The 256,423-nt window shown below is 44.9% G+C and overlaps 1 protein-coding gene across 3 annotated transcripts; it reads right to left on the reverse strand.

The window, feature by feature from the left end:
* Positions 1 to 22,197: 22,197 nt before the first annotated feature.
* On the reverse strand, positions 22,198 to 238,198 carry FGF12 (fibroblast growth factor 12). Of its 3 annotated transcripts, XM_056498946.1 has the most exons (6): positions 238,107 to 238,198; positions 237,859 to 237,999; positions 97,451 to 97,561; positions 90,629 to 90,732; positions 31,286 to 31,484; positions 22,198 to 22,724 (listed from the first exon to the last, which is right to left on the reverse strand). In XM_056498946.1, exons 2-6 carry the CDS (start codon positions 237,869 to 237,871, stop codon positions 22,606 to 22,608), a joined length of 546 nt encoding a protein of 181 aa, XP_056354921.1. In that variant the 5' UTR covers positions 237,872 to 237,999; positions 238,107 to 238,198; the 3' UTR covers positions 22,198 to 22,605. The 3 variants fall into 3 exon arrangements, with proteins under 3 accessions (XP_056354921.1, XP_056354920.1, XP_056354918.1); XM_056498945.1 differs by lacking the exons at positions 237,859 to 237,999; positions 238,107 to 238,198 and adding an exon at positions 159,204 to 159,478; XM_056498943.1 differs by lacking the exons at positions 237,859 to 237,999; positions 238,107 to 238,198 and adding an exon at positions 118,352 to 119,267.
* Between the last annotated feature and the right edge of the window lie 18,225 nt (positions 238,199 to 256,423).

Below are 256,423 nucleotides of genomic sequence, written 5' to 3' on the forward strand. Positions count from 1 at the left end.
AAAAAACACAATTTTTTCCTGTCAATGCCTTGGATTAAAAATGACTAAACAAGCATTTGTGGCAGGTTAATTGCTCCTCGGGTACTTGCAAGCCCTGCAGAGTGGGTGTGAATATTAACTTTCCTCCCAGGGAGCTGCATTAGCCAGACTGGATGGTCCCCAGAAGGCTCCTACCCAGACGGCGTGTGCAGCACAAGGTCAGCTCGACCTTCCTCCCCTGCTTCCTTATTATTGCAGCTACTCCTTGGCTGGATCAAGAAATCTGGCATTACAGAGCTCCCAAAGCAGAGCAGCCACACTGAGATGGAGGGAGGGGAGGACAAGGGGCTTGGAGGAAAACTATTATTCTTTGAAGGGTTCATAGTGTGAATCCTACCTGTAAAACTATGGCACAAAAATGTTCAGTCAGTGTTTCAAACCCACCTGTCTGTCACACAGGCACACACACACAGCTTCTCTTTTCTCCAAAGACCTATATTCATATTAAAGTAAATAAATGGTGCACTAACATTTGGATTCACCTCAGATTAGTTGGAGTGGCATGTACTTACACTTGGGTATTGTCAGGATAATACACAATCAAAGCAAGAATTGTGTTTTTATGACTGCATATAAATATGTGTCCTAGGGCTTTGTTTTCTCTTGGTATTTTGTTCTGCTCAGATCTCCAGCTGAGTGTGTGCAGCCCTGGAAATGTGGGGAAGCACTGTAAGAGAGGTGACAGCAGTACCAAAGAGTGGGCAGGGCTGGTCCCTCCACTCAGGTTTTGAGGTTTTTCAGAGGAGGCTGCCTTGTCACCTCTCCAGAGGCTGTCAGCATGAGTGGCACTGAGATTGTCAGGTTACTTGGTCTGATCAGGGCTGTAACATTAGAAATTGAATGTGCAGTAATCTTTCATATTCACCCAGCCTCTCATTGCTTCTGTGCCTAATACAACTGTTCATGCTTTAATTCCTGCAGTGCTGTCTTGGAGCAGGGTGGTTCTGTGGTCCTTCTTTTGCAGAGTCACCTGGAGAAAGTCAGGCAGGAAACTGCAGGCAGGAAGGGGAGCAGGACAGCTCCCTTAAAACCTCAGAGACACCCCTGCCCTTGAGGCTGATCCTGGGGGGAATGAGGACTGGGCAGGCACACAGGTGTGGAGTGACTCACTGTCACCTTCCCAGTGCCCTATGCTCCCTCTGTGTCAGCCACAGGTAACAGTGGAACCAGCTGCATTCTTGGGATGTGCATTGGTGACACTTGGTCCTGAATTTGGGCGTCCAGGATAAGGACAAAGCCTGCTTTGGGAAGGGGCTAGGGAGACAGCCCCAAGATGCATCTAATCAGCTGTGATATTTTCAGTGGTGTGTTATCATTGCTTTGTACCCTGTCATATGGCTCTCACACATAAATTCCTGCTTTGATTTCAGTTTTCTTTGCTGTCCCCAAAGAATAATGCAGCCCATTTTGTGGATCCAGCTGGACATGGGGCACTGGAGGGAGATCATGGCCTGAGACTAAGTTTCGATCTTGACCTCATCCCTAATTTTAATTTTGTGAACAGAATGGAAATCAAGTATAAATGTATGGACTTTGAGTCTGTCCCAACTTTCTGACATACCTTAATAGTGACATTTTTCTTGACACTGCAACATGAAGAATTCTGCAACAATTAATTTTGTATCTGGATATAACTTTGGCTTTTATCTGGATTTAGCACCATGGACCAGACCCATCTGCTTTTGTGGGTGAAGAGAGATGCAGATGTCTCAAAAAGCAGCTACAGAGCCAAGTTCTTTTGCAGTGGCTGGTCAATACTTGGTGTGAATAACTAACTGCAGTGACCCAGCAGCAGTGCCCAAGTTTGTTATCTCAGTTGGCCCACTGGAGGGCATGAGGGCTGCAGCCAGGGCTGTTTCCAGGGCCATCCTGCTGCCCTGCAGTTAATTTTTGCAAAGATGGCAGATCAGGTATGTGAGTGTGATAGCACCTACTGAAAGACATCAATTATATTCCTTTGCAGTCTTTTCTTTTTCCTTTTCCTCCTGTGCTATTTTTACTCTGGTTTGAACCAGTGTTTAATTTGCCTCTTTTCACTTCTTGCCTCTTATAACAACTCTCCCTCTCATCTCACTGCTTTGCCTGATCATTTTTCCTCCTTCTTTGTTAGATGTCTGGTTTCTCATGTTCTCCTTTCTTCTCTCCCTGTCTTGCACACTCCTCACATACATTCCCATGTATTGTTTATCTGCACAGCTCCCCAGAGCAGGTTCAGTGGGTGTCTTAACAGGCAGGGGAGAGGGTCTCAACCCTTCCAGGTACTTAGACATGCACACAGAGCCATTTCCACGAGGGAGGCAGGATAATGTCTGCCAAGGAAAGGCAGCTTTGGTAGCCCAGCAGTGCTGAGCAGGCAGTGCATTGAGCCTGCTGCCTCTTGATGCAAAATGTTCCCCTTTAACCATTACCTTGTCCCCCTGTTTGCCCTGTTGTTCTGTTTCCATTTCAGCAGTGCTTTGACGGCATTTTCTAAGAGGATTCTCTTGTGAAGGCTCCATGAGAGCAGTTAGCAAACTGCATCCCTACATTTAGTGAAGAGCTAAAGATGTGAACTGGCAGCCTGGAGGAAAAGGCTCTTTGCAAACCCACCAGTTCCATGGCACACGAGGGTCTGGGTCCAGGTCACTGGACTCACTGCACCCCTGCTTTCCTTTTGATGAAGCTGGTGCAGTGGTGCCACACCTTTTTACTGGACTTCAGCTGACCTCACCCCCTGAACCTGCTCCCTTGCTAGGGTGCTTCAGACTTGTAGAAAAGTGTAAAGCATTAGGAGTGCCTGCATGGCAGCTGGAATTCATGTGCTATAGTTTCCTCTGGACTAGTTTGCCACAGCTGACTGGTCTCTTAAGGGAAAAACTCTGAATGTTGATTGTTGTCCATCCCAGTGTCCCGTTTCTGACATCTCTGCAGGGTGTCCCCTGCTGGAAGGATTTTTGTGGTCTCTCATACCCTAAGAGTTATTTTCAGTCTTACCTGCCTGTCAAACATATTTGATTATAGCACAGCACTGGCTTCAACAAAATGGTACAAAATTTCAGCTGGATTGCCAAAATGGTGTTTTCCCCATGAAAAGGGCAGCCAGGCTTGCCACAGGACTGGTTTTCTGTCTTTCTGCCTTTTATCCCTCGGGCAACAAGCACTTGTAATTAAACACAGAGGGGACCTTCAGCCTCCTGTGTTTGTCTTCACCTGTGGCACCTCCCAGTCCTGTTTAGCTCCTGATGGCAGCAGGTTCCTTCAGACAAGTGGGGCTGTGGGAGCATCCCCAGGCAGTTCCCTGTTCCCTGGGGCTCTCCTCAGCCCATGCAGGGCTCCAAGGCAGCAGGATTCAGTGGAGGGCAGAAGTAAGAGTACAAACAAGGATACTGCCGGGTGACTCCACACACAGCTGGGATTTATCTCCCATCTAGCCAGCTCATGCATGCACACATGTATTTTGGGTTTTCAAAGAGTGGGAGTAGTCTGGTCAAGTTTTCCTTTTGCATTTTCAATTTCTTTCTCTCCACCCCCACGAAATATCTCTTTCTAGCAGAAAAAGACCAGGAGAGTAGCGTGCCTAAGATCTGCCAGATGAGTGGCAGATAACCTACAGATAACCACAGACCTGTTTAGTTATTCTTGTGTTGTTAAAAGGAGCTGAGAGCTTGTCTCAGAAGTAGTGATTTAGTGCTCCTTCAGCCCTCAACAGTGCCAGACCCACCCTGAAGGAGTTTCAGAGCCATTCCCGGGGTGTTGGGCCAGCCCTCAGTGACTTTGTGTCCTGGGTCAGCACAGGGAGGTGCAGGACAAGCCCACAGCCTCCTCCCCTGTGGGAGCTCAGCCTCCTGCCGGACGGTCCCATCTCCTTGGATGGAGGTGGCTGCTGCCACCACTGATGAGAAGGTTTGGGTCTGACAGCCACGAGCTGGAGCAGACACAGTTGTTGTCCAGATGGTTAAGTAAGACTGGTTTTTATCCCATTTCTGTGGGAGTTCTGAAGAATTTGTAAACTGTTTTCTTGCTTGCTGTTTTGGAACAAAAATTAAAATCTCAAATGGTTGACGGCAGAGCTGTAAAGGAAACAAGAAGTCTGGATAAACTTAATATTTCATCTTTGATTTTGACTTCCTAACGTTTTATTTACTTCTTCAGAAGCCAAGAAATCAGTTCACATAAAGAATAAAAGCATTTATTAAAGGCAGAAAGGAAGGAAAGTTTTTTCCATGTTCTTTTTATCACAAAAGATCTAAACTTACAGCAAAGAAACATTGAAAAATAAAAGAAAGAAACTGATGGGTGAGAGAAATAGCTGATGACTGAAGGGGGTATAGGGAATGTGCTCTTTGTGTATCTGCCATATCATGAGCCAAAGCTGAGAGTCAAGCTGAAAGACATCCGATTAGTTAACAACCTCTCCATTTAAGTGCATTCAAAAAAGTCAAATTATAGCAGGAAGAATCTGGGCTCGCCTCCGTCTCTGCCCCAAAATATCATTGTCATTCTCACAGCCTGGCCAGAGGCCAGCTGCTTCCAGGCTTTTAGCCACAGGGTGTATTTAAAAGCCATTCTGTGCTCCTGTTTTCCTGTCAGCCCAAGTGAAATCACTGTAAACAACCATTTTCAAGTGTGCCCATGTCCAAGCAGAGGCTGTTGCTGGGTTCTCTGGGGCTGGTGGGGGCAGAAAGGATGAGGAGCTCCAGAGCAGAGCTCTCCAGCCTCTCCAAGTCTCCTGCAAACATCTGCTCAAGCCTCAGAGGGGGTTTTTCCAGCCAGGATCAGGCTCTTCAATAAACCATGGGGAGTTTGAGCTCTGCACATAACACCAAAGGAAATCTGGTCAGAGCAATCCCTTGATGGTGGCAGTCCAGCTGTGGGCTGGATGGAACTCCAAGGAAAAGACAAAGCTATTGCACAGAACTGTCAAAACCCCCAAACAAAACAGGTGAGGGAGGCAAAACCCCAAGGAAAGCCTCCAGCTGAGAGTATGTTTGGCCATTGTTTTTCCTGTGGATCTAGGCATGGCTTTGTGAGCTCCCCAGCCAGCCTGACTGCTGTAAGACAACACAGTGAAAGTCCTCTCCTATTTCTCTTAAATTACCTCTGCAAGAAAACTAATGAAAAACAAACAAAACCCTTTCTCCCCCCCATTTCGATCACACAGGAATAGTTGTTTGGGTTTTGGGGTTTTCTGTATTTTTTATAGACATGAACATCGTCCTTTGAAAATAAGCGAAGAAAGCCAGCAAGCAGTAGAAAGCCAGCTCTGATTAAATCCTAAGCCTCTCAGCTGTTGTGTGCATTTCCTTTGCCCTATTTGCCTCCCCTTCAGCCTAAAACATCTCCACTGTGCAGGGCCCTTTGGCCAGGGTGGGGGTGGGATGGCAGTGGTGCTGAGGATTGCTAAAGCACTGTGACTCACAGCCCCTGCACTGCTCCACTCCAGCATTTACCTCTATTTACCATCATTTTCGTGGCACTTCTGGGGAGCTGGTACTGCCACACCCACTGCTGTATTTCATCAGGGGGAAAACAGGTACTGATCCCTATTCTGCTTTTGTGGCAATTCTTCTGAGCTGGGGTGGAGGACCCCTCAGAGCACACGAGGGGCAGTCAGAAGGACCCTTTTCATTCCCTCCAGCCTGGCTGTGCCCTGCAGGGTTTGTGTGCTCAGTGCCTCATTCCCCCACAGGCAGGACCTGGTCCCGGAACAGAACCATTCCAGACTTATTTCTGTCCTCTCATGTGAGAGCTAGGGGCTGGTTTGATCATGTCTCAGTACTCAGATATATATATATATATATATATATATATATCATTGTTAGGATGTCTCCATCTCTGCCTGGGACTGTGTTTGCTCACACACATGCACTCGCACAAACTGTAGGTGGCACTTTGAGAATTAGCAAAGATGCTGCTGTGCCCTGTGCCTGGGCATGGTTCTGTGCACCAGCCAGGGGGAAGGAGGAATAAAAAATGGATCAGTTACCAGGGAGAAAGGCAGAGAGTGAGCAGAGCTTCCCTGGGAACAAAAAACCAAAAAGCCAAAACCCCGCTCGCTCCTGGCTGGGATGCGGCGCTCAGCTGTTACAGCCTGTGAGAGAGGTGTGCCAATAGCCTGTACTTTTCTCTACAGCATGTTTTATTTATCTGCCTCAGAGGAGGAGGTGTGCTGCAGTTATCACCCCAGGAGTTCAGCTGGATACCAATGTTAACCAACTGGAGGGAAGCAGCTTGCTCCGAAGGCTTTATCGGTGTTTAGGACACAGAGAGCGAGTGCCAGGTGCAGATTATGCATTTACAGAGCTCTGGCCCTCTCCTGCCTCAATTGTCAGGAGAGAAATTCAAACCACACTGATCAATTCGCTGTCTGTCAGCAGATGGGAACTGAAGGGCAGCCCTGGATCGATCCATTCTTGGAGGACTGTCCTCATTTCAGGGATTACATGGTTTCCTCTGTGCTGTATTAACACTTTAGGTGCTGGGTGCTGAGTGAGCTCTGCATGTGGTTATCACTTTTGCATGGTATGCTAGAGAGTGCATGCATATTCAGTATATGAAATATAGTGAATATATCTTCCCAAAGCTTGCTCTGTGGATGCTCAGTGTTGCTCTATATGAGATGGAGGCTGGCCTCTTTGATTGACAGGGAGTCCCTTCTTTCATTCAGCATAAACCTAGATTTTGGGAATTATTCTGTGCTTTTCATGAAGCTCTGAATGCCTCTGGAATGCACATCCTGGTATAATACTAAAGATGATAATGGAGAGAAGTTTGCTGCAGTTCACATGCTGAGAAGCCAAGAAATGCTTCTCAGCCTGCTGAAGTGGCATCACATGAAAACTTGCAAAGTTTCTGGCCTTTCTGGCATTGGGAGAGGATATATGAATGTCATCATTCATTTTAAAAACAACTAAGAGCTTAGAGGTCTGTAAGAGTGGGGCCATGTGTGAAGAGCTCCAATCCTTTGTGTTTTGGAAATTGTTGCTGTCTCAGCCCTTGGAGATGAGTGTGTCTCAGAGCTGCTCTCAGCTGGGATTGGAGCCCAGCAGCACCTGAGAACCAAATGGGAGGGAAGGGCCATTTCATGGGCATGTGCTGTGTTCTCAGCTGCTTGCAACAAAACTTAGCAGCCAAAAGGTAGAAGTGGACTGGGACCATGTCCCTGTAAGGCACTGGCAGGGGCTCTCTGAGCTCTGCCTCGTTAGGTAAGCAAGGCCTGGGGAAGAGATCATCTTCAGCTGCTGGTCCTGCCTAACCAGTGCTTGTTCTCACCATCTGGGGACTGAGTTAGGCTCCAGTGTCAGTCCCAGCTGTTATTGGCAAATTATTTCCATTCCTCTTTTCTACTTGAGCACCTTTGTGCACTGATTGCTGCAAGTTTGGATGGAGCTGGGTGAGCAAATGGATTTCTTTTTGCCAAAGGGCTTGGCCCTTATTTATCATCCACTCTGGTGCTGGTGAGTGTGGAGTTGTCTGCTTAGGCAAATGAGCTGGAAATGTGTATAATATGGGCTCTACAGTAGGCTTTTCTTTCTTATTCTTTACATTTTGCTTCAGGTGGATGCAGTGAAGATGCTACTGTGTTAATCATGGTGTTAAGGTGGAAGATTGCATCCTGCCTGTATCATCACAAGTGACTGGATTTGCAAGACTGTCCAGGACTTTTTATGAGCACAGCTGCAGGTAAATCTGCATTCATAATCCAAGGTATACCTAGAAATATTTGTCTAAGAAGTCTGCATTTCAGAAAGATATCAAGACTAATAAACCCCCAGAATCACAGCATCATACCACCCTATCAATACTTCTCTGAAGCTTTCTAATGATAAAAACAGCCTTGTAAAACTCACAGCTTTTTGTTTTGTTTTGTTTTCTCCCCCTCTCCCCTGCCATACTCTCTCAGGTATGGCATCATCCTGAGCCCTGCTCATTTGGATCCTCAGCCTTCAGTGCCAGATGACAAAGGAGCCAGTGGGGCATGCTTTGTTGACTTTGATTATGTTCAGTGTGGTGTAGCCAACAGCTGGAATTATTGAGATGATCTCCCAGCTTGTGGGGAGGGCAGTGATGCTGATGGAGAGGGGGAAGTGACAGTGAAGGAGAGCTGGCAGCACAGGAGCAAGAGTGCTGCAGAACAGGGGCATTTCAGCAGCCAGCAGGTTTCAGCAGCTCTTTGGGGTGTTTGTACCCAGTGGGTCTGGTCCAGCACCTGGGGGGTGCAGTGGAAGGTGCATCATCACAGGCTGTGTTTGCCTGAGACTCATCTATCCCTGTGTAACAGGGACCACTGGTTTTGGCTGCTTGTGAGGCACAAACTGCAGTGCAAATCTCTGGTCACTTTTTACACTGAATATTCACAAGGTCCTTTAAAACAAATTCTGCCCCAAGTTTTGTTCGTGGAGTTAATGGAGGGTCACAGTGATGGCAGCTGTGAGCAGCCACTCCTTGAAGCTGGCAGAGAAACCACTCCTGAGAAGCACAGTGAGATCTCAGTGTGTACACAGGGACCTGCAGGAGCACTCTGCAGGAGCAGCCTTCTTAAGGATTTGTACTGATTTATCTTAATCAGAAACATTTACCTGAGTTTGGAAGAAGTTGAAGCGTGCCCAGGTTTACTCTGCTTTGGATGCAAAGACTGTTTGTAAAATCAGCCAGGAAACAGTGGATCCTCCTCTTAGCTTAAGTTTGCAGTGCATGCAGTCCTTCCAGCACCAAACATGTGAGGCTATTTTGAGATTTACAGGATAGAAAGCAGTGAATAAAAATGTCATAACCATAATAGTTGTGAAATCAGAGGTGATACATATTCTCCAGGTAAGTGTTATCCTAGCTTTCAGTTCCACCTAACCTGGAATGAGGATTTCCTGAAGGTAACTAGCCTGTTTGCAGCAGTTCCATCCCATTTTCAGCATTTGTCACCAGCCCCTAAAGCAGAGATACAATTTGCCTTTTTGATCTTTATAGGTCTCTTCCAACCCAAACAGTTCTGTGATTTCACTTTTCCTCTCCATCACTCTGCTGTCCTTTCTTTCTCTACCAGAAGTGATACAGCTATTTCTGCAGGTATCTACAGTTCCAAACAGTCTCTGGACCTCAGGTAACTCTCAGGTAATCACATAATGCTTAAAGCAAAACCATCAATCTTAAAAGTAAGCTAAGGAGGCTGTTTTGGATGCTACATGTATATAACTATAACAAAACCCCTAACATGCCACAGTAAACTTTACTTAACAGATTGCTTAATCTCTACAAATGTTAACCTCCAGGTTTTTATTTACTGAGCTGGTGTTTTATGATGCCATTGTCTAATTGAAATGTGTTCATTCCTTCTCCAAGTGCCACTGCTAAGCAATTTGCTGATATATTGCAGGAGGACTGGATGGGATTTTCTTTGTTTCAGAGTAAACTTGGGAGACAGATGGTGTTCAGACAGTACAGATGTGACAGCTTCCATTGCTTTCTTTATGGAGCCTTTCTTGCCAGCTTAGCACTTTTGTTTTCAAATGACAACACTGTAATTTCCAGAGGCGCCATAGAGAACGGGCAGGAGTACAGGAGGAAGGAGATTTAGATTTGTGCCTCTTTGGCAATGTGGAAATTTGCTTCCAACACCAGAGCTGGAGGTTGCTGGAGCCCAGTTCTCATCAGCTCTTGAGCTCAGAGCATTGCACAGACAGGAGCAGCTTGGACAGTCTCAGTATCTCACTCTCTCCTGTTGTGCTGCTGGTCTGGAGCTTTCAAAAACAAACCTGTGGCTCACTCTTTTGTACAGAAAGGGAGATTGAGGCTCACAGAAGGGATCTGAGCAGCACAGCATCGGGAAGGAGAGGGAGGAGGGCTGGGAGCAGAGACCAGTGACCTTGATCTGGGGCCAAGACAGGGAGAAAGAGCCACGGTGCATTGCACACAGGGAGGATTGCTGGCTCTTTTCTTTTTATAGCAAAGGTAAAGAGCTCAGCAGAAGAGGTGTAGCTCCATTCCTTTCCTATAAAGCCTCTTATGGGCACCTTACTGCAATGTTGTTGTGCAGCTCAGCCAGGGGCTGGGCTGGAGCTTCTCCCTCTGACAGTCCTTGGGACTCTGCTGCTGCTGTGGATTCTTTTCACCACCAGCTACCTGCCTGCTATTCACACCAAAACACCAGGAGACAGTGATAAGGAAGGCCAGGTCTATCTCCAGCCCATTTCTTAGAAGTTGTCCACCTTTCCTAAGCCAGTGATTTCGGCAGTGTGTGCTAGAGAATGAAATCTGAACTGCTCTGAAACCCACGGGACTTGTGCCAGCTGGGCTGGAGTTTCAGCCTGGAACAAAGACTAGAGCTCTCTGAAACACTGCAAAATGTGACATTTTGGCCATAAGCCTCTCTCACTTCTGAATTAAGACCTGTATTTATTTATTTATTTTTGCAAGGGGCTCTAGAAGCCAATTTTCCTTGAAGACAGCTGAGTCTGTGCTGCCTGGTTTGGATACTCAGGGCCACTCTCTGGACAGAATTTATTCCCTGCTCTGGCACCAACCTGGCAGGAGAGATGTGGCTGGAACAAGATCCCTGGTGAACCCAGAACAGAGCTGGGCACAGCTGGCAGCTCAGCATAGCTCTGCTATGAAATTCAGGCAGGCTGTCAGCAGCTGCTGCTGTGCATTTCTGTCTGCACACTGCCTGTGGACAGGAGATCTGGGCTCTGCCATACATTTCTGTCTGCACACTGCCTGGGGACAGTGATCTGGGCTCTGCCATGCATTTCTGTCTGCACACTGCCTGTGGCCAGGAGATCTGGGCTCTGCCATGCATTTCTGTCTGCACACTGCCTGGGGACAGGAGATCTGGGCTCTGCCATGCATTTCTGTCTGCACACTGCCTGTGGACAGGTGATCTGGGCTCTGCCATGCATTTCTGTCTGCACACTGCCTGGGGACAGGAGATCTGGGCTCTGCCATGCATTTCTGTCTGCACACTGCCTGGGGACAGTGATCTGGGCTCTGCCATGCATTTCTGTCTGCACACTGCCTGGGGACACAAGGCTGGGGAATCTCGGACAGTCCTGGCTCTCTAATAGGATTAGTTAGCAGCAGTGCTAGAAATATTCAGAGCAGCCATCTGTGGAGAGATGACCCTGTCTCTGTGTGTTTATAGCAGCTGCACAGCTGTAATGTCTCTCTGTTCATGGGCTGTTGTTAATTTTCATTAATTTCATACCCTTCAGTGGAGAAAGTAAAGTCTCTGGTTGGGAGCAAAAGCCACCCAGGACTGTGAGGCTCTCATTAATCTGACAGTGGCAAGAAATCTTCCAGTCAGGAGGCTGTGAGGAGGGATGCTACTGCTCTGTCTGCAGTGAGGGCAGCAGGCACTGAGGACATGCATGAGCAGGAGCTGGGACAGCCCCAGCCAAACTGGCAGCAGCCAAATTTCCTCACCAGCTCCACTCAGTCTGACACAAACTCTTCTCTGCTTGTGGACCAACCCACCTTCAAACCCTTGGGTGGCTAGTGCAAGGATACTCCATGAATTTGGTCTTTGGTTTCAAAAGGGGTGAACTGTCTGCAGGAAATCTGCTGGGTTTGGCTTCTTCTCTTCCTGATGGTGCCATCTCTGTTGCAAATTGCTGTGGGAGGGCTGTGGTTTCAATTCATACAGCTTCTAACTTATTTTTGTGTTTATCAGTTTATGCAAGGGGCCCATTGCTGTGCTGTCTGACTAGAGTGCCAATCTAAGTGCCAACAGCCCTGAGAGTGCAGTGCTCACACTCCCAGGGCCAATTCCCTCTGCCTCATGTAGATATTCAGTGTCAAACCAGGTAAGTGGGGAAATACGAAAAATTTAGCAACTTAGCACAAGTGCAAACGTGCCAAATGGCAAGAGCAATAAGATGAAACATTTTGAGTTACAGAACAAAATGTCTGTGCTGGGGTACTGAAATACCTGTCTTTAATGTGCTGTTACTGAGGTTTAGTGGCAAACCAGAATGAAAGCTATTTCAAAAAATCTTTGTACCATGTAAGGTTGCTGTAGTCCACAATATTGCCCAGCATATCATGAAAGACAATATTATCCAGCTTTTGAATTGGCTCAATACCAATTACTTTTCTGCTTCAAATATCAAGCACTTTCCAAAAAAAAAAAAAAAAAAAAAAAAACAAAACAAAAAAAAAAAAAAACCAAAAGAAAACCTGGTTTTGCTTAGATGTTAGAGAAAATAAAATTACCAGATTTCAGAACTCTATCTTGGGAAATTTGCTGCAAAGCAGGTACAAGTATAACAAAAGTAATTGCAAGTGAGTGTGATAATTTATTTACTGGGATAGTGCCATTGTTAGAGATGTCAAAATCCTTTCTTTATCTGTGTCTGCACGAGTTGGTTTTTTGAATGGGTTTCCAAGCTTCCAGCAGTAGGAGACTCCAAGTTTCTAATGAGGCTGTAAGAAGTAAAGGACTATTTCATGGGAGCAGAAAACTGAGTCATGTTGGATTTTGGAGTGGAGCAGTCCCCATTTGAGCTTGGCCAGAGGCTCCAAGTCAAACTGGGCTGCATCACATGGGGTGACCATGGAGGGTTTAGTTCATTAAGTGACTTTTATAAAAATAACTCTTGTGGAGGATTCAAGGGAAATACAACAGATGTGATGTTCAGCCAAGGACAGGCTCCTCTCTGAGGGTCACTGTGCAGCTCCTGCCTCTGGAGACCCCTTATTCCAGCAGGGAGCTGTACTGCATCCCAAAGCAACAAAGTACAAATGCACTCAACAAACCCAAGCTCAGCTCCTTTTGCAAACCAAAATAAATTGTTTCCATGCCTGCCCGGATTCTAAATTAGCAGAACAAACAGTCATTTAAAATGAATGATTTCAAGTCAGAGGAATACAAATCAGAGGCTGTGTTTTTTGTCTTTGGAAAAATACTGTTCCACCAAAAAATATTACAAAGATTTTTAATCTTCTACAGATGGGATGGAAGATTATAAGGTGGTCAACAGACAATATAACACATCTGGCTCCACATCTGACATATTCAGATATTGACAAATCTTTCTTTTTGGTACTGTTACACATAGGAAGGGTTATGAAGAATCCCACTTTTATTTGGCCTATGTGGCCCTGCACCCAGAAAGATTTCACCCCAGCATCCACCAATATGAGCAGTTTCTGTGATCTGTTGTGCTCTGTAGGAATCCCAGAAGCTCTGACAAATACAGCATTCATGTTTTGCTGGAGGAGAATGGGGGTGCAGGAGAAAGGGAGGAAGGAGTGTCTGTGGGGTCCTGTTTGAAGGGGAAATAAAATAGAGGGATAAGGCAGCATTAACTGGGGCTTCACACAAAGTTATTTGGCGTCCTTTCTACAGCTCTGCCTCAACTGCTCCTAACTCCTGAGCTTTGGTTCTGTCTCTGCCATCCTCACCAGCCACACCTTCTTTCATCTCAGCCAAGAAATCAGTTTTGCATGGAAGGAGGTCAGTAGGTGATCCTAGTTCTGAGGTCTTCTGAGTCAGTGTCAGTCCAGGCAGGAAAGCTGTTTGGAACAAGTTATGAGAGGCTACCCTGGGGCAAGTAAAGATGTGTGATGAGCACATTACTCCAAAGGGAGCTCATAATTTGATACAGACCTCTGGAAACTACCACATTCCAATTGTGCATATTAAAACTCTGAATGCTTCAGGTCTGATTTAGGCTGCTGCAAAGTCAACAGGAGCCTCTCAGTGCCTCCAGTGGGCTTTTAATGTGATCCTTATTGAATAAATAATCAAGAAGTAAACCTGCATAGAATCTGATTACCTGGTCTGCAGCCTCTGAATGAACTCTCTGCTGCATTGTGGAATTACAACACTGGCTTTGAGATTCCAGTGAACTAAGAGCAGAATTTCCATTGCCCTGCTGGGTACCTCTGGTCAGGCTAATCTCTGACTTCTGTTCTGAAATCACCAGTCTGTGTTACACAAGAGGTCAGACTCTCTGATTTACAGCTGTCCTTTCTGCCTTTAATAATCTGTGATGAAATCTTTTTTACATGAACTCCAAGCAGCTGCAAGTGCCTGCACCAGCTGGCAAACCTGCCCCACGACCACTCACCCTTTGTGCAAGTCACTGTGGCTCCAGGGCTGCCAAGAGGGTGCTCTGAGATGATCCAAAGGATCTCTTTCATTTAGCACCACAGCTGTTTGTTATTCTGTCCAGGAGCAGTAAAGCTATCAATTGCACAGAAGGACTACATTTTAAAGCACACTAAACAGCAAATAATCCTCTGCTCAGGATATTAAAATATCACAAACCACAAATTTCTCAGTGTTATTATTTTGTAGCAGACATTTGGCAGCCAGTCTCTAGAGTGAGGAGGTGATGTGCTCATACCAAGTCTGGGTTAAAAGGGGATGCCCAGATAGCCTTGTGCAGTCTGCTTCTAGTCAGGAATTGCTTTTGCAGGCCCTGTATCTCTGATCTGTTGTCTTACAGGCACTGCCACGATTGAATGGCATGTTCTGTTCCCATGATGAGCTGGAGGTACCAGGTGCAGCCTGGCAGACCACCTTGTGAGGGAGAGGGTGCCTGCAGCCAATCCTGTAGGCATCTTTTGACCCACCTACTGTTTTTGGGAATAATTGATCTAATTGCTTGCCCACATGAGGTCTTTGCCCTCAAGTTCTCAAAAGCAGTTTTTAAGGGGCTGACCAAGGCTGGCTGCTCTGCTGTCATCAGAGGTTCCTGCAGGTTCCAGACATCCATGTGCTGACACAGAGGGGGTCACTGAGGAGGGAAGGGGTACAGGACTACAGGCACAGATAGACAGATGGATAGACCCACTTCCCCTCCAAAACCAAAAACTTACAGTTTGTTCTTCTTAGTCCTTCGACCAGCAGAAAAATGCTGGTCACACAGCTGGATAAAACCTGCAGAATGTGGGAAAGAGTGACTTCCCTGAAGCTAAGAGAGTGTCAGCTGGCATTAAGTGTGAGATTTCGGAGACAAAGGAGGACAGATTCCTGCAGTGTACTCTGGAAGGATACTGGATACGATTTTGGGAGACTCAGGAGAGGTGGCACATAGTAAATACAAGGTCTGGATTTTAACACCAAGAGTCTTCATCTTATTTCCTGTGATCCTCTGACACTGTGCAATCATTTTTTAGCCCTGAAAATGATGGTCAAGGTTTGATAAAAGGTACAACTCATCAGTATGTGCAGAAGCCTCTGCAAAATCCAGATGGGAAAATGACCTTGATTCCTGCAGTTAAAGAGAAAATGAGGCTTGGGCCAGATTAATTCCCAGGGTTGCACATTGATTTCATTGGAGTTGTCCTGGGGGTGAGTTTGATTCTCAACTCCTTGAAGTTTCCAAAACAAAGCAGGATTCAGGTGGGCAGCAGTATGGAATTGATGGGGGATTTCATTTGGGTTTTGGGTTTGTTTTGTTTTTCTTTTTGGTCAGCTACAAGTGATATAAAATTTATTCCTGCAGATCTGTAGGAGCAGGCAACTACTTGACAAAGAAAAGATAAAGCCTTCACCTGGAACCAGCTCATGCTGATTTTGGAAAGATATCTTTTTATTGATGAACATGTCTTTCTGTTTAAAGTACCCCCAGCTTTGACTCTCAGGACTGCATCCATTCTGTCTCTCTCTGAAGTCACCCCCTGCTGATGTGTTTGCAGTAGCTTGTCCAGAAGAACATATTTCTGAACAGAAAACTGGCTTTACTGAATTAATATTAAGTGGGATCAAACTGCAGATGTTGAAGTTAAATTTCTACATGGGTGTGGATTCTACATTTGGGCATGTCTAGAGCTAGATTATTGTGTTCCTTGGCCATTAAATTAAATATTGACAGTTAAATATTGTCAATACAGAGTGTTTTTCTTATTTTAAATGCTACCAATTTATTCGAGGCTTATTCAATCCTACAGATAGAATAAAATTCTGAAATAGTCTGGTGTTTGAATTTGGAGATTCAAGAATGTAGAGCTGAGTACAGAATTTAGAAGCTGAGTTTGGTTTTACAGGGACAAATATGAAAGTGGAATCCAAAGATGGTAATTTGAACTGGACCCTTTTCCATGGCAAATTCAGGTCTCTGTGTACCCATAGGGAGCTTTCCCTGGGAAGGTCTGGTTCCACACCTGAATGCACAGTTTGAATTCAGATCCCACCTGGCAGCCCATTGACCTTGCTGGGAGGATCATATGAAATTGCTGGTGAAGTCTCACAGTGCCCCAACTGGGACCTTGTGAAAATTCATTATATTCTCATGTGAAAACTCCTCTTCTGAAACCCAGAGGAGCTGAGCTGGGAGTCACCAGAGTATCCCATCTGTTTGTGAGATAATGTTTTCTGCTCCCACAGCTGGAGTCAGTGTTTTCCCTATTAGTTCTGCTTTCTGTGCTGTCTGATAGCAGGAGGAAACAAACGCAGTGAAAATTAAAAATAGAAGATAATGCAAAGTTAAACACACCTCTTTTTGATCTTCAAACTGAGTTGATGTCAAGTAAAGCTTGTTCCCTGAGCATTGGCTTGTTTCTTTGTTTAATGGTGAATTGAGTGAAACTATTTGATTTGCCAGCTTGTGCAGTAAGTTGGAAAATAAAATTAATAAGTGGCAGTGTCAGAGTCACAGTGTGTAAGTGACCCCTGTGAGGCACAGTCGAACTGGGAGCTCTTCCCCTTTGCAGTGTCCCTTTATCCCCAAGGGGATCTGAGCTCTGAGACCTCTGAGAAAGGAAAGCATTACTCTGTCCAGGAGACAAGCCAGGAGCTGGATACAGAGCCTTAAATGTCACCAAAGTTCTTGTTTAGGGACTGGCACCAAGATGGATCCACTGGGTGCTTTTCTCCCTGCGATTTTTTTAGAGCTCAAGGAATTAAAATTCACCAAAGCCTTAATTTCTGAAAATTATTAAGTCTGACAGAATTTTTCCTTTACAATGTCATTTAGTTGGACTGACCAACATGTTCCTCCTGCCCAGTGCTGCCCCTTTATTCCTTTATCAGGCTGTGAGAAAGAGGGTCCTAACCAGCTCCCTAAGATGCAGATTGCACACAAGGCAAGCACAGCAGAACCATCCTGCTTTCTTCTACCAGCTCTGCTCAGTATTTAAACAGAGTTATTTAGTTCCCACGGGGAAAATTGTACTAGAATAGAGAAAGGCACAGCACGCAGCTATTATTGGGGCAGTGATTGTAATGAGCATGGAAAATGGAACAATATATAACCTTTTCTTAATAGACTCTGGAGAGGGTTATCCCTTACTATTCCTCAGATCCCATACCCAGACTTTTTAAAAAATATATATATATAATTGATAGTGCCTTGTTTTTTTCCATTTGTATTGCTCAATAAACACTAGTGGCAATTTCCCAAAGATGGATTATCCCTGTACCTGCACCAGGGTATTTTGAATAAAACAAACCCCTTTCTTTCTTTTCAAGCAATTGCTTGATGAGAGATCCTGTCCTTTCTAGAAAGAACATTTGACCATGGAAGGTCAAAATTTTCTGCACTGAAACTCCAGTTGTCTCAGCTGGGAATGCTCTGGAGTCTGTGTGAGCTCCCTGTGCCATCCTCACAATTCCTGGTGAATGCTGTTCCTGGTGAGATGGAGCCATGCTGGCCTGGGCCCCCTTTAGCACAGAGAAGGTGCCTGAAGTCCAAGAGGGAGGCAGGCTGGGAAGATGTCCAATTGCTGTGCATGCAGCAGCTCATTATGCAACTATCATGAACAGAAATCCTCTCTCCCAAAATGGGAATTATTGAGCTTTAACTTCATGGCCACAAATGTATTAGCAGTTTTGAGATGTTCATGCTCTTAAACATGGTGCTAAAAATGTATCAGCCTGGCTATGGAGTTATTTGGGGGATTTTTTGCCCTTAATAAAGGTGTGTAAGAAGGATATGGGGAAATTGAAGGATGCCCATGACTGTAGCTGAGCAGCTGAAGCAGAGCAGTCAAGCTTAACTGGGTGCAGGTGAGGAGGATGTGAGCCTTAGTGCCTTCTGCTCCATGGAAACAGCCTTCCATCGCCTTGGTGGTGGGAGAGGGAAAATGTGAGTGCCATGGAAACATCTCTGCTTCACTAAGGAAGTGCAGTGCTGGTTTTTTTAATTTTACTCCTAGGTGTGTGCAGTGGGTCATCCCACAGCAGCAACTAAACATTTTGTTTCAGTTTTGGGAGAGAAGTCACAAAAGTGACTCACTTGTGTCTTTTCCTGTTTTTAATTTCCTTGATGCAGTGACACAGGAACTGATCCTTGCTGTCTAGGGCCAGAGCTACACTATGCCTCAATGAATAGAGTTTTAGTACTGGACATGTTTTGGGGCCAGCATCTCCCCTCTGTAAAAAGCAGTGTATTTTAATGCATGCCCAGTCAAAGCTGGGTTTGTGTGCTTTAACTGATGAGAATTCTCTGCCTTTGTTTTAGGAAGTATCATCCTCATGAAGATGTCTTTTCATGCCCATCATGCATCCAGGCTGCAGTCCTGCTGACGTGGGACCAGGAAGGATAGCACACTTGATTCCTGCTAGCTCTGCTCAGCCTCGGGTGCTTACACATCTCCTCAGCACTGCTCAGGGTACCTTTCTGGGGCAGGAGCTCTCCTGGGGCACACTAGAGCAGTTTGGGATACAATGGTGCAAAGTGAAGCCCGTGACAGCTTGAGGGATTGCGTGGGCCTTTATCAGCCAGAACCTCTCTGAGCACAAACACAAAAATGTTGTTGACAGACAACTCTCATAAATTGCTTTGTTGAGTGTCAGCTTCACTTTACAGCACATTGTCACATGCCAGTGCTGACACTTGTGGCAGAACTTGCTGGCTCAGTATGGCATGATTGTCTGTAGCTTTTTCTGCATTTTCTTCCTAGGAAAATCTTATGGTCCAAACTGGAGCCATTTTATCAGGTTTTGTCCTTGATGCAAAGGTGAAAGGGGATGTTTTGCACAGAACATATAGCCAGAACCATGCCAATCACAATTAAAAACAGGGTGAAGCAAAATAAATGCTTTAAATGTAAGTACTCATATTTCTGTGACATGTTTTCCGCTGCTGGATTTCTAATGCTCAAAATCTTTTACAGCAGCATCTGTTACTCAGAGAGCAAAGGTTTGCTGCAGCCTTACCAGAGTTAACAGTAGCTATGGGTGAGCTTAGACAAAAACATCCTTCTTTTTTATCATTTACTTTTCTGTGCTAGGTGTTTCCCCAATGCCATGCCATCATAGCAAGGAAATTTGTCCTGCTAGTATTCCTAGCCAGACAAGGGTTGTGGTCACTATAATGTTAAACTGAGTGACAAAGCTTCCTAAATGGTTGCTGTATGAGAGGCTAAAGAAAGAAAAAAAAAGAAATATCATTCATCAAGACTTCAACACCAAGAAAGAAGAGTGAGAAGCAATGAAGAGACTGTAGGAACTTCAAAGTAAGGAAAAAAACTCTCTGTGGATTCCCTTTTTCCCTGAAAATTGGGAAGCAGCAGATGGCTAATCAACAAAACCTACATCACCTCCTTGAGATAAAGCCTGAGGACAGAGCTTGCAAGGAACTTGTGTTAAAAAAAATGCATGAAGCTCTACATGGTATCTACATAGCTGTGGATCCCCTGGATTTTTCCAGGCATCTGGAGATATTGGGGCACCTGGAGCCAAGCAGCTCGCAGTCAGCAGCTGGTGCAGGTGGACACTGTGCAGCTGGGCTGTGCAGCCTCACTGGTTTTTGGGTATCTGATGTCAGGAGTCCCTGCATTACACCACAAGATGACTTTTGCAGCTTCCTAGAGGTCAGGAAAAAGCCCAGTACTTCCTCAGGGTTTTTATTGTGGTTTGTGGCTCATGGTTAAGAAGAGAGCAATGATTTGGCCAAAGACTATTAACAAGGCAAAAGCCCAGTGGGGGAAGTGGTAAGTGAGTCCCACAATGGAAAATTAGCAGATGGGAGGACTGGGTCTGCTGTTGCCCACAGCTTTCTGGGGCTTAGGCAAAGGGCATCCTGCACATTGGACCACAGCAGTTTTTAGTGTCTCATGCTGGAGCTGCTCTAGATGGCATCAATGCCCTTGGCAAGCTGCCCATGGCTGGGTCCAGAAGAGGCTTGTGGTATCAAGGTGTGCTGGGGATGTTCTATTCTGTGCTGGGTGCTGAGCTTTCCCTCCACTAGGGCAGCTGGAAAAGCTGTGGCTCAGTGCCTATACCATGGCCTGGTGAGTGGTGATAGCTCAGGAACCTGATACCTCAACATATTGGCCTTGAGACTCCATTTCATTGCGTGTACTTGTCTCCAGTGATGCTTTAATTTGGGGTGCTCCCTAGTGTGTGAGGGAGCTGAAATATAGACAGTGAATGACATCAGATGGGGCTGGGTGTGTGCTCCCCAGCTGAACATGTGTTAGTGACCTTGCTCCAGTGCTGTGGGGCTGCAGGGCAGCAGTGTCACTCTGACATGATGTGTAGCATGGGGGGGCTGCCTGCTGTAGGTGCAGCACTGGGCAGCAGAGCCATGGCAAGAGGCTCATTATTTCAAGGTTTCAGCTTTTCCAAAACACAAAAGGACATGCTTGAAATTCATTTCTTCACACTGATCCTGGGAGTCTTCCATAACCTTGAGATTTGGCTGTCTCTGCTCCCATACAGAGCTGCTCACCGAGCCCTGACGCGCCCCAGCACCGCCCGTGTCTGGGGAGGAGCCACTGGGGCAGAAGTGGCTTTGCAGGAGCATCCTGGCCAGCCTGGCACAGCCCTAGCAGTCCCCTGTCCCTGGCACTCCCAGCAGCAGCTGTGCCTGTGTGGCTGCCAGCCAGCTGAGCCTTGGCAGGGATGGCACAGGAGCCCCCACAATTAAGGTGTGTTTAAGGTGTTTGCTATGAGCAATGCAAACGCCCACCCAGCCTGTAACTGCAAGGCTTTAGGCTGGTTCCCTGTGTATGAAGAACTGTTCTGTCCCCTCTCCAGGCCCTTGGGGGATTGCTTCTCCTTGGATCTGTGCCCATGGTGGAGCAGCAAGGCTTCCCAGGCCCCTGAGCCAGGGCAGTGCCTGTTTCTGTCACAGCAGCTCCATCAGTGCTGCTGCTCATGCCTGCTGAAAGCAGTCAGAGGAGTTTGTGTGTGGTCTGTGATGGGGCACCAGCCCATACTGCCCTGCTGCAGTCCCCCCAGCAGCGAGGGTTCACTGCTCACCCAACCCATAGGGAGAGAAAGTGTCAGACAGGGAGAGCTTTGCCAGTCCCCTCTAAAGCCCTGGTTGCTGCAGGTGGGCTCAGCACTGGGCATCCCTCACCCCACTGCCTCCCTCCTGGCCCTTCCCCATTAGGAATTTGTTATTTCTGAAGTGCTGCTCCAGCATCTGCAGCCCTGGCACTAGCAAGACTCGTGCCCACGCCCACATCCAGGCTGCTGCAGCATCTCAGGGGCCTCAGACCATCCCTGAGGTAAGGCTGGGGATTGGAGGGGTTTGCAGCCTCTGCTTTGAACATGTGTGGTATGTGTGGACCCAGAACATTTAGGCAATGCTGCTAGAAAGAAATGTCCTCACCTTGGCACAACTGGACAGGCACAACCACCCATGTTCCCCTACTGCTGCTGCCTGCTAGGCACACCCCATCCCCACATCCCTCTTTCCATTGCTAAAATCCTGTTACCCTCTCAAACAGCACATGCCTTACCATTTCCATCTGACAGCAAGATTTCAGCAGCATTTCTTGATCTGTTTCATATTTTAAAGCAAGCAGCTATCCCTCCTGCCCTTTATCTCCTAACTCTACCCTAATAAATATGATCGCTTCATCCTGTGAGACCTGAAAACCCATTTCTGAAATTCCCTTGGAAACTAATGCAGTAAAACAAGCCTATAAATATAAATAATTATGATAAAAAGGCATGAAATGCCAGTCTTGGGTCAAACATACTCATGGAGTGACATTAGCAACAAATAACTACGCAGGGTTTGAATGTAGATGGAAAATAAAGAGTAGCTACTTCATTGCCCATAACTGTCAGGCTCCTAATTTGGGCAGGCTATATTTTACTGATAGCAGAGCAAACAGAATCATAATGCACCCCTACCTTTCCTGCTTTGTAAAAAAATCCCATTCATTCCCAGGGAAGCAAGGATGTTAAAAACAGTGGTGTGAACTGAGGTGAAAGGATAAGACAGAAAGCACAGTCACAGGATGCAATTCCCTTGTGTTTGTTGCACATCATATGCTAAGTTCAATTTTCCAAAAGCTTTGTTTTATTTTTAAAGGTAACATCTTTATTATTATTATTATTATTATATTTATTAGTTATTATTATTATTATAATTATGCAGAGATGAGATTTTCCCCCTTTGATCACAGAGCAAACAGTTTGCTTTTGAAAATGTTAATGGAGTCCAGATTTAAAACATTTTTTCTTCACTTTTTTTTTTGTTGTTGTTGTTGTTTTTTAAAACGTTGCAACAGGCAGGATCTGGGTTTCCTCGTCCTACACAAAGAAAGATTCTGGAGTTCACACTCCAAGCCACTACCGGCAGGTCCTGCCTTGCTCAGCTGTCATCGTCTCAGTGTGGTTTCGCCAGGTGGGGTGGGTAGGTGGGTGGGAGGGGAGGAGTTGGAAGAAGGGAGGGTATTTGTCAGCTATGTCGAGTCTTGGTTAACAACTTTGCCTCCATTCATGGTTGGTGTCCCTGAACTTTTCCTTGAGCGTCCTTGTTTTTCTCCAATTTCATGCAGCGATGGCTCTCTGTACATGCACACTGCAAACAGAAGAGACACCCGTTAACAGCCCTGAAGCCACAGACACTCATGACCATAACAAATTATTTCTTTGTGTATGATGCTGAATTCCAGCCCCATTACAAACACACACACGTACCCACGCTTACAAAACCTCTATTGACCCAGCAGCAGATCGTGTTACCAAGCAGGATCTGTTTACCTGCCCTTGCTGCCACTTGCTCCTGTCTCTGTATTCTTTCAAAGGCAGAGAGAAACAGCAGGTTGACTGCTCACAGATAAAGCTTTCTAGGTTTTATGTGCTTTACAGTTTTTTCATGATATATTCATATATATAAAATAAATATTTTAGCTCACAGAACCATGTGCTACTTTGAGACGCTGATTATCAACTAACAGCAGGTCCAAGAATGACTTGCTTCCCAGCCTTTGACCTGCAACAAAAGCCCTTCAGAGACCTGAATCAAAACTACACCTGTGTCTGAGCCATGCAAGCGTTCTGGGTGTTGAGCTGTGGATCTGAAGTGGTGACTCAAGCCCATTTGGCTCCATCAGCCAAAAGCCAAGGTCTGCTCTCGGCACTTCCTATTTATTCCTCTGTAAATCAAGCCAGCCAGCCAAGGTCAGGGCTGTGAGCAGACACATGGGATGTGTTCAGTGATAGCAAATCAGGAGCTGTCCCAGCTTTCTGTGGTTGTCTGGCAGCACCTGAGAACAGGGTGACTGGAGGGCACCTTCTCTCCAGACCCTGGCTATGCTGTGTGTGTCCTATAAAAATGTACTTGCTGGAGCCCAGACAGCAGGAGAAGGCAATGTCTGCCCAAGGCATGGCTCACCCCACATCCTGGGCAGGACAAAGCATTTACCCAGCTCAACACGTGGACTGAGTCCTCACAGCTGTCCTTGTGCCATGTGGGGTGTGCCAGAGCAGGGGCATGGGCTGCTCACACCAAGGAGAGCAACTCTGATGAGCTCACTGCAAATGTGGCAGGGTGCAAATGTGAGTGTAGGAGTGAGGCGTCTCAAGGGCAGGCACAGTGGAGTTGAGAACACAAGGCAGGTCCAGACTGCAAATGTCATGTCCAGATCTTTGCAAAAAATTAGGAAATGAAGAAATGATTGTGTACTGCTTCATTTCGTGAAAGTGTCACATCACAAACGGCACAGAGCTCCTATCAGGGTTTGGTTCTGGGTAATCAACGGGACAAAACTTTAAAAATTATCTGAAGAAATGAAAAGAAACACCCCATGTATGAAAAGGCAATGTAATGCTTGTATCTATAATGTCCCTTGATTTGAAAATAAATCCCAGCAATTAGAGGCAGGCTGAAAATGACATTATTGCTCTGCACTTTTACTCCTGACTAGATAAACAGTTACAGCACTGTGCAACAATACAGGACAGAGATAAAGTGCAGTCAACTGTGTATTAGTAGGAGGGATATTGAATTGAATATATAAGCAGAGAAAAAATATTACTTTTCCCACGGAGTAGTTTTCATGCAAGTCTTTCAAAGCAGTTTAAATACATATACACACTGGGCCTTCCAGCAAGGCTGAAAGGAGGTACTGCTCTGCAAACTGTTATTGCTACTGGAGCCATCTTTTTCGTGAAAATTAGAAAAAAAGAGAAAATAAAGGAGTTGTCCCATGGGTCTGGGCCAGGATGAGCTGTGCCAGGACTGCCCATGAGGTCCAGACAATGGATGCTGTCTGCATGCTGCAAGGAAAATGTGTAGCATGGCAACAACAGATGGAAAAGGGGTCTCACATCCCTTTTACTCCTGAGCTGCCCCTAGACCTTGGAGAGTGTCACTCAACAACTCAATGGTGAATTTGCCTGCTGTTGCAAAGTACCCAATAAAGCCCTATTGCAAGGTACCCAATAAAGCCCTAAAGAAAGTATGAAATGGTTAACAACTGAGGAAAACCTGTGCCCTTGTGATTTCTTACCCTGAGGTGCAGAGCCTTTTGTACACTGAGGATGTGCTCGTGTTGTCCCAGTGCCCCTGACATTCCATACACAAAGTTTTGTCTATTGTCACTATTGCCTTCATCCTGACTTCTCTGGTCCCAAGCTGGAGCTGCAGGGATCTCCATCAGTTCTTCCCCCAGACAGCTGCATGTACCACGCTCATCTCACCCCCACCCATCCCAAATAACCCATCAGGCTGGGCCAGATGCTTAAAGGACTGAGCATGGGTGAATGCTGTAGCAGCACCATGGCATGCTGCCTTTCCTCAACTCACTGCCTCTCACCTTGAGCTGCTAACAAGGTCCACAGAGTAAATACAAACCAGGCTACTGAAGTAAACAACATTTGCAGCTACAAATGAAGGAAACCCTGTACCTGGCAAGCAAATAGGGCAGGAATTCTAAGTTTATCTTCCAGTCTAGTGCATGATATGAATGCTGGTGTGGGGCATGGCTGGAGACTCACATTGAGCTTTTCAGACAAAGTTGTCAAAGCCTCTGTAGGAGACAGGCTGTGCCAACAGCCCATGCCAGAAAATCTGTAGCAGTATAGGACAAGCATATTTTCAGTATTTAGATACACCTACAGGATCAGTGTATGCAGTTCTTACATGGCATCATGCACAAGAGATGCCTGGATATTCTCCTGCTCAAGAGGCTTGTGCACACGTGCTGAGCTGTGGCCATGGCTCAGCAGGGGCTGTAAACCCACACAGAGGTACACAGGTGTGTACACCTACATCTGCACAGGCAAAGGGCTTCAAGGACAGCCCAACATGTTGTGCAACAGAGGCTCCTGGACTGCAGCTTGTTCCTCTTTGTACTGAGGAAGTCTGAGCGTGACTCACGCAGGGAGATGTTAGTCATGGACTGGGGAGGGGGTGTTTGCAAATGGACTGTTGTGAGTGCCCAGATCTTCCCAGCTTTGAGAGTACATCTTTGGGGTCCAGGACTTGCAGCACTCCCTGGCAGGTCTCTTTGGGATCTCTCTGTGTGTATGTGTGTGTAGACACAGTTCCCTGTCACCTGCACCGAGGTAAAGCAGCAGCAGCAGTGTGACAGTCACGCCTGGACGCCTGGGAGGTCTGCTGGAGCACACAGCACAAGGAGCTTTGGAAGCATGAGCAATTCAGCTAGAACAAGAGTTCCCTCCCTGCTTTGCCTTGCTTCTCCCACCCACCTACACCCACACACCAAGCCAAATACAGCCCTTAATGTCTGGAAACCAAGCTAATGCTTCGGAGTTTCAATCAGATAATCAGCTCCTATGCCCCAGATTCCAATCAACACATCCATATTCATGCTTTAATTGGAAAGTGCTGTTAGCTTGATCTGCTGAAGAGCTGCAAGCATTAATGGAAGAGGGTGAACACAGTGGAGCTGTGCCCATGTCTGCTCTTGTGGCTTTCGATTCCCTGCTCCCCTGCGAACCAGCAGTGCCTGCCACTCACAGGCACAAGGGAAAAATTTGCACAAAGAACAAACTCACCAATTAGGAAGGAGACTGAGGGTACAAGTGAGGAGGAAGGGGGTGGCAGGGACCATACTTCCTGAAGGCAAAGGTGTGGAAGGGGCTGCCTATCACCCAGAAACAGCTCAAACTCTTGCCCACATGCTGGCACAGGATCCCACTCTCATTTCTGCTTCCCAGACACGGCCCTGGCACACCACCCACATGATGACACTGAAACCACCCTGGGCATCAGGGACTGCCTGAGTTTGGGAAGCATCATTTCGTGTCCTGACCCTAGCATTTCTCACTTGGCAAGTGAGAAAGTTTCAGGGGATGCAACAAACTCCATTTCCTTTCTCTAGAATATGGCAAAAAGCTTATTAAGCACATTAAATATTTCCCATCTATCCATCTCCACTCTGTGTCTTTCCTTGCCCCAGACCCTTGAAAGTCAGTAGGAACCACAGCTTTCCTAAGCTGCCATTCAGCAGGTGGGTAGCCCTGCAGGATCATCATGTGCCCGATGTGCCTGGCTGGATCTGGGCAAGGCTGGAAGCACATCCTCTGGTAGCAGCACAGAGAATGCTCCTTGCCTTGATAGATACCACAGCTCTGTGTGCTGGTATCAGCCTGAGTGCCTCTATTTACCAGTGCTTTGGTGCAGGGAGTTAATTGCCTGAGTAGCAGCACTCAGGGGCACCAGGGAGTGGGTGATTAGGCACCCTCATTTTCTGCCTCTAATTACTGTGTTCTAAATCCCAGCAGATGCATTTCAGAGGCATGTGAGCTTGTGTCTATCTGGTGGTAAAATGTGAAGGATGCTGCCAGGTGGAATCACACTGTGTTCAGATAAGAAAGGCAGCACAGAATGGCAAAAAGCCAAGCAAAATCATGGTTAAAATACATCATGTTTGCCATCTTATAAGATGATCAAGAGTCTGATAGATAACAAGTGAGTTAGTGTGGGATAGAAAACATACCAAAGCTTGCCCACCTGGAAGACAGACCCAAGAGAGGAGCTGTGTTAGTGAAGACTCATAGAGTGTGGAGACTTTGAGATTTGATTTTTTAAGACTATTTTTTAGGATGTTGGGAAAGTGACATTTTACATGGGCAGGTAGTAATTGAACAAGGGAGAACATTTTTAAACTGAAAAAGGAGAGATTTGGGTTAGACATTAGGAAGAAATTCTTCTTTGTGAGGGCAGTGAGGCACTGGCAGAGATTGCCCAGAGAAGCTGTAGATGCTCCATCCCTGGAAGTGTCCAAGGCAAGGCTGGATGAGGTCCTGAAGAGCCTGATCTGGGGAGGGTGACATCCCTCTCCATGGCAGGGGCTGGGATTAGATGCTGTTTAAGGTTCCTCCCAGCCCAAGACTTCCTATGACTCTATGCTTTATGTATTAAGGTGATACCTTTGAAGCATTTTCACAAAACCTACTGCATTTTCCTACTTAACAATGTCTTGTACTTTATAACATCTGAGGACTCTGCCTTAACAAAACTTGGATGTTATTTCCCTGAGGAATGAGACTGGGAAAGATCTGGCTGCTTGGATACTCATCAGTGATAATAAATGGATTCAGACTAGCCATTAACAGATCACCTTTGTATCTGAGACAAGTTCACATCATGAGGGCTGAAGCACCATAAATTCAGAGTTAAGGGCTGCTCTGTTGACTCGGAGGAAGTTTTTTCTGTAGCCAGATTTGCCACCCTAAATGTTTTCTAGTTTGGGCCAGGAGAGAGAAGAAACGTAACTCTTTGAGAGAGTTACATTTGAAAATTATGTCTTCAAGGAGAAGGAAATACAAATAAGAGAGCACATCCACAGTAAGCATCTGATAATATTCCTATTTAAATGACTGGAAATGTCTCACATTGAGATGGATTTGGATATTTAGAAGAACAAAAGGCACTGTGGATGGTAGGGTTGTTCCAGCACTAATCATTACAGACACTTAGAGAGACTAAATTTCTCTAAAAGATTGCTTGTTGTCCAAGTGACAATTATACTCAAGCTCATTTCTTGTGCAGTCTAGTTCAATCTTGATGTCTTCCCTTTAGGGCTCACTTAGCTCGAATAATCAGTGATCAGAAATAAAAATATCAGAAGAAAAGTGTTGCATATGTGTGTTTTGAAGCAAAGCTGGTAGCACACAGAACATCAACTGCTGCCAGGCTGTTTGCCTTGGCTTTGCCTGTGCACAGATGGGAGAGGAACTTAACGTCTCCCCTGTTATTACTTACCAAATTTTTTGTGCTTTCATATTGATTAAGCTTAATCTCATTTCCAAAAACAAACAAATCCTACCTACACTAAACTAAAAAAACCTCCTACCGACCAAAATCCAAAACTTTTCCAGTTGATATCTACTGAATTTTGTACAAAATACCTCCAGCATCCTGCCAATCTATGTGAGTCAAAGCACTCTGAGTGTTTAGCACAGCAGAAGCTGTAGCTGATAAAAGCCACAGATAACACACATCCATACACAGATACCATTGTGTATGTATGCATATGTGCTCCTGTGAGTACTTAGAAATTATCTCTGAGGATATTTCTTATTTATGTATTAGTTTGCCATCCATTTGCTATTTCAAGGAGACTTCTGAATTCAGAGAGCAGAATGAAGCAACAAGAATCAAACGAGCTTGGGGAGCAATCTGGGCTTTTTTCTGTTTCCCTTCCCTGTGAACGCTCTCTCACTAAACTGCTGCATAATTTTAGTGTATGTCAGAAACAACTGGGAAGTTTCATCTCAGAGATAACTGCCACTGAGTGGTAGGTGAAGTGATTCCTAGCAATGGATGTGGCACCTCTCCTTCCCAGGGGGAGCAGATTCCTCCATGCACACATTCCTGTGTCAGCCATCACGTGGCAGGGCAATGCTGGTGGTGGTACCCAGCAACAGGAAACCTGGGGGTGTGACTGTGGATGGAAGCTGTGTCCAGAATAAGCAGCAAAGCCCACACACTGGGGCAAGCCACAGCATTCTGCAGAACCGACATCCAAATACAGCAGGAGAGAGCTTTGAGAATTTCCTTGGAGTCATAACAAAGAGAAAGAAACTGTTATAACAGGGCAGGAATTGCCCCTTTTCTGTAACATCTCTGCTTGCAAGCTCTGCTCACGGGGACTTTGAGGGATGTGGTGCAGAGCAGTCACGAGGAGATGAGCGCGTTTTACTCCAACCCTCCCCGCCAGCCTCTGCTGCCTACAATGATCTCGGGCTGGGAACAGAGCCCTCCGTCTGGAGCCACAGTCCCAGACAGCTGAATGCTTGGGGAAGCTGACACGTGCCTTGGCTTGGGAGGCTGCCAGCTCTTTGATGCAGCAGCGCTCACAAAGCCTGACTGCAAAGCGTGTGGAGGAGGGAAGAAGTGGAGGAGCCCTTAATTTGGCTGCCAACTTGCAAAGCGCTCGCTCGCTCGGGAGGTTATGTGACAGCTGTGATTGAAGCGAGTGTGGGAGGAGGCAACTGCGGGAAAGGGAAGCTCTAGGGCTGGGCTGGGTTATTCAAAATGAAAGCCACAGTGGCGTTTGCTGAAATGAGATCTCTGCTGTGGGTCAGGCAGCTCTGTTAAGGCAAGGCTTTCCACGAGGAGGGTCACAGGAATGGCCTAGTTTAATGCATGCAGAAGGGAACCATTGAGCTGTTCAGCAGGCACCATGCATGATAGATTAAAAAAGAAGCCTGGATTCAAAGGATCCCACTGATCAGTGTCAATGCCCAGCCAGGCAGCAAAGGAAGAGGAGGTGGAAACCCAGCTCTGAAAGCTGGTTCTTGTAAAAGACTCTCCTCATGGTCAAGGCAAGAGAGAAGCTGGTGACCAACCCCATGGCTGAAGCAGGCCCTGTTCCTTAGCAAAACGCAAGGGCTTAGGGTACCAATCCTACTAATGCCTCAGATAAACAACAAAAGGCTCCTGGCTGCAGAGAAGCTCTTGAAAACAAGCACAGGACAAGCAGCTCCAGGCCATTCTCTGCTCTTTCAACATTTCCCTTTCCTGTGCAAAGGCCACAGATACTCTGGGAATGCTGCACTGAATTTCTCTCGTGCTTTTCCTCCCACTCACAACTGCCTGCCCCTGAGCTGGGAAGCTTTTAAAAAGGTCACTGCTGTGTGCAGTGAGCTGTGGCCTCCACCACTTGTGAGTGGTACCTGTTAGGAGAGCATCAGGCCAAACCTTCTCCCACAGCCAGCACGGGGTGGTGAGAGGGAGCACAGGGCTGTGCAGCCAAGGCCAGCCCCAGGCTACTGTGTCCCTGAAGGGGGCAAAGGGCAGGACTAAGATGGGGTCAGAAAGGCATAGCTAGTTTGGGGATCAAAAAGTGGTGCTTTTCCCAAGCATGAGATAAGAAGCGCTGTTTCCAGAATCAAGTTAGCACCTGTTAAGTACTAGGCTTATCACACTATCTCTCCATTTATCAGGTGCTAACCCACAAAAAGTAAAATATCCTGGCAGGAGCCTGAGGCACACTTCAGAGTGTACAGGCATCAGCAGGAGGGCAGAACTTCAACTCCATGACTTTCACTGAAGCCTCACACTGTGATGAAAACATATGGCATGACAGCATCCCATCTAACTTTGGACAACAACTCTACCCCTCAGTGACTAACTAGGATGTCTTTACATATGAGGAAAACCAGATTTAAGTTCTCTCAGGGTAGACATATAAAGAACATTCACAGCTGTGCTGGTAGGACCCATTTTTCTTCTGTTACTGTGAGCAGAGTGCCAAAGTCTAAAATCAGGTGAGATAAATCCTGCCTCTGCTGACTCTGTATGGGACTGGAAACCTACTGAAATATATCAGCAAAATCCTCTGAGAAGACAACATTATGATTGCTGCTGCATCACATTCCTTTGGAACTGCTAGCTGCTTTCTTTACCAGTAATTTCTTGTGTTGCTGGGCTTTTAAATTCATCCTTTATCACCCCAAAGCCAAGAAACCCCTTTGAGATTGGAAGGAAAGCAGAGGAAATGCTAACAGTGCAGCCCAGCACTTCTCTGAAGTGCTACAAACATTTCTTCTCCTTGCTTTCTGCTCTCGAAGCCCAACACCCCCACAAACAGGAAACCCCAACTCTGAAGTTGTTAACTCCCCCAACCCAACCCCACTGAGGGAGAAAGTGGGCAGATTCCATACCTTCAATGGGTTTGGGTACAAAATGTGATGAGGGTTTGGTTTTTTTCACTCGGTTTCCCTTCATAATTTGACCTTCTTTATTGAGTCCCAGGAACCACGCTCGTCCGGATTCTTGCTGCCGGTACAGCGTGGAAGAATAAATAACGTAGTAGTTTTCAAAGACAGATTCTTTAAATTTGCACTCTGGTGTGAAAACATCCTGCAGTAAGAGAAAGAGAGAAGAAGAAAATACAATGGGAGAATTAATCACTGATCTTTTAAATTTGGCATCACTGAGTTATACACACATTGCAGTTAACAACAGAAAACAAGAGGCAGCAGCAATGCCAGCTCCCAGCAGTAACACCCATGTAGACAACCCCTGAAAGGCTGAAAGGCAAGGCTCTCCTTCCCTGGCACAGCTGTGCTTTGCAAAACAGCCTACAGTGAACAGGCATGAAAAACACGCAGGAAAATCAGAAATTTCCCAGGATTTAGACTGAAATACTAAGCAAAAGAAAGAAAAAGAGACCTGAGAAGCAGAGACAGCCTTGCTGTTCCTGATGCCCTCCCCTGGCTTTGTGAATACCTTCCCTGTGATGGGCAAATGTACAATGCTTGACTAAAATATTGAGGGTTCTTCAAATTCTTAGAGGCAAAGGACAGTTTATTGAGCCATTTAAGAGGATTCAAAGAAATGAGAGTACAAAAGCAAGTAAACCATTTAATTTCAAAAGCGGTGTGAGGAAATGCTGGCACAAAGCCTGGAAATCTTTCAGTAAAGAGAAAGAAGTAATTTTAAAGACTTCTGGCTTAAGCATTTCTGCAGGTACCTAGAAGCATTTCCACACCTGCCCTGGAGCAGAGCACATATGGATCTGTCCAGGACATCCCCTGAGCCTGTGATGGCTGTGGGAGAAGCTGTGCCTTTGCCACTTTGCTGGCTTTGCATGAAGTCTCCAGGATGAAACTACACTGAGCTATGGACTAGTACTTGTTATGTCCCAGTATTCAAGATTTTCACAACAGAGAAACATTAAACCTCTTAAAAGATCTGGCTGGCCAGAAGATTCTGTGACAGTGGCTCCCAAACCTTCAGTGAGTTGTATGTGGTTGTTAGTGGGTTGGGTTTTGTTCCCAGATTTTGATATTTGGCAGAAAATTTATCCGGCCAAACAAATTCTCCCACTAATTTTCTAAAAACTATCCTTGCAAAAAAATTTCAAGCCATAATGTAAATTCATTTTCTGAAGCAAAGCTGTTCCAGCAAAAAAAAAATCCCTTTTTACAGGTCCCAGATATTTCTGAGGCCTGTGAGTGAAGGCAGATGCTTCTACAGGAAAGTGGGGCTCCCTCCCAAACCTTCACCACTGCCAAGTCATGGGAGCTTCTCCAGCCCTGCCAATGGAAAACCCATGACCAACATCTGAGCACAGCATCTGGAGTAATGCCACATATTTACTGCAGATCTTATTTAAGAGCAAACATTCTGAACATTCAGCAACACTCAGGAACGTGTTCCCAAGAGACCTGGGGGTTATATGAAGTGCTGCTGGTGTGACAATAAATCCAGTGTGCAACAGACCCGCAGAGACTGGCAGCCTTGAAGCTACAGAAGATAAAGCACAGCAGAAAGCACAGAGCTGTGCTGCACACCTGAATTTTGCATCAATCATTAGCACCACACAGGTAAAAACACCATCAGCAAGACAGGCCATTTTGCCTTATCTAAGGGATTCCTTCTTGCTGGAGAAATAAATATTTTTAAAAGAGAGTAAAGCAAGTTAAGAGAGATCTAGATGACTTAGAGCTCTATAAAATGGTGTTTGAAGTAGCTTCCCAAAAGAACAGTGTTTAAGTGTTCCTTAAATCTGCCCTTTATCTCCAGGCTTTGCCTTGCCTGGGAAGGCACACAGCTCACCTGGGAGCTGGGTTTGCAGGAGCTGCCTCTCGACTCCTGGCTCAGGGGCACTCCCTGGCACCAGGCCCAGCCAGGCAGCAGCTCTCAAACCAAACTGGACAACTCAATCCCCTTCCCCATGCCTTCATTACTCCATCAGTGAAAACTTATCACAAAAATTTCCTTTAGAGGGACTAAAAAGTTGTCAGGCTGTGAAAGATAGCTCCCAACTTGACCTAAACATGGAACTAAGACTATTTTCAATGAAGAAGAAATATAAAAGCTAATGCATTTTGAAAATGTAGTTTCGCAAAGAAAAAAAAAAAAAAAGAGAGATTTTAATTAAAAGTTATTGCAAATTAAGTTTTCAGCTCAATATTGGTTTTAAAATTACTGCAGTATAATATTTTATGACAAGCAGCAGCAGTTCATAAAAGCAGATGCTGTATTGTATACCCTCTTGTACCAATAAACCAACAAAATTCTTACATTATTTTAAGCAAATGCATGTAAAGACATCAAAGTAATGAACATTTTAAAAAAATAAAGAAAAATCTATTGATTTCCTTTAAATGTTTATGTTCCCCCTGCAGCAAACAAAAGCATCCCATTCCTTTGGTGAGTTGGCTGGTTGATTCCTCGTCTCCATAATTCAATTGAAACAGCACTTCAGGATATGAACCATGGCAACACTACTAGAGAACACCCCAGCTCTGTCCATTCAGCAGCTTAGAAAACCCACAGGTTTGACAGCTAATTCTAGTTAAATAATACTGGGTTTATCCACTATTACCCTTCTTCTTACATCCACCATCTCACCAGCACCAACTGTGCCATGTGGAGACAGACACCCATGGGACACTGCTCATCCTGCCACCAAACTGACGTGTCCCAGCGTCCTCACAGGTCTGAGCAGCAGAAATCTCTGAGGACTTGACACAGAGAGCAAGAGGATGAAGAAAGGAGCAGATAACCAGAGAGGAGACAGGGCAGAGGAACAGGACACAGGCCACTCTGCCAAGCACTGAGGATTTTTAGAGCGTCCTCTAAATCTCATTAACATGCAAACCCTTATGTTTTTCTTCATTAATGTCTTCTTGGTGCCCCATGGCCAGCCTTCAGCTACACTGCATCATTTAGTTTCATTACAAGCCTTTGGCTGTCAGCTTTGGGCTACCAATAACAAAAGGCTGTTGGGATATTAATGGCAGAAACTCTCCACAAGCTTCACTGTCAAAATTAATTGTGCAATTATGCTGAATCAGGTGGGAACTGCTGTTCCAGTTGTCTTAGGCTGAGATGAGCTCAGAAGAAAGACAGAAGTGCAGGTGAGCATAACAGGCTTCATAATAACAAAGCAGTTTGTAGCAGGCACTGCTGCACAGCCAGAAATCTGAGATAACAGAAGGTATTTAAAAAAATCGCTGATCTACTGACCAGACCTCTGGGGCATGCACAATTTAGGGCTCTTTTTTATTTGTTTGATTTTGTTTATAAGATCAATTCACTGCTGATGAAATGTGCTAGATGGGCACACCAGGTGTCCAATACTTTATCTTTGTCTCAGATAAAGAGTGGCTAAACACAGCAAAGGGATCCTCAGGCTGTGCCCCCCACGTGCTTCTGACAGCACATAAGGACATCCTGCCCCAGAGGCAATGCTATGGGGAAGCCCTGGGCTCATGAGCACCACTGCACTTCCCCACTTCCTGCAGGGATCTTTGGAAAGAAGGTTATAACAAGTCCCACTCAATTATTTTTCTAACTCTCTCCTTGATTGACCATGTACAAGACAGTGAGAGGACAGATGGCTCCTATCTTTTAATCACCAGTCTTTTTTCAGTCTTTAAACAAAGAAATAAACAGTGGCTCTATTTTCTGCCCAAAGCCCACAGAAGTCTCCTGTCAGGACTGTCATGAACTCAGCTCATTCAGAAAGCCCATCAGTTCTTCTTATTAAAGATTATGCTTGTAATCTGTAGGAAAAAAAAAAATTCTCTCAATTTAACTCAATGTGAAATACCACGACTGAATTATTTTTGCATACAAAGTAAATAAATAAATGTATTTGTTTACCATTTGGAGCCTGAGGTATTTTGTTTAGTGTCTAAAGATATTACTGAAAGTGGCTTGGAAAAGCAGTTCATTTTTTAATTGTTTAACTAAAAACCTGTATGAAATATTTGCAAAAGAAACATTAGTAATTTACATGAAAAATGATTAACATCTGCTTGCAACTTGTTTTTTGCATCTCAATCCAATCCCTTGAACAAAAGCAATTGTATTAAGAAGAATAATTAGATTTGCTCTGAAAAAACAAAAAATAGGTCTAGTTTGTGCTAACTGTAGTTTTACTGGAAATTTCCCAGTCTTTAAAAAAACCAAAAAAAAAAACCTAACACAGAATCTATCACACAGAAAAAAAAAAAAAAAAAAAAAAAAAAAAAAAGGGAGATCACATTCAATGACCCTTGGAACCAAAAGGAGCTAAATGGATGCCTCTGCCTTTGGGAGGCATTCAGTGTGCCAGACCTGCTCAGGCAAGGTATAACACCACAGATTGCCCCAGAAGTTATTTCTGGGCTAGAAAACCAAGATGTTTCATTTATCCTCGATCCCAGTAGTGTCTCCTGCCATCTGCAGATGGAAATATGGATGTGAATTCCAGGCACAAGCCAACCTCTGCATCACTCGAGCTAGTTTGGTTCTTCTGGGAGATGCTGGGAGTGTCTGGGCCCATCTGTCCCTCACCACAACACCACTGGTGGTGGTTTGTGAGAGGGCAGATTTTTTTCCTAATCCACCTCAGCTTTCACCTGGCCTGGTCAGGTAGATCTAACCCAACCTCTTTGAACACAGCAAGTTTGACTGGACTGTCCTTTGCATTTCTGTAAAGCTGGAGAAGTTCCACAGACATTGGTGCAGAGGCACTGCTGTCAAACTGTGGGCATGAAGCTGCAGGGCATTCAGTGATGCACTGACACCCTTGGAGATCTCAGCTCCTACAAAAAGTGCCAACCCAACAGTGCTGTAACCCTGGTGCAGTTACAGTGCTGCCAGGGCAGTGGACAGTCCTGGTGCTGCTCAAGGAAACAGTGACAGCCCCTGCCATACCAGCCTGGGAGCATCCCTGCCACGGAGCATCCTCAGCCAGGAGGTACAAAAAAAAGGGTCCCAGTAAGCAACAGCATGGTGCTTCTAAATTCTGATCATGAGAGCCAGCAATCTGCTCCCCAGAAGCCCCTGATGTCCTCAAATCATGGCAGAAATGTGACAGGTTTCCATGAGCAATGCTCAGAGAAAGCCAGCAGGCAACTGTCACAGGCTGCTGTTGTATTCAAACCCAGCTGCTCACTCAGTGTTCCCCCAGACTGGGCAGCTTTGTTCATATTGCTCACCATTTCTCTACAAACATTCCCAAAATTGCCAGATAAATAAAGTTGGGTTTTTTTTGTTTTTTTTTTTTTTTTTCCCCAAGATCTCCTTTTATTATAACCCAAAGGAGAACAGCAAATACACACATCCACAAGCAAACCTAATGACTTAATAAATTTAGTCACTGAAACTAGAGGCAATAAAAGAAAAAACCCATTCTGCAAGTAGTTTGTGCCACAGTTTAGGAAAGGGATGTTAATTATGAGTGTTGAAATATCTAACACACTCCCAGAGTAACAGTTTTCCTTTGTTTACAGCACTTATGGGTTTCTCTTTTACATTCTGCACAATTACTGAGCCAGATCTTCAGATGGGATAAAAGCTAAACTGCACCATAGTCTATGGCATGGCAAGGCTTCCCTCCCAGAGAATCTGGCTCAGGATACTTACTGATGTTAGTGTTAATACTTAAGAGTTCATCAACTCATTTAAAACATATTAAGTAGGAATCATAAATACCAGCACAGCTATCAGCAGTGGCATTTCACTGTTGCTGTGGAGGCAGAGCATGGAATGATTGGATTGTGTTCACTTGTCTGTATAAGCACTGCTCCATCCTGGGGAAAAGGATGGCATTATAGAAGAGCATCTGTTTTATGGTGCTCTTTACCCAGTAAAGCCCGTTCTACATTCCCCACTGACCTCATTTAGGGCAGGGTTTCATCAACACTCCTCTGATGCTAACAGCACTGAGAAATTCAGCATTGAAATCAATATGGATGTGCAAGACACCGGATTCTTGAAAACATTTGGGCTTCCAGATGAAATGCAAATGCCCAACTCCCACTTAGACCCCTGAAAGCTCAGAGACTGTTTTTGAATATCTGGGAATTTGTGACCACAAACCTCATATGACAGCACTTGATCCTGGCATACTCTTATTCCCAGGACAGGGCTTTAACCAGCGGTTCCATTTGCAGGACAAGCCCTGTGCATTCCTCAGCAGCACTGCCACGGCAGAGATGCCTTGCACAGAGTCCAATGCAGTTCAGTGCCCACCTGCCTCAGTGTGGCTTCTCCCCTGACCTAGGGTTGCATCTGTCTGGAAATGCTTTAAAATAATTGTAGCTGAGCTCTCTCTTGGCATGTGATCAAGAACCGCAAATGTGCATCCAAACTTTACATCTCATCCCATCTTTGTCCAGATGGCAGGTGATATTCTACTCTTCACACTCCACTCTTCCTCCCCCTTCTAGCTCTGTAAGAGATTGGTGACAAGTCTTCTTGGTGGCCTTTTAGAAGTAGGAGAGAGCAGATACATTTTAAAATAACAAGCTGCTACATGGGAGTGTACAGTGAGGCAATATGGTATCTGAAAGCATTCTGACTCCGCCTGGACCATCTGTGGGCTGGAAGGAACATATTTTCAAATAAATCATCATCCATGCAGGTCTGTTCTCCAGCTCTGGGAGCTGGGAAGCAGCATTAGCAAGTCACCTAACTTACTGCCTCTCAAAATTTAACTAGAGGGCTATCTGCCCTCACTTTTGTGGGAACTCTCTGTACTCAAGGTAAATAATTGTTCAGCTGGCCTCCCTTTAAAACACCCCTGCAAGAAGTGGAGTGCAGATCTGCAAAGTCTTGTGAGTTGACCCAATATTCCTAGACAGGCAAAAAAAACCCCAAGTGCTGGACAAGCCTCTGTAATGAGGCTGTGGATCTTTATACACAGACAAAGGTTGTCCTAAAGCACCTTTTTATGTTCAAGGACTGATTAAATTATTCACGTCACCATTGCTGAGGAGCGCTGGAGACAAAGGTGTGACTGCAGCATGGACATGCCCAAGGTGTCCTGCAGCAGCAAGGACATCTGCCCAGCACACAGCAGAGTATTGACCAAAACCCACGGTAGGTTCTGCAAGACACTGAGCCCTGTTTCACCCCAGACAAACCAGTTACCTCCATCACTGAGCACACACAGATCCACACAAGCCACAGTCTGCCTCTGGCTACAAACCAAATGCGTTTTGGGGATCCTAAATCAGACCTGTCCACCCCACCACAGCTAGTATTGTGTTCTTTTGCTTTCAGCTCTTGGCCTGCTCACTGTGCACATTGTCACCAAGTACTTCATAAAGTGCCCAAATTCACTGCACTGGCCTTTGGTGAGCTGCTCATGCAATCCTCACAGGAACACAGCTCTTGGCTTAATGATTGCTGAACATAACTGGGGATGACTCTTCCAGCCAGGCTGCTCACTCCCATACCTCCCTGGAGAGCTCAGGGGACTGGATGAGAGAACAGGCCCTGTCAGTAAGGTCTGGGTACCACCGACTGCCCAGCTCTGTGGGCAGTGTGACCTGTTAGAAGCCAGCACATCATGAGCTGCTCACTCATGTGGCACATTGAGCAAGGCACATATTTTGCCCTTTGCTTCACTTTTTTTTAATGATGGACCCAAAATTCAAATTCATGGTTGGACATAGTAAATTTTCATCCCTTCTTTTTAAAATATAATTTACTTGATTGATTTGGTTTTTAATTTTGGATCCTATTTCAAGTTGGAATTTTAAAGCCTCTGAAAGTTTGTATTGCTATGAACTGCAGTAGTGATCTCAGCACAGCTCACTCATGTGGCACTTGGCCCATCTAGTGCAGTACTGCTCTTCCAGAAGGCAACTGCTTCCCACAAAAGGGGTTTTTCCTGACACCATTGTCTCTGGAATTTCATTTCTGGCAGCCTGGGGATCTGGTGAAACCCCAGAATAATTTCTAACCTGGGAATTCCAATTCATCTATTGTCTTCTCTACATTCTGTTTTCCTGACAAAGTGTCTGAAATTGCTAACAATGTTATCAACTCTGCTTACTCCAAAACACCATCCAGAAATACATTTTTGCTTTCAGACATAATGATCATGAGACAAGATGGCACTAGATGAAGATATGTTAGCTGCATACAAGAAAAACAGATTTCCTAAATTAGCATCGTACTGCCTCATCTGCTAAAGCCTGAAATAACTATAAAGAAAAATAATAATGTAAGAACCCAAGAAACACAGCCAGATGGGATGCACTGAACCTCTGATCTCTGTTTCTTGGCATCAATCTGAGTTTGAGCACAGGGCAGAATAAATTGATTTGTTGCTTTTGGTTATGTTTGAGGTCCTGCTATTTTTATTATTGTTGATAATAATTACAATGTATAAACTAAAGTAACTTATAAACATGAGATTATTTTCTTCTGACAGTCAAAAGAAACCTTTTAGTGGAAAATAAGCAGTCAATATTGGGTTTATCATGTTATTATTTATATGAAAATCATCCTCAAAGGCTCAAACCAGAGTACAAATGCCTTGGGCATGTAATAAAATGCCCTCACAATGACAGGAGGAAGGGTAGACTTCATAATTTCTACATTTTTGTGCTGAGGTCTTGAGCACTGAAAGACCAGATGGCTGGCTAGGTGCTCTGCAAACAGGAGGTGCCAGTGAGTGGAGAAACAAATTTCAACCAAGTTCCAGTTCAGTTTCTTAGGCAAACACCCCCTTTTTCTGACATAAATTAAATAATGCAATTACAACAATGTCAGCAAGAAAACGATTGAGAATGAGCCCCAGCCCTTGTAAAGAATAGTCTTACAAGTGTTTTATGGTTTTTAACACACAGAAAAAACTGTCCTGTTCTCACCCAACAGAGTGCAGATCTGAGGGAAGAAAATGGCCTCAACTCAATTTTCTGTGTAGCTCATTTTTTCTGTGTAATTCATCATCACATGGGCAGAAGATAAGGGGACTTGCCAAGGAGCTCACCAGGCCTCTTACAGCCCTGGGATGCTGATGTGCTGAGATAGCCTCTCTGCTTTGACTCTTTAAATTCAAACTGTGAGACTCACTGGAAACACACCCTATCTTTAATGCTGGAATCATCTCTCCTGCATTAAACCAATTTCAGAGTTGTCATAACCAGGGCTGGAAATTCAATTTCTTTGCTGTTGAAATGTCCATTTTGAAAATGAGTGGTGCTAGATTATTAATATTTTGACAGCTTACTGACAGATTGGCTAGAACTGGGCAACTAACACAGTCCTGTGGACTAGAGCATCAACTGAGGCTGGGGTGAGCTGGTGTTGGACCAGCAGGTTCTTCCAATCAAGATGAAATGTTACGAAGTGTGACAATTTCTGTGGCTTTTCTGACACCCCTGTGCCCACTGCTGCAGTGCCTACACAAGGAAAGGTTCACAGAATATTCTTGGGAAGAGGCCAGGTCTGCTGCCCACTGGCAGAGCCAAAGGGAACCCTCTGAGATCTGTGCCTCAAAGCCTGGACCCCAGCAGCATTTCTGCTGACAAAACCAGCAAGAAGGTCCATGGTGCTCCCTTAATACCTGCCAGGGTGACACTCAGGTGACACTTCACATCCCTCTGCTCATCATCCCAGCCCCCAGTGAAGGTAGGTAGGTAGGTGCTATAAAAGAAGACTGTGGGGGGTGTGCAGGCACATTTCTGTGGCTTTTAGACATTTATTCACTGGTTTTCTGAGAATTAAAAAAAAACCAACCAACTCTTCTGTGACAGGATTTCCATCCACATACTGATCACAGTGTTTATGCATAGCTCGAATGAGCTGACAAATCTCACAGTCCAAAACAACTTCACGGACAATGCTGGGCTTATTAATACCTTGAATGGATTTCCATGGTATGTATGTGCTGACAACCTGACTTGTTCTCTTTCTGTTAGTTTCCTTTTGATGTGGAATAACCCATGGACAATGCACAAACATTTTGAATGGACGCAAACTATGCCACAGCTCAGGTCTGATGGTTCCAGCCAACTGACCCATTGTAGCGATGCTCTGCTTCCCAGGAATCACACAGATGGAAATATATCATAAGGGATTTTGCAGCAGTGGCTATAGTGAAATTTTTCACTCTGTTGCACACTTTGCTAGAGAACACAGATTAGCTTTGGCATCTGATCCTGTTCAGAAGCCAACTAATGACTTCAACCTCCCAACTAAGATAATACAGTCACTCTAGAGAGAGTAATATAACACGCTAACTCTATTTGGCAGAATGCACAGTAAAGCAGGAGACCATTTTATTGTGGGACTAGTATACAGAAGACTGTGCAAATGTCTTTAAATTATATGACCCAAAATCAACAGAGCAACCCAGAGTTAAAAATTACTGCTTTCACTTTGTAGCTACTTATTGCAGCATGCAGGCTCAGTGAGATCCAGGGTTTACAATCAGATCTGAAAGCATTTGATTATTTTACATGGACTGTGTTTACACTGCAGTACCAAATGCACAGAGTGAAACTGTTGGTGGCAAGGGCTGGATGCTGGTGCTGTAGACATTTCAGGATGGGTTCAGTCTGGTGTGACTGCTACCTGGTCCCATGATCTGACTATCTAGTATCTTAGGGCCACTTTCAGAGAGAACCCTTCAGTTTAGCTTCACCGAGAAGTGAAGCTAGTTTGCACAGCCTGAATCACTCTGCAGTGCAAACCAAAGAGCTGCATGTGAAGGTGACTGGAGGGATTTTTCAAGAAGTGCAATCCTGGTCTGACTAAAGTACTAATGCCAGAGATAGCTGGGATAGCTGGCTGGTTGCACTGGGGTATTATAAAGCAGGCATGTGATGATGTGAAATGTCAGTGCTCTTAAAAGAGGCCAAAGGCCCTGTGTGCCCTCTAGAAAGCAGGGGCTGCTGTAACCTGGGTGGGGACTGTACACAAGGTCCTCTTCTGCCATGTGCAGTTTACATTTCAGATTGTTCCTTTATGATCTCAAATGCCTCAGCCACACTGGATGTAGTAACACAAAGTCTTCCAAAGAGCACTTACCACCAACATCCACAAACAGCTACTCTGGCCATAGTAACAACACAACAGAGCTAAGCCTACCTATTTGAAATCAGTACCTGGCTTGCAGAAAGCCTGGAGTTTACTACATATCACAGCTGAATTCTTCTGAGGTTTGAAAATATTTTCCTTAGGATGATAAATTTTAAAGAAATCTGATTTATATGTTCCAGCAAACACTCCGAGGGGGACGGAAATCTCAGAGCTGTCCTGTATATATCATTGGAAAATAAACATGCCATTCCTGCTTTCTTCTGTGCTATTACAAAACTAGGGGAGGGAAAAAAGCCCCACTGAACCAAAAATGCCCCACAAAAGACAAACTATTTATTCATGGGCATATAAAGTCCTTTCTTACCATTTGCAATATTTCTTAGTTTCCATCTGTTTTCATCAATACCAAGTCCTGAATCATTAATGCAGCAACATGAGCACAATTGGATCCTCTAAGAATCACTAAAGCTGGACTAAACATTCTGTTCTAGGAATAAGCACTGATTCATGAATGTTTGTATTAAAATTGATATGATCACTTCCATAACAACGGAGAGAAAGAGAAGATGACAAGTCCTGTGAAAACATAAGTTGTGGTGCTGGGAGAAACCCACAAAGATAACCTGTGTCAAAGTGTCTGATTTAACTCAGCCAAAGGCAGGGACTTCATGCAAGCAGAATGATCTGGCAAAGCTGTGGTGATCTGTTCATACTAATGGACCTGAACAGTCACTTCTGCCCCTACAATCTGTGGCACTGGGGTCAGCAACAGGCAAGGTGCCCCAGCCCATCCTGTCACAAACAGTGCAGCTATGAACAGCCATCACCATATAGCACAACACAAAAGTATCTGGAAGGTGAAAACCTCAGAAGCAAAAATTCAATCAGGCAAGTGATAAAATGCTTATCAAATCACTGGGTTTTGTTTACTAGTTCCACAGTACTGTGTCTCAACTGACCTAGGCAAAGCACATTAGCAAACTGCTAATTCAGAAATACATGTAACTGCACTTAGAGGAGCACACAGAAAGTAAGAGCACCATGGGGATCATTTTACTTAGAAGAGGGCAGTGAAAAAGATGAGGAAAGTGAGACAGAAAAGAAGAATAATGAGAGTTGTGAGATTTTGCTTTTTAAGCTGGTCATTAAAAAAATAAACTTTCAAGTGACAAGGATGCTCTAAAAAGTCTGCTTTCTAAATTTAGCTTTGCTATTGAAAAGTCTTGGGTTTTGTTCTTTTGTTTTTTTGTTAGCGTACATTTGATAAAAAACAGAGGCCTGATAATCCTGGCACTACACATTTTCAAAAGCCATTCTTTAGCTGCAGCCTCTTCAGAGGGTGCAGATAACATTTGCATGGATACAAAGCCCTTGCAGAAAGAATGTTCCTTAAGGGCAGAACTGGCTGTAGGGTTTAATATTGTAGGAACTGACACTCAAAATTAGCAGCATTCACATTAATAGCCATGAAATTATTTATTCATATCAGGCTCTGGAAGGCAGTGGATAGACTAGGTTGTTCTGAAAGGCTCTACTCCCATAAACTTTGTTGCATGACTTATTTTCAGTTGCCTTTTTCTGGAACATACATTCATTGTTACAAATCTTGGCACACATTAATGCCTTTGGTTCCTTCTTTCCCTGATTTTTGTGAATGGGAAGACAAATCTGTACACCAAGTAATGTCCACAGCCAGGAGGCAGATGCCATAGTGCAGCACAATCCATGCTCCAGTGCAGCAGGACAGAGGGCACAGTGTGGAAGAGGCTCCCTGAATTGTTTCTGTCCTTACTGCAAAACAACAGTTCTCAACAAAGCAACAAAGCTCCATCTATAACCTTCTGATTTCTTTCCCCCACAAATTATATGATCCAAAAAATACTACAAAGCTGTTTTGAATTACACTTGCTTCAACAGTTGTCACTTTCTGTTTTCCAGCCAGAATCTAGCACAAAGGACACAGGCATCAGGTTCAGGGGTCAGAGGTCTTGAGGGACTCCTGTGGAAAAGCTCTGCCAGGAAGGCAAGGGGGCTCTTCAAATGATCCAAGCACCTGCACCCCTCCAGCCAGCCACAACCACAGGAAAAGCCATTTGAAAAGCATCACATGCATCTTGTGAGGCCAGAGGGACAAGTATCAGGGCCACAAAAACACTGACCTGAGCTGCTGAAGTTGCCAGCAAGGTGGGACTCTGCACTAAAGTTCTCTGCCTTTTTTCACCCCCACCCATGTCCTGAGCCCTACTGCCTGACCTTGATCAATTTAATATATCCATAACCAAATTACACTGTAGCAGAATGCAATTATGCAATCAAATAATGAGCTATGGTTTCACTCTTGGTCTTGTATGCAAAGCCACCTTTGAAGAGAGTGATGAAAGAAGGGATTACTGTAAAAGGACAGCACAGCCCCACGTACTAACTACTGGTCAGGATGCAGGGGACAGTGTCTGCTGGCAACATTGATCCATCAGCTGCTTTTAATGGGCAGCTGAAAACCTTCTGTGCTGCAGCCTCACAGCCAGAGCCATGGGTTTCATCCCAACACCAGACATATGCTCACGACAGGCATGCTGTGTGATGGGCCTCCACACCTCTCCAGCCAGCAGCCTCTTTCAAACACACTTATTAAAACTGACTAAAGAACTGCTGCACTGCTGGCCACTGCCAGATTGGCAGTCTGGCAATAGCTCCAAGGGAAAGGTGTAAGAACAGATAAAATGCAGTGAAAGCTCCTCCTTGCTGTTGGCAGTGGGGAGCTTGTGCCTGCTGGGGCCAGCAAGAGTGTCCTGGTGCTTAGGCAAAGCACCAGCCTCCTGTGGGACTGCACAAGAGTGGCAGGCACTCTGTGCTCAGAGCTGAGTGTGAGAGCTGATGTAGATCCCCAAGGAGAGACAAGAAGGGCCTGAGCCAGGAGAGGCTTCAGTGAAGCATTACAGGATGGAGGATTTCTGGTGGGGCTCAGATTGGAAAAGCAGCTCCAGGATTACACTTTGCTGCCCATCAGGTCTCAGTCCATGGAGAATTCACTGTTGTTGAGATTTCAAGGTGTTTTGGAGGAAATGGCAAAAGAAAACCTGATATTTTATGGAGATAAGAAACTGCCAAAACCTATTCTGACCATCATACTTGTATGTGTCATGCCATACTCACATTTACACAGGCAGCTCACAGAAGTAGGATCAAATCCCTAATGCTACAAGCAAGGGTGGAGGTCTGTCCCTGTAGGTAAACAAATGGTGCCTACCAGCAGAGCAATCAAATATTTCCATTTATCACACTCATATAAGGATCCAACAAGAAAGTCCCACCGTGGTGAGGAGATAATGGACTAAGAAAAATGAGGTCAGTTGCATAAGATCCTTGAAAAGGCTGTGTCAGAGTCAGGATCTGGATTTCTGAATTTCAGCTTTCATTGTAAAAGCTTTTCTCTACTGCATTCAAGAAAGAACAGGAAGATACTGCTGTGCCAGGCAGAGCAGCATCCAGTCCCCAAAAGCTCCATTCCACATCACCTTTCAGCCCAAGATCCCTGGCACTGAGGCACAACGTTGCTGTGCCCCATCATTTTTCTCTCTCTAGCAGGAGCAGCAGCATGTTTGGGAAAGTGAAAGTCACTCAGCAGTGATGCCGAGCACACGCACATCGAAAATCCCCGAAAGGTCGATGGAAATGAATTCCCTATCGTCAGCAGCAGCTTCTCCCTTTGCAAAGATAAACAGCTTTTTATGCAGGCAGTATGTGTGCTAGCATGTACTCTGCAGCTGACAACATTCAGCCTCTAGTGTAGCTTGTCAAAGCCTGATATGCTTTCCCTTTATCAATGTGGCAAACTCCTGAACACCGTGTGCTCCAGGCTGCTGTCCCTGCAGGCAACACAATGAAGCACACCGTCATTCTTGCTGCTGCTCTCTGACACATGCATCTCCTGGTGATCAAAAGCCAAAACACAGGCAGATGCAGCTCACAGCTTCCCAGAACAACCCCTCTAACCTGTGGATACCCAAAAGGCCCTGAGATGGGGTGCTGTGACATGCACTGACCAGAAAAAGTGATGACAGGTGAGGTGGCCACAGTGCTTCAAGGGCCTCTTCCTGTCAAGAGTTCTAATTGTGCAATCTCCTGCTGTTCATTCTGAACTAAATAGGATTAGGGCCATCCCAACACGAATCATTCATGAAGCAAATTCCCCCAGTATTAAGCTGTTCCTTACCCCTTTGCACTGCTGCGACAAAGGACAAATCTGTGTAGATAGCGACTAGAATACTGTGGGATTAGGAAAATTTGTGGCCATATACTCAGAAACTGCTGAAACCCAACAATTGATGTAAATCTGATGACCAGGGAGAAGATGGGGATTCCTGAAGTGTATCAGGCAATCCCTCAGCTCCAGAAGACACTTGAAAGCTGAAGGTGTGCACTCAGGTGAGCACTGGGGAGATGTGTTGGCATTCACAGGCCATGCAGAACAACTGCACTGACTGCACTTTTGAGAGAAATATGCTGGGAACAGCAGGGAAGCACAGTGACTTAATCTTGATCATATCTGACAACAGCCCTTTCAGGAATGACCCCGCAAAGTGTTTCTTAGGACAGTCTGGACTGGGAAAGGGATGAGCTCTCTCCCATGCTTTTCAAGATGCCAGTTTACTCTAAAATCCCCAAACAATGTGTCTCTTTTAGTGCCACAATATGGTCAATGCCACATCATACCTATTCTTCCTTTTCTTTTAATTAATAATTTAAAGTATTTTTCTTCCTCTTCCCATTCTTCTTTATTCTCCCATGTTTTATTTCACCACAGTAAGCTTCTGTTTCTGAGACAGTTTTGAGATAATCTAAAAATTCAGCTAATCTGATGTGTCCTTCAGGCACAACTCACAGGCACTATGTCCTATAACACTCTCTTCCTCCATTTCCATGTTGACTACAAGAAGCAGCCTCTCTTTAGCAATTTCCAGCATAGAGAAAAGTGAGGCAGGACTAGAGTTTTTCAAGCATAAGGAGAAAGATTTTTCTCCCATGGGAAATATTGCTGGCATGATAGAGCAAGAACCTAACAGCACCAAGGCCTCTGTCAGCATCTCAACCCAACACAGAGAGCCTGAGCCCAGCAGTCAGCAAGCCATCTTGAAATACTGCACACTTGAAATTCAAGTTCCATGCAACTGATTTCAGCACATGGACTGCCCTCTCTCTGCTGCAATCCTGAATCCTGCACAGAGCAATGGCAGATAAAGGCTCTTTGGTTGGCAAAGGGGTCTCCCACCCCTCCCTTGCTCTCACATCTGCAGTTCATGATACATAACCAGACCTTATCACCTCCCCTTAGTGATAATAGCAAAAATTTGAGAAAGAGCCTCTGCAGAAAGAGATATTCAGGCTCTGCTCTTCTCAAGCCACCTTGAGAGCCAGCAGGGATCCTCCTGGGGATCTTCCACAGCCCTGATCCCCCTGCAGGCAAGCAGGGTGTCCCTGCAGCGATGCCATCCTGGCTGCCCTGCAGGACGTGGGAGTGCTTGTCACACTGTGCTAAGGCTCATCCATTCCTGTCACTCCCCCATGGGAAACAGGAACACACAGCAGGCACAGATACTCAGCGTGCCCCAGTGCATCAGAACTGTACAGGTGCTGCAGAAAAAGGCTCGATGAGCTGAACACATGCTGTATTTTAAATATTCTAAGCTGATTTGTGTATATTGTGCTGCCTACACATGGGCAGCTGCTGCTTGCGTGGGATTTCTGCTACCCTGAACGAAACCTCAGCATTGGCCAAACCTCTCTCCTTCTAACTGGGAGAAATTTTAGTGCAGAAAAGGAGTGTCCTGTCCTGCTGCCTTAGTTCTGCAGACAAGAACCTCTAGGTCTACCCCTCAACTTTTCCAAACCTGTATGCAACCCTTGCAGCAGCTGGGAAGTGGTGCAGGGATGTGGCTCTTGCCCAAACACATGACAATTTATTGCTGTTGCTGTCAACTCACTCTTGAAACAACAACAGTGAGCAACCTTGGCCAAACAGGTTAATTTCCATGAAAAAGCTGTTTCCAAGGAAGGAGTAGAGGCAGCATGCAGTGACTGATGGCTGGGAGCAGCTGTAGGCAGAAATTCATCCCCCCAGTGTGTCAGCAGGACTGAGAGGGGTTTGCACAGAACAGCCCCAGGGCAAGGAGCTGTTGCTGCTGTGAGGAGAAAAGGAAAGAGGGGAGCAGAGCTCACAGAGCTTGGCCTGGCCACTCTCCTTTGCAGCGTGCACTGATGGCAATCCTGGAGCTGGGAGACACTGTGGGCAGTTTGATGCTCACAAGAATACAATCAGAAATTAAACAAACCTCCCTTCCCCTCAAGCCTCCCTTCCCCTAGCAGATAATCCCTCTGGTTTGACCATGTGGAATTGCATACACTACCCCTCAGCACCTGTACACAGGGAGTAGCAAAAGCATTTTTTTCTCTTAGTAGGAAACTGCTGTCATATAATCACTCCCTCAGCCACTGGGTTTATGGTGTCTTTAGCCTAAAAGTGCAACAACAGATACACAAAATGTGCTTGAAACACTCTAAGCAGCAGAGGTATCTCATCACTTCTGTTTCTCTCTCCCATTTAAAAATAGGTCACCAGAGAATTCCAGTAACTTCTGCTCATCAATCCCCACCTTACCCAAACAGCAGTCTTCACAAGACAACCACACTGAGACTAGACCTTGGCCTCAGCAATGACAATATTGCCATTGTTGAAAGAAAGGAAGAGAAAGAAAAAAAAGAAAGAAAACCCCTAAGATTGGGGTTTTGCAGAAATGCAGAAAATGCATTCAGATTCCTATTCTCTCTTTATTGAAACAGATATAGCCATCTAGCCAAAAAAAAAAAAAAAAAAAAAAAAAAAAAATCCTGTCAGGGCCTGGAAGACTCAACAGAAGAAGGAGTTTTGGTAGAGAGACAGCCTGGTGTCCTGTCACAGCAGGGTGGCTCTGTGACAAAACAGGGGCCCTGACAGCTCAGGGAGAAAGGCATGTTTTTAAAATAGACTGTCTGCACAGACAGCAATTTGGTGTCAGTGGGTTACATGGTTTGTGCTTTCTAGGTTTGATTTTGTCCAAATTCCAAATCCATTTACTCATTGAGAGGACTAAAGTGCTGCTGCAGCTTGTTCTGCCTGCGAGGGTTTCACTGCTGTGTGCTTGGCTCCTCGTCACTCGGAGGCTCGAAAACCAGGGACCAGACTCTCCAGGGAATTCATGATGTCAGTCATCCCCCCTGTACGGAAGGGAGTATTTAAGGCAGTGATTCCCAGAGTCTGAATATTTTACTGGTGCTATGAAGACTGGAAAAAACATTGGTGTGCATTGTCTCCATCTTGGAAGGGCCATTGGGGACCTCATGGGATTTGGAATGTTCACCTTGGTCTGATGGTGCCTATGCAAAGTTGCAGCCTCTTTGGTGTTGGATGAAGATACCAGAGGTTGTTCTCAGAAGGCTTTCACTTCTGCCAGGGAGAGGACAGGGAGTGACTGGCTGTGCCTGGCAGCACGATTTCCCTGCTGTTCTGTCAAGACAGATATAATATTAACTGCAATTTTCTGTGTCTTCAAAGACAAATACACCACCAGAGATGGCTAAAACTTTTCTGATCTCCTCTGACCTTTAAGATCCCCTGATGAAACTTTCCTCTGTATTTTAAATGCTGCTTTTATATTATTGATGAACCCTTCAGTTCTGCCTAGTGAAAATCCTTTAGACACTCAGAGGATCTGAGATCGGCTGTTTGGACAGGTGACAAGCCCATTTCTGCTAAGCCAATATCTTTCAAACTGAGAGTCACCAAGCAATGGCAGTAAGAGTGAAACAAGATGAGAGCTGGAGATACCAGCCTGGCTCCCAGCTGATTTCCTGAATGTCCTGCCAGCCTGAATGTGCTCTGGTGCTTGATTAATTTCAATTGGGAGTTTCTGAAAACAAAAGGTGTCACACTCAGCTTCTAATCAGAGCACAAAGGTCCCATCAGTGCTCAGCAGGCAGTGAACTTCCAGCTGCACTGCAAGATCTTCGTTCTTCCAGGATCTTTTGCCAGTAACAATATTTTCACTGCGTGGCTTTTTAAACTGAGACAAATAACCTCAACAGCGGGGCAAAAAAACCTCTCACAAGTGTGGCTGTGAAGTGATTCCTCCAGGGACCTTTGTGCTGTGACAGCCCCAGTCAGGCACAGCCCTTGCAGCTGGTTTCTCTGGAGGGATGGAGCCTGGCACTGCCTGTCTGAGTATCTGACTTTCCAGGGTACCTTTACCTCTCTGAGTTTTTCTTCCATTTCTACTTCTCTGAGTTTCAGCCATATTTGGGAAGATGAACTTTATCCTGCATGTTCCTGGCCCCAGGCTATCCAGCTACCATGAAAATACAAACCAGTGGCTAACAGAAATGGTTATTACTAAAAGGCTTCTTGCTACATTACTTTTTCTACAGACTCTCATTCTACATTGAAACAGCCAACTTTCCAATGCATGCATGCATACTCAGTAAGCTATGAAAGTACAACTTTATTACCATGGATTTATCTCAAAGGGCAGAACTGAGCCAAAAATCAATTCAGGTTTGCTGACAAAAAGCAAAATGCTAATACTAGTGTTAGGGAATCAAAATGTCACTCCTTAGCACCTGCATGAATATTAGTAATTTCATTTTTTACATAACATTTTTGTTTCTTTTGCTTCAGAGCTACTTTGCAGAGCAGCTTTAACCTTTCTAAGGTTGGCCTCAAACCAATTCATGCCCTTTTCTGTGCCAGATGTGCTTTCAGGTTTGAGGGTCAGACATCTTTTAATTAAGATTAATTGACTTTGAGTGGCTCATTTAATTTTGTCATCAGCTCAGCAATAACCCTGAGGTTTAATGGTTTCAGACCTGTATGTGTCATACCACAGTGGATGGTCACGAGTGGAAACTTGGCCCTGCATTTTTAAACCTAAAATCATCAGTCTTTTGTATTTTAATTGCTATCACAGCCAGACTGCACCAGAGCACAGTACATGCTTGGATGCCCATCACCCAAGGTAGATACTTAGCAGTTTCAACATGCACTTCATTCACTTGCTCAGGATATGAAACAGCTCTGGCACCTTAGCTCCAGCTGAGCATCAAAAGGGAATTAGGCACCTAAGTCATTTAAGCATGTCTGTAAATCCTACAAAGCTTCTCTAAGCATCTTTCCCCATCCAAATACTATTGGAAATCTGTGTTGTATTGTAGATGCAAAGTAGAAGATGCACAAAGATCTATAAGTACTCTAACTATTAGTGCTATTAAAGACTTACAAGTGGCCATGCTGTTCTGTACTCAGGGCTCATTAATAACAACAGGATGTGGGATGAGGCTGGAGTTCTAATGCAACAAAAAACCTACAGCAAACAAATTTCTGTGTGCAAAACTGGATTGTAATTATTATCCTGGCCCAAACCACAGGAAAATCTTCAGCCTCATCTGACAAACCAACGAGACTCCAGGAGAGCCAGCTCAGGGAAGCACTAAACATTTGCAGGTTTTTTTTGCCTGGTCCTGATGGCCCTGCAGTGAGAGCTGGGAGCACATCATCTCTGCAGTGGAGGCATTAAACTTGGCTGTGCTCACCCTCACCATTTGAACTCTTTCAAGGGGAAATGTGCTGCTGTGATTAACTGGGGTTATTAACAGTGCTCAATGACTTGTAATGCCATTGGTAATCAAACAGGTCTCAGAAAGTGGAAGAAGAGGAATTGAACAGAATTAAAATACACAGAGTGCCTAGAGCCTGCCATCCCAGGTCAGTGATGTGCCTGTGCCTACAGCCTGCTATGTATATATAGAAATTAATTCACTGACTGCAGATGCACAAGATGAGGATGGAATACAACTCCAAATGTCTTTGCTTAGAAGACACTCAAACAGTTAAGCATCATTTTTATGTGGAAATACTGCTGTTGTATAAATCACTGACTTTAAGGCCAGGAGTATTTCTAGAGATCTCAAATCTCTTGATCTGCTCTGAAGAAGCAGCAAAAATACCAAAACAAATCCTTAAAGATACTTTCCTGACATGGTTTTGATGCCTCTGTGCTATTTAACCTTCTCTCTTCTACAAAAAAAACCAAAGTAAATGCACTCCATCATCTCAGTATTTTATACTTTCTCCCTCTACAATATTGTTTTCCTCCTATCTCTTTTTTCCTCCTAGCCTTTTTTTCTTTTTCCAAGCTTTCCTGTCATTTTTTAGGTACAGTACCCAGAACTGGCTCCAGTCCTTCACCTGAGGAGCAGAATAACAACCCTTCCTCTCAATGACATCCATTCAGAGCAGGACTGAAAAGTGCTTTTTTTATAAAAAGATTCCCATGCAATCTTGACTAGTGTTCAATTTGTGGTGCACTGTAAGTTTGTGTTTCTTTCCTGCAGTGTTGTGCCTTCCATTTTTTCATACTTTATCTGTGCATTAAAGTCTTCTTTTTAGAGCATAACTCACAAGAAACTTGTCTTTACTGAATTCTGCTTTATTGATTTTGAGTACTTCTCCAATGTATCAAGATGATACTTTAATTCAGGCTATATCCTTCAAAGTGAATCCCAATTTGGCACAGACCACATATTTTTTCTAGGAGTATGGTCTCCTATCACATATACCATTAATGAAAATGTTGGCTTAAATCAAAGTCAACACAAACTGCTCAAGACTCCTCAGTCTGTTCCCATTTAACTGCAACACACTTCTATGCAGAGTGACTTTTTAAATTATGTGTTGTCCTACCTTATGTTAAATTAATCCAGCCTCCTTCATCCAGGGGTAAGAGGGGTAGGAGTTCCCTGTGGAGAATTCTCACAAGGTTCACTGATACCACAGTTCATCACATTCCCATTCCTTCACTCTGGCCTGTTAGTCAGACAGCTGCCCTGGCTCAGAAGGTAGGTTTGAAATGAAATGCTGTAGCATTTCCCATGCTTTACATTAATGCAAGACCACAGTTGTGGAAGAAGCAAGCAGAGCTCATCACCCTGCATCCTGATGGCAGTCACTGCATAGATGCAGTGGGTCCAGGAGAGCCTACGGCTTGGGTTTTTCAAACTTACATGCTTTTCAGATATATAGCTCCTTTCTGTTCAGAAATACAGGTCTAGGCAGTTAATAGTGGTAACTAGAGTGTGAAAAAAGCAGGGTAAGTCTATAAAAATTGGATGGACTTTCATGCAGCTAATTCTTTATACAGTGCTTTTTTCCTCTGCTCTTCAGCTGCTTAATAACTATTTCCCCTTGGAACAGCCCCTCCATGTCCTTGCTTTCTCTTGTTTTTTTTTCTAGCCCATCTTCAGTTAAATCTTCCCAATTCAGCTCTCCTTTGAGAGAGGGTTTGAAAGCTGCCTAGCTAAGTGATTTGCTCAAAGTGCTCTGTTTGACAGAGGTGGGCTATGAGAGCTGGGAGGAAGGGCAAGCCCCGAGGGGAAGCAGCAAGCAGGTCCTTGGAACCAATTCAGATTTTGTTAATGAGCCTGGCAGGTAAATGGAAGGAGCCAAGAGCCTATTTGGCTTATGAGCAAGAACCCTTTCTAACCTCTACTTAATTAGCTCCTATTGATTTTTCAGGATAAGAAAAATTTCTATGAGATTCTGAGCAATTTTAAGGGACATGCTGGACTGATAAGAAATTTGGATTCTTCCCCACCCATCACCTAAGATTCCTCTATTTGCATTTTTTTTCTTTCCTTGACTCAAGTTTCACCTTTTTCCAGGGTTGAAGGCACAGGTGGCAAGCAGAAGGACTGGAGACAGCAGAGAGAGACCATGTTCTTGAGAGCTGTGTAAGAGGAATGTGGGTGAGTTTGGAGCACATGCAACAGGCAGGACGCCCCTGTGCCCAGTCCATCCAGGTCTGCAGGTGGACTCGTGTCCAAATTTCTGTAGCCAAGTCAGGCTGCTGAGCCTGCAGAGCCCCTGGCCTGGGCTGTGAGAGCTGCTCCTGTGGCTCTGTCACATCATCACAATTAGCTGTGTGTGTTTCTTCAGCTCAAGGTCCTTGAAATAACTTGAGTGTCATGGTGAAGCCCAGTGGTGATGGCTTTAGAGCATGGGATCAAGCACTGCCTGCCCTGGGTTACAGATCAGCAGGATGTAAGAGGATACAAGACCTGCCAGGATAATTTTGGGGGACTGCACAAGGATTGAAAGAAACCACACCTGTCTTGCTCTTTCCTCTGTTCTGCCTCCTGGAGAGCTGTCACTACCCCAACAACCTCAGGGGAATCAGATTGTTGACTCCAGAAAATAGCCTGGGAGTATGTTACCATGCATCCAGTGCAAACAGCTGGGGAAATTGGGACAGGAACACCACAGAGTGCAAAATTATCCAACAACACAAAAGGGAAGGGTTGGCAGATTACCTCAATCCTATCTGCTGCAGAGTACTCTTTTGTCTACTCTGAATGGACAAGCTACAAGATGAGATGGGAATACTGGGAGTTGACCCAGTCTGGTAGTTGCTGTGCTTTGGTTTTTCACTAACAGAAGAAAGCCGATTCTTGCTGTGTTTGCCATACTAATGATGAGAGAGGCACCACAAATGACTGAGTTTTGTGAACTCCAAAGCAAAGATTGATATACAGTAACAAAAAATAAAAAGACAAAAGCTGACAAGACATGCTCTGTTCATTTACTTGACACGAGTAGTTTGGTTTTTAATTATGCATGCCACTGCCTCACAGGGTGCTGGGGACCATTTCACCACAGCTTATTCTGGAAAGTAATTTAATTCTCAGTATCAGGAATCCTCACTGCTTCTCTGCCACGGCTGCTAAACCCTCATTTTGAGACTGAAACAGGAACTATCACTGGCATACCAATGGACTGGCTCTGTGGAAGTCAGGGAAACACACACAGTTACTCACATGTGCTACATGGGCACTCACACAGTGAGCAACCTATTACTCACAAGGGCTGTAAATCAAATTAACCGATCAAACCAACTTCAGTCACTAAAAATTCCCCTTTTAAAGTGCACTAAAACATGTATTTGCACAGGCAAACACACATTATAATGTCTCTTTTCAACAAAAGTCTTGCAGACTTAAGTAGTAGATGAATTATACTGATAAACCTAAGATGGCAGAGCAGCACCTGGAGGGCCCTGCAGTCAGAGAGGGGAGCAGGAATCCTGCTTCTCATCCTCCACCAATCTGAGTCTTCAGCTGGGCCAACAGTGCCTGATACCAGGCACTCACTGTCTGGGCAGAACAGAAGGAAAAGCATGCTCTTTGAGTCTTTGATGATTTTTATCATTATCTGCAAACTAATATTTGGGTTCTGTTGAGACCAAGAGGATATTGATTACTGTATCAAGGGCAGGAGAGGAAAGGAAAAGTAATTTCAAAAATCTAGTGACATGATCATTTCAAATCACTTCCACTGGGTGCTGTGCTAATGAAAGATGGTGCAAGCAGCTCTGCAGAGCTCAGCTCAGTATTGATCCTGACAGATCAGAAGATCCTTTTCATGTCTAAAAGGGCACAAACTGTCAAAACCATCAAGGACTTCTTCAGACTGTATTTCTCTATTTTTATTTGCCATCAGAGAGTTCCAGTTAATATCTGTGTTGGAAACAGACAAGTCCAGACACAGATTATTTTTTTGCATGCAAGTTCTTTTACTGCACATAGGAGTTGCCACATCAGATATGACCAGGAGGGTTTCCAATAAAACCTCCCCTCTCAGAGCAGCACAAGCTGCTTCAGAGGGTGTCTAAGTGCTCCCACCAAAGCATTAAAGGTGTAACTTGCCTCGATGAAAATTTCCTATATAGCCTCAAAATTTAAAGGTTGGATTAAATAAAAAGTCACTGAATCAATTTATCTCCTGGGGAAGCCAAATCCACAGCCATAGCATTTTTGAGCCTCCATGTCCTACCACAAAGTAGTTCATTGCAGAAAAGGAGATTGAACTGATGCATAAAAAGGTAATAGATTTTTAAGTAATAGAAGGGAAGATAATGTGGCCTATAAAGGGCCATCATAAAAAATGTCACACACTGACCAAGGATGCAAAATGACACTGGCACGTTTGCCCTGATATATTGCAGCTGCAAGGACAAAATACAAAAAAAAAAGTGAAGAAATGCTACCACTCCATCAGACCCTGCCATTTGTATCCATGGGACCATGACATGGCTCCATGTGAATACCCCCAGTTCAAGGCAGCCCTGACCCTGCAAAACACGAGGCTGTGTCTGGGAGGTTTCCTGAGCAGGAGTGGGATGGCTGGATTAACCTCGAGCAGCACGTTTGATGTGCATGGAAACCCTGCCAAGACTGCCTGTCACTTATTAAGAACATTTGTCAAGGTTGTTAAACAACCTTGACAACAAACCCAGAGGCAGCAGCAGCAGAAGGGGGCCTGTGACTCTCCCTGAATCTGCTTTATTAAATGTAGCCTCATTTGATTCAAACATCAAATGAACTGGCTGTGATCTCTCCCATCTGAGGGCTGACAGGAAGGGTTTCAGAATCACAGCCTGCACAGGTGGCTGGATGTCTCCCATGGGAAATCTTCCCAAATCCTCCCTGGAAAACACCTACACATACTAGCAGGGCACTGTGTTTATTCACAGCGCCTTCAATTCTCTCCCTTTGGCCTCCCATGAGTCACAGAGGGGCTTTTCAGCCTTTCCATCAGCAGGTGAGGACAGGCCAAGGGCAGGTCCCCAGATGTGCTCTCCAGGTTGGACACAGCCAGGATGGATTAACTTGGCAAGGAGAGAGGTCATATGTGCAAAGCCTGAAGTGCATTCTCCATGACTGTGCACCCACTCTCCTGTCCCAACCCTCACCATGGCTACAGCCAGCTCTATCTGCCTGAGAAAGGAGGGTTTGTGTCTGACTTGAGGATCTCCACAGTACATTCACACCTCATGTTCTCAAATAGGTCTTTGGTGAATCCAAAGAAGGATAAATAAGCAAAGCCTGGCATTGCCTAAAAAATATAATTTCAAAGCTTAAAAGAAAATTCTACCATTGAGAAGTGCTTCATGAAAATGAAAGTATCTGTGCATTGTACAGGGTTCCAGTGGGATGTCTGTGGTGTGGGTCTGGGCCTCCATGCTCTCCCCAGGTTTGGGTTCTCTAGCAGAGACCAGGGACCCCAATCTCACCAGCTGTCCCAAAACTCTCATGCTCATGTGACACTAAGAGCTCCATGGAACAGAATGATTTTCCAGCCACCCCTAATCACTCTGCTATTTGAAGTCTGGAAATCAGCTCCATGGCAGCCAGGACAACCCCACACAGGGAGGAGACTGAGGAGATGCACTGGGAAAAATCTGACCTACTGTCTGGAAAATGGGGAGAGAAGAATGGGAGATGAAAACAGTCCTGACCATGAGAGTAACTGGATATCAGTCCCAAAGGATAGTCCTAGTGCATCACACAGCTCCTCCTCAACACAGATTGTTAATTGAGATGATATTTGGGTTATTTTTCCTTATTTTTTTCTACCTAACAAACAGCTGATGGCAGCACCTATTAAGAGGCTTTCCCCAGCTTTACCTACCCTTTCACATTCTATTCATCAACCTGTTGCCAGTAAATAAGGAATGGTTACCTGCCCACTGACACTCAGGAAGAGCAGAACTTAAAACATATGCATTATAGAATAGATGAAGTAATCATTTCCCTCCAGCAATATAGAGTAGGATGAGAGTTAATTAATTCACAATTCATAAAATTGTTTGCAGTATCTGGATGCATTCAGCTATTTTTTTATTAGGGATTAATAAATATTGTAACAACAGGAGGCTGTCATTGGTTTAGTTAGCATTGGTATTGTGCTGGTCCACACACACACAGCTGAGCTGTACTTCTACAAAATTCCAGGCATTAGTGTGGATTATGGCTCACTATATGAGCTCAGTTCTGTTCACTTGCATATGCCTGTCCTTGCTTCTCCTCTCAAATACAGCCTGAATGGAACCATTTTCATCAACTACAGACAATGAAATCAGTGTAACATAGAACGCATGGGAATGATGACTGAGGAATTGTATATTTTATGAACAGAAGAGGCAGATGTATTTTTCTAGATAAAGGATCTGTCTGTGTTTGGAACATGCTGTTTGGGAGAAAACAAGAGCAACTAAATAATATTCAGTCAAAATGTTCTGAGTTTTGGTTTGCATTCATATAAAAATATTGTTTCTTTATGCAAAGTTTGAACGTGATGTCTCATTTCTGTCCTTTGTAGTCATAAAATTAACACTGTTATTGTGGCCTTTGGCATCTTCTATTATGTCCTTTAAATTTGATCTTTCACAGAAACATTCTGTGGGATTCTGAGTGGATATTCTGTGAATCTGTATCTAATAAAAGTTAATGACATAGCTATTTGTAATCATGAAAAGGAGACATGAAGAACATGGTGTGTACCCTAACCCACCATTTGTTACCAGGACACTTTCATGCCTCTTTAGAGGTGAGATCAAAGCACCTTATGTCTGTATTCCCCACTCTGAGACACATCCCTTCTTTCAATCCCTTACTCATTTCTGCCCAGTTAAACCTTGGATTTGTGGCTATCATTCTTGAAGACTTCATGCATGCCAAGTTTCACCCTGCCAGGGAAAACCAACACCTGTGTGCAGATAGGTGCAGATCCACCACAGAGCAGAAAAGGCCTCTAGGAGAAGTGGGACAGAAATCACAACCTTCAATCAAGCTTAACAGGCAGCCTGTTACAGAAAAACCTGCAGGACCCTTCTCACAATGCAGATAGGGCTAAAAATAAGAGAGATTATGGACTTCTGAGGGCTTTTCCATCCCCAGCTACTCTGAAGATCAAAGTCTGAGCTATCTCCACCCTGGGCAGGAAGAGGAACAATGTTCATGTCAGTGATGAATCAGCCATGAAAAGAGATATTGTTCTGTTTTGCTGACCTTTATTATGTATGTATGAGGGGAAAATGCACGATGAAAAATTATTCTTCTTGATATACAACAAATAAATATCTCTGTGTTTAAGAAGCTTTTGTTTTCTTTATGCCTTTAAGCTTGGACAATTTAAAACTAGCCAGAGTGTATCAGGACTGGAAAATGTTCCTGCAATGTGTATTAATCTAAAACAACATTGTGCATGTCAAATTGTCAGAATTTTGGGGGTGGCTGCAAAAGAGATCTGCATAAACAAGTGCTACACAACTGGGTCAAAGTGTTGCAGAAATCTTGAGGTTCAGTATATGGGGAGTCCACATTCACATACTACAAATGAGAACTACACAAATTCTGGATAGCAGCAGCTCTGCAGAACCACAACATCTCTCTCAGTTTACACTTGATCACTCTCACTATGATGGAATAGCAACTCTTGAAACAGCCTTTACATTCTCCAAGAACTCAGATGTCACTCCTGTCCGCTCACTTCTCCCTTATATTTCAAATCCAGGAGCATGAACTGAGCACAGATGGATGTGTGCAAGCCAGCTGCTCCAGTTCTGAGGGCTGTTGAAGGGTGACCCAGTGAAATGTGCATTTCCATCTCAGCAGTGCAAGCGAAGCTCACATCGAAGGGAGAAGCAGGAGAGCCCTTCCCATCTGACCACAGTAGCTCCACAGGAGGCCCCACCCCATTGTGCTGGGGGACAGAGAGGATGTGAAGGACACGTGGAGTCAGGTCCAGCACGAGCAGAGACATAACCAGGATAAGTAGTGGTTCCTTACTAAGACTATTTGGGGTAAGATTTTGCCCACATATTAAGTGAAACAAGCTCTTCACACCTCTTCATCCAAAAGTCCACAGAACTTTTGATACACTCCTTGTGCTCTGAACATCTCCTTAAACAAGGAGACTCTATATCCAATGGCTGGATTGAGCCTCAGGAAGAGAACTGAATCACTGATCATCCAAAGTAATTTTTTTTACCCATTTGAAGTCATTAAAGCTTTTTTCTCTTCCATTTTGTCCATTCACTTGAATGTTTTATATAACTCTAATTTTCACCAAGTGGGAATTCTAAGCTCTTTATGACTTCTTTTTAATCTTGTATTTTAAATAGGAAAGTAGTTTTAATGGAGAACTGGGATTCTTGGCTAGCAGTAGATGAGAAGGAATAGAGCACCCAGAGGGGCTGTAAGATGGCAATGCAGGGAGCAAACACACGTCCCATCCCAAAGGATCAGTCACTGGCAGTAATTCTGGGCACTTCCAGGAGCACTAAAACATCACCTGAGACCTCTATGAAAATTACAGGAATCTCCTGTTATTTGGGCAGTGGCATTAACATGTATGGCATTATACACATGTACAAAGAGACACAAGACCCAAACTACAGTTTATCCTGCCCCAAGGTGGGCAGGGGAGCTGGCTGCCTCCAGGCTCAGCTAAAGGGACTGATGGGGTGGTGTAGACCCTAGCTACACTTGTTGTGTGCCAAAGGCATGGCCAGCCCACCACACCAGACCATGGAAAGTATCCTGCTGCTGGAACAGCACTTCACTCTGCCACATGTTTAACCCTGGGGGCAGAGGGAGCCCCATGTTGAAGAGAGAAAAGTCTATTGCAAGAGCTTCTGCAGTAAAGAAAGGTAATTTCAAATAATAAATAACTTCTGCAAATTGTGTGCCACTACAGTGATGCTCTGCTTGGTAATTTATATCAGGTACTGCTCACAGGGTGATGAAAGATTAACAGCTCCAATTTATTGAGGCCAGTCCTCAGGATGTGTCTATTTGCCTCTCCAGGCACCAGCAGTGGCCACATCTGAATATGACACTGTTCCTTCACAACAGTCAACATGTTTTTGTTTTTCAGTGTTTCCATCTCAGCCTTTAGACTCTCACAGTGCACAACACTGTCCCCTCCCAACACCATCTGACAACTGGATCCATGGATAAAACTACCTATCTTTTTGCTATGGGTGCAAAGAAAATACTAGAAGTTCCCTGTATTCTTGAATTTTCATGGGGGAAAAAAAAAGTCTTGAAATAGCCAAGGATGAGTTGCTAAGGGAAGAAAAGGAAAGTAATCCCAAAGAGTATTCCAAACTGCATTGTTTAAACTTACATTTCCTTGACATGAAAACCCAGAAAAAAACAACATTGAGCTAGTTTTTTTTACTGAGAGCCTAATATTGATTTTAGACTAATTCTCTATATGTAAATGAAGTAATTAAAATCTCCCATCCTTTGCAATTAGTCTTTTACTGTATTTTTCTAATAAGCCAAGCCTTTGAGTTCAGCAAGAGTAAGAGGTGATAGAAAAGATGAAGGAGTTTTATGCTTCAAATACTTCACTAAAGTATCTCAAACAAACTGAGGTACAATGAGATCCAACTATAAATCCTCAGCCATGTCTCAAAGGAGTATGATCTAAATTAGTTTTAGCAGCTCTTTTTCCATCCAAAAATTTTGCTTTTACCTTTCTTTCACCTTTCTCTTCAGCCTTAAGAAATATAAAATGTTGCACAAGATTAAGTTGCAATAATTCTTTGGATCCAAAGAGGTGGTGCATGCTGAACAATCAAGACACGAGTGGGACTGAACCAACAGCCTTGCTAGGAAAAGTTGCTTCTTCTGGAAATGTCTGGAATGTTCTCAGTTCAAAGCAGGGTGAGATATTGATGAATTAAGCAGTCAAAAAAAAATCAGGAAGGGGAGAAATGAAAGTGGAATTTGTCATAGCAGAAAGGACATTTTCAATCAAATCATAATGTTATGACATATCAATGTCAAAATGAAAACTTTGTTTCACTTCATCTAATTGAAATATTGTAACATCTCATCAATTTGTCATTCTCCCTTTGAAAAAGCCTAGTTCTGTGAAACTCAGATTTGCCAACTAGAAAGTGCATTAGATGAAAGTGTTGAAGCAGCTGCCTGCAGCACTACTCTGACCTGTGGCTTGCCCTGAGCACAGCTTCACATGCTGCACCCTTCAGAGAGTTTCAGCTCTCAAGGGCCTGCTGAAACTGCCAGCTTAAAATAGACTCCTGCACTTTTGCAGCACCTTTTGTCCCAACATGTCTCATAAATTACATGAAATTTACATAAATTCTAATGAAATGCATCCCTGCTGGATGGAACGTGGCAGTAACACGTATGGTGTGGTCACTTGTACCTTCTCAGGCCATTTACAGTTGAAGGGGAAGTGCCAGCTGATCAGAAACATGTTGAACATTTATGTAAGCTGGACAAGAGGGCGTCTCTGTTTTCATCATAGCCAGGATAATATAATTATATCCTGTGAATATGTTGTGTTCTATTTGTGTCCCTTACTAAACCCAAGGCTGCCTGTAAAACGAATGGAGCCTGTGTTAATATTGTATGACACAGAACATTAACGACAGAGAGAACAATTTCAGTGTATTCTACACAGACTGATTCGGAGATAAAGTTCTCAAAAGCCAGCCTGGAAAATACAATATCCTTTTAGTGTGTATTGTAAAAGAGCAATAAATTACAAACATCAATATGGATAGTAGAAATCGGAGCCTGTGGGGCAATCTTGTACTGAATTAAAACAAATATCTCCTTGACTACAGCTGAGGGAAACAGCAGTGGCATCATATTTCATTTTAATAGACTGCAGAGAGGTTTGCCTGGGGAGAAATCAAAGTGACTTGATTATCCCATCGTGTTAACTAACATCTTATCACACTCAGGCTCTGTCCCTAAACCAATTTAAAACCTGGCCATAAGAGGCTTTCAAAAGGGAGATCTGGGCTAAAAAGCATTCAGAATAACACCTCTGCTTTTACCCTTGATCCCATGGTGTTACAAACAGATGTCCAGGTAGCTTTATGTTCTGTAGGAGAAAGAGGGCAGAGGAAAGGCAGTAAAACAAGGTATATTAATGCAGGATCTGATGCTGGCAGCCTGAATTCAATCAAAATTCTGTTGCTCAGGATCCTGTGAGGACCTGGCTGCAGAGTTTGATCAAGGTTCTGTTAAAAACCCAAAAACATCTCTGACTAAAGCTCTCCACCACCTCCTGCCAACAATTTTGTTTTGTGACTTCTGACTTCCCTTGCTCTCCAGACCAATTGCAAATGCAGAGCAGAAAATGGATTTAGGCAACCCCTCTGCTGCCCATCTGCCTATCTGCCTGCTGCACAGCCAAACCACTCTGCCTTTTAGTTCTCAGGGGCTTGTGACTGGGATTCACAAAGTGGTGCAGCTGCACAGGCAGGGCTGGTTTCTCCAGGGGCCTGATGGACCTCTGCAGCAGGAGCCAAGGAAGAACTCTGCTTCCCCTCTGTGCTCAGCTGGCCACCAGAAGCAGACATCCATGAGCAGCTCACTGCTCTTCAGTGCAACTCCCCATGCCATTCAGTTTTGATGCATTTGTACAGCAAAAACCAAGGAAGAGTTTTGTGATGATGAGAAGCAGTAAAAAGATATTGCTAAAAAAAATTAGCATTTGACAATCAGTTTTAGAGGATGAAAGGCAGTGTTAAGGGTTGATATTTCTCTTCAAGAAGGAAAAAAAATAAGTGAAGGAGAAAGTTTGACACTCTTCAGACACTGAGATTTTTCATACCCTACAATCTAAAACTCAAGAAATTAGCTTCTTCTCACAAATTAACATCTTCACTTGTCAATTTTTTCCCCCAGAAAAAGTTTGCTCTGCCTTTTTCAGGCAGCTCGGCTCCTTTTGCCACCTGCAGCAGTGAAGGCCAAATGCATGGCTAGGCTAGTCCTGGCTTTGAGGGAGCAGGAGGGAGCCAGGGCCCAGGTGGTCCCTCCATGCCACATCCTGTCAGCTCATGTACAGAAAAGACAGGATATGTGCCAGCTTCCATCACCATCCTTCTATACATCTATTTTGGTTCCCGTGCAGCACCCATAACCATGACAACTGCCTGCCCAAACTATCAGACATATGCAGAAGCTGTCTGGTTGTCTTGGCAGCGATGTTCCCAAAGTGGAGACCAACGGAAGGAGAGCCCAGGCTGAACTCCCCGAGCCGCCCTGCACAGCTCATCCCATTTAATGAGGAAAGGGAGTGCAAACAGCTCTGCTTTTCCCACTGATGTTATCCCACTGCAGCACTGGGTCCCTGCAAAGAAGCAAGTCATGAGCTACTGTCACAGCAAAGCACTTCCAACACTTTTGTGCAGCCTTAGCTCAGCTTATCACCATGACCAGGATGACTCATGGAATCTCCTCCTTGCAGAATGTTTTGGAAAATATGGGAGCAGGCCAGGACCAAGGTCTCTTGACAGTAATTGGAAATGGGGAAGTACCCTATATTAGGTCTCCTCCTGATCTCTAGCAGTTAGTAAATGCCTTAAAGCTCAAAGCATTTTCATAGTATCGTCACTGAGGAGCCCATAGCTCCTCCTTACTTCACCCAGCTTGTAAGCTGAAGATGGACTTGTATTGACTTGGGTCAATACACTTGAGAAGAAGACATAGGTATGCAGGAGGACACCTGCTGGGGATGGATTTCTTCTACTCCTGGTACCATCACTGGGAGAAGTGAGCAATTCTTATCTTGCAAGCCTTAGATGGACTTGATAAATGGCCTGGAGTTGCTATCCTGGACGTTCTCAGTTAGATTTGCTGGCACAGCCTATGCTGTCAGGGAGGACATTTTAGAAAATGGGATGGTGATCCATCAGTTTGGCACTGCCACAAATTTCTCTCCAATCCGAGCTGGGAGGTGGAGGAGCGGGCCAGGCGATGAGGCTGAGGTGTGACAGAGCAGGGGACTACCCGCACACAGCACGGGCTTGCTGCACACACATCATGGGAAATGCTTTCCTCTTTCTGATTATGTTCAGACCCTTTTGAATACAGAATAGCTCCAGGGGGTTAAATGCCAGGCTACTCCTGGTGTTTTGCACTCTCTTAGGTCCCATTTATCTAATGGTGTTCATCCGTGCAGTGCTGATGCCTCAGAATTACACTGCATTACAGAATTTTGCTGTTGTAGGTGAAACTATTATTAAGGTTGTCTGACAAATCCCATGATAACTCTGTTTTCACACGCTTATAACTTTGCCAAGTTTTAACCATTAAACTGATAATTTCAACTATTTCAAGATTAATTCATCTGGAAACTTTCAGCAGTGACAGCTCAGACGTTTACAGGAAAAAATATAAGAAAAATATGTTAATTCTGGTGAAGTTTTCCCACAGAAACATCCCTCATCCTGATTCTTCAGAGTAAAGAATATTCACCCAAGCTTTAGCTAAGCTGATGATCTGTGAAAATGAGCAGTTCACACATGAGTACAGGGGAGATGTGCTATAGTTCAAGAGCTGTTATTTCCTACTGATTCTGTCCAAACTGAATGCATTCCAGTGAACAAATTCCTGGCAATTTCAACTCTGGATGGTTACAGGCTGTGCCAGGACTGCTTTGAATTGACAGCAGAGAGATTTCTTTTCATCTATCTTCTCTGCTGGATCCTGACAAAATGGATGAGTTGGCCAATTTGAATACAAATGAGGGAAAGTTGGACCACCAACCAGAGAGACAAAAGGAAATGTGGGAGAAGGAAGAAGGCAGGAGGCGAGCTGGGACTGAATGGTCAGGGATCAATGAGAGGAGATACTAAGATTATTCCATTTCAGAGAGTAAGATGAAGGAAGAATTAGTAGAGACTGCTAAGGACAAGAAACCAGTCCAGTGGGCAGGCAGGGCTGTGCTGGAAGGGAACACCACTGTTTCCCCTACTCTGACCACTGATGCTTTCCATGGACTGGAGCACTTTCCCCAGGAGACACCCAAACAGCCCCATCCCAATACACCCTTCTTTCTGCATGGTGGTCCTGGGCACTTGTTCAAACTTGTGATCCACTGGATATTTATTTACAAAAAGTGGAAGTGTGCAACCAAAGTACCAGGTCCCAAATTCTGCTGTTTCACAGGATCTGCTTGGAGGTGCAAGTCTGGATGCTCTCAGTAAACAAGAATCTACCTTATCCTGGTAACAAGCTATCCAGCAAGTAGGTGAACACTCTCCTATTCTTCTCCTCAAGATTTTGATTTTAATCTAGTCTTGTAAAATCTTTTTCTATGTCAGGTAAAAGAAGAAATGCAGTGTGAATTCTCATCAATTCACAGAACAGCAACAGATATCAAAGACGAGAGGGAGACCTCTTTAAAATTAATATCTATTCACCTTCAAGAATGACAGTGAACCCTTACATAAGCTTCTGGGGAGGAAGTCCAGAATCCACATATCATTTTCACACCCATAAAATCAAGCCAGGACAGAGCCCATCACTCCTGCTCACATGTTCACCTTGGGAACATGACCACAAACAGCTTCCTCTGGCACAGCAAACTTTGCCATCCAGCCACTCACACACTCCCAACACAGAAATGAACTGCAGAATACTCCCAGCTGAGCTCAACATCACGTTTTCGGCATTTTCTGTCTTCTCTGGCTGTTTCCCTACACAATTAACTCACCAGGTGGATATTAGCAAGAGGAAGAAAAACAAACCAAGCTGACTTAAGTACAGTAAGTAGAGCAGGAAATCGGTACCCACAAGCTCAGCAGAATATTAATTACCAAGCCACAAGTGAGACAAAAACATCATAAACATCTGCATTTCTCAGCAAATGGTGAGGGAGCCACAGAAGATGCAAAGAGATGAGCAGGTGACTAAATACATTTAGCTTTGGGAAAAACTAAGCCCTGCTCTTGGCAAAGGATGTGCAAAGGGCACAGAGGGCACTCACTGGGCACCCAGGTGTGTCCTGGAGACAGCCAGGGCATGGCTGGAAAAAGCCCCTTAGTGATGCATGTGTTTAAGCACAGGAAAACAACCTGAGACATTTACAGAGGCGTCCATTGCAGTGGCCTTTGGTAGCACCACAATCCATGGTTTATAATTTCCTCATTTTTTCCTGTTCTCATTCACAAGCAGCATCCCACAGAAGCACATTTATAAACACTTCTGCAGTTTTCCAAGGGAATACTTACAGGGTTCTGGCCATTTATAATTTGCTTCCCTCTATGTCATTAATAAATTACTTCCATTTAAAAAACCAATCTCACCATAACTGGACTTTTTGGCAATAAAAAATTACTGTTCTAAGACAGAGGTAAATTACTAGAGGGAAAGTACCCTCCTAGCTCAGCACTGCCCTGTTCCTGGCAATATCTCATCATCTCTTTCATAAGTTCATCAAGTTTCACTTTTAAATGAGTTATTGGATTGGATTCACTGCCAGGCAGTGACCATTTGTTCTTGTGCCAGCTTTGGCCTTCAGCATAAACACTGCTGGTATTTACCCCCTCGTGGTAATTTATACAGTAATTATAATGCATTTTCATCTTCCATTTTGCTGGGGACTAAACAAATCAGTTGAAAGCAGATCACATGAAAAGACTCTCTCTGAACTTGCTCAGCTCGATTTTTTTTAATACAACTAATTCACACACAAAGAAGACTGTCTGTGGTGATTTTTTTAGCATTTCAGTATGTATTCAACACTGTATAGCTGATCTGTGCCTATTACAACTTGTGTGGTTATTTGGCATTTTCTGAGCTGCATTTCCCTACTTGTTCACAGTTTTATAGCAAACTTAAGACTGCAAATTCTTATTGCCAGGCCAAATTCTTTAATATTTACATAACACGACAACTCCTTGTGTCACTGATGCTTCACCAACTCCAGTGCCATAGAATTCTCCAGTGTTTCCCACACAATGCTCCAGCTATCCCTGCAGTGACAGCATCTCCTAGACCTGGCTTTCCTCAGTTAAACTTCAGCAGCTTTGCAGCCTGGACAGGCTCACCCTGCAGCACAACCTGTTGTCAGCTCCATTGCAGGGATCCTCCCTCCCTCTGCAGTCCTCTCTTCTGCTAATCCTGCCCTTCCCAACTGCACTAGTAACACACGTGGCATGACAGCAAATGATCACTGAAATCCAGACAAATCAGATTTACTGCATTCCCCCTGTCTAGGAGACCAGTAACAGAATAATCTGCACAATCTACCTTTATTAAAACTCAGGTTATATTTTATCTCATTATCTCCATCGTTTGAATCTATTCTTCCCTTTCTGGATTACACTGAAGCCAAAAGGATAAGCCTCTATATGTCCATAAAGTTAATTTTGCTCATTTTTAAACAAAATTTCCCATATTCCCCAGTATGAAGGACTTTTCCATGTAGCATTCATAAAATGAGCAGATGTTTGTGTCAACAGACTCACGATTTGGGATGTCAGATCCTTCAGCAGTCTGGGGCACCATTTCCTACTTAGATGCAATTGCTTCATTCTGCTTCCCAAACACTCATTTTCTCCATCCTCTCTGACAACAGATTAAATGATGAAGAGGACCATTCCTTCTGTTTACATACTAGTGGCTAAACAGCATTCCACTAATTGTTTTCCTTTCTTTGTTCTTTTTTCTCTCACTCTTTTTTTGATGTCATTTCACTCCTCTCCATATTGGTAATCCTCATTTCTTCCCTATGCTTTCTGACCAAAGAGCCTTTCCTCACTGAATCACATTTTGCCTGCAAATATCCCATTTTTTATCTTTGTTTTTTTTCTGTGATGATGATGATTATCATTATAATCATCATCATTATTATCATTATCATTATTATTGGGGGTTGTTGCTTTTTTAAAAAAATCTCAGACTAAATGTCCTTTCCTAGTAGAGTTTTCCTATATCTGGTATATTAATTCTACAGCTTTTTACCTCTCTCACATAAGAAAAAAAAAAACCCATCCAGGCCATTTTTGTATTCAAGTCCAGAGTTTTACAGCCTAGTTTGCCTCTATAACTAGTTTTCTTCACTTTTATGAAATAATAAATCTTAGTCACAGTTGAATGTTTAGCCTTCCATCTAATTTAAATTGAAACAACTCATGGTCTCTCAGCTGAAGGTTATTTCTATGTCTATGACTTCTAAAATAATCTCAGCATTTTGCAAATCTGCACTGCTTTTTCTTATTTTAATAACTATTTGGGAAAGAAATCCATGAATTATCACATCCTGGTAGATCTGCACCCAGCTTTACGAGCAGTATTTGTTCTCCAACATCTATTTGAAAAATGAAAATCTTTTAAAATGACATAATTTCTGATAGTTTTTATCTCACCAATAATGTGACTGAGATTTGTGGGTCTCAAATATGCCTTAATACAATGAAACACATTTTTTTTGTGATTGAGTTTAACCTAGAATAATTTCTTCACAAAATTACAGCCAAATCTCATTAAAGCAGGCTGACTACATATCTCTGCACCTCTGCCTTCAGCAGAGCTCATTTGAAAAAATTCTAACAGGCTGTATCCTGCTTATTCCTGCTGAAAGTGGGAATTATTTTCCCAGTTAATTCCAATTAAAATAATTAAATCATGCAAGCTGTTATGCCCTAGCAAAGTTCTGTATGCAGAAGTGTTACTGGTATCTCTGGCTGCTAAAACTGGGAATGAAACAGCGCTGCCAGCAGCAGAGGGAGAGGTACCCACCCCTGAGAGAAACCCCTGTGTGCTGCTGCTGGAAATCTGCTCTGAGGCTCAGGGCAGGGATCCCTGCTCCTTGGCACGGCCGCTGATGCTGGAGCAAAGCAGCCCAGCGTCCCCTTCTCCCCCAGTGCTGTGCACAGCCCACTCCCATCACGCCGACAGAGATTCAGACTGCCTCGCCCAGAGCTGTGGTGAGTAATTCTCACTTTCCCCTGGTGAAAATAGAGCTGGGCTTGTCCGTTCTGCCTTCCCAGGGAGATGAAGAAAGGAGGTGCTGAGGCATCAGCCTGAAACACTGCTGCATCTGTGCTGATGGGCTGCTGACAGGCTGGGACAAATCCTTGTGCACATCGCTGCTGCTTTTTTCAGCTTCCCATGTGCCCTAAACAGAGAAGCCCTGTCTCCCTAATGGGAGCAGGGGTGTTCACAGAGCAGTCGCTGCTGCCTCAAGCACCACGATGCTTTCCCAAGAAAAGAAATGGCACAGGATGCAAGTAACAGGCAGCAACTGAGCAGAAGAGTCAAAAACCTTAATAAATGGAAGCCACAGAGAATGCACCCAGAGCAGGCACAAGGAGATGCTCACGACCTTCAGCCACGAACAGAGCAAAAGAAAAACAACCACATTCCCCACCCTCCCACAATGGAGCCCGAGTCAAAAATCAGGAATACAGCACATGCTGTTCCTCTAATGAGCTGGGAAAACATAAACATCGCCTAAGAGCCAGAAGTCTAGAAGCTCCTTTAACTAGTAGATTTTAAGATCAGATGCACTTATCTTAGACATCCACAATTAATCTCAAATCCAGCAGACTAGAATATATGCAGCACAAACCAGAGATGGTGCTTCCAGGAAAACCCAACAGGTACAAAGGCTGGGTTAAAAGAATACTGCCATTGCTGAAATGAAAAGCTGCCAAGAGATCAGAGAATAGAGCTAAGATGGAAATGCTGCCAGAATCCTTCTTGCAGGATTGCTGCAGGCTCTCCTCAGATCTGTGACTGGACTTTACAGCAAATCCCAGCTTCTTCTTCCAGAGAAGATGCTTAAGAAGCTTCAGGGCATTTCACTTAAGCACCTTCTACTAATAGTTATTTTGTGAGACAGACAGTTAATTAACACACACTCAGTGGAAAATAAAAGCTTTCTCCAGCTTCCAAATTACTTGTTCTTTGCAAATGATGGGGCTTTTTCTTCTGTCACAGCAAAAACGTCCCTTTTACAGGGGTATAAAAAGAGAGGGTACTACTAACCCCTGTCTTCCCACCCTTGGTTATGTGCCTGGTCAAAGGAACACATCCCTAGCAGTGCAAGGACGGTGACTTCCATCACATACCTGTGTTTATATTCACTACACACCTGAAAAGCTCCATTTTCCAGCTATAGGCACTGAACCAGTGCACTCCCATTACCAGGCTGGAACTTCCTATGTAATTTGCAGTGTTTTATGTTCATTGCTGGTTTCCTGAAAACATCCCCCTTCTTAACCAGTACAGCACATTACATGCTCAATTTTCTCCCTTAACAAATGCCAATACCTTTTCCTCTCTTAACATATCCCCTCTAACTCAACCCTCAGCCCATGAATTGTTTCTGTTGCCCTTCTCTGAATTCCTTCCAACCTCTGAGTCATAAAGGAGGATTTATTGGACAAAAGATCCACTTTTAATAATGCCTTCTGCTGTATAATTTCACTGCTGAAGCTAACTCAGGCACCTTCTGTCCTGTTGGACTGAGGCTTGGAACAATCCATGACAGCACGTCTGGAGGAATTCTGCTGAAAAAAAAACTTACAGTAGCAAAAATGTCAGACACAAAACGAGAGGTAACACCCATACAGAGAACCTGGGTGACTGGGGGAATCTGTCAGAGGAAAAGCAGGGAGACAGCACTACTGCCTTTAATAACTTTTGCTGTGTATGTGGTCACAGGTCTACACATAAAAGTTGAACAATTGCAAACCCTCAGACTGTGACCCCTGCTCCCCTCCAACTATCTGAAAAGGTGAGAACAAACCTCAAGTTGTATTAAAAACTCACAGATGGTTTCTGGAAACCTTTTAATTAACACTGCAGTTTCCAAATGGAACAAGACAATCTCTCTCCCTTCTCACTGAGCAAGAGCAACAAATGAGCTCCCTTTAAAGGCAGGGAATGTTATCACCTCGCTCTGAAATGAGAGTGCAAATTAAGTGGCAGCACTTTTATTGCCGATGATTGCAGGATCATCTCAGAGCTTCTGGAGTGTCTAGGAGGAGGGCTGGTGCACACCAAGGGAAGCAATGCACAAATGAACATGTTACCCGTTAAAACAGCGAGTATTGTCCAGGAAATGGGAATGCTGCATGGACAGCCTTGGGCAATAGGCAGCTGTAGTAGCTCCTAGACCACACATCCCTGGCAGCAAACATTTCTTAGCACAAAGAAACTGGTTTCTCTCCCATCCAGTCTGTTCAGAATGAATTTCTGTGCTGGCAATAATGACTAATAGTCCTTGTCAGCAGTGACTGATAACATGTCCTGGATGCAGACATTAGCCAAGAGGTGGAGATTTATTAGGGTGGTATTGACTTGGACAGAGAGGAATCTGGACATGGAGCTGACAGGTATTGCATGACATAACCAATCTCTTCCACAACCCACTTTCTCATGCCCAAGTCTTCTCTGTCCTTCCTGTCACTTTCCTCCTACTTCTTACAAAGGAAATTATTAACACAAATGCAAGCATGCAAAATTTTTGGGGGCAGGAGATCTTTTAATTGTTTTTTTAATGGCAACCAGATTGTTCCTTCAGAACAACCAGGACTTCCAGCAAGTTAATAGCTCCAGTCTATATCTGAGTGCTTTATTAAAACTGCTGTGCCTCCCTCTTTTTTTTTTATCACCTAAAGCCTGATACTGCAATACAAAAGACATTCACGTAGCATAATGCGGAAAGAGGCCCCTACGCTCCTGAGACACTGAAGACTGATTACTACCTCTCTTTTTGATTTCTGGCTTCCCTGGTAAGTTTTAGTGGTCTTTGCAGATGGCACTGAGCCTTTCTGCTGGAATATTTATGCACTAGCTTATTGTAGCAGGTTGCTCTGTTGATGCATTCTTTCCCCAGGTCTAATTTCAGCAAAATATTTGCATTTGCACTTTAAAGACATCTGAAGACATTGGATGGCTTTATTCTACTCTGGTCTCCTAGCTTCCAGAGCCAGGAAGCCACCTCAGCTGAGTCTTCCAAACCATGTCCAGATACATCTGCAGAGACCACTAAGACATACTAGGGATGCCAGGAATCAAAGAGGGAGGAAATGCCTCCAAGGGAAACTCCACAACCTCCCTGAGCAACCCTGTGCTCAGCCACTCTCACAGTAAAAAAACATTCCCTGGTGTTCTCACAGAATCTCCTGTGTTTAATTTTGTGCCCACTGCCTCCAGACCTGAAGCCAGCTGAAAAATCCATCTCTGTCCATAAAGTTTGCCCCATTGTTTCCTAGGCCATTGGGTTAATGCTCCCAGCACATGTGACATCGAGAGAAAAGACTGCATGAAACGTGATGAGATAGGAAAGAGAGTTCAATAGCTAAGGCAGGAGAGCAATGAGTTTCCACCATCATTCAAAGCAAATTCTCAGGTCTCCCAAAGACCTTTTCTACCCCACTGCTCCTAGACTCTCTTGAACATAGGTTTCCTTCAGCCAGGGGTCCATATAGATGAGTATTGCTGTTGCTGCTAGGGATCAGTGCTGGCTGTACTGGTGAAAAGGTTAACACTGCTGACAGCCCTGAATCTCCAGCAATCCTTTACAGCCATCACTTATTATGTGAAGAATACTTTTTTCTCTGTTTTCAACTTGCCAGTACTCTCCTGGAAATCTGTCAGAGATACTCAGTGAGGTTCACCCTCCTCTGAGACTTCTCAGTGGGGCTGTGCTTCCAAGGACTCACCTTGATGCTCAAACTCATCTCCTTCTCTCTCTTCTCTGCACACCAACCTTCATGACACTTTCACTGCCTCTAGGACCTGCTTTGCCCCACTATGTGCATAGACCTAATTACTTCCCTATTTGCTCTGCTCTGTCACATCACATGAGATTTGCAGGTCCCTTCCAAACTGCTGTGAGAGGACAAGCAGTCACTCAGAATACACCATCCTCCATACAGGATGGATGAAAACCCTCCAGTCCTGGCCCAATTGCTTCATTAAAATATTGCTCCAGGTAAAAATGACTCAACCAATTTTGACAGGGGCCTCACAACTTGCTTTTCACAGAACAGGACAGTTCAGTCACACTTTGCATGCTGCAACTGCTTTCTCAAATACATCTGTAGGTATTCCAACACTAAAGGTGATGGGATATCCTCAGCAGAAAAAGGGCAGACTAACAAAGCTAACAAAGGAGGTGCCATTTGTCTAGGCAATGAAGGCAATCTAAAAAACCCAAAAAGCCCCATGAAAGCATGAAAATAATTGAATGGCAGAACTTTATTAAGAGTGTGTATTTCATTTAGCTGAGGTTGAAAAGGGCATGGTCATTGAATTGCTGAAGGCTGAAAACACCCAGAAACACATTTCTCCTTCTCATTTATTCAGTGTAATCTAAAGACCAGCTTAAAGAAGTCTTCTTTTCCAGTCTGGACAGTTACTTTCTGCTAACTCTGCAGTCACACACTAAAGAACTATTCAGTGGCTTTTATTACTGAAAAACCAGAAAAGAAACAGGTTAAAAAAAAAAAAAAAAAAAAAAAAAAAAAAGACTGATAGGAAATTCTAAAAAGGTATCTAATCAGGAAATAGCATCATTGCATCATTTCAGATGCTTCCAAATCATAAAAGACTGTAGAAGGGGAAGCAAAAACTGCAAATTTGTATTGGATTTGTGATTAATCCCCCTATTTACTGAAATAATTGCTTCTAAATCTTTATTTTTCTCTGATTATGTATATTTGAGGAGTCAAGGCTATTCATACACTAGCTGATGTATCTGAATGGGCCAGAGTCATATGTAAGCCCACTTTTTCAAATACATAAATCTGGTTTATGCCCTCAACATTTTTGTTATGACAGTCTCAGAGAGTTACAATTTACCTACCAAGCATGCACACTGTACTTTCTATGCAATTAGACATTCTGAGCATGGAAATTCGTCTTTGTCCTACTCAATGTGGACTTAGCTTTTTACAGATGACAATGTAGTTCTTCTGAGCTATTCCTCCTTCCTTCCTGCAAACATTTTTTAAAGGAAATGTGGTCAATATTTGCATTAGAACCACAAGATTAGGGTCATCTGTGATGGCAGTTTTAAAAATTACACTGCAGATTTGAGTGGTGGAAAGAAAGCAAGGGAGCAGCTGTAGCCAGGCTGCACAGAGCTCACCATGCACCAGCAATCATTGCATCATTGGCTCCATCACTCGAGGACTCTATTTGGATGGTCAAACTCCTGAGCACAGCCATCCGTTAGCCCTGGGAAGATTAGACAGACAGATGGCTCCTACAGAGAGATGAGTTAGAAAGATGCAGGGAGGGATATTTTCACCACGTGGATGCTGCCAAGTTTTGCAGAGCACAAGAGGTGCCCTGAGGTCTAGATCAAAAGCTAGTCCCCCAGCATCTTCTGAAGAAAAACACTTCCTCAGCTCAGCCAAGAACTTGACCAGAAGAGTAACTGCAGATACAAGATTTCCTGTTGAATTGAGGATATACTGGTGTCCTTTATGACTTAGTTATTCTACAAGGCCACTGGACCAGCCCCAGAGATAACCAGCTTGAATGATATGAACAGCTCCTGGCTCCCAGTGCTAGCAATGCATGGAAATACAGCAATGGCCACTGCAGCCTTCTCTGAGGTTTTTTTTTTCAGTAAAAAACCCAAAGAATAGAAGTGAACTGAGAATCTATGCAAGGCCACCAACTTTGAAAGACACTCAGAATGTCTGCCAGCTTTTGCTCACTTCATGTAGGTTTCAATGACTCAAGATTCAAAAGTTGCAGAAGGGAAAGTCCATCATCGATAATTACATCAATGCTCACAGAAACTGTGAAACTGTTAACCATGAAGTATTTTACAATTTGAAGAGACACTACTGTGAGCAGATTATCCCCAAGTATTTGAAGATATGATTGATGATACAGGCACAAAGAAAGGGGACACTGTGAAAGTGAAGATAAATAAGAGGACATAATGACCTAAGAAGTGCATGCTGCAGACTCTCTTGCAGGGTCTTTGGGAAGATGTACAGGCTCCTCTGAGAAGTGTTTGGTTGAAGCTTTTGTTGCAGAGCACACAGCTCTGCACAGCTTCCCCCTGCTGCCCTCAATGCACCCACCACCCCTGCTGAGAATGGCAGTCCTCTGCTGTAGAGGATAATGGTTTGATCTTTCCCAGGGAAGACCCTAGGATGAAGATGAGCTCATACCCTGCCACAGATTTAAATGGGGTCTTATAGCTTGACTGTCTTGGTCTCTAATGTTCTAGAGACTTCCAGCATTCACTACCTTTAGAGAAAACTTTGAAAAGATCTCCTGGCTATAGAAAATTTCTTTCAGACAGTCTCCAAACAGATGACAAGAAAGAGAGTCCTAAATGATGAGCACAAAACTGAGCTTTTGAAGTCTGTAAATAAAAAGGGGAAGAACTGCAGGGCTGGTGATTACTTTGAAATCCCACTGAAACCACAGGGAGCTGCAAGTATTTACAGCACCGCTGGTAATGAAGTAACTAGGTGCCAGAACAGTGATTTAGCTGAAAAATATGGTATCTAGCTTCTGGGTTTATTCCTTCAGGTGGTGTCAGGCCAATTTATTCCATTTTGAAGTCAGACAGTGATTTCCCTACTTCCCTGCATCATTGCAACTTGACAAACCTGAAACCAAGTGCTTCTTTTTGCCTTTTTAAAATTAATAATAGCACTATCCCAAGGAGAAGCTGCCTCCAAACACTGCTGAGGTATTGGAACACTTTGATTGAGCAATGTGGGGCAAATAGGGCAAACAGGGGCAAAGGATGGCTGATCTCAGAGAGAAACCCAACTAGGTCTGGAGCAATGTCAACCCTGGAAGGCTTCAGGTGTGAGAGGCTCGTGAGCTCATCTCCTTCACAGCACTAACAACCTGATAGGAAAAGGACATGTGAAGGAGAAAATCTTCTGAGGTAAAGAACAATGCAAAAAAACCTCATGCTGTCATGTAGTCACTCTCTTATCTACTCAAGCTCTTACACAGTGCCCTCAGCACAGCATCCGAGTGCCTGTCAATCACCAGCACGCTTATCTGCACTGTCTCCCTGGGAGTAGGAAAGCAATCTTATCTCCACCATATAGATGAGCAGCTGAGGCAGAGAGATTAAGGGCTCGATCTGCTTACCTCAACATAGGTTTCCAGTGCCATCTAAGATGTCCTGGGGCATGCAAGGCATGCTCAGGGCTGGCAGGCAGGACACAGGTCCCAAGGGAGATCTATGGAAGCCAGGCAGGGGATGTGACACATTGCAGAGGAAGAGGAATGTCCAGGTTTGGACAACTGAACTGAATCATTGAGTCAAGGCAAGACACTTCTGCTAGAGCAGGGAGCTTAACCCCACAAATTGTCCTAATAGCACCCTAAGTACAAAACTCCCACCTGCAAAAAGGGACACAACATTTTTTCTAATGTTGAGTGCAGGCCTGTTTTATTACTAAATAGTAGCACTAAGCTTTGTGCCTGGGACTCAAAAAAACCCTACTGCTGACAGAAGCCTGTGTATTATCTTCCAGGCTGAGTATGAACACCCATCCACACCTTTCAGCCACTATCAAGAAGATCCCTATGGATCTGTGGAATATGGAATTATTCTTTGTCAAACTCAACAAAGACACAGATTGTCATACAAGGGGCCAGAATCAGCCCAGACCTCATGCTGAGAGGTGAATGCACTTCATTGTGGCAGTATTTACAGAAAGACACTTTCATTTTAGCTCATGGCAAATCCCTGATGACGATTTAGGAGCTCATAATGAGCTTATTGAGGAAGAATGAAAGGATGCTCAAGGTCACAGCACCCATAGGAGTGCTATCAGTCTTGACATGAGCAGCAAATAAGGTTCCCAAACAGCTGCCAAATCAGAAATAAGCTGTATGCAGAGAAGCTGTGCTACAGGCTGGCATTTTGGTGCATGGGGGTGAGGACAGACTTGCAAAACCACTGGAGCAATTTGGACACTTTGCAGCAGCTCAGTGCAAGAGGTGGTGGTGAAGCACAGCCTGGCAGGCCTGGCTGCTGGAGCAGCTTCCTGCAGCCACACAGGCATCCCTTCCCTGCCATTTGCCCCTCTGGGCTGGACTGTGGCCATGGGCCTTGAAGGTCCACATCCCAGCTGCTGCCTGAAACACAGGTTTAACCAAATAACCCCCAGGGATGAGTCTGATTTCAATCCTTTCTTCTGGCCTCACTCTGAAGATAAAAAAAACATTGATCAGGCACCATCCCCAGCCACAACAGGTACCCTCCATTGTATTCACAGCTTCAACAGTGAGCAGAATCTGATCAATGTCTTAATTTACTTAAGCCTCACAAAGACTTGAAAGAGGAGAATAATTTTTATGTTATTATTTTTTAATATGTGAAATCTGATTAGAATAATCCTGGCAAGGCAGAGAGTGATAAGCAAATAAAGTAGGTGAAAAAATGCAGTTTTGAAGAAGGAAATTGATTTCCTTCCATCCCTCCACATTTGAATAATAAAGTTTCACAAAGACCTTCTTTGCATGAAGCTCCTGGAGATACAAGAAACTATAAAATACTTTGCTAAACCTTTAATAAATTGTATCTCAGAGCTCCTTACAAAAATAGAGATTGTTGCACAGTGGAAGTTTGAGACATTCACACTTGGAATCCAGAGGGAAATACTTCTATGGGGATGAAGAAGTATTTTACAAACTACTTGAAATTAGCCTGTGCCATGCTCTTATGGGAGCCTGGGTGCTTTGCCACTAAGGAGCTACAAACCAAAGGTTCAAGTGCAGCCAACAGGCACCTTTCCCTTTTCTACATCTCTCCTTTCTTATGTAAAAGCTGGACAATTCTCTCCTTTTTCTGGAAATCATTTTGAACTTTCTGGTAGACAAGCCAGTCTTGCTATTACATCCCAGAAAGACACAGTGATTTCCAGTTTCCAAAACAGGCACTATTTCTAATGAATTACCATTTTTTCACCAAAATCATAGCCACTATTAACAAAGAACAATCATTGAAAATTCATACTCCAATGCCTCAAAAAGGAATTGGTCTTCCACACAGGCATGCATCCATTCACTGGACATTACCCAAAGACTGAGAAGGAGTCTCAGGGATGCTGGAATAAACACACTCATCTCAGTTTTCTAAATGAGTACCATGAATACCAGTTGGTTTGCTCTAGGTATAACCCAGTGGTAGTGACAACAGATACTAAAATACATCCCTCAATCCACAGAAATTGTACTGCCCCTTCCACCATTGATTGCCTTGATATGTGATGCTTTACAGCCATGTTTCCACCACTGAAAACACCCTGTGGAATAGTATTTTCTGTTGAGTACCACCCAGTCCACCTCCAAGCAAAACCACCAGTGCAGAGCTGTCCCACAGTTCTCATGAAATCTCTGGTCATGCCTGGATGGCATGAGATGCCCTGGAGATGGGATGACACAGTGCATGGCACTATACCAGCACTGTAAAGCACTACTGAAGCTCTGTGAATTCCAGAAAGACTGCCCAGCAATCCACTTAACTTAACTTAGCTCTGAAAAACCAAATATTTCTGTACAGCCCAAGATGTTTTCTCAGTGGTCAGAGAGCTCACTCTGCTGCTGTCTCTGTTACTGGTTTCTTCCAGCTGTCACTGTGAGTGGCACTTCCTGCAGGTGGACACTGAGTTAAATGCATGCACAAGGGCCACCCTTACATTGATCTCAGTGAGAGCAAGGGGATGTACTGGGTGCTCAGTACCTCTGAAAGCAGGGCTTTAAGCTATCTGAAAACCCATGCTTGCTTTTGTTACTGCAGGTTTCTTGCAAGACCCGGCTGTTCAGCTCCTGGGGGCATCAGCACTCACCAAGTGTTTCATTTCAGAGCACTGCTGCAGCCCTGAGCTTCTCAGGAGCAGTTTCTAATTCTCCACCTGCCATCTTGTGATGCCAACACTGTAAACAGCCCCAGCTCCTCGGGTGGCTGAAAAAGAGATATCTGTGGAGCCCTGAGCAACTGCACTTGACATATGGTATTAAGATGTGCAAGGGAAGATGGCTGGCAAAGGATGACTCTCCTGTGGTTCTTTTGCCTGCTCCCATTATCCTCAATGATGATTGCTAGGGACATAAATGCTGAGGAGCCAGAAAAGAAATGCAATGGGAAGAGAGAGGGAAAAGCAATCCCAGCCTACACAGTGCACAGCTCTGAAAGCAAACTGATTTGCTCAGACACAAGATACTACACAAACAAGTTGTGCTGCTGCTGATGCACCAGTTCCCCAAATAATCACAGTAATACAAAAGATAGCTTGTGATTAAGGCAAAGTATTAGGATCAGGGAGAAGACAAGGTCTAATCCAGTGTCCACAAAAGACCTTGGGCATATCACATCATGTGATGAAGTTTCCCAGTTTGAGTGGAAAATTATCAGCAACTCGCAGGACATCCACAGACATCTCCTGTGGTGAGACTTTTTCTCCTAAGAACTAGGAGGGCAACAACCATCATCATGGAACCCAATTTTGCACACATGCACAGCACTCTTCTCCTGAGCTGGCTGGATCCCTGACAAAGGTCCTTCTCCCAGCAGTGTGCTCTGCCCTGCTGGGAAGGAAGGGCTCTGTGCAGCCACCTAACTGGTATGGGAATGGACACAGCACAGAGGAGTGGGCTGCAGGGAACAGACTGCAGGCACCAGCTGCAGAGGGTGATGGTTCTCCTTGGCACCAACTACAGCCCAATGCTCAAAATCCATCAGCTGCCCCAGCTCCACCACCAGCAGTTATCCAGCCTCAGGAGGAGAGGGGGAACCTCTCTGCAGTGCACAGGAATCAACTTAGAGCAATATGAGACAATTTGGAGACTCAAGCCACCAGAAGCAGGAAATTCACTTTAAAGGTATGTCTGGCATGAATGGATGGGCTTTGAACACTGGGCGGGAATACAAGAACTGCCCTTCTCAACCCCTGCTTGCTTATGGGAAGCAACAACCCAGCACAGCTAATGTGCTTGAGGGAGTGTCAGAATTGGGGTGAAGGAACCCTGAGGGAGAGAAATCTCTCTCCTCACCTCACTCTGCACATGCCTAGAATGTTGGACATTATCTTTCTCGGTACCTTCTCACTCAACAGCCTTGTTCAAAATCCCTGAGCTTCTATTTTCTTCCATTTCATGCTTACAGTGCCTTAGTGGTGGGAGAGAAAAGACTCTGCAGGAGATTCATACTGATTTCTATCTCAGGGGCTTTAGAAAGAAGCAGATAATCTTTGTCCAGCTGCAGTCATTCCTCTGCAATGTTCCAGACAGCAGCTGGCAGTCTGTAGGGTCTGCATACAACTTCCAAGGGCTGTCATCAATAATGCATTTGTTATGCAGCCTTCAGCAGCTGACCAAGGAAGTGTTTTATAAAGAGAAGGAAACCCTTTGGTCTTCTCAAGAGGAAAGAGGTAAGGAGACAGAAAGACTTACCATCATTGTGCCATGTCTAATTTATGTCAAGAGGTTGTTCAGATTTCAGAAAGCTTTTAGCATGGGACTGGTGCTTAGGTATGTATTTGGAGGATTAGGGAGCACACTGTGAATGCCAAAATACTTTCAGCTTTCTGCAATCCCCTAACTTATAGGGAAGAGCTGCAGGAAAAGCTACCACTGCTCCCAAAGCACAGCTCCTCTGCACCTCAGATACCATCAGTATGTGGGAGGTGGCAGGGCAAACTCACAGTCTCTGTACTGCATGGCTGAGACATTGAAACACTGTATTAACCTGTGACTCCTGTGTGTGTGAGGGATTTATTGATTTCACAGAGGAATCACTAATTTAATGTGTTTAAACATTTCAGGGCTCGTCAGGCTTTTCCACAGAAGAGTAGCCATCTCCACACAACAAAGGATGCAATCCCTGGTTCATCAGCAGTGAAGAAGGTCCCTTTGTTAATCAAGCAAAAGCTGTTGAGAAGGTCACAGGCATAAGAATATGTAGTTTGCATCTGCTAAGCTAAATCTGCTGGTTTGGGTATGTTGTCCAAACCACACTGATGTGAGAGTAAGAAGCGGTTAAGGAACAGGAGAAAGGATGACAGAACTAAGGTGAGCAGCAGAAGCTTGGGAAGTGTAACTAAAGAACAGCAAAACTGCTGGAAGCAAATGAAATTAGTCACAAAAGATTAAGCATGTAACCTAATTGCAGGCAGAAAGGTGATGATACACCATAAAGGGCTTAATGGGTACCAGTCCAACTATGATTACTTGGTTCTCCAGTCCTGCAAGCAGTCTAAAAACAACTGCTGGTGCAGCAGAGAGTGTTTCATTAAAGTTTGGTAAAGAAGGACCAAGCTGCAAGTCCAAACTCTGCTCTGAATCATCCTGTCTGGGCTCAGCCTCCAACGAAGTGAGAATTTTCTCCTTCTATTCATGATGCAAAAAAGGCCTTGACTTTAGCACTGGAATTCTGAATCCCCCAAATTTCTTACAATCCTGCATCTATGATTACACCCTCTATTCCCTCCTGCCCTGACCACTGTGTGGGACTGGTGGCCATCAGCCATGGCCATTGGGTCACTACACACTTTTCTGAAGGGGTCCTGAGCCCACAGGCTGGTGAGAATTACTGACAGCACAGACAGGAATGTGCAAGCTCATGCAGTGCCCTGCTTGCTATCCTGCACTGCCACAACTTCCAGGGCTGGACAAGGACCAGCTGGTGGGATGAATGAGCTCTGTACGTGTTTGAGCTCACATTGAGGTTGATGTGTGAAACAATCTGCTCAGCAGGATGATGGTTAAAGTAACTGGTTGCAGAGAGTTTGGGATGATTGCTAAACCAACCTGCTCTGCAGAAGGTCCAGGGTGAAGCAAAGCCTCTATTGTAATAATGTGCTGGATGGCATCATCTCAAAACCCTGTGGGCCCCACCCTAGAACCATTCCAGAAGGAAAAAAAAAAAAAAAAACATGGGAAAAACCCCAGGTGTTACAGCAGATATTAATTCATTGAAAATTTACAAGTTGACTAATGTAATTAAATGCCCTGGAAATAAACAACCAGCAGATCTGACACACTCAGCCATTTCCCCTTGAGGCTGACATTTTTAGTCTCCCAAGAGGGTTGGGCATATTTTTTTTTTAAAAAGTCAGTCTCTGTTGGTGGATGAGCAGGACAGGCTCTGCCTCTGCTGCAGGCTGCTTTCCCAGTGCCCTCCAAGCCCTGTGACAGGGCCAGCATGCACAGGACAAGCCTTTGCAGTGCTCTGGCACACCTCAGGTGCCATGAGGCCAGCTGCAAGGACCAGGCAAGGCTCAGGAGGCCCTGGAGCAGATCCAGAGCTGTGTCCTGCCTGCCTGCTCTGCTGCCAGGCTGCCTGTGGGCAATGCTGCTGGCAAGGTGCCCCTGAGCTCCTCCCTGCTAGCACACAGCTCACAGGCTGCTGGCACAGCCCCTCTGGCCATCCTGTGCCTCTGCAGAGCAGAGCACACTGTCAACACACAGCACTTCACAGCACATCACAGCAGGGACAGCAGCACACACAGACCCCTTTTACCCCATGCTGCCTTTCAAGGATGCAAGTCAGGACATTACCCTTTGACAGCAAAGCAGGGACAGGTCAGGTTCCCATCCAGGCCTTTCTGCTACAGTACTCTACATTCCCCACTGTTTCAGCCAGTCTGTCTTGAAATAGCCCAGGGACTTAGTCTCTCTTCCTTTTCCTTGGCAAACAGCATTACAATTCAATGTTCCCCGTTTTTAAAGTTTTCCATCACTTGGATCACAGTTATAATTACATTCACGCAGTCGGTAAAGTTTTTTTTCCTTGGATTTTTTAGCCTCCCTCCTGCTTTCACCTCCAGAGCTGTTAGTCACTGTTTGGCAAAGGTACACCATTTCCTAGTTTTATCCATTCTGTATTTGAGTTTGGTATTATTAGAAAAGAGATTCAAATCATTTCATTAACACACACCTGACCTCAGTCAAACATATCCTCACTCAAAACTTTCCTTGCTTCTTTTCATATCAGTGGCCTAGATCCAGGAAGAACAATATTTGTCCTCCTTCCACTACAAAATAAAATGTTAATTATAGTCCCACTGTAACCTGGGATATCCTGGAGTTTTGTCTAGGTTTCACTTCTGGAAAACAGATAACAGACAAATTATTTGATAATAATTTATTGTCAAATAGACACTGAATAAATGGAGCTAAAAACAAGCAAAGCAGGCCAGAAAGTTTTAGGAAAAGCCAAATATTAGCCAGGTAGTGGAGAGAGGAGCTGCTACCAGCCAGTCCTGCCTCCCCCAGCTAGCAAGATGCAAAGGAGTGGCAATAGAAGGGATTGTGCTGTAAATACCTCTCCAGAAGGACATTTTGAAAGTTGTCTTTTGGGTTTTGCTGGGATAAATGCTCCACCTGCACATCATTTCTGCTGAACAGGGGCTTCCCTGCACACTGTTCTGTCCTCAGTCTAGACATGTGTTAGAGTTCCCTTCCAAAATCCAACTCAGACATTGTATTGCCATTGACTGTTCTGCTTTCACCTCATCATTTTCCCTACAGTGATTAATTAATCACAACACATGGGCAAACAACAGGCAAACTCTATGTAATGCCACTGCTGCTTAGCACCTGCTCCAAAGGCTCTGCCTGCCTGCATATCCAGGGCTAGGCCTGTCTGGCCTCAAGGAAATCAGCAAAACAAACACTGTGCAGGAGATGGCAGCCTCCACTGATTCATCTCTGGTTTCTACTCTTGCCTTTGCTTCAATTTACAGCATCCCCTCCCTCACAGTGTTTTGCCCTCCCTCCATATTTCAAGGGAATCATGTGGGATCAAAATGCTCCACCAAAATCTAAAGGTTTTGTTCTGATTTTATTAGGAATGATAAGGCAATATAAACCACTCTAAAGTTCTTTCAAAATAGGAATCTGTAATGTTTCTTTGGGGAAGTATCAAAATGAGATGAGTCAGCACCTCTGAAGTATTTTCCCCCAATCTTCTTCCAAAATGAAATTTCAACAAAAGATCATCATTCATCCCAACACTGACAGACCACTGCTCACAAGGGGAACAACCCATCCCTGCTCCTCCAGCTGGTGCTAGGTAGACCATGTTCTGTGCAACTAAGACTAAGAGAAGAATATTTTTACTGATGCTTCCTTATCATTTATAATTTGTATTGCTACCATATAAGACAAGGTAACAGCAGCTAGGAAAGCAGGATCAGGCCCTGCTGTTACTTATTTTTCCTCTGAAGGTTTCTTCCTTGAACAGCAAAGATTGATTTAATTCATTCCAGATGTGAATTCAAGGTGCACAGCCCCATCACTCTCTGTGGGAGCTGTACCAGAGTGCGGTGCTGGAAAGTTCAGGGAATACAGGTACCTCAACAAGATGCCACATGAGAAACCTGCCCCCAAAGAGCCACAGAAATGTACCATGACACTCTCATCACCTGACAAGCAGAACAACATGGATGGCAGTATCTCACCAGGGGAAAAGGAGCCACTTTATCAATGAGAGTTGTGTTTACAAGTTTCCATGCTACAAGGATGGCATGGCCAGGGTGCCTGCCCAGAGCTGTATTTTAGGAACAATGCAAGACAGGAATCTGTTTCCAGGGGCTGGCTCTTCTCAGGACTGCTGCTTCCTTGAGTATCCATTTTGTTCCCATATTTATGAAAAAGTCAGGGGACAGGAGGAGTTTTTTATCTCTCAGTTAATGCCTTCATTCAGCGAGCCCCTTCAAACAGACAGTGAAGAAGAGTAGATATTCTGGAGAGAAATTTAAGGCACATTACACTGCTGTCCTGCTGTACTTTGACTTTGGAGACATTCCTCTCCCTTTCCTCTGACCTGGCTTCCCTAAACCAGGGAATCTCCCCAACAAGTGTGCTTTCTTACAAGGTTTGCAAAATGTCCAGGAGACCTGCCTGGCCTATCTGTGCTTCTGACCAAATCAACTGGTACCACTGGAGATCAAACAGGAATTAAAGTAATGACATTGGCAAGAGTAGGTTTAACACCCCAAGCCTATTGGGGGATAGAATGCAGCATTACTGATTCCAGCTCCTGACCTTGGAGTGATGTAAACAGGAGTGCAGCAACCCTAGAGGAGTTGTAGCAAAATAGTTATAGCATAGCAAGCAGATTAAAAATACAGTTAATATTCATACTTCCCCAGATGCCTGTTCATTATTATTCAAGACATGTTTATTATGCAAAATGATAAAGCAGAAAAAAAGGAGAGGAAAAGAAAATGCAAAGACACATTGAGCTTTTAGCATGACTGGGGTTTTCTCAATGCTGCTTAGATTTTTTTTTTTAATTATGCATAATCATTCCCTTATTAGCAGGAATCTTTGAAGTGATTCAGGCTCTAATTTCAGCATTTCAAACTCACAGGTTTATCCTGAAAAACCATAGTGAGCTCTTGTAAGCGACCCATTTTTTTCCCCTCTGCATTCTCTCTCTCTGCTAGTTTTCTACGTCTTCCCAATAAATTATGTATCACAATTTGCCATTTCAAAAATAATTAGAACTCCGAGTTAAACAACAAGGAATATCTGAGAGCAATACATTTTAGAAAAGACGTGTTTTGCACTTGGGGCAAAACAATCCCAGCTGCAATGTCACTGAATTATACATATCATCATATGGAGAGATGCACTTTCAGCGTACTTGGAGTGACTGGGTGGACCTGTGGAGACTCTTAAAGCCTCACAACAAAGATCTGCTCCAGGAAAACCAGGTTTAATACTTCACAGGCTCTCCCTTTCCCATGTCCCTGTGAATTGCTGCAGTAATAATAGAGGGAAAACTGGGAACCGAGGGAAGAAACTTCACAAAGAAAAGTTACACAGGAGTGGAAATTAATTTGGTGGTGGAACTATTAACTCCAGACAGGCAGGAGAGCATGTTCTGAGTCTTCTCCTGTTACAATTAGGCCGTAAACTCACTGGAGCAGGACAGACCTCTTTATTCCATGTTTCTGAATCCTGTGCAACAACCAGCCCGTGTCTCAGCTTCTTCCGAGCTGCTGAGGCACTACAGGTTATACCCACTGCCCTTCATTCATTCTGTGCATTTTTACTCTGGCATCAAATGCTAACAGTGGATGTTCAGAATAGTCATGCCCCTCCTCAGAACAGGTGCTGATTGAAACCTTTGTGCACCATCAGGGAATTTACAGCTGCTGTGCATTACAGGAAATCAAAAGGGAACACACCAACGACTATGCAAGCTTGCTATGCAGACGGTGGCTTGCATCCTACTTTCCGCAAAGCAGGATGCCTCCAACCAAAATATTATTTTCTTGTCTACTTATTGCCTAAATCCCACGCCATCCTCAGAGACAGCAATAACCTAGTCTGGGGGAAACAAAATCAGGTATCTAGTGTAAGTAAACAATGCACAAGTCCCAAACAGCTACTTCCCAAACAAAGAAGGCTTAGCATCTGATAAATTTAGGCCTCTAAAGCTGGTCAGGAATATATGATTGGATTCAACCCAGCAACCCAGGCTGACACTATCCCTGCCTGAGCAGATGAGGTAGGGATGAGGAAACTCATTGCTGAAGGTAGCAATGTGGCTGAGCCATGGGAAGGTCTCTCAAGTTTCTACAAAGTGCTGTCTCACCATGCTTGGCTTCAGAGGACTCTACTCAGCCCTACTTTTGTGCTAACCAGCACAAGGAAGACTTTTTCCCTGGGCTGGGTATTCTAAGCCCATTCATTCAAGAGCCCGTTGGCCTAAACTCAGAAGGAGCTGGCACAAGCCATCCCTAAGACCAGGCTGATAACAGCCTCTGGTTTGATCCAGGGAGAGGATGTCAGCCAAGACCTCAGCTGTCACACACAGATTAAACATCACCAAAAACCCCACAAAACAAAACCAAAATAAACCCACAGTGATGACCTTCAGTTACAGCATCAATCTGGGTTCAAGAGGAGGGAATAAACCCCAACCCAAACCACAAACAAACAAAGGAGCAAACAGAAAAAAAAACATTTTCCATGATAATTTTTTTCTGAAACCAGTCCTGGACTTGAGGGTGTTCTAAGAACTCCTTACAGGGCTTGTGCTGTGCTACAGCATGGAAAGCAGCCAAGCAATTCATTTATCAATTGGCTTGTGTGAGTGAACAGTATCTGTAGGGAACGTTGACCCATTTTTTTCACAAATCCCCCAAAAAAGGCTAGAGAAAAAAGCCAGGTATATACACAGAGAAAACAATGCTGTAGTTTAGGGTCTGCTAAGCCAAGAGCATGGACAATATGTCCCTTGGTGTGGTCAGCAATGAGGTCCAGGCAGCATGGCCTGAGGACCCTTGCCGCACAAGGAAACCTGCAGCATCCAAAAGAGACTGCCTAAACATGTTGAGCTCTTCTCGAACATATCCAGCTCTTTCACGACATCCTGATCTCATGCCTTGTCCTTTATGATGAGCTTGACCCACACTCCCTGTTCCTAACACAGTTTATCCACAAATTTTCCGTTTTCTTGCCTTGGGATTTGCTCCCAAGCACAGTGAATTTATTGATTTACTGCTGTAAGACAAGGAGCCACCAGTCATCACAAGGCAAGTATCCAAAAAGGTCCATCACCCATTTACTGCAAGCAGAAACCTTGGATCACATTGATAAAATGAACAGTTTCACTCTTATTAGCTCAGACAGAGCTCAATGCCATCAAGCTGTGGCATGTAATGAGGTTCACTTCATTAAGCACTGGCCATCACAGTGCATCCTTCCCCATCAGCCTTCCCTGATTAACCTTCTTACTCAAGACAGGTACACTCACTGGAAATAAGCAGGCCCATTAAACCACCCTCATTTGAATACATGTGTGATCTGGTGCCTTTTAGGATGCTTGAAATGACTAACAGATGTGTTTCCTGGACAGCATAGTCTTCCTGCTGTCTACCACTTCTTGGTGTGTCCCTCCCACCCTTTATATCGTGTCTCACTACTGCTAGAGACAGAGAATTTTTCTCTGTATCTCCTCTAGGGTCTTAGCTGTCAAACATCATTTTTCCAGCTCTCTATTTTTTCTTTTTCCCAAGACCCACACTTTCCCTCCCCTGCACTACTTGTTCAGATGATGACCACTCCTTCTCCAAGAGGACCCCACTGGCTGGCTGTGGCTCTGTGACACACTCTGGTTTCCTGCAATTCTCATTTACAGGGCACTGATGGTACAAGGAGCCTCAGCACTGGGCCAGAATCGTGCTCTGTACTGCACAAACAGGGTAAAGCATCAGTCCTGAGCCCCTGACCATGTGCCCAGAGGGATGCACGCAATAATGCAGCACCACACCATGCTTGGTATTACCTTTAGGACTCTGATAGGACTCTGATAGCTTTACAAAAAGAGGAAGTTTTCATTGTTAGTAAACCAATTTAATTTATTTAGAAGCAGTCAATTATGTTTACTGGGCTATGAAAGAACAGGAAGCGTCTGGCATCCACAGAGATCCAGACTGATCTCTCTGTCTCTTCTTGACAAGCAGCCAGTTTTGAGACCTATCTCGCCAGGCATACTAACACATCCACTTGCTTTCTACCCTGAGCTGCTGGGGAGACAGAGCCTTGTTATATCCCAAGGAAAAAAGGGAAAATCCCAATCATATGAGTGGTATAAAACTGACCAGGAACAAAGATGGAAGATGAAAGTTAGGAAAAATTTCATAGAGTAACCCAAATGGCTGTCCTTTCAGTGGTCCCATCACTATGCTCACATACACTTTTGAAGCAAAGAAAGTGCCCAGACAAGAGCAGAATCACTGCACTGTAAATTTACACAAAGGCAGATGAGATTAGAATCTGGCTATGCACTGTAAAGCTATCATAACTACAGAAATGAGAAGTGTATTATTAACTATCACTTTTTACTATGTAGAACTAGAACAAAGTTATTTGAAGCATAAAAATCCTGGCAAAGGGCTGCCATATTTAATAAATCACCAAATCAATTATTCACTGTGAAAATCAATTACTTACTTTAAATGAGAATCTTATGAATAACCTCATGCCCTTTCATGCCATCTAAGAAAGTTATAAGGGAATTAGTCGGCAAAAATTGCTGCAGTTATCTTTCATGTGCATTAAAAAGACCACACCAATACAGGGAATTTCTGCCAACAGAATAGTCCAGAACCTTTTAAGAGAGTCAGGGTATTGCTGTGGATTTACAGTGCAGTCAAAAGCAGAGTATGATCCATTGGGGCACCACCTATGATCAGGTATCTGGGTGGAATTCAGAAGCAATCCCATTGAGTCCATGCCATTTCACAAACGAGAAAACAGAGTACGACCAGCCAACTCTATACAAACGCCTCAACAACGTGACTTACATTAAGTACAGACGTAAAGGAACAGAAAGTGTATCTTCACAGGTCAGGAAATATTGCCACGAATCTCAGTGGAGACACTTTAAAGTGAATATTGCATGGCCTTGCAGCAGCTCCCCCTGCTCCTGCTTTTAAAGGTTTGCTGAGACGTGACTGTTTTCAGAAAAAGCTGGAAGTCCCAGCACAGTCTGCTTCCTCCCACCTACAAAAACCAGGCACTCCAGGAGCCCTACAGTGCAAAGTACTTACTGAGCTGTAGAGATATCCCTCAGCGTTCATGGCAACGTACAGACCTGCCTTCACCCCTTGGATTGCCACCACACGAAGACCCACAGGAATTAGATTGAAAAGGGCTGTGGAAGGAAAAGAAAAGCAAATGTTACAGACTCATCACCCTACATGGCCAATGCTGCTTTTGCCCCAGGGCCAGCCACCCCACTCCTGCCTCTCCACACTAGAGACTGCACTAGGATCAAGCATCCTGCTTCCAGCTACAGGGAAGGACTGCAGCTATGGAGCTGATGGTGAAAGGAAATTTTTAAAAGTGCTGAGTTTGGCTGCCTCCCAAATGCCTTAACACACCCATCAGTCTGTCTGATCACTGCCTTTGCAATGCCAAGGGCTCATCTGTGCTCCCAAGCAAGAGCATCATGACGGCTTTCTGAGGGCCAGCTGAGCCAGGGCAACTGCACATATTCAGACTTTGCCTGTGGCAAACACAACAACACAACTCAGTTTAGCTCACCCTGAAACACATTTAAGCCTAGTCACACTTTCCTGCATTTGCCATATGCTAAAAGAGTACACAGACAGTGACCATGGCCAGAAGAATGCAAATGAACTTGGCTGTGTGATTGCCCATGTGATCCTGGGCTGTCAAGGGAATGAAGAAACTCGAGAAGAGACAGCGCTCCACTCTGGGACATCAGCACTGCTCCCCATTCAGGATCAGCACTGGAGAGGACAGAAGAGGACAAGATCTTCCATTATTCAGTTTTACTGCAATCTTATTGATTAAAGCATTGCAATCACTTCCTCTCAGTTAATTACTTTATTGCTTGATTCCCACCCAGCAGACCCTGTATCTCATTGAAAGACTCTCCCCATGAGTATATACATTAATGTACTGTCAGGCTTTTGCTACATTTCTAACAGCATGGGCTCAAAGAGGAGACTATTATCAGCACTGATAGACTGAGCACTGAAGAATTAGCATGGCTTTGTTTCTATTGAGCTTTATAGGACAAGAGTATTTAGATGTTGCAGGATCCCTTGTGCTTCAGCTTACAAAGAGCTAACTAGAACTCATCCCAGGAAGCCAAAGATATGGAAAGACGAGCACAGGTCAGGCACCAATATAAGCACAAATACAGTGGAAGTACTTCACTCAAGGTCTCTTCTCACACAACAGCCCTGAAACAAGAATATGCAATGCCACTTTGCTCAGGACATTTACCAGTATCTTGGCTGAGTTGGTTTCAGGTTTGCCTCCAAAAGAGGATCCATAAATTCCAGCGCACATGAATAGAATTTTTTCTTCATTTAATTCCCAAGGAAGACCGGATGACTTCCCTCAATGAGCTGCCCAAAATGGAGACATCTCAAGTCTAACAAGAAGACCCCAAACCCCTACTCACATCTCAGACCTTCCTTGTGCTTTTAAGCACCATATTCAGTAAACATCAAAGCATGTGCTGAAGTCTTACAAATCCAGTGCCTGTATGTGTGTTTTTGGAGAGAATGTCAATAGATGTATATGGAAAATGCAGTCCAGGCTGGGTATTGGTCTGTGAATAACTGAGTCAAGGTCTGTGTACTCTAGTACTGTCCCTGGACAAGACAAGCACATCCCAGAGTAACTACTCAGCATTAGAAGTGTTGCCTATCCCTTTCTCCCTACCATGAAGGTCTAAAACCTGCAATTAACAAGTCTATAAGCAATTCCCCTTCCCTATTTCTTCCTCCTACTGAAAAATGGAGCATGTTACTGCTAATAATGAAACAAAATGGGCATCATCATTCATTTCCTACAGCCAATTTGTCTTGCATAGAAAACTTGTGACAGACCATTCAAAGCATTCATTAGGTAGCAAGGTGATAACACCCAGAATTAGGGTTGAGAAGTTCCATTTGGAAGCACCCACGTGTTTCCAAATCTCTTTCCACCTCTACATGCAGAGGGAGCAAAGAAACAATCCTATTGATTGTAAAAATTTTGTAAATTCCCAGAGCTATGTCTGCACTCAAATCTAGAAATACCTTTGTAGAAGTTGATTCCTTTGCTATTATGCTTTCAAATAAATATTTCATTTTTAGAACAGATTTAAAAGCTTTATAGTAATAATGTAAAAAAAAGTGTGGGGGGAACCCCACAATCAACCTCAAAAGCAAGATGTCTCATTTTTTGTCAGGAAAAAAAATCTGATTCATTTGAAACAGCAGATTTGGAAATAGGAAAGTGGACTAGCTATGTAGAAAAGAACTGGACACTGGGTGTGCTGATATGAAAAAAAGAAATTTAAAAAAATGCTTTAAAAATTGTTTCTCTACTGCAAATTGCACATATTCTATGCCATCTGCAGCTTCATGGAAGGGACATGCTCTTTTACTTCATGGGCAAAAGAGAAAAATCTTGAAGATGTTGAATATTTGTGCCCCTCTTTTCATTACATCTTACTATCTTCAACCAGCAGTATTTACACCTGACCCTACTACTTCTAGCACACTCCAGTCCTAAACACATTAGTATATTGTCACTGTTATGTTATGGTAATTTATCAACTAAATTCTGAATTCATGTTTCCCTATGGGTCTAAGTTATCTACAGAAACAGAAGAGTGAGGCAAGACCTGTCATAGACAAGGTGTGATCCATATGCTCAGCTTTAAACAGCAGCAAGTCAGGGGAGCTAAAGTCATTTACAACAGGTGATTTGTTCTTGAGCAAGACATTTGTGCTGCACATGGATAACAAAGAACTAATGGGGGATTCAACAGGCCAGAGCAGCTTCAGTGCATGAGGTGGTGAGGATTAAGATCCTGAGGGAGTAAGGCTGATGAGATGATCAGGAGGTTTGGTGCAACACATAATGAAAGAAAAAACTGAGGGAACTTAATTTCATTTGCTTAACTCAAAGAAGGGAAAGCCACAGACAGATTCTTCTCAGAGGAGCACAATAAAAGGACAAGAGGCACTAGACAAAAGCCTCAAATAGAAATGAGAACTGGATATGAAAAAAATTCTCTACAAGGAGAATAGTGCAGCACAGGAACCTGAATGGTTAGGAGAGGTTATGGAATAACTCATTCCTAGAAATTTTTGAAAGAACTCAACAAGGCTCTGTACAGCTCAAGAAAACTCAAATGGGATGCTGAAATTCAAGCCTTCTTAATCTTTTGGTGTTTCTGGCTGGAAATCCCCAAACAATATCCTAGGTATGCTGGGCTGTTTCCACCTGGTCAGTCCAGCTCACCTATCCTTTCTGTACTGTCCATTTGCCAAAGCTTTTTAAATGTTCAGCAGGATTATGTGGGCAGACAAGGAAGTCCACTTGCTCTTATGAAGGGGCACTACCCTGCTCAGCCCAGGGGAGAGCAGTAACAAAGCACTGACAGCAGCAGTAAGCCCTGAAAGGCCATTTGAGATCACTGGAGCTGGAAGGAAAAGATACTGCCCCAAGCTGGGGTTCATACATCACAGGAGGAACACAAACAGGGGCCTCCCACACCATACAAATGCACTCCAGAGGGAAGGAAATCCTTCACATATCCCCATGCCAGCAGCCAGAGAATGTGCCCCCTTGCTTACACTGAGATGGCATGTCTCTAATGGCATGGCAGAAGGAACAGATGTCCCAGTGCTGGCTCCTGGGGAGCTGGCTGGACGCCCATTCAAATGCCATTAGGATTTGGCTTCTGGGCTTTTTGTTTCTTTAAGTGAGAGGAGGTGGAAAATATCAGCTTCAAGAACTCACATAAAATGGGCAACAGATAATTAATTTTGAGATTGCTTAAATATTAGCAGTTCCTCTTATATAAATAACTGGGTTTTTATTAGAACTTTTAATTCCATCAGATGTATCTGAGGGACATGGAGTGTCTCATTTTAAACGTTTACTTTGCCAAAGTAAACCAATCTAACATATTCCATGAAAATTATGCATCCTTTCACAATGCTGATTTGAATAATCAGTGTGGGGATATAGAGCACAAAGCAATGTATGGAACACAATGTTCACCAGCTGTTTAACTGTGCCAAGATGACTCCTGCATGGAGAATAGATGGTCATTTAGGGTGGGAAGGATCTTCTTGTGGCCCTTTACAGTGCCCTTCCCTGCTGTGGATGCAAGTTAACCAATCCCTCTTCAGGGATGGGAAAATATTATCTATCTAGTCTTTGATGAGACTTGCTTTTGCACATACTTCTGACTGGCTGCTCAGGAATCTTTTGGAGAAGCACTTCAAAACAGGCAGTGAAGCAAATCTGTAAGCTGTTCACTTAGACAAGTAACTTCTGACTTTCTTCTGGTCAAAATTTGTGATTTTTTTGGAGGAAAAGAAAAGAAAAAAAGGCAGTTGGTTTTATTTTGGCACTTCCAAAGTGCAAAATGTGATTTCATTTTGAAGCTGTAACTGGAAGCTTTATATATTCTAAAATGTTCATTCAAATTGAAGATTTATGGACAAGACCATGTGGTAAAAAGCTATATAAAATTGAATAAAGCACAGTCCTAATTTCATTTTCAGGAGCCAAATATTATCAGGTTGGATTCTTTCCCTCTTTTGAGATCCCCTGAGATCAGAAGATGGGGAATTCTTTGGCCTTGATCTTCTCTCAAAAACTTGCCTAAACTTTCCAGCATTGTCCCTGACTTTGAGCCAGTGGCTTGGCACACTTCAGTGAGATGCCTCCTGTCCCACCAAGCTGCTGAGGCAGGGCTGCCATCTCACCAGAGAGATTTACACTACAGAAGTGTACTTCAGCCATCTATTTCCATTGAAGAAGACTAGGTGGAAGCAGCTCTCCAGTACCCAGCACCTGGCCAAATTCATCTCTGACATTTCTGGGGAGATATATAAATCACAGTTCTTTGGGCAACTGGGGCCCAACCTCAGCCATGGGAACTCAGGAGGTTCCCCTGCAACCACTGAGGGTGCAGCAGCTTCCCTCATCTCCCCTGTCAGCCTGAAATATTGCAGAATTGCTCTCACATTTCTCTGCTGTTTACCTAAATTCATCCCTTCTCCCATTTAAGCCCATTACTTTGTTGTTCAATCCTCCGTGATAGATGAGGGCAATGAATCCCTGTCATCTCCAGCCTATCTTCCCATGTTTTTGACAAATAGGCCTCCAATGGGATTTTCTGCAGCTTAAGAACACCCCAGGTCTCCTTCCTTTAAGAAAAAGCAGCTAACACAGCCCACTGAACTCACTCCATGTGTTGGTGTCTGACTGAGAGTATCTCCAGGCCAGATCCTTCTTGAAGGAGACCTGAGTCTCTGAGCATAGAGGTGTGTTGTGTGTGGTGTCTGTGTGTGTGTTTGTGTGTGGTGTGTGTGTGTGTAAGTCCATAGATTCTCCTGTTCTACACGTAAATCAGAAATTGTCTCACTGCACTTGGCAGTATTTAATTTGTTCAATATCAGTATATGAAAAAGGACTAAATCCTGACATTTGCATTTGCTACAGACCACGTTTCTGTGGATGCAGTCTCTTGGGTCATGCCACAAGGGCTTTGCCAGCCACCTGCAATTTCAGTCACCTGCAACTTTCCACAGCTCCTCTCTCCTTTATGGACCCCCAGCCCTGAGCTGCCTGCAGCAGGGCAGCCCCAGAACACACCATGCTCCTGCTACAGCACCCTGCAGCTTCCTGAGGATGGGGTAAACACCAGGGATGTGGGGCTGCAGCCACCTGCCTCCCCTGTCCAAGAGCACCTTCACAGGACAATGTCAATGCCCTGCTACATGTGCTGCACACCTACAGACACCCTCAACCTGCAGCCCAGGCCCTGCCTTCCTGGAGGAATGCCACCCTCAATCCAGCTAGGACCATCTTTGAATTAGACCAAAACTTGTCTGCAAATCAAGAAGGCTCCTCCTTTCACAAAGTACATAAAGTTTGTTTCCATCAACCCTGCCACACAGATGAACTTTTGTTCACCTATAATAATGACTGAGAAGACAAATTCCAAGCTGGCCAGGTTAAATACCCTTCTAGCAGTGGTACAGGGAGCTCCAAACCAACAGAGATGAGAAAAAGCAAGACTTGAGTCCTACTCTGTTGATGCAATTTGTGGCAGTAAGGATCTGAGCTTAACTTCCCACTCAGGGCATAGGCACTCATAGGCACTCTGAGCCTATGAAATGCAGAGATGCTGCAGAAAATACTCTACACATTTTTTAACCTTTTGAAGAGCTTTGGCATTGACAAAACAACTTCCTTTTCAAAAGGAACTATTGCTTTGTGTGCATTTAAACCAGTATGGCTCCTGCACGTGGCCATGGTTTTTAAACTGTGTGGCTCTGCTGCCCTTTGTTGCACAAAGCCAACGCCTTTGAACATGGTTTTGGAAGATGACCTTCTTTGACAAGGTCATTTGATACCCTCAGCCTTTACACCAGCCTCAAAGCATGAGACTTCAGTGAACAGCTGCTCTTCTCCAGCCTAGAAATTCCTGATGCTTGCTGAATTTTTTGAGGCTAAAATAGTGAAAGCGATTTTCTCCTCTTCTCCTTGGAGAGAGAATTCCCCGTATCCTTTACCCACGTGGCATGTGTATAAATATAATCTCCTTTCTCTTCTGGCAGCAATTCAAATCATGGGCTTTATTCTCCACCCCACCCAGATGGCAGTTACAGAATCGGGGCAGGAGGGAAGAAGATCGGAGAGGAAACATATGAAATTGTACTGGCAAGATTTAAAGGGGACAGAGAGATAGAAAAAAATGTGCAGAAAACAGCTGTCTTCCTCCTAATTTTATCTTTTCAAAAATGAAGCTGCACAAGTGAGACCCACTAGGTGATGCATTTGATTGTAATTGGGTTGCAAAACAGGCTAATTTTTCTTACTGTAGTCACTGTTTTCGTCCTTGGTCCCATCAATTGTACCATCTGGGTGCATCTGCAGGAAGTATTCCTGCTGGCTGAATAACCTTGTCACAATTCCTTTCAGCTGGGGTTCTGCAAAATAAAAATAATAATTATTACCAGATATATCAAGTAGCACAAGACCAAATTTGCTTGTCCCTCATTAAGCTCTGAGTAAATGTAGAAGTGCCTGGCAGGTAAGACTGCTTTCAGTGATTCCTTTCAAGCATGGTTGTACCTTTCAAGCATGGTTGTAAAATATTCATAGATAGTACACAGACATACAGGCAAATACAATTGAGATCAGATGAGCAGGTAAAATGAAATGCATACTTAGTGCAGTAGAAACAGATTATGAAACATCAATTCTCTGAAAGTTACCTACCAAATGAAAGTATTTAGACAGTTGATGTATTTAGAATATGCCACTTGTTCACAAGAGTATTTGCTAGCAGTGTTGCAAAGAACGTGCCCATTGTTTCTTATTCTGCTTGTGAAGCCGACCACCTTGCTTCTTGTATGGTTGAGTCACTATCATGCAGTGTCAGTTTTATGCCAACAAAAAGCTACTTAAATCACTGGCATTACAGTGGTGTAAAAAACAGAGCAACTGAGTGCCAAATCAGGGCTGCATGTGAGTCCAACTCTGTGGGACTTGGGGAGAAAAATTCAGAAAGGAACAGACACAAGACAATTCAAAAACTGACCTCTGAAGGATTTATGGGCCACCATAATGGTAAAAATAAAACAGACCACCTGTTTTAAAATCCTGCATGTTCCCTCCCTCCTAAAACATGTGCCACACACTCTGGCAGATTAGAATCTTTGTCTCCAACAGGGACCTTTCCCAGCTGCTGTGCATCATGAGCCAGCCATGCCCTGCTGGATCTTCCCTACTGCCTCTACAACGTTTTATACCTTCCTGCTGAACAGCAAAAGGAAAACATGAAGAAAAGCAAAACCAAATTGAACTTCACATGACAGAGGCATGCAGCTTTAGCACCTGTCTCCTCGTTCCCCTTACAATCACACAAACTAAGTGGTGAAAAACAAATTAGATTGCCTTAAAATTTGTCACAGGCATTGCTGCTGGAACAGAAGCTGATGCATGTGAGCAGACACACTTGCTGGATGGAGGAGATCCTCCCGTGTGACAGGAGGCTGTGGTTTTATGTGACCACCCACCAAAAGTAAATAAATAAGACCCAATTATTGCTGGCTCAATGGACAGGAAAGAATCCAGCGTAGCATACCAAAATCTCGTCAGGCTCCTGCCTTTCATGCCTCCAGTGAGGCTGTTTAATAAGCCATGGTTGTTACATAACCGTGGTCACGTTGTGTGTTAATGATCCCATCCAGGGCCCTGCTCTCGCTGCATCACTGCACGACTCCCCTTTGGGGAACCCTCACCCTGCTCTCCTGCACTGACAGCAGCAGCAGCAGGATCTTAGATGCAGACAGGCTGCAGGTGCAAAGGATTTCAGTTTCAGCAATCCCTACACTAGCCAGGGGAGAGTCAGGTACTTTCTCACAGCTACAAAAGCCACTGAATAAATCAGATCAGATGGTTTCTATGCTGCCTTAAAAAAGAAGTTATTTCAGTGCAGTGAGTGCTGTAGGCTGCAGTCAGGCTTTCTCCCAGCAAGACTCAATGCTGGGACAGTAAATAAATACAATTGTACTGGTCATCTACTAAGAGCTAATGCTGGTCAAGCCATGGTATGTCAAAATGACACCTAGAAACATTTAGTTCATTCTTCTTACCTAATTGAATTACCTATTTTGTTGAATGCAGAAACTTGATTTAACTTGCCTTCTGTTAGAAAAGCACATCAAAGCTACAGGAAATAAAAAGCTGCAATCTCAGGCACAGATGCCTGCACCATCCTCCTCAAGTCTGTCCCCTTCCACCCTTTTATCTATTACCACAATAGTAAAGGCACTAATAGGCACTTCTTGTTATGAGACACCTACATTTGAGTCCCTGAATGAATCTTAGCCTCAATTTTACTCGCTGGTTAAATTTTAATGTTTAAGTACTTTGCATGAAATGGAAGAGCTCCCAGAAGGAGAGATTTAGAAGACGCTCCTGCAGTCTGAGGCTTTCTGTGTGCTGGGAAGTGGGGTGGTCTTGTCTTAAAGGTCTCTGAAGAGGAGCAGGGAGAGAAAACAACCCTGACCTTATCTCTTTTCTTCAGAAGATGACTTAGCTGCGGGATAGTATTAGAATAGAACCCTTTCCTCCTTTTTAAGGATGCAAACTGTATTTCAACCATGCAAATAATTTTGGAACAGGAATCTCTCCCACTTTTACTAAATAGCCTACCAAGTAAAACACTGAACAAATCAGCTTATTATTTATAACTTGTGACATTTTCAGAGTTTATCAGAATAACACCCAAGATCCCCTGAGGCTTCCTTGCATCATTTCTATAGATGCAAACATTTGCACCAGAAGGCTGTATCAGCATAGCAAATATAGGGTAAACCCCGAGGTTCCTTTCTGTTGCTGACCTGACTGACACCTGGTCAGCTTTAACAACTGCCCTCTTCATAATGCCAGCCTTTTCTGAGTCATTGCCTACCTAGGGACAAGTTGGAGGGGAAATCTTGTGTTACATGACCTGATTTTGCTGAATGTAGAGGCTCACACCCAAACTCAAAAGTAAAACTCAAAGGGAGCAAAGCAGAGAGCTCTCAGCCATACCCAAAACCACATTCCTCCTGACCCTAATACAGCCTGAAAGCAGCAGAGATCCTGTCTCTCTCCCTGCACAGATCCTCTTCTGCAGGAACTCACTTAGGATGCCCTGTAGAAAAAAAAATGCTTCTTCCAGACACGGAAGAACCAGAGAGCATGAGAGCATTTTGGAGACACACAGGTCTCTCCTTCCCTGGATTCTTCATTTCCTTGGGTCTCTCTCTACAGCAGAGAAGTGCTGGTGAGAACCTGCACCTTTAGAGGTACCTTGGGTACCTTTAGCTGCCTGAAGTAAACACAGGAGCAGTGCAGGGAGGTGCACAGCCAGCACCGAGTTCTCTAACACAAGGAGGGATGCGGAGTTGAGCAATGGGTGATCTGTCTCACACAGTACAGCCATATCTCCAGCTGAACTGATCTCTCTTTGCATCCCAAACCCCCACAGGCTGGCCAGGCCATGTCCACAGCATCCCAAAACCACCAGGATCTCTCCAGTGCCTGCAAAGGAAGCAGCTCAAACACAAGCAGGTGAACAGGTAACAACAGCTGCTGGAGTAGTTGCTTCCCACCAGGGAACCCCTTGTGTTATGTCTGGGCATAAAGTGAGGTACTGGGATTTGCCATTCATACAGTAAGCAGCATGGCTGGAGGCCTATAGACAAAATTTTAGGCAAAGGCAACTTTTTAACAAGAAGTAATGATTTACCCATCTTCTCCTCTCAGTATGGAACCTGAGGAGAAAATTGTATAATCACAGGACGGGAATTTTCCTGCTAGCCCAGAGGTAAAATGCTGCACGTGACTTTTAAGAGACCTACTTTTGTCAAATCATATATTTTAACATCACCTCTTTCTATCTACAGATCAATTTTATCAGTCTTCCAGCACTGCTGACCCTGATGCTGCAAGCATTTGTGCTGAAAACCTCAGTTTATAGAAAAAACCCTCAAAACCAGTAGGTCTCCTTGTCAGTTAAGGATGCTGAGACACCCTGGTAAAGTCAGATCAGAAAGACAATGAAATAGACTGAGAACTTTCCAGGTTTGCAATAAAAAGAGAACCACCCTTCCCAGCAGACATTATTGACAGTGCTTATTGGAGTACCAGGGGGAAAAAATACAATAAAACCCCACAACTGTAATACTTCTGTCTATACTTCCCTCAGTGATACTGCTCCAGGCTATCTTCAGTAAGAGAAAGAAGCAAACCATAAAATAAAGAGAGAAAATGAAGCACAGATAAGCAAAAAATTCTGCAACGAGCATTTTCTTTCTATAATTCTTAGAATTTATCACAAATCAAACTCAAACCTACTCTCTAACCTCAGCCTTGTAAAGCAAATGGGACTCAGATCCTCTTGCTTTAAAGGCACAATGCTGCATAACACACTTGGGATAAACCTATTCCTCCCACTCAGGCTCCTCCGTGTGCGCTCCTGTTCTGCTGTAGAAGCAGCTTTCCCTGCAGAAATGGAACTGAACTAACATGGACAAGACTTCAGCACCAACTTAGTGTCTCTCTAAACACAAAATCAAGCACTTCAGAATGGATTTAAGAAAGACATTCTTGCTGCCTTAGTCCCAAACTATTGACTGAACAGAAGAGATTTCCATGCAGCTTCTACTCCCAGTGCAGACCTCATGCTACCAGGTTTCCCATGCAATATGCAAAGGGATATTTTTATCCCTACTTGATAAGCAATACTTCAGGATGCTTACTTTAAAGATCCCGTTTTAGCTGCTCATGTACAGCTGTTGAGGGCTGGAGAGGATTAGAGAAAACTCAGTGGACTCTCTTTATGCAGATACAGTAAGCTCAATTTCTTCAAATGTGCCAATTCCAGAAGAAGCAAGGGAAGATCATGCTCAGGAAGCACCACGATGGGGACATCAGAGTGCAGAACTGAACAATATCACAGAGCAAGAGCTAAGCTGTAACTCTCCTAGTGTGCAGCACCTGTCAGACTGGACATTTTCCCTTTGGTGAAGACACAGTTGCCACCTAATGACCCTTCTTAGAGCAGTCACTCACTGACAACTCACTGAACATCCCCTGAAGGGCATCTTTCTTGGTTACCCTTTCCACAGGTCAACTTCTGCCTGCTCTGCTTTTAACTTTCTGAGCCCTCTGGCACAGCTGAGGCTAACTAAATCATGATCTGACTGCTAATCTTCTTGTCTCTACTTAAATGGTAATGTGATGCTGCCATTATTCACTTCTGTTGTCCTGCTGCTGAGCCTTAAAGTCATCTCAGTTCACCATGAGCTGCTGTGCTTCCTGCCTTATTATGCAGCTACACAATGATCTTCATCCTCCTGGGGCTTGCCAAGGACATGATAGTTGCAGGGTGCTCACATGCACGTTGTTTGATCTCCAGGGACACGCTCACTGAAGGCCAGAGGATCATGGCTAAATCAGCTACTCTGCAGAGTCATGTCCCTCACCCTAGAGCTGCAGGCATTGCTGAGGATATCTCCTGTGTGCTATGGGGAAAAGAGCAAGAGCACTGACAGAAATATCACTCTTTAATGACCTTTTCATTTAGCTCTCCTATTTAAGGTGAAAAAGGAACTCACCCCTTAAATGGCAAATGGAGAACACAGAAGTATAATAACTCCTCTTAATGCAGAGAGGAGTTAGGAGGTTATGCATCAATGCAGCATTTAGTAAAGCCCCACTGAGGGCACCAACTCTGGCTTATTTCCATCAGCAAAACAGCAGCACTAAACCCCTGGGAGAGGAACCCTAGTTTCTTATCATGACTCTAGGGTAGCTCAATTTGCTCCAAACCTTGAGCTCTGAAGCAGCAAAGAACAGCACACTCCAGCTGCAGCTCCACTATGGAAGGCAGTCTGATATGGACTCATTTCTTGCAACTCTCAGAATGCCCCTTATTAGGGCAACACAATAGCCTGAGGCTGCAGCAGCCAGTCCTCACTTTGCCTTGGGCTGGGAATTATAAAAGGACTCAACATAACCATACACGTTTGTTAATCTGAATTCTCCAAATCAATGGCACAGAACTCAGAGGGGCCACTTTTTACTGAACTCTTAAAAATGATGAAGGGCTTAGTGACCTTTGAGGGGTTTGAGCCACTGGCTCCAAGGATTCTTGCAATGCACAGCAATGCTCTTGGTTGGCAGGCAAGCCTCCACTTGAGGCTACTGGTGCAGAACTGCTTCTAAATCTACTTCAGAAGTTACTGTGCTGGGTGCCAGTGGTACTCAGTGTGGGTTATAGCATAAACTCTGAAGCTTCTGGCGTTACTGCTGTCTGCACAAGGAGCTGTCAAAAAAGAGAGGATCCTGCAAGCTCAGATGGGAAGCAGCGATTTTCTATACAGCAACCTTCAATAAGGTACAAGGAAGCACCTACTGCAGAATTTCCACAGGAGACTTGCCCATTTGTTTGCTCTCTCTCACTGCAGCTCAGTGCCTCTGTCTGGTCTTAGCACAGCAAGGCTGTGAGAGATGCCAGCAGCAGGCTCCCAGAACAGTCCCTCTGGCACCTCCTAAGGACATTGGGCTGGTGAGGGAGAAAGCATCTCCAGCTCTCCTCTGAACCACCTCGGCATGCTGCTGACTCCCTTCTGTGCCTGTGCAACAGTTTTGCTGAGGATGTGACTGCAAACATGGGAACTGTAATACATCTCAGGAGCATATTTCACCTAAATGTTCTTCAAACATTTGTTTATTGCAATTAAACATTTTAGCCTGGAATTTACACATTCCATTATTCTTATTTCCCCCCATTCAGGCTGCAGCTGTCATAATGGGAGCTTGATTTATGACTCACCTAACCAGCACTCAAATCCTTAGCACACCAAGCCCAGCATGCAAGTCAGAGCATAAACTGCTCCTAATTTACTTAGATTAACTCCGCATTTTAAGTGCCACTGCAGAAACTGCAGTTCCCCTCCCCTAAAAAGGATGGGTTCCAGAATACTCGATAAGCCAAATTTTGCAAACACAAATTTTGTAGACAGAGAAGGGCACCAAAATCCTTCCTTCGGAAGTACGGTATTAATGAAGGCTTGTAATAAATCAGCACGAAATCAGCAAGCCCCATGCAGATTACTATGGTGACAGGCATCAGCACAGAACTCAGGGATGAAAAGCTGAGGGAAATAAATGTTGGGCTCATTTTCCCAGTCAGGAGCTGCCAAAATCTCCAGGGTGTTTGGAGTTAAGATGAAGTAATTTGGCTGTCTCAAATTAAATGCATCACTATCGACGTAAATTTAATAGCTCAACTCACTACAATGCTTCACTGAATCCACCCAGAGTGGGAAGCTCAGGAATAACACCACTTGCTGCTGTGAAAGGAGCTGCTGCCCTTGAAGACCCAGAGTGTTTCCTCTGGCCCAGCAGCTCTGCCACGCAGCCACTGTGGCTGTAAGTCTTCAGCAGATGCTGCACATGGCTCGCTGTGGCTGCACCTGCAGTGAGTCACGCACGGAGCAGGTCGGAGCATCGTGAGCCACACGCGGGGATCCTGGAGGACACTCCAACTGTGTCATGCAGGTGTGGAGGAGGGAAATCCTGCTGCAAAGTGCTGAGCGTTTTCAGCTCCCACAGGAGTCACTCAGTGCACAGAACTGCAAATGCAGAGGCAAGATGTTTATTTCCCAGTGTCACAGTATTTTCCAGTTTCTGTCACTAAACTCAGCAAAATTGTTTGGAGCTGAAGGACATTTATTCCTTGAGGAAGCCTAAAAGCAGGTGGCCAGGATGGCCTGGGCAATGCAGCCTGTAGCATCCTGAGTAACAGGCAGGGAGAGGGCAAAAGAACTGCAGAGCCAAGGGAAGTGAGTGACAGAGGAGCATTTGTGTTTATGTGCCTGCACATAGGTCCAGTCACAATAGCTAACAACAGCTACCCAAGAATTAGAGAGCTCTGTAGCAAAGCCAGGTATCCAACCCCACCTTGCAAAGCTGCCATGAGCCCCTTTAGTTTAGATGCAGCCATTTGGTTTAACACACTGGCACATCACCCAGCCTGTGAGTTGGATGGAGAGATGGAAACAGACTGACTTACATCAAGATTTGCTCACAGGTCTGTGGTTTTGGGGGCACCAAACAGTCGTTCCCAGCTCCTTTCCCAATGATGCAGAACAAAGGCCATACCCAGCTTCAGTTTAACATTACAGGGATAGTGTCACCCTCCAATTACAAAGCATTCATTTGGAGAAGAAAATGGCTCTGGGACAACAGGGCTGCATGGCACACTTGTGTATTTACTCATCTCAAGCGTGGATCTCCACCCAGGGCTAATACAGAAAAACAACTGGTGATTCCAGGATGCATTACATGTAATAACAGGCTGTGCTGGCAGGGATGGCCTCTCTGTTTGAAGAACATGATTCCAAAAATGACATTTCCCTAACTCAGAGGGATGATGGGCTCAAGCTGATGACAGCACCCATCAAAGCAATCGCCTCCTGTCACCATCACTGAGTCACTAGAGCAGAATGGCACCTTGTAGGCAAAAAGAGCATCCAGAGAAGAGATTTCCTTTCCTGTGCTGGTGCCTGCCAGGAGGAATAGTAATTAGCTCTCCAGCATGGAGCACAGCTGCCTGCCTGCACCCCTCCACAATACCTGCTTTGCTCTGAGTCCCTCCAGGGAAGTCTTATTTCTCAATTGTAGAGTAGGTGGAAATGATGTGATTGCACATCCGTGGCATTTATGTAGGTCCTCCCATATCCAGGGAATCAGCTTTACAGGGACGTTAATACAAGTCTGAGGTAAGGGGCAGAGAAATTAGTCATATAAAGCATTGAAAATTAGGGGTGCCACATGGAATCACTGCTACATTTCTGTGGATAATCTTAGCACAGCCTACAGATGTTAGAAGGTAGAGAAGTTATCCTGCATCACACAGTCTCCAAGATCTGGATCCCATGTGACAGCCACCTAAGGTCAACAGCTCAAGGATAACAAGGTATGAAGTCAGGGATGAGTTTTCCCAGAAGGCCAGCACCAAACTAATGCACATGACACATGGGTTTCCCACTCTGCACATACACCAAGGACAAAACAGCCACCACAGCACTGCAGGGCCAGAGAGAAACCCAAAGATCACTGCAGGTGAAACAGTGGGACAGAAAGTGGATGAGAACTGATGGCCCACCTGCCACCAGGTATTTTGGCACAGAATTGCTGACTACCTCTGAGTAAAACTGTCTAGCTGAATATTTTGCTGGAAAGTTCAGAATAAGAGTAGATAAAGCTATATACTCAATCTCGCTAACAGAAAAAAAGAGAGAGATCTGAAAAGCGTGCAAGTTTTCGTTTTTTCTTTTGACACAACATTTTCTTTGGAAATTTAATGAAAAAATGTTAAAAGAGCCAGAGATTAAATCCAAAGTTTCATTTTAAGTACAATGAAAAACTGCATTGAGTCTGAATTCTCTTCTCCTCAGAAACTTCTTTTATTTGACCAGAGAACTAAAAAAACTAATTCTTCATACAGTTCACTGCCACGTTTGTCTTTGTCTCCCCCAGGATGTGGTTTATGTTGCTGTGTTGATCCAGTATGTTTTAGCAGCAGAAAAAATTTCAAAACATTTCCCTTTCAAGAGCAATTTTCTACACCTGTATTGACTTGAGCTCTGATGATAAAACCAAAGCCAGGGAGGAACAAAAGGCATACAAAAGAGATGTTGGGCTGTTCCAGAATTTATGCAGGATAAGCTTTTTCAGGTAAAGGAATTAAAAAAAAAGAAAGAGAAATTTAATGCAAAAGAAGTTGTAGCTACAGCTCCTAAGCTGTCATTTTCCAGCACAGTCAATTCCTTGGCTACTGAAAGTTAAATCTTGCTCATAAGTATGGATAGCAGAGCATGCAAAATGTATTATTTATTTTGAGGAACACCCTGCAATTATTCCTGACATATTGTGTAATTAGCCAAAATTACAGCATATTCACCGAGAGTGAAACAAAGGATAGCATAAATATTATGTGTGAGCCCACAGTCACTGAGCACATTTCATCTGGGTGCAGACGTGTCTCATGAACCAACCAAGTGTGGTTCTCCCTGGCCCCCTGGGCTGTGCCAGCTCCTGAGCTGACACCCACAAAGGAGAAACATGGGGAGTAAAATCCTGACTTTCCCTGAGCCAGCAATGGGAGCTCAAGAGCTGTGTGAGGGTTTAACAAATGGGAACACCCACACTTGCAGAGCTTTCAGGATGACTGAGCCCAAAGCTCATACCAGAGAAGAAGGGGTATATTCCCATGCCTGTTATCCCAAGAGATGCAGAAAAGTGAGCTCAAAGGATGCCTGGAGAAGCTGCTTGCTTTGCTTTCTCGAGCTGACAGGAGGAGAAACTGAAAAGCAGCTGTGCCCTCTTGCCATGCTTGCAGCACCTCTTGGCCTGCAGCTTACCAGGGAGAAGGTTTCCTACAGAGCTACATGTCAGACCCATCCTAAGGACTTGTTTGATGGCTCTGAAATCCTGGGCAATGCTGTGGCAGTGCTCTGCCATGTGTACAGTTAGAAAGATTTTGTTTTGTTTTCTTGGCTCCAACACGCAACAAACTTCCTTCACTGTTAATCAAATTTCTTCCTGGTTTCATACAAAGATGTGGTTTGGATATTAGGACATTCTACCCAGAATTTGCCCCATGGGAGGGTACAAATACAAGTTTAAGAACATCTTTCCAAGGAATGCACATCTGGAATCAGCGTAGGAATGAGGCTGGACTAATCAACAGTGGGGTCCCTTCCAGCCCTGCTGCTGGGTGACCATGACTCGGTGGCATTAGCACATTCTGTACTCCAAGTTTCGGAAGGGCTCCACCATAGAGTCCCCATCTCCCCTCACCCTGAAGTGCCCCACACAAGGCACCCTATCACTAATAGCACTCAGGTGAACAGAGCAGACACCATCCCTGCTTTTCCAGCCTGCCACAGTGCTGGGATTTATGCTATTCTCAGATGCTAAATCTCTTCACTTCCCCTATCAATCCAGCAGGAGTGAAATACTGCAGAAACACTGAGAAGTCCCTCACACAAACAAAACATATTATGGAAACAACCAAATCAATATCGCACCCTGCTCTGAATGCCTAGAAAAGTAAATTCATTAAAAGAGAAAATGGACAGAACATACTACCAACAAGCACTGAGGAGAAATTAATCACTTGAGATGTTATCAGTCTCGGGGAAGGTACCTGGTCCTACCAACACCAGCTCACAGAAGTGCCCTGGATAATCACTGGATGGCAACTCAAGGAAAAGTTTGGGTCCCAGTGTCATTCTGCAAGCTGTAAATAGTTTTAAGTGATAACATAGTCTTTTGCTACAGTATTCCTCAAGCAATCTCACAGCATTTTCCAATGAAATGAGCATGTGAAACTCCTTTATTTAACAGGTAATGAGCCTGTGATGTGGAAAAAATTAAAGCTTGAATCAGTCGGGTTGTATTACAAGATTTTTTTCTGCTCATTGCACTAGTGCAGCTTAAGCATTTTTGTAGCAGTTTGGAAGCATTTTTGATTCAAAACTATGCTGTTACTAAATTTCAATAAATCTTATACAATACCCAAATGCATAATGAAAATGTGCTGCTTGTGCCATTCTGGTCTAAAACATTTTACTTCAAAGAGCAAGATTCTGCTAATAATGGCCAAAATTCCACCATATGATTCAAAGTTCTTTCCTTTCGCTTTGTGAAAAATATGTATTTTTTTTAATCTACGTAATGATTTTAATTTTCTATTAGAGCCAAAGGTTTTCTTCAAACTAGTGAAAACGCACGCTCCAGGTGTGAGAAAGCCATCATCAACTTTGTTCCATCTAAAGCTCTGTTTTAAATAACAATGATGTTTTATTGCTGCTCATCTCTCAGCACAAGCCCCTCACTCCTGGCATCAGGCAGCCCTCAGGACTCCAGTGGGACAGGCAGGTTCACTGCCACCCAACTGCCATCTCAGAAGAGAGCTGAAATCAGGGAGCTCCCTCTCCAGGGACGCGTGTGCTGAGGATGACACAGTGCAGATGGAGTGAAAACAGAAAATCTGCCTCTCCAACAGGTTTCTGAACAAAGCTCCTGCTCCCCCGGCTGCCCAGGAGGGATCAGAAAGCTCTAAAACTTCACTTGGTGCTTGTTAATCACTCAAGAGCTGCTATGGGGCTGTAGCTCTAAAATCCTAGAATTTATTTAATGGAAAGTAGAGTGGAAGAAGAAACAGGAAGAAAAATAGAAGAAATGTTTATAGAAGCAAAGAAAGTAGGAGTGGCACGGAATGCAATTAAATGAAAGCCAAAAGAAACATTTAGAAACGTTTCAATAGTGATGCCGTGTGCCCGCCAGCAGGCAGAGCCCATACTGATGAGCACCACACCTCGCTGCAAAAGCCAGCAGAGAATTACTGGTCACACCACAGGCTCTGCCAGCCCTTTTAGCCACGGTAACAGACACCCCCCGCGAGAGTGATGCTGATCACCACAGAATGACTGCAGGGACGGCTGCAGATCGATACCAGAGGCAGCCAGTGACTCACCCCGGCTCCAGTTACAGGAGCTGTGCCAGGAAAAGCACCAGCCACACAGTAAGTGGATGGTCCAAGCCCCTCACCTGCCAGCAGCTGATCCCTGCATCTCCTGCAGCCCAGTGGCTCCAGGAACCCTTCAGCAATCCAACCCTAAGCTGGGCACTGGAAGCCAAAAGCATCTGTCTTCTTGCTAATTTCTGCTGTTTCTCTATGTTCTGGAAAATGTGGACTGGCTTTTTGCAGCCTGGCTTCATTTGCACCAGACCCATCCACTTGACCTTTTGCAAACAGTTTTGCTTAGGGGGATGAATGAAATGCATTTATTTGGCAGCTCAGGCAACATGGGTGGCAACTGCTAAGCAAAGAAACTATCTGTGCAGCCAGCAAGGGGAGGAGACAGCCAACTATGCTATTCTAGATAAATAACAATTAAGTGAGCATGTTCTATTAACCCCAAGACCTCTCTTTTCTTCTTTCATTTAAATCCAAAATGCTTAAGTATCTCAAGAAAGGAACATTTCAGGGGGATTTTATCATAACTGCAATCAGGTTTCAGCTGGAGGAGAGGCACAAGTAACAGAATTACATTGCCTCTCTGTGGTTACTTTGCCAGTTCACAGCAAGTAGCTGTCCACTGGATGTTACACATACTCTTAACAGAGAGGCTGCTGGAGGGAAGATGAGACAGGAGTGTCGAAGCACTCCATAGGTGCTGCTATGGGATGTGAGAGAAGCTCTGTGCCCTCCACCACTGTAGGGGCTGTATCTTCACCCAGCACCATGTACTGCCCCCACCATGAGAGGCAACCAGCCATTTTCTGACATTTGCCAATGAAGTAGCACAGGCCAAACAAGAACTATTGGGCTGAAAAGGTCCCAGGAAGAAAGATGGGGAACACAGACAGGTGATAGTATAACTGCTTCTCTTCTTGCACCAAAGCTGCCCACCTTCTGGCCAGTGAAGTGCCAGAGGTCCACAGCTGAGGGCTTCTCTTCAGGAACATGGCAGTGCCAGCCAAGCACCATGGGAAATCGAGTTTGTTTTTGTACTCGGTAACACTGAAGGAGGTAGGGGGCATTGATGCAAGCCAGACTGGATTGCACAAAATTCCACCTCCCACACAAAACTTCAGGTACAACAGGTGCACATGCTGCCAAGAAGAGAGAGGAGCTGCTATTGCTACCTCCTCCCTTGCTATCAAGCATAAGACCTCAACAGTCTTCCAAAATCAGAGCCCTGCCTAAAGCTGCAGAATCCCAAGCAGCATCTCCTCAGTGTGTACTCTGGCACAGCAGAACAGTTACCTCCTCATGACAAACTCAAAGCCACAGAGCAGATGCAGCAACACAGCTGCACAGACCCCTTCCATGACGCTGCTGCTTCCAGCATTAACCTTCATCTCCTGCTGCAGCCCACTCCATAGGGAAAGTGCAGAGTGCAGAAATGCCTGGAGGTGCTGCACGGAGCCTCATCACACCAGCAACCAGCCAGCAGCTCCTCCCAGAAGCCTGGAAAGGCTCAGGACTCAGGTCACCACCCTGGTTTGTGGCTTTGTCCCTCTGTCACCTTTAGCCAGGGCATTCTGGAATGAACACAGGACAAAAGAAGCGTTTGACAAGTGCCAGCTTGCATCCAGGTGCATTTTCTCAGCAGCCACATAAGCTCCATCAGGGTGTCAGAAAGCCTCATTCTAGTGCTTGGAACAAGCACAGTTATTTGTCTGAGCTGCAGCGTGGGGGCTGGAAAAGCCAAAATGAGTGGTCTGCCTGAACAGTGAATCCCACAGTCGTGTTCCACAGCTCTCAAGAAAGATGCCTTCTGTTTCACCATTTAAATAGAAATGTGTTGTAGCTGCTATTTTCAGAGGTACTGTTAAGAAGCTGTAGCTGTACAGCCCTGTGACCGTGCTGCACAAACTCAGTCTCTGCGTTGACTCCCTCAAAGCATAAAACCCCTGCTCCTGCAAGCAGGATGAGAAGCACCCATGAGGCATCCATGGTTCTCCTACAGCTTTTAAAACAGATGCAAAGTAAAACCAGCCTCTGGAAAGGCAGAGTTATTTCAGGATTCTGCTACATGTCAGAAGACAGCGAAGATAAAACAATAGGTGTAGTAGTTTACTCCACACTCAGAAAGGATAATTCATTAACATGAAGAGTCTTGCATTGGCTGGGGAATAGAGATGAACCACGTATTAAACAGGAGAACAGAGTACAAAGGTACTGCTCCCCGACAGACTGCAGCCAGGGCAGCCCAGGCATGGAGCAGATAATTTCAGAACAGGTCACTTCTCAAGACATTTCCAAGATCAAGACACAATAATAATGCAGTCATGGCAGTGACACTATGACAGCACAAGGAGCATTTGGAAATGTATCTGTATTCAATGACTAGTTCTTTATTTAAAAGTTAGTTCTTTGGATTTGCTTTCTCTGACCTGTTCTTGTCTATGTTCTCGGTCACCTTCTGCCAAGCCATGAAACTTGCAAATATGAAAGGGATGTCAATCTCTTACATGCTTTGCTTGATAAAATTCCTCCTTTGACTTTAGTAATAACAAATCACAGTTTGGTTTCAGCTGTGCAGGAATAGAAAAATCTCAAAAGTGATGTGCACATGACTGTTCAGAAGGGTAAACCAAATGATATAAATGTCAGAGGGATGAAACAAATGCCTGCCAAGCCATTGTGGTTCAAGGTATTCCTTTTTGGGGAGGGGAAGGAAGGAAAGCAGATAAGCTCAACTGCATTTGCACTTGCTCCCCAACACAGTGAGACTCATGATTATGTTTGTCTCTCAAATAGCATCGTCAGCTCTCATGACAGCTCACCTCTCCTCACTGCCCAAGTCAAGCTGGTGATAGTAACTTATCTGTTAAAATATGAAGTACCTGGTCTACTGGAATTTTCTAAATTTGTGTTGAATTCAGCAAAACAAGAAAGAAAGGAAGAAAGAAAACCTTGTCTCCATTTTGATATTGTTTTGGAACTTAAGCTTTTGGCTTTATATTTCAAAGGAACATTTCATTTAGAAGAATACCTGAAAGTAAGGAAAAATACATATATCGGAATCTTCTAAATGAAATTGCACCTTCACCCCCTCCCCACCCCCCAGCAGTTTTATCAGTCAAGGATAAATTGATTTATATGGATCTTTTATGGTGAAGGAAAATAATCACTCACAAGCCACTTTTTGCCCTGACTCTCCCGTTTGGCTGGTGACGGAGGAATCAATCATTTGTATTGATCTAATGATGAGCCTCTGCTGGCTAATGATTTCCCCTGCTCTCACAAGCACATCTACCCCTGAGGCCATGGGGACAGAAGATATCCATCCCTCTCAGAGCTTGGATGACTTCCATGGATTTTCTTGGCATCAACCATACTCAGTCCAGAACTAGCACGAAGCGGCTTACTGACTGACATGCTCACCCATAAGCTGTGCTGGGAAGCAGGCTGGCAGCTGAGTTTTCCATGCTCTGGAGAAAGCCAGGAACCTGCAGCTCTTTCCCAGATTTTAGACACTGAGAGCTCGGGGTTGCTACCTGACCCCCAGCCACACACCGTGACATCCACCACATCTGTAAGTCACAAATGTGTGTGATACCACGCCCAGGGATCAACTGGATAAAATGAAACCCATCTGCCGAGCTGCCCTGAGCAGGAGGGAGCCTCTTCCTCCTTCCTGATTATGTCGGCATTCCCTAGCACGGGTGGTGCAGAAGGAGCACAGAGCACTGCCCCAGCCAAGGAACACCCATGCCCTTAGGGTGTTATCCAGGTTCAGGTCTGGCTGGAGACTTTGATTTCATGCTCTTAGCTCAGCTAGCACTTCTATGAGCTCTTGCTGTCCCGCTGATGCCACATTTCCAGCCATTTCTATTCCCATCAGCCACTTCTTAGATGCAGGACACAGCACCAAATTCTGCAGAGGAGCTGGCAGAAGAATGCAATGGACCCCCTTGGCTGGGTGCACACCCAGACATGCATGGACACACATACAGAGAAGAGCTGGGATCCAGACAGAATTCTCCTGCAGGGAGCAGCTATGCCCTGGGTAATGCAGCCAGCATTCTGACAGTAGCAACAAAGTGGACAAATTCCACAGGTTGGGCAGGTATTACAGATGTTCTGAGATGCAACACTCCACAAAAGCAGGCAAGGACTATGAGCTAAGAAGGTGGTTTTTACCCTGAGCTTCAATCATCATTTTCACCCTGCATGAAATCAGAAAGACTTCAGGATTTAAGTCGGGGAATTTAACAGCTTGCAGATGACAGACTTCTCAAATGTTTTAAATGAATCTCTGAATGAACAAAGTCCTTCTATGTCCTTCAACTAAAGTTGCTCTTGTATTTTACTTCTACTGCTGCAAAAACATCTATATCCATATATTCCAAATATCTATTTATTACTCAAAATGAGAAATATCACAAAGGAAAACATGGTTTAAGTTCCTGCTTTTTTTTTCTATGTGCAAGCCATTTCATTCACTTTGGAAGAAGCCTTGATATATCCTGAAGGAAAAGCATCCTTTCCCTGGAAAAGCATAAAATACGCACCAGACAAGGAAAAAAAAAAAAAAACCAAATTAAAAAAAAATACCTTCTTTTTTTTTTTCCTGGGGTGAAAAACCTGTTTGAGAATGAGCTCTGCATTCTGAGCTGGTAACTCATCTAGAAAAGCAACATCTGAGGGGACTGAGACAAAGCTACACACTGCCTGGCATCGCCTGACCCAAAGCTGCCTCAATTCAAACATGATTTCCCCAAGTAATGACACCCTTTCAGTGGGCTTCACTTGGATAAAATCTCTAGCAATCCCCACAAATATTGTGCCTGATGCTCTAGCCTGTTTCCCTGCTCAGCTTTCCTGCTCAGTGGCCACGGCATGATGGAAGGCCACCTCTACCCCAGCTCTCTGGGATGTGCTCTGCCTGACAACACGGCTGGTAAAGCAACAGTGACAGCTTTCACAAACAAGCTGGACCCACCAGACAGCTATAAAACAGCTGAAGAAGGGACATGCTTGAATGCTTTAATTCAGACACAAAGGGGATGAAAAGTACTTGGTTCAACTCTTTGTTGGCAGGGAAGTCATATGGAGAGAGCTGCTTGTCTTGTCTTCTGCATTCATCTCTTGGATCCATCAGTCCCTGAGGAAGAATCCACCTCTTGAACCTGCACCAACAAGCCATGCCATACAGTAATTTCTTTTGAATCCTCTATCAAGTCACTATGGTTGAGAGCAAAATACATAAACTATAGATGTACAATTGCCGCAAATGACCTATATTAACTCACAATAATGGGATTAAGCCCATGTGTCCAAATGTTCAGTTTAGTCCACAGCACTCAGTGTCCTTATTTGGCCTATCTTAAACTAGTAAGTCATCTTGGAGCAAAACACATCCAAGAGCTCTAAAAGAACACAGTGTGCATGTGAGACAGCTGCCTTTGAAAAGACAGACAAAATTAGTTCTCATTTTGCAACACAATTCCTATTGCAACCAACAAATGAGATATTTCTGCAGTCTGTTTTCCCCAGCAGCAGATAGCTTTGATTACACAAGATATCCCTGCATAGATCTGGTTCCCCATAGCTTGCCAAAACCTTCGACTACTCATGCCCAGTATGCGAGACTCAACTGCTCTGGGGTGCAAATTCTCCCTTTTCATATGAGAGCAGGAGTATGTCACTCTCACTTCACACAGTCACTCCACTGCAAAGTGGAGCACAAGGTGCCAACCAGTGCCAAGTAACTCTGCTCACCCATGTCTTTACTGAATATTTTAGTTACAGGGTTGTTTGAGTCACATATTAAAACACGTATTTAACAGCTTACTTAATAGATGTAAGCTCACACAGTTATTTTACAGAAGCAAAGAGCAAAGGGAACATGAACCTCCAGAAGAGTTGTATTTGTGTAATGTATAAGCTACAGCTCCACTGCTGCATCCTGAGCTCAGGGGCCGCAGGGCCCAAAGTGTGGCATGGGAATCAGGTCTCAGTGTCAGATAACTGCTCCATAGCTGGAGCTGGTCCCGCCTTCTGTAAAATGGGAAGGATCCTCTCCATTCAGTAGAGCTTGTTGAGTACTATAGATGAAAATCATTCTCTAAATTCCACATATTTGACAGTTACTCCTCATAGTCATAGGAGAAGGTCATGTTTAAAAAGGTAAGGGGAGATCCTCTAGCACTGTACCATCTCCAAATACAACTGCACCTCTTTTGAACAGGGGTGTTTCTTTCATTCCCTTCATTGACTTGCAAACTACTGAACCAGCATATCATGAAGTACACATAATCACTGGGGTTGTGGGTCACTACACAATGCATGCACATTTCTTTAAACCACTTTCAATTCAATTGCATGTCATTTTCTGTGCAGAAACTGGATTCTGAAATGAGCAAGTTATCTGGGCACAATACACTCCCGGAATAAACAATCCGAGCAGCAGAATCCCTGTAGCATGCTGGCTCCTGAGCAGCAGCCCAAGACCAGGAATACAATGTATCAGTGAAATAAATACCTAGTTAAAAGATGCACGTAGGGAACTAAAGCAGACACAGTCCATAGCCTAGGAAAGGATATTTAGGTTTTTTTCATAGCAACTTAAGTGCTCTAGCTCTTTGATTTCATAAAATGTATACAGTGTTGCTTACAAGGGATTGACTGACAGCTCTGAAGATTGAGCAGCTCTATTTTACAACACTGAGCAGCACTGATCCTCCTTCTAAGTCAAGAAAAAGATTCCCTAAAATCACTCTCTCCTGTAAGTTACTGAAATTGTTCCTCAGCATTAAAGTCCATGCAAGTTGAGGGAATTTTTAAAATTCATCGATTCTTCACAGGCATTTACTGAGTCCAAGGAAGCAGAATTGGACCTGTGTAGCTGGGAGCACGGGGGTAGGACCAACAGAAAGCCTTCCCAACCACATCCTGCTGGAAGTCACTCAAACTTTCACGACACAGAGCATCTTGAAACCTAGGTAGCAGATCTACACTTCCCAGCCCTTTTAATCCTTAGGAAACTGTATTTTATAGCAGATGAAGATGGATAGGAAAGAGGAATAGAAAAAATTACATCGGTAAGACTCCCAGTTCCCATTCTTGATCCTGCAAAGAGTGATTCCTGAGAAAAAATGCCAACATTTTTTGGGCAAGAGCAGTGTTCTGGTCCTGGCTCACAGATTAACTAATATATAGGACAGTCCAGCAATCCACCACTCATCATAATTTGAGTAGGAAAAAAGATAGGCAACTTTTCCTTTGAATATTTCAAGTCACACTATATTTTAAGTATTTTACAGCCTCTTGTGATACCTGCTTTATAGCAGACCATTAAAGAAACTGGTTTGCCCAGCCTAACCCATGCATTGAGTCTTCAAACATTCTCATAACTAAATATGGTCCCCATCCCACAGCCTGTGAATCTGGAGTGCTGACAGCAATCCAGAGTAATTATTCTTTACTCTTTGCTGACAACAGTGTTGACAGAAGTGGCTTTCTATGGTGAGAGGCTTTGTCCAATTTCCTTCCCTTGCTCAGATGAGTCCAGGTGATGGACATCAATCTACAGATGAGAAGAGCAGCCTTAGCTACCTCTGACACCTTGGTGGAGAGTCATTACCACCAGACTTCAGCTGAGGAGAAGGGGCTTCATGAAGAGACTGATTGACAAACACAATACTAATGTATATGGAGAACATGGGAGGGTTACACAGGTTGATGGTACATCCTGAATGGCTAAGTGAATTCTATCTCCCTTTTTTAACCGTTATACAGAAGACCATGTGAGAAAACTACATCTTCACAGCAGCTTCTCACACCAATCTCTGTTTTCTTACCTTTATGGTGACTTATAGCAGTGAAAAAAATAAAGCATGGCATAAATCATAATTCCACTTAGAATTCATGGAGGGCCTATTCTTGCCAGGTGCTGAGCTCTCACGCCTACCAAGGACAGCACAAAGCAATGCTCAGAACTGAAACTGTGGGTGGTGGGACTTCGTCGTGAGAATGTGAGCTCTAGGGTGTACACTAGGGCGAAGTTCTTCACGAGGAACCAAGACTGAGCACATACGAGCATAAAAGAATAAAGAAAAGAAAGAAGACAAAAAAGGACTACCCTAAAGAGCATTTCTAGGTCCTCACAAACTCAATATCAGGTGTAACTATCATGCAGCTGCCATCAAGAAAGCTTTCTAAGCTAATGAAGTTCCCTGTACAACTCTGCTCATGAACTAGCACTTGATGGATTTAGTTATCAAATGGCCACAATTTTAACTGAGCATCAGTTTATCGATTTCCTTGTCTCTATGCAGAAAATGAGAGATAATTTTAAAAACTTATCTACAAGGAAGTAGAAAAATACAATTCTGGGTGAAGCTTGGACAGATAAAACCGCTGGGCCATTCTTGCCAGAGGACCCTCTGTGCTCACGCTTCAGACAGAGATGAAGGGACGCGGCAGCAGGTCACTGCCCACCCATCCCATCAGAGCAGGGGAGAAGGTCCTTTGGCCAGGACCCAGGCCAAAGTTGAGCACAGAGCAAGCCTCGTCCCCAGCCCGTAGCCGGCGGTGCCGGGAGCGCCCCGGGGCAGCCATCCTGGAGGGTGCGGGGCTGCCCCTCTCAGCTAAGCGGGTTCCCACGGCCCTGGCCCGCCGTACTCACCCGGTCTCCTCCTCACCGGCCTTTTCCTGCCGCTGCAGAAGCGCACTTTGCTGAAGACCCCCAGCACATGTCTCTCGCATAGGGAGCGCCCGTCCTTGCTGGGGCTGGAGCGGCGCTTGGAGGCGGACACCCGGTCGCTGTTGGACTCCCTCGCTTGCCGCTTCTGCCGGATCAGCGAGCTGGCGATAGCAGCTGCCATCGCCGCTCATGGGCCCCCCGCGCCGCGCCGCTCCGCTCCGGGGTGCGCCGCCCGGGCGCGCTGGGGCCGAGCCGCCGCCGCGCCCCGCGGGGACCGGGGACGGGAACGACCCGCTTAACGCGCTGCAGCCCCGAGTCCCGGCGCCGGGGAGGGCTCAGCCGGCCAGGCGGAGCAGGGCGCCCGGGCTAACAACCATGGTTGGACGCCGGACCCCGCCGCCCATGGGTCTGTCCCCGGGGAGCGCAAATCCCGGCGCGGGCGGCCGTCGGCGAGACCCCCGGCCGGGCTGGCAGCGCCGCGTAGATCCGGGAGCGACCGCCTCGCTGGCGAAGGTCCGCTGTGTCCAAAGGATAGGGGGACTCGGAGGATCCGCGGGTCCCTGCGGCGCGGTGCCGCTCCGCTCCGCGGGCGCAGGCGGCGGCGCTTCCTCCCTCCGGCCGCCCTCCGGCGAGGGGCTGTGGGATGAGTTAGAGACCCCTCGGCCCGCGGGCAGCCCCGGCCCCGGCGCGGTGGCTCCGAGGCGCTGCGCGGCAGGGCGCGCACATGGACGCGGCTCCGCGGCCGGGCTCAGGGAGAGCCGCGCTGCATTTCTGTTCGCACTCCTCCTCTTTCTCCTCTCCCCCCCTACCCACTCTGCTCTCAGAGAGGGCGGGAGGGGAAGGAAAAAGCAGCCACGAGAAAAAGCAGTAGGCCGGCAAACAAATTAAAAAGAAAAGGGTAAAAATTAAATTAAAAAAAAAAAAAAAAAAAAAAAAAAAAAAAAAAAAAAAAAAAAAAAAAAGAAGCGTCCGGCCGCGAGTGCGGGCTCACATCGCCGCAGCTCGGCGCCCCGGGCTCACAGCGCCATGGCTGGCGCAGCTTCTCCTGCCCTGCTCGCCGCCTCTGCCCCGGCACCGGCTCTCCCCGACGGCAGCAACCCACATCGTCCGGCCGACCGGGCGGCCGCCGAGCGCTCGGCACCGGGGCGGCCCCGGGCCCGGCTGCCGCGGCAGGGACGGCGGGAGGAGCGATCAAGGCGGGGAGGAGGTGGAGGAGGAGAAGGGCGGGGGGGTGCGGCTACCACTGCCTCTGCCGCTGCTCCGTGCGGGGCTCAGGATGCTCCGCGATGCCGCCCGACGGCGGCGGGGCGAGGAGGAGCCGAGCCGCGCCCGCTTCCCGCCTGCATCCTCCTGCCCGACCCGGGAGGGGGGAGGAGAGGAGAGCTGGGGGGAGGAGAGGGGAGGGAGGGGCCGGGGAAGCCCCCCCGAACGCCCACGCTGCGCAGGGCTGTTGCCAAGGCGGCGGGGAGCCCCGCAGTCCCGCGGCGGCCGGGCAGGAGCCGGGCTCCAGGCTTCGGGCTCGGGGAGAATTGCAGCTGCTCCCGCTCGCCCTCTTCTACGCAATCCTACGTGATCGAGGTTTGGATGAGAAATATCGCGCAGTCAAAGAGAGGCAATTGCAGCTCCGCGGCGGCTCTGCCCCTCCGCCCGGGCAGACCCGCCGCCCCCGCCGGCAGCCGGGCTTCCCCGGGACCGCAGCCGTCCCGGCGGAGCCGCCTGGCACCCGTGCAGCCATCCCGGCCGCCTCCCTGGTCACTGCTGTCGGCGCCCGAGCACACAGCCTCGGCAGCCGAGCGTGTCCGTGGCTTTCCCTGCTTCTCCGTGGAAGCAGAGGAGGGACAACCCCGGCAGCCCGAGGGCTGCTCTGCCGGGGCCCGGTTTCCCGGCCGGGGAGCGTGCGGGCGGTTCCAGCGGCGGTGGGCACTGCTGGGCTGCCCCCGGCCACAGCGCTCCCGCGACATCGCCATCCGCAGGTGCTGCGCCGGCTCCCGCCTACCTCCGGCCACAAAACCGCACCGAACAAAACTGAAGGTTGAGATACATCTCTGGTTATCCAGAGCAGTAACTGCTGCTGCACGAGGATGGTGCTCTCCAGATTTCAGGTTCAAGTAACAGGTAGCGATGGGAGCTGCCAGGCTAGTTAGTGACGAGCAAGATACCTGGGGGAGCGCACAGGCATGGGGGTGGAGGGAGAGGGGATCTCTGCTGGGAAGAGATGACACTGCTGCACTTTGGCGAGTAGCAATGGCAGCTCGGGATTAAGCCAGTCCTGAAGGTGTACGGGCGATGCATGTTTTCAGCTGACCAGAGCATTTTAGTCTTCAAAATTCTAAAAATTTTCTAAATTCTTCACCTCTAGACTTCAGCTCTAAATTATTTTAATGTATTGGGGGGAAAAGACAACTGAAACAACCGCCAGCTATATCCATAAAGATTAACTGGCATTACTTCCTGATTTTTACTCTTAGTCTTTATGCATACCAAAACAAGGTGGAATCAGGTTCTCCAGGCTGTTGATCTCTTTTTAACTGCTGCCAACTTTTTTTGGGCAGATTTCACCATCCCAATCAATAAAGATTTTTCTTCCCTTTCCTGTAGCTAAAATGCTTAATATTTTAATTTTCTCTATCGGATTATTTCACATGACATCAAAGAATTATTGCAGTACAAGGTACAGGCATGGCCTAAAGAAAGCTGTTTGCAATCAGAGAATCACTGTCTGAACTGCCAGTGAATTATCCAAAGCTTCATCTTCAAAGGATGTGAGCCTATCTTCATATCTTCTCAAGAAAGAGGTTTTCTATCTATATACTTTTTTTTGCCTGTAGTCTTCAAGTCTCTGGTGAAAAAATTCTGGTTTATCCACCCCATATTAGATAAGTTCCAGTTATTTTGATGTGCAACTAATTTGTTTTGTTGTGTAGCTGTAAACTCAGAGCAGCAGCTGTGCACTTAAAAATGATCCTAATCAGTGATAAAGTCAGTCACAGTATTTTTTTTCCCTGATGATTTGTGATCGCAAAAGAGAGTTGCTGCAACTCTTAAGAAGAAAGGCTTCTCCCAGGTCTTTCCTGCTTCTGCAGTGACTGAATTAAATTAAACCAAAGCTTGTGAAACTTAATGTAGTGTTGCATTTGCCAACATGCAGGTCTGCCTTTATCTATAGATGGCCAAGGAGTCTACGGGTTTGGTTCTGAACATGGGCACAGTGCCATGAGCTTCTGGTGACATTACTGACACGCACATCTGCTCTGCGCAGGTCAGATCACACCCCAACTTCACAAAACTTTCTGAAGAGCCCAAGCTTTTATAAACACCAAGCAAGTCCAGAGTCGTCTTGAGCTGGAGAATGGAAGGCCAACCTCATCATGCTCCTACACTGTCATTCACACCAGTGAAATGTTACCTTTGGTGGGCTGCCAAATGAAATAGAAAAGCCTCCATGTGCTCATTTCTAACAGTGGAAGTTCTCTCCTTCAACCTCCATTTGGGTAAACAGGGCTCAAAACATCTTCCATTTTCATCTATATCAGCTACTCCTCTTTGAGGATTGTACAGCCTACACTGTTCCAAAACCAACTAGCCCCTGTGAGAGTCACAGGCTGCCTTCCTCATTGCTTCCAATGGAAACTGAACTGCTTGAGCAAACTGGGCCAATATGGCATTTTTCTTTAAGGAACATAATTTTAAAACATATTTATATGTAAAATAATATCTACATTATATAGTTATTATGGCAATTTTTCTCACATGCCTCTTCTCTCCGGGCTTCCTCCTCACTTCAGTCCCAGTCTGCAAAGCTTCACAGGGCACCCCATGAAAAATGGAATGCAAGAGTAGCACCGATTCATAAAATAACCAAAACAGACTGTTTTGATGACATTGGAGAGATATGCCAGTGCTCCACCTGCATTTTGTGGAGAAAGACCCCACCTGGCAAAGAGGAAAAGGCAGAGGTTCAGACTCCATGTGGCTGTTGGAGGATCAAACACTGAGCTCACTAAATATCCCTACCCCAAACATACAGGAGCCTCTGCACGACCAATATCAATATTTCGAGACACTGCCATTTTTGAGATTTCATTCTCTTGATAAATAAACTCTTCTGTCCTTAGTGCTGAGGTTTAAAACAAAGGCCTGGCTGAATTTCAGGGCTTTGGTGACTTGAGCAGAGAAGAGATCTAGAGTTGCATTCCCTTACCTTCCTAAACAGAATGATCTATCTAGGTCAAAACGGAGGTTATTGGCATCTTTCCTTAGTGAAGTGCAATAATTCCCGCAGGGTTGCTAACAGAATATCCTGTTTATTTTTCATAGAGCCCTCAAAAGCTGTGGGCTGTGTTCTGTAGATTCAGTCATTAGGCATATCTCTGCTTTATTAATTCTGTACACACACAGCTAACTACAGATACAAACATATGCAGGTTTTTTGCTGCTTTATCTGCAGAGCTACTGAAAATGCATACATGAAAATTAAGGAAGAGATTTACATTTAATACTGCTTTAAAATGTGTGTGCATGTTGCTGTAGTTGAATGGAAAAAGAAAGACACTCATCTCTGGCCAATAATTATGAATGGCCTAATTCACCATTTTACAGCAGCATAGCAACAGATCTCTTCCAATAGGAAAGCACTGTTGAGTTTGAAAGTCTGCATGCAGACACCTCTTAAGAATTGTACCAAATTTCCACGCTGTGTAAATTACATCTAAAATGTGCATTGTCAGAGCTGCTTATTAAGCAGAATTAAGCCCATATCCATGTTTTATTAACTTTATTCTTTACAAGGTAGCCCCTTGTTGCATGTCTAGCATAATTAAAATTCATGCAGCTTTGGCATTCCCCAGTCTCTCTGCGTGGGCGGACTTATTGAAAAAAAACATGCCTGGGTAACCTGATAAAGAGAAGACAAGACCTTACTGCATTTTGCTCGGATTCTGTGCAGGGTAATTCTGTTTACAATGCATGAGTTTGTATCTATGTTTGGATGCCTAATGAGAATTCACATGGCCACTTTAAAATATGCTATTCAGGGCAAGAGATCTGGCCCTAAAACAGCAGCAGAGTACAAGAATTGGCCGGCTTTCTGGGCTGTTCTCGCACAGCTGAGCTTAGAGCTGACTTGGCCTTTTAATAAACACAGAAAAGCCTGAATCACCTGATTGCTGTATTGAAATAATTCATTTAATGGGCCCTTCACTCCCCTTTTTACCTTCAAAGATTCAATTAAACAAAATTTGCAACTCATCACAAGAAGTATTTATTAGTTTAGCTGGTGTCTTTCAAATCAGCTCCAGCCTGGGGAGAAGTTGGGCCTGTCTAGGTGTTAAAATGAGGGGCAGGTATGCAGTTGGCAGACTACAGAATGAAACCACTATTGCAAAAAGCAGGCCAAAAGCAGCACCAACACAACAAAATCAACTGCAGCCTAGAAAAAGAAATAATTCTACTAGGATTTTATGCATTCACGTATCTTTTTTTTCCTTTTTAAGAGAAGATTTTCTACTTAGCAGGAGCTTTTATTTCTCCTTGTTGTCTCGTCGCCTATATGAGGCGGAGGCAGGGCAACATAAGAAAGTTTTGCCTCACTGAAGGGAACCGTGGCTGTCTAGAAATGAGAGCGTTGTGAAGCATTTTTCTTCAAGAAGCCTCCTGTATGGATGAATAGACATTTTTCTCTAGGGTTCTGGAAGCACCTGCTGGGATCATTTCCCTGAAATGCAGCCTGAAAAGGAGCAGTAGCAGGGAGCATCTCAAACTGTTCCTACATATAAAGAGAGACCTCCCTGCAGACAGGTCAGTGCCTGTCCTACATACCAGAGCCAGACCTGGGGCTTGTTCAAGGTGGGCTCATCGCAAATCTCTTTTTATCACCTCAGCCCAACAGCTCCGTTCATCAACCATTCTGTCATTGCCTCCCCCAATGGGATCAGGACATGAAAAGCTGCTGTCCTTGCAGTGATGCACTTCAGTTGTGGCTTCCTGAGTGGCAGGAGTCCAAGAGAAAGAGCCTGCAAGCACCTGCCCAGCGACAGCTCCCACACAGCACTTCAGTCATAAGGGCAGTGCAGGGAGGAGGCCTTGCTGAAGGATCTCCCATCAAGGAGTAATGAAAGGATGGACACTCTACTTGCAGGTCACCTTGGGCAAGGCACAGCCAAGAGCCCACCCTTGCTGAGCCATTTGCACACAACCAGCCGCTCCAAGCTTAGAAATACCCACCTACACATCTGGAAAGAAAACTCAATTATCTTCTTGCCTGTACTAGAGCTGCTGAATTTAAAAGACAGGACAGACAGCTGCCTCCCTTCCTTCCTTCCTCCCTCTACCTCCTCTTCCTCACTGGGATTGTCCCAACACTTAGCAACTCCCTGCAAACACTTCCTTAGGGATTTTTCAACCATGGCTACCTGTCAAATAGCCTTAAGCCACAGGAACTTTGAGAACCCAGAAGAGGAAAGAAAGTGTGGACTTGAGATTTCACTCCAGGTCTTACATCTGCATTCACAGTGTGTTTGCAAAAAGACCACATCCCTTTTGCTTTTAATGCAGAGCAGAAGCTTGAAGTGAAATAGGTGGAATAGCCACCACCAAACAAACACACTTGTGAGCCTGAGGCTGAGCACACACATCATGCCCTCCTCTGTCTACAGCAGAGACTCAGTTCCCACACCTTAGGATAGCAACATTTTAAGGAACAAGACAATTCCTACTCTTCTCCCTAGGAGATGACAGCCATCCCCACTGATCTTTTTAAATCCTATTTGATGACAACCTTTAGCCCATTTTGGCCTGCAGTTCCAATAATTCCAGAGACACCCAGGTCCCAAGGACACTGAACTTGGTTGTGACTGGATTTACATGTAACCTGCATGAAGGGGGTGTGGTCTGGATAGAGAGGGGAGTGTAACCCCACAGTGCAGCTTCAGGCCCAGGGCCCCCAAGGTCTGAGAGGCAGCCCATACTTTTCCCTCTCCCTGGGAGGAAGGAACACTGTTGTAACCATGTTGTAACCATGCAACCAGACATCAGTTTCAACCACAACCATTTTCAAGCGTGTTAGGAAAAGCCTTTCAATTTAAAATTTCCATCAAGCTGACTTTGCTGAAAGTCACAGAGATCCTTCCTGATTAGATCTTGGCTGAGGCAAACCAACCCGATTATATGATTGAGAATGATAAAAAGGAGGGAGGGAGAATGAAACCCCTATTGTTCTCCTCCAGCAGGGCAGTGGGATCATCCGCTCCACAGCAGGTCAAGGCTTGGAGATTGAAAACATCCACCTCTTTCATGCACCTTTGTGGCACTGGCATAGGTCAAGAGGGGGAGGAAGGGCCAGAAGCTGTCAAGAGAAATACCAGACTTCCTCCAGACCTGTAAATCTATCTGCACATAATGGATTCCAACAGACCTAAAGTGGCCATGGAAAGTTCCCTGACCCCAAATTTCTCTTGTCCCTTCATACAGCCTCCAAATATACAAGCCCAGGACTTGCAGCCTGAGCTAGGTCATAACTCAAATCCTTCTGGGTCACCAAAGCAATGCTTCACTGGGGCAGCCTATTGCCCTGCCACTCAGCAAAGGATTCTTCCAGTTTGGAGAGCCTGGAAGAAAAGCAGAAACTCTGATAAGGCCTGGTACTCCCACTCTGCCATCCAGCTCTGCAGTTCAGGAGTGCTGGGACATTAATCCTGCCCTAAGGATGTCTCTGAAGTTACATGCATTCAGATTGCATCTTACTTAACAAAACCTGCTTATTTCTCCTGTGTACTGCAAGGGCATATTCAACACTAAATGTAAACGTGAGATTACAGCTGTCATGCAGCCAGTTGTTTGAAGACTCCCTCATCCCCTGCTGACCTAAAGTGCTGGGTAAAAAGGATCTGGGTGAATGCATTGCTTCCCCCACAAACCTCTGGCTTCCAAGGACTTCCAAGCACCTCTTGCTATTTGCATTGTAATTTATTTCCCTCTCCAGCAATAAATCAACTCCTCTATCTCTCCAGCAAAATGAAATCCCATGTCCTTTTTCCCCAGACTCTCAGAGCTGCTGCAATCCAGACACCAATAAAGATATCAGTGGTCTGGAAGGAAATCTGAGTTTGCCAAGGATACAAAGACTAATGCAGTAGTAATTAATGATCGCTGTAAGTCTGGTGAAAATAAACTGAACTGACACAGAAACTGAGTTCATAGAAACAAGTTTCCTTTTAACATAGCCAGATGAAATCTCTGGGGATAAATTGTGCAGTATTACTTCAAGACTGGGAAAATTTTTTCCAGAAAGCAGTGACTTTTTTCCAGAAAGCAGTGAAAGCTTTTTTCAGAAAGCAGTGGCTCTGGGAAGTGGGAACCATGAGAGAGATACAATAAGAGGAGCTTTCTGCACAGAACTACAGCTAGGAGAGCCCAAGCCCAGGAGTGCATGGATGGAGCAATAGGGAAAAAAATGAGCAATGCTCATTTGTACTGAATTTGTATAAATACATTTGTACCCAGTGCAGCAAACACCAGTATCACGAGTAAAGAAGTCTGGTTACCACACTTCAGAAGTGGCAGAACAATGATGGTCTGAGGACTACAAATAATATGGATATAGTGAAACACATGAGCAGTTTTGTCTCTTGGTTGCAGTAATAACACATCTAGCACATGGGACCACCCCTGCAAATGCTGTATATAGCACGTTAATACCATGGCCACTGATAGTTTGCTGTTGCTGAGAATCTGGCCACAAAAGACAAACGGTTGGGAGCCTTGGTATCCAAGAAAAAGGACAGAGAAAACTTAGTGCTGACTGATAAATCTCTAACCTCTCAGTAAGAACATTTTTGAAAGGAGGGACTGTTTCAATCCAGCAAAGTCAGAGTGAGATCTGGAGGCTCTAAGTCGAGGCAAGGCTCATGTTTATTGTTAATATCAAAGGTAATTCATTGACAGACAACAGGGCAACAGTTGTGATGGATTTGCTATCATTTCACCCTAAGAGCCAACCTCTTTCAAAAATAGATGAGCTGATATCACAGTGCACAGAGTACAAGGGACCCTGAAGAAGTCACCCGTGTACTGAGCCAGCAGTACCTTCATCATCATTGACAAGGCTGGGCTGATGGTCCGATCTCTGATCAGATACCTGCAGCAATGCAAATCCCACAGCTCCCTTAGAAATGTGGCTCTCTACCACCCTCAGCTGAGAAAGCCTACTTCTAACATCTAGTCCAAATCTCACTTAGCTACAAGTTTCTTGCCCTATTGATTATGCCTGCCACACAGGACTTACTGGGCTTGCTTGGTGCAGTCCTGACTTGAGTTATGGTGGAGACCAGACTCAATCACAACTGGTCCCTTCTGCCTGGCTCCTGACACTCACCGGGCATCAGTCAGCATTAGAGCTAAGATGGACAGAAATCCACTCTGCAGAAAATCTTGCATTCAAAGTTATGTTTCTTCCCGACATGAAATGAAAATGAGATCTTTTGGAGCTCACTACAAAATGCCAGAAGAGAAGAAAGCACACTGATCTGGTACAAAGTGGTGGTCTCACCACTGTCCAGACCAAGTCTCTGCTTTTGCAGCAGGCAGAGCAGTGGCAGGAAACTTGGCACTGAAATCCCTGTGCAACACACTCTTCTGAAATGACTGTTTCCTTTCTCCCTTGCATGGTTTCGATAAAGTGGCATTTTTCAAGGGAAAAAAAAGCACCTCTACTGATTGTTCGGCTACTCCTTCTGGATGCATCCATCACAGAGCCCCAGTCTGTACCACTCACATATCTCTCTGAATTACAGTGCCTGCCTCTTCTGCTCTCAGACTGCTGAACTCCCAAAGTGCCTAAAGCAGAAGATGCAATAGCTGTTCTAACCACTTTCTATGGTTCTTCTAGGACTTTGCAAGAACAGATTTTGGACATGGGCAACCCCTTTTCCTTGCATCCTTTATTCATGACCCCTCTACAGCTGCTATCTTGGACAACAAATTCCTGTACAGTGTGATTTCTTTCTTCCTCGCTGGCCATGCTTGCCTGCCCTCCCCCCTTCACGTGCATATTCTTTTCTCACTTCAGGGACAGAGTTAGTGCCCCTTTGGTCTCCATCAGGAACAGAAAAAAACATTCCACTAAAGGGCTGCTAGAGCCTGCTACAAAGAGGTCACTGATTGGACCTGGTGTCTGGAGACCTCCTCAGTAAAACAGTGGAATTAAGCAGAGAGAGCAACGCCTTCTATGAGTCATGGAGAAAAAGGCAACAGACCCTGCTTACCCATAAAGCCACAATCTAAAGCATTCCCTGCTCAACGCAGCTGGGTCCTACAGGATGAGAGGACAGGATCCCCTGAGCTTCCCTTTCTACTCCCACAAAGAAGGCTGCAAAGTTGGAAATGCTACCCTCCCACCACCCCACGGGCAGCATCACCTGCCTCCTGTGGCACCCAGCATGATGTCTGTAGCTTATCCTTGCCACCTGCACCCAGACCTTTTACAGGAGCCCATGGGCACTCCTGCCCCAGCACAGAGGCAAGGGGCAGCCTGAGATAATGAGAGGAGCTGGCAAGGCAGCCAGCAGCAGTCCAACAAGAGATGCTGTAGAACTGCCAAGTGTTGTCAGATGTAGGAAACTCACAATTAGAGCTTTCATCTTTCATTATGATTGAATGCTCCTGATCTAGCCGTTGGAAATACCATCTCCTGACATGCTATGGGCTCACTGAAGCTCATGTAAGGTAGTATAAACCACATTTATACTACCTTGCATGAACAAGGGGCAGGGTATTAGTATTTTCTCTTGGCAGAAGCTTATACATATGACTAGCTGTGCTTGGCAATTGGAAAATGCACAAGTGTGGGGGTGAGGAGCCTGAATTAAAAGGCACTTAAGTGGGTACTTGAGTAATTATTGGGAGGCATCTGAAGAGACATTTTTGTCAGCAATTAAGAACATGGCTTTGTGCTGGGTACAGGTGGCAATATAGCAACAGAGATCTTCAGCACTCCATGGAGAGATGACCAGCTATCCATTAGCTGCAGAGGCGTGTTGGGATTTTCCGCCCAAAAAGCATCCTTCAGTCTTGAAAGAGGGCCAGAACAGCAAAGGTGCTGAAATCCTAATACTCTCACAGTCTCAGATTTTCTGCACCAGGGAAAGGAGGCACAAAATTATTTTTGTGGAACTGTCTAGTTCCTGAGGGAGCTCTTCTTCTGCAGAGTTAGGCCCCAGTGACGCTTCTGTCTTCCAGAGGCTTTTTCAGCTCCAGAGGCTCTGTATTCCTAGGCAACCTCTCATACAAAGTAAGTGAAGCAAAACATGCTGGGCAGTTCCAGCCTGGGGGAGGGCTGGCTTGTGCTGCCTCTCAGTGGCTTGGACAAGATAGTTGTGATCTGGTTGCAAGGATGCTCTCTCCCCTAACTCGTTTTCAGAAGCCTGATGCAAGCTTTGCCGCTCATTTGCTTGGCTTTGGGAAGCCTTCTGTTTGCTAAAGAATGCCAATAATACATGTTCCCTTCTCAGTGTTAAGAGGAAAATCTATTATTTCTTCAGTCCATTAGAGTAGATATTTCTAGTGCCTCTAATACCCACTTCAGCCTACCTCAAATGCTGTAAAATGTGGGGTGCAAGAAGGTGCCCTCAGATGAAAAAACTGATTTTACAGGGAAGTGACTCAGACTTTTAAATTTGCACTGACGAAGTCGGGCACTTAGGAAATTAAGTGTGCAGATCTACCAGGGCAGTGTCTGTCTCCTCATTAAAGATGCAGGTAAAGAAGCTTGAAGACAGTAGCAGTAAAAGGAGCATATGCAACTCAAACATGTCCTTGTGAAAGAGCATAATTCATAGACACTTCATTACCTTCAACAACTTTGAGGTCCTTGCTTATTCATCAGCAAGTCTTAGCTGCCTTGAGCTAAAAAAACGTGGGCTGGGATTATCAAAATTGACATTAACGAAACAAACTTCCAGATCTCACTGATGCTCCAGGGATGTCCCCATAAGCTCCAGCACCAGCCCCTTACATTATCAATGCTCTGTGTGGGGTGTACAAGAGATCCCTGTGCTGCAGGCACCAGCTCTCACCCCAATTAAACATGCCAGACTGACTCCTGCAAAGTTCCTCTTGGAAAAAAACAGTTGGCATTAAGGAGGTAGACACCAGGCATTTTTTCTAGAAAAGGTTACATGCTACTCCCAGCCTTCTTATTTACACATAGATAGCTCCAGCATTTATTGCAATTCTCTCACTTTTCTTCCTTGACTCCTGGGACAATGTAGGGTCTGAAAAGCCTTCTTTCTTTTTTTTATTTATTTAATCATTTGACATGGACTGTCAGCTTAAATTTGATCCAGCTTTCCAGTTTTATGGGGGAAATAAAAATTGAAAAAAATACAGAGAATTCATAAATCCTCAGTCAAACAGGAAGTATGTCCACAACATTGTGCACTTTCAATGAAAGCTTTTCTTCTTAAAACAAAGGATGCTCCCTTGTGTTGTCTGAAACTCTGACACAAAAGCAATTAAGAAAGTGAAACTGACTACAAACTAAAGCAGAATGGACATGTTTCATAGATCTTCATTGCCTAGGCAGAAAGAAATGTAAACAGGGCATAAATAACAACAGTCAAAGGACAGATAAGCTGAAGGACAATGCTGGCACAAGAGGAAACGGGTAGAAACTGGCCAAGAACAAATTTAGACTAGAAATTAGACATGGTTTCTAACAATCAGAGGAGCAAGACACTTCCAACAGAACCAGTGGGCACATTGCTGCTCTCATTCTGCTCCTTCTGTTCCAAGGAGGCTTTTTGTGCACATTTGTGAAAAAATTATGTGAGACAGCCTGGAATAACATGAGCCAAGAGACCCTTTCTCTCATCTGTAGCACCAATATTTCTGATCTTTCAAAAATCTCTTTTTAATACTCTCAGAATGGGGAGACATTTGATGTGCATTCAGTAGGATGTTTTATTTAACCTTTGCTAATTGATCTATCTTGAAATATATGTATACTAATAGCCTTGCACATGTAATTGATGAATTGAAGTAAGCAACAACAATTATTGAGTGGGTATTTTTTAGTGGTGCCATTAAATAAAGTGAAAGCAAATAGGATCCCATAAAATAGAAATGGTCTTATCTAAGAGTTGTTAGGGATGCAGTGACAGAAGTGCACTCAGTTAAGTGTTTATATTGTTGCCATCATTCAGACATCAGCTCCAAAGCTTATCTAATTTGAAAGCCGCTCCTGCAGATCTTTGCTATTGATTAGTGCAGCCTGCAGAGACACCACTCTCCACAAACTCATTCCAGAACAGGGAAGATGTCAGCTCCCACGTGTGGGATTCCCTGGCCAGCTAATACCCACATCTGTCTGCACAGGTCTTTTCTGCTTGCTGGATAATTTGAGGATACTCAGCATCATCTGAGAGAGAAGGATTCTGCTGCCAGGGTGAGTTAGGAACAGATGTACCCTCAGCTCTTCACCTCACATCTCCCCTGACCAAGATTGCTGGTGTCTTGACTTAGGTACTACTCAGCCTAAGTGAAACATATGTTTATGCCTGTAATTTCTGCATTGAACTGCTATAGTGCCAGTTAATGTTGTTCAGAAATGAATTGCTGCTGCATAATGTACAGAACAACAAATTCACATTAGCTACATATCACAAATCAGATAATTACCAACCAAGATATTCATACGCGTGTTCAACCTGTTATACGATGTAATAGGACGCTATCAAAAAAGAGCTCACATTACAATGACAGTTTTGGCTTCTAGCACTTTGGCTTTTATTGTAATAAATTCTAATTTTCTGATTTTTATCTGCTCCTCCTCCCCTGCTCCTAGTGGCGTAGGAATCATGATTATGCCAGCTCTAAAACTAGACTGCCTGCTTTTAAAGCAGTCTTTCTGCTTGATTCACAAGTACAGCACTGAAGCATTTGAGATACGAACACTGCGGATCACCCTCAATGCCAAGAGAAAGCACCAGCCTGACCACTGACCAGAAGGTCCCTTCGACTGCCACCAGACCACAGAGTGACCACAGGTGCATACCCTCCTCCCACACCGCCAGTTCCTCCATCCATCACATAGGGCGGTGATACTGCTTTCGTGAGCCTGCCCCATGGGGAAGCTTGCAAAGACACTTCCCTGGGGGGCAGATGGATTTCAGGGCGGGATTTTTCACGCAACACAGGCTAGAGGTGCTGAGGGAGGGGCCCCGGCTTTCCCCATACTCGCACAGACGGAGCTGTCAGGAAGGGCTCCCCTTTCGGGAGGGACCGGCACTCTTCAGCTGACACCTCTGACACCTCCCCTCTGCCGGCAGCTCAACTTCTCCGCAGCCCGAGCACAGTCAGAGCTCGCTGCCCTCTGTGAGGCCATACGGAGAGAGCTCGGAACAGCGGCTGCAGAGCAGCCTCGGCCCCCCAGCCCCTCTCGCCCCCTCAGCAGCTCTTCCAGCCTGTTTACAGGATTCCTGTATTCGCACTGCAGTAACTGACAAGGCTGCCACCTTGCTTCACCAGGGATTTATTTTTTAGACCCACAATTCTCCTGCCTCCAGAACCACGAGCTCAGCAGCCCAGAGGCAGGGGAGATGGAGATGCCACCAGGCAAGCAGTGGGGACCACTAATCCCACACTTCTCCAGGGCTGCACCAACAAAACCATTTTCACTGGTAAGACACTCATAGGCATCAGGGAAGCACTGTCCTTCCAGTGTGTAAAACAGGGATTAATCCTGCAGCCTCCATCCCACTCTGGGGCTTCACAAAGATGTTTCCCACTCAGATCCTTTTCCATCCTGCATAAATAAGTGAGGAATCCAACTACTGCAGCATAACTCGAGTGACTGTGCCTCACAGGGTTATAGGATTACAGCTCTCAGCACACAATTTCAGAAAATGTCTGGTGTTTTTTTTATACATGTGAGGAGAGTGAAAAATAATAAAATTCAGTGTTGCACCAAGTTGTGTTTTTTTCCTACAATGATTTTTTAAATGAAATTCAATAATGGGGTCACAGACCTATTTTATTTTACTTTAAATTAATCTTGTTTCTTTCCTGCCTTATTTAACCCTTGAATGGTTAGTCTTCAGGAAACCTCAGAAGACTGTAAACTTCCCCCTGTCTTTGAGGGGTGGGGAAAATTACAAACTGTTTTGGAATATATCTCTCATGGAAAAATTGGAAAAGCAATTAGATAAAGACTTGGAAGGAACTAAAGTTCCTCAGGCTATTAATTTATTTTTGGGAGAAAGGGGCATTTCTAAAATTGGGAAAATACCTCATTTTGCCTTTAAATCCAACACTGGGTTTTGTTTGAGGGCATCCTGGTCACTGCTGCACCGAGGCCAAAGCTTTCCCAGTTTTGTTTCCAAGAGCTCCCCTTTCAGGGAGATTAGAGGGATTAGAGCAAGCCTGTTTTTTTCTTTTTTGCATGTGGAATCGTTTGGACGAGGTATTTACAACTGAGATTGGAAGGGACTCAATTAATCCCTGTTACAATGAAGGTGAACAACCCCAGGGCACAAGGATCCCCAGACTGACACACAACAGAGGGGGACGGCAGCCAAGCGTGGGAGCTGGGAAGGGAGAGCAGTGCCACGCAAGGTGACCAGACACCGGAACTGCTGCTGAAACCGAGAACAATACAAGAACCACCAAAGAAACGAGAAAAGAACCACCAAAGAAACGAGAAAAAAAAAAAAAACAAACCAAAAAAAAAACAAACCAAGTTTGAGGTTCGTGAAGTTACAATGTTGTCCTCCTGAGGTTGACCATCTATATTGAGCCACAGTTAGTGATACCCTACACAGGAACGTGCACTCTTTGTGCTGTAAGAGATGCTGGATGTTCTGAGCCCAACCCACACGGATTTAAGAAAATTAGGATAAAATTCGCTGCCTACTTAAATCAGTCCAGACTGGATGTGCACCCCTGAATTTACACTGGAAGGACACCGCTACCGACTTTTATCTTTCATGAAGCGCCGCTCTGGCTCCCTTTCTTTATTCCCGTCACGTTCAGGGCCTGCGAGCGCTCGGCCCCGGAGGCCGCGGCCCCCAGCAGCAAACGGGAGCCCCATGGCGGCGCTCCCCTCACAGCTGCGCTCCCCCCATGGCGGTGCTCCCCTCCCTTCACGGCGGCACTCCCCCCACGGCGGCGCTCCCCTCACGGCGCCGCTCCCCTCCCTTCATGGTAGCGCTCCCCCCATGGCGGCGCTCCTCTCCCTTCACGGCGGCGCTCCCCTCACGGCGCCGCTCCCCTCCCTTCATGGCAGCGCTCCCCCCATGGCGCCGCTCCCCTCACGGCCCGGCGGCTGCGGAGCGGCAGCGCCGCCTAGCGGAGCCCGCGCTGCGCCCGCCGCACCGGCCCGGGGAAAAGGCGGCGGGAAAAAAGAAACGAACAAGAAAGATAATCGAAGAGAAGTAAGGGCGGAAAGGAAAATGCATAAAAGGAAGGAGGAAAAAGGAAGAAGAAAGGAGAGAAACAAAGGAGAAGGAAAGGGAATAAAAAAAGGAAGAAGAAGAGGAAGAGAGAGGAGAGGAGAGGAGAGGAGAGGAGAGGAGAGGAGAGGAGAGGAGAGGAGAGGAGAGGAGAGGAGAGGAGAGGAGAGGAGAGGAGAGGAGAGGAGAAGAGAAGAGAAGAGAAGAGAAGAGAAGAGAAGAGAAGAGAAGAGAAGAGAAGAGAAGAGAAGAGAAGAGAAGAGAAGAGAAGAGAAGAGAAGAGAAGAGAAGAGAAGAGAAGAGAAGAGAAGAGAAGAGAAGAGAAGAGAAGAGAAGAGAAGAGAAGAGAAGAGAAGAGAAGAGAAGAGAAGAGAAGAGAAGAGAAGAGAAGAGAAGAGAAGAGAAGGAAAAGGGGAAGGGAAAAGGGAGGAAAAGGGAGGAAAAAAGAGGAAGAAAAAGGGGGGAAAGGGGAAAAGGAAAAATGAAGGAAAAAGAAGAAAAAATATGGGGGGAAGAGGAAGAAATAAGAGAGAAAGAAAAAGGCGGAAGGGGGGAAGGAAAAGAAGGGTAAAAGAAAATAAATGAAAAATGAAAAATACAAACTCTAAACACAGACGATTTTTTTTTTCTTTTTTTACAAGGACCTGAAAGGCCTGTATTAATAAACCAGGAGTTCTGCACACAGCAGCCGTCTCACAAGGCGCAGCGGGAGCGCTCCCCTTGCACAGGTGTTGAGCTGGGCATCCTCCGCTCCCGCACGCACCAAAGCTGCCCCAGGACACTGTACCAGGGTCCAGGACTTGCTGCAGGCTCAGCTGGAGGAAAATGGAGCTGCTGGCAGCCCGAGATGCTCCTCTGAACAGCAGCGTTTAGAGGCAGGGGCCGGACCGCCCGGCAGCTCCCACCCGCTGCCCGCAGCCCCGCAGCCTCCGGCGCGTCTGTGCGACAAAACAGCGACAACCTGTCGGGCTCAAGGGTGGGGCTGTCTGCTCGGCAGAAATTTGAAATACATCATTACGGCTCACGCTCGGAAAAAGAGCGTGGCCTAGAAATGGGTGGAAGCAGAGGGATGCTCAGCGCGCAGAGAGGATGGGGCGGCGGGGTTTGGCCGCGCAGGGCACTGCCGGCGCCCCGTGGCTGCCAGGAGCGCCGTGTCCCCGCGGCAGCACTGCCACCTGGTGCTCGGCGACACGCTCATGGTGACACGCTCACCGCGACACGCTCACGGCGACACGCTCACGGCGACACGCTGCAGCTCTGCAACAGAAGCGCAGGTGCTCTGTGCTGCAGGTGACAGGCCAATGAAACCATCTGTTTCACCGTCTCCATGTTTTTAAAAACAAAATTGCATGTGGTTTGACCAGTCAGTTGAATTTGTGACATTTTACAGTGCTAGTTTAAAAGAAAAAAATTGGAAGAACTGAAAAGAAAGAAAATTTATTTCTCTGCAAGTCAAATGCCTGCCTGTTCTTTTATTCACAAAGCTTTACTATAAGTCTTTTTAACAAGTTAAAAACAGAGTGTATTGTTTTCTGTTGAAGATTTGGACCAAGTGTGACAAATCTCGTTCCTTCCCTCCAAACTTTTTGGCGCTGCACAAACCCCCAGATATGTTGTTTTTCTGGCATTAAATTAAAGTGCCTTTCTGCTTTGCACCATGCAGCCTTTGTGCTGTGTACCTAGCAAATCCAAGTGCTAGAACTGCTTGCTGATAAATGTAAAAGTCTATAACTGACACTGGAAATACCCACTTGTTTCCACAGATCTTGCTTTGCCTTACAAATCTCAAAAATCTGGGTGCCAGAGGCAGCCAAGTCAGAACCTGACCAGAGCCTTGGAGTGGTCATCATTAAACTCCTTGGCCTTGGTCTACAGGCAATGAGAGAGAACAAATGGGTTCAGAGCTTCTTTCCACCCCTCACACGCTTCCTTCCCCTCATGCTTGGTTCTGGTCACTGCAATCCAGAACTCACTCAGAAGCAGGAGGCAGCTGCCTAAACCTAGACCTGCAGTTTTTTCACACACAAAATTTACAAGGGACGCAGGTTTTGCCCCTCTCCCATCTGTTTTAGCATAGCCATCCTATACAAAGATGAGAGAGGGGAAGCTTAGGTTCAGCACTTAAGCTGCCTGAATACAGATCCAGCAAAATCTGGGGAGCATCTCTGGATATACTGCCAAGCTGTAAGGGACACCGTTTACACAGATATATTAATACACCAGGTGTGGATATTACCACCTGCAGGGTAATGTAGGTGCACAGATTACAAAGAAAACATTAGCTAACTAGCTTGGCCTTAGCTGTACTGCTTGTTCATTTGCCTGCAAGCAAGTTGTGTTCATTTGTCTACTGCTAGATCTGTTATTCATAGCTATTTGTTTATGTTGCCTTAAGCAGTTCTGCTCTACCAGTCATGCAAGCCCAACATTTGTAACTTCTCCTATAAAATAGGAAATTAACGTAGGAAAGAGGTTGCATACAGCTTTCCACCATAGCATTAATGTCAAGCACTGTATTCCATTTTAAGGGAATAAAATGGGTTTTGCTGTACTGGCTTGCCTAGGAAAAGGAAATTTCCGTGGTTCCCTTGGTCCTACATCCTGACCCCACAACAAGAACTGAGAATATACGAGGTGCAAATCTTTTAAGTTGTTCTTTTCTTTCCCCACCTCAGGAAATAGTTCTATTCAGTATTTGTTCTTCAGATGATCTTTAAAACTTGCAGAAAATGAACAGAAAAAAACTCACAAATGCAGCTATTCCTGTCTGAATACCCACTTCTCCTACTCAGAGAAAGGTGTTGGGTATTGCTTTAGCTCACCACAGAACAAGTACTGCAGAGCCTCAGTTTAAATGAACTTGTGTTGTAAAAAGCAATGCCTTTACTGCTATCTGCTCTCTGACTGGCAAATGCATTACAAAGTGAGAATGTAGCAGTCACTCATATCTCTGCCCTATTTAAATAAATCTTTGAGGTTACCTTGCCCAACAAAATCACACTGATAGAGCCCATTACTTTTAATGCATCACTGCTTTCTCTCCTGGGTACTGTCTTCCTTCCCAGTATAGCCTGTTTATACAATAAGGCATTTCCTACCCTGGGAAATGGCCTTTGCAGTGTCATTGATCACAGCAAATAATAAGTACACACAGGATGCTGCAAAGTCTCGGTGGGCCAACACCAAGCTCTCCTCTTAGCAATTGTTCCAATAGATTTTGTTTTGAACAAGGTTTTGTAACAGCCAGAACAGCCTCCTCTGTGTCTGCAGCACAGCCCTGGGCACTGCACAGGTATAAGATTAACTCCATTTGGAAAAAAAAGACTCAAAAAGAACACTGCTAGTGTTCTACCTTGCTACTTCATGCTAGGAGAAGAAAAAGGTTTGCATGGGATAGTTGCATTTTAGAAGATTCTTCCCATTTTCTTGGTACAAAGCACTCCCAGCCAATGCCTGTTACACCAACGTGAACAGCATGAGGTGCAGCCACTTTTTGCTGGAGCTGGACCCCGGCTCAGGCACATGATGCCCACCAAAAGCAAGAGGTGCAAACGCTTCTCCTACTCACGCTGAAATCTGGGGAATCACCTCGGGCTTACAGAGGGGCTGCCAGCAGCAAGCCAACCCCCACTCACACTTCTCCTGCTGCTGCTGTGTCTGGTGCTGGCAGCCCAGTGCTGTGAGCACCTGTGTGCTCACCAGGGACTGGTGACAGCCCCAGCACCCAGCCTGCAGCTGGGCATGGCCCCATGGGCCAGTGTCACCTCAGCAGCAGGACTGCAGCACAACTCAAACCAGCCTTCCTAGCACTCATTCAGGTAGGAACCACAGCAAACAGAACTTTATCACATCTTGAACACAGGCTGGCCACGGGCTTCCCGCTCCTCCTGTCACCTTACAATACCTGAGCTGATGGTTTCTGTCCCACAGCAGGGAAAAACGTGTCCTGCAGAGCAATAAGCCCCTGGCTCATCTGTGTGTCTGCACAGCTGGAAAAACATGGGTCCAGGACAGCTTTGCTTTTTGCAACACAGTGCAGCAACCCAGGCAGGCTCTGGGGGTCCCTGGAGGTTCATGCTCTGTGCTTGTGTCCTCTGTGAGCTCATGGCAGGCTGGCACAGTGCTCCAGCTCCCCCCAGGGCTGCCTCCCCCTTGGGGAGTGGGGTACCTGGCCTGGCAGGAGCTGCCAGGCTCTTGAGGGGCTCTGACCCAGTGTTCCAGCATGGAGCAAGCACCTGTCTCACTGCCATGGTTGTTTTCCTGCGGTCCCACAGGCACCTTCGTGCAGCCAGTGAAAATTCAAAATTACTCTTAGTGAATAATTAATTGCCCTCATCTTGAATCATCTTTAATGAATGAATGAAAAGGCTAGAAACCTGCTGGGCACAAGAACATGGTTCCATGATTGGAGCACAGATGTGCATTTCTGCACGTGCTTCTTGGTAGAGATTCTGTGGCTGCAGGTTGAAATCCCTATGCATTATCTCCTCTTGGGACCAAGAAGCCTGAAAATGCTGCAGGAGAAATGTTTGTTTTCCCTTAAAATGCCATACACATCACAGACTGGGCACAGAAAATGCATTTACCTGTGGAAAAGGCATTTCTTAGATGGGTGCACAGATAACAGTCCAAAGAAAGCAAACAGGCCAAGCTTGGCAGATATATTAAGTGACTTATGTCTCAGCCCAGGTATTTGGAACTCCCTGAGCCACATGCCCATTTTAAGGGCACCCCAGGGAGAGGGGACTCTCAGCCACCCACCAGCTGCCATCCCTGCACTGGCTCTGCAAAAGAGGGTTAATCTGTTCCTGCCACCATGCAGAGTGCATGGCCCATTTATCCTGCCCAGGCTGCTGCAGCGCTGCCAGCTCTGCTGGGGATTTGGCTGCAGACTGAGAGTCCGAGGCTTAGGAGGGCTGATCAGGGGTTCCAAACCTGTGCAGCATCCTAGCAGAGGCAAGTGTTCAAACGGGAGCAATGAATTTCTTTGAATCTTTAGAATAGAAGATACTAACTTAAGCAGCAAAATCTGCCTTTAGGAGCTCATCTTCCCTGCCCAGTGCTGGGCTTGGTGGGTGAAGGCAGCAGCTCCAGAGGCTGTAGGGGCAGAGGGCAAACCCACTCCAGTTCCCACCCACATGCAGCTCCCTGCAGCCTCAGGAAGCATCGAGGGGATGCTGTGGCTCCTCATTAAACCAGGATAAGGAAGGAAAGGCCTTGGGCACAATTACCTTAATGAAGCTGGCAGCTCAGCATGCTAACAGCACCTGATGCCTGGGGTTCAGGCACAGCTGCACAAACACTACCAAAAGCACTTCCAGACCCCTGTAAAAGCATAAGCACACAGCAAAGCAAATACCTGCCTGAAAGGAGCCTGGATACCCACGCTGCAGAGCAGGTGGTGAGTTTGCCTCTTAATTAAGCATATGTTCGTGGAAAGCATCTGTGCACCCTGTGAGAAGCCTCAGTCTTTCCCTGCTTCTGCAGAAAGTGGCTGTCCCTGCCAGCAGCTGCCTCCCAGCTGGGTAATGATGTGGGTGGCATTGGCCTTAATGCCCACAGGGGGCCTGCGTGGTGCTGGCAGACACAGCACAGACAGCAGGCAGAAGGTGAATGGTATGTTTCTTTTTAAATTTCCAGCCTTCAGAAAACACCAGTGCAGGTGGTGCAGAACTGAGAACTACAGAGGAGAAAAGCACAGCGACTGTTCTGGAGAGCAGAGAGAAAAGGAACACATGTTCTGCCTGGCACACGTCTTCTGGACACGGATTTTGTTTGCGCTGCACATGGCTGCAGCTCAGGCTGGCGAGCTCAGGTAGCACTGTGACATATGGCAAGGAATGTTTTAAAGCCATGGCTGCTCCCACCGTGCTCAGCCCCGTTTTGCTGCTCCTGCACGGGCTGAGCGAGCCGTCGGCAGTGTTTGATCGACTGCCTCGCTGCAGGATTCCTGCTCTGTTATGGAAATGTACCAGGGCACGTTCAAGTTCAGTCTGCCTGTCACAGGACATTCTTCAAAACTGGCTTCATGGGCTTCTCTTTCCTGATCATCACAGGAATTCATGGCAATACTCCCCACCTGCATCTCTGCTCCTCATATTGTATGCACCTTCATTCCCTACACTGATATGCAGATATTTCACAGTGTCAGGAATAAGCAAAAAAAGCACAGAATTTTACATGAGTGATTCATTCTGATAAACACACAAAGCACTTTAACAGGTACCACAAAATTACATTAAAATGCTCTTTTCAGTTTCTTATTTTGTTTCACTCCATGAATATTACAGTACAAACAAAAACTAACAAGTAAATAAAAGCTGGAAAACATGGGCTGATATTTTAAGGCTGTGGATGCCTCCAGGTGTATCTGTCAGTCTGTATCACTAACTTTCAAGCTTGCTGAGGGTTATCATTAAAGGAAAAGGCCCACACATACATCTAAACCAGGCTGTAGTTTATAAAACTACAGATTTGTATATGTATCTCTTGCAAGCTTCGAGGACAAATAGAAACTGAAATCCAGTAAAGAAACAGTAACCCCAAAGTTAAGAATATATTACAGAGCAGAATTTGGCCATGCTTTTCTATCATGTGAAAATATCTGACATTCCCTTCAAGTGGTGGAAGCTGGGCATGTCAGGGGCTTGGCTGAAAATAGCTGGGTGCTCAAAATTTTTCTATTCTAGGGATGATCACATTAACTGGAAGAATATTAACTATAGTCCGATGTTGGAGAAGATGAAACTGGCAGTCCAAGACAGGAGTAATCCTGGTGTTTCTTACGGAATATAAATTTACCTGAAAAGTCCCATGGAGTACAGGTTGAGATGGAACGAACCTAACTGAAGGTATATTTGAACTATTGGCAGGCACATATAACTATGATCTATTTATTTTGAATGACAAAAATAGCAGGGAAAAAAATCAAAATGCTTGAACTGCAGAATAATTTATACCAGCACACTGGCTGCTCTGGGTATGTGCTTATGTGACAAACATACCAACACTGTTACTGCTGCTGGACCTAGCTAGATTAAAGAAAATATGCAAACCTCTGCTCTGCAAATCCCCAGATTCACTACAAACATCCTAAAGGAATAAAAAAGACTACTACTACCACAACAAAGGCAGAGGTACCAGTCCAGTGATTGCTAATGCACACTCCAAGAGGCAGCATCATTGAGAGATGTTGCTCACAGGAGGTGACTCACCCAAGGAGGGGACAGAGGAGGGGCAGAGCCCTAAGCTGGAGCTCCAAGCTCTGCAGTGTGAGTGACTTGTCAGGTCTGAGTGTCTGAGACTCAAAGGAGGCTGTCATTGCTGACCTGTGATCACCCAAAGCAGCATAATGCAACAAGACTTAAACAGAGAGAGCTGCAACCACCACAACTGATGGGGCAATAGCAAAGTCTCTCTTGTAACCAGGAGGGGGCCAAGGCTCTCAGGTAGCCCTCAGGCAGCAAATGTGCCTTGCTCTCCCCTAAGGAAACCACTCAGGTTCAGGGGAGTTCCTAGCACCACAGCACCATCCCAGGTCTTTATCTCTTCTCCCATTATCAGCCCCTTATCAGTGGTCCAAAGGACTTGAGACACTTGCCAAGAGTTGTAGGTCTGGCATCCTGCTCCTGGGATACTGACAAACCTCTCCTCTGTTCTGTGTGCTATTCAAAGGACTGGACCACACAACAGATATACTGCACTCCTGTCTTTCCAAAACACATCCCACTCCTGCCCAAGCTGGGGAGGCCTTTCTGCTAATGTTACCAGGCTTATGACACAGCAGAGAGAGCTCACCCCAGGCACTACAGGCAGTGGAAACACATGAACAAACATATGCACACTCACCTGCCTTTCATTTCCTGACAAAGTGCAATTTGTAAAGCACCACTTTTCATACATCCTCAAACATCTAGGGAAAGACTTTTTCCATCATTGAAAATGCACCCACATTTTGACAGAGGAGAATTTGATGTAAAAAATACCCCATGGAAAGATCTTTCTTTTTTCAGTAGAAATGTCACCTTCTCACCAACAGACCAAGATGTTGATAATTTTTTTTTCTTTATGTTGTCATGGGGAAAACTAAACCCAAATCTTAATGTTGTCTTCTCCCAGCTCTCCCTGCTGCATCACACACTAGGGCAGCAGCTTCTAAAGAACTTTTTGAACCTTTGGGAGCAAAGCCAGATAGCATCCCCCATGCCCTGCAGACTGCTGGGCTCAAATTATTTAGTGGATTATCTCTTTACGATTAAAGGATTTTGGCTCATGCTCAGAGATGTTACAGTCCTTCCCATGAGGGGTCCTGTTTACTAAGCTACATCAGCAATTGATGCAAGTGTAAATGCTTGGAGAAAGAGAGACTAGACACTAATTTGGGTTTGGTCCAGTATGCTCCTATGAAAAGCTGCCAGGCCATGGTGGGTTTGGGCATAGGTTGGCCACAAAATAAAAGAGAAGCACTCATGGACTTGTTTTTTACCTCATCAATGCATTTGTTTCCTGAATTATATGAAAACAAACAAAACAAAAAAAGTGTCATGTCCAGAAGGGATATAAGAAATAATTGCTTGCAACAAAGTCATACTATTGATGAGTATTTTGTGTTGGAAGGGACCCATAGGAATCATTGAATCAAGTCCTCAGGGACCTTCGGGTAGAAGCAAAGGAAAAAAACATATATTTGTACTTCTGATACATCTTTTCTTAACTCAGCAGCTGTTCTCCAGAAATATTTATCCTACAACTCTAGCTCCTCTGGAAGAATATAATAAAACACTATGTAATGAATTCACTTTAAACTAAAATTAAACAACACACTGCATCTACCCAGCTCACCAGCAGAACTTTGAAGCCCTCCCTCACAAAACCTGGCCGAGGTGGGAACAGCTGCTGCCCACTATCCTCTCAGGCTTGTCACAGCCCAGGGGTTTTCTTTGCAAGGCACAGGTCATGTGGGCAGGAGGAAGAGGACTCTCACACTCCAGAGCACCCATCTTCCTGGCTAACACTTTTCCAGCCCTAATGGGATGGGGATTCATAGCACTGCATGCCCTGAGCTTAAAAATAACCAGGAAGTGGTTAGGAAGATTTATGCCTTTCAGCAAATATCTTGCTTCCTCCCAGCCTGTGTACGAGCGATCTCCTGACACAGCACAGAAACATGTTTATTTTAGGAACAGAGTGTCGTCACCCTTTTCACAAGGGCCGTCCTAAACCTGATCAGGTGCCTTTGCTCCACCATTTGTCTCAAATGCCAGGCTGATCATGCAGCCCCAGTGGCCAGAAAGCTCCAGGCTGCCAGCCTGGCCAGGTCTGCACTGTTGGGTGTAGGTTGGGGTTTTGCTGGGATAACTGCACTACAGGGTAAGTGCAGAGACAGCTAAGTGACCTTGGTTTGCTTCACCATCCAGCCAAATGACGCTACTTGTGAGAGCCTCCACCTGGCATTTTGCATTTGTAACCAGTTTGTCCTTCCAGGGGCCAGACAGGGTTCCATTTAAGATTCAGGCTGTGTGCTGGTGAGCACTCTGAACGCACGAGAACTTCCATTTCCAATGGAAAATGAAAATGCCTGAGTCACCAGTTTATCAGCTGCTGAATAAGAACAAATTTATTTTTTTCATGCCTATAATTATGTGTTTGGAAGGGGCTGGAGCAGCTCTCAGAATGAGGAGGGAAGATGCTTGAGCGAGCTGTGGTAATGGAGAAGGACTTTGGTTGGACAGAGCAGAGAGAAGAGCAGTGCTAGGGCCAGCAAAAACTGATGGGCCCTAGATAAACATGTTCTGCATTTTCCTTTCCAAAGTTCTCCCTCACAGCACAATAAATGTTTGTGCTTTGGGAAGGATCACAAAGACTGGGCAGGAAAAAACCAAAGATTTTGACTGGCTTGCAGGACTTTTTGGAAAGGATACTATATTCCTTTAATTAAATTAGTCTCAACCCAGGCCAGGAGCAAGCAAATACAAAGAAGAACCACCTTCCCCACTTAAATTCATTAACTTTCCAGCATTTCCTAGCTAGCAGACAGGCCAGGATTGACATATTTAATGCCTCATCTCTAGAAATTTTTTCTTCTCAACAAGGAAATAGAGCACAGAAAAAAAGAACAAAATACACTGCCAGCATCATTCCTGATGTTGTATCTGGGTGTTTGTTCTTGGCAGTTCAGTGCCTGCCACATAGCACGACCCCTCCACCAGGCAGATGTCAATACTGGGAAAATTGAGTTTACTCTTAATGAAAGGCCACAGCCAATAAGCAATCAGGCAGTATGTGCTCTCCATCCCATCATTAATGACCCAGGGGATATTTATCTTCTATACACTGCCATGGCCCTCCCATCTCTGCAGCTGCAGGTCTGAGTCACACCCCAGACTGGAAGGTACACCTAATCTTTAGATCTGACTTAGTTGTACCTCAGGATGGAGAACATTTCAGGAGCAATGTACACGATGCAAATGTCACCAGCAGTGGGGCGGTGCCCCATTGCTTCAAACCCTGGTATGTGTGAGTAGCTGCCAACAGCAGCAATTCCACCCATTTCCCTCCTGCCTCAGGCTACACCTTTCTTGCAGATCCCCTCCTGACAACAGCAGCACTTGTGTAGCCATATGATGACTCAGGTAAGGCTGGTTTGATTAAAAACAATTAATATTTTTAAATACCAATAATAAGAATGGGTTAGTCTTCCACTGGCTTAATCCCCAGCACCAGCTAGGAATAAGAGTACTGCCCCCAGAGGTTGGGCTCAAGAGCTCATTCCCTTCCTCTTACCCTGCAGTGAAGCCACTGAGGAACCTTGATACCTTGACACCGTGCTCCTACAAAAAGGAATCCAAGTCAGCTCAAAGATGTCTTGAGCTGTCATGCCCTTCAAATCACTAACTTGAACCAGTTTTCTCAGCTTTCCTGAAGGGAATACTCTAGAGACTCATCCATCTTACCTTTTAAATTCATCACGTTTAAAACAAAGCAAAATAAACAATTCCACCTTGTCACCAATAAATGTCCCCTGCGAGCACAGGTTTCCTCAGGAGGGAGTAAAAGACCTGACAGATGAGAGCTGTAATCCTTTGTGCACACCTGCAAACTACTTAAATATTACTATGGCCATGTAAGAGAGTTGCTGGTGAGATCTGACTCTCTAAATTGTAAGATCAACAACTTAGATGAAAGAATCTCTTTTAGGTTGTGTCAAGTGGGCTTGAGAAGGAAGCAGAAGGGAATAATCATTCTCAGCCTTTTAACAAACACCTGAAAGTAGAGAGGTAAGAGATGAAAGAATATCAATAAACATATTACCAAATTAAAATTCCATGGGTAATACTTAGACATCATAGAAGCTGGCACCTTAAGGAGGAAAGAGAAAACACAGATGAGAAAAAGACAGAAGTCTCCAGCAGTCTGTTCTCAGATGGCCATTTCCAGTGGCAATCATGCTAATTGCACACACAAATTAGGCAAACGATCACGAATGTGTTTTTCAAAATCAAGCCCCATTTATGTTAGTCTTACAAGAGTTTCCAATCAACAGTTTTCAATTGCAAATACAGAACAGTTTAGTCATCAAAAAGCAAAAGGATGAAGAATGTACTGAAGTCGAAAGGAAAACAATTTCTTCCCTCTCTTTCCCACATTTCTGTAACCAATTCCTTCTGAACATTTAAAAGAGCATTTTCTATTGACACAAGACATAAAAATACTTTGGTTTAATGAGCTCTGCTCATCTCAAAATTATAGAGATAAAAATGTAAATGTACAATACAGTATTTCAAGTAGCTTTGAAGAGGTTATTAGCAAAGTATGAACCTGACTATCAATCATCAGACTTACTGACTGATACTAATATTCTTCATGGGAAGAATGGTAATGTAAATAATTGTTTCAAAGCATAATATGCCCCTTCATCATTAAAATCACTTAGATGTTATAATTCACCTAGTTTGAGCAATGAAAATACAATCAGCTTTCTTTCTCTGAATAAGCACAGTTTTAGCAAATCACTTAAGCACGGGCTTAAAATTAACTAGCTGATTGAGGTCACAGCCCACTTTGCCTATGCGTTAGCACACTGCTGCAGGTAATATAGAGAGGATAAGCAAACCTCAAACAACAGTGAAAAAACCTTTTTCCTCTGAAATCTACCTTTTGAGATACCACCATTAACCTTTAGTGTGCAGAAGCCATTAATTCTGAGTCCTTTAGAGAGCCCTCTGTGCTATTGCTGATTCAGCATTAGAAACCTGCACTGAGCAAGGCTTGCTTTGGAGGAATGGAAGGACAGGGCACTTGTTATCCTGTCACTGACCTATTCCAGCTGCTGGCTGGCACTTGTTAATGCTGCAGGCCTTGGCTTACCAGGTCATACTTAACCCTTAGAAAGAAATTGCCTTCATCTGTTTCTCTTAATGGGCAGCCAGCATATTCTCCCTGGCAAGCTGCAGTCCTACTGAACATTAAATACTTTAACATGAGAAATTTGTAATGCCTGTGCTTTTAATGGGAGCTTACTGAATGGCTGGGAGTCTCAAATGCCTCTTAAAGTACAAATGAGGAATTTCAACTGTACTCCAAAATTCTCCTTATGTGTCTTCTCTTATATACCTAAAATCCTATCCTCTTTCCCCAGTTCCAGTGTACAGACAGAGTAATATTAAACAGCTTTGAGATTTATAATCCTTCAGTTGTCCACACAGGTCCTGGGTTAGTCCCACAGGTACTTTGCAAAGAAGGCAGCATTGTCTCCACACTACAGACAAGCAATAAGGCAGAGGAAAGTGTGGTTGCACCCAAGGTGGAGTATGTGCAGCCTAAATGTCAGACTGAGCAACTCTCCCTGGCTTCCCCTACACTTGGTAGAGATCTTGTCAATGCAATCAATGGGGTTTAAGCTGCAGCTCATCTCACCATGCAGATGTATACCAGAACAGGAGCTGGACTTCCATGGTCCTTATGGGTCTCTTCCAACTTGGGACATTCTATGAAAGGAGCTCAGTTACACACCAGGTATCCTGGTTTCTCTCCTCTGGATATGAGGGGCATTTGACATTAGAGTCACACCAGCTTCCCCACTCTTGCTCTGGTCCATGGGCAGCCAGCTGCCAGCATAGCTCATCAGGCAGAGCTCAAAGCATCCAAAAGCTGCAATTGTGTCTCAAGGTGATCCTCCACGCTTCGTCACACACAGAGTTTCCGGCATAGCCATCCTTACCTCCTGATGCAGCTAAATGCCTCACTGAGGCTGTGTCCACCCACAGCCTGAGATGCCACTTTAATCACAAGCTTGTAGGGACTGACAGCTACAGAACTCATCATTTGGCCAGAACAGCCTACTCAGCCTGCTTTCCTTTCTGTACCCCACATGACAACTGCTGTCTCTCCAGCTGGATTGACCCACTGGTTTTGAGCCCCTGGGCATAAAGAAAAGCAATGCCTTACTTGAGGCAAGTGTGTGCTGTTGTGCTCCTCTCATTGCAACAAGCATTTACGAGAACTGTGAGAGACAGCTTAGCAAAATTATGCTTGTGGTCTCTGCAATCACAAGTAGATGGGGTCTGTTATTCACTATCTTGTTCAGTACTGGTCTCTGGAAAGTATCAACCCAAGCTAGCAGGAATCAAGTTCAAAAAAAGGAAAACAGAGGCTTCTTCACATAACAGGTCTGGGGAAATCCTTTCCACAGGATACTATGATGCTAAAAATGTATGTGAACTCAAGGGGAGACTGGTCAAGTACACAGAAGAGAAATCCACTGAGAATTCTTAGGTCTTAGAACCATGTCTGACTCAGATAATTTTCTAAGCTGAAAATAGCTAGCAGCTGGGAGAGCATTTGGGGGACAGATCATATTTTCTTAGATTTTCCCAACTGTTTGATGTGGATGGAGGAAGGCTGTTGGGCTAGATGGACACTTTATTCTTCTGTTAATTGATGCTACTTCCCTGTATCTTTCTATTGGTGACTTTTTCAGAGGTTTCCTTCATTTTTTTCCAAATAACTCTTTCCAGGCTACACTAAATCCAGTGAAGAGTTGTCTCTATAAACAACACCACTGTGGATAAAGCAGAGATGAAGTGGGGAGTAAGACATATTGATGCTTAGTCTCAAAGCTTAACGAGCAATTATAGAAGTGCTAAAACAGACAACTGTCCTCTGGCAGTTAGTGGGGCAACATGTGCTCGCTGAGTAACAAGCACATCATTCCTCCAACGTTTAATCCAGCAGCATTTTACCAGCTAAATGAACAACAGTCCCATAAATAATAGAGATTCAATGCCTTTCTCTCCTCCCCAAAGCTGTGCTGTCCTCCCCTTCAACAGACCAGGAGCAAAGAAGCAGCAGTGAAAATCTAGTGAGTCTGAGACGTGGAGTGAGTCTGGAGCTCACACGAGTGAGCAAGGGGACAGGAGAGAAAGAGAAGTGGTGCCTTTGGGCAGAGTGAGCAGGATTTACTAGTCCTTTGCTCCTGCTCTGGTGGGAATTAGACCTGTAACTGTCCTCCCAGCACACTTCAGGGCTCTGCATTTCTCTCTCTGCACCCTGCCATTCCCTTGTCAAAGCTCGACTTTCTTATAGAAACCCTTTTCTTCAGTGGCCATGCACATAAGCAATGAACTCTTCTCACTGAGTAGACACAGCCTTATGCCAGGACAGCCCTTTGCACAGTCCCCAAGAGGCACCCAAGGCCATTTCACAAAGCAGTGGGCCTGTCTGGATCTTTCTGCCAGTTTGGTGTTGTTTTTTTCTCACTACTAACAAAGGAAAGCCTCTGGTTTGGATATTTTTATATTTAGCAGACCATCATTTAGAAAGTGTATTTTCTGACCTTCTCTGGGAGGTGGGAGCATCCCTTGCCAAACAGCATGTTAGACAGAGAAGTATCAACCCCAAGGGCACAAGCTGTGGATGAGTAGGAGAGAAGCTCTCATGGGAGCACTCTCAGCAAGACCCACCACCTGCCAGAAACACCAAACAAGTGCGAAACTCATTCACTAAAGTGTTTCCTCAGGAAAGGACTTGCTCCCATTTAATTGCCCTCCTTATTCATGCTTCAGACACTATATGAAGAAATTTGATTGTTCTAATTCTAACTTTTCTAACCTCAAAAACAAAGCCCCAAACCAACCCTAAAACACAGTCCCAGTGCCTTCTCAGCCAAGGGGCAGAGAACGAGCTACAGGGCAGAAACAGATCTCCAGCAAGATATTTTAAGATGTGTGTCAGCCATTTAGCAGGGAAGGTGGGGCAGGGAAAGTGCATTTCATTGCTGAGCAGCCTGCAAACATCTGGGAGCATGATTTATATTCCCACAACTGCCTCTTCAGGTTAAGGGTGAGCACAGTAAAGGATTCATCTCAGAAACTCCAGCAAACGCAGAAATGGAGGAAAAAGCAAACCAGGTTTCTTTGTCTAATCCATTAGATGTAAATTACAGTTATTAGAGAGGAACACCCAAGCACAACCACAAGACATTAAGCCATATGTGAATATTTATATACTTATTTGTCTGATCAACCAACTGAATATTTACAAAGATTATACCCTGCTTGCACTGAGCATAAATACCTGGTGAAATCAGCCTTTCAAAAACAACACCTAAGAGTCCTCCAGCCTCACAAATACACCACCCAGGATGCTACTTCTAAACTGAAGCAGCAGGGAAGGAAGGGGCCTGGGCACACAGAACTGAGAGCAAGGGGAGCACCACACACTGGGATGTAGGAAGGTGTCCTAGTTTGTCAGGGTCTGAGCTTGAATTTCACTGCTGCAATCCAACACAGGCTCATGTGCCCCTCTCCCCACCACCAAAAAGCCACAGAAGAGGATCAGCAATGGCAACACTAAGTCACAGGAACACAGAAAAGTAGTGGCAGCACAGTTGGCTGTCCAGTCCCACCAGTAGTAGAATCATTATTTTCTTTGATTTGGTTTTCATATCACATTACAGCAAAAGAGGAAATTCAGAACTTGAGAAGGAACTTGCAGCATGGAGGATGTTGCAATACTATTCCAGTGCTCATCTGTAGACACAACAACAACACAGAGAGGCTTGAGCATTGTAGAGTGTCATGGACACTTGTGACCCTTGTGTTTTCCAGTTTGAATGCTCTATGCAGGTGCTTCCAGCTCCATCCTCAGCCCCATAAGGAAGATTGCTTTGCCCATCCCTCCCTCCAGACACACTTTGGATCCTCCCAGCAGACTCCCCCACCCTAAAAATCAATAAAGCAGAGGAGGGAACACCAGATTGGGAACTCCTGTCCACAAAGCAAGCACAGCATATTTAACTACTTTTTTTAAGCCAGTTTCACTAGAAGTTCCCCTTTCTCCATTCCTCTTTTTCAGTGCTCTCAGCTCCTTATTCCACTCCCATGCTCATGTAGGCCTCCCACTCTGTCCATGTCTTTTCCACCCACTGTATGTTAAAGTTTTGAATTTTAATCACTTCTATATGCCCACACACATGCATTTTGCTACTCTGGACCTTTCCTCTGCAGGACCCAGCACTTCCTCTGCTCCCACCCACAGTCCCTGCAGGTACACTTGCACAGTCCACAGCACATCAAAGAAGTCTGTTTGAGAAGACAATCTGAAACAAGGGCTAGAAGCTGGGAATAAACTGACTGTCACAATCCCAGCACAGGGCAGAAGCTGTTGTTCTCTCAACACCTTGTCCTATCTCCCCAAGGAGCAGCAACCCCAGCAGTGGACATCAGGTGTAGGACCCTGGGGATCAGGCCAGTGCACTCCTCAGATCACAGAGTCCTGACCTACAGCAAATAGATGTCCCAGCTCATCCCTCACACAGCTGTGGCTTCACAAAAACACTTGCTGAGAAACCAGCAAGGCAAATAGAAGAAGGTATAGCAGAAGCTCCCCACCTCAGCTCTTCCAGAGCCAAACAATGACTTCAGTCAAGTTGTCTCATCCTACTGTACTTACTGTTGCTCCCCCATCCCCTTGGCAGCACAAAGCAAACAGATTAGGACCAAGCAATGACTGCTGGGCCATGCACAAGTGAGTTTTCAAGTGAACAAATGGCTGTAAGAGCACATTAAAAGCAGGAAAAGAACACTAATAAGGAAACAATTATTTCTTTTTTTCTTTTTTTAACAGATTTTTTATCCTATTCTTTCCTCTTATCTGGAACAAACAAAGCTTGGAGGAAATAAATACAATTCCAGAGATAATCCATGCTTTGGATCCTGGAAGCATTTGGTACCAACTTCTGGAAAACAAAACAATGATAATGACTCACGCTGGGCCTGGGGGTGGCTCATCACAAATTTAGCAGCAGCTTCCATGCTCCCAGCTGAGATTGGCTTTGCTGGGTTGTTTTCACAGATCCCCAGGACTGCAATTTAGCACATGCAAATCGGCCCAGCAGCCAATTGCAGCCACCATGCTAGAAAGGCATAAACATGCCATTTAGAAAAATGCTTTGCCATACAAAACATGATTACCTCCTTCCATGCCGTTTCAGGCTATGGGAGGAAACACTATTTTTATTATTAAACATTACACATCTCTTTTCCTCCAAGGGGAAGAAGAATTATTTAAAGGCCTATTAAGCAAACATTTATTCACACAACTGAAAGCTTTGCCCACTACCATTGCATCTGAGGAGGTGATCAACCCCTGTACTGGGGGCCACAGCTCAGTTTCTGTGTCCAGTTTTGGACTCCTTACTTCAAGAAAAACAGAGATGGCTCCATCCAGCTCCAGAACACAGCTGGGGAAGAGTCTAGAAAACAGCTCCTATGAGGAGGGGCTGAGGGAGCTGGGAGTGTTTAACCTGGAGAAAGGGAGAATCAGAGGGGATCTCACTGCTCTCTTCAACTTCCTGACAAAAGGCTGTAGCAAGGTCAGGGTCAGTCTCTAAGCAACAAGGGACAGGACAAGAGGAAATGGACTCAAATTGCATCAGGGGAACTTCAGATTGTATATTAGTAAAAAATTCTTCACTGAAAGAGTTGCTAAGCATTAGAAAATGTTGCCCAGGGAAGCAGTGGAGTAGCCATCCCTTGAGGTATTTCAGACATGCAGATGTGGCATTTAGTGGTGGATTTGGCAGTGCTGGGTTAACAGTTGAACTGTTAACTTAGAGATCTTTTGATAAACTTAGAGATCTTTTACAACTGAAAAAATTCTATATTCTACAAGAAATCTCATCTAGTTTTCAGACCATGCTGAACTTTTGATGATATATGTACAACCTGGACTAAAAAATTTAAAACTAGCATCAGTTTGGTAAAAAATTAAACAGGTTACTCCGGAAAGCAGCAGAAAGGGCTGTGGGAAGACAAGTGGCTTTGTTTTGAGATGAAGTTCAGTGAGCCAAAAGTAGATCACTCTCACAAACAAAGCAGGAAGATTTTGATTTCTTTAATGAACAGCTTTCATTAAAGCTTTTCATTTTTCCAATGGGCTTTCCATCTGGGAACTGCTGGCTGTGAAATACCTCCAGAGGGATCTGCTAGAAGCAGAAAACAAGCCTACTGTCAGTGCTCTGTGGACAGGGAAAACAAGAAAAATATTAGGGGTGATATATACCACTCATCTAAAACAATGGTTCTGGCTGGGACTGGGTGCATGCATAGAGTTAAATATGCACTCAGATGGTTCAGTGAGCTGAGACCTGTGTCCAGAAATACTCCTTGGTCTTCGATGGACGGACCTAACGACAGTCACACAGCTCATAAGCTGAAAGCATCTGCTCTGAAAGTCATCTTTAAATGTCTGCCTTTGATCTCAGATTCTTTTGTTACTCTTCAAATGGAAAAACAGCAACAGAATTTTATACACACAGTCATTCAGGAAAACCAATGGAAAAGCAGAAAAATTATTTCATTATATTTTATTATATTTTCATTATATTGTTAGTTAAGATTTTTTATATATCTTTCTGTTTATAATGCATCATAATTGTACATGGTGTTTAACCTCAGATAAACTCTTATTCTTTTCTTGGCTGAGATTGGGAAGTGAAGAAAGTTTAGCTTTATTCCTTTACAAAACCATGCATACCTTCAGGTGCAAAGTGCCATAAACCAGCCAACCTCTGCTTCAGAGAACTGTTTGTCATCCTGATTGCAGGCACTTAAGAAAATTCAAACGACTCTTATTTTGCTTGTATTTGCTCATTCACAGAAAATAGAACACTTTCCAAATATGATTCAATATCAGTGATGCTCTGGCAGGACCCAGACAAGTGCCAATATTCAGAAGACTGAGTGAAGATCCAACAATTCCAGATGTCCAGCTCTGTAACCTCAGACATCCAGCTGACAGCTCTGCATTGCTAAGCCACTTCACACCCAGGGTGTTTCTGGACCTGCATTTCTTTCAAAGATTTATGAAATACTTTATTGCAAACTGAAAAATAAAATCCTGCATAATATCAAAGACTTTGCATAACTACACAGAACTGGCAGCAAGCGCTCAAAAAAGTTGTATGCATATAACTAAGTTCATTATCATTTACATCTCTGGAATTTTTGTATGATAGAAACCAAGTAATTTCACTAAATAAAAATGCTAAAAAATTCATCATTTCTAGCTGAGTCAGAACAGATTTTTTTGCAAAGACACACAAGCACTATGGGCTGCCAGGAGAGATGCCTAGCCAGTATCTGCATGAGAGGGTAACTTCAGAATAAAGGAAAGTGTGGATTTAAAATGCTATAGCTATTCTTGAATAATACCCCAGAGGAGTGCTCCTGTTATAATAAAAAAGATTTTTCAGAGTTTTGTTTAATTCATTTCCCAGGTGAATTAAACTAAATCAGACAAAGGTATTCTTCCCAGTAGCATATGAGTGTCAACAATAGGTATTATCCCAGAACAGCACAGGTACTTAACTTCCACTGGTCAGCAGGTGTTACTTTTCCAAAAACACAAAGCAGGAAGAGAGAACCTGAACAAAGTATGTGCCATAACAGTGGCAGAGAATGGCAGGCAGGACACCTGGTGTGGGAAGGAAAATGTACAGATGACCCCCAGTCAGATGCCAGTGCTTCTCAGCCTTGACCCACACTCTGAGCTGCAACACATCAAAGTCTTCCTGTGCTCCCTGAACTCAGCAAGGAACTGCAGGTTTCACTAGCTGTACACAGAGCTGTTGCTTCCAGTAATTTGAAGCTGAACTGTTCATTATTTGCTGTACACTGTAACTTGCTATCTACTTGAATAAAAAGCAGTGGGAAAATTTTCAAGAACTAGTGTATGTAAACAAAATGTAGATGGATACATAGGTGACGGCACAAGCAAACAAAGGAGTGCCTGTTCCACTCGTAAGCCAAATGCTATTCTTGAATATGCAGTTGTACCTCCTATGTGTATGACTCCATTTGCATCTGCAGATGTCTTGCATGTGCAGACACATTATGACAGCACCCCAAAAAGTCTCAGGGAAATGCAAAGATGTATATGGGCAGCAACAGACTGGCTAACGGCAGAGGCACAACCTGACACCCTACCCTAGGCAGAATGCTTGTTCCTGTTGCCCCAAATATCAAACTTAGTGCTGTGATGCCTGGAGAAATATGAAGATCTACTGTGCCAGACATCATTTTAATTTGCCATAAAGCCAGCATCAATCAGTATATTTCCAGGAGCATCTCCAAATTTCACCAGTGTGAGACTCCTATGGAAGCCAAGTTCAGGATTTATTTTCAATATGAGCTTAATTTGTACCGAAGGCATCAATTTGCAAAATAGGGATTTAAACAGAGAAGTACTCTTATGAATGTTTGAGAATAGATCAGTCTCTAGATACAACCAAACCTCTACTACTGAAAATAAAGCTGAAAATGCACTGCTGCTGAATGCTGTTGCTGGTTGATGTGAGAAGTATCTGTGGTTTTAGCAATGATGCATCCCACAGGAGAGTCTGTACAGGAGCCAAGGGAAGGACAAGCATGAGATAGAACCACTCATGGGGCCAAGTAAGAAATCCTTATGGAAGAAGACTGAAACACACTCACTAGCAGAAATCTCCATGCTAGTATTATGCAGTCTATGGGTACTGGGCTTTTTACATCAAAGTGGCTGCAAATCAGGTACAGGTCACCCAAAATAGTTTTTCACAACTCTTTTCACAGCTACAACAACAATGTAGTCGTTATTTAATGTTTACCTCAAACTTAATCGGGTAGTCACTATCTGTTTCATAATTTTGGCTAGGAAGCCAAAAGCAAAAAAAAAAAAAAAAAAAAAAAAAAAAAATCTGGAGCAAAGGGGGAAAAGAGTGTTAGCAGAGAAAATAAATCAAAGGAAAAAACACTTAACAAAATTAACTGTGGTTGCACCATCACAACAGGAAATATCTCTGTGTATGCAAGATAACAAGATAATAAGATAACAAGTGAAGCACCTGAAAGATGATACAGGATGCTGCTGTGCTAAAATACTTGTAAAGAAATAGAAAAAGGGATAAATCTCTTACTCTGCATTGTTATGAATTACTTGCACTTTTGTGGTGGCTTGGAGACCCAATAAGCCCCTTTTGCAAGGTGCTGTTCAAACAACCACAGCCTGCCCACAAGACAAGGTCTGCACAACTTAGAAGTGGAGCATAAGAAAACAACAGGCTAGAGTTAGCTGAAGTAAAGAGGTGAGAGGTCTTCACATAACAACAAAAATATCTTGCTAATATTTTTGCTAACGTCACAATAGAGCTGTACAGTACTTTACAATTACCTCCAATATTTCACTGTTTCTCTTGGAAGCATCATGCATTAGCTTCTGTCAGAATCAGGAGTGGTCTAAGGCTCTGAGTCAGCACAGCACACAAATATGAATCTGACTTTAAACGTATGCTTACATCCTTATGAGTTGTTTGCATTAAAGAAGCCATGGATATGAGGAAGGAGAAAGGCTTGGTCAGTCTGTCAGAATAACTTCAGATCAGAGGATCGAGGACATGTGAGTAGTTCACAACACTCTGTGCCACTGCTGTTGCGGTCCATGTTTCCACAGTCCTTCTACTCCCACAATTTTACAATCCTTTTGCTGGTTTACATTTCTCACTGGTTTGGCCCCACAGTGCCACACTGGGCACAGTACTACACCTTTAGGGTTGTTGCCAGAGTATACATCTTCTCCTGGGGCATGCTCACCTTTTGGAGAAGTAGTGAGGAGATTTATCCTCCAGCAGGCCCACTCCACAGTTATAGGTGGAAGCTTTTGTTTTTATTGAGCATTTTTCAAGAACATAAACTCCAACCTTAATGGAAAATGAAAAAACGCAGCCAAGAAGAGGGAATGTACTTTACATCCTGATTCAAAGCAACAGACCCAATCTGGAGTAGTCAGGCTCATGGTGGCACGGGGCTAAAACCTGGAAAATAAGCTCAGCTGGAGATAACAATAGGAGATCATTCCCATAGACTGTATCCTTACAGCATACCATCAGGAAATACAAAGACTATGCAATAGTCAGTCATCCATCAGAATGGAGGAGGTAAGAAAAGATTCAGGCACCACATATACATCAAGCACACTTCAGCACAGGATCCACCTGTAAAGCCAAACCAGCTCAGCCAGGAAACTGTTAGGACACTATCATTGACTTCTAGTTCACTAAAGTTACAGCCTAGCATCCCCCATGGCCGGAGCACCACTCCACTTGCACCAGTAGCTTATTGTTCTCTTTACTGCTGCAGGTTTCCAAAAGACACAAAACAAACATTCACACATAACACTACAGTGAAAACTCCATTACAGCTTTTCATTGAAAAAAGACTAGTGTGTGTAGTGCTTCCATGTGCAGCCATAATTTATTCTACTTATTTATCATATTGTTCTTCAAAGCAGGACAGAACATGCTTTGAAGGGAGTCCAGCGCTCTCTCCCAAATGTTCCCCTATTGCCATGAGCATGTCACAGACAGAAACTTTCACACAGAGTATCATGGGAGGGAAGAGGCTACTGAGGCATAAACGGGTGGCATTAACCAGTAACAGCTTTTCCTTAGTAAGGCCATAAGGGAATCCAGGCTACCTCAGCAACAGTGTTCCCTTAAGAACAGCCATTCTCTTCAAGAGAACACTGAGCACTGGAACTGGTAGGCATGGACATTTTTCTCTTCTAGGACCAAGATCTCACAAAGAAAACCAATACAAGCATTAGGAAATAATACTCTAAAATACACATCCTCATAAGCATCAAATTAGTAGCTTCTACAGATCTTAATAATAACAATAACAGGATAACAGTAATAAAAGGATTTAATCCCATAGCTATTTCCCCAGTGTTCTAGAGAGGGAAAGTCAGATTCATGGAAGAAACACAGAAGAAATTGTAGAAACACCACTTTAAAAGCTTCAACAAGATCATCCTAAAACTCAGGGGTAGTACTACAACAAACCAAGACACTCATGTACTTATTCCCATCTTCAAAAAGTGTTTAGGGGAAGTGTCTAGGATCACGAATGTCATTCAGGACTTCATCCCACTGCGTTTCCTCCCCATCCTAGTGAAATGCTCTCTCTCCAACAGGCTAGAAGCTGAGAGAGAAGTTAGGAGCCTCCTCAGCCCCACCTCCCATCAGAAGAAGACAGGGATTTATCTTTACTTCTAACTACATCCCCATTCAAAAACACACTCCATACCCTCCACCAGAAAACCACTGTGACATTACTACTACCAGAATCACAAAGTACAGAGAGCTCTTACAGTAGGGCCAACCCTAGAGTTGTGTGGGACCATTGGCACCCTGGGGAAGGTTATACCCATATTGGCCAGGTGGTAACAGAAGGCACAGTTGGGGGTTCCAGATGGGAGGAGAAATACAGGGGTCCTGTACAAAGAAAAAAAGACCTGAGTGGGCTGCAGGTGGGATGGGGAATAATAATGAGGATCACGTGTGAGGTAGGAATCTCTGTGAGGACAAAGGACACGTGTGGGGATTCCATGTGGGTGGGAGCTCCAGGCGGGATTAAGCAGAGGGTAGGGTGCGGTAGAGTAGAGGGGGGCCGGGCTGGGAATTCAGCAGCTGGGGATCCGGTCCCGGGGATGCGCGGCGGGGTCAGCACCGCGGACAGCGCTCACCCGCCGGTCAGCACCGCGGACAGCGCTCACCCGCCGGTCAGCACCGCGGACAGCGCTCACCCGCCGGTCAGCACCGCGGACAGCGCTCACCCGCCGGTCAGCACCGCGGACAGCGCTCACCCGCCGGTCAGCACCGCGGACAGCGCTCACCCGCCGGTCAGCACCGCGGACAGCGCTCACCCGCCGGTCAGCACCGCGGACAGCGCTCACCCGCTGCCACCTGCGCGCGGCGCCGGCGAGGCGGAGGCCGGCGAGGAAAAGGGGCCAGCCCGGGCCGAGCGGCGCCGGGCGGGGAGGCGAGGGCGGCGGGGACAAGGACGCGAGCTCCCCACCTGGGCTGTGGCTGGATCTCAGGCGCCTTCCACAGAGACACTGCAGCATATGCGAGCCTTTCTCCAGGAGAAGCCTGAGAATCCTCATGGATTTCACTTTGTGGCGCCCTCCCGCTCCTCGAAAAGGGACCGGCCCCGGAGCGGCCGGCTCTCAGCTGCGGGGCGCCGGGCCCCCTCGCCGCCAAACTTCCCGGCCCATCGCCGCGGCCCCGCCGCGCCCGGGGGAGGGAGGGGGACCCCGCCGCCACTTCTCGGGAGTTGTCCGCCGGCGGAGGGCCGGCCGTGCCGGGAAGCGGGGCGGGCTGGTTGGAAGGACGTCAAGCCCTAGAAACACGCGCGGCCGGCTCCAGCCCTGCCCCCTGCCGGCACAGCCCCCGCCGGGGCGGGCAGCGCCAGCGCCGCCGGGACCCCCCCCGCCGCTTTCCTTTCCCTTCGCTCCGCTCCTCCGGCGGGGCCCTGCCGCTTTCCTTTCCCCCGCCCCGCCCCGCTCCTCCGGCGGGGCCCCGCCGCTTTCCTTTCCCCCCGCTCCGCTCCTCCGGCGGGGCTCCGCCGCTTTGGCCCCCTCTCCGCTCCGCTCCTCCGCCGTGGCCCCGCCGCTTTCCCCCCGCCGCCGGGGCCCGGGCCCGCCGCGCTCAAGTTCTGCGAGTCGCGATGGGCAGGGAGGGAAGGAGGGAGGAGACAGCCCCGCCGCCGGGCAGGGTCGGTGCCCGCGGGTGCCCCAGCGACAGGAGGCACCACGGACGGGGGGGACACCGAGCGCGGCCCCTCCGGGGCTCCTGGGCGCTAGAACCGGGACCGGGAAGAAGAGACACCTCTGGTGTTAGAGCACCGGTGGGCGAGGGGGCCCAGATAGGGGTGCTCCTTTATGAACACGCTGTAAACGGGGGAGCCTCCGTCTTCCCACCTACCCCAAAGCACCGGCTTCCTGCAAAGGGCGCTCCATTGACACTCCAGGTACCTTCTTTTCTACCCATTTTTAAACTATCACTGTTCCAGCGCTGCAGACTCAAGTCTCAGTGTTGGCGCTGCACAAAGAAAGGTAAGGCACACATCTCACGTGCAAGGATGGTTAGGGAAAGATGCTCTCCTTAGAACTGTCTCCAATTCATGAAATTATACAAAACCCACAATACAAGGCTGGAAAGCACAGGAGCAAGCACAGATAAACTCCTTTGACAAAATAGTACTATCATATACAAAAGCTGTTCAAAAGAAGTCCTTCAACTGAGTAAACTCTAATAGCGCACTAAAAAACAGCTCCCTCTGGGACAAACAGGAACCCAGCAGAAGGGTGAATTTCTAGCTGAATTACCTTGTGCTCAAGCAAGGTTACCTACTCACATACCACCTGTCAAAACCTTCTCTGCCTTTTTTCTCCCAATACCTGGAAGAAGTGACCAGGTGTCTCTGACCAGCTCATGAGATGGACATTTTTCCAGAGACTGCACTCTAGGATGTAGCAGGCTTCTGGCCAGTGCTTCAGTGGGATGCAAGAGCGGGGCTACAGACTTAGATATTAATATCTAAATCAGAGTATTAAGGCACATAAACCAGGCATAACAAAAGAAATGCTGTTTAGGTGTGAGAATCTATCAAGCATGTGTGGCAAAACTAATATTTTTGAGAACATCTGGAGTTTTTCACACTCTCAATAAATACTCTGCAGTTCCAGTTTTACTCTTGAATAGAAAAGAAAAAAAAAGTTAAAATGCTAAATGTTTCATGAAATGGTAGCTCTTATTTTCTTATTTTTAGAGTCAACTCTACTTCACATGCTAAAAAACAGCACTTAGCTAGAAGCAAAGCCAGTAGCTACAGTTCAGGACTGGAAGAATGGATGTTAGAAGGATGGAAGATATTCCTGACTAATCCCTAGGATTCAGGCTAAAATCAGTTTTTGTTGTCCATTGTGACTTAGGCTGGAAAATCATCGCTTTGTCTTAAGTTATAAGCTATTTTAGACAGGACCTTGCACATGCACCAAGTTACAGCAAAAAGCTGAATGAAACTGCCCTTCCCCATGGCCCCAGTTACCAGGATCATTGCTCCATCACACTCCTCAGCACTCCCTGCTCCACAGCAGTCATGAAAGACTATGTCAGGGCAGATACCAAACTGAGACCACAGCTGTTGCCTCTTTCCTTCACCCAGAGTTGTCCTTCAACCCTCTGCTACACCTGACCATCAGAGAGCAAGTCTGCAGCCCTGCTGGAACAAGGCCAGATGTAGTTTGCACAGTGAAATCTTAAAACAGAACTGGTGGATCTCCAATACTTCGGTAATGGCACAAAAAATAAGTTCTCCTTCTGCAAACACTTCAGCAGTGTGTTTGAGATGAGAACATCTCTGATCTGGCTGATCAAGGACAGTACAGTGAGATGCAAAGTCAAGGTGCCCTCCTTGTTTAGCCAACATGGAGCTGTAAATGAGGAACTCTCATTTAGAGATGCCAGGACTGAAGTGCAGCACTAGGTTTGAGGGAAGAGTTGCACTTAGATGTTATACATATCAAGCTAGCAGGGAATTGACAGATTTATCCCATGAACATGCAAGGGCAAGTGTTTTGAACACAATACAGATGTTTGTAAGAAAAAAAATTGAAAATGCAACAGGTAGCTGAATTTTGAGACCTCTGTTCATTAAGCTAATACAGTTGTTCCTGGAAAATCTACTCAACCCATAAAACCACTAATAAAATAATCCCCATTTCTTTGGGTGTTTCCATCCCCTTGCAGGAAGTCTGATAATCCAGCCTTTGTGGGGCACACTCTAAGGGGTCAGTTCCTGACTCACATTAGAGAAAGGGGGGCAGACTCAAATGAGTGAAAAGGATGATTATAACCTGACATTTCCAAAGAAGGACCATAAGGACTGCAACAAGCACGTGCTCTTTCAAACTGAGTAGGTTTAAGTAAGTTTAGACAGCAAAATGGAAGCATAAAAATGGTAAAGGAAGAATTGTGATACCTATGACTCAAGTGTTTACATGCCACAAAATACTCATGTACCCAATGAGGTAAATCTTAGCCCAGTAAACAAAGCTTAAAGAATTTGAAAAGATAAATGGAGCTGACATAAATTGAGACATTGCTAGATGTGTTAACTCATTTTAATCTGAAACCAAGGTAAACCAAAATAAAATTTATTTCAGTGCAGAGGGACCGCATGTACCCGAACAATACTTCAGTGGGACACAGTGGTGCATAAATCTCACTGTGGCTCCATTGATGAGCTCACACTGCTAAATAATAATGCAAATAACATCTCAAAAATTACCATGAAAATGGTACAGATATTTAAATTTTTAGCCACTGGTAAACAGTGATAGAACACAGGTACTAGAAATTATAGTGGCCTTGAATAAAAGCAGGGATTGCATTTGCTGGAACACAGAGAAAGCTGTGAAAGCCTCACTGAGGTCAGAAGACATTTACAGGGAACACAGTGTCATGTGTGTTTCTCCCTTATTAAATTAAAATGCCATTGGCCTTCTGAAACACTGAACAGAAACGAGAATATGTTTAGGATTATGGAATTTAAATTAATACCTTCTACCATAAAGAGGAATGTACTGTGCTCTGATCAGAGAAAAATAAGGTGATTTAGCCGACAAGGCTCTTTGCTAGGTATTAAATTAGTGCAATGTGTTTGAGTTCACCAGTTACAAAAGCCAAAAAAAAAAGAAAATCTACAAAAGCTCCAAGAAGAGACTAGCCAGGGAAGGTAATTTCTTTGCATTCATATAAAGGCAGTAATAATCTTTCAAAGTGCTGTGTCTGTGCTGTTCTGTTTTCACCCATACTGACTGAGAGTTCTTTGAATATTGTGATGGGTACACAGAGAAGCAGCTTGTGCAGGTGTGTTATTTCTGGTTGGTTGGTTTGGGTTTTTTTGCAAATCTCTGCCCTTGTGCTTTCTGGCCAAACACAGGCGGATATGATGAGAAAGGGCCCATTAACCTTAAGAGCTTTGTCCAAGCTGGTGCTGATGCAGAGCTTGGACCTTGTCCCTCTCTCTGTAAATTTACAGAACTCCTTGCTTATCTCTTGGTGCTCATCTCTCAAAGCTCAGTCCATGGGTCCATACATGATCAGTGATTTTATATTCTTCAGTGGTGGCAGAGAACCACTCCACAACACCCCTCCTTGCAAGAGCAAGATCTACTAAAACGGGCCAAGCCCTTTTCAGTGCAAACCACTGTCACCATTGTGCTCTCTGGGAATTTCTGCTTACTCTTTGCCACTTCTTTATGAAGCAGAGCACTGCTGGCAAGGAGGGATGGTGGAGTCTGTTTCAGAGACATACCAGCCACAGGCAGCTCCACTAAAGCACAGCACAATCACTCCAGAGACAGTGGGAACTGCAGCACAAAGTTGAGAGGTTTGCTGAAGGTCACACAATAAATTTGTGGTCAAGCAGGGAATCACCTTTCAGTCCTCATTCTGATGATTTAATGAGAGGATTAGCCTCCTCCTGATCAGTACAAAATTGCACTCATTACAAGGCAAAGATTCTACTGGAAACTCTACTATGGATAAAGTATACCACACACCTTCTGAGAACAAATAGAAGGTAAAACAAAAAAAAACAAAAAAAAAAAAAAAAAAAAAACAAAAAAAAAAAAAAAAAAAGAGCTTGAGAATTTCTTAGTTGCATTTCTGAACAAGAGTGAACAGAAACCACAGACTTCAGGTCTTGCTGGAGAGAACGACTTGGTGAAATCTCAGCCTCTCTGAGCTCACCAAAGCAGGTTCTGGAGCAAAAGAAAAGATGTCCTGTAGCCTTGATCATTTAATAGGTTTATCCTCAGACACATAAAAAGCTTATAGTAACGAGCACTCAGGAGCTGAGATTCCTGACATTAAGAAGAAATCTAATATTACATGTAAAGAAGGCTTTGTGTATCAAATGTCTCCAGTCTGAATTAGGGAGAAGTGGTTGTTCTGAATATTTTTCAGTAGAAAACTGAAACATCTGAACATCCTCAGAACCTGAACTTCTAAGGCATCCTCAAATATTTTGGCAGTAGTATGAGCAGTTCAGAGCAGATACTCTGGAAAAAGAGGCAGCCAGACTGTTCCTTCCACCAACTTCCACTGCCCTCATCTACAGGATGTGCCAGAATATGTTCAAGAACCCTTGATGGATTTCTCCCCAACTATTTTTTATACTCATTTCTAGAAACCAGTAATACCATTGGCCTTATCACTGTCTTTTGGCAAGAAGTTCTACAGGTTAATCATGTGGCAGGAAAGAGCTTTTATTAGTTTAAAACTCCTCCTCAATATCTCCATTTAATGCTCACCTTAACTTATAAGGTGAGCATTTTAAGATTACATTGTGGAATAGTAATTTTATGTTCTCCATAACAGTCATGGTTTTATACACCTCTGTCGTATTTCCTTCCTCAATTGTTTCATTTCTGAAGGCACCTGAAAATGCCTAATCTGTTCCATCATTCCCTGGGCAGCAGCTACTCTTCACACTCCACTGACCTTGTCACTGCTTCCTGTGCCTTTCTAGTTCTATCACATCTTTTCTGAGACAGGATAACTGGAGCTGCACACAGTACTCAAGGTGAAATTGCTCCAGGGATTTCTAGCACAGCAGGATGATAGCTCCTGTTTGCTTTCTGTACCTTTTCCAATAATTTCTGCTTGCATCTGCTGAGCTAGCACTTCCAGAGGGATTCACACTTTCTCTGTGGTCTTTTTCCAGTGAGGAAATGGACCCCAGTAGCACCTCTTACCGAGTGACCATAATTTATACATATATATACATATATAAATATATATACACACACAGCCCCATATATTTGGGTTTCATCAACGGGTTCATTACCCTGCACTCCTCCCCAGTTTATACTTTTAGTTCAGCAGATGCTCTGTATCAGATGCTCCTTCTGCAGCTCTTTTGTGTCCACTTCTGTTTCTCTTACTGCAAAGACTTTGTCTCTTCTTTATCCCCTCACTCTTCAAGATCATTTAGGAGCATGTCCAGGACTGCACAGCTCAGCCCCTCCTCACTGGCAATTTCCCCACTGATGAGACCTGCCCCTTTTTCTTTAAGGGAAACATCCAGTGAGGAAGTATCTTAGAAATCCAGACTTCTACCTCACCTTTACCCAGCTGCTCACGGAGCATTAAGGAATTTGGGGGGATGTTGCCCCCTCAATAGCCATGTAGCCCCTTTCCCAAACCTGACTGCCAGCCCCTCACAGGATGGCTGCTGTGACTTTCTGCAGATGTAGTTCATGGCAAAACTCCAGATGTTGCCACATTTGTCCTTTGAACCCGAGAGCTGCAGAAGCACCCTCTAGGTGCACCTCTTTGGTGGGTTCAAATGCCCTGCCAGCTGTAGTTGCTGTTTCACATCTGCAGCCCTTCCAAGTGAAACCCACTGGGAGGCACAAGATCTCCCCCACCTGCCAATCCCTCCAGGCTCAGAGGTTGAGAGAGGGGAAAGCAGACTGAAGGGCTGCAATGCAAGATCTGACCTACAGGGCTCCAGTAATTGAGGTTTTTAATCCATGGTAGTAACGATGGCTTTGACTGAGGCATGACCCAAGTTTTGAGGGCAGCAGATCACAGTTGAGCCAGGGTTTGGAGGTGGGCAGCACAGCTCCTGGGCTCTGCCCACCAACAGCCCCTTGGCTCCTCTGCCTTCAGCAGGCAGCCACCAAGGCAAAGCCAGACCTGGAATAGGTGCAGCTTCCAAATTCAGGTTGTGCTCTTGGCTTTCCCCCCAGTTCCCTGTGTGAAACATGAACAACTGGCAGGCCTCATCTAGGAGTGCAACCAACCCATCCACCTCACAGGGAAAAGTTGTCAGGCTTAATAAAGGGGATTTTCTGAGGGTAAAAGTACAATAGACCAACCATGCAAGAAGCCATCTCCCCTTCCCCTCCAGCAAACTCACTCCTGATGTTCCAGAGGGCATCTGAGGCTGGGCACAGCATCTGTGGAAGCACGAGCCTCCCCATCTGCCTGCTTCCAGTGGCACTTACAGAGCCTTTTACTGCTGTCTGGACCTGAGGTGTATTTATTCTGGCATGCTAATACAACACATGGCACAGCCTCATCAAGACAAGTACTTGCCTGTCTGCCTTGGGAATGATGGTACAAGAAACACTTTCTGCTCCAATTCACAGCTGCTCCAATGACAGAAAAGCCACTATCAGGACACCACAGTTCAGATCCTCACTCATTGAGTGGCCACCATGGCTGAAGAGTGCACAGAGACACATCTGAAACATCTGGAAAGACCACTAACCTGGAACATGCAATTCCCAGTGCCTGCAGTGTAGCACAGCTAAGATTCTTTATCAGACCTATACACAGACCTGTCCCTGCTGGTTATGAAAGGAAGAAAATGACAAAAGCTAGGTATTAAATAATAATATTACAGCACAGTTATAAATGGTCTATGTAGGTAAAGCAAAATTAATGTTTCAAGAGATTTGAAGATGGGATTTACAAGACCTTTATAAGAGCCACCTTTGAAATCCTGGGCTATTAGGACAGGCCTTCCTAGTGGGTATATTTTTTTTCCAGGTGAACTTAAGATTTTTTTTGTCTGGAAAATTTCTTTTTCTGAGACTTATGTAGTGCAGTCCTCACCAGAATGCAAGAGAGCTAAGAAAAAAAAAAAATCTCTCTCTTTCTCAGAGCACACTATTACTTTGGGATGGTAGTAAAACATAAAATAAAAAGTTAACATGTTATTTTCCTTAAAATAGCATTTTTCTAAAGTATGTCAACTTTGCTGAAGTATTTTGGCAATATTATGAAAAAAAGTTGCAAGGAAAGGCTTTGACCTCATCAAAATAAAACATTTCTGTAAGATTCTCAAACAAAGTCAGACAACTGAAGAATACCAGGAGTGTTTGGCTGACTGGTGTGAACAAAGGGGAACTTGACTCATTCCCCATTAGGCCACAAGTCTCCCACTGCTCTGCACATGGATGTACACATACCACACACCAGCTTCATGGGATAGAGAAGGCTTTTTGCTGTTCATAATTTCAGGAAAAATGGTGAAGGCAGTTGATATGACCAGGCTCAGACCCTGCTGGCTACAAGGCAGAACCACTTTCTTCACTCTGCTGTAAAATAAAACCCAGATCTGAGTAACACATTTTGGGTTCCTTTTTGCATTTGACTCATGGTCCAGCATCTTTAAAGGTACCTATTGTTAGCTTTTCTTTGCTGCCTTTATAACCAGGAAATCTAAATATGCCAAGTTATCCTTCTTACATAATGGCCCAGGGATTTAAGAAAGGCTCCAAATCTAAAAGTTAGCAACACCAGTTTGCAATAACCTCACCAGTGACAGGTGACATGCCTGGCTCCCAGGGACAGCAATCACTGCTGTGACACACTCAGTAATGGTCTTACCCTGCTTTTGCTGAGAGCACAGCAGTGTCAGCCCACAGGCAGCTCAGAGTGATTAGCAGCCCCTGGAGAACTCTGCTCCCGTACGAGAAAGTAAAAATCCTACTTTTCTCAGTAGCTGAAGATATTTCACTTATGATGGAATAAAAATTCTAGCAAATCCCATTCCAAAGCATGCATTATCTGGCAAATTAGGGATGAATAAGATGTGTTCAAGTCAAAGATAAAGCACTATTGTGTGAATATTGCTGTGGAGTACAGCAAGAAAGAGGAGATCACAAAAGATGGATGACCAATGGCTGGAATTTCAAAAGAGGAGTAAAACACAGGAGGAAAATGTGTGTGAGCAGATAAATCACCCAGGCATTTCTTTATCAGGCATTACCAGAGGCCTTGAAGGTCAAGCACTGCAATGATTGTCTACTTCCCACAGGTGAAGTTCAAACCTGGACCACACCACACACACACAGCACATGTGATGGACCTGGCACAGCACAAAATGCAGCTCAGCACAAGCTAAAGCTGGAACTGCAGCCACAGAAGGGACTGAAGAAAGGTTAGGGCAGAGAGGGGTGGGTGCAGAGGATTTTCCAATAATGTCAGCAAGCTGGGGCAGGATTCTGACCTGCTATAGCCGATACTGCTCCAGGAGATCTGCATTTAGCCCATACATTTCAGGCACTGATATATTTTTTTTTCTAACAGGCACTTTAGGGATGCAATGCTGAAATTGTAAAGCTGAGCTGCTGCTCTGTCAGCATGTGCTAAGCTATTTATGAGTCACTAAAACACACCTTTTCTAATTCTCACCTTAGCTTGTGAATGGCATGAGGCCAAGATGCCTTTTCCAGCTACTTGAGAAAAGTCTCCACAGTGAGCTGTGTGCCAGGCTATTGGCAGAGCCACTGCACTGGCTCTGCTACAGGACATGTTTGACCTCCAGCCAGACCTGCATTAGCCCTCTGCCCTGGGACAGCCACAGACATTATCTAAACAAGTGTCTCCCAATGGCAGCAATAAATTTTAGGAATTTCCCTCAAAGGAGAAAGCCTCTGCAAAACCAAAAAAACAAAACTGCAGGCTTGAGTCATCCCAAGTCCCCACTGTTGCCTTAGCCCCACACATTTTCTGTCCCTGCACAAATGATCCTGCCAGGCACAGGGAGCTCACAGGTGAGTGGAACCACAGCATCACTTTCCATTCCCAAAAAGCTGCATCCTTCAACTCTGCAGTGAAACAGTAGTTACAATGGGGAAAAATGTCCAATTAAAGCACAGCTGTTCTGAGCCAGTTCTCATGTGTCATGCATCCACATCCTCAGACCACTGACAAAATTATTTCCTTTCAGCTGGTGTTTGCTTAAACCCCCAATACACAGACAACTTCAACTATGCAGCATTCAGGTTCACATAAGCCCTCCTTAGATGTTACATCCCAGCAGTGAGCATTCACTCTGCTCTATCTAGGTATCTTCAAGGCCAGCCCCACATTCAAATCCCTACACTCAGAGGCTTATTTTTTTCCCACCACTTTGGTTCCTTGACTGCTTGCCTGATCCCAAAGGGGATTTTCCATCTCCCACTCCCCTTCTCAGCCAGCTGCTGTGCACAAATTTAGCGGGATGACTCAGAACCAGGGAACGACAGCTCAACATTTTCCTGCTGTAGAGCAATCACTGCCTATCTCCAGAAGGTCCTTGGGTCAGGACTGGGGCTTCTGTGCAAGGAAAGGCAAGCAATGGTTGCTTTCTGAGGAAAAACAGACCCACTCTGTGGGACCTCCTGCTCCTTCCCTCTGTCACAGCCTCAACTTGTCCTTGCTAAAGTCTCTGAGGATCAGCTTGTTGTAAAATACAAGTTTAGCTATTTGCTTTTCATGAGAGCAGAGCCTCAGAGCTCCTGAGGTCAGCGCCAGGCACTCTGTGAGGCAGCACACAACACTGGAAGCTGTGAGGAATGGGAAGGCAGGTTCCCAAGAGGGTGTTTCTTCTTCTTCCCTGCTGAGTTACAGCAAGTGTCACGACCACATCATCTATTTTTCATTCCCCAGTGCTCAGTGTCAAGCCTTAATGAAGCCATAAGGAATCCAGCACCACTCAGCAGTGCACAAAAGCACTCTGGCTCAGCTCTGCAGAGCTGCAGGGCAGTGTGCAGCACTGTTCCCCTTTTTTATATGCTGCACTCCCAGAACTGCAGTGAGAGCAAGGCAGGGCAGACAAAAGCCTTGCTCCTCGCCCTGCTCCCTCAGTCACCACCCTGGGTACAGTGAGAGCTGTCAGGCAAGGCCACAAATGTCCAAGGTGCTTAATGTCAACAGCCAACTACACAAAGGCAAGCGGGTGGAAACAGAAGGATCTGTCTCAGGATGATGCTCTCAGAGGAGAGATGGTCAAAGATAACTTCTGAAAGAGAGCATAAGTGGGACTCCTGGGTGTCCACACAGCTGCAGTAACTCAGCTGCCTTTTCCCAGACCCAAAGCATCACTAAATCTGGCAGCCAAGGAGGAGAGCTTTGCTGCCAGAGCCCAAGGATGTGCACTGGACACAGCATGGCCATGGGTCAGACTGTCCATGCAGAGGAGCAGGCACCACTCACAAGGAGACCCAGGGATCTTTCTGGAGCTTGGCCACCTCCATGTTCACCACCCTGCCCCTTGGCAGAGCTCCCTGGGCTCAGGCAAGGTCCCTGAGCTGTGTCTGCCCATTTCTCCAGACCAGAAGTGGGGACAGTTCTCAAAGAGAACAAAACACCTGGCAGACCCAGTCTCCAGGTAAAAGATGCAGTGCTTTTGATGAGACAGAACAGACAACAGCTTTACTTGTAATCCACTGGGGAAAGCATCTAGTAATGGGTCTGCATTAGCACAAAGTAAATTAACAATCAGGTACAACCTCAGAGCTGACATCTGCTCCAGCCTATGGGATAGTCTGAGCAGTTAAAACTGGAACAGAGCAATTCCTGGGAACAACTCACAGGGGGAAGCCTGCACTGGTCTGTCAGGGATGCAGGTGCTTAGATAATCTCATTTTAAAGTATTGTTCTACTCTTCCACAGCTTGCTTTACCAGTTAGGTACTCACCTTGTAGAAACTGCTGGGCCATGTCTCTGGTATCCCATAATTTTTTTCCACAGGGCCACTCTCACCAAGGAAGGTTTCATGGAAGATACCTGCTGAGGACATGTATCATTTTTCTTGGGGGTGTTTACACCAGCTAGGATTGATGGAATTGGGCACTTGGCCATCCTGCCACACAGCAGCTGTGTTTGCACTGCACTTCACTGAGACCCTGCTATTTACATCTAATATTCCAACTTTGCAAACTTCCCTTTATTCTATGTTACAAGTTTCATATTTCCTCACTTCCTCTGTGCAAGTCCTGTTAAGATCCTAATGTCCCTGTTAAGATTTTACACATCAGAAAAATCCTGCTGAAAGAGCTCAAATAAGCCAGTGATGTTTCAGCCCAGGGTCTGGGTAGTTAACACAGACACAATGCTGTGTGTGGACCAGTATGAGGTTCTTCTCTTAACACATCACACAAGACAGAGAAGCTGACATCCACTTTCCTAAGGCCAGCAGCCTTGAATACCCTTTCATATTCTTATTGCTGTCAGAATTTTCCTATCCCACAACTGCTCTTTAAAAATAGGAGTGAGTCCTGGTGAATGGGACCAAGCAGGAGCACGAGGATGCTGTTTCTGCATGTGGTGCAGTGCAGCAGTTTTGCAGAGTGGGAGGTCCTACTGGTCAGCATGGCTGCCCAGTCTTTCTTGGTAAAAGGAGAATAGATTTATTCTGAAGGCTTTGGCTGATTCTCATTCTTTACACAAACTCTGTATCCACAGTCTAAGCACCACAAGGGTTTACAGAAGCTTTCCTCTTTGGTGGTGTAGAGTTTAGCAACACACTTTCTGCATACTTAAGGGTTATAAATGATAATATCTGTTTTTAGGACTACAGACAATACTTTCCCATAGTTTAATGGTTGTTCTGAGATGGGTCCTTGACTGCTGGCAGCAGTAGGGGTCACTGTAGTATGTGTTAAGTGGGAGAATTCAACTAAAAATAAAAATCCAAGGGAAAAAAAAAACAACAAGCTGAAGCATCTTGTGACAACTCACCCCAGAAGCCCTGTCAATCTGCCAGGACTGCATTACCCAGGAGTTGGGAGTGAAGCTAAACCATCCACCACCGAATGCTCAAGAGCTCTTTAACCCACTCTATCTTCAGCTGCTTTCCATTGCTGGCTGCTTTTAACCTAGTTTTCAACCTCCACAACTCTTATTTCTGGCTGCAGCTTTCATTAGCAGAGACATACTCCCCATTCAATTCCTTCCAGAGATGTAGGCTACATCCCCAAAGTGCTTTTTGGGAAAGTTGTCTGATGCACTTGCAGCCAGAGGGTGCAGTGCCCTGGAACACCAGGGAGGAATGAAGCTTCCAAAGTGCATTTTTCCCCTCAGTACTAAGCCAAACCCCACTGGTGAATTCTGTAGATGGGATTGTTCTATCCTAACCATTGCCAGTTTTGTTCCTAAAAGGAAAGACTGTTTTTTAAGGATTTGGAGGGCTCTTATCCCTTTGTCTCTCCCTAATTTTGGAGTGGTAGGTGATTCATTGCTTCTTTCTCTGCTTTTTCACACCTCCATTATTGATGCCCTCTTATACAGGCAGCTAGGGGAGAAACAGCTTTCAGGAAGTCCCAGTGATCACAGAGATGCCCTCATCCTCAGCTTGCAAAGTGCTTTCTTGCTGAACTGCCAGAAATACAGATTTCCTGAAATACTCATTATTTCCTGCAGGAACACCATCTCCTGTCACTCACAGACAGGCTCTATAAGGGGGGATGCAGCAGTCTGGGGTCCCCTCTGCAGAGGTGCTCACACACACTCCTTGTGACCTCCCTCACTGAGCCTGTCAGTCTGCATTTTGACTTCCTCCAGAACTAGCTGTGGCCTGACAAAATCAAGATGGAATTTTAAAAAAAGTGATTTTAAAGTGTAAAACACTTCAGTTGAAGCCTTCTCAGTTTCATACTCTATGCCATCCCAATAAACTTCCTAGGAAGAGGGTACAGGGCTTTCAAAGGCTGGGGCACATGCTTTCTTTTCAGAAGTGCCCACACTCTTTTATTGTCAAGTGAGAAGTTTCCCTAAGAGGGAGGGATGTAAACTGTCTCCAGTCCCAAAGCCTTGTAGCCATGTCAGCAAAACATCACATTTGGCTATTAAAGTCTGATGGGAGAATGGATTTACCAGCTCAGACACCTCAGCTGTGTAATTACACAGCCTGCAGTCCTGAAGCAGAGTCCAGCCATCCCAAAACAGCCCAGACAAGTTTGCATCTGGCTGCAAAAGATCTTGTAAGACATACCCAGGACTACTGACATCAGCTCAAAACACTCCTTTGGTTTAGAAAGCATCAGTGCCAGAAGATGGGTTGGGTATGCTGAACATACACAGCAGCTGTGTAGGTTAAAACCCTCCCAGCCTGCCTTGGCAGGTTGGCATTTCTGTCCCCACTTCACAGGCAGGGACACTGCAGCAGGACTGGAGTGAGCAGCTCCCACAGCCTCACACAAGCAGCCCACAAGGCCATGGAAGGAGCTCTGTTACAGGAGGCTTTGCACTGAGCACTTGGTGCCATGTGCTGGGCTCAGCACCCTGCCAAGAAGAGGCAGGAATCTGAAACCTAAAAGCCTGTCCCACACCTCCACCCTGACTTCCCATCACCTCCTGTGGAGTTTTGAGTGGCTTTAAAACCAGCAAGATTTGCTTTATGGACGTCAAGCCACAGAAAAAGTTTGGTCATCTGCTGTCACAGCATATTCTGTGGTTGAAGGGACCCAAATCTACTGCATCCCTTTCCTCTGGCTGAACCACAAAAAGCTGTTTTCCTTTAAGATGGCCTTATAGCTGGGCTTACTGCCCGCCAGGCTTGTGGTCATGCTCTCTCTCAAGGCTTTTGTAGGGTAATCCAGCACAAAAGGCACTGGCTGCTCTCCACTCCAAACCTCTGCCAAGTTGTGAGATAGATGGAGCTGCTTATAAAATGTATCATAAATTGGAACAGCATGAGAAGCTAAGAGTAATTGTTGTGCTGAATGTAGCAGCCTAAATCCCAAAGGACCTCAGCACAGCTGATTTACAAAAAAAAACCCCACACTCAAAACAACAAATGTTTTTGTAATTCAAGAAATTTCTTGTAAAACTCAACCTCTGCAAGACTTTGGCAATAAGATCTCATTTGAAAACCTGCATAAATCATCCCTAAGTGTTTGTTTTGAGTATGTAAACACTAGAAATATGCAGTGCAGCCAAACACTGAGGGAAAGCACACACACTCCCCATCGTGCCCTTGTATTGCTTTTTTCATGTGCCTTCTCGGTGATGAATTTGTGATTTCACATCCCACCCCATAACTCCCCAGTCAACAACATTAACAACTTTTCACTTTTTACAACCAAGGTGACTCTCAGAGTTCCACCTGGGTGGCAACTCTATCAAGACCATGTGTCCTACAGGGGACAGAGTTCTGGCAACACGTGGCTTCCCAAATGCACAAAAAACAAAAAACTCAAAGCTAGAAGCTGAAACTAAACAAAGTGAAGTTCTGAAGCATTTAATGTTGAAGGTGATAAAGCATTGGAACAATTCAACAAGGTGAATCTTCCATCATGGAAAAATTTTAAGGCAAGAGGGATTTTTTTTATTTTTTTTTTAATTCAGTGCTGCACTTCAAGCAGGAGTCAATTGAGGGCAGTCCTGTGACTCCACTCCACAGGACGTCAGACTGAAAGACCACAAGAGCCTCTCTGACCCCATAACCCAGGAATTAATACCTGGGAGGAGTTTCTTGTAAAATCTGTTAAATCACTGCCCTTTAAATCCCTACCTACAGCTTCTCTGCTATGTAGCCACAATGGAAAATCAATTAAAGAACAGGGAAAATGGAAAAGGAAAAAACCAAGAAGCTACTGACTGATGAAGGCACAGTGAAGGATGGTGGAGGTTTGAACATTGCCCTTGCACCAGGCTGAGCAGGGCCTGTTCTGAACTCCTGGAGATCATGGGAGTTTGGCTGTTATGGATTTCACTGGTGCTCATGTCCTCTGCAGGTAAGTGGAGGACAAGGGTTTGCATTCTGAGGACTACGAAACCTGTGTCACTCCCAGACACTGAACAGCCCCCCTATACAGACAACTGAGCTACAAAGCTATTATTCTTTCATTTGAGCATCCCAACCAAGCTTTGTGATTTGTATACCAAAAGAGAACGCATACAGACAACAGGAAAAAAAAGCAACCCAACCTAAACCAGAAATCCGACATAAAAAACAGAAACACAAAGCTGCTGTTTCATTATTATTATACTGCTGCTTTGAAATCAGAGAAAATATAAACCTCCATCAGCAGATCTGGGTTCCTCAATGCAGCTCAAAAAGCTGGCAGGGGACTGTACATGGAATGGAAACTAGACTGCACAGATCCTCGGGAAGCCACCAGAGGGTAGCAAAGCATTTTAGAGAGCAGCTGAGAGAAGCCCAGGCGTGATGTGTACCTGCATCTCTGCCTCCTCACTTTCTGGTTGCTACTTCAGTAATTCAGGAAAATTACATTTTTATTCATGCCTATCCATTCCATCTTCAAAATGCTTCCTTGCTTTCTTCGCAGAGAGAAGGAAAGCTTATATTTCAATTATTCCTACCCTTCTCCCTGAAAGAAGCTCGTTTCTCCCTTATTTTCTTCATAGTGTCTGGATCCCTCCCCAGCCAACTCTCCCCTGCAGTAGTAGGCAGCAAGCTGTGTTCTATAGGGATGGTCTATGGTTCACCCTGTGGGTAGGTGGAGGAGGGGAAGAGGGTCAGGAGGGCAAATAACTGTTCCCAGCAATTTCAGGGAACTGGCTACACCAGTAGCTCCCCACATTAGGACTCTGGATTACCCCAATACCCTTGTTAGTATGATGCTCAGAAAACACTCAGAATTGATGATGCCAGTCCTGAGGTTATGATTGTTGCAAAGTTGTTAAAAGTACAGGAGAGGAGGAGACATAATATTTTTGTAATGCTTTCCTTGCCTCTCCCAAAGTCTCCGTTCTCCACTTTGCAGATTCCAACCCCAGTCACGTGGAAAGCCCTCAGCTCCACAAGCACCTCAAGAACCCAATAAACCAACCTCATCCTGATCCCCCTCATGCCCTCTGCTGAGTGTAGTAGGAAGACTTCCAATAACTTTTATTATTATTATTATTATTTTAAGGTTCCTGTGTGTTAAGCCTCAAGCCAGGATGCAGGCAGTCCTGTTTCCCTGCTCTGGGAAGCCTACATGGGGAAAAAAGACCAGACAGTAGAACAGGGGAGGGGGTGGGGGGGACAAGAGTCTGGCTTTTAAATAGCTAACTTTTTCATGCACATTCTGCAGGAACCAAAAATAGCTCCTGAATATTTCAGCAAATCATTCCCAATAATTAAAATTGTGATGTGTTTTCTGTCAATCCCAAATGCAGTGAAAGCCTTGAGATATATTATTCACTACAAATTATTCATCCAGCTGCACTTGCAGAGTTGAAAATTTCCATTCACTTAGGCCTAAGCACAAAGAAATCCTCCGGCCCTGAATGACAAAGTCTTTCATATCTAAAAAATACAACAGACTAACCTTCCCTGATCTATCCTGTTTGTTTATTACAGGTATGTCTTACCCAGGAGGTTAACACTATAGTGCAGCTGACACTTAGCACTGATTAAGTTGTATCTGTTCACTGCAGCTGCTTTCAGTCCCCATAACAGATAAATGGAAGTCACTAAATACATTTTCCACAAACTGTACTCCTAACTGGACTATCCCACCTCCTCTACCCAGGTGCTGTGCCAGCCCTGAGGATCAGCCCTTTACCACATTGTCAGGAAGCAATGGGAGGTAGAGGAAAGGTCCTTGCAGACTTCCAGTTCTGGGGAAAAGCTTCTGCCTCTCTAGAGAATTTGATTATCAGCCCTGCCCCACCAACAGCAGACATCTTTGCTCTCAGGCTCCTCAAAACACCAAAGCTGAGCATGCCAGAAGCATCACCCTCTTGCAGTGCTATGAAAAATCTGTGGCATCATTTAAATCCAGCCCAGCAGCTCACTCCTCCATTACAGCCTCTGCATGAATTACAAATGTGAAGCAGCAGACACTCAGCACAAGAGCACAGTCTGGGCAAGATCTGTTTACAGACCTTTTTAAAGAAAGTACCCAATATATAAAGGTGTTCTCATTCTCTTGTAGCTGAGGTTAGGAGACCTCAAAGGAACAACATACTTCGGAAGCATTGAGCATCCTTGATAGGGTAGTCAGAGCATGGGTATCTCAGTTTGAGATTCACCATCTGTCCAATATGTCTGAACATTTAATGTAAATTAATCTGTTATTACAAATCATTCAACCAAGTTCTCCTTGACCTGCAGTCTCTGAGACATCCTGGGACAAGACAGGGAGCTAAAATGGGTCTTTTCTCAGTCTGTTTGAAGGTACAGCTGTTAAGAGGACACAGCTTCTCTCCATGATTAAAAGGATGGTTATTAGGAGTGATGCCATGGAAAACCCTGGAGAATCACAAACATTTCCCTTTGCAAAAGACTGGCAATATGGGGAAACATCACATTGAAGTTGCAGCTCCTTGTTGAGCACTTCTTCTCCTCCTCAGTGACGTGTCACACTGTCATTCCAGAATGTCACCTTGATGGAGAGAACAACTTCTTGAGAGGAGTCATCAGCTTGGAGCAACAAAAGCCACCTCCTTCAGAAATACACCCACAGAAGTGTGCAAGGCCAGGACAATAACGTCACGTCAGGGCGCAATTAAAACTCCTGAGTAGTTCCAGCTCCTCATCCACAGTCTTTTATGTAATGCCTGAATGCAATGAAGGTAACAACCTTCCCCATAGTGACATGTCTGCACAAACATACAATTACCACAGATGGAAAGGAGCCTGACACACGTTTTGCTCAGGGAACAAGAAACCCAGCTAGGAGATCTCAAGCCTTTCTCTAGCCTTTCTGCTCCTGAATTCTCCAGGACATTGCGTCAAGCCCTGAAGGCAGGGACAGAGGCCAGGAGGTGATTGTACATTAGCAAGTCCTCCTTGCCCAGCAGATGCCTTTTCTTGGCAAAACACTCCCTATCTATAGAAAATAGAGCACGTGCTGTTGTGCAACTGGCAATTTTACAGAACAAGCTTGGACTGGCTTTTTGGGGGCACAGAGACATGAGACAACAGAGATATTGACAACATTCTAATAAACAAACAAAAAAGTTATAAAGACAAAAGGTATCCATGGTTTCCCACTCAAGAAACATGCACCTTTACAAGCCTGTTTTTTCCTAGTCTTTTTAGTTCTTACAGGGTCAAAGTGGATATTTAATAGTAAGCAAGGAAATATTATCAAATCAACAGAAAGGGAAGAGTTAAACTCAAGTTTGCATGACAGAAGTTGCACAGAAGTGCTGTGGGAAGACAAAGGCATTCATATTCAGATCTGAATTAGTGAGAACTATGTGAAATCTGGACCAAAGGATAATAAAAGCAAAAGTCTGCTAACAGTGGTTAGATCGCATGTGTTCTCATGGTGCCTGTCTGGGTGACTCAGACAGCAAGAATTTAGACAAAGAGGGTTTAGAACAAGCCTTAGTAAAGATAAAAACTGGCAGCAATACATCACACAGCACTCTTACACATCCTACCTGTCCCATTCACCCTTTGTCTTGTCCTGCAAACAGAGCTAAGGCTGCAATAGAGCACAGCCCTGCCCATGTGGAGCAGCAGGCATGGACAAGGCATGAGGGACAGAGACTGGCACTGTGGGCTCTTTGGGAGTCCTCTCCTGTAAAACTTCTAAGATCTCATCACAATGGAAGTTACCCTGCCAGAAAATTCCCAAAACACACAGCAAGAAGAGAGCCTTTACAACTATTTTAGTCCTTGCACATTTGCATCACTGTAGTAATAAAGACTCTCAAGTGAAACTCTTACCACCAGCTTAATATCCAGTCCTAGACTCAGTTTTCACTCATGTTGATCTGCAGGCTGTACTAGCCCTGCTTGCACTGGTGCTCAATCTGCCCACTAACATCCTACATTTCTTGGGGAGACTGAAATGGCACTAAACATCAGTGCTTGGCCACTGAACTTCACCATAAAGTCTTTCTGGACAGATCTGGTTTTGCCTTCAGCCAGCCAACATGCAGCTGAAGTGGTTTTGCCAGCATTGCCAGCAAAAGTTTATTCTCCTGCTAAAAGCCTTTTGCCAGGCTGAACAGTGGAGTGCTAAGGACCTCACAATCCTTGTTCCATTATGACATTCTCTACAAAAATATGCCATTGGGCCTGGGTTCCCCCCACCCCAGCTTGGAAGAAGTACAGTAGTTTGGCTGGCTGGGTAAAAATGTTCACATTTCCCACTAAGCAAAACTGTGTGAGAAAAAAGCATTTGCAGAGCACGTGGTGTAACAGGAAAGGATTGATCAGATTACCTGGAGAACTGATACTTGCCTCTACTAAAACTCTATTTCTGTTCAAAGCCCTGCTTGCAAATTCTGAGAGGAGATAATACAGGATTTTCTTATGGTATTTCAGATTAAATGCTGCATAAGAAATGCAGTATCCTCAAAATGTCCTATCTATAAGCTTCTGATTCACACATTTGCCATTTGCTGATATTAGGTATGATTCTATTTTTAATGAAGATATAAAACATCAGAAGGAGAAGGAAAATCCAATTCACAATTCTGTCTGTCGAATTTAGTGTGCACTGGCTCCAAGTTCCACAATAACATCACACTGAGTGTGCTTTCAACAGCAGCTCCAAGTGCATTCATGTCAGGCAGAGGGGAAGGCACAGGCTGAGACTGATGACACCCAAAGCTCTTCTAATGCATTAAAACCTTTTTGTCTTAAATTGATCCCATTTCAGATATGCTGAATGTTCAGACTCTTCTTTTTCTGGCTGATTTAATTATAACTTTTCAACTGGTAAAAACTGAGATATGAAGCTTTGTAAATGAGCATTTTAAATAGAAAGTGGGATAGAAAAAAAACCAGACTTAAATCAAAACTTTATGGACAAAACACACTGGCTACATCCATGCAGTTTAATGCAGTCTCAAACACAGGCATAAGGCTCTGCATCACTTGAAATGTGAGTTACAGTTTAACCTCTGACCACCCAAGCCACTAAGCCAGTCTGGCACACCACATGGTCGGTATAAAACTGACCCAGAGCATCCACAGAAAACACCTCCTGTATTCACAGTCCCAGACCCACATCTACATGAATAAACTGTGTCAAAATTCCCTTCACACCTCCCACCACTCCTTTTCCCTAGGTCCCAGTTTTACTTCAGGAGGTTTTCCAGAACAGTTTTGTTTGGGGCTTTTTTTCCCCCAGTATCTGTTTGCACAAGCAACAATTTTCTTGTGCTTTCTTATTCAAGGGGGAGTTTAAAAGAACAAAGGTTGCTCTTTCATAATGCATCATCTTCCTGAACAAACCAAACAAGTTCTCAATGAAAAACCACAAGCTTTTATTTGCACCCACCACATACCAACAAATGCACAGAGAATAACCATAGATATAAGAAGTTTGCCACCCTTGAAACCCTCCTGAGTGCCTTCCAGAGATGTGGTGTACTCCCTTACACCAGTGGTGGTCTTCAAAGCACAGTATAAATCATTTGGTGTGTGAGACAATGGGGAAGGCATCTACAGAAATGTATGTTCACAGCAATTAGGAAAGGTGGTAAAGCATGACAGCCACAGAGATTTTCTTCCTGCTTCTCAGTGGAGACAGTATTGACTCAGTGCAGTACCGCAGTCCAAAATATTACACCTATTGTTGATTTTTTTTTTAAGCTGTATGCTTTACATGTAGAAAGGAAGCATGGAAATAAACATGAAAAAAGTTAATCATTTGATGGCCCCAACTCAAATTTTTTTCCCTTCAACAGACGTAGGCATGCAAAGTGGGATCCCAATTTAACCAAGAGCCAACCTTGGCATCAAACAAGTGCTGATACAGCCATATGGTTGGAAAGAGTTTTCTCTCCTTCTGCTGAGTACCCCCTCACATCTTGTAGAGGATGTGTCTTAAAGCCATTATCAGCAGCAATTATAAAAGGCATCTGCCTTTGGTGACAAAGAGCTGGAAGTGCTGTGTTGAGGTGCAGGGAAGGCTCCAGGCTGATGGTGCTTCCTGCAATTCCCATTGCTCACTGAGGACACCAGCTCATGGCAAAGGATCTATTTCAGCAGCTCTGCTGCAGGCAGTGGGATGTGGGGCAGAGACAGGTGACTGAGCTGCAAGGGAAGGGGGGAAATGGAAGGGATGGGTTTTGGGAGCAGCAGAGGGAAGTGAGCAGGGATTTAGGCAGAGGAAAAACATGGGACTGGGGATGCAGAAACCCTCCAGACACTTTCCTGGCCTGTTTCAGCTGCTGCCCCACCAATCCTGTCGGTCCCATACAGACAAGGATGAGGCTGCCCTGTCCTCTTTCTCATTATGAACTCTATTCCAACTCCAAGACTAAATTAATTAATTAATCCAGCACTGACCCAATACCTCTGCACGTAAGACTTGTAAATAATTTACAAGAGACATGAATACACTGCCATCTGCACACAAAGGAGCTGTTCACTCTCCAGCACTACTGCATGTGTTGGTACCTCTGGGGAAGGGAGAAGGTGAGATGGGGACAGCTGTAGGGGCCTGCTGGGAAGCTGCTGCTATGTGGTGGCTCTTTGGTGACCTAGGTAACTGGATATATCTCATTTAATTAACCAAAGCAGTGGATGCTAACAGGAGTCCCTGCTGGCAGGTGCAGCAGAGAGGATAAGCATCAGCAAACAGGTATAATAAAGCAAGATCTCACCCCAAAAGATATTCCAGACAAAGGCTGCACATCATCTCTGACAGTCTGGTGTCACAGTGGTGGGACATGAAGCCTCAGGACTTTCAACCCATGTCTCTGAGTAGCCATGACTAACCTGGACTGGAATAAGTGAGACTGTTTTCCTTGACTTTGGGGCTCCAAAAAGCATGATGTTTCATGGAAAATTAGAGAAACCAAGGTATCAGTAACTCCTTCCCACATTGTAGAATCTCATTCTGTTCTCCACTTTCAAAACCTTAAAAATAGCAGGGACAGTCCAGGAAGCATCTGCCTTGATTTCAAACACAGGGCAGAGAACTACCACCAAGCCAGATAAAAAGCAATGGGCTTCGAATGGATGCCACAGGCTAAATTAATTGAGCCACAGATTACACAGATGAGTACACAAGGCCAGATCTCACACCAGTAGACTGCACCATTTGAGTGGCAATATCAGCATCTGGAGGGTGTGTGAATTCAGCTCTGCAATAACAAACCTGTGCAGAGCTCAGCAGGTCGAGGCCATTAGGGATCAGGGCACAAGTCCCAGGAAATTTTTCAGCCTCTGACATCTGAAACACAGAGTTACATCACTCACAAGGTAAACTTCATAATGTTTATGAACCTTGCAGGATGACAGAGATCTAATGCAGCACAAACAGCACTTCAGGGCTTGTATTGGCAGATGGACCCTTTTTCAATGGAAATTTTAACTGCAATTTTGATTTAGGTAAGTCTTGACTAAATACTTCTGCACACAAAGAAAATAAGTACAAATCCTAACTACTTACATGCCCTAAATGCAGCAATATCATCACATATTTAGTCACATACGCCACTTTTAAAGGAACACCCTCTTTTTTCCTGATATATTTACTTAATTAGTGGAAGATTTCCATCTGAAGTTCTTGTGCAGGGACTTTTTTCTATCCAACTCAAATAATTTATTTTTAAGAATTATTTTTAAAAGACCTGTTGCTTTGATAGGGAGCAGGAGTTACAGAATTATGTCTTCCTCTGGAGACTCTCCTTCCAAACGGGTTTCAACTGGGACAAGGAAGGTAGTCATTATAGGTTCAAGACTACTATTCCTGGGGTGCTGCCCAACTCCCAGTACTTATGCTGGCAGTACACAGTAGGACTACAGCATCAAATCAGACCAAATATATAAATGAGTTCAAATTTGGAGGCCTATCCCAGGAGGCTCAGGAATTGGTTTGCCATTTCACAATGCAAAACAGAGTGAGGACAAAGGAACGAAGAGATGATAGACTGAGATAAACTTAGGTGTGAAGTGGGACAGACAAAAACAGCTGCCACTAATTGCCATTCCCCTTGGGCAGCCCTTAGAGACACCATGAGAGGCTTGAATAGCTTTATTGTTATTTACTCTGCCTTCACCCTTGGTGAATTGCACAAACAAGAGATTAGAAGAAGGAAGGCAGGAAGAGCAGCAGTAGCAGGAGGGAAGAGGAGGGTAATTAGTGCTGTGAGAATTCAGAAGATCAGTAGGGTCCTAGTGATGAGGGAAAAGACAAGAGGAAAGAAAGGGACTGACACGCATTTAGTATTTCGAGCACAGAAAGGTTCTTGCAGCCAGGGATGCTGAAGCGAGACTTGCTTATTATTATGACTATGACAAAGCAGAAAAAAAAAGGAACACACATTGATTAAAGCAGCAGGCATCTCCCTTGGATGCTGAGACTCAGCAAGGGGCTGCAGCTTCCCAAGGAGGCAAGCATTTAGGTTTCAGCTATTCCGAGACATGGACCATATGCTGGGGCCATCTGGAGACTGCTTTATTTGATGGATGTCGGATGCCTTCAAAGGCACCAGGGAGGGGAGATGAAATATTGGTGGCTGATTGATGCTGAGGGCACTTAACTAAGGATGACCCCACTTCTACACAGTTCACACCTGCTCCACAGGAGAAGCTCAGAAATTGTCTTCCCAGAGGAGATGATCACTTCCATGGCTTGCAGAAGGCAGTGGCTCCTGATGAAGCGTGCAGCCATCACTTAACTGGCACAGCTGGTGAGCTCAGTGGGATGGGCCTAAGTGTGCTCAGCCAGCACTCAACAGATGATCTGTGGCACCAGCTGGAGTGTCCCATTCAGCACCTGGCCTGAATTATCACTGCACCATCAAAAGATGTCTTGTGTCAGTGGAGGAAGCCCACGATGCAAAGCCCTTCAGAAGCTGCCCTGCCCTTTCAGCACCCCTTGAGGAGCCTTGCCAGGAAGAACCTCCATCACAGTGCAATGCAAAGAGATGCAAAGGAGAGGACACCCATGCAGCAGCTCCTGGCTGACAGCTCTGCAGCACAGCTCAGGAGGGACAGTTTATTTTCATCCCCACAGGACAGCAAACCAAGGCCCTGACATGGAGAGGTCAGATAGAAAAGGAAAAGGCATGCCCCTGTCCAAGCCACAGCAAACCCCTGTTTTGCAGCTAAAAAAAACAAAATGAACAGCAGCAAAAAAACACCACCAAAAAAAAAACCCAAAGCCCAGACACTCTTGAAGGCAGGCAATGTTTTTCTGTGTGAATATGCTTCATATCTAGCAGACACCAGAAGAATTTAAGTTACAAAGACCAGCAGGTAGAAATTCACCTGCCAAACCATAACCAGGCCTTTTGCTGAGACCTGTGCAGAGAATCAGGTTTTGTCTTGCATCGGCAGCAGGTGAAAGAAAGCAGAATGCTGTGTCTCAGTACAAGCAGAGAACAGCCAAAGAACCCAATAAACACATCTCTAGAGTAGCTTTCAGAAAGCATATCACTAGACCACCCTGCACTTTGTCTTTGCCTGAAAAAACAACTGCAATCACTTTTTTCTTCCACAGCATTCAACACCAGAGCTTGGGAAATCATCTGAATACAAATGCTCACTACCCACAGAATATGGATTTTGCATCCAAGGGCAGAGTGTAAAACATGTTTTTACAGCTCTTCCTAACAGCCTCCCACCAACCAAGGCACAGCTTTAACAGTCCCTGGGATTATGGTGCAGGAATTGCTGAATTACAACCCAAGGCTTGGCCTGGGCAGCTGTCCTGCTTTGTGCTCTGCTTCTCAGGGAGAAGAGGGACCCTTCAGAGGAAGCTGTGAGACTGTCAGCACCCTCACTGCCACAGCCTGAGCCTCAGACACCGTGCAGGCTTTGCTCACTGCTTGGGGGTGCATGATTCCAGTTTCCCCAGAGTGATCCAGAGACTGGGAGCTGTCTGACAACCCCAGTTCCTCATTCATCACCAAACAGTGAGCACAAGTCCTTTGTGAGGGCAAACTGAATCAGGTGATGGAGCTGTGACAGTCAACACTGGCTGAGAGTTGGCTCTGCAATCTCTTAGGAGTATATCTCTGGAAAGAATGTGGAGGCAGCCCCCCCTCTGCTGGGGGACTTTGCCATTTATTGTTTGCACACAGAGGACCTCAGATAACTGTGCAGTGACAGCCAGGTGTCCTGGAGTTGGAGGGATTTGAATAAAACAGGTTGCATCCCACTGAATGTCTTCATTAGCAGGCAGCAAAACAGTGCCCCTCAAAGTAGAACAGAGTAAAGGCAGAGCAGGAGAGTCCTTCCAGCCCTCAACCCCACTCAGGCTGCAACCTGTGCTTTGGATCCCCAACTCAGACAAGGACTGGGATTTGGTTAAGTCAAGGGAGAAGAAAGTACAGAGGAAGGGTTATAAATATGTATCAGTGTCTCAAGGCTGGAGATCAAGGGCAATTTTATGAGAAAATCATTTTAGAATTTAAAAAAAAGTGGTGGTGAGGGTGTATGCGAATGTGCAAAGCCTCCTAATGGGAAAGGAACAATCCTGTCCTTCCTCCTGGATAGGAGGAATGGAGCACATTAACCACTACCTGACACAGGAACTTTGGAGGCTGAAACCTCCCTTTGCCCTCTCAAACTTATGCTTTTTAGGATGGATGCCTTTAGCATGCAATTATGCACCTGGAAAATCAAAGGACTCAATTTCAGTTTCTGACAAACCAGAGCAGTAACACAGGTTTGGATGTAGCTGCATGTCTCTGTCAGGCACCACAGTCCCCTGCTGAGCATGGAAACCAACAATTCATTATTAAATGAAGGCTCTAGAGACCCCAATGCTAGAAGTGAGGAGGTATTGATGCACTGAGACCTGACCAACCTCAATACTCCAAAATAGGGACTTCTTAATCAGGTTTAGAAAATCTGAAAAGTAAAATGCACAGCAATAGTCTTTGTGGGACAAGTTATTTGAAAAGACTTTTGGTTGGTCAGCAGATCAGATGGTGATTTATTACCCCTTAGCCTAGGAAACAAAGAATCAGCACAAAAGGTGTAAACTGATAGCAGTGCTTACACCTAATCTACTAACAGAACAGAGAAACATTATTCCACTTGCCAGAAATACTCCACTTGGTGACACCAGTCACCACAAAACACATCAGATAAACTTTGCAACATTAGCTCACCCTTTCAGCCAGACCAGTGCAATGCACAAGAGGCAGCACAGAGCAGCCAGAGGTGCTGCACTCATTTACATGGTGCTAGGACTGATAACTCCTCTAGCTCAGCTTTATAAACCATGGTGAGTCAGAGTCCAGCTTTATCTTTGCAAGTAGTTTCTGCATACTTAAAAGACAACTAGCTTGGAGGAATGCACAAGGAAAACAAGGCACTGGACAGAGCCCTGCTCAGCCAGGAACTCTCCACATACTATATTTACTCAACCACACATAGCATCAAGGTGTGGCACTCACCTGTCTCAGTGAATTTTTGACGAATTTGGGACTTGGATTCCTTACAAATTCCACTCCCCTACTCCCACCTTCCCCCAGGTGCTCCAGCAGCACCTGGACCAGGTGAGACCACACACACACAGCAGAAGCTCAAGGAGGGTTAAAACAGCTGCTGTTCTCCAGCTGAATTGTGATCCCTTACTGTCCATGTGGGCCATCCACTCTTGAGCATATGTGGCTTGTACCTGGGCCCATATGTTAGAACAAATAGTACCTGTCTCCCTTCTGCATCATCTTTCTTCCAGAAGCAGTGGATCTTGTCTTCCATTGCAAGGAGAGCCATTAAGTTCAGTAGGTGCAGCAACAGTCCATTAAAGCTTACTGTGTACAATTGCCATTAGTAGGAGGTAAACTGAGACACAGGAGGACACATATTCCCCCAAGGTCATACAGTAAATCGACTGCTGAGCAGAAACAGAAATCAGTGCTTCTCATTTCCAGCCCAAGCTTTGACCATAATTACAAGTGAGAGATGAAATTTGGCTCCCATTCTAGAGGTTGGGGAAGTTCAGGACCCTGAATCTATTCCTGGCTTTTGCTTCCTGCTTCAACGTGTGACTTTGAATAGGTCAGATTTTGATGCCTGTGCATTTGGAGTGACTGGTCATGCCTAGGTTCCAGTATATGCAAGATGTATCCATTGATACTGGGTTAGGCAGTTTGTATGCAAATAAAACACTTTGAGCACCCAGGTTCTCATTTTGGTACTGTCACCTTCTGGTGACAACTAGTTTTTTGTCTGCTGCACCACAGCAGAGAGCACTTACAGCCCTGTCCCTCACTTAGCAGATACCCTGATGACAAAGGCAAATTCAGGCAAACCAGGGGAATTTCAAGAACACAAATCCCTTTATCCTCTCACTGTGCACCAGGGAACATGCACACTAATGCAAGGAACACCTTCCCATCCCTGCCTAGCTGACCTGCCTCAAACCATCATCCTCCTTGTGAGAGGCTGCAGACTTCAAAGGGTCCCCCTTCACCAGGGACCATTCTTAGGTAAAAATGTCACTGTTGCAAAACACTAGATCATTCAGACTAAACTGTTTCGGGGGAATTGCTGTTAAAAACAGAGCTTACAGTTTAAACAAAACACTGCAGAACAACAAAACCACACACACAAATAAAAAGCTGCAACAAGCAAAAAATCCAACAAAACAAACAAATAAGCAAAAAAACAAACAAAAACCTCAACCACAAACAAAAAAAATCAAAAGCAAATTAAAAAAGTTCCAGGAAAACAGGAAGAAGTGATGCTTGAGTCCCCTCCTGCAGCACTGCATGTTCAGAGTCCTGCTCTGCCCAGCTCGGAGCAGTGCTCGCATGCAACACTCTCACATCCTCTCCTCAGGATTTTACACAGGAGCATTTACAGACATCATGCACCAAATCCTGACTGGTTTGTTTTTTTTTTTTGTCTTTTTGCAAGACAGTCCTCGTGTTTCCTGGCCAGACAGCAGCTCAGCAGCTCTGCACCAGGCAGCACCGTGAGCGCCGGGGGGACGGCAGCAAGTGCAGCCACCCTTCTGTGAGACCTGTTCCAAAAGCTCCTGAGATCACACAGGTGTCCTTGGGAGACAACAGTCAACATTAACTCTTGTTTCACAGGAACCTAAACTTGTCCTCACAGCAGGGGAAAGGCAAAATTTGTAGATGTGTGTTTGAAGACACGGCTCTTCTTGACCTCCAGTTCTGGAGACACTTGTTTTTCCAGCTGATTGCTGCATTTTCACAGCTGCTGAGCAAACTCCAGTTGAAATGAAGAGACTTTGGAGGATTCAACACTCTTAAAAGTCAGCATCAGAGAAACCTTGACCCTGGCAATTTCAGTCAAAATTTTGCCTTTTAACAACCCCTAGAGCTTCAACTTTATTGATGGTACTTAAAATTACAACACTCCCCCCTTAAACCTGCCCAAAGCAGCACAGGCCACTCTTGTTATCTGTTTGGGTCCTGTACCTTACACAGACCAAGATAGTCCTGCATCAATTTTGATGAAAGCTGGAGTAGAAAAGCATTCAATCTTCATTTTAACATTTGTAGAGAAGAAGAGGTCACCATAATCCTCAGCATCAGATATAGTTCCCATGGCTAATTAGCTCCTCAGTTAAACCATTTTATTTCTGGTCAGAATGTGCTCACCTTTCATTTCACCCACTAGATCTTGCAGTACATTAAAAATTGCTCTCCATCTAGATACCAGACAGATCAAATCAGTCTTCAATTAATCAAATTCCTACAGCTTCTCATTATAAGTCATGGCTTAATCATTCACATGCTATTCTCTGACTTATCTCTGATATGTTTTTCCCCCCAATATCTTTTTTTCTAGTTACAGGTATCAGAAACTGTCTCAGGTATTTTACAAGGTATCTCACCAGTGCTAATTTCGGAGAAAACATATTCACCTTCCTACTTCTCCACATTTCTGTGCCTGCCCTCCCACAGACAGCATTTGCTGTGCTCAGTTCCCAGCTCAGAGCTGCCTGGGCTGGACTGGGCTGCTGGGGCAGCAGTTGCCCCATCACTCCGTATCACAAGAACAAGGGATGGGAACACTGTCCTCAGGTCAAGTCCTGAGGGCTCTGCTGCACCTGGCTAGTGAGTGAGTGGCCCTGTGCCTTTGCACACTCTCTGTTCCCATAAACAGGCCATGCTCTCAGCTCTGTGTCCAAATCCCTGCTTTTGCAATAACACTCCTCAGAGCACTCCTTGTGCTAAATCACTGAGCAACTCGATGGTTCTCCATGAAAGACTGCCCTCATCTTCCTCACCCTTTCTCCAGGTCACTCACACTCAGCAGTAAACAGCCACAAGCTGACCTCAGACCCCACTAAAAAGCCCCAAGAGCTGAACCAAATGTCCTGGAGTTTGCTACTCTAGCAGCCACATCATGGTCCCACTTGTAATTCTAAAGAATGGACTCAATTTCATAGATTAAGCTATTACTTTTCAAGACTGCCATAATAATGATACTTAACGTTCCTGGAGCAATTTACATTTTCAAAGCACTGCAAAAATGTTAATTAACAGTAATGTAATGCTTACACCAGCTTAGTAAAGCAGTCACCTCAAAACTGCTGCTCTGCTGCTTCATTCACATTCACTCATTCCACACAAGTATCAGAAATCATTTAACTCCCATGCTCCTGGTAATCTTTTATTCTACCAATTATTTAAGCTTAATTTAAGGTTTAGTAACAAAGTGGAACTAAGGATATTAACATGAGCCTCAATAAATTCATGTAATTCTGGTTGTCTATTAAACAACCAAAGAAAACCTTGTATTACAAAAATCTCAGCCTTCATTGAATGTGTTGTACAATACTATGTGCAACTGTTTTTTCAATAAAAAATCATAATTTAAAGAAGTCTGACTTATAACTGGATAACAGCCTTTCCAAAATTCAGCCTATTTTCTCCTTGCACGATTCAGCTATAAAAACCTTTGAAACTCAATGTAATAGTGCCTTATATTGGAGAAGACTGGCATGAATCCACAAAGGATCATCTATTTATAAGAAAAAAACATCCAAAGGTACTGGCTGACACATTTTATGAAGAATAACACTCCTGCTTTAGGGAATAAGCCAAATATTGGAGGTTGGGGAGACACTTTTCCTGCAGAAGCATTGATCTGTGGCTGCTTTGTGAGAGGGCTGGTGAGGCATTGGACCTTGGACATGGTCAGAGAGATAATGGACAAAACCAGCCATAAATCCCAGCTCCTGTGACAGCTTCCATTAGCTGGCACTTGCCAGACTCATAGCTGGATCTGAACTTTATAAACCCTTTAAGGTATTTAGAATAGTAGAGATCCTACTTTAAGGATCCAAGTGTTTCTACATTGCTCAGCCTCTGTGAAGGTTGGCAGAGCTAAACGAGCCCTTTAAGCAGTGATAGTGCAAGAGCTGAAAATGAAATGACCAAAAAACATCCCCTGCCACAGATCTGGCAAGGGTTGCCAGTAACTCTTGAAAGCCTAATTTCATCCATCACTGAGAGCAATGCACAACAGAAAGCAGCTTATGCAGTGCCCTGCTGAGCATCATCTGTTTACTGTGTATACTGCAATTTCTTAAAATGTGTGAAAAATGAAAAACTATTTAAGTCCAAATGCTGAACTTGCAGACTCCAGCCTTATGCCAGACAAGATCTGGATCTTTAAGCCTATCAACCTGAAAGACTTTTATATTTAAAGAAGTGGTTTTCTTGCATTGCAGGTTCGGGTGAGACAGAGCCCATCTGGAGCAGGAGCAGAGCAGGGTCAGCTGAACAACAGAGACTAAAGCAGCTTGGCCCACTTAAACCCAGCAAAGAAGAATGCAAGAGGGAATATGATCCTCCCCAAGGTATTTATAGGACAGCATGGAAGCCCAGTGCAGATAAATATGGCCAAGAATACACATAACCTAGAAATTAGCAAGGTTTGATCAGCACAAGATGGCTTCAAAGCAGGTTCCCAGCAGGAATATGGATTTTAAGAGGGCACTTGAAGTTCATGAACATGGTGTACAGTGAGGTTTTCAGCAAGCAAAGGAAGAAAGGGCAGCTGGCCAGGGAGGTCTTTGCACCTCCTTGGCTGGCATAATGACAGGTCGTGAAGATGGAGGAGGATTTTAATCAGACCTCTGTTTATAAATGTGTTTCCTTTTTCCCCCTACGGCCCAGCCACTGTCTAAACATTTTCTCTTGGTTTTGAAATACAAATACCTTGAGGTATTTGTATTTCAAGATTCCACGTTTTGTTTTTCTCAAGGTAATAACAGCTACTCTCTATTATCATTTCTTACAGATTTACTCTTGCTAAATTGTTCAGTCAGCTCAGCACAGGCTTGACAGGAAAAAGAACAAACAAGGAACACAGGAATTTGTTTAATGGAGGGCTAGAACCAGCTGCAAGTACAAGCCAGCACTGGAGACTTGCATGCATGCAGGAATAAGCTTCACTTATGTAAAAGCTCTGCTGTCCTCAATCCTGTGCAGGGAAAAAAAATAGCTACTGCATCTGTTGGCAGTATTTGCAGATTCTGGACAAAATTCAGGCAGCCAACAGCAAAGCAGCCAGGGCTGAGGAAGTCATCTGCAGCAAAAGCACCTGCAACAGCCTTTTGCTGCATGAATGAAGCAAAGACCCAGCCATGACACTGTCCCTGCCCATGGAGCACTTCACCTCCAACTCAGGTCAAGTGAAAGCACCACTTCAGTCTGGCTCAACTCCCCAGGCAGGAGAGGACTCCAGCTGGTACGTGACAGACATCTGGGCACACAGGAGGTCACATTTTCTACTTAAGTGCCTTGAAAATAAGGGACCTTCCACTTGGAGACACACTTCCATGCTAGGATCATCCTCTGCACTTCCTCGGGATCCAAACGCCTGGATCTCAAAATCCCAAATAACCATTGCAGATGAGATTACTGCACAACAGGCTGCAATTGCAGAGAACATTTCAAACCACCAGGTTACCCCATCATTACACTCATTTAGAGAAGCCAGAATGGGACACAAGCTGGTTAGCAGGACAGTGTAAACCAAGAAAGAAATGTATTTGGGATTTGTGCTGAGAAACTAAAGTATCATCTGTTCAGTCTAGACAGAGACTTTTCCAGAAAAGTGTCCAGGCAACATTATTTGGTTTTCCTACCACTATCTCATGTTCCTTCCCACTATCCAGCCTATCCCACCTTCCCTAGGAAAGTTATAGTATAGGCAGAAAACTGACTTTTCTGTCACACTTACAATGACCTACAGAAAGCATGCTTGACCCCAGGGAGTCTAACTTATTCATAAGACACTCTCACACCACATATCAGAGCTATGACTTATTTATAAAGTATTCTTGATCTGACACATTACCAGAACATGTTCCACTTAGCTCTGAATGTCTGTTTATTGAAAATCAATCCATATAATTGCCCTGTACATATCTATGGAAGTCATGATATTACACACACTGGGAGATATGTGGCTTTACATTAACACCTACACCATGGCCTAAGGAGAAAAAGAGAAGCAATCACGGGCATGAGAAGCCTGTTTGGTAAGTATCAGCAGCACCTGGCTTCTCCCACCTGAGGGGCATGATGCTTTTCCTCAGCAGGAGCCCTGGGATGAGCTCACAGTATGTATGGCTCAGCCATGCACCCATAGGCTGTACATGCAGTGCTGGATCAGACCCATCCTCAGCTGGGCCAGTGATGTAAACATGATATAATTATTTAAGTAATTATTTTAATAAGTATTACTGTACAAAAAAGCCTTTCTACAATTGGCTTCATTGACCCTTTGCTTTTCCCCATTGTCCTGTGTACACACCATAGCTCTTGATGCTGTAGAACAAGTAGGTCGGAGAAGATGGATATGCAATGAGGAAAAAAAGTCTCCATCACCCTTGAGTAAATCCTCCATGAAACCAGTGAGATTGCCTAGGACATTCACCATGATGACTCAAGGGCATATCTGACCCTGACAGGCCTCTTTGGGCACACTAAACCTATCTTCCCCCCTTCCTCATCCTCAGGCTCACAGCAGTGCTGGCAGGAAAGGATTGTCTCATGAGCAGTGCCCCAAGACCTGTGACTGCAAAGCCTCTGGTGGATACAGGGTTTCATGAAACAGCTTGAGAAACCCTAAATACTTTTGTGGTTTTCATGGGCTCACAAAATGCAACAATTAAACAGGAAATAGATGCCTTCTAATATCCTGCTGGAGAGCTAGAGTTATCAGAGTTCGGGAAAACCTGTCATCTGTTTCTTCTTTTACCTCTTGCAACATAAAATCTCTTTGGCTGCATTAGGAATGGACTTTTGCTTCCCCACCTTTTTCCAAACTTCCCTAGCAGTCACTACAGAAGCAATGGCAAGTATATTCAAAAACCCTGGTAGGTATTTGAAAGAACAACAGGGAGAAAACTTTGATGATGCCCAACAGCATCAGGACCTGAGCAGGTGGTTCTGAGCTCAAAGGAAAACCCTGAAGCTAGGAACATGTGTGCCCTCTGGTTCAGTATGCCCCTGCTCTGCCAACATGATCCAGAAGTTCACAGATGACATTTAGGAGGACTGTAAGGGCTCAAAACTATCATCAGATTATAATGAGTCTGCCATAAGGCTGCAAACTGGTACCAGTAGCACCAGAAGAAAGATCTTTTGTCAAGATACATTCATGGATGGTGTGGGGAAGGGGACAGGGTCTCTGAACACTGGTGTTTTCATCCAGTAAACCTATGACACACCTGAGAATCCTGGAAGAATCACCCTTGTTTTTTTCATAAAGTTCTGGGTATGTTTATCACAGCAAGGAGGCCTGCCAAGACCACAGAGGGTGCACAGCTGAACTTGGCAAAAGGCAGCTCATATCAACCTCCTTTTTTACCATGTCATTAGGAGGCTGGCTCTGCAACACAGAGAGCATCCAGCAATCAGTATGAGATGGGGTGATAGGTAGGAGAGCAGCAGCTGCTATCAGAGAGGTTTGTCTTTCAGTCCTGAGCCTTCACACCCACAGCAAAGGATTTTCAGCTGCAGCCACACCTCCTGGATGGGCCTGATGGAGAAGAAAGCCAGGAAGATCAAGGCCCTTTCACCCTCAACTGCCCAAGCAGTATGGAATGAACAACTCATTTATATAATTTTGAGCCCTTCTGGCCCTTGCCACAGGCAGAGCTTCCTCCACAGTCACCTGAAATCAGGAAACACAATTGAACAAACTGTCCATGTCAACTGAGTTATGGTTTCACCATTAAGGACAGAACCAAGGAAACCAAACACCACCAAACCCACTCTGAATCCCCAAGGTTCAGGGCTGAAAATAATCAATATATTTTGTATATCATGTGCCTTGACTTGACTTAATATGGGGTCAGCCAGAGACTTTTACCCTGTGTTTGTTCCTGCCCTTCCCAAGTTAAAAAAAAAATTCCTTAAAATGATTAGTTGTCCTCAGCGGTAATTAATTATCCCCAAGTAGTGAACTGAAATGACAGTGATATTTCTGCTTGAATCCTCGGGGGAAAATTGGGTTGTCTTGCTATGCTCTCTAAACCTGACATAAAGTTAAAAATAGGAAGTTTAATATGCAGTCTGCAGGACTTTTTCTGCCTGTAAGGCAATCCCAAGGGATGTCTCAGTTCAACTGCAAGCTCACGAAGTCCTGCTGTCCTAGAGAAGGCTGTGACATTTATTTCCCTCTTAGGCAGCTCAGGCTCAGAGAAACACTAGCAAGAACTAAAGAACTTGTCAATTAATACAGCTGAAGATAATTTACAGGAAAAGCTTTTAAACATGTTAATCTCCAGTGAAGCCTGCTTAGAGCTACATGACAGAAACAGCATGAGGAAAAGCAGAGATTTTGGCTTCCAGTGACTGGGAGCAGATGTCAAACCTACAGATGAGTGGGTGGGCAAGGACAAACATGAATTCATGTTTCTGCTGTGTAAGTAGCCATGGTGGGTTGGAAGCTGTAACTTGGGGAGCAAATTGGGTTTGTCTTAAGGTGATTTTCCAGCTCAGGTTTCTGGTCTTGATGTAGATCCATGCTTGTTACCTTTCCCACAGTGATCAAAAATCAAGACTATTTAACAAATATTTTGGTTAATTCATATCAATTCTTCATTCAAAGTTAAAAGGTGTTACAAGCCTGTTTTATCACAGTTTTTTTGTAAAGAAAAAAAAGTCTGAAATCCCCTCTTTTCCTCTGTTTCATTAATGAACCAATATCTTGGAGTAAGAACAAGAAAATCCCCAAAGGATTAATCTAATTTCCCTCCCTGCTGAACTGACAGTGCATTTCCCTAGCACAATTCTAATGAGAAAGCAACCACTGAGAGTGAACTAAGCCTTCACTCAGCATTGAGTCCCAGTGTGCTGTAAAAGCCAGGCTGGTTGTCAGGTGTTCTTTAAAGGACCAGGAGTTTATTTAGGCAAGATCTATTTTCAGAAAAGAGGAAAACAGCTCTCTTTTTCTAGATCACCTTCAGTAAGAGCACCTCTGTCTCCCTGGTGTTTGCACAGCTCTGCCAGAGGAACCCAAACTCTGCCCTGGGCAGGCTCCCCATCAGTGGCACCAGAACCCCCAGCTCCTTTTGGGAGGCCAGTTCACATCTGGCAGGGTTTGTCACACTCTCATGACTTTTGGCCTGACTTAGCAGTCCAGGAAAATCTGACCCACGGGCCAAACCTCCTACAGCATTGTGCTGATTTAATAAGCAGAACATGGAACAACAAGAAGCACAGTGCAAAGACAACCAGCTGAGGTTTGGAAACCCTCTAGCAGCCAGGGTCTTTTATTTTCCTTGGAGAGGGTTCTGGTGGATTTTTGCTGTTTTTTATTTTTTTTTTTTCTTTTTATTATTTACAGTATCCTATATTCCCATTACTCTCAACCACAGTTCTTCAGTGCTATTTTACAAATTGTTTCCATAACTCTGTAAGTTTATATTTGTAGTCATTCCAGGTAAAAATTCTCCTGACTCCTTCAAGCAAAAGATCATCCAGATGCAGGCATATGGATAATTCTCCCACCCTAGTCCACCCCAAGCTGTGGCAAGGGTCTTGCTACAACCTAACACTGATCTCTGTGGCACCTGCAGCAGCTCTACTTTTTCAGAGAGAAAAAACACTGCCACACTTTTTGCTCCTGCTACAAGGCTTGGATATTCTTGCCTGAAAAACACAGCTGGCCCTGCAGGGTCTGGTTAAAAGCTTGCCTATAATCCCAGCTCTGGGCAGGCTCGGTTTAAGGCATGGCAGGCAGTTTGCAGTGTTTATTTCCCTGGCAGAATGGGACCCCTGAGCTGAACTTTATTGCCTAATGTATGATAAATGAATTGTCTGTGCATCCCCTCTTGTTTCATGTGAAAACACCACTATGCTCACAGCCAACTTGGCTGGCTTTATTTAATCTGCTTAATGAATTGATGTGTAACAAATTTTGTGCCCACAGATGAGAAATAAATCTCTTACTAATCAAAAAGCTCACAACCCCCCAAGCTTTTTAATAGGTGCCTTTCCAAGGCCATCATACTGGCAACACTAAAACCCTTGCAAGTGATAAATAAGAGGTGCTTTTTTTTGATTCTGTTACATGCTAAGGCAGTAAACATAAGAACAAAAGAGGAAAAAGATAAATTTTGCAAAAGAAAGTGACTTATGTTATGCTTACAAACACCAGGCCAGTGCAAAAGCTGTGTCTTAGTGCAAATGGCACTTTGCTCTGACTTCCAAGCAATTTAAGCTACTTAGCACAAGTGCAAATAAACATGCAAGGCCACCTTTTGGTAGGTGGCATCCTGTAACAGAGGCAGAGAGATCTCTATTGCAGCACCTTGACCACATGCAGCCTGGAAAACTCAAATAAATAATCAAATTCCAGCCAATATTTCAAACCCACTGAGCACCCAGAACCCCAAAGTCTCTGCATCTGCTGCTGGAGGTGCCTTGCAGTCTCACAGCCTTTTGCAGAGAGAACAACAACAAACCTCTTACACAGCTCAGACCAGTGGTTACTTGTGAAAACCTCCTTGCAAGACACTCACTGCAGGTCTCTGCCCACACAGGAGCTCAGCAGAATGAAATCCTTGGACCAGCCAGAAACTTCTGTTGTCCCTCATAAGCACAACAGCAGCACTGCATCGTTTACTACAGATTTCCTGCAGCCACTGCCAAACGTGGCACTTTGGGGACATTTATTTTAGGCGTCATTGTTCTCTGTGCATTAACATATGTTCCAGTCAAACCCTTTATTCATCATTGCCAGATATGATGAGCCTTGTTACAGCCCCAATTAAAGAGTTCTGAAAGCACTGCCTTAATTTATAACCAGGAGAAGAAAAACAAATTTTAATAAATATAAGGAACATGAAACCAGTCAAAATTCCTTTCCTGATTGGCATAACTGACTTGGCTTTTAGCTGTTCAAGAAAACACCAAGTGCCTTGCAGGACTGTGCCAAGCAGCTGAGATTGGACATGGACAGCTCCTACTGCCACTCTCCCAGCAAGGAACATGAAGTCTCCCTGGATTCTCTGGGCATCCTCACTATTCCTCATGTCTGCAAGGGGAAACTTTATCAAGCCATCTTTTCTTGACTGCAGATGAGCTTGCTGATGTTTGCATGGCAGCAAGTCCTTAACAAAGGCAGTACCATTTTTAAATTGCTTGAAGCATCAAGGCTCCAGGCAAAGTTATTTTATCAGCTAGACTAAAATTACTAGAGAAAACTGAGGCACAGGACATCCTCCCTTTCACAAAGCAGCCTCCAGCACTTTTAAGTTCAGCAACATGAAATCTTCCTGAAAAACTCACATTCACAGGATCCAAGTCCTTACCTCAGGTCAGTTGGCAAATTTCACTGACAAGGCCAAATTGTGCACACAATTCCATTTGTGTGAACATGAAAAGTCCCATAAACCACCACAGCTAATATCAGCCTAAGGGAGGAAAATCTAGTTAATAGCACATTAAAAAGTTAAATTCCATTATTAATGAAAATACCTCCAGCAGAGCAATTAAGCAGCACCCTTAGAGAAAGCTGCCAGGAGATGGGGCACAAGCAGAGCTGGCAATAGGGTGTCTGCATATGGACTGGGTAAGCTGCTGCCACCCTGCACCTACTGCAACCTCCCCAGGTAGAAAACACAATTGCAAACATCCCTTCTGTAGCTAATTACTGATCTGAAGCAGCAGGCCAATAGAAAGCCTTGTGGAGAGGAAGAAAGAGACATTTGGTGCTTACAGAATTAAAATTCTCCACTCTGGGGGAATGTGGGATAAATAAGCCAATTTCATGCAGAAGCCTAAGTGCTGAGAAAGAAAAAATCCACAGTAGAGGCTAAAAAACGATTTGGGGTTAATTAACATCCATGAGTCAAAGCTTTGCTGACAGCATGAGCAGGGGAGATGGCACAGCCTCCCCCAGTTAAGCCAGAGCACTGCACAGCAGCCTTCCACTACCTGCCAAGTCCTGCACTGAAGCAGCATACACATGGAAATCCTAAGCAATCCTGGAAATCCTTTTCTCCATGGAGAAAAGGGAGACAGAGGACATATCTAGTGGAGCATTTAAACAGTTCTTTGCAAGTTCATTTCACAATTAAATGTTTTTAGAATTAGTGACAGGTGACACCACGTGTTTACTCTTCTCTTTCATCTTTCTTGTGTGTCCAGGCAAAACCAAAGTCTCCATAATCAGGTGCTAAAAGCATGAATTCCCACTATGGGTCTAGAACAAAGAAAAGTGATGGTTATCTGGGACAATGACAGATCAAGAAATAACTGGCATTGAGTAGTTGTTGCAAAACCCCTGAGCGAGGTATAACAAAAGTTGGCTTTGCAGTTGTTTATTTTCACACTAATGAACAAATTAAAGTTTATTTCTATCATCTTTAACATTCACAGTGGCAGGCAGCTGAGGAAGCACTTGCATTTTCAATGCATCAGCTTATAAGCATGTATGCAATTTTTCTGGCTAAGCATTATGTCTCCTACTGTTACTTGTGATCTAGAGCAGCTTCATGTTTTTCCTCTCTTGATGTGAAGAGTCTAGCTTTAAGGGGTTTTTGTTGAGCAGGTTGTGAACAAAATTGAAATAACCACAGGAAATTAATTGGCAGAGACAGAAAAGCTCCCTGGGGTGCTACAAAATGATGAAGAGACTACAAAACTTCCTAGAGGACAATAAAGATGTACATACATGACCAGGTATTCCTCAGCCTTGTATTCTATAAATGTGGTTGTGAAAGCTGCGGTCCTGCAGGTTTTCAGTCTGACCTTTGCACAAGTGCAAAATTTAAGAGGTGGGCATGGAGAAACCTGCCAGTCAGGAGAACCACCAGCATCCTGCTTTGGATCATGACTCCCATTGTGCAGCAGCCCTTGGAGTCAGCTGGCACCCACTGTGCTGACGTGCAAGCACTGATCTCTGACCCGACAATGTTTCCCTGAAATGGCAACAACATCAGGAAGGTACGACCAGGGGGATACAGGTCTCTGCTTCTCTCAAGATGACCCCTGAAATGCTTAGCTCGTGATGTTATTAGCATCAGCAAGCAAGGAAGCCAGCCAAGAGCAAAATGTATTTTGTCTTTCCATCAGCAGTTGAAGTGGGCCAGCGTTCAGCAGCACAGCGTGCCAGTATTTCTTCGAACGCCAAATCCATCCTCCAAACCCCGGCTGCAGAGGGAACAGGCTGAACACCACAGCTTCTACACTTCAACCTCAAGGCAGATATTGCCTCTGCATTACATGCACAGGTAAAGTTTTCCTACTCTGGGCCAGTTTTCACCATCAAGAAGACAAGGACAGACTACTCAAGTGAAATTCAGACAGACCCAAGTCTCTCTGTGATGGTTGAACCCAGATGAGCACACATCAGGCCAGTCCCAGCTACGTGAACTGTTTGCAGTCTGGAGAGAAAACAGCACAAGTCCACTGCTTCAGAAAGCTAATCTGCTCTTCAGGAAAAAAAATCCCAAAAAGAAACAAGCAATCTTCATAAAAATAGATGCAATTGGGATTTTTGGATTCTGCTCCAACCCCTGGGATAGCACGGGACATGGAAAGGACTCCTCTAGGTGTGTGGGTGCACCAGCGAGACCACGACCATCTTTCACCAACAGACTGATCCAAATGGTGCTTTTGCTGAACAATTCAATGCACAGACCCCAAACCCACCTATATCTGATCCCTATGGAGCTGTGCAAGTGAGGAGAGGATGTCCTGTGGAACTCACCTCCCATTGCTGTAAGGCCTTCAAACCAAGCAGCACTCTTTAAATACAGTTCTGCAACACCTGGCAACTATTTTACTGGTAACACCCTCCTCACAAAAGCCCTGACATTTACTGGCCTGGAGCAAAGCAGATCCTGAGCAGCACTCCAGCAGCTGAGATGGGAGATATTCCACTGCAGCCATCAGGGACTCAGGTGTCCTGTGCCTGGCAGCTTGCAGCAGCCAAAGCAGAGGGGCAGGGACACACCAAAGGAGAAGCAGCAGAGTCCTCCACAGGTTACATGCTCTAAGAAGTCTATGCAAGCAGCCCTCAGGCACTGCACACTTCAGCCACAATGAACTTTAAACCTTTTAACAAACACCAGAAGCACCACTGCTCAGAGGCTACAGGCCATATACCATGCACTAAATGACTTAGTCCCCTTTTTGTCTCAACAGAACTGTCACTTCATGTTGTAAGAGCAGAAGAGCCACGTAATGCAGGTCTTTTTGAGTGCTTATAGTCTTCAATAAAGATCCATATTGATGAACCCAAGATACTGAACAAAGCATAGCATGATAGCCATGTCCATTCTCAAAGAAAAACAAATAAATTTTCATTTCTGCAAAAAGTACTGAAAGCTGGAGGAGGCTTATTTCATTTAGAAAGCCTGCTTTTAGCTTTTCCAGACTTCTCAGCTATAGTACATTTTTCTTTAATTAGTTTAGCTCAACCAACAAAGAGCAGGAGTTGAGCAACAAGGGTCTGCACATAAAAGCATTTGAAATCTCTGGCTGGCTAATACAGTCTAAATATACACTGCAATCTGCCTGTCAGACTTATTAGAGGGCAGCATTGTGTTCTGTATACTACATTACTATTATTGTGTTTTCCAGGAGAATGAGTTATCCACTGATAGTGATTTCATGTGGGAAAATGAGGCTGCTAGGTTTGGTTCATTAGCATCTTTTCTGCAGCCACCAGCATTTAAATTAGAGATTCCCCTGGACCATACAAAGGAATAAGTGTTTACTCAAGTGTTTCACCAGCTTGTCAACACAAGGACCTCTCCTGCATCCCACACTCCTGCCTTTGCTGGGGCTTGGGAATCTACAGAAACAGGTACCTCAGATGGAATTCAATCCCCACATTTCATGTCAGGAGATATCCTGATACAAACTTTGAAGCAGACCAAACCAAAATTAATATTAAGGTAATTTTGGGTGCAAGTTGCCACACTTACTGCCCTGTGAGCACTGCTGGGATTTCCCACCCAAATCCCACACTAAGTTCTGCCCTCAGACCCAGCTCCTGCTGCCCTGCCTAGAGCCCATTTTGGTCGGCAGGGCTATGGGGAAAAGCCTCCCAAACCCCAAGGAGCACAGTGCTGGGATGCCAAGGGCTGGAAATACCTTTGCAGCCTCCTGAACCACCAGCCTCCCTCCAGCCTCCAAGCTTGGTTATTTCTACTGCCCCAAAACAGAGCAAGGTGAGATGCAGGCAGTGCTCAGCATATGAAACACTGCAGGCAAACTCAAAGCAAACAGAGAGGGAAAGAAAAATTGATTTATCTCCTCTGATGGCTTGGGTGGCAGTAGGGAGAAGAGAGGGAGGATCCTTCTGCTCAGGCTTTGTCCCCATCTCCAAGAATTCCCCCATGTTGAGTCATTCACACTTGAATGAAGCAACATTGAAGTCAGCAATAGGACTGGGTAGGGAGAAGGGAGAACTTTGTGACAGGATATGACATAGTGCAAAACCACATGTGAGATCAACCAGGCTGCTGGTGGGAATAGCAACATGGGCATATGGCAAAATCCAGCTCCTGGAATGATTTATTAGACAAAAATAATTTTAAAGGTTGCTTTAAATTCAGCACTTCAATGCCCTTCTGCTCTCTCAGTGAGGCAGCTAGATGACTATAGCACTAGACTAGAAATCTTAATTCCTTTCACATACAGAACATGTAGTGCTAGTTGTGACCCAAGAGGCCCCTTCCAGTGTAGGACTGGGAAAGTAGCTGGTGTATTCCCAAGGAAAGTTTACTTCACCAGTGCTCCCCATGTCATCAGCTAATTGTAGAAGCACTGCAGCTACCTGTGGTGTCATGGTAATTGTGGCTGGTGTGCACAAAGCACAAAAGGAGCAATAGCCATGAAACTGCTTTTCACTACCACTTCACAGGAAAGGTTCCCAGAGCACTGCAGTTATTTGCACCTTCACAGCTCCACAATTTCTCAGTTATTTCACAGTCACAGAAATCCAGGCTGAGATGAAGTGAGGCAGGGATGAAAGACTCAGGAGAACTCCCCTTTCCCAGAGAGGGGTTCATTCCTGCTTGGACAGAGCACTAAGTCAGCTCTCAAACTCCACTAGCATCAAACAGTGAACTGTACTACACATTACTGGCAAATCAGTTGGTTTTTAATTCTAAAAAAATGCCTTAAAGTAGACAGAAAATCCCTATATTTAAAGATTTAAGCTTTAGAAACAACTTCAGGGGCAGGACAGGGAGGCTCTGTACAGCAGGTTCATGTCTCTAATGAGACAATAATTAAACATCTAATTTTCTAATCATGTTTTTTAATCTGGTGAGCAGTGCTCTGGGTTAAAAGCACCCTCAAACCTAGAGATACAAAATAAAAGCTGCTTAGCATGGACACCAGCTCTTCAATTCTGTCAGCAACAGTGAGGACAGGTGTCTGTTCTGTCTGTTCTCTATCACGCTTCGAGCTCAAGGATCCACCTTCTCCAACAGATTTAGATCTTCTCCAAGAACACTTGGCTTCAACTCCAAGCTGAATACTGAGTATTCCAAAAATTACAGCACTGATTAGATTTATGAGATGATTAAGAGGCTTTCCAAGTCCAAAATTCAGGTAGTTATGCTATAACAGGCTGTTCCACTACAAACCCCTGAAGGCAAAGCCAATTCCAGGTTTAGTTTCCAAGAACAGCCTGTACTCTGAAGACACACTGCAAGGTGTGCCTGCACAGCATTTCAGGCAGCCACATGCCATCAGCTGCTGTGGGGCTGATGGCCCTGACCTTTAGAGCCCCCACAGGGCTTCAGCCCCTGCAGCATCTCTGGCTCCAGGCTCTAAGCACTGCCAGGAAATAGCCAAAGCCAAGCTCAGCACTGCAACAGTGACTGACTCACAACTGGGCATCCCAGCCACAGTAAGCTGTGCCTCACACAGCACCCAAAGCCTGCCAGGGTGCCTCAAAGCACTGAGCTAGGGACACACAGCAGGCTAAGCAAGGATTGAGTAAAACTCAGCACAGGCTTAACAAAACCTGGCCTCTGAGCTGCTGCTGCCACAAGCTGTGATGGAATAAACTGAGCTGTGGCATCAGGATGATGCAGGGTAAACCCAGAGCTTCAGCTGCGCCAGCAGCAAAAAACCCTCCTTTGGCTACAAGTGGCTCTGAAAAATTAGTTTTCCCAGAGCTATTAGGAAAGTGAGTAATTGTATGCACAGTTACAGCATTGTGCTCTGAATAAGGAAAAGGCAGAGTTGAAGAGGGATTTGTTTACAGTTGTAATTGTTCTCTGCTCTGACTTTGCTCAAGCAGCTACAATTATTAATCTGTAAATTCAACATCAAAAGCTGAGATAACTAAATAGAGGCAAGGTCAGATGGAAAAAATAATCTAATTTTTACATTACATTAATTTTTCTTCCAGCTGAGATGGCTTTGTTTCTGGGCTGATATTAAGAACATACATATTTTAAGTAAGTCCCACTGGCCACACATGCCATCAGCAGAGCACAGCATAGCAAAAAATAATTGAAGTAATTGTTTCTAAGGACAAAGTATATTCCCTTTAGCCAAGATAACAGTTTGCATAGCTGAAATCAGATATGAAACTCCACACTGAATTCATTTCCTTGCTACAAGTAATTCTTTAGATTCTTTCCTGTGAAGAGAGATGCTCCAGTTTAGAAGAGAGGTGATCCCTGGATATCATTACCTGTGTTGTAGATCAAAGTAGCTTGGTGGAAAAAAGCCCTATTGATGCTAAAGCCTGCCCACAGGGAAAAAGCTGAAAAACACAAGAGACAGACTCCAAGACTTATGTTCAACTACATTGATGAGAACAGGAAAATATTCTTAGCCTGGAGGCAAAATAAATTAATATAATTACTCCAAGCATCAACAAAAATAATCTATTACAAAACAGAAGTGAAATTTGTGTCTTTGTCAACTAAAGCAAAATAGTTTAATTTCTCCTACATTCTAGTTCGATGTAAATGTAAAACAAAATGTAAAGCAAAAAAAAAAAAAAAGCATCTAAGTGGAAAAAACCAACGAAATCACATTTTCCTCCCAAATCCTAAAACTAGAAACTATTTCCAAACATTAAAAGCTTTCCAAGGAGCACAGTGTTTGGGATCATTTCACACTGAAATCACATTAGCCCATCTCTTTCATAGTGCAGCCAGATTGGTTCTCATTTCTTTAATAACTAAGATGTAAAACCTTTTCTATCACCAAATAAACAAGTTTGTGCTGCTATGGAAAGATAACACTATAAGGACAACAAATCTGTCTTGTGATTTACTCCACCCTGGCAGAATCCTACCAGGGATGAATTAAAATAGATCATTTTTCCACCTTTTCCAAAGTGAGGACTCAGGTATTTTCAAAATCCTTTTCCATTCATCTCTGCTCACAGCATATGAAAAAGTTCCCACGTTCTGCAATTAATTTTCTCTGAGGTGGACAGCAGAAAACAACAGACCCATGAGAACCTCGTGCTTGGTCTGCAGGGAACTGCAGCACCACATCCCTGAAGTGGCCTCAGCAGACTTGGCATATTGCTGCACCAATTCATTGTCCTGTCAATGACTGGATGTTTATTAACAGTGAAAACAAATACATTTTATCTTCTACACCAAGAACTGTCTTTTTGAACAAGAGAGAATGGCAAAGAACCAGCTGAGATATTAAAATGCTTAAAATAAAAATATATAGTTGGCATAATGGTATTTGATTTAATGTTTAGCACATGAGGAACATGAAATTTAACATGAAATGTGAACTGCCACAAACAACTCCAGTTTTAGATTTCTCCATTCTAAGCATAAAGATGGGCTGTATCCCATTTCTGCAGGGTATTAGCAGAGAGAGAGAGGTGTCTAGGTACACATCACATATTAGCTACTGCCCCACATTCTTACATCACTGATGATTTTGCACTTTTTAGAGTTTCCTGAACCAATGATTCTCTGATTTGATACACTCAGGGAACTCGGTGTTCACTAATCCCATTCACCTCTCCTTTGACAAGTGCAGCTGCCCTGGGATGGATGCAGCCACCACCACACCACCTCCCACAGAGGACCCCACACCCCTTGCAGGGTAGCTCAGGAGAATTTCCTTCCTGAGGCATTTCCCAGAACAATCTCAGGCCAGAATCTCATCTCCAAAATCACCTGTACTATCCAGGATTTAGAAGGACAGCAGAGATGTCACAGGAGTGAAGGTCCTGGGCACAGGTCTGCAGCAAGAGCCTGGTGATGCTCAGCAAGAGCCTGGTGATGCTCAGAGACACCCACTCTGTCTGGGGACTACAAACCTGCATCACCCAAAGTCATCTGCTCTGCTGAAAGGACACACATCCTTTGATGACAGGACACACACCCTTGGAGCCAACAGCTGTCCCAGCAACAGGAGTTCCTTGAACCTCAGTGCTGGGTGGCTTTGTGACATCAAGCACAGAGTAGCTTTGAGACTGAACCCTAGGAACAAATGCTCCAGCATTCCAGGCAGAACCCCAGTGTCACCTGTGTCTGACCAGCCCTCTCACATGTCTTGTACACAACACTCAGCTTCCATCCTGCTCCAGCAGGAAACATCCCAAAACTCTGATCTCCAGCCTTGAACATTAAGCATAGTGAAAATACAGCTCTTGAAGGCAACCTGGATCATTTACCATAAGTCACTTCTGAGGTGACTCAAATAACATCTCCTCTGCAATGAATTCACACCCCACTGCCAACAGGGTGTCAGAGAGACTTGCTTATGGGCATAGAGTACTTTCTCAAAAGCAGACAGGAGCCATCTCTCATAAATCATCATACTCCAGAGGCACCATCTGCAATAACAAATGAGACCTCTGAGGCATCTTTAAAGTCTTGGGTTTGCTACATTAAGTTTAAAGCATGTAGATGTGCCTTTGGTAGAAGAAAATTTTCCAACAGCATACTACTGTGCATGTCACTATTCAGGGAATGAAGAGATCCTGCCACACTGCTCTAATTAATAGAGACTCAGTATCTCCAGCTCATGGCAAACTGGACAATTTAGGCTGCCCTCTCCAACAACTGCTTTGGAAGATTAGGGCACATTCAGATGAAGCAGAATTACAGCACAGAAAAAAACAACATAAAGCAAAAGGGTAAAAAATGCTGTTTGTAATTGCCATCTGTACAAAACTACAATTTAAAGCATCAGTTCCTAACCACCCACAACTTGAGACTGTTTTCCAAAGGACATCTTCCCTTTTGCAGGTACATTGTGTGCTTGGCAACACCTGCAGCTACAGGGTTCTGACTTGCGAGTGCACCTCAGTAGTAGCATTGACAAGGGCCATGTTTCATTCTGGGTGTTTTTACTGATTAGCAGCTACATTACAGCAGAGTGCAGACATACCTGTAATACAGAATATCCAATAATACAGAACACACCAATAATATAGAACTAACAGACCTGCCCATCGTGGGACACTCAGACTTACAGACAATCTTCTGCAGCATCAAGCAGTTCATCACATCTCAATTCTGCTCAATTGAGATGGGAGGGTCAAATTAAAGGGGGGGAAAAATCCATACAATTTTGAATACCTGTTTTGTATGGCAACAACATTAACAGTATTTGCAGTTATCAAGTGTAGCAACTCCTGTCATCATTCCCACCACATTGAGGCACAGGGAGAGAATTAAAATAAGTCACATTTGCCAGCAGCCTGTATTGAAATCACATGGCTGCTGTATAAACTTTCAATTATGGAAGATAGAGGCTGAGGGTGGAGGAGATAATCCTTATAAGAACTGCTTCAAAGGTAGAGTATGGATGAGATTTCAGAAAGGCTAACTTAGAAGCTGTGTGATATGTCTGCTGCTTCAATATCAAGGTCATTCATAACGCTTAGACGTGGTTTTCACAAAGGAAGCCTTTTAAAAATATTTTCTTTATTTGTTTCTACAAATCAGCTGATTCTAGTTATAAAAATCCCATTAATTGAGTGCCACACAAATCATCAAAGAATTCCCTCACTGTTCAAAGGATAAGACAAACAAGGAACCCTGTTTACACCAAGCTGAGGAAACCCTAAGCTCAAGCCCAACACAAAATGACTTGAATAATTTCAGCTTTCAGTGAAAGCAAGCTGGGCATGCCTGAGTTGCTTTGCATTTGCTCCCCTGCCCCAAAGGCTCTGCACTCAGTAGATGCTGTGGATTAGCTGATTTTTTCACTATGCACAGACTTGTGCATGCAGGTGAACTCAAGCTACATATTTTGGGAATAATGCACTATTCTGTCTTTCTGAAATCTGTCTTTAGCTATTAACTATGCATGGTGCTTTCATAATGCATGTGCTTGGGAGGAATTTTCATCCCTACAAGCCCTCTGCACCAACAGCTTTCAAACCTTGCATGGAGTGCTCTTCAGGGCTGCAAGACAACAGAACAGCCTGCTGTCCTACCACATCCAGCACAGGAAGAAAATTTCAGGGCTTCTGAAGCTTGCTGGCAAATATCCCCAGGGCCTAATAGTGCTTCACTGCATACAGCCACATCTGAGCAATTCACTGGAAAGGTAACACCTCTCTTTTTCAAACATATCTTTCTCAGCTAACAAGTGCTCCACCAGGGAACCCTGAGGGGCACAGAGAACATCCACTTTGTGCAATGATGCTCCACCAACTGATAGAGTCAGATGTACAATTTAGTACATGAAAGGCTGTCTTTGAGGTTTCTCACTGGAAACCAACAGCAAAGCATAGACACCCAAAGAAAAAACTTGAAGTAAATAAACCTCAGATTTGTTTCCTCTCTCTTGTATGGTTAATTTGTTTTATCTGTCTAGGCAGCAGAAGACTACAGCACACCAGAGAAGCCAGAACCCCTGATTTCTGAAACTCCACTCAACAGTGCTGCATGCTGGCAAACATGGAATGTGAGGAATAATTGCTTTTAATGTATTTGTGAATGGCAAATAGAGGAGAAATGGAACAACTCTCAGTATTTCCTTGAGTCAATGATAGCTCAGATAAAAGATAAAGCTGAGATTTTACTCTTGTTCTTTACAATCATCAAGAACGAGCACAGAATAAAACCTGAGATGCTGCAGGGGATTTCAGCACGGAAAAACTGGAGGTGCCACATGGCTGCCACCAAAATGCCCTCCTAACATTATCACCACCACCCAGATGACAACACAGTAATTTAAAAATGCTGTGTCCAACAATCATCCACTTGGAAGCACAGGATTAAACACACATCACCCTGGAGAAAGGGAAAGGTGATGCCAAGGGACCAAAACTAGCAACTGTAAGTTTAATAGAGGAAGGTTCAGAGGCAAATTTAGCTAGTTAAATTAAGAACCATATAGGTGGAGTTTAAGGCAATTGAAGATTATTCCACTGCTGCTTCAATCAGTTCCACATGGTAGGGGTCAGGAAAATTACAAGATATTTTTAACGCTTTTCATTGCAGAGTGGCAGTAGTTAAATGGTGTCTGCATGTGTTACATCATCAGTACCACACTCCTTATTCTACTACCAACTAAGCAGAATCTGAAAGTGCAGCTAATTAAACAGAACCTAAATTCAGCAGGTTTGGATGACTTGCACCACAGTTTTAAAAGAACATCCTGAAACACTCTATTATTGATATCAATTTTAAATATGTTGGGTACATAGAAGTCACAGTAGCTGGAAAAAAAAACCTGCTGATGTGCCAAGTATTTTAAGAATTAAAACAGAAAATCCTAAGAATGATCTCCAATAAATGATAAAATTAATCTGTATAAATTGGAAATTCTCCAGAATCCACAGTACCTAGTATTATAGATTTTTTAAAAGTACAAAATAATACACTTTTACATTATTTTAGTCAATAAAATGACACTGTGGACTTTCCATACAGAATTTAGCTTCATGCTACACAATAATGTGATTGAGATGAGGAGATACTATGACATGTATTAAAGGATGAAAATAATTTCATGCAGTGGTGACTGAGTAGTCTCAGGTATACATGCATGTTCCTATTGAGGACCTGGCAGAGGCTGCTCCTCGTGGTGCAAATGAGTGGAAGAGAATCTAAAATCATTACTTATCAAGCCTGAGGATGGCAAACAGTGTAGGCCTGCTAAATAACTGAGAAGGGAACATCAGATCCACATGGCTAAACAACCTCCACCAAAGAACACAGCACAGAGTTCAGTGCTGCCACCCACACAGAGCAACACAAACCACAGGGCAGCATCCTCTGAAGCCATTGATTTTGGCAGGAACTTCATGGTCAACATGCACTTAGAGAAGTTGAGCACACTGTGCTGGAATGGTCCTGTGCTCAAGGGAAGCTCAGAGAACTTTGGATGTGGGATGCTCAAAATAAAAAATAAATCAGTATGTGGGATTACCACTGTCAAAACTATAGGAAGTTTTAATGCTCACAATTCAAGAAGAATATTGAAAACTGAATCCAGTGCAAAGAACCTCCAAGAGGATGATTAAAGGACCAAAAGCTCAGCTTAGAGAAAGACTCCAGAAGCACCATCTGTTCTCCTTAATGAAGGGAGAAGGTTAATAGGACAATCTGATCACAGTTTGCAAGTGCCTACGTAAGGAACAGAAATTTGATCAAAGAGCTCTGTCCTTTAGCAAATCTGGTCTAACAAGAGGTAATACAGAATTCAGACAAACTCAGGTCCAGACAAAGATATCCTTATGATGGTTAACCAGTTAATGTTGATGTTGACTTTAGCTTTACCAGTAATATATTACCAATATGGATACCTGTCAGTAAGGCTGAATGCAGGACAGTAAAATCTGTCATGGATTTTTACCCACACATTAAAAACATGATGGTACAAAATTTTTCCCCCTCCTACTCAGAGGCAACTTTCTAGCTAAAAAAGAATTAATTCAGAGCAGCCAGGGAATTTTACAGCACAGACTTTACACAAGCAGCCCTGGGTGTCCCAGGAGGCCCCTGCAGCAGGAGCATTGCTCCAAGGTAGGGACTGTGATGTGCACCAGGGACAGGCTGTCATTCTGGCATCTATCAGGAATTAAAGTTTTAAGACTGAAGCTTCTCTTCTGTACCATGAGCTGGCCAACATTCCCACACCAAGCTGGTATTTATCACAGCACCTCATCCCTCAGCATCTCCCACAAAATGTGACTGTTTGGGATAGAGCATGCACATTCAGATGGAGCCTGAACTCCATGGACCTTCATCCCAGGTCACATCCTACAGCACCCTGGGCCATGCAGAAAGAGAACAGCTATAACAGGCATAAAGTGAAGAACCCAATCCTTATTTAATCCCATTTTGAAATTAAATATTCATTGCTTACAGTGTGTTGTTTTTAGAAGGACTGGGGGATGTGCTGTTCTTTCAAAGGCTCTTTGGCTCTGGAAGCTGAGGGAGCAGAGCATCAGCTGCAGGACCCTCAGTTGCTGCTGGTTCAATAGGTTTTACTGAGAAAGCCTTTAGTACAAAACACCTCAGTCAAAGGCCAGGGCAGCCTATTCAACAGTCACCTAGTTGATAACCCAGCAGTATTAAGGAACAAGTAGAATTATAGAAGGGCTTGGGTTGTAAGGGATCTTAAAGATGATCTTGAACACATCCATGGGTGGGGAGGACACCACCTCTCTGGTAATTTAAGTTCTTCATCACGTTTTCTTAACAAGCTCTTTGACTGTTGGCTGCCAGAGGTTTGTTTCCTCAGGGCTTGCACTGCAGTGTCCTGCACTCTGAGGGAGCCCTAGGGATGGATAGGGGGTGTTGGACTCCCCACCTCAAGCCCCAGTCCCCTCACCACATACTATGAAAGCATTTGGAGCTCCAGCATTTGGTACAAACCTATTCCTCCTCTTCTATCCCTTACAATTAGGTAAAATCAATGTTTCCTGCCCTACACACAACATTCAGGCACTGTTTTTAAGGGGAACACAACTTTAATGAAAACAACACAACACAGAACAGAACCTAATACATCAAATCAGAAGTACAAAAAGCTGCTGGTGGATTTCTAGGAATGAAGGCCTGGGGGAGAAGGGGAGAGAGTTTGGCTAAAGGCAAAAGCAACCTAAATAGCAACCAGCTGCAGGCTGGCTATGTGTAGCCATTAATTAATTCAGCTCCTAAGAGCCACAGCCCAGGGCAGAGTTGAACTCCTCTGTGCACATAGGTGCAATTGTGCAGCAGCCTGCACAGAAAGGCTCTGCTGAAAAATTCCCATCCCTGTCCCTCTGCTGAGCCTGCTGCTCCTCTCCTCATTCCTGCATGGAGCCACTGATGTTTGGAGGGGGTGGGAGCCCGTCCCTTTCTGGCAAGGCAGGCACCTCATGTAAATTCATTGAACAAATGCAGTCATTTCTCTCAGCTGATCCATCCCCACGTGCGTGTGCTGAAGCTGTGCCAGACCCTCAGTGCAGCCAGCTCTCCCACAGTTCATCACTCCTGAAGGTGAAACTCTTCATCACCCTTATCAGCATTTCCCCCTTCCCTTCTCCTCCCCAGCTGCCTTTTCTGAATTTCCTGGCCCTCCTCTCTCACAGGAGCCTGACTCCGCACAAGTCAAAATCGAACCCAGGCAGAGCCTTGAAAGAGACCTTGGAGAGTAAAGGACATTTTAAAGTTATTTTAAGCTGAGGAAAACTGCATTTCCCCTTAGAGATTGATTTCAGTCTCTAGAGCCCTTGAATTTTTAGACTTATGTCTGTCTCCTTGATAAGGCTCCATAGTAGCTGAGACCCACAAAGAAGTTTCCAAAGCACGAGCAGACATAAATAACTAGAAACAAAACTGGAGCATCATCACTAGATGCTCACATGAGCTCTGGCTTCTGCAGTCAGTCCATGTGAGCCTTTAGTCATCTGAAACAGCACAACCCTCAGCTCTCCATGGACAAGGAAAGCTGTGCTGGATCAGCTGGAGGCAGTTCTTCCCCCCTCTATATTGGACTAAAGACCAACTCCTAGTCCCAGCCTGACTTGAAGAAATTACTCCAATTAAAAGAGGATGAGCAGAGCTCCAGTGTGGAGCCCACCCCACCTGCTACTGACCCCAGGCTCCATACAGATCAGCAACACCTTATCACATCCTCCAGGGCTGGATAAAACATGGGAGAGATCTCCTTCCTGCAAGGGATGCTGCTCTGAGCAGAACCCTCCACACTAACCATGGACATCCAGTGGCTGTTTTGCCATGTGCAGTTTAACTACTAGAAGCTGAGAACACATTGTCAAAACAGACTTCAAAATTCACAGACTTCAAGCTTTCATCCAGCTGTGGAAGCTCTATGGGCTTAGGTTTACATCATCTACACTTTCATTAACTTCAGCTGCTGCAGAAGCCTTCTCAAACAAGAAAATGAGGGTTTGGTTCTCCTTATTAAGGATCTTGGAGAGTAAAGCAAGGGAGGTACTCAGAGCATGCAGTGAGAGATCTGTCAGAAAAAAAGATGGAAATAATGTATTATTTTAAAGAACACACAAGCAGCCAGCCAAGGAACCTTGTAATTTTTTAATTAGAGATGCTTTTCTGTCTCTTTTGAATTTGGGGAGGGAGTGATAGAGATTTTTATCCAACTCTTTTCCAGATTCAGTTACATAGCTTTAGCTCTGTATGCACCTCTAAAGAAATTAAACATTACTTACTGTCCAGAAGTGATTGGTGATTGAGGATGTCTTAAATTGAGACTTTGAGACTCTTCACATGGCTTTTAATTGCATTTAAAAGAGTGTGCAACCATTTATCAAATCTATTACCTTTCAAAGCATTGTCAACTTCATTTCTTAAAAGAGGCACTACAGCTCCCAACCACCAAAAACTTCCTGCCCATACCTTGCCACCTTTTCAGTGTACATTTTCAACCCAGGGCAGTAACACCAGAAGCAATACCATGGGAACATCCATAATACTTTTAAAAACAGAGTGTATCAGACTTGTTCCTTAAAAAAAGGATATCTACATTTGGAACCCTGCAAAACTCAAACCTGAGAACAGCCAAAAGTTTGGCATTACAGCTCAGATCCATTTGGTTCCCTCCCTGACTCCCTCTGCTCAGACAAGCAATTTTTTGCATCTACTCAGCACATGCACCCTTGCCATGCTGCCAGAGCCAGGACCACACACCCCTGCAGTGGCAAGCAGCCCATCAGTGGCATCTCCCTCCTGGGAAAGCAGAGCTTCAGGCCCAGCTGAGCTCCAAACTCTGGGGAAACAAAGCCAGCAGCAAGACTAGAGAAGCTCCTTGCCTTTTCTCCATGTGTGTTGTACCAGCTAAGCTGTCTGTCCCTGGGTCTTTTGGAATCAAGACTACATCAATCTGAAAACCAAGATCCTGGATCCAGCTAAAGGTCTCCTTGTAAGCCAGAGATGCTCCTTTAACACAGCATGCTGACACAGTAAGTTCCTGCACACATGCTGCTCTTCCAGCCCATATCATGACACACTAGAAACCAAGCCATAGCCACTTCTTAGCCTGAGAGTCCAGCAGCTGCTGCATAATTGGGTTTAACCTGCACTACAAAGCATGGCACTGCATGTCTGAGTTGGACATATTGAAGCAAAGCTGTGTTTTGATCTCACTAGCCTGAGATCAGCATTACCTTTTCCCCAAGCAAAGTTAAAGCTTTCTGCAGTCCTCATCCTCTAATGTGGACAGGATCAAGTTTACCTCCCTCTGCATGTGGCTCCATCTGCATGCCTGGGTTTCAGATGTGACACACCTGCTTTAGCATCTGTAACTACACCATAAGCTCTCAGTGAGATTTCTGAGGCAGTAATTCAGAAACAGTTGAGCAGTGAGTCCAGGCTGTGAGGCTGCCACAGTGCAATCCTGTGCTGCAGCTCTGAGCACAGCAAAGGGAGGCAGCACATCTGCAAGGAGCTGAGCCACGTGCAGAGCTTCACAAACCACTTCTGCTTTGAGCTGCTTTCAAGGAGCCACAGCCACCTCTGCCTGCCCAAACTACAGGGATGAAGAGGCCTGAGGTTGCAGCAGCTCTGGAAGTTAAAGGTCAAAGTTTTTCCCATTGTTTTCTATGCTCCCCTATTTCATGCACCAGTAAGATCAAACCACCACCTCCAGATTTCTCTCAGCTTTAGAGATCTTGTTATTAGACATTACAGAAACATATAAACCATTTCTGAACTCCCTAAAGATATATTCCCTGTAGGGGAAAACATTTCCCTAGATGGTCACATTCAGCTCCTTTATGCATTATAACTGCTACTTAAACCTGTTCAGCAGGAATGCCTGGAAGGAATGACTGGAACCTTGACTGAAAGTACCAGGTATTAGACACAGACACAAAAGGGACAGCACTTGTCAAGGATTTGCAGTTTAAAGGGTAAATAAAAAACCCTGCCTGCACATCAAAAGCATGGTAAGGGACAAACCTTGATCAAAGTGTCAAAGCAAATAAGTGGACAGGCAAGACTATTACCACCATGTCCTGAAACCCTTCCAGCAGCTTGTTCTCCTTCCCTGCCCAGCTGCCAACCTGCTGAACTTGACCCTTGGCTGTAACTTCTTTGTAGACCCATCTTATGATGCAGAAATGTTAACAGCAAGTGGAGCTGCACCACAGCTGCAGTCATCATCAGATATTCTTCTCAGCAGCCACGGGATGATTTGTCACTTCTGCATCAACATTCATTTTGGGTGCTCAGCTCCACAAACAGTCCAAACAGTAGTCATTCATTCACCATATGATCCAAAAATAGACTTGGGCTGGCAAGAAACAGGTCACCAGGAAAATGTAATTCAGCAGACAGAATCAGCAGCTATCACTACCCCCAGCAAACCAAAGTCACCCCTGGCAGCTTCAAATCAATGAGTGCACGAGAATAACCAGCCCAGTTCCTGATACCAACTTGTTTATCATGAATACACTCCCATTCATTTTCCCATCTCCATTGTTGAGACCCAGATCTCAAGTACAGACAGAATGCTTATTTTCTAGCACAACTCAGAAGGTCCAACTTTGTTTCTGCTTCCAGGTCTGGTTATTTCTCACACCCCACAGTGTCTATGCTAGATCAATTGAATGTTGTTGGAGCTGCACTCTCAGTTCTGAAGTGCTGATAGAGATTATCTTTGAATTTACTTGTGTAACTTTATAAATGCTAGAAGCAACTTAGAAAAAAGCCAAAATCCAATTTTTGCAATGCTGCTCTAAATAAGCTAATTTGCCATCAGAGCTCAGGTAACATTTGCCATCACTACTTCCTATCAGGCATGGACTCTGTGATGAACAGCTGCTGTTGGAGTTAATAAGCATGGATACTTCTGTACTTGTCTGTAGACACAAACATAAAAATGCAGAGTGTGTATGTGAGTCCATAGTCACTGACCATCTAGAACTGCTGGTTTCTCTGGTACTGCCAGAGAAAACTTTAATACAAGAGGACAAAACTGCAGACATGGACCAGCTCAGGGTACCATCCAACAGTACTGAAGCAGCTCAGTGTACTTCTGGTGCACTTCTGACATTTGACACACAACATCTGGAACTGCTGGCTCCCAGGAGCATCTAGGGCAAAAAAAGTGCTCCCAGCTGGCTCTTAAAGGTTTTTGGTCATAAATCCATTTTAATCGGAGCTTAATTAGAAGAAGCAATCTTGATTAAATTTACTTGAGGGAAAGGTTTCTTAGGTCCAGGTTAGAAACAGAGATTAGAACTCTGAACCGATGGGGCTATCCAGGTATCCAGACCATTTCACTCTCTGTACATAAGGAGTGGGAAAGCATCTATTACCAAGAAAAACCAGTAGGAGAAAAAAATACTCAATTTAAACTGCCAGCAACATAACCTGCAGCAGTTGCTGTATCTGTGGTTGCACAAAATAATTCCCAAGATCTTAACTTGGATTCAGCAGACAAGAAACAGCATTTGATTCCCTGCTCACCAAACACTCAAGGAGCCAGAAAACCAAGAAGTGTTTCTGTGAAGCATATTGCTACTGCCAGGCTGCATCTTGCAGGGCTGTGCTGGCCAGGGTCCCCACTGAGAGGGAGACTTTGGAGAACTGGCTCCCTGATCTGGCCCAGTCCTCCAGCACTGCAGCAACTGGCATGAAAATCCTCCTCCAGGCTGCTATGGAAAACACAGATTTATGCTTGTCGTGTCCACAAAGAAAGTGTGATGGCTCTGTGCTTAGATGTAGAACATCAACAGCTATATTAAGAATGTGTATTATATATATTAAGCTAAGTAGTATATTAAGAATTATGCATGAAGAATTTCCCAAACAGGTTTTAATCTCAACCCAGAATTTTACTAGGTATTACCTGCTATTTTCTTTTTCATTCGCACAACATCTGCAGGTGATAACTGTCAGATTAATATTAAATGTTTGGTTTAGAAGTGTCTGGTTTTTACTTGAGAGTAATTCCAGCATCTCTTTGTTCAGTGCACTAGGAAGATGCCAGTGTTTTTATGTACCTGCTGTGTCAACAAAGACATCTGGGACCATTATAAGTGCCCTCCACAGCAGGCACCATCCCAAAGATCAGAACATTTCATAAACACTAACTAAGCCTTAAGGCATACACAGTGAAATATTATGACCTCCCTTTCACAGATGGACACACTGAAGTTGTGACTTGCCAGTGGACAATGATATTTCTGCTTCTGGCTCCAGCTTACAGAGCATCCTGGCACAGGTCCCTGCACCAAGCACCTCCCTGGCATGGGCAGAACTTCTCCACACAATTCCAAAATTGCACCAGGCCTGCTCTGATTTAACAGACACAGATCTGCACATCAGGAAAGGATCACAGCTTTGGCAAGTCCCACAATGACTTTTCTGAGAGGCTGGCAACCTTCAGGGCTTCTCCTGGAGGCCTGAAGTTCAGGGCTGCAACTGTGCTTCAAAGAGGAGAGTTTAAACTGCAGCCCATGGGAAATGCATGTGTATCCATACAGAAATGCAGCAGAATGAACCCTCTTGAATTAGTTTCTAAGCTTTTTTAAAAACACTCCTCCCCACTTTACTGCATGTTAACTAAGCCAGCAACATTGCCAGCACCAAGTTAGAGCTATGAGACACATTTATCAACAATCATTCTTCCAATAACTAAGTGAAAAGCTGTATGGAACCCTGCTGTTACCACAGAATGGCACTTACCCCATCTCAAAGCTTATTTTATGCTCATGAGCTTATACCCAGATTTCCTTCTCTGCTACAAGCAAGCTATTTAAAGGGTTTCTAACTTAAAATGGAAAAATGGCTTTTTAGAGCTTAAAAGTCACAACAGAATGCTCCACACACCCAGCATGTCAAGCCAACAGACACAGAGCAAGACAATCATAATGCAGTATCTTCTTAGGCAGCTGCAGAACACCTCCCTGTCTCAAGAGAGCCTTCCTCCACTCCCTGTTTTCCCCTCCTGCCTAGCATATCTTTTATAAGCCCCTCAAGCATTATCTCAGCATTGTTGCTTCATCCTGGTGCACCAGGATGCTGCTGGAGGTGCCCAAGGTTTTTCAGCATCCCCAGAGGTGTGCACAACTAACCTGCAGCTTGCAGCCTTCCTTCTCCCAGGCAGACAGATGTTGAGTTCAGCTGAAGCTATTAGGGAAGACAAACCAGGTTTCCATGGTTATGGGAGCCTGAGCTACTCATCTCAGGGAAAAATGCAATGCACGAAGCACTGTTAGGAAGCAGCAGAAACAAGGCCAGACTTCTGGGCAGCTGTGTAGAACAGCTCCTTGATGTTTTACATGCAGGCACCAGCACAAAAAACCAACCAAACAACTTTCTTGACAGCCTGGAGATCTGCAGGCTTAGACAGCAGCAGTGTCATACATGTACCACTGCATTTGTGCTGTGATCTGCAGTACAGATGGGCAGGGCTGTTTTTCTGGCCCTTCCTCACCTGGGAGAGCCTTACCACCCTCTAAAGGGGTCCATGCTGCAGGATGAGGCATTTATTTATTACCAGAGAGAATAAATTGTCAATAGATCTGAGCTGCTGGTCTCACAGGCGAGATGAAGCAGGTGCAGGCTGCTCTCTGGGGCACGAATAAAAAGCTTGCACATGAAAACCCCGTGAAGGCAAACTCTGCAGGTGTGAATTTGCAAATCTGTCCCATTAAATTAGAAGGTTTTGGCTCAATGTGCTGCAAAAATACACATAGAAAGCCACAGACCTCTCCCTCCCCTTCTCTGAGCAAAGCTGAACACACTTTCCTTCATGCTGTCCCAAAAGTAAAATGGTTTAGGATCAAAAGCCCGTGCTGCTTCAAACTGAAATGCTGATGAGCTGAGGATGCTGATACAATGTGCAAGTGACAACTGCAGAGCCCCAGCAAATTTCTGAGGCAGTGACTCTCCAGGGCAGGGAACATCACATTCTCAATCCCATTTATGGTGCTAGAATAGCATCACAGCTATGTTAATTCCCAGGCAAGGAAATTATTCTTTCAGAGTGGAATAAAATAGATTTCAGGGTTATTTTGGGAGTTCAGACCAGGGAATCAGTTGATCACCTTTCCCCATTCCCCTGATATTTCTCTCTACAGCTACTGCCTGTCCTGACATCAGAGCAGCCCAGGCTTAGCAGCACCTATGCCAGATAATCAAACTCCACCAACACATTGGAAACCTGTGAATGCTGGGCTGCCAAAGCCTGTGTGAGCAGCAGCCACCCTAGACTGAAGCTCATGACCTTTGCCAGGGCAGGAACCACGTGTTCCACCAGAAATGGCACTGCCCACACACTCCCAGCTTGTTTCACCCCCCCAAGCCACTGCTCCATGGCATAGCACAGGGGTAACAGAGCTGATGAATGCTAAAATAGAGACACTTATCCAATATGGAATCAGATCAACATAAGCCAATTGCTTTTCCACAGTGTTTGACCCTGATCTGGAATTAACAAATCAATTAAAAAATTATTTTCCCTTCTGACAAGAAATGGGCTGTCACCATCAATAATGCTGTATCCTAGTCTCTAGGACTATCCTGAAGAGCACAAAAGGCTTGAAGAGAAGAAACTCAGAAGCATCCAAGAAGGAGGCTTTTTTTCCTATTTCAGGGCAGATTTGGCTGGTATGACCACTCAAGGATGACTTCACTTTCTAAAGAGTCACCTGTGGGACACTAATTTGTTTGACAAATGAGACTCTGTGGGGTGCAAAAACATAAACACATGTACAATGCCAAGGCCATGTTTAGATCCACAGTAAAACTTCTCCAAAGTGCCTAGCTGGAAAATAGGCTTTCACAGATCCATATTCTGTAGGACAAACAATGATTTTGTAATTTCTTAGACCACACCACACTGCATATTATAGCAGACCTAAGCAGTCTCTTCATAACCACACAAAAGAATTGCTGGAGCTCAGCACCTGCCCATCAGGGTGTCTTAGGCAAACTGCTTGCTGAGGCAGACATTTGAGACTACTTAAAATATATTTGCCTTAGCAAGGGTTATTCCTAAACAATTAGTGCCTCTCTCCTCAAGGCTGTACATTATTCATTCAGCTCCTCTGAGGCACCCAAGGAGGATCCAAGATGCACAAATCCTATGGGCAATTCAAACTCAGGCAGAGATCTGATGCTGTTTTCTCTCCAGTAAAACTTTGCTGGCCAAAGGCACCTGAGACTGGCTCGTGAGCTGCTCAAATTGCACGAGGGTTTTTAATTTGTCTAGTCTGCTATTAACTTCAATGACTTGAGTGCCATTAAGTCTCATCTGCTTGACCTTCTCACCCTAAATCCCTGCACAAAAAATGCAGTAATCTGTGCTCCTTGCAACCAAACTTGACCTCTCTTCTCTGTGTTCAAACCAAGTGCATTTTAACAGCAGCTCGCTGCCTTGGGACACTCAGGTGCATCTGCTGTGGTTCCTTTTTCTCTCTTAGGCAGAGATAGGAAGAAAAGCCACACACACACAAAGCACTGCTGCTCAGAGGGGCTGCAGAGTCTCACCAAAGGGAAATGTCCCTTCTCCTACTGAATACAGCTCTCAACTCAGCTTGGCTTTGCCCAGTGATTTGCAGGTCCCTCTCAAACATCCATCCAAGGGCTCTGGATATCCCCACACTTTGATAAAGATAGAATTGGGAAGAAACTGTCCTGCACTGGACAGACAAGGATACCAAATGTCTGTGTCTGCATCCCATTGAGCATCCCTGTTACTGTCTGGCAAAATAGGATGGCTATAAACGAGTGAAGGTTTGGGCTGTCACAGCTGCTTTCTCAAATAACTATGCAGAGACTGAAAGGAAAGGAACTCTAGACCTATCAGATACTTTTCAATACAATCCTTCTGTGTAATGTGCTAATAAGCATAGTGCAAAATAAATCAATAAACCCAAGTAACCAACGGAGGACGGAATTTCTTGATGACAGAAACATCCATTGATGCATTGTTGGTTGAGCTTCAGAAAAGGCCTGGCAAATCTATAAATAGCTATACATAATGCTTCCTGTTCAAAACCAGAACAAGAATGAAGTGCAAATGCAAACTAATCTGTCAGGCTGGTGCCCAGTGACTTGGAGTGCTGGCACACTTTTCTGTCATTCACACATGGCCAGACATTAAGCCAGTGTCTACATGGTTAAACAGCTTTCCAGAAGTAATGTTGGCACAGGGCAAGGCAGCAGTGGAAGCAGGGCTGTGCTGTCCCACAGCACATATCACAGAGCTGACACTTTTGATAGCTGTTCTCTCCCAGCTCTGTGCAGCAGCCAGGGTTTGTCCCACCAGGACAGCAGATCTGGGAGGAGGCAAACCCACCCAGCACAGCCATGCAGCTCCCACACAGCCAGGAGTGAGAACAGCTCCAGGACCAAGGCAGCATCCCACCCTCACCTGCACACCCCAGCCTTTGCTGCAGGGGCTCCCAACCAGGTACTCCCACAAGCAATGGGGAGTTGCCACAGAAAAAAAAAAAAAGTGAGATTGCAGCAGCTGATTGGTCTTGCAGCAGCAGGAGCTCCCAGGAGCTCTGCACTGACTCAGGTAGCTCAGTCTGCAGCCCACAATAAACTTGCTTTTCAGCTTTTCAGCTGTCCCCATGGAGCAAGGACCACTACCCACACCCAGACTGGAGAACAACACTTTACTTTTAATTCACCATCAAAAAGAAAGTATCCAGGGTTTAAACTAATATTCCATGGTCCTGCCAACCTACAGTTCATGCAGGAGTGTACTACAATAACATTCTTTGAAATCATATCTATCCTGAGATTCTGATTGGTTTCTAGGTGAGATTTAACAAAACCAGGGTTTTTTTGGCTTATATAAGAAGCAGCCTGTCACCCAGGTAAAACCTGGAAGATAAATAGCCAGCAGCTGGACCAGATCTACACAAATTTAAGAAATCAAAAGCATACATTGCTTTTTGAAGAAAGCACACACTATAAAACAGTTCTTATCTTGAGCCTTTTCCTTCAAGTTTTGAGAAGTGCCTTAGTATTTGTTTGTTGCTTTTCAATATTATCTAAGCAGAGATTAGACTGCAGTTGATGTTGTGGACATTGTGCATAGATCTTTGAGAAATATCCATCTTCCATACAGAGCAATCAACCATGAGATACTGAATCACTGAGAGTGAACAGTTTCAATTTAGGGTAGAAGCAAAAACTAAATCTGCCCAGATATATCTGTTATTTTCTAAATTAAGTGTAGGCTTTCTAATAAATTACAGTTCATAAAAACTGGGGAACCAGCAAAGCTGTATTATCTTTTCACAAAGTGTATCCTTATGTGTAGGCTACAGAAAAAAACCCACTATGATTTAATATCTCCTTTTCCACAATAGGCAGGAGTATCACCTGCACATACTTCTGAATACTTCCATTTCTACCAATTTCTTGGGATCCAAGGTCCTACTTACAGAAAGGCACATCTTAATGAATGTGCACTGACCTCTCAATCTCTGGCAAAAACACACCTTTAACTCTGCATTATGTAACCATTTCCCTGTACCCCCTGATTTTCCAGCAGGTAACTTGTTTTTGAAGGTGCAATTCAAAGGCTGTCTTTGAAGGATGGGCTGTGCCTCAAAGCACAACCTCCCTGCCTGCCACCCCCAGCAAAGGCATTGCTCTGTCCTCAGAGCAGCCCTCTTCTGAGTCAGGGTCACTCCTTCAGGGAGCCTGATGCTTGGAGGCAGAACCTTTGCAGGCACTGAACTCCAGTTTATAAGGACCACAGTACTCTGGGAATGCTCAGGATGCTGGCAGGTGGAGGAAGAAAGTGAACACCCTAGAGATCCAGCTTTCTCTTAACTCCACAAAAATCTTCTTTTAAGACTAAGAACTGCATCCTTTAATCTCTGTATATCCACTGAGATATTTACATATGAGTCAATAGCAGAAAACATCACATTTTCTTAAAACCCCTAAACCTGAGAATCCTATGTGTTAAAAGCAGGCATAATTACTGTGCTGACTTACTGCTGCTCCATTTCTTTATGCCAAAGGAGGGCAATAATATCCTCACTCAGAGAGGTCATCTGCATATGAACCAGAGCTACAGATGCTTCCTCAACAAGCCCCTGACTTTCTTTATTACCACTATTGAGAATTGTCTTTTGGATTTCTACCCCCACCCCTCCAATTATGCAAGAAAAACTCTGCATTTTCCAACAATGGGACAGTCTCATCAGGGTGACTGCAGTTAAGTGTCATACATGGCCAAATAAAAATGTTCTGCCATCTTCAACTAACTCAAAAATAATTGAAGAATATTTTTAATAAGTTCAGCTGTCTTTCCCTGCTAACACACTGCTTCAAACTTGTGGTTCACACCCCTATTCTCTTAACAAGGTAAAGTCCCTGGAGAACTACATCTTTCACATTGCAATAAGGAGTCTCCCTATTGTTCATTAGAGATAGGAATTTTCTGATGCTCTGGCTCAGAGTACCATGGAAAAGGTGTTTTACTCCTAACTGTGCTAGAATGAGTTTTCCCAGCACTTTCAAGGGTGACCTTGAGTAAGCAGCTCCACTCTGCCTCATTTTCTGTTGTAACATTGATAAAGCTCTTGGCTTCCTTTTTGTAGCACCAATACCCACAAATACAAAGAGTTATGCAACAATTTAGTGTTGTATGGCACAAAGGCTGGCATTTCACCAGGCAGACTAATTTGAGGGGAGGAAAGACTGGAGTCCAGCTGCCAGACTCAGCTCCAGAAGCCATGTGGCATAAGGAAAAATATTGAAGTCTATGAGAATGAAGCTTTTGGGCTCATTTGACAAAACATGAAATGTCACGTGAACACGTGTCACCTGAATATCCTTGAGATACTGATCTAGGTTTAAACAGAAGAATCAAAGCAATTCAATACTGATGAAGTGACTTCAAGTCCCACAAATTCCACCTTCCATCTTTTATTAGTTTGGACAACTTACTAATATTGAAACTTTTGAACTTTTTAGGAAATAGATACTTCAAAAGTTATTCAAGTCTATACCAGAGCTGAAGGCCTTTGCCAATATTTCTAATTAACTCCCAGGACAGTTGATGGGTATACAAGGTGAGCTGCACTACCCCCATAAGGAGCTGTCATTGCTTGTCCCTGACTGGGCTTTGAAACAGAACAAAATGGACCATTTTCAGGAAAAGATTTTGGGTTCTACCCTGTATTGGTGAAATAGCAACATTATTCAAACAGACAGTATCAGGTATGGAGCTTACAGTACCTTTGCTCAAGCACCAGCAGCATAAGATGCTTAAGAGCCTGAGATGCTGACTTGAGATGCACCAGTTCCATTGCTGGCACAGGTGGGAGTGCCAGGACAGCTGTGACTGCAAAAGTCCAAGGGAACATGACAAGACAAATTCAGGAAGAGCACCCACTGATAGAGGTGATTATTGATTTGGGCCTGTCAATGGCAAATGCACACTTCTATGTGACTATTAGTGGTGTGCCCCTGTCAGGGTTTGGTGAGAGGGACCCCTGACTCACTGACCTCTCTGAACAGTCCCAAATACATCCACCACACACAGAAACAGCCAGTTAGTACCTGAGACACTTCAAAATTAAAGCAGCACAACTCTCCCTCCCTTTCCTTCATAGAAAGGTGATTAAAAATAGCCACCCTGTCATAAGCTCACACATCCACGCAGAGCCCTGGGTATTTACCTCCAGCAAAGAGCCATAAGAAAGGAAACAATTACCCAAAGAATAATGTTCTTCCACATCATTTCTCTATGCTACCTTTTATATTACTGCAAATATTTGTCTTTGAAGATCTTTTTCTGCATGAAAAATTAGATTACTGTACGTGAAACCTTTACAGATTATTAAGGCAAACCAACTATACTATTTTAAACTTAAAATACTGTCACTATAATAACTTCATAAAACACGTGTAGATTTTTAAATTAAGAGTGATTATGTATACAATCCATAACATTTTCATAGTTCTATAAAAATCTGATATTTTAAAGCAGTCAATGTTTTATGTAAGAGAGCTCTCTTTTATCCTGAAGGACTTCAGTCCCACCAGGAAGGGCCTATCAATCTGCTCTTCCTAGTAGGAAAAATACAAGCAATATCTTTCACACAGAAGTCTAGTGCACCCTGCAAAATGGTGCAAAAAAATGAACAAGTCCCTCAGTGCTGGTTGATGGAAACCCTGCACATGCAGGACAAACCATGAAGGGGCAGTGACACACACAGGGGTTTGATCACATTCACTCCTAACTTCATTTTCCATTCAAGGGAATTTTCATCCACCAGGCTCACAGCAAACCAGCTATAAAGCAATTATGGGATTGCTATCTTCTGCCATCCCAATGACTGCAAGACTGTATAGCAGGTATTAGAGCTGGCAGCACAGGAGGAAAAAAAGATGTTATGAAATGCCAGGTGATTAGCAATTGTAGCAGAAATGGGAGAACTATGGAGACTGCTACTTCTGTCCCTTCATGTGGGTTTCTGTAAGGGTGTCCTTCTGTAAGGGCCCAGATCAGCCTAGAGAACACAGCACACTTACAGGAATAATTCTCAGACCCCATGATTTCTTGGTGCCTCTGCATCACCACCTTCACCAGGGACAAGAGGCACAGCAGGGACATTACTATCCCTGTGAGACCCACACCAGGTGACTGCCTAAACATACAGGCCATGGCAACAGCTAAGAAAAAACCCCACAGAACACAAGATGTTACAATAGTGATCACCTGAAAGGAGTAAAAAAAAACTAAACAGAGGTGTCCGTGTCTATCCTGCCAAACAGATGCACTTTGATCCTTCTACAGTTTTCAACCACCATTTGGGCTGCTGCAGCACTAAGGCAATGCCTCCAGGCCCAGCACTATGGTCTTACCCACAGTTACTAAACACTGCTGCTCTGCTGCTGAAATGGTGAAAAGCTATTGGGATTCATCATCCAAAAAATAACTAGTAAACTTCAACTTTGCTAGTCACGATGGCAGCTGGCAGGGGATGCATGTCTCCAGTTTAAACTCATCTGAGATGTTTCATGGAACAGTTGTGAGCTATGAACTCCAGAAAAAGGCACAGAGGGAAGCTAACATCACCCCACAAGGCTGGGGGTGCACATGTGCTTTAGTAGTAGCTCAACACCTTTTGGATTAGCAAGAGAAAACAAAACATCAGTGCCCTGGTTTCAGGGCTGCATTACCCACCAATCTTCATTCCACTGAGCAGCATACAAAATTTAAAAGCAATTTCATCACTTAAAATTCAGAGGTAGGATTTAACCCAGGAGTCCTACTGCTCTGTACTGTCTTCTTCCTTATCACCATAAAGATGATTTTTCCCAAGCTCCCTGAGTTCTCTGGCCAACAGCACAACATCAAGAGCTGGATCCAACCACTCCCAAACTGTAAATGCTACCCAGGCAAGGTCTCAATCAGCACTGATATGACACTAAAGCCACACTGGGTTCCTAATACTACTCCTACATAAGGTAATGAAGACCTCAAGCCCAGAGCACACATCAACACACACTGCCCAGACAGCCTCACACTTAAATCCAGAGCCAAAGTCCCTGTGCACAGCAACTCCACTAACCAGAGAGTTCTGTAGCCAGTCTTTCTTTACAGAGTACAGACAAAAGGGGCTAAACCTAAGTGATTGAAAAACTGGTGTATTGAACTTGGCACAGCTGTGTGAAGCTCTGGCTCTCCATCCCCACACTTTTTTGCCAGCATGGGTTGAGCTGAGAGCCAAGGGGTTTCTCTTCCAGAGGAGCAAGAACTGATTTATTGCCTCATGTAGCTGTAATTAGCCCCTCCAGGAACAGAACTGACAGTCGAATATGTCTTTCAGCAAAAAAGAAGGATCCAATATCAGACCCATCCAGGTTTGTCTTTTATGAAGGAAGCTCACAGAGTTCACTGCCCGTGCTGTGATATTTCTGGATTGCTCCATCATTATCTGGGGTCATAATTAGAGACAAGCTGATTGTATTTTCCCCTCAAGGAGGTACATGAGCTTTTCAATTTATTACCCTCAGGGCATTCAGCAGTCATTGGCTGATAGCCACTTTGGTCACTATTTCTGGGACCAAGCAGCACCACTGTAAATACGTGGAGTTCACAGCCATCAGTGCCAGCTGGGGCTATTCTGGGACATGGGGTGAAAGTTCATAAAACAAGACAGCACAATGTGGAATGAATGCTGCTTTTTTGGTAAATCTACAAGATAATCATATATCAAGAAAAGGTCACATCTTCATGGAACTAAGGAGTTTCACATGGCCTTGCATGACATTTGAGCCAATAACCATTGGCAAAGAATGGGCAGAACGTTTGCAGCTGGTATCTTCTGCACAGAAATATGTGATATAGTCAATTGTAACACTTGCAATTTAGTGATCAGTTCTGTTGAACTGTCCTGAGAAATCCTAGGGAAGAAGTAAGTTTTAAAGCCTTCAAGAACTCATTGCTGTTTATTATGGTTATTAGTATTAATAACCATAACAGAAAATAATAATATTTTCCCCAATGGAGATAATTTCAAAACAACTTCAAACTAACATGTTACTTAGAACTGAAATTCAGTATTTTCAAAGGGAACAATACACAGGCTTTTCTGATGATGTCTCTCCTTTCTGGCAAACAGACTGTGTCTCTTTTACAAAGGAAGTCAAAATGAAAACCTAGAACAAACTATTTCTCCCAACAACTTAAGCTCCATACTTCAGCAGATAGAAGATGTGTAAAGTTGATTAGGGAAATAGTACAAAAGCTAAAAACAGTGATAAAGCTTTATGGCCCAGATGTGCCTTCACCTGGAAGGGCCTTAAGAGCATCCCATGAAATCCCCAATTCCTCAGAAATCTGTAAGAGTTGGCTATTGTGGCACCTCCTTCCAAAAACAGCACACTGTAAAATTGTTCAGCTTACAAACATGAGTTTACTGACAGCTGTGCTGTTTATACTACCACAGGTGTTGGCAAACTCTGGTAAATGTAAGGCAGGATCCATCAGAAAGTGCAGAATCCAGGAAGCCCTTGACTGGCCTGGATGGTAAGGGAAATACTGGGTCCAATCCAACTCAGCACAGAAATCTCAGAAAATTGGATTTTCTGCAAAACAGATCTGATTTTTAGGCAGCTCCACTGCAAACAGAAGGGAAAAGAGGTAGATGCTTAACTTCAGTGTTCCTAACAGACAGACAGCCCAAAATGTCCTGCCTTAAGCTCTGCTAGCACACTGACTCCCCCTAAGGCTGACATCCCAGACACTCAAGGGGAGGGACTGTCCATAGGCAGGGAAATCTCACAAGACAAAGTCCTCACACATGAGGAGACAGGATGGAGACCCAAGCACATCTGCTGGGTGCCATGGGCAGGCTCCAAGCCAAAGCCCAACTTACAGAACTGATGTGAAGGTACAGGCAAGGTCTGAAATGGGAGATATCCACCCACATGGTCCTAATTTTCTCCAAGCCAATTGCCCACCACAGCCACTTTAAAGATCAGCTGGAGCCACAGTCAGGACTTTCTTTGGTTTGGATTACCAAATCACCATGCAGCTTCTGGGTAATTCAGCTGACTTCAGGAATACAAGAGCAGGAAGGCAGCTGTGCACCAGCCCTACCCTTGAGATTACTGAGCATAAAACTCATGCTTCCCATGAGCATAAATGCTTTTCAGTGGTGGTGATGCCAGCTATGACAGTGCTGAGATTCAGCAAGACTCTTCTGGATTCACTGCTCCTGAAAACCTTTGAATAAAAAAGGAGCTGCCTGTGTTTCCATACATACAGCAGTATGTCTGTAACGGGCCATCCATCCAAAAATTCCCACTGTTTGGCTGCACAGCACAGAGCACTGCTTGCACTAGAAGATCCCCTTGCATGCAAAGCTCAGCATCAGCCTCAATGCCCTGTTCTCAATTTCACAGATAGCAGAGCATGAGGTTAAATTCTGCACTCAGATCTGCTGTCATCATCCTTAGGGCGGTGCCACAGAAAGGACAATTTAACCAAAAACAGTATTTTCTTACTATAAATAATTAAGATTTTAAACACACACTGTTCTTTGTCTCTGTATAATGCCCACAGCTATATGCTTTAGTATGTCAGGCTTGTCCTCACTATTTCTGGGAATGTTCTAATCAAAGGAAGTGGGAAATTCATCCCTAATGCCTTTTTTCCCCTGCTTTTTTACAGGAAATAAAAAACCCCACAAAGTCCTGCTGTTCCTGGATGTTAATATTTTTTTTGAGAGGGTAATGCACTAAAAACACTTTTTAGGTCTGAGAGCCTGGAATGCATGTTACTGAGAGATGAATCCTGCAAATAAAACTGACAGGTAAATCTAGATATCTGGCACTATGTTTAGTAGCAATGGCAGAGACATGTCTCAGCACAGAGCCACTTGTTGTAAGGATAATTCATAGCCATTTGTAAGATGGGGTGGATAATCTGACTTTTGAAGATACCATATAGCAATTTTAATAGCAGCTGCTAACACAAATCCCTCAAGGCCATATAATCTGTACCAATAAAGTAAATTGCCTTCAAAGTGGCAGGAAGAAAGTAAAAGGTAAATAAGCCACAAAAGTTTGTTATTTTAGTATCCCCTTGAACCATTACAATATGACTTCTTTAAACCTTTCCTACTTCTTCAATAGTTAATAATCAAGGTCTAAAGGCAGTTAAATAGGTCTTACACCATTTAATTAGTATTATTTCCTTTGTTTTCAGTTCAGTAAGGCATTAGAGACTTGGCCTTGCCTACTGACCAAATGGGGCATTTATCTACACAGTGCAAATCAAGAACAGCTCCATGTACTTCATTTAAAATCTTGACTGAAAGAGGAGACTCAAGACAGTAATTTTTAAACTTCTCTGCTGATTCCCCCAGCACTTCTCATATTGCAACAAAATGGTTATAATTTGCAGTATGATATTTCTCCACTGGGGCACACTGATAGGAATAAAAAGTTTAAAAATTAACAGATGACTTTGTCAATGCAATTATTTGATAATGTATGGCACCAGCTAACGGGCAGTCTCCAAAACCCAGGAGCACTGGTCAATACTAAAAGGGAATATGAATTCAAGGCCAGAAAATATCTCAAAAGCTCACATTCAGTTTTCAAAGAGATCAAATAAGCTAAAAATATAAAAAGCAGGTCTTGCTAAGAAATCTTATTCTACTGTCAACCCAGTTATGCTGCAATGGCTTGTTAGTATCAAATTAGGAAATCCAAGTCTCCCTTCATGTATAATTAACTTTTTTTCTCCCTCCATTTACTAGAAGGTGCTGGATTCTACATTTTTCCTCATTTTGTTGGCATTACTGCTGTTCCTCTGTCACTTACAGTATGGTAGAGCCACTAGCATGTATAAGACTAAATTCAGGGCTATTCTAAAGGGGCAGAGAAATGGACATTTCTGCATCATAGCAAGCACAGTGTGTGCAAAGATTCTCAAGCAGAGAATTAATTCATACAGTATGCCTTCTCCTTGAAAACATTCAGAAAACTAAACTGAATCTTAAAATAATATCTATGATGAAACAATAATTCTGAATACATAGAATATTTCTAAAGCCATTGCTGCAAAATATTCTTAACAAGTTGCATACTCACTGAAGTGCTCCCCCAAAATATATATTCAGGGCTGCACATAAATAAATTATGAAGCTCTGAGGGCTTTCTTTCAAATAACTTTATTCCACTCTGCTCAATTTCACACAGGTTTGATTTTCCAAACTGCACAGACACCTATAATTCCACTCCACCCCAAACAAACCACAGCCAAACAACTACCACCACATCTGGATCTTGCTTTTCAATGCCCCAAGTAATGATAAACACAAAAATGAGAAGGAAGCAGAGATCAGTGTGCCAATGGGATGGAGGAAGAGGCAAGGTCCACAATCTGGAACCAGAGAGCTCAAACTCCTCAGTAGGGTCATGTCAGAGACCAGCATCAACTGGAAGGTCCCTCAGGGTCTCCAGTTCCACAGTTTCTTGCATAGTGACTATCACAACATTTAAGCACACCCATCCTACCAATAAACTTGTCTGCCTGGACTTGGAGAGAAAAATAAACAATGATAATAGCACTTTGTACTGGAGTGAGCATTGCACACAACTCTGTGACCAGATGGGCCTCCTCATCCTGAAGGAGCCTTCCTGCTTGTCAGCATCTTTTGGAAATAGCATTAAATGCTAGGAAAGTGTTTTTGCATTAATAATACATTCTCAGTGACTGAGAAGGAAGGCTACTTTCCTTCATTATACCAGTAAGACATTCAGCACTTCTGCTGAATTTATGAAGAAAATCCAAGTAGCAACATTCAGCAAATTAACCTTACTTATTGAAGGTTGGTGGCAGATAAAGCCACCCTTAAGCCAGCCTCCAGTTCTGAAACACAGAAGGAAGAAGCCCAGCTCAGGGAAGGAAAAAAAAACAACAAAAAAAACCCCACAGTTTTCCAAATTAGAAATGCTGTTCCATGCTTCCCTGATTTCTTGCTTTGCACACGCTATTAAAAATAGCAGGCAGAAACGCCTTACTTCTCCAAGTGCACATCCTGCTGCACACACAGCCTCCCTCGGCCACGCCGCAGGAGCAGCCATCATCTCCAGCCACAAGAGCTCTACTGGAACATGGCAACACCAAAAATGCTTTCACTCCATCTGAGGAAAAAAGCCATGGCTTTCAATGTGCATCCCCACATAAGTATCAAATCATAAGGTTCATCCAACCTGAGACTTGGGAGAAGAAACTCAATGAATCAGCCTGATGATTTGTAGTCTTATTGACTATAAAGAACACTTTGAAAAAGTGGGGATATAGGAGCTTTATTAAAAGGAAACATCCTTGTATCACTGACAGGAAAATAGTCAAGTTTTTCTTCAATCATTTTAAGCATAGCAGCATTACTAAAGTCTTTATACTTTGAGTGAAAGCATTAATTACTATACCCATCAGGAATATTTTTCATTGTCAAATTGCCTTTTACCATGCTAATAAACACCATAATTTGCATGTAAAAATTAATAATGTTACCTCATTTATAGGTCAAAACACACAGACTAAAATAGTTTCTGCAATTCTCCCTAAATAACTAGCTCTTGCATATCAAGTTTTATGGCACATTAGAAATGAGTGCAATTCAGACAAGATTTGAATAGCTGAGTAGATAGAGAGGGAAAGATAAGAGCAAATAAGAAAAATCTTGTGGTAAGCTAAGCCTTAAAAGAAGCTTGCAAAAAAAAAAAAAAAAAAATCACTGTTTTTTTTTTAATTTCTGGACTCCATGTGACCTAGGGATGAAACAGCTGTATGCAGGTCATTACTCAAAGTGTCCACAGATTATGCTTCCAGCCACTCTGTGTATAAATGGTATGTCAGAACAACTGAACGCATTAAAAATAATCATGTGCAATTACTCTCCTATTTCATTCAGTCTAAATGCAACATCCACAGCTCCCATGTAACTTGTGAAAATGGGTTGAAGGATTTGGGTATTTTCATAAGAGCCTGATGACCAAGTCCTGCATCAATTTTTATAAGATTTAAGAAAATTATTAGGATCCTCTTCCCAACCTGTGTTTAGTAACATGGTGGGTTTGTTGGTATGGAGAACTGTGAGCATGGCCACTTACTTTTCACTCTTAATTACCTGCTTGAGCATGATAGAGGCCTGTTAGAGCAAAGATGCTTCCTGGTACCATATCTACTTCCCTCAGCATCACACGGGGTGATCCAACTTCATTTAGAAGTTGCAGATACCCATCCACAGTATTTCAGCAGCTACCAAACATTGGTTAATAAAAGTATTGGACTGCTACCTGCTCTTCTAGGTGGCAGCAAATAGCCAAGGTTGGCTCATTTTACAGGAGCCACACAGCAACCCAAGCTCTTATCTTTGAGCCCTCCCAGGACAGTCATATTTGCACTGAGTTTAATGTGATCTCTGAAGCAATGGGAACAGACATGTCTCTCCCTTTCTGAAATGCATTAGAGAAAAGCAAGACTGCAGTGCTACCTTAGTGCCTGATACTCCTCTTTTAGTGGAGACTGAGTCTGAAGCACCAAAATAATCTTTCACAGCACCCCACTCCAGCCTCAGGGATAAGGTGTTAAGGTCAGGCAACCAAAGCGTTCCCCTGCTATACAGAAAGCTGATACCTACATTGAAATGCACAGCCTGGGGCATGCGGGGGAGAGAAAAAAAAAGATCAGGCCTTTTATTTACCTCCCCAAATCTGCTTCCCTGTGTCAAACTTCCAGCAGCCAGTTTGAGACCTGCTGGCCTCAGTGACATGCCCTGGATCTCACACAGCACATCACTGTGAGAGGCTGAGAACATGGAGCTGCCTCCTTTATGGAAAAAGCACTGCTCAAAGAAGCCTCCAACTACCTTGACAGAGTATTCCCAAAAAAAAAGAAAAGTTTTGTAACAAAAATAATGGTGCCACTATTTTGTTTGCATTACAAACAAGCACCTAAGATGGTTTGTGTGACCCAAACTTTCCCAAAGGAACCTGCACTACTCCAACACATGTGTGACAGCATGTGCTGCAGACTCACCTCTAACAAACACAGGCCATGTCAGGAAGGTGTATGATGGGGTACAGTTTGACATGAGCATCTCAGACAGCTGCAGGACATGAACTATGTCTTGGATCTTTAAGATCTTCCTTTGATTGCTGAAGAAAGCCACAAAGGTGGGAACAGTGCACAGTAACCTCCAGAACTTCATGTTCTCACTTGCCACCCTCTCTCACCTTGTCCACAAAGTCTGTCTTCAATCCTAACATTCACCAGCTCTGGTTGGGTTTTGATCACAAGTTCTTCAAGGTGAAGATCCTGTCCTTTCCAGGCATAGCATGCAGGCAGCTGCACAGACCAAGCAGCTCCACAATGCTGGGCTGGCCAAGGAGGCTTCAGAGCACCTCTGGTGGGACAAGATGGATCAAACCACTCTCACACATTCTCACACTCACAGGACAGCACAATGCAAAGAACTCAAACCTCTCTGCCAGATCCAGGAAGGGAAACTCTGTGCCCTGAGTAAATGGGACCTTCCACTTAAAGGTCTGAACATCCCATGTCTATGAACAGCAGCATTGAGGCTTTTCTACAAAGCAAAAATTTTGCTCCCAGCTTTGCAACTGGGAAGAGAACATGACTCAGGTAGCACTACTGTGGCAGCATCTGCCTAGGACAGTCACACTGCAGAGATGTCCTCTGCAGACATCTCCTCAAAGCCCTGCTGCTTTGGGACCCTGAGAAGAAGAGAGTTGTAAGGCCAGATTTCCTGGCTTCTCCCACACAGCCTGCTGAGCATGAGGATGTGTCCTGTGGGAAGACCTGCTGCATGGAGAATGTCTCCCCAACAGGGCAGGATCATGCCAAGAGCATCTCCACATCTTTGCTAACATGCCTCAGCTTTGCTGTCCCCATAGACCAGCTGACAAGAGCAAGTCCTGCTTTATTTCCTAGCTAATAGCATGCATCCTATGCTGAAAGCAGCCTGCCCTGCACCCAGGCAGTGAAACCACCCCAGAGCCACCAGTGCCCAGCACTGACCTCCAGGCATAGCAAGAATTGGCTGGGCCCCTGAGGAAGCTTCAGGCAAGCAGCCTGTCCCCCACAACACTGACACATCAAGACCCCAATCCCCACTTCAGGCAAGATATAGGTAGCAATCTGTGTTTTCTAGCAGGGAGGGAGAACGTGATTTCTGTGTTTTCAGGAGCACAGAAAAGGATATCACACCTTCAGAGGAAGGCAGCTCTCCCTGCAGCAAGGCTAGTCTGCAGTCCCTCTCTGCTCCATCCAGAAGCCCAGGGATCCATTCCACACTGTGCAGATTGACTCTTGTTCGGCTGATTTCTTCTCCAGCCTCTGAGTCTGAACATCACTGCATGACGTTCCTTCCTCTGCTAAGCATCTTTCTAACTGAGACTGAAGAATCTGGCAAACAACCAAGTATTCTTTAACCTCCACATTAACTATAGTTAGCTTTGTCAAAGCCCAGCTCCCGGGATGCCTGGTGTGGTGTCGCTTACTGCTGCAGCCTACAGGAACTGCTGTAGTGGCGAGATCCAGAGAACAGGGATCAGGTAGCAGATGCAACACACTGCTCTCACCCACAGTGCTCTCCATCCCCCCACTGCCTAATGAGCTTTGGGAACAGCTACAACTTTTAAGCTCCTTACTTCTGCAAAAGGTTTGCAGAGAGAGAATGTGCAGAACAAAGTCAGTCAGAGAAGCTGTAAGTTAGATGAGGCCAAATGCTACTTTTAGATCAGCAAGATGTGTTAGTAACATTGCAGCTCCATAGAGTGTTATTTATCTTTTAGGCATGGTGAAGAGATAGAGATGTTTGGCTCCAGCCAGCTTTGTGTGCTGGAAGATGGCACAGGCTGCACTACCTCCTCAAACCTCAACAGAACCCTCTTGGCTTGTACTCTTACTCTTACAGTCCTAACAGCAAAGTCCTTAGTCCCACATCCCACTGCACAAAAACTAGGGTATGTCTTTCTCCCCTCATTCTCGTGAAGAAGTCCAACCAGTGAAATCAGCTATGGCTGCTCTGAGCAGAGCCAGAGATGGTTCCTTAGCCCATTTTGTACAGCAGACTGCAGGCTTTGCAAAGCACCAGCTCCAGCCATATTCAGACAACCAAGTTCTACTGATGGCAAATCCTATGCTGAAATGTCCACAGCATTCATCAGGGATAGCTGAATTCAGGGACCAGACGGCAGGTTTTCTTAAACAGACTTTATGTTGCTTAATATAGCACACACTCTTCCCCAGTATCTGCACAACACTGAGCTGGAGACGTTCTGAGATTTGCACTGAGGAAGAGTGGATGGGTGGGAGAAAGGCTGCAGGAGGAAACATTTAAAAAGCAAGAGATGACTTTGAAGAAACATCATCTGCAAGCAACAATCTCCTAACGGAGGACTCGCAATGCAGAGGCCTGGTTAGTAATGAAAACAAAATGTAAACCAGTGCCTAGTTAGGCAATGCAGCTGCAAATCCATCCAGGATTAGTCTCAAAAGCTGAAGACGTGAAGAGTTTAGTCTGGCTCATCGCTTTCCTCTGGGGACACGTCCTGCACTGTGCCTCACTGTACATCTACACAAAACTGCTCCGTGAGACCTGAGCACCACAGGCCTTCTCATGCCACTCCAACAATGAGTTACAAAAATTACTTCAGTGCCAACACAACTGGATCCCTGCCATGAAAAGACTTCCTTTGCCTTCTCATTTCTTCACTGAGATGCCAAAGTTCCTTGTGTATTTCCTTTAAGGTCATACCTGCTTTGGACCTGTCCCATTTTGTTACCTTGACTTCTGCTGGGTTTGCTCTCAACAGCCCTTCTTTTTACATTGACAGAGGAAACACAGAAAGTAGTTGTTCCCTTCCTCTACCCCATGAAGGAGAATCTCTAGCAACAGCAAAATGCTCAGAAATTTTTGCATAAAAATGAGTAGTGTCTCTTGCACTTGCCTCCTTCCCACTACCCCTTCCACCAAAGCCAAGCACCTGGAAACATGGACTGCTGTGGAGCCCATCTTGCAACTAATAAACACAAGTACCAGCAGCCCCAAAATCTGCCTCATCAGACACTCACTGCCAGTTCAGGCAGCAACTGCAGCGTAGCAGTCACTGTTTGCACAGGACAGCAGCTGGACAGCCCTCCTTCTGGAAATGCTCTGGCCACCAGCTACCTGGACCCTTGTTCTATTGCAGATGTTTCCTTCCTGCTCCCTGCACAACTCCTCCAGCCACACGAGCTCCATCTGAAGTTCCACGGAGAGCCTTTTGCCTGCCCACATAGTATATGACATGCAGTGTGTTCTACTGAAGTCAGTCCTTTTGTTTCACATCAAGGCAAGTACCAGCAGGACACTCAAAAGGCAACGGGAGCCCATCTCAGGTTAACTGTGAAAACAGCACGGATGGTAAAAAAGTATCTTTAAGGCTAACATGACTGCTGTGAGATTTTTAATTTAAGTAAAGTCTTCGCAGATATGCTTTCTTAAGAGGCACTTACCTGTCCCCAAGCCCTGGTATGTCTGTTGATCACTGCCCACAAGAAACTGTACTTTATAGGACATACTGCCTCCTTATGATTGAAATAGCTTCCTTCCTTAATCAGCATATAATCAGATATTCCCACACAGGAGAACTATAGCCCTGATTGACAAGATAGTTACAAAAATAAACCTGGGGTTTAAATATAGCTTGCTCATCTCCCTGGAAGGTATGTAGTATTGTGTTATACAAGTCTACCATAATTTTCCTTGAATTAATGCAGTCCATCCTGCCCCACTGCCTCGATCACTATCAATTAAACTGCTGGCAGGTTTGTGTTATACAGGAGAGCTGGCTGCTACGTTGGGAGGGAATGGCAACTCGCCTTTCCTCTGCATGGACTGACTTACCATCAGTATTTCATTGGCAATTAACACGGACAGGTTTTGAGTTCACGTACCAGTTGAATGTGTGGTTGCCAATGCAATTGTAAAGGTGGATGGGTAAATAAGTGTGCAGGACCACACAGCTATGCATGGAAATAAAATGCATATGTTCAACCTGAAGGGATATACGTGGATGAGATATCTCTGTATGCAAACACACAGGCAAGATTTAATTATCTCCTCTTTCTAGGGTGGACAGTTCAATTGCACAATACTCATTGCATTTCTTCGAATCTATCAGGATGTTCTGATGTATTAAATATGCAATGTAACGAGGACAGAGCTATATAGCCCTAATCTCGTTTTAGAAAAAAAAAAGAAAAAAAAAAGAAAAATCAGATTTTTTTTTATTTTGTTTTCTAAACCCATTCTAATCATAAAATGCTTTTCATCTGTTAAAAAACTCCCCGTTGCTGACTGGCTAAAAAACACGGGACAGACCTCATATTTATTATGCAAATCCTTAGCATTAAGAAAACAAATCACCAACTAACATCTGTCTCGCCCTAAAGGAAAATAAATTAAAAAACCAGCCACCCTTCCGCCGAGTCCCTACGCAGCGGGCCGAGCACCCCGCGGGATCGGCTCCCCGCCGGTGCTGCAATGTCCCCAGCACAGCGGCAGCCTCGGCCGCCCGGCCCCGCACCAGCCCGGCCACTGCGGTCCTTGCGCCGCCGCCCCCCCGCGCCCGACCCACCTTTCCCTTCCATCGCGGAGCCTTGCGAGCGCCGGCAACTTGCGGGAAGACGCGCACCCTCCTCAGCCGAGAGCCCGGCGGGCAGAGCCGGCGGCCGCTGCCTCGCTCCGCGGTGGGGACGGCGCTGTCACAGCCCCGGAGCTGCAAGCAAGCAAGCGGCGGGGGGGGTTCGGCGTGAGCGGCCGGGCCCCCCGCAGCGCCGGGCTCGGGGCGCGGAGCGGGGCGCGGCGCGGGGGGAGCGGCGTTACCTGCGGCCGGCGGAGCTGTCCCTGGCCGAGCGGTGCTGCGGGGGCGAGTGGCTCCGCGGCCCGCCGCGCTGCCTGGCACCGCCCGCATGCGCGCCCCGCCCGCGCCCCGCCCCCGCACCGCGGCACCGCCGGGCCCGGCTGCGGGATGCGCCCGGTACCGCGCACCGGGATGCGGGATGCGCCCGGTACCGCCGGGCCCGGCTGCGGGATGCGCTCGGTACCGCGCACCGGGATGCGGGATGCGCCCGGTACCGCCGGGCCCGGCTGCGGGATGCGCTCGGTACCGCGCACCGGGATGCGGGGTGAGCCCGGCACCGCGCACCGGGATGCGGGGTGAGCCCGGCACCGCGCACCGGGATGCGCTCGGTACAGCGCACCGGCTCCGGCCGCGCCGCCCCGTCCTGCGAGCGGCAGCGCTCGGTGCCCAGCTCAGCACGGACAGCTCCCGGGGGAGGGAGCCCAGCACCGGGCCGGGACCCCGCAGCCTCGCCCCGCACGGCCCCGCTGCTGCAGGAGCGCGGCCGGTCCCGCAGGTGCGCCCCGCAAAGCCCGGAACACAACTCGGCTCGGGGAGAGCGCTGCGCTCGCCCCCAGCCTCCCTGGACCCTGCACACCAGGCTGAGCCCGCGCACCTGCAGACTCGGAGAGGATCTCTCCGGAGATGCCCAGCCTCAGGTTCAGGCCTTCCTGGATATGTTGTTTCAAGATTAATTATGCTGATTCATAAAACATCCACCTCGTGGCTGGTTTATGCTTCTCTGCCTTTGCCTCCAGCCACTGGATTTCACTCGTCCTCTAACTCATTAATAAAATGAGCAGTCCCCTGCTAATAAGTTGATAAAACATTCATACCAGGATCAAGTTCACTTTTTTGGAGAACAAAGAGTTCATCTCTGTTAGGAAGTTTCTCCACACTGGAATTACATCTTAAGTTTTTTCAGATTTTTAACTTTAGTGCAATGGGGATGGTAAAACACAGTTTTGTATTTATTTTTATGATTTGTGCTACTGAAAAAGCAGCTCACAGCATCCACAGTGCTGGGAGCTGCACAAATAGAGGATAGATGGCTCCAGCACGATGTAAGTTTCTAAACAGTAACTCCTCTCTTTTACTGTTCCTTTATACATCCCGGTGTTCATCTCTTCCCTTCTTACCTAGCACTGGCAAAACACTCAGTAATGACATGATGTCTCATGCTTTTCATTCTGAGCTACTGCAAACCATTCTGCAGACACTACCTGTGGACATTCACACCCCAAAGTCAACCCTGAATCTGGTTAAGGAGGTGAACACTGCACACATCATTCCACCTTCTCACACAGCCCAGGCAGTTCAGAGCAACACCTTCTCCAATCTCAGCTGCCTGGGAACTTAAGTTAGAGATGGCCTATTAGTGCCAGAAAAAAATCAACTATAAACAGCCCAGGATGAAGACCCAGCACATAAAATTTGTGTTTTAACTGGCTCTTACCCATTTATTAGGTTCTACACTAATGTGAAGAATGACATTAGGTTTTTTTTAAATTTCAGGACTGAATAGTCAGGTACTGTAGGCAAGCTGTGAGTCAAACTGTGCTACAGAGAACTGATTAAGCAGACTTAGAAACTGAAGAAGCAACAGACATTTACTCTGACCTTATAGTCAAATTATCAATTCTTTCTTTGACTGATGTGGGATCCTATTTCTCTGTTGCTATATCTTTACCCACCATCAATGCCAAACTGACTCAACTACACTTCCAGGGTCAATCTGTGTGCTTTTTCTGAAAAGCAATGAAACAATGACTCATTCAAGGTCTATTAGTCCTCACTAATGTTCCAAAACACAATCAGATTATACATGAGAGTGCTCCATGACTCCTCAGCCAGTTTTTTATAACTCTTGGTCTCAAGTTATCAACTCCCACAGATTAAAATCAGGCAAAATCTCAAAGGACATTAAAGTTCCTGGCATCCAAGTTCAAGAACAACTTTCAACATAAAGAAAGAGAAGGCAAAGAAACACCCTAACTTTTAAGGTACAGCCAGGCTGTTTACCAAGAACAGAATCTGAGGCACCATTTGTAATAGCAGGCACTGGACCAATGAACCAAAAGCCTCATTTCAAAGCTGTGCACTCCCTGGAAAGCTAACAGCCATCAATAACTCAGCTTCACAGAAAAAGCTGGGAAACAGTTCCTAGCTGAAGGCTTCAAGCTGAGCCCCACTGCCACGACAACACATGAAGACCATCCTTCCCAAATATAGGAAAGGTATTTTACCAGTGTCCTGAAAGGATCAGCCATAACATACTCCCCACTGGCAAAGGTACGTTGAGGTTTGGGGTTTTGGTGGAAGTCCTGTCAAAGGAGGAGAACATGAATTAGCTGTTCAGAGGTCTCACTCTTGGAGAGCAAAGTAAAATTAACTTTTTTGTTTTGCTTTTGAGATATAAAGCATTTCTTCCTTTGAGGTAACAGAGGGTAGAAATATAGATCAAACAAAACACCAAAACCCACTAATCCACTAATTCAATTTTCAATCACAGTTTTCTGGAAGCTTTCTGGGTCACATACAATTTCTCTTCCAAATCATGAAACCACCACGAGGCCTCAAGATTCATGTTTTAAAAAGTCCAGCTTGAAGAGAGAAGTCCCTCCCTTAGCTCCTTCTCCTCCTCAATGCAGAGAAGCAATGTCAAGGGAATAAATCCAGTGAATATTTTACCACCCTTGTCATTTACAGGTCATCTTTCAAATTACTTATCAGTAGAAAGAAATATAATATTGCCTGTGCTCTATTCCACATTAAAATACTTCCTGCATTAAAGTATCAAGCAAGCTGGACCAGCTCAAGTTAGATCACTGTTTCTCCTTTAGTCCCTCAGGAAAGTCTGAGCCTGCTCTGGATTTGCAGGTATCAAGCATCAAATAACACCACACACACTAATGGCATCTCAGTAGTGCATCAAGTTCTTCCCCAAACCACAGCAAGAGAAAGCATTGCAGCACTCAGGAGGTGCAGATGTGCTGAGCCTGGAATCCTTTCTACTCACACTCTTTAGCCAAGATGAAGAAGAACCTTTGCAGCACTCCTCTGCTGTAGCAAGTTCACTGGGTTGCCAGAGTTGCTGCTTTCACGTGTTCAGACTTTGGGAGTAAGCTGGAATCATGGATCAATTAAGAAAGTGGCTCAATCCAAGCACAAACCACACTGTGCAGACCCTGCTCTCCCAAAATGCCTCAGCTTCTCCTTGCCCCCTGCCAGGGCAAAGGGATGGCCATTTGGGAAAGGCAGTTATTCCCTCTTGATGTTAGTCCTGAGTGGTTTTTGTGGGGCTGCAAACACAGGGCTTCTTTATGGCCACCTGCACTCTTGTTTGATCAGCAGGGCTTTTGCTCAGCCTGTGCTGCTGAAGACCTGCCCTCCCCACCAGACTGCTCACTCTGAGCAGCAGAGAGCTGCCCCCTCCCAGGGGTGGCAGGACAGTGTGTAAGGTCCTACTGGTGGAGGCTGTACAGGTGAGAGGGAACAGCAAGGGCTCAGCTTGGCTGCTCCAGACAGAAATAGAAATGTTTCCTGGGCTTTCAGCCCATGAGGAGCCTGCTGCTTCCCACTTTGATGGTGGATGCTGGGCAGAGCCCACTGCCTGCCCCTGTAGCTTTCCACAAGCTGCTGGCTTAGAAACAGCCCTGACCACAGACAGGATAGAGCCAAGTGGCCATTTTGGCATTGCTGCAGATTGTGAGCCCACAGGATGATCATACATGGTCTCCCAGCTGCTGCTGCTCCTGCCCATCTGCCACCCTGGCACAGAGCCTCCTTCCCTAAGAGGGAACCTCCATTCATGAGGGCAGAGACACCAGCCAGCCTGCAAGGTTGTGCAGATAGCCACACATGCTGCCATGCCTGCATGGGGACTTCTGCATGAGGCTGGAAGTGCCAAGAGGGAGCAGATTGCAGTGGTGGGATATCATCTGTCCAGTGCCAGTTTCTGGTGATGACCATGCCAAAGTCAGGCAAAAATGCACAATCTCAAGGGCCAGGGGACCCACTGGCTTCTCTACCAAGCTCTGCACAAAAGCAGTCACAAGCCAGCTTCACTTTCATTTCAAGAGAGTGCCAATTGAGATTGCCAGTGTCTCAGCCTGTTCCCAAACTGCCCAGAAGCCAACTTCAGCACCCAAGTAGGAGCTCCCAGCTGGAGACAGAGCTGCTCTCACTGCAAGCAACAAAAAAAGCTAAAGACAATGTTTCTTAAGGACAATGAACAGCTCAGTCAAAAAGGAACTACACCGAGTTCTGGCCAAGAGGGAGAAGAAACTACTAATTTTGAGGTTCAGTGTGGGTCTAACCCCAAGGGTGAGCAAGACTCAGCTAAGGGCTTCTGTAAGTCCTTTTTTGACCTCTGAAGCATCAATGGGCATTGTTAGCCAGCTGCCATCATTAACCAGCAGAGCAGATTCCTTAAGGACAGAAAAAGAAAACAGCTCTGTACCGCACCATGAAGATGTCCACGTGCCATGAGCTGTGCTCAGATAAGCACAAGCCAGAGCAGCAGGTTCCAAGAAAGTAGGGCATGACACAGCAGCAGCAGGAAGGACCTCTAACACTACTGAGAAAGCAAAGAGCACAGTGGGGGGAAAGAGGAGTAAACAGAGACCAGAAGTTTTTACTAATATAGGGTAAAATACAAAAAATTTCACAAGTTGTAATCCATCACCCTGAGAATTATGTACATAACTTCTGGTTATGAACAAAACACAAATGATTACTGCATCATCAGCTGATGTCACATCCTTACATCACCTAAATAGTTGCTAGAAGCAGTAGTGCATTAGGAGCTGATGTGTGAAATAAACACCAAAGTAAGCCACAACCTTTGAGCTAGCTCAGAGTTTAATTACATAATGTCACAAAAGTACCCAAACAAGGGAGAGGTTTTGCAATTACTTACTACTAAGTCAAAAATTACTATGGAAGGTAATCATGGATGGGGGAACCATTCTGCTATTAGAATCAGAGGACGTTCCTTCTGAGCACCAGCTTTCTTCTGCTACTAGTCTTCATAAACATCTGTATATACCCATTTACATTAAGAGCATTGATGTTGATTTTAATGTTAGATCTGACACAGACAGCTCAACTCCCAATTTTATTTTTCTGTGAGATACTGAGCACCTCACCAAAACCTATGGAACGTGGATGTTGTTCTGTCCTTGCAGCCAAATGCTTTGTGTTTTCAGGGCTAACTCTCAGACCCTCTGAGCCCCACTGCAGGCTTCTGGTTACTTAGTATAGTAACTTTGTCAGATTCTCAACCAGAGAGGGACAGGGAGGAAGGTGTCTGATATCACATTGTTCTACCATTATAAAAGCTTAAGAATTTCATGTAAGTAGAAAAAACATGAAAATTAGCTGCTGAATGGAGCTCCTTAAGCTCTAGTCCCTTTTTTACTTGATTAGAAAAGGTAATTACATGGATTTGGAATTACACAAGGTAAAAAATCTTTACAGGGCAGAGGCAGGAAAAAGCTTCCTGCTGACAGCTCAGCCCTCCTAAGAGCCAGGTGCTTGAATGCTTGCAGACAATAGACTATTCACCTTAAAATCCTATTTGCCTATGTCTATTTCCCACAATTAAAAAAAAAAAAAAAAAAAAAAAAAAGAAGAAGAAGAATCTATTAGCTCATTGCTATTCTACAGCCATCAGTAGCATCCACATTCTTTATCTGCTGTTTCAAGAAATCTGGCCTCTGACCTCTGCCAAGGCCCAGAAAGCAATTTCTTTGCCTTATTCCCACACCATAAGAGCCATTTCTAGAACACAGATCTCTGGCCTCAGACACCACAGTCCTGAGATACCCATGAAGGGGAGTTCAATGCCAAGTGACACCCCCCAAAATCCTGAGCACGTGTCAGACTGCTCGAGTCACCCTGATGTAAGGGACAACAGAGCCTTGAGCATGAAGAGTCATCTCCTATCCAGCTCCAACATCATCTTCCATTTGTTTGTGTTTACCCTGTTCATTTTAATGCTATGTTTTCCAGAATGTTAGAAAATAACAAATGCAATAAAACCCGCAGAGCCAGGACTATTATCATCAGTGTATTCATAGTGCAGCTTTTCCCTGCCTCAGGGACTTGGATGTCTGTGATATTTAAGGCTGAAACTCAGTTTGTTCAAATACAAGAGACAGATAAGCACTGCTTGATACCAGCACCACTGACAGCCTTTTGGCTGGACCAGTTCAGAACTTAAACTCCTCTTGGCCTGTGTCATGACAAATAGTGAGAAATGAAATTCAAATAGAAGTGAGATGCACAATAGAAAACAAGGCAAAGGGGAGTGAAGAAAGGAAAATGACAAAAGCAGAAGGCAATCCTAACTGAACTACTCTCACCTGAAATAGCAAGAAGAGTCTTAGAAGTAAAGCTCTTCACTGGGGAGTTCAGCTACCTTGCCCATCGGCACAACTCTCCTTCTTTCTAAACATTGCATGAGCATTCTCAAAGTGACAGTTAAATATACATTTATTAAATAGTGGAGACCCAAGAAAGAATCTGGAACTGCACTCAGTGCAGCCAGCAAGTTACTTCAGCCCTGTTCATTTCACAGCAGTTGCCCATCTCTGCTCTGCTGCAGACCTTTCAGCAGAGGATGAAGCAAGACTGAGATCATGGCCAGCATTTGTAACCTGCTGCCTGTTAGATGTTCAAATAGACTGCAGCAAGTGTAGCCCTGAGTTGGAAAAGTCACATACTCCTGGGAATAGCCTTCCTTTGTTCTACAGAGCTTAACACATGTCACGTATGAGAGGCTGATTTTCCCATCAAGGAGAGATGTCCATGCTGGGTTTGAGAGGCATTTTCAAGAACCAAGTCCTGGAAGCACTCAAAACCTAGGTGAGATCAGAAAGGCTCCTGTTTCTCTGCCCATTTTCCACCCTTGCCTCTGAAGTTCCTGCAGTGGCCCAGGAGCCCTGGAAGAGCAGAGATTTTTAGCTGTCAGTGCTGCCTGTCATGCAGACCAGAGCTGGTCATAACAGCTTAACCTACTAAGATGCTGGCCAGGAGCACAGTTCTGCCTCTGCCCATCCCAGCCATGCCCAAAGCCGATCTCCTTTGGCTCCAGGAGGGTCAGAATGGAATCACTATTGCCCTTGCCCAGGATCTCATTTTCTACTGCACATAAAATTAGCCTTTTCTGCCCAGCATTTCTTAGCTGACCGATGAGGAAAAAGTGTATTTCTATTTCTTAGTCAAAGTGGTTATCCTTTAAAACATCAATATCAGAACCAAGCAGCAGCTTCAGCAAACAGTGCTAAGAGGACATTCCTCTCTTTGTCAGAGGACCAACTGCACAAATACTGAATGGTGAGAAAAAGAAAACACAATACCTTGAGCATGTTTACAATATTGGCTGCATTTGGGGTCAGGTTTGTAGAATGCCAGCTCCAAGAGATATTTCTCCTGGGCTAGGGAAGAGATCACTTTGAAATCACACTCAGCATAGGCAGAGGAAGCCTGGGATCACTCTTACCAAGAAGGAAAAACTGTGCCAGTAAAAGGAAAATGTGCTAGTGGAGGTTGGTGTGGTGTGGGAGAAGTATGCATTAAAATAGCTGTGACCTGAGAATCCATATTCAAGGTAAGTGACATGCACATTGAGGGCCTTACAGCAATGTCAGTTGTCACTGGAAAAGCAGGAATGGACTGAAGGTCCTGAAGTGAAGGACACTGAAAAGCTCTGATTGAAGCAAATACCTGGATCTGCACAGAGATCTTCCAGATTTTCCTCTCTCCTCCTGTTCTCAGACTGAGGAGAGGGGACAAGGCAACCACAAACACAATTTACTGCTTGGATTAGGTCGGTCAAATAAGATGTAAAGGGAGGAGAGAAAGAGCCCAAGGACAGAGTGATATAGGACACTTGAACAAATTTAGATTGGCAAAGGCCAAAGGGAAAAACAGCATCCTCCAAGGAACTTCGTGGATAACAGTCTAGGGAGGGAAGGGAAGAACAGAGGAGTAACATCCCAAGTGAGAAGAGTAAGGACACGAGAGGAAAGAAGGGCTGGCTGATGAAGGCATTTTGCAAGTCAAGGTGCAGTATTTAGAGAAACATGTGGGGGCTTGAATTGCAAGTTTGTTTTTTAAGGAAGAGCTGCCAGAAGAGAGGGTGGGCTGAAGGGAAAGAATAACAGCATGGATAGGAATAGATATAGGGAGTCTGGAAGATAGGAGAGGTGCTGGTGCTCACATCCAAGAGACAAGGACAAGAAAGAAGAGCATATCATCTTGCATTTCTTTTTAAATGTGAAAGAAGTAGAAGAGATTTTGGTCAGAAAACGAAATGAAGGCAGAGGAGGAAGTTTTGGACTGACTCAAGGTGGCACAAAGCCAGTTGAGACTGAATCTCATGCCAGCAAGAAAGCTAGAGAAGGAAAAATATTAAGTCAGCAAGGTGGCAAAACTGAAAAAGTTTAGCACACTCAGCATGGCAATATGGTTTGAGACCCTCCAAGTAACAGGAGCAGAAGCCCAGATTAGAGTGAACAAGGACTGGGAATCAACAAGTGCCACATTGCAGTGGAGAAGACAAGAGGCTCAGGATGGGAGGACATCAGCTGCAGAAACAAGAGGACTGGCAGTTAGGAAACAAGAAGATGTGATGCAATGTCAAGGCTGAGAGCTCTACAAACACCAAGTGATGGGATGTGCAGCCAAGTGAGGGGCAGAAACAAAAAAAAAAAAAAAAGCCAGCAAGTGGGAAAAGCAGAGAAGCAATGGAATTGTTTTCCTGAGGAACTGAGGAAGATGTTTTCCTGTCAGCATCAAGAAAGCACTGTCAAAAGGGCTCCAAACTAAAAGCATTTGCTGGAAATAATGCTTGATCCTGAAGATTTCCCGCATCATGAGTAGGTCGGCAACAGAACAGCATCCTCCGTGCAGGGGTCAGAGCTCCACTCTAAGGTGCCAGCCCCGGGTAGGAGTGATGCTGAACTGAACCTGCCCGGGCCAGAGCGTGCAGGCTCCTTCCCAAGGCAGATCCCAGCTACGAGCTCCAGCCAAGCAGTCTCCCCCGTTCCCCGGCTGCAGCCCTCCTACGCGCACGAAGCGCTGCAATTCTGGCATCTGCACAAAGACACGAGCCACGTTTGCCACATGAAGGGAAAGCTCATCTCCCTGCCCGCTGCCACCTGCTATTCCTCCCCTTCCTACAGCACCCATTCTCTCCTGTTCGGCTTTTTTCCCCGACTCCTCCTCTCTTCCCCCTGCGCTTTCCACCGCTGCACAGCCTCCGGAGCCCCCAGGCACAGCAGAGCGCCCTGCTGTGAGGCTGCCCCGCGGTGCCCCGGGCCGGGGGGAGCATCCCGCAGCCCCCCGCTCCGCCCCGGGAGGGGAGCATCCCGCAGCCCCTCGCTCCCTGGGATGGAGCATCCCGCAGCCCCCCGCTCCGCCCCGGGAGGAGCATCCCGCAGCCTCCCGCTCTGCCCCGGGAGGAGCATCCCGCAGCCCCCCGCTCCGCCCCGGGAGGGGAGCATCCCGCAGCCCCCCGCTCCGCCCCGGGAGGGGAGCATCCCGCAGCCCCCCGCTCCCTGGGATGGAGCATCCCGCAGCCCCCCGCTCCGCCCCGGGAGGGGAGCATCCCGCAGCCCCTTGCTCCCTGGGATGGAGCATCCCGCAGCTCCCCGCTCTGCCCCGGAAGGGAAGCACCCCGCAGCCCCTCGCTCCCTGGGATGGAGCATCCCGCAGCTCCCCGCTCTGCCCCGGGAGGAGCATCCTGCAGCCTCCCGCTCCGCCCCGGGAGGGGAGCATCCCGCAGACCCCCGCTCCCCGGGGTATGGATCCCGCCGTGCCTCCGCTCCCCGGGATGGAGCATCCCGCAGCCCCTCGCTCCCTGGGACGGAGCATCGCCCTGTGTCCCCCGCTCCCGAGGGGATCCAGCCGTGCCCCCCGCGCGGGAATTCCCGGCCCGGCGGCAGCTCCGCACCAGCGAGCATCAGCCCTGCTTCAGCAGCCCTGGAGAGGCCGCGGGGCTGCACGGGATACAGGGTTGATACCTTCCCGAGTGCTGTAAACTCATATTGGCATTTCTCAAATGCCTTTGCGATAAATCACATACAGGCACCATGGTAAAAGCCCAGCGTAGATTGTGGCACCCAGATGTGCATGGAGCTGCTCCAAGCACGCCCATTATCCCAAATCCTAAAGTACAGTAATCCCTGAGTAAGGCTCTGCTTAGCTACTAGAGCCAGGTTCATTCAGTACACGGTAAAAGTTTCCTGATTATTTTCCCTTTAGCAGTTCTTATGCCCCTGTGCACATGGCTCTCACAATCATTCATTTCTGGTTAGGTGAGCTGAATAAACTGGGTACCAATTCCTCTGTAGGACCTGGTGCTCCAGCTGTCAGGAACCTAAATTCCTGCCTTTTGGCCCAAATTCAGTAACAAACACTCAGCCCTCCTTTTAGGCACTACTACCAACACATGCCCAGGCAGATTCTTTCCCAACCCACAGTGGGAGAGCCTTTCCCAGAGATGGGATTAGGACATGGATCACTTCACCCAGCTCTCCTGTAGCAGTAGGCAAGGAGCCCTGTCTCAGCTGAAACCATCTGTTCCTCTTACTGGACTGGGTCATTCTCTTGATCATCCCAATTCATTTATCACATAACAGCTCCCTCTCACATGCACTTTGTGAGAATTCAAAAAAAGCAAATGCAGAAATCTCTGTAGCCCCCAAACTACTTAATAACCAACTTCTTGTGAGAAACACAAGGAGACTCTCACGACAATGCCAATGACAACAGAGCACAATCACACACTTTTATTTATTTAAATGCATTACAGATATTGCCACAAACAAGGAGCTCCAAGTGCTACAGATGCACGAGGGGGCAATCAACCATTATTTCTGCCTGATCCTGGCCTTGCAATCCCCATCCTGATTAAATTACTAAGGGTAGGATTATCAGCAGGATAATCAGATGCAGTGTCTAATCTGGATAACCCAGCATTACTGGGCCTCACAACACAGGATTTCACTGGCCACCCAGCCAGAGCATTCCAGAGAATTACATCTCATTTTCACCACTTAAAGGATTCAAACACCCCAGAGACTTGTGCAGAGGGGAAAGCTAAGGAACATAATTTCAGTCAAATGCAGTAGTGTTTGCATAACTACGGTGTTCCCAAGAACTCCCAGAACCAGCACAACCAGGACTTCAGAGCAATCACTTATCTGAATAACTCACTATGTATTTACAGGCTTCAGAATCTACACCTTTGGGTTTTTGATAAAGCCTTAAGTTCTCAACCCATCTGTTAGGAGCAGCTACACACAGCTTCATCTGTCTCAAGGCAATGGCACCGTCCAAATAGCTTTTTTTTTTTTGGTCTGGATACTTCCCTTGACCCTCCTCCAGGCTTTCCATTTCCTTGGCCTTAGGCTTGCCAAATAATATATTTGCTTTTAGGCAGCCATGAAACCGCCCGAGAGGGAGATCCCAGGGATAGGGACAAGTTCTGGAAATAAGAATTCTCTTATACTTGAAGGATTGCAATACCCCAATTGTCTGAATTTCTTGCTTATCACCTGCATGTAATTGCTCCAGTCTGGCTTCCCCTCAGCCAAGACTTTCTTCACCATGGTTCTACAAGTTTCTCATTCTGGAACAGAAGGTAGGACCTCAGTGATGTTCTGAAAAAAAGAGTCCAGCTTTGGGAATCTGAACTTGCTTAGCTCTCATCACACAGCAAGCAGGGTTTTTGTTCAGTAACAGAATGGCCTGGATAGGACAAAGACAAAATGAACCTGATCTTTCACCTAGTCCTCCATTGTTCACAGACAGCATGAGAAGGTATTTTAAAATCTCTTCTGATGATCTGCACAGCCTGAACTCCTGTTCTGCTCAAAAAAATGAGACACTTAAAGGCTTTCATCACCTTATCAAAGTCCCTAGTGGCCCCTGCTTGCCCTCCTATGAAGAGTTTGATCTCCTTTTAGGAAGAGGATAAAGCTGTCCTTGAACAAAGCTGCTTTTCAGTGAAGTATTGTGCTGCTTTTGTGAGAACATCAGACACCTCCAGGTGTCCCTCAAACATGTATCCCTCAATAGTTGCAGCTCAGATATTTTCCAGGCATCTCATGGAAAATAGACTTTAGGCATCTGACTTGTGTTTGAAGGGCACATTAGAAACGTGCTTTATGGAAGAGATGTCTAGATTACATTTCTGATGCTGCATAACTGTGTGCGTCCATCTTATCTCCAATTACAAGGGCAAATAGGAAAAAGAGGACTGGGAAGAAAGAAGTTGAGCTGAGAACCAATGAAAACATTGCTGGCTGCCTTCAGTTCATACTCACTGCCAAAAACAAGGTCATGCAATACTATCTCCCTGCATTGTTAAAAATCTCAAAGGTAAAAGGGTACTATCATTTCAAGAATAAAAATGGCTGCATGAAACAACCTTATCTCCCATGAGGGATGATGACTTTTTACCCAGGATAACCACATCCTCCAGCAATTACAAAAATGCACAAGATCTAGAGCATCACTGCTTATTTAGCTCATCCCCACACAGAAATCAACAGCCCTCATTCACTAAGCATCAGGGATAGGAAACAGGAACAGCAACTGGCTGAGTCAGACACCAAGAAGGGAGCACATTTATCTGAGAATGTTCATCATGCACTTATACCCACCAGGTAAAACAAAAGTAGATAAACACCCTTCCCATTGAGTTTTCACATTCAACCAGAGGTTGAAACATAGAAAAGAGAAATCCCCATTCTACCATAGAAAATGGTAGGTAAAGGCAGCTTTTAGAGCCTCAGAGGAGGGAGAGCAGAGGAAAAAGAAGGTGGTGGCTTTTCTTTTAATGCTCTAAGGGCTCTGATAATACAGCCTGGGACACTTGTGCATTACCATTAAGAGGTACATGTGTGCTCTGCTGAGGACTCTCACATTGCTTGGGTCAGTGAAGTCATTCCTGCAAGTGTTTCAGGCAGGGGTAACCCAAGGTCAACCTGCAGGCAGCACACTCCTCAAGTAAGGAAATAACCAAGCTACTGAATTGACTTGATCAAGAGATCTTAGGGCCCAGCTAGGTAAATAAACTCTGGGCTTCACAGCAGGCACCCTGCAAGGCAAACAGCCCTCACCCCAAGCAGCCATCCAGAGCAGAAACAGGGCTCACAGACACCTGCATCCCAACTGCACTGAGTGAGCCCCTGGAGCACAAACTCAAAGCACATGGACCACAAGACTTTGCAGGGTCCCTCAACCCACACTGTCCAAGAATGCACCTTCAATTTGCAATTTAAAAGGTAAGCCAAGGGAATATTTCAGCTTCTCTCTGTAACTCTTCACAAGGATTTTTAACCACTTATATGCACCTGCTAATGTCCAGCTTACCAGTGGTAGCAGCAAACAAAGCTGACTGTGCCAGGATGTGCCCTTTCTTTCCAGTCTGACCACACAATTCCCCACAAGGGAAGTCTGCAGGCTCAGCAGTGTTACTGCACAGGGTGCCAACAGCTTCAGACAACTCAAGCCCAGCAGGCTTTCCAAGGCTTCTTGCCTTCAAGATCAAACAACTCTCTCCTGCTCAACTCTTCCCCAAACCAGACTCCTCCAGAGAGCACATCTGGAAGGCAGTCACACTAACTTCTTGTTTTGTTTCCTTGATCCTTTCCTAAGGAAAGGGCAGGCAGCAGGACAGTTGCTGCTTCAAATTCCCAGAACATTGCCTCAGGCTCTCTAGGCACCCCAGCTCCTGGCAAACACAAGCAAACCCTGGCCTTTCATCTCACTCAGCTCACAAGATTGCTCCCAGCTTTGCTGTAATCTCTAGATAAGAGGAAATGGAGAAGTAAGAAAGGCAAGCACATATTTCCACCAAAAATGAGAGTTCACCTTTCCCAGCATTTCACAGCTCAAGGTCTATCCCCTATGTGACCACAGGGTCTGCCAGCTCAGGGCCAGACTCAGGCCACACAGAGCTGCTTTTTACACTACCTACAGATTCACAGAAATACTAAATAAAGCTCACTTACTTCCCCATCCATCGCTGACCTTCCTCAGGCTGCAGCCCCCAGCCAGTCACCTTCAGAACACAGAGACTCCTGCTAAAGGACCTTCCCAATACCCCTCTTTCCTTCTTTATAACCTTGCTAGTGGCTGCTAATGCCCCTCATCTGGGCTGTTGCTGTGCCAGCCTTGCTGAGCAATCAGCTCCCTGTGCTGGCCCCAGCTCCAGCTGGGAAGGGTGAACCTTCTCAGGCACAGCCATGGCCAGGTGTGCACCAAGGTCAGGGCTGCCCTGCAGAAAGAAAGAAGAAAACTAAGGTTTTTTACCTTCTAATCCACTTTTCTGTGTGTGACAGAGGGAGAAGGAGGTCAGCACTGCAATTGCTCCAGCTTACAGATGGAATAAGATGGTGATCCCAGACTATCAGGGCCTGTCTGTCATAACAGTGGTCTCCCTCCACGTGTCACCTGTGTGTTCAGAGCAGATGGACTGGTTTTCAGCATGAGCACATTGCAGGTCCAGCCCCTGGCACTGCTGAGGACCTGCAGCTCCAGCTGAGCTGTTGTGAGCAGCAGGTTCTTGGCTCCACAGCAGCCAGGTCCTGCTCCAGGCTGAGGGGCTGGTTGGTGGCTGGCAGTGCTGGGTCAGGAGGATGTAAGAGCCATGCAACAGTTCTGCTAGAGCTGAGTCAGGGGCATGTACCTGCTTTGGTTGGAATCAGGATAGGAACTGGAAGGCACTAAGCAGATGAGGGGGCAGGACCTGCTGATCTGTGTCCTGATAGGCTTGGAGATGGCCCAGGATAGCTCATCTGTCCCCAGTGTGTGAGCAACAGACATTTGTCCCTAAAAAAAAGGTGCTCATTTCTTAATTTTGTCTGCTATTTATCTCTGCAGATTCAGAAACTCTCTTTTGTTCCCCCATAAGATACACAAATCACTAAAAATAGGAGAAATTTTGGCAATTATTTAGGAAACGGAGGAATCTGTCCTGTTTCTTTGATGTTTGAGCAGGTGTGCTCTCTAGTAAGAGGTAAGGTTTGCATAAGGAACATTAAAGCTGCACTTAACAGTTTCAGCTGCTGCATTTCCACTATCGATTGGCACCATTCAAGCCCAGCTTTAATGCCTGACAGCAGACATAAGCTATGAGACAGCTATGTCCCTACTGGGAGCAATGATATATTATCACTCTCTTTAAATGAACCTGGAGAAGTACTACATATATTTAATAGAAAGTCCTGTCTCTAACTGACTGCAAAGGAATTTCAGGAGTTGCAGGTGTGCAAACCAACATAGCCTGTGACTAGACTGAAAATCAGGTACTAAAAGTGAGTTATGCATACAGGAGATTATTTTACAAGCACATTCATTAGTTCATGTTGCTACTCTGCCCTCATGCCCCTCTCATCACCTTTTGAATTCAGGCTGGCAAATGTGGACATTTGCTGAAGTACTGTATGTAAAATTGACAGCAGCAGATACCTTCCCCACCATCACCCTGACCCCAGAATAATGCCTTTTCCTGCCTGCTGTGTGAAGGGACAGGACTATGGCAGATGAGATGAGGGGGTTATTTCCAGTAAGAGCTGTGAGGCTGCAACTCTGCCTAATGTGAGACATTACCTAGCTTTGCTAGCAGAGTGGATGTTTCCCATCTGGCAAATGCCATGCAGTTGAGAGATACCCGAGCTGGCTCTAAAAGAGCTTTTCCCAGAAACGGGAGCTTGTGGTCTCATTAATGCCTTGGACCGAGCTACTGACTGCTCTGCTGGGCTGAACCCAGAGCCCATCTCAGGGAGGGGCAGCTGTAGCTGTCCCCAACACCTCCAGACCACAGCTGAGACCTCTCCTGCCTGTGCCTGGGTGTGGAGGAATGGAGGGGCAGGACAGGCAAGCCAGGCAGGACCTGGGCTGCAAACATCATGCAGATCTCCTGGCACATTGTATGGGAGTTACTGAACATGCCTCATCCTCACACTGCACTGGCTTCCTTTCAATTTGGGACAAAATTATCAAGGTAAGAAGCATTTCACTGTTCAGGAGAATTTTTAAAACACTGACAGCAAGAAACTGGAAGACTAAGAGTTCAATATGCAGCCACACACAAACCACAGCTGTGCTTGGTGCTCAGTGGAGCAGTCACACATGGGTTTGTGTTTGTCTCCAAAACTGAATCTTCCCAAAGGTACCACAGCTATGTTGCCAGAAGAAAACCCCTTCCAAGCAGAGCACAACAAAGTAAGGTTCCTTGTGAGGTGGCAGCTGAGCAGGAAACCCAAGCCTACCTCAACACTAAAACTGATCATGTGCAGCTCATTTTCCCTCTTGCCTCTGCTCTGTGAAAGGACTGTGCAAAGTGTACTGATTCTTAGGTATTTTAGGTTTTTTTTCCCACCCTTTTTCTTTTTGAGCTGTTATTCAGAAATGGCTTTTAAACTGAAGCACTGACTGTATTCAATCAGTTTCACAATGAAGCACAGCAGTGCAATCACAGGTGCCAGTGCACAGATACTGCTCCCACACCCTGCAGCCTCACTCCACCCCTCCACAGGAGCTTCCAGCTGCTCAATGAGCTGGAAGGTAACAGGCTGGAGGGTTTGCTCAGTTTCCTCCATATTTGGCTTTTCTGGGAGAGCGTGATTTCTGTGCGTGCTGGACCAGCATGCCCCGGCAGCTCGGGCAGCTCTGGGTATCAGAACAACAACGAGTGCCTCTGAATTATTTACTCCAACTCACATGAACTTGTATTTCTCTTCTTTTTCTGCCCAGTCACCACAGTGCATGCTGCTCCACAAGTAAGCTGGAGAAACAGATGACACAGATGATAAATCACACTAGGTGATTATAACAAAATATGGCAAGGCATTTATGCAGCTCCATTCAGCAGCAGTTCATTTCACTTCATCAGAGTTCATTACTGCCTAGCAGAGCACCTCTGAAGAGTCTATGTAAAGACTTTTCTTTCTGAAGAGTCTATGTAAAGAATAAAGATGGAGAAGGGCAGGCTGGGTGAAGTGGCAAAACAGTGCAGAGGAAGCAATTAAGACATATTTCTTTCCATACCTCCTGCTGCACCGGGTTTCCCATTCTGCCTTCAGTGGGTTTTGATGTGAAAAGAGCCATGCCTTGGGGAAAGAACAACTGAGGATCTGGTGTTGTGCTACTGACCCGGTAACACAGGCCTTGATGGACTTAGTCACAATGGGCTGGTGGGACCCAGAACAGCTGAGTTCCAGTTCTAGAATCTCCTTTAACTGGTGGGCTCGTGCTCTTTTCTAGAAATCTTCTGTCATGACTTCCCACCATTGTTCATCCATTTTAATCAGTATCAGAGACAATGTTAGTTCAACCAGCCCAAGAATTCCACAAGATAACATCTATATGTGCCCACAGCAATCCAGGGGGTAAGTACAACACTTGCTAATCCCAGTTTTGCCACCACTGATTAACAAAATAATCGAATTAATATAGCACTGTGCACCTCAAACAAAATCAGCCAGAACCATTAGCAAATAGAGGAAACCTCTGGGAGAAGCTAAATTAAGGTTGCATCTTTGATTTTTTTTCATTGCAGCTCTTTTACCTGTCACAGGTTGTTGAAAAGTTGAAAGATGAGCTCTGGAGCCTAAACATCAGAACCACCAGAGACAGCTCTGGTCTCCATCCCTCATGGTGGCAGAAGGCAGAAGAGCTGCAATGACAGCAATGGCAATAACTTCACTGACTCAGCACTACATGACACACATGAGCTCTGAGACACAAGGGTGCCTCTAAGGTGGCACAAGTCATGGAGACTGCTCCTGGTCACTGCACAAGTCACAGTGCTGGACAGGTTAGACTTTGCATTGACCTCCCTGCAGGAAGGATTATCTTCTCTGTGGTCTTTCAGATCAGACAAGTGGAGTTATCTCTTTTTGTGTCAGCTGTAGGGATCCTGGCCTGCCACCATTGGTGTACATAGACTCATCCTCTATCCTTCAAACACAACCAAAGCCTGTTCTGAGAGCACAGACTTCAGTCAGGAGCAGAATTACCCTGCAAGGGATGCTGAAGGTTGAAGAGTTTGCACAGAAGCACCTTGGCATTTATTCTGTGATCAGCTGCAGTCCACAAAAGTGGCAATTACTACACTGTGTGTGTAAGCCTTGGCACGCAGGAGACAGGACAAGGACACAATAGGTCACCAGCCCTTCATGAAAAGTGCCCATTCCTTTCTTTGCACAGTGCTGAACAAATCATAAAACCCTCTCCCATCCTGTCAATGTCATGGTAGGGTGTAAGCAATAGGAGCCCT

This window comes from Oenanthe melanoleuca, chromosome 9, assembly GCF_029582105.1.
Source record: "Oenanthe melanoleuca isolate GR-GAL-2019-014 chromosome 9, OMel1.0, whole genome shotgun sequence".
Taxonomy (NCBI): Eukaryota; Metazoa; Chordata; class Aves; order Passeriformes; family Muscicapidae; genus Oenanthe; species Oenanthe melanoleuca.

Bases quoted from the DNA above. Each gene is read 5' to 3' on its own strand.
- FGF12 (XM_056498943.1), bottom strand. From the start codon at position 118,550: ATGGCAGCTGCTATCGCCAGCTCGCTGATCCGGCAGAAGCGGCAAGCG. The intron at 90,733-97,450 runs GTAAGAAAAATT...TTCCTTCCACAG, and splicing joins GGACGAAAACAGTGACTACA to CCCTTTTCAATCTAATTCCT. The intron at 31,485-90,628 runs GTAAGTACTTTG...CTCTTACTGCAG, and splicing joins AGGGATATCTCTACAGCTCA to GATGTTTTCACACCAGAGTG.